General features: G+C 35.0%; 14 protein-coding genes across 15 annotated transcripts; 6 read left to right on the forward strand and 8 right to left on the reverse strand.

Annotated features, from left to right (window-relative positions):
* Window positions 1-9228: 9228 nt before the first annotated feature.
* Window positions 9229-9987, reverse strand: LOC149896068 (uncharacterized). The gene has a single exon (XM_090117815.1). It carries the CDS (start codon window positions 9985-9987, stop codon window positions 9229-9231), a length of 759 nt encoding a protein of 252 aa, XP_089973941.1.
* Window positions 9988-12506: 2519 nt separating this feature from the next.
* LOC149896069 (aldo-keto reductase 1B-like) lies at window positions 12507-22529 on the forward strand. Its single transcript, XM_090118183.1, has 7 exons — window positions 12507-12705; window positions 15781-15923; window positions 19137-19278; window positions 19858-20052; window positions 20569-20768; window positions 21129-21284; window positions 22119-22529. The coding sequence occupies exons 1-7, from the start codon at window positions 12634-12636 to the stop codon at window positions 22156-22158; spliced, it is 948 nt and encodes a 315-aa protein (XP_089974309.1). The 5' UTR covers window positions 12507-12633; the 3' UTR covers window positions 22159-22529.
* Prp3 (pre-mRNA processing factor 3) lies at window positions 18822-165860 on the reverse strand. Its single transcript, XM_090118184.1, has 16 exons — window positions 165528-165860; window positions 164833-164997; window positions 163103-163295; window positions 162016-162199; window positions 160972-161055; window positions 160074-160192; window positions 158857-159048; window positions 158263-158390; window positions 154726-154916; window positions 153904-154051; window positions 153031-153184; window positions 152601-152656; window positions 151736-151885; window positions 149220-149352; window positions 147872-148478; window positions 18822-18950 (listed from the first exon to the last, which is right to left on the reverse strand). The coding sequence occupies exons 1-15, from the start codon at window positions 165653-165655 to the stop codon at window positions 148368-148370; spliced, it is 2136 nt and encodes a 711-aa protein (XP_089974310.1). The 5' UTR covers window positions 165656-165860; the 3' UTR covers window positions 18822-18950; window positions 147872-148367.
* LOC149896071 (aldo-keto reductase 1B-like) lies at window positions 26889-42045 on the reverse strand. The gene is made up of 7 exons (XM_090118185.1): window positions 41937-42045; window positions 39972-40117; window positions 31795-31936; window positions 28963-29157; window positions 28360-28559; window positions 27800-27955; window positions 26889-27272 (listed from the first exon to the last, which is right to left on the reverse strand). The coding sequence occupies exons 1-7, from the start codon at window positions 42006-42008 to the stop codon at window positions 27233-27235; spliced, it is 951 nt and encodes a 316-aa protein (XP_089974311.1). The 5' UTR covers window positions 42009-42045; the 3' UTR covers window positions 26889-27232.
* l(2)k09848 (WD repeat domain 74 lethal (2) k09848) lies at window positions 48795-59012 on the forward strand. The gene is made up of 8 exons (XM_090118264.1): window positions 48795-48891; window positions 49038-49192; window positions 49439-49658; window positions 55616-55787; window positions 56344-56436; window positions 57435-57627; window positions 58003-58154; window positions 58787-59012. The coding sequence occupies exons 1-8, from the start codon at window positions 48828-48830 to the stop codon at window positions 58989-58991; spliced, it is 1254 nt and encodes a 417-aa protein (XP_089974390.1). The 5' UTR covers window positions 48795-48827; the 3' UTR covers window positions 58992-59012.
* Window positions 53615-54968, reverse strand: LOC149896073 (uncharacterized). The gene has a single exon (XM_090118158.1). It carries the CDS (start codon window positions 54673-54675, stop codon window positions 53821-53823), a length of 855 nt encoding a protein of 284 aa, XP_089974284.1. The 5' UTR covers window positions 54676-54968; the 3' UTR covers window positions 53615-53820.
* On the reverse strand, window positions 59433-67177 carry LOC149896074 (uncharacterized). Its single transcript, XM_090118262.1, has 5 exons — window positions 66990-67177; window positions 66762-66850; window positions 65594-65718; window positions 64977-65053; window positions 59433-59807 (listed from the first exon to the last, which is right to left on the reverse strand). The coding sequence occupies exons 1-5, from the start codon at window positions 67066-67068 to the stop codon at window positions 59689-59691; spliced, it is 489 nt and encodes a 162-aa protein (XP_089974388.1). The 5' UTR covers window positions 67069-67177; the 3' UTR covers window positions 59433-59688.
* LOC149896075 (uncharacterized) lies at window positions 67366-69258 on the forward strand. Its single transcript, XM_090118188.1, has 4 exons — window positions 67366-67654; window positions 67780-67963; window positions 68332-68439; window positions 68870-69258. Exons 1-4 carry the CDS (start codon window positions 67578-67580, stop codon window positions 69167-69169), a joined length of 669 nt encoding a protein of 222 aa, XP_089974314.1. The 5' UTR covers window positions 67366-67577; the 3' UTR covers window positions 69170-69258.
* On the forward strand, window positions 71522-80623 carry dsh (Segment polarity protein dishevelled). Its single transcript, XM_090118400.1, has 6 exons — window positions 71522-72649; window positions 76680-76851; window positions 77117-77302; window positions 77556-77701; window positions 78413-78570; window positions 80518-80623. The coding sequence occupies exons 1-6, from the start codon at window positions 71768-71770 to the stop codon at window positions 80621-80623; spliced, it is 1650 nt and encodes a 549-aa protein (XP_089974526.1). The 5' UTR covers window positions 71522-71767.
* LOC149896077 (uncharacterized) lies at window positions 83234-84292 on the forward strand. The gene has a single exon (XM_090118386.1). It carries the CDS (start codon window positions 83254-83256, stop codon window positions 84223-84225), a length of 972 nt encoding a protein of 323 aa, XP_089974512.1. The 5' UTR covers window positions 83234-83253; the 3' UTR covers window positions 84226-84292.
* sgl (UDP-glucose 6-dehydrogenase sgl) lies at window positions 107275-119415 on the reverse strand. The gene is made up of 2 exons (XM_090118112.1): window positions 117758-119415; window positions 107275-107527 (listed from the first exon to the last, which is right to left on the reverse strand). The coding sequence occupies exon 1, from the start codon at window positions 119197-119199 to the stop codon at window positions 117760-117762; it is 1440 nt and encodes a 479-aa protein (XP_089974238.1). The 5' UTR covers window positions 119200-119415; the 3' UTR covers window positions 107275-107527; window positions 117758-117759.
* Window positions 125163-138759, reverse strand: U4-U6-60K (U4-U6 small nuclear riboprotein factor 60K). The gene is made up of 14 exons (XM_090118265.1): window positions 138394-138759; window positions 137793-137902; window positions 137189-137283; window positions 136123-136281; window positions 135368-135473; window positions 134520-134590; window positions 131863-131992; window positions 131102-131235; window positions 129864-129994; window positions 129177-129261; window positions 127963-128104; window positions 127471-127540; window positions 126900-127021; window positions 125163-125280 (listed from the first exon to the last, which is right to left on the reverse strand). Exons 1-14 carry the CDS (start codon window positions 138557-138559, stop codon window positions 125188-125190), a joined length of 1614 nt encoding a protein of 537 aa, XP_089974391.1. The 5' UTR covers window positions 138560-138759; the 3' UTR covers window positions 125163-125187.
* LOC149896080 (uncharacterized) lies at window positions 142965-145823 on the forward strand. 2 transcript variants are annotated; one of them, XM_090118243.1, is made up of 2 exons: window positions 142965-145373; window positions 145450-145823. In XM_090118243.1, exons 1-2 carry the CDS (start codon window positions 142965-142967, stop codon window positions 145450-145452), a joined length of 2412 nt encoding a protein of 803 aa, XP_089974369.1. In that variant the 3' UTR covers window positions 145453-145823. The 2 variants fall into 2 exon arrangements, with proteins under 2 accessions (XP_089974369.1, XP_089974370.1); XM_090118244.1 differs by having other exon boundaries at window positions 142965-145343.
* Window positions 165861-203505: 37645 nt separating the features above from the next.
* Window positions 203506-263417, reverse strand: LOC149896081 (uncharacterized). The gene is made up of 13 exons (XM_090117899.1): window positions 262992-263417; window positions 248905-249046; window positions 248404-248513; window positions 212666-212870; window positions 212127-212302; window positions 211367-211552; window positions 210544-210769; window positions 209900-210023; window positions 208494-208945; window positions 207945-208087; window positions 207234-207315; window positions 205928-206043; window positions 203506-205053 (listed from the first exon to the last, which is right to left on the reverse strand). The coding sequence occupies exons 1-13, from the start codon at window positions 263010-263012 to the stop codon at window positions 203968-203970; spliced, it is 3069 nt and encodes a 1022-aa protein (XP_089974025.1). The 5' UTR covers window positions 263013-263417; the 3' UTR covers window positions 203506-203967.
* Between the last annotated feature and the right edge of the window lie 19927 nt (window positions 263418-283344).

Raw genomic sequence — 283344 nt, forward strand, 5'->3', positions numbered from 1 at the left:
ACTCTTGTATTTTTATTTTTGCCTAACGGATCTTAGTCGTCCATTAATGTACATAATAATTCAATAAAGGATATTTTATTTTATTTATTTTATTTTATTTATTTTATACTATGTTGTGATGATAAAGGGATTGTAATCTCTTATTATTAAAAATACACAATAGGTAATAATAAAAATTAACCTTGTGGTCCCTGTCCAAAAGGGACTTGCGGTCCCTGCCCCAATGGCCCTTGCGGTCCCTGCCCAAAAGGACCCTGTGGCCCTTGTCCAAAAGGGCTTTGAGGTCCATAAGGACCACCGTACTGACCATGGGCACGACGAGGCTATAAGAATTTTACTTTTTAGTTAAGTACATTTATCTACACATGTTGTAAATTTATATAATTTGTCAGTTGTCACAAATTATATAAATTTACGTATAAAACGTTTAAATCAATCTAAATAAAAGAACAGAAAAATTAGTTGATCAAACAAGGGGCAAAACTTTTTGTGCGAAATACAGAATACCTACCTAAGTATTAAAAATATAATTAAGCCATTTAGGTATGTGTACTTACGTAAGTACTAAAGGTACATTAGTTTTAGCTACTAAATGTCTGTGTTCTGCTCTGTGTATGTTTATGAAATTACGTAAAGAAATTAAATTTGTTGCGCCTGTGAAAATTATAAATTCGACATTAGAAAGTAAAAGGCGCCAAAAAACTTACTAGCGTATTTCCCATTAATATCCTGTGTACAAAACCTCCATAATTTATTATATAAAGGTAATACTAGAATTTCTAATTAATTTCTTATTTAAAGCTTATTTATATCAAAATTTTTGAAGACATGTTTTGATTACCAGTGACATTTAAAACGTCTTTCTGCACCACAGAACAGTGCACGTTTGATAGAAAAATTATTATCCAAAAAGATTATGTGAATATGGGATCCATATATTAAGGCAAAGTTCACACAGATTGTATTAAAATAAGCTAATGCTCTAAGGTTGACCCTGTGGTGGAGCCACATATAAATGTATAAAATTAAATTGTCTTTAAAATTGAAAAATATGTGCGAAAAATCATGCTTTGCTGAAACGTATAATATTGTTCAGAGCTGTAATACAATATATAAAGGAAAATATTATCTAATTTAAATAGCCCGCACAGCATCTATGAACCGTAGATTTGAGTAGGTAGTCTAGGTACTCAATGTACATGTAATCCATCGTCCGGTACGGTGAGACGGCTTGAGACGTGTTCCGCTCATGCCACCAACGGGCGGGACGAGCAGACAAACCACCTTTACTGTTCTTGGCTTGCGCCCGGCCTGGAGATGGGATGCCGCCGAGAGGGTCGCGGAAGAATTCCAACCAATACCCGCGGCCCCATCATTAAAGCGGCTCGACGGAACACAGTGGGGTTTTAGTCGGTAAGAATCCGACATAACCCACGGCTCCTTCCCCGGGGGGCGTGGGTATCTTTGGAAGATTTCTGAGAAAAATGGTTTTGACAAACAGACAGACTGACAACAAAGTGATGCTGGGTACCATTTTTTTCTTTTGAGGTTCGGAACCCTAAAAAGTTAAGTGACGTAAAACCACTTACTATAACAGTAGTATCTGTGGTAGTATGTATAGTAATCTCTGAAAGTCGTAAACTGTAGGTAAACAACACCATAAAACATTACCTACCTCCTAACCTCCCAAACAATATGGATCTAATTCACCATGGAGAAGCATTCAGTTAATTTTCAATGCTTTTTGTATGTAGGACAGCCGACAGTGAAAGATGATCGAGACGATGTTTAAGGCGTTACCCGGCAATTTCGACTATGTTCAACCTCTATAAAGTCTGGTACAACATAAAGCACAATACCGAAAAAAATATTTATAATAGGATGGTCTTTGATCTTTAATTGCTCGCGAGGAATTTTTTCCAAAAATAATAGATTTCTAGAAAAAAAATGTGCCGTGGTCATCGATTTTTCCGCAAATACTCTATAAACTTCGTAACCTGCTGACTTAGAGCTCTGAAAATTTTATGTTTAATAAATTATCAGTTACACAACAGTCCCTGACTAGGATATTTTGTTTCACTGATTAGTATCTTTTTAAATATAAAATGCGAGGAAAAAAGAAGGTGCAGCGGGAGAGGTTTGAGATCCGTCAAGTATGGTCAAGGCACAGAATACATAATATGTAGTAGCTAAACGCTACTACTGGTCAAGGTTATTAGCGCATGTAAAAGCCTTAAGTTAATAAATGGTGACAATAATTCATAAAAGAACAATACATTAAAACAATACAAATTGCTGGAACGGCTAGTAATAGATATTGATTTTGCCCTTTGCTTTAAACAAGGACTAGGTAATCATTATAATATTATTATAACTAGATTTCCGCCCACGGCTTCGCCCACGTTTTCAAAGAAAAACCTGCATATCTACCGTTCCTGTGGGATTTCCGGGATAAAACCTAGCTTATGTGTTAATCCAAGTTACCCTCTATATTATGTGTGCTAAATTTCATTGAAATTGATCCAGTAGTATAAGCGTGAAAACCATACCTACATACATACATAATTACAAATCTTTTCTCTTTATAATACATATTATGAAAAAAATGAAAAATATATTTATTTAAAAACCATATGTTTTTACACAGATACACTTTGATTGACGTTGCACACTTTACACATATTGGCTTAATCTAGGTTTATTAAAAAAGGATTACCTATAGTACCCACACTAGGCAAGCCTGTATCGTGGGCACTGAGACGTTTTACCAAAAAACAAAATTAGATGTCCTCGGTATTATAATAGTATAGATAAGTATAAATAACTACCTACTTACCTATATGATTTTTTTTTCTTTCTACCGAATGAAATCGACTTTAACAATCGAAATCGACACAAATAGCGTTATGCCCGCGGCTTCGTCTGCTTTGTCAAAAATCTAATTAATTATATACTAAAACGTTCCTCGCAAATCATTCTATCTATTTAAAAAAAACCCATCAAAATCAGTTGTGAAGTTTTTTAGTTTTAATGATTTAAGCATGCATAGATATAGGGACAGAGAAAGCAATTTTTTTCTATACAATGTAGAGACATAAAAATTATTCCTTTCACAATAATTAAGGTTGCCCTTAAAAATTTAATAAAATTTGAATCAAACATATTGTTCAAAATATCTTAAACAACCTTACAACCCTCTACTTGCTCCAGACCCTTCTGTCTTAACTCTTTACCAGCAAAAAAGACCAGAAATAATGCTGCCTACTCGTGAAATAATCAGTCAGTAGGTAAGGCAGTTAAGTACAGTATATTTTTGTACTACACTTTATTGAGAAATTTTGGTTTTTATGCAGTTTTAATTCACATTAACTAGACAATAAAACTTAATATGACACCATAAAACTTTATTTTATTAGTAACTAGCTTTACGCCCGCGGCTTCGCCCGCTTTGTCTAAAATTTAATAAATACATAATATACTAAAACCGTCCTCTTGTATCACTCTATCTAATGAAAAACAACCGCATCAAATCCGTAGCGTAGTTTTAAAGATTTAAGTATACATATTATGGATATAGGGACAGAGAAAGCCACTTTGTTTTATATACTACTAGCGGTCCGCCCCGGCTTCGCCCGTGGTACATATTTACGTTTTCTCTACATAAAAACCATCCTCGTACTTCAAGGAATATAATAAAAAAAGAATTATCGAAATCGGTTCACCCGTTCTCGAGTTATGCGCTTACCAACACATTTTGCGATTCATTTTTATATATAAGAAGAAGATGTAGTGAAGTACGTGCATCACTATCACATGATTCAAGAGGAAGGTTTTAGTATATAATTTATTGTTTTAGACAAAGCGGGCGAAAAGCTAGTACCTATAGGTATAAAACTTCTCCAACCCTCATAAACCATCGGTTTTTTTTCCATAATTCACCAATCCTTTCGGAAAACCATTCCTACGGGTTATTTTCGTGTGTGTCATGCGCACACGCACATCTTCAAGGCCGCTATACTTTTCCACCCTTGCGCTATGTCATTATATCATGTACACGGTGTGATTTCATTAATGTCGCTGCGACTTTTTCGTCGCATTGCAAAGGTGGGTCGATTAATAATCGCTGAGTTTTTGAGTGACTATTTTGAAATGAAACGACGATATACTTTTCAAATACGTACTTACTTTATTTTTGTAATGTAACATGTGAATTAAAATTTAAAATGCATATGCTATAAAATATAAATATGACATATTTTTTACATAGTTTATTTGATTCAGAAGCTTTATGAGTAAAAACATTCGCACATCCATTTTAGATTCGATAATAAATAATAATATCTTAAACTTTCTCTTGGAAAATTATTAGAATTATTAATAGTTAATTTTAAAGATTTTCGAACATACTAATTTTTTTACGCTAAATTATTTATATATTTGAACACGCTGCCTTCACCTGTATGTTTGCATGTAACATACTCCTTTTTCGATTTTGACGTATTTTATTAAACGATTTGTGACAATATAATAATTTCATAAGTTTAAACGTGTTTTTTAGTATGTTTTTATCTATATTTTTTTATCACTTTATTGTACAAACAATGCTTAGAAACTATAATAATAATAATAATAAGGGCGTAGGGATGTGACGACCCCATCGCCCACGGTTGGAATATCTATTGTCTACGTGACAATAGATATTCCACCCGTGCAATCAGTCAACCCGCAGGACACCTTGTGGCGGGGTGTCGGGGAGTAGCGACCCCGCGGGAACCGAGTGCTCCCGGGGGAGGCCCCTGTCTTCATCTCCGGCTCGCCTTCAGCGGCCGGTCGGAGTGAAGCCTGACGAGGACAGGACCCCCACCTCTGGCTTGCCTTAACCGGCCGGCCAGAGTGGAGTCGCGAGAGCTTTTAGCTCGAAGGGTGGATGCGAAGCGTAAGTGGCGAGTGGGCACGTGATGCTGGACCCTCAGGGAGCGCGTGATCGTAGTTTAAAGTCCAGGGACGCCTCTCCACCCTTAGCTGCTCACAATATGTTGCCCCCTTGTCGCACTATTGCAGCGACTTATTTCGGGGGCCCATACAGTGAGAGGGCGAGTCACCACCTGCCAACATATTTTTACTTTCTTTTAGTAGAAAGGCAGGTGCCATAGTTTCCCATAGTCCTCAGTACCAGTCCATTTAGCATCCCAATCCATAGCCCAATCATTAAATTTCCATACCCTGCAATAGTCCTACATCGGCCGCGGACTGCCCAGGGCTGTATCTCTATAGTGCAGTCATGGGCAGGCTGCGGCTGGTGTCCCACAACACATTAAAATTCTCGAAAGGGCCTCTGCGTGTTGGATCCGTGTCCCCACGTAAGCCTTCCAAAGATCCGGGTACTGTCCTTCTGGTGGTACCCGAGTATTATGGAAATGAGAAACATAATAATAATAAACTCTTTATTGTACACCAAATAAAAACAATACAAAAGAATAACAGCAAATAGGATTATTGTACAATAGGCGGTCTTATCACTAACAAGTGATTTCTACCAGACAACCTGTGATCAAGGAAATGCTGGAAGATTATAATTTTGGAGGTGTAAAACAAAGCAAGCATTACTTTATTAAATAAGTACCTATAGATAATATAAAATAAACATACATACATAATATAATAAAACATACATACATAAAAAAATATATATATATAATTATATATATAAATATATTTAGTATGTGCGAGTTAGAAATATAAATACAAATGACGTTACAGCGAAAGATAATAATTTTTAACCAATCTATCAAAGGAAGATATTGTTTGGGCGTGTTTTATTGTATTAGGTAAAGCATTCCAAAGGTTTATAGCACATACTGTGAAAGAGGAATGATAGAAATCTGAATGATGAGATGGAATCAAAAGAGAGAGATTATATGCAGATCTCAACACAAGGCTATTGGAACAAAGAAATTTAAATCTCTCCTTTAGGTAGATTGGTGTTCTAACATCAAATAGAATGCAGTAAAGCAGATGAAGAATGCGTGCATTCCGGCGAAGGCGTATAGGTAACCATTTCAGTTTGGTACGGAAAGAGGATACATGATCATATTTACGCAAACCGAATATGAACCTTATGCAGAGGTTTTGAACACGTTCAAGAGCATCTAATTGATTTTCATTAAGGTCAGGATAGGCGCTGTCACAGTAATCAAGTATAGGGTGAAGCAATGATTGTACTAGCTCAACCTTAGTGGGAATTGGTAGGACATTACGTAAACGTCTAAGTGAAGCGGAAGAGCTAAAAACTTTTTTACGCAATTCCTGTAGCTGTTGTGACCAGGAAAGTGTTTGGTCCAGATATATGCCAAGGTTTTTAACAGTGGAGCTGTATGGAATAACGATCCCATCAACAGTAATCTTAGGAATACCAACCCAGTCAATTTTGTTAATGAAGTGACGACTTCCTATTATAATGGTTTGAGTTTTAACCGGGTTGATATTTAAACCATGTGTTTTGCTCCATTGGATTATTGAAGACAGGTCTTTGTTGGTTACACGTATAGCATTAGGTAGGTTCTCAAGAGAAGAGTGCGTGTAGATTTGTAGATCATCAGCATATAAGTGATAGAGAGAGGAAAAGTTGTTAGAAATAGAATTAATAAATAAGGAAAATAAAAGGGGAGATAGTACGCCACCTTGAGGAACACCAGCAACGATATCACACCAGGATGAATAGGAATCGTTGTTATAGATACGTTGACGGCGTCCTCGTAGGTAACTATACATCCAATTACTTGCAGATTTTGAAATATTAAGAGAGGATAATAAAGCTAACATTATGTCATGATCTATAGAATTAAATGCGTTGCTAAAGTCAATCAAAGTGAGTAGAGTAAGTTGCCTATTCTCCATTGCCATACGGATATCGTCAGTGATTTTAACTAAAGCAGTGGCCGTACTATGACCGGGACGGAAACCGGATTGGAAAGGATCAAACAGCTTGTTGGAATTTAAAAACATAGTTAACTGTTCATTAACAAGGCGTTCGAGGACTTTGGATAAGAAGGGAAGAATGGATATGGGACGGAAATCGCCGAAAGTAGATGGGTTATTTTTTTTGGGAAGGGGGATAATATGAGCGTCTTTCCAAGGAGTTGGAAATTGAGAGGATGTAATGGAGAAATTAAGGATATGAGTTAGAATGGGAATGATGGTATCAAGGATAGGGATGATCATATTACGGCCAATATTGTCACTGCCAACGGCTTTAGAAGAAATGGATAATATAGCTTTCTTAACCCCACACACAGTGAATTGACTGAAACAAAAGGGAGAAAAATTTGGAATTGGAGCTTTAGAAATAGTATCAATAGTACATTTTTTAACATGCGGATCAATTACAGGAGATGAGCAAAAAAAACTATTAAGGGAGTCAATATTGACATTGGATGGAATTGAAGAGACAGCAGCTTTACCAATCCCAAGAGACTTTAAAAACTTCCAAACTTTACTTGGATCGCCACCCTCAATTGACTCGTGAATGTGTCGACGTTGCGCGTCTCTGCACATGGTGCTACAGCGATTACGAATTTTCTTATACCTTTCGCGAGTCGCCAGAGTATTATTGGCCTTTAATACGGCCTTTGCGCGATTCTTTTTATTAATTAAAGATTTTAACTCTGACGTCAGCCAAGGTGCGGGTAGATGTTTCAGCTTAATTGGTCTGAGTGGCGCATGCTTGTCATACAGTTGCAGAAGGAAGGTGTTGAATAAATTAATTTTTGCGTCTATATCGTTAGCCTTCACAATAAGCGACCAGTCCAGGCCCTTAGCATCATCAACAAGACGGTCCGTATCCATTCCACCAAAGCTGCGCTGAACAATTACTCTTGGTTTACGTTTAGGAGGGCGAATTTTGTACGAGACAAAGACAAGATCGTGATAAGAAAAACCTTCAGCTGCACATTGTCCAAATTTGGCAACATGATCAGGGGAGGACACAATAATTAAATCCAACAGGGAAGGGGAGCAGTTTGGAAAATGATGAGTAGCATTCAAAGGAAGGATGTGCATGTTGCAAGAATCAACCGCGGATAAAAGTTTCTTGGACCTGTAATCGTTTTTCAATAGGCAGGTGTTTAGATCCCCCATAAGGATAACGTGATCAAAAGAAGGTATAAATTTGTCCAGCAGCTCATCAAAATAAGAAAAATAGTCAGTTGAGAGGTTAGGGCTATATAGTGCACCCAGTAGTAATTTATGATGGGAAAGTGTTACTTCGAGAAAAATATATTCAAGTGTATCAATAGGTGTGGGTTGTGGTGAAGCAGTTAGAATTGAATAATTAATGCCCGATTTTAAATAAATTGCTACACCACCACCACCTCGGCTAACGCGGTCGTTTCTTACAAGATCAAATCCTGGAAGGGAATAAGCAGAAGAAGGAAGACTGGGTTTCAACCAGGTTTCGGAAATGGCAATGGCATGAATGCTACTACAATCAAAGGAAGTAAGGAGATCGGAAAAATGCGCCGGAATGCTTTGCGCGTTTATATGAACTACGTTAAAATTCTTTACTACATCTGAAAAATGTGACGTCAGAGTTTCATTTAACGGAGTAAGATTAGTACTATAGAAACTGCTGTTACTAGACTGATCATCAGAGTCTGTAAAGAAAATGTCTTCATTGATTAGTGCACTACTGTTAAATGACATACTAAAATAAATATATTTAAAATAGAATAAATAAAATGTAAATAAAATAAAATTAAATAAAATAAAATAATAATAAAACTTAAAATGTTTAAAATTACTTACTTAATTAAATACTATATTACTACTTAAAGTGTATGTAAACTACGTTTTTAATTTTTATGTATATACTATTATAAGCTATTTCCTGTACCAGCCAGTGTCAATTTTACAAAATTAAATTATATTTTATTTTTACATTACATTGCATATTTATATTTTTACATGGTAACACTTTAAGAAAACAGTTTACCAATTGCTTAGTATCCAGAACGTCAAAATATTTAAAAAGATTTTTCTATTGATAAAATGTGAAATAAAATGTGGGTATTTGAATTATAAACAAACTAAACTCTGAACTAAGACTCTAAATAACTAAACTAAGCTTAGATACGTTACTAGGAAATCCAAAAGATACAACAAAATAAAGAAGTTAAATTTAAGACTACTGCATTAGAAATATATATTGAAAATTAAAATTACAATTTAAAATCAACGACCTTTGGGAGCTCTTTTCGACCTTGCGTTGGGAGCGGTCTTCTTGTCCTTTTCGGCACCACACGAAGATCCAGCGGCATCTGAAGGATTCCCGGGGTTTGGAGAAGATTTTATAGCATCAAGTTCAGCCATACAAGTGACACGGTGTCTACAGTTTGAAGGGTCTATGACGAATATATAACCATCACGACTCCAACATTTTGTTATTCCGAAACGCTTACGAGCACTCATAAAAGTATCATGACGACTCTTAGTGAGGAACTCCGATAGAGTGTATCCAGAATTCTTCAAACATGTTTTGGAAAACCATACGCTATTTCTTACTCGAATATCACAGAACTTCACCAAGACTGGCCGTGGGTTGTTAGATCTTGAACGGCCTAATCTGTGACAACGGGTAACGGCATCTTTATCAACATCAGCAATGTTCATATCATCGGAAATTATTTTCGTTACAACTGCAATAATATCCTCCTTATCATGTTCGGGTATACCGTGGATTAGCAACATTTTCCGTCGGCTTCGCATTTCCATCTGATCATGCATATTGGTAAGAAGATTCACTTGATCTTGAAGAGACTGGAGCGCTGTACAGACGAAGGAACGAAAGGCTTCAAAATCAGTGGAAAGTCTCGACACAGGACTGGAAGTTGCAGGTGCTTGTGATGTTTTATGTAGTTCCTTTTGAAATTCCATCATACGCTTATTAAATTCAGTGTTCATGTCCAAAATAGATTGTTTTAGAGAATCCATGACGAATAGTAAAGATGTATGTGGAAGTGATATTAAACGAGGTAAGAAAATTGATGTAAGAATAATAGATAATAATAGGAATTATAAAAACTGGGAGGTACAGTAATGATTTATAGCATATTCAGAGCTAAAAAGTAATAAAAATAAATTTTTTTTAAATAAAATTAGCAGAGCGAAAAAAACGTTACTTGCTCACTTCACGCCTACCCCCGAAAAAAAAAGTTAAACTATGTATGTAACGAACACTAAATGAACAATGAATTTTAAAGAATTTTGAATGTGATTTGCCAATTTCATTACGTACTATAGCCATTTTTACGTTATTATAAACATGCATCCATGCTCACAAACTAAGTCACAAATTTACAAGGGATATAACATCATTATATTAAATGGCTTGATGCATAAGTGTTGGTTAGTGTGTGTGTGTGTGTGTATATAAAACAAGGAAAGGGTACACTTATACTATCATTAAACAAAAGAAACATATTTATTTACGAAACAAAAAGCGTTACACTAGCAGGTAGCTTAAAAATCCTTCACAAATGGTCGACAAATGGACTGTATGACCATAAAGACCTTTCTGTGGAAATTGTTTACGCCTTAATAAAAAAATTAAATCAACCTTGATATTCAAGATAAACTGAAAACATGCCATGATACATTTTTATAATGTGTAAAATAATACTTTAGGAATAGGTATTTGTTCAGTATCATTGCAAATATTTAACACTTTAGCCATATCATATTTCACAAACAATATGCATAAAATTCTTGATGATTTTAAACCTACTGCAATCTTACTATAATAAATAAATTTAATAAACTGTATTTTATCGGGTGCCTAACACGAATAAATCGAATTAACCGAATTAAAAAAAAGAGGAGGTTCTCAACTCGACTGTATTTTTTTTGGCTTTGTTACCTTAGAAACTTTTGGCTGGGTGAACCGATTTTGATATTTTTTCTTTATTTTAAAGCTGCTGCTTGCCATATGGTGCTATTGTTTACTAATATCAGTATGTATCATGATATCTATTATAAATCAATTTACACTCGTCCCATCTACGGTATAATTAACAATTGTTGAAAATCATGCACATTTATGCATCAAGATTATAGCTGTAGACTAATCCATTTTCTACAGCCATGCTTATCTCGATAGCAAATATTTGTGTCCGCATCACCTTGAGTTCATCTAGGTCCATCAAAATAGATAGAAAAAATGAATAGATGTAACTTTAAAATCTTTATAGATCTTAAATCTCATCTGTACAGTGATATAATTTATTTGTTTGTCTTTGGGAAACAAACAATACAGTTTTTCTTAAAATAAAAAACAAAATACTATACATATATCAGCAAAGTTTCCACTGTTTACAATCTTAAAATATAAAAACACATTCAGTCACATACAGTAAATATTGATTAAATTTTAGGTACATCTAAATTATTAATTTAAATTGGTTTACAAAACAAATCAAGGTTACTGAAATTTTAAGCTATTGCATAGCTTCTATCGCGGGCCTTGACCACGGGGACCGAATCGAGAAATTCCGTAACGAAAAAACCTCACGCTCCCCCTCCGACGGGCTCGAAGGTATGGCTTGAAGGCATGCTATGCAATAGCTTTACCGCGGCCGCGGCAGTCCCCGAGTGTCACACGCCTTTTTTTTATTATTATTACTAGCGGTCCGCCCCGGCTTCACCCGTGGTACATATTTACATTTTCTCTACATAAAAACCATCCTCGTACTTCAAGGAATATAATAAAAAAAGAATTATCGAAATCGGTTCAGCCGTTCTCGAGTTATGCGCTTACCAACACATTTTGCGATTCATTTTTATATATAAGACTAGCGGTCCGCCCCGGCTTCGCCCGTGGTACATATTTACGTTTTCTCTACATAAAAACCATCCTCGTACTTCAAGGAATATAATAAAAAAAGAATTATCGAAATCGGTTCAGCCGTTCTCGAGTTATGCGCTTACCAACACATTTTGCGATTCATTTTTATATATAAGATAAGATGACATACACGTCAATAAGTATTTCTAGTGAAATTGGATTTGTCACGAGAGCATATACGCGGACATCGTAAGAGTAAATTGCCTAAAAGAAAAGAAGAATCGACGCTATCACTACATAGTATAAAACAAAGTCGCTTTCTCTGTCCCTATTTCTATATGTCCCTTTGTATGCTTAAATCTTTAAAACTACGCAACGGATTTTGATGTGGTTTTTTTAATAGATAGAGTGAGTTTTAGTATATAATTTATAAGGTTTTAGACAAAGCGGGCGAAGCAGCGGGGCGCGGGCGGTAAGCTAGTATTCTGATAAAATAACACTAACGAGTTTGTTCGTTTGAACACGCTAATCTAAGAAACTATGAGCCCGATTTGAAAAATTATTTCGGTGTTAGATAGCCCATTTATTTTTTATTTATTAATTACGCTAAGACCAACAGGAGCCGCGTGGGTGAAACCGAATATGTAATAGGCCAAAAATTGCGACTAAAAATCGCATTTACGCGACCCGCGTCCTCAGTCTAGGCCACAGAGTAGAGAGACTAGGTTTAAAACTACTCTGTCCGACATTAAAAATTCAGTACACCGCTGACTGTGTTAGAGTAAAGACGTGTTAAAATGGCTACCGTACCTCTCGTCGTGTTTAACAATGGACATACCTGCCCCATCATCGGCTTGGGGACATGGAAGGTAAGATTATTTTAGAAGCTATTATTTTTTATCTTATTACATAACGTTGGACGTTCTTACTCATGAATTCTTGGTGTATCAACATAGTAATGTGATGGATGGAATGAATTCATACCGGCGTTGGCCGGGTTCTTTTATGTATGTTCGTCTATTTCTCTGACTGATCTCAAAATTCTTTAAAATCTTTATAACCTCTGAGAATTCGAAGTTTGGACACAATCTAGTATTTCTAGCTTATGTGTTATTCTGGTTTATAATTTACAACACGGCCAAGTTTCATCAAAATCAGTTCAACATTTATGTCGGTATGACCTAACAAACATGAAAATTATTTTAGCTTAAATAGGTACTTATTTAATTATTATATTGCAAATATTTTGTAAATATCCTGAATGTCCCGAATTTTACATATTACAATTTTATTGAACAAAGTAACTTTATACAATAGATAATATTTCGTAAAAAATATACTTTTCTATTAGGTATTTACTATTTAATCTAAACACAATATTATTATATAGGAATACTAGCGGTCCGGCCCGGCTTCGCCCGTGGTACATATGAAAAATAGATGTTGGCCGATTCTCAGACTTACCCGATATGCACAGAAAATTTCATGAGAATCGGTCCACCCGTTTCGGAGGAGTATGCAGACTAACATTGTGACACGAGAATTTTATATATAAGAATTTTACAATACATACTTAATTATTCCTATCCTATCCTATCTGAGGCTCTACAGCCGCGAGTGGGCCCTGGCCTGGTCCAGTACTTTCATCCAGACCCCGCGATCCCTTGCCTGGGATCTCCAATTCTTTACACCGATCGCTTCCAAGTCCTGTTCCACACCATCTAGCCAACGGAGCTTTGGTCTTCCTCGATTTCTACGTCCATCTGGTTTTCCATCGAGCAGACGCAGAGGAGCCCTGTTGTCGTCCATACGTGCAACGTGTCCGGCCCAGCGTAAACGGCCGAGTTTTATGGTCTTTATGACATTCGGCTCCTCGTACATTCCATAAAGCTCATGATTATACCTTGTTCTCCAACGTCCATTTTCCAGCACAGCACCGAATATTCGTCTGAGGATTTTTCGTTCGAAGACCAGCAGGCAATCCTCATCTTTTTTGCTCAAGACCCAGCTTTCGGACCCATATATACTTAATTATTACCTAGACGTATACTTAGTACCTATATAGATAACTTCCTCTTCATTAGCGGTAAATATAATATTATGTACTTACGTACCTAGGCAATATTTTAATTATATTAAATGAAGGCCTAATAAAAAGCTAAATTACTTTAAATGCTATATTAAATATGCTTTTAATAATTCATAGTTATATTTATTAATATAAGTTTAATGTTTCTAAATACAAATAAAGAAAAAATATATATATTTACAACTAGCGGTCCGCCCCGGCTTCGCCCGTGGTACATGTTTACGTTTTCTCTACATAAGAACCATCCTCGTACTTCAAGGAATATAATAAAAAAAGAATTATCAAAATCGGTTCAGCCGTTCTCGAGTTATGCGCTTACCAACACATTTTGCGATTCATTTTTATATATAAGAAGATTATAATATATAACTAAGTTTAATGTTTCTAAATACAAATAAAGAAAATATATTTACAATAGCGACTTAACTTACCGTACTTACCGTACCGACTTACCGTAGATATAAATTTAAATATTAAAATATTTTTTTATTAATTACTAGAGAGAAATTTAATACGATAGTTATTTAATTGTACCTTATTGGTCTACAATCCACATTATGAATTTTTTTTAATTTTTTATGAATTTTTCCAAAATAACAACTAGGTAAAAGCCAATCTATGTAGTCATTATTAGCACTGCGGTAATATGACATTGAGGAAGCGTTAATTTTATCAATTGTCTATCTAATATTTATTTTTTTTAGTACACGGAAACCTGAATATTCAATTTAGTCCATTTTTCGAGATTATGCAAGCTGAGTTTGGAGTGGTTTGGAGTTTCTACACTAGACAACTCGTATAGATTCTTATAGATTTTTACTATAAAGTTATAGACACTGGTCATAAAGAGACAACGAAAAAACTTAAATGGTTAAAAAAATAAAATGACACCATAATGACACCGAATAAATACAAATGACAGATGGTAGGCGCCAAATTGGCGCCAAAATACCTACTTATATTAAAAAAAAATTCAGGAAACTCGATCGAATTTTTATACTTACAGCAATATGTGACATTATTGTGACAATGTATTTTATGATTTTATGACATTTTTCAGAAAAAAAAAATACTAATCTAGTTATGGTTATCACTTCAAACGACCTTGAACTAGGAAATATCCTTTGGGAAGGTGATATAGGCCATTAATTTTGTTGAATAGTGTCAACAGAATATATCGATTATTCCATTACAATATACCTAACTACAAGCAACTTGTTTATGACTTTTTTATCTACACTTACTACTAGAATATATTAACATCTTTCCTAATATTAATAAGCTGAACATTTTTTTTGTTGTACCGATTTAAATTTTGTGTAGTTCCAAGAATCGACCAACATATCTTGTTCATACATACATGTTCAACACAAACAATGTTATTCTAAAATCTAAATAAGGTGAATTTAGCTCTCCGGGAGTGGCACGTAGAAATGTTAAAAGGCTAATTAGACAGAATTAACATCAGTTTTCCGCTTACGATAATTGAATCATGCCATCTCGCTTCGACGTCTAATCGAGCTCGTCCTCGTCTGTTATGCGCCGTTTTGAAAATCGAATGTTGTGTTGGTATCATTGCCCCTAAATGATAAGAGTAATGCCACAGTATTACAATATTATGTGGTAATGCAAATGCCTGCTACTCACATACCTGCAGCGGGGGCAATATTGGAATTGCACCCTAATTGTGATGTGTATAGGTAAGCAGGGGCAATTTAGAGAGCAACTGAAATTGCTCCGACCGCCCGCGCCGTGCATCCGAGATTGTTCCCATATTGCCCCTGGGGCAGGTACGAGAGTCGCCGGCTTTAAGGCATTTGCCGGGTCAGCCAGTAACAATATTATCTGTTTTCAGTCGAAGCCAGGTGAAGTCACACAGGCTGTAAAGGATGCCATAGACATCGGGTATAGGCACATAGACTGCGCTCATATCTATGGTAATGAAAAAGAAGTGGGGGAGGCGCTAAAAGTAAAGATGGAAGAAGGAAAGATTAAGAGGTAAGCTATTAATTGAAAAGTGAAGCTTTAAGCGCGTAAAAATTTCAAGGTCGCGTCACGGCAAGACCGTCACGTCATGGAGTATGGCGACGATTTTGGTATCTTTGAATTTTGTCAAAGAAGCTTCACTTCTGACACGTGTGCTCGGCACACACACTTTTTTATACATATTTTTAAACACTTTACTGATGATGTTAACATGCCATACAAAAAATATATGTTTAAAATAAGATACAGGACAGAAAGCGGGCTTAACACATATACATATCCATACTAATATTATAAAGCTGCAGTTTGTTTGTTTGACCGCGCTAATCTCAGGAACTACTGGCCCGATTTGAAAAATTATTTCGGTTTTAGACAGTTTTAGATAGCCCATTTATCGAGAATAATAATTACGCTAAAACCAACAGGGCCCGTAGACAAAGTAACAATTAAAAAACGATAACGAAGTTAGAAAAGGAAAAATGTATGGGATTGACATTAGATAGACCACGTGATCTAACGCGGCGTATGTCAATCCCATACATTTTTGCCTTAATGCCCCAGGAGCGGAGCCATGCGGGTGAAACCGCAGGGCACAGCTAGACAATACAATTTTAGACAATAATATCAATACTGCAATCACTTACCCCATCATCTACTACCACCCACACCCTTTAAAGAAAACTGAATTGGGTCAGCATGTTTTTTATTTATTCTAAGATTCAAGTGTTGTTGATTCCTAATGCACATTGTATATCGCACATATATCTTACTAGTGGTTCGCCCCGGCTTCGCCCGTGGTACATATTTCGCAATAAAAGGTAGCCTATGTCCTTTCTCAGGTATCAAAATATCTCCATACCAAATTTCATGCAAATTGGTTCAGTAGTTTAGGCGTGATTGAGTAACAGACAGACAGACAGAGTTATTTTCGCATTTATAATATTAGTAGGTATGGATTTATAGGGAAGTATAAAATAAAAAAGAAATTCATGTGTTACTTAAATACACCACATAATATCTAGGTAACTAAAGAACGGCTAAACGGTTTTTCATAAATTTTTTGGCTGTTTAATTGTTAAAAAACTATTAGGACTCGGGGCAAGGATGCTTTACAATGAAAAATATTTGTAGTACAAAATATTTTTCATTGTAAAGCCTTATTTTCCCAATATTTTTCATTGCGTAATTCGTGTACAAAATTATTTTGTACACGAATTATGCTTAGACTGTAAAAAGAAAAGTTAGTACAATCGGTCCAGTAGTTTACGAGTTAAAACATAACAAACAAATAAAAACTAAGCCGTTAAAATATTAATTTTGTCTAACATACAATTATTATTTTTTATGATCTAATTTACTTTAAGTGGTAATGGCTTCTCTAATCTTGTTAAACAGTTGAACAATCTGAATTTTTATTGAAAAAATCAGTTGTGAGATAAGTATTTAAATCTATCGACTATAATAGTTTGTTTGTTTGAAAGCGCGAATCTCAGGAACTACTGGACCGATTTTAATTGTTTTTCACCGGATACGTACCTACGTGAAATGCGTACCTACTAGCTGACCAGGTAAATTTTGTGTCAGGACAGACTAGACTTATTTTAAATTCATCTCATTACTTCTGCTATTAAAATCTTATCTAAACTATAAACAATTTGATCACATTAGTGACCATGATACAAATTTACAACATGGCTGACCTTGCAATCAAGGTCTTTAAAAAAACCTGCAAAACCTTCCTATCAGTGATTCATTTGTTATCTTCTTATATATAAAAATGAATCGCAAAATGTGTTGGTAAGCGCATAACTCGAGAACAGCTGAACCGATTTCGATAATTCTTTTTTTATTATATTCCTTGAAGTACGAGGATGGTTCTTACGTAGAGAAAACGTAAATATGTACCACGGGCGAAGCCGGGGCGGACTGCTAGTTACTCATGAAATTATGACAATTTTCCTATCAGTGTTCGGAAGCAAACTTTTAAAATTTTAATACATTTTTGGATTCATACACCACTTTCTTTTCTAAATATCTTTAATGAACAAAATTAATTTGACCTGTGAGTTGTGATATTTTTCAACCGCCTTCAAAAAAGGAAAAGGTTCTCAATTCGACTATATTTTTTTGTTATTAATTGAAAGCTTATTCCTCCCATTTAAATTTGGTCCAGTATTGACGATTTGAAAGCAGTTTAGTTTTTGTTAAAAATAAATATCCTGCTAATATTATAAATGCGAAAGTTTGTGAGGATGTGTGTGTGTTTGTTACTCTTTCACGCAAATACTACTGAACCGATTATAATGAAATTTAGCACACATATAGAGGGTAACTTGGATTAACACATAGGATAGGTTTTATCCCGGAAATCCCACGGGAACGGGTACTATGCGGGTTTTCCTTTAAATACGCGAGCGAAGCCGCGAGCGGAAATCAAGTATCTCTATATTTCTATATAGTTATTAAAAAAAATGTGCAACGAATAATATTGAATATGAGTATTGTATTCATTATTTACACATTAAGTAATAATACAGGACAATTATTATAAATTAATGTTAAATAATAAAATATTGCGTGTTTATTTATTCATTATACAGAGAAACAATGGCTTTATTAAACTACAATGAGCTTTTTTTAGATGTTTATCTGCATTCAATTATCCATCTAGATACACAAACGAAGAGCTATACACATTAAAGTAATCTTCAAATGATTTTATAAGTGCCAATTTTTACAAATTTCAAAGGCTCGACCATTTGGACTTTTCATGGTTTTATTTTTACGTATTTTTTTAGAAATTTTAAATGCGATTTATTTATTACGCTTTCCGGCCGCGACTTCGACAGCTTTGTCTAAAACCTAATCCATACTAATATTATAAATGCGAAAGTAACTCTGTCTGTCTGTTACTTAATCACGCCTAAACTACTGAACCAAATTGCATGAAATTTGGTATGGAGATATTTTGATACCCGAGAAAGGACATAGGCTACCTTTTATTGCGAAATATGTACCACGGACGAAGCCGGGGCGGACCTCTAGTAAATTATATGCTAAAACCATGCTCGAGAACCACTCTATGTATTAAAAAAAACCGCATCAAAATCCGTTGCGTAGTTTTACAGATTTAAGCATACATAGGGACATAGAGATGAGAAAGCGACTTGTTTTATACTATGTAGTGATGTAGTTAATTATAACATTACGTATTTACTTTTCCAGAGAAGACATCTTCATCACATCAAAACTTTGGTGCACGTACCATCGCCCGGACCTCGTGGAAGGAGCAATAAAGACCACACTGGCTAACCTTGGGTTGGACTATCTGGACTTGTACCTCATGCATTGGCCACAGGCTTTCAAAGTATGTATAGAATTTTAATCATTTGTTTTTTTACCAAATATTTTAGTCCCAATTTTATAATGGTTATGAGTTATTCCACAGGGTTATTCTGTTTGCCTATTTCATATTTACAGTAGATAAACTAAAACGCGGGAAATGCTTTTTACTTTTTTTGCTTTTTATGGCAAGTGCTTTTACAAAGTACTTTTACAACAAAAGAACTAATTTTTTTTAATAATTTTTTCTTACCAGCCAGTGCTTGCTACAATCATGTATTACGTTTAATTACGTTACGTTCAATTACGTTTCCTTTAAAACAGTAGATACGCTAGAAGGCTGTAAAATCTTAATATTTTCTAGACTTTTTAAGTCCGAATAATATTATTGCATTACATCTTTGGGTCTAGACTACTAGTCTTTCTAACAAAAAAAATTTTCTTATCGATTTTTCTGTGTAGAAACCACATTCCAAACTTGAAATCATATAAAAAAAAAAATTCATAACACGATGATACAACGTGTATGCTTTTTATAACAAGCCTGTGATCAATTTTACGAAAAAAATATTTTATATAATTCGGTCACTCCAAACGCTTCCAGGAAGGCGTCGAAGAATTCCCCCTAGATGAAAACAACAAAGTGATCCCGTCTCCCGTTGACTATATAGACACTTACAAAGCTATGGAGAGTCTTGTTGACAACGGTCTAACTAGGAGCATTGGTATCTCTAACTTCAATAAGAAGCAGATCGATAGAGTGATGGAAGCTGCGAGAATCAAGCCCGCTGTTAATCAGGTGAGATTTTTCTAACTACTTACCATTTTGGAAATACATACTTCGGTTTTTTATTATTATCGTATGAAATTTATTGTAAAAGATTTAAACAACACGTCTTACAATGAATGATTTATTTAACATGACTTTGAATAATTCATAATTTATATTGCATTCATTTATTTTCGTTCACTACATAAAAACAAATGAATTGGATCTAAAACTGTTAATTACTTGCCTAGCCAAATAATTTAATTATGCCTCTTTTATTCCGAGTCATATTAAAAACAGAGACTGTTAATGCCTACAAAAATAAAATAAGATACTTATCTTATATATAAAAATGAATCGCAAAATGTGTTGGTAAACGCATAACTCGAGAACGGCTGAACCGATTTCGATAATTCTTTTTTTATTATATTCCTTGAAGTACGAGGATGGTTCTGATGTAGCGAAAACGTAAACATGTACCACGGGCGAAGCCGGGGCGGACCGCTAGTATCCAAATAAAAAACATTTTTTTTATTAAAATTTCAGATCGAAGTGCATCCCTATCTAAATCAAACCAAACTATTCGAGCACTGCAAGTCCCACGGTATTGCTGTAACAGCGTATTCCCCACTAGGGTCCCCAGACAGGCCCTGGGCGAAGCCCGGGGACCCTACGCTCATGGAGGACCAGCGGCTGAAGACAATTGCTGAAAGATATAGTAAGACTGTGCCGCAGATACTGATCAGGTATGTTTTGGTTTATGTTCTAAGTACCTAGTTATGTTGATTATTGAGTATGAAACATTTCCAAAAAGTCATAAGTTTGAATACTGAAACGATGATTATTGTTTAATACTAGCTTCCCGCCCGCGGCTTCGCCCGCGTTTTCAAAAGAAAAACCCGCATAGTTCCCGTTCCCGTGGGATTTCTGGGATAAAACCTATCCTATGTGTCCGAATGCCCAAGAATTCTAGAGCAAATGCTGCAGTAATTATTATGTGTCGTTAGTGCTAAAGCCGGACTGTCAATGAACAGGTTACAGTATCTAAAACAAAAAATAAAGACCACAGACAACAGACCATTAACCACAGACTAACATATTTCCAGATACGCCATAGACAGATCAATGATTGTCATTCCCAAGTCAGTCACCAAGAGTCGCATAGAACAAAACTTCGACGTTTTCAACTTCCAGCTGTCGCCTGAAGACCTGGAGCTTATTGGAAGCTTGGAATGTAACGGACGACTGTGTATGATGGGAGAGTAAGTTTATTTTTTTAATTATGGAAGTGAAACTTGGGAGTAAAATTTCAAGGTGACGATTTTGGTGTCTTTGAATTTTGCTACTGAAGTTTCATCTCGGACACGTGTACCCGGCACGCACGCTCATTTTTAAGCTGACTTGAAAAAAGGACGTTCTCGATTCGACTGTTTTTTGGGTTTGTTATCTCTGAACTTTTTTACCGTACCGATTTTGATGATATTTTGAAAGTGATTTAGTTTTTGATTTAAGAAAATTTTATTGAGCGGGCATACGAGCCGATCTTCTGTTTGATCGATTCCCACGTAAAAACTTTAACTTTTACATTAAAGTATATTCAACCATAGAATACAAGATATTTTTTTACACATAATACCCTTTGTATTTTTGAATTTAATAACATTGAGATAATATTACTACGTATGGAGGAGACACCACGAACAAAATCTGTGCGCCATTTTTTTGCTCTAAGTAAGTTTTAAAAATTATTATTTAGTTAGGTACTTAACGATGACAGTTATTCCTTTGCACTTTTCCGTATTATTTGTATTATTTGTGCAATATCGTAACACACACGAAGGCATGTTTGATGCGTTTCACTTTAAAACCATTAAAAAATACCGCTCAACATACGTCACATGACGTATGTTGAGTGGAACATAAGTGATGTAGGCGGTGTCGTCTCCTATTAATATTATCTCAATGTTTAATAAAGATTATTCGTAAATTGATTACCGAAGTCAATTTGAAAGAAAATACTATAAATATATCTCCCGCGTCAGGCTATTTTCCAGTATTTGTGTTTCCATTTCTAAATAAAAACTTTTTTTTTTCAGTGACCACCACCCGGATTATCCATTCCACGATGAATATTAATTCAGCACAAGATATTTGAATATTTATTATTAGTGCAATTAATTTCAGCCATTTTGTTTAAGTAGTAAATATAATTATACCTAGACTATAAGTAATTGTAATAGGGAAAAATATTTGTCTACAAATCCTGGATTAAATGGCCATATTAATAAGCATATATGTAGAAAAAATAAAACTATAATGTTGTACAAGCAGCTTAATTCAATCTTAAAAATGTCTATGGAATGTCATTTGTTGTAATAATTCAAATATCGAGTGAGTTTCGCACTAAAATTGTGTTTTTTGAAAAATTCTTGTTTATGCACTGTTACTCTAGCAATAAGCACAACGTTGTCTTAAATAAACCATAAACAATATTTTATTGTCGTTTTATTTACAACCTGTGACCTGTGTTCCGTTTTCCGCAAATGTATGAATAGCGAAGTAGCCTTGAAAGAGGATACTAAAACACTGTTTAAAAACTAATTCAGGGAAGAAAATATTTTTTTAATTCAATTTATGGAATCAATCATTTATAATTAGGAATTCGAAATCGAGGGACAGTTGGAACCGCATTTTTTAAATATTTTTATTGAAATTAGCAAATATTTTACAAATTCAATAAATTTGAAAATTATAACACGTTATTTATTATTCATTTTGAAGACTTTATTATTAAACATCACAATTAAGTTTTAACATGGACCAATATACTTTATTGATCCATGGTGTTAATCGACATCTATGTTAAAAGAAAACCGTTGTCAGCGACATATTCCGAGCCAGTAATTCCAACAGCCTTGTCACTGGCCAAAAACAGGATAAGACGAGCAATCTCTATAGGATCGGATACTCTCTGAAGCGGCATAATAACCCCCATGTCTTCAAATTTGTATGACGTAACTCCACTGTTCACTAAGAAATCAGTTTTAACAGGTCCTGGGCTCACCGTGTTCACTCTTATACCTTTGCTTGCTAGTTCCAAAGCCGCACATCGTGTAAAATGGTTTAAACCAGCTTTGGAAATATAGTACGGAGTTTTTGAAGCTTGTTTCGGCACCAATGTTCCACCGACACTCGAAATGTTTATTATGTTTCCTTTAGTTTTGATTAAATGAGGTGTTGCTAAAGCTGTAACGTTGATGTGCGCTCGGAGGTTTATTTTGATGGTTTCATCGTAAGCTTCCAAGATGTTACCGTCTAAAATAGACCCGTATTTGGCTAGCCCGGCGTTGTTCACTAAAACATCAATCTGACCGTATTCGTCAATGACTTTCTGTATCATGGTTTTTGCTTCGTCATCGTTAGCAATGTCTGCAATAATGAGCAGAGGTTTGGAGCCTTTTTCACAATTTTCGGAAACTGTTTGTAACTTTTCTTCATTTCTGCCAACGATGGCTACTTTAGCGCCTTCCTTAGTGAATTCTATGGCTGTAGCTGCGCCGATTCCGGAGCTTGCTCCAGTAATTATTACGACTTTATTTTTAAAACTCATTGTGTGACTGCAAATGAGCAACTGTGTGATAACTATGACTGCATATTCTCTCTCGCTGCTGTGATAAGTTATATTTATTGTTTGCTGATAAGATACAGTGTGTACACTTCAAACTCGAGTTGTGATGCTTAGAGATTATGTATGATTTAAGAGATTATAATCTTATATTTAAAAATGAATCGCAAAATGTGTTGGTAAGCGCATAACTCGAGAACGGCTGAACCAATTTCGATAATTCTTTTTTTATTATATTCCTTGAAGTAAGAGGATGGTTCTTATGTAGAGAAAACGTAAACATGTACCACGGGCGAAGCCGGGGCGGACCGCTAGTATATTATGTAAATATTTATTCACTACTGAGAAAATTTTGTTTTTGTTAAAAAAAAAATTAAGTACCTATTTTACGTAAGTTTTAAAGATTTAAGCATACAAAGGGACAGAGAAAGCGACTTGTTTTATACTATGTAGTGTTGATGATGTAGTGATGATTACTGGATGGATGCCTGTGAATGAGTTGGTAAGCGTAATCAGTGGCAGGAGCGTGTGTCCACACTTTGTTTTATTTACTTATAGCAAAATTGAAACTTAGGCTACTAAGTTACTCCTTATTACATCAGCTATCTCTCAGTGAAAGTCCCGACAAAATAGGTCCAGCCGTTCCAGAGATTTATAGCCGGAACAAACAGACAGACAAAAATTGTAAAAATTACTATTTTGGTATATGTACCGTGATTACATCCGTATAGATTACAGGAATCGACTGCCGAGTAATTTCTTATAAATAAATTTTTTGATTGTTTAAAACATTGTTAAATTGTTTAATCTCACGAACGGCAGGTCCGATTTTGACGGGACTTTCACTCACAGATAGCTGTTTTTATAATGAGTAACTTAGGCTATTTTCGAAACCCACATTCCCACAAGAATATTAGAATTAACAGGATAAACTTATATGAATAAGTTAAAGCAGCAGGTAAAACCGACAGGCAAGCTAGTCTTTTATAAAAATGAATGTTCAATATTAATTATATAAGAACTTTGGTAATTTTCCTTGTTGCAATAAGTATTTACTATTTGATAATATTATTTTGAAGTATGCAGTTTGATAATATAGAAATCTATGAGTGTTTTATTTAGTTAGTTACAACTTTTGTTATGGCTGCCACACACCCTGTAGCAGGCGAGGTCCCAGGGGACTATTTTTCAGTACTCTTAACTATACATATATTGGCTATTAGCTCTTTTCCCAGACTCCAGAACAATGGAAGCACACTTCAGAGCTTCCTGGAAGCGTTTGGAGGGACCGAATTAGGTATATAAAATATTTTTTTTTTCGTAAAATTGATCACTGGCTTATAATAAATAGCATACACATGTTATGAATAGTTTTTCTATGATTTCAAATTCGGAATGTGGTTTCTAGACAGAAAAAATTGGTAAGAACACAGGGTAAGAAACGGTAAGAAACCATAAGAAACTTTTTTTTTGACAGTCCCAAACATGAGCCCTGTTTTTTTTTTTATAGTGAGGAAATCTTCCAAAGATACCCACGGCCCCCGGGGAAGGAGCCGTGGGTTATGTCGGATTCTTACCGACTAAAACCCCACTGTAGAACGTTTCAGCCCTGCTTTTCGACGTAAAAAAAAACGTGCTTCCTCCTGGGTGGTGGGGAAAAGAGTCAATAATTATATAATTAATAACATTGCAAAATTAATTATTAAAATATTATAATAACAGAAAAAAACAATTACTGACGACAAATTATTATTAGTACACACATAATATACATATGTATATATATTATGTATATTATTGTATAGCTAATAGCACTGAAAAATAGTACTCACTTCGGAGCGCTGTATAAAACCTTAGCTATTGACGTAATGAAAAAATGTTATGTATAAAAGTTGTTCCTCGAATAACAATCTACAAAAATGGTCTGATATCATTTCTTCGTAAAATGATAAAAAAAAGTTTTATTGAAAAATATAAATATCTCTAATTTCTGAACATTTTCGCTTATAACTTTTTTATTTATAGTTCTACGACACAAAGTAAATGGACTAAAGTTGTAGAAAATTTAATTTGCAACAAATAATGATGAATAGTTTAAGAGATATATCGCAAAAACCATATCAACCGCTCTTTTCAAGATGGCGGCCGTGGGACAAGGGTGGCGACCCCACAAACTTGGTGATAGCTTCACACTGACCCCTCCTACACATCAAAAAAATAAAATTGCGTCCACTCAAAAACGCAACCCCAAATGTAACTTTTCAATGGACTAATTATTAGAATGTAATAAATTACAGCTTAAAGGTAGATATTATTGTGGGTATTATAGACTTGAGTTTTTGATGTGAATATCAATTTAATACATGCTTGCGTTCATGTGTAAAAAAAAGGGTTGTAAGTTTAAAATTTTTAAATGTAGTTATTTCTTTTGATAATCTAACTAAAAATTCATGTTTTTCGCAATTATATCTGTGTTATCAGTTATAAGACGTTACATTACGTAGGTACGAAATTTCATAACTCTCCGTAAACAACCCGGGGGGACCAAACAAGGAGAACAAGCCTGTAGGTTTTGATTTCCTTACGAATGTCAAAATTTGCGAAAAATTTCAGCATTTATTACGGCTGTATCTTTTGATTGCGTTTGTTAAACGTTTGATTTTTTCACAGCATCAAGGGATCGTAGACTTGAGTATTTGATAATATAATTTTCAGCTTATTTCTAGGGTCTTGACAGACACAAAGTTGGTTATTATTAAATATATTCTTTACCTACATAATGTAATTAAAAAAATATATTTTTGCATTTATTCTTGTGTTAAAAAGTGCGGCTTCAACTGTCCCTCGATTTCGAGTTCCTAATTATAAGAGACTAGCGGTCCGCCCCGGCTTCGCCCGTGGTACATATTTCGCAATAAAAGGTAGCCTATGTTCTTTCTCAGGGTCTAAAGATTATCTGTGCCAAATTTCATCAAAATCGGTCCAGTAGTTTATGCGTGAAAACCATACATACATACATACATACAAACCTTTCCTCTTTATAATATTAGTATATTTAGATTGGTTCCATAAATTGAATTATAAAAATATTTTCTTCCCTGAATTAGTTTCTAAACAGTGTTGAAGTGTTTTAGTGGTTTAGTATCCTCTTTCAAGGCTCCTTCATTATTCATATACATATTTGCGGAAAGCGAAACACAGATTATAAATAAAACGACAATAAAATATTGTTTATGGTTTATTCAAGACATTGTGCTTATTGCTAGAGTAACAGTGCTTAGACAATAATTTTTCAAAAAACACAATTTTGGTGCAAAAGCTCACTCGATATTTGAATTATTACAGCCAAAGACATTCCATAGACAGTTTTAAGATTGAATTAAGCTACCATGTACATTATAGTTTTAATTTTTCTACATAAATGCATAATAATATGGCAATTGAATCCAGGATTTGTAATATTTTTCCCTATTACAATTATCTAGTCTAGGCATAATAATATTTAACTGTTAATTGTATTACTTAAACAAAATGGCTGAAATTAATTGCATTAATTCTAGAAAATATCTTCAATATCTTGTGCTATTAATATTCATCGTGGAATGGGTAATCCGGGTGGTGGTCACTGAAAAAATGCGATAAAATTATTACATATTTAGAAATGAAACACAGCCACTATAAAATCGCGGGAGATATCGATATTTGTGACGTAGTAATAATCTTTATTAAATTTAAAAATACATATTATTAAATTTAAAATTATGTGTATAAAAATATCTTGTATTCTATTGCTGAATAGATTTTAATGTAAAAATTCTTATAGTTAAAGTTATGAATGTGAGAAGGTAGGAGTCGACTATACGGAAGATCCGCTCGTTTGCCCGCTCAATAAAATATTCATAAATCAAAAACTAAATCACTTTCAAATCATCAAAATCGATTCAACCAGTCAAAAGTTCCGAGACAACAAACCCAAAAAACGTGAGCGTGCCGAGCACCCGTGTCCAAAGTGAAACTTCTTTGCAAATTCCAAAGATACCAAAATCGTCGCCTTACTCCATGACGTGACAGTATCGTCATGACGCGACCTTGAAATTTTACTCTCAAAGAAGTTTCACTTCAATAATTGAATTTTTTTTTAAATAAACTTACTCTCCCATCATACACAGTCGTCCATTGCATTCCAAGCTACCAATAAGCTCCAGGTCTTCAGGCGACAGCTGGAAGTTGAAAACGTCGAAGTTTTGTTCTATGCGACTCTTGGTGACTGACTTGGGAATGACAATCATTGATCTGTCTATGGCGTATCTGGAAATATGTTAGTCTGTGGTTAATGGTATGTTGTCTGTGGTCTTTATTTTTGGTTTTAGATCCTGTTCATTGACAGTCCGGCTTTAGCACTAACGACACATAATTACTGCAGCATTTGCTCTAGAATTCTTGGTCATTCGGACACATAGGATAGGTTTATCCCGGAAATCCCACGGGAACGGGAACTTTGCAGGTTTTTCTTTTCGAAGCCGCGGGCGGGAAGCTAGTATTAAACAATAATCATCGTTTCAGTATTTAACCTTATTACCAGACACAGGGCAAACATCTATGTTCATCACACAAATATTTGCCCCGGGTGGAAATCGAACGCACGACCTCTGGCTTGGAAGGCAGGGCCACTACCAACCAAGCCAACCGGTCAGTCGACAACCAAAGCATACCTGATCAGTATCTGCGGTACAGTCTTACTATATCTTTCAGCAATTGTCTTCAGCCGCTGGTCCTCCATGAGCGTAGGGTCCCCGGGCTTCGCCCAGGGCCTGTCTGGGGACCCTAGTGGGGAATACGCTGTTACAGCAATACCGTGGGACTTGCAGTGCTCGAATAGTTTTGTTTGGTTTAGATAGGGATGCACTTCGATCTGAAATTTTTATAAAAAAATTGTTATGTTTTTTATTTGGATAAAACATCTTAACTTTTTTTGTAGGTAAGTAATTAGTTGTTAGGCTTAGTTTTAATTCTTTAATTTAATTAGGCATACAATAATTACTTTAATTATTTGCCTAGGCATGTAGTTAATTGTTATATGCGACAAATATACAATTAGCAAATATATTGATATTAAAATTATTAAATTTTCTTGTTTTATTTCATGCTAGGTCGAGTAAGTTTTTAAAAATTGAACTTCGAAAGATTTTTTTTTCTTGAATCTTTCTTCAATATATTGTCAGATTAAATAATACATTGTTGTTATCTTTAAAGATAAAATTCAAACAATATCAAATAAAAGCCAACGTATTTCCAAAAAAGTTAGAAAACCTCACCTGATTAACAGCGGGCTTGATTCTCGCAGCTTCCATCACTCTATCTATCTGCTTCTTATTGAAATTAGAGATACCAATGCTTCTAGTTAGACCTTTGTCAACAAGACTCTCCATAGCTTTGTAAGTGTCTATATAGTCAACGGGAGACGGGATCATTTTGTTGTTTTCATCTAGGGGAAATTCTTCGCCGCCTTCCTGGAAGCGTTTGGGGGGACCGAATTATATAAAATATTTTTTTTCGTAAAATTGATCACTGGCTTATAATAAATAGCATACACATGTTATGAATAGTTTTTCTATGATTTCAAATTCGGAATGTGGTTTCTAGACAGAAAAAATTGGTAAGAACACAGGTAAGAAACGGTAAGAAACCATAAGAAACTTTTTTTTTGACAGTCCCAAACATGAGCCATCAAAATTGCATCTAAACCATAATTTATAATTTCTATCAATTGTAATGCAAAATAAATAATAATTGGGACATTAAAATTCTACAAAAAAATGTGAAAAAAATAGATTTTACGGCCTTCTAGCGTATCTACTATTTTAAAGAAATATTTAAGAAAATTAAAAATACATTATTGTACTAAACACTGATTGCTGAGAAAATAAGTACTTACTTACTTACTACTTACTCCTCTGGCGCTGAAACCCCAAAGTGGGTCTTGGCCTCTGAGACGAGAACTCTCCATCTTCCCCGGTCCTGAGCGGTCTCTTGCCAATTATTATTGGCTCGTAGCACGCGCAGGTCCGCCTCTACTCGATCGCGCCAGCGATACCTAGGTCGTCCAACCGGCCGTCGGCCCAGGGGTCGCCCCAAGTATGCCCTCTTCAGTCCTCGTTCCTCACCCATTCTTTCTACATGACCGAGCCAACGGAGCCGTTGTGCTTTTATTTCTCCAAGTATATTTGGCTCGGCCATTAGTTTTTCTAGATCGGCATTTGTTCGGACTCTCCAGCTTCCATCCTCTCGTCTGGTGGGACCAAAGATCTTGCGAAGAAGCTTTCTTTCGGTGACTAAAAGCTTGCGTTCTTCAATCTGGGTCAGGGTCCAGGCTTCACACCCATACATAAGTATTGGTCTTATGACCGTTTTGTATATACGCAATTTGGTGTTTTTGCTCAGAAGCCTGGACGCGAGCACCTTATGCAATGCTGCACCACATTTCAGGGTATTTTGGATACGGATATTAATTTCTTCCTCCCTGGAATGTGAGTCAGTTATAGTGCAACCCAGATATCTGAAACTGGCAACTCCTTTGTACGTCGTATCTCCAGCCTGTAGGTCTTGGCGTTGAGCTCGTGTATCTCTATACCGCTTCATGTGGAGATATTCCGTTTTGTTGGCATTGATTTTTAGTCCAACCTTTTCCGCTTCTTCTTTCAAGATACTCGCGGCTTCGCTCACTTCATCGCGGGTTTCACCTAACAATGCGAGGTCATCAGCATACCCAATCACCTTATGCTTTCCATTCAGTGACACTCCCCAATCCAATGCAAGCATTTTACGCAGGATATATTCCAGTACTAAATTGAATAGCACAGGTGACAGGGAATCACCTTGTTTTAATCCGGTGAACACCGCGAAGCCTTCTGTCAGTTCTTTACCTACCCTTACATGCATGCTACTCTCCCCAATAGCCACCTTTATTAGATCCACCAGTTTGATTGGGATACCAAGCTCCTTTAAGATAGCAAAAAGGGCGCCCCTATCAATGCTATCGTATGCCTTCTCGAAGTCCACAAATAGCGCGTGCATGCTCTGAGAATATTCCCACCTCTTTTCCATTATCTGTTTGATAAGGAAAATCTGGTCGATCGTACTTCGGTTCCGACGAAACCCACACTGATAATCGCTGAGAATTCTTTCCGCGTAAGGTTCCAGTCGATCTAGCAGTATGTACGAAAAGATCTTATACGCTGTTGGCAACAGAGCAATCCCGCGGTAGTTGCTACACTTTTTCTTGCTACCCTTCTTGTGGACTGGGCATATTATTCCCGTATTCCAATCTTTCGGCTGTATCTGTTCATCCCATATCTTTCTGAGGACTTCATATAACTTGGATTGCACCACCGCTCCACTTTGCTTCCACACTTCAGAAGGCACGCCGTCAATACCTGGTGCTTTGTTGTTTTTCAGCCGCATAATTGCCTTGTGCACTTCTGCGAATGTGGGAGGAGGTACATCTTCGTAATTGTCATCCTTATCCCTGATGATTTCGGCTTGAGGAGGTGGGCAGTTGAGTAGGCTCTGGAAGTAATCTCGCCATGCCATCTTTATATCCTCGCTGTCGGTGATGAGGTCCCCATTGACGTCCTCCAGTATTTGTGTAGTGGGTTGATAACCTTTTTTTGTGGTTTTCACTTCCTTGTAAAATTTCCTCGATTCACCAGCGCGTATAAAAGTCTCCATATTTTGTATGAGGCCATCGAGATGCTGTCTTTTGGCTCTGCGGATCGCTTTCTTTAGCTGTGAGCCGCATTCCATGTACTTTACGTTCCATTGCCTGTCCTGCTCTGCCAAGATCTTATAATGTCTTTTTTCTACCAATTTGCCTTCACACTCTTGGTTCCACCACTTCCTTCGCTTTTTCCTTCGAGTTGGAGAAAATAAGTAATTAAAAAAATAGTTCTTTTGTTGTAAAAGTAAAAAGTAATTTATTTGTATGCCAGCACAATAAAATGTAAATAAATAAATAAATAAAAAGCATTTCCCGCGTTTTAGTTTATCTACTGGCAAAATAGGCAAACAGAATAAAGCATAACCATTATAAAATTGGGACTATCAATAACTGGTAAGAAACTAAATGATTAAAAATATTCTGTACATACTTTGAATGCCTGTGGCCAATGCATGAGGTACAAGTCCAGATAGTCCAACCCGAGGTTAGCGAGTGTGGTCTTTATTGCCCCTTCCACGAGGTCCGGGCGATGGTACGTGCACCAAAGTTTTGATGTGATGAAGATGTCCTCTCTGGAAAAAGTAAATACGTAATGTTATACATCACTACATAGTATAAAACAAAGTCGCTTTCTCTGTCCCTATTTCCCTATGTCCCTTTGTATGCTTAAATCAAACTACGCAACGGATTTTGATGCGGTTTTTTTTAATAGATAGAGTGATTCAAGAAGAAGGTTTTAGTATATAATTTATTAGGTTTTAGACAAAGCGGGCGAGCCGCGGGCGGTAAGCTAGTACATATAGGTACCTATGTAATTAAAAATCACGTGTGTCACTCGGGGACTGCCGCGGTAAAGCTATTGCATGCTATGCCTTCAAGCCACACCTCCGTGCCCGTCCCCGTGGGGAGCGTGAGGTTTTTCGTTACGGAATTTCTGGATTCGGTCTCCGCGCTCAAGGCCCGCGATAAAAGCTATGCAATAGCTTAAAAAAAATTGGTTGTCTGTAAAGTCGGTTTACTGCAGACGATCGTTGAACGTGACAACGTCCGATTGTGCTTCTTTGTCGCTCGTTCCGCGCTCTCGCTTGCACTTCAAGCCTTACATGGAACGCCTCAGAACGAGGTAACGCCGCATGATTCATGTTTTTTCGTGCGTGCAGCTGGCTATCGAATTATAAGACGTTGTCACGTCAAAAACTTTTAACAAAAGCGGATGCTCCGAATACACGGTTATTTATAAGGTTTACATCACGTTAAGAGTTACCTATTATTGTAAACCTAAATAGAATTGCACCTTTGTTTTAAAAAACATTGTGCAAAAATAAAAAAATGTAAAAATAATATAGGTACGAATGTTAGTTTCTTATGTTCGATTTTACGATTATTTAGAAATTAAAGACTAACTTCGTTCACCGTAAAAAGATAAATTTTATGATGAAAAATATGGCGCAAAAAAGTATGACGAAAATATATCACAATTCACACTAGGTTTCCGCCCGCGGCTTCACCCGCGCAGTCAAAGAAAAACCTGCATAGTTCCACTTTCCCGTGGGATTTCCGGGATAAAACCTATCCTATGTCCTTTCTCGGGTATCAAAATATCTCCATACCAAATTTCATGAAAATTGGTTCAGTAGTTTAGGCGTGATTGAGTAACAGACAGAGTTATACTTTCGCATTTATACCTAATATTAAAGTATGGATTTTAAATCAAGAAAAGTCGAAATGGTCGAGCCGTTGTAAACGCTTCTCAACACATTTGATGATTCCATTTATGTGTACCTAGATGGATAATTTTATTACTTAAGTATAATTAATTAATTATTTTCATTTTTACCTTTATCAAGACCAAGATGTATTAAGGGAAGGGACTGGCTCTCTTGGCTATGCCTAGCAAGAGAGCCAGAGCCTCATATTCAATACTCTCTGCTCCGCGCGGTTTCACCCCCGTGGCTCCACTCCTGTTGCCCGTAGCGTGATGAAATATAGCCTATAACCTTCCTCGATAAATGGGCTATCTAACACTGAAAGATTTTTCAAATCGGACCAGTAGTTCCCGAGATTAGTGCGTTCAAACAAACAAACAAACAAACTCTTTAGCTTTATAATATTAGTATAGATTGTGTACCTAATCTAAAGGTGAAATAAAGATTTATTTTATTATTATTATTTTTTTTAATTGATTGCAGACATCTTATAAAAGCTCATACACGCATGCATTATAATATAGTTTAATAAAGCCATTGTTCCTCTATATAATAGATAAAATAATAAACACGCAATATTTTATTATTTAACATTAATTTATAATAATTGTCCTGTATTATCTACTTAATGTGTAAATAATGAATACAATACTGATATTCAATATTATTCGTTGCACATTTTTTTAAATTACTATACAGAAATATTGAGATACTAGATTTCCGCCCGCGGCTTCGCCCGCGTTTTCAAAGGAAAACCCGCATAGTTCCCGTTCCCGTGGGATTTCCGGGATAAAACCTATCTTATGTGTTAATCCAAGTTACCCTCTATATGTGTGCTTAATTTCATTGTAATCGGTTCAGTAGTTTTTACGTGAAAGAGTAACAAACATCCATACATCCATACATCCATACAAACTTTCGCCTTTATAATAGTATTAAGATTAAGATTATATTTATTTTAACCAAAAACTAAACTGCTTTCAAATCGTCAATACTGTACCAAATTTAAATGGGAGGCATCAGCTTTCAAATTATAACAAAAAAATATAGTCGAATTGGGAACCTTTTCCTGTTTGAAGTCGGTTGAAAAATGTCACAAGTACCTACAACTCACAAGTCACAGGTCAAATTATGTTCATCCATACTAATATTATAAAGCTGAAGAGTTTGTTTGTTTGAACCGCGCTAATCTCAGGAACTACTGGTCCGATTTGAAAAATTCTAGCTCATTTATCGAGAAAGCTGCTATATGCTATAATATTATATTACATTACGCTAAGACCAACAGGAGCGGAGCCATGCGGGTGAAACCGCAGGGCACAGTTAGACAATAATATCAATACTGCAATCACTTACCCCATCACCAACTACCACCCACACCCTTTAAAGAAAACTGAACTGGGTCAGCATGTTTTTTATTTATTCAAGTTTTATTGATTCCTAAAGCGCAGTGTATTTCGTACTGTAGGTATCTATCTGTTTATAGGTAAGATAAAATAAAAAAGAAATTCATGTGTTACTCACACCACATACACTTATAAAAGGATTATATTTTTGGCTGGTTTTTATCTCTGGTTAGGTTACAAATGTTAGGATAATAATAATTGTTAAAAAAACGATTAGTTAAGAGGAGTCGGGGCAAGGAACTATTGGAAAAAAATATTTGTATACGAAATACGCTTAAACTGTAAAAGTCCGCGATACCATATGAACCATGGACTTTGGATGGTGTTCGGTGTTCGGTGTTCGTTGTTCGTTGTTCGTTGTTCGTTGTTTTCAAACATAGAATAGAATAGAACAGAAAAACATTTATTCCCAAAAAATTATACAGTTTGGTGTTCGCTGTTCGCTGTTCGCTGTTCGCTGTTCGCTGTTCGCTGTTCGCTGTTCGCTGTTCGCTGTTCGCTGTTCGCTGTTCGCTGTTCGCTGTTCGCTGTTCGCTGTTCGCTGTTCGCTGTTCGCTGTTCGCTGTTCGCTGTTCGCTGTTCGCTGTTCGCTGTTCGCTGTTCGCTGTTCGCTGTTCGCTGTTCGCTGTTCGCTGTTCGCTGTTCGCTGTTCGCTGTTCGCTGTTCGCTGTTCGCTGTTCGCTGTTCGCTGTTCGTTGTCGTTGTTCGCTGTTCGCTGTTCGATGTCGTTGTTCGTTGTTCGTTGTTCGTTGTTCGTTGTTCGTTGTTCGTTGTTCGATGTTCGTTGTTCGCTGTTCGATGTCGTTGTTCGTTGTTCGTTGTTCGTTGTTCGCTGTTCGCTGTTCGCTGTTCGCTGTTCGCTGTTCGCTGTTCGCTGTTCGCTGTTCGCTGTTCGCTGTTCGCTGTTCGCTGTTCGCTGTTCGCTGTTCGCTGTTCGCTGTTCGCTGTTCGCTGTTCGTTGTCGTTGTTCGCTGTTCGCTGTTCGATGTCGTTGTTCGTTGTTCGTTGTTCGTTGTTCGTTGTTCGTTGTTCGTTGTTCGTTGTTCGTTGTTCGCTGTTCGCTGTTCGCTGTTCGCTGTTCATTGTCGTTGTTCGCTGTTCGCTGTTCGATGTCGTTGTTCGTTGTTCGTTGTTCGTTGTTCGCTGTTCGCTGTTCGCTGTTCGCTGTTCGCTGTTCGCTGTTCGCTGTTCGCTGTTCGCTGTTCGCTGTTCGCTGTTCGCTGTTCGCTGTTCGCTGTTCGCTGTTCGCTGTTCGCTGTTCGCTGTTCGCTGTTCGCTGTTCGCTGTTCGCTGTTCGCTGTTCGCTGTTCGCTGTTCGCTGTTCGCTGTTCGCTGTTCGCTGTTCGCTGTTCGCTGTTCGTTGTTCGTTGTTCGTTGTTCGTTGTTCGTTGTTCGTTGTTCGTTGTTCGTTGTTCGTTGTTCGTTGTTCGCTGTTCGCTGTTCGCTGTTCGCTGTTCGCTGTTCGTTGTTCGTTGTTCGTTGTTCGTTGTTCGTTGTTCGTTGTTTATATTTAGATTTAGATTATATTTTTGGCTGGTTTTTATCTCTGGTTAGGTTACAAATGTTAGGATAATAATAATTGTTAAAAAACGATTAGTTAAGAGGAGTCGGGGCAAGGAACTATTGGAAAAAAATATTTGTTTACGAAATACGCTTAAACTGTAAAAGTCCGCGATACCATATGAACCATGGACTTTGGATGGTGTTCGCTGTTCGCTGTTCGCTGTTCGCTGTTCGCTGTTCGCTGTTCGCTGTTCGCTGTTCGCTGTTCGCTGTTCGCTGTTCGCTGTTCGTTGTTCGTTGTTCGTTGTTCGTTGTTCGTTGTTCGTTGTTCGTTGTTCGTTGTTCGTTGTTCGTTGTTCGTTGTTCGTTGTTCGTTGTTCGTTGTTCGTTGTTCGTTGTTTGATGTTCGTTGTTCGTTGTTCGTTGTTCGTTATTCGATGGTCGTTGTTCGTTGTTCGTTGTTCGTTGTTCGTGTTCTTGTTCGTGTTCGTTAATCGTTGTTCGTTGTTCGTTGTTCGTTGTTCGTTGTTCGTTGTTCGTTGTTCGTTGTTCGTTGTTCGTTGTTCGTTGTTCGTTGTTCGTTGTTCGTTGTTCGTTGTTCGTTGTTCGTTGTTCGTTGTTCGTTGTTCGTTGTTCGTTGTTCGTTGTTCGTTGTTCGTTGTTCGGTGTTCGGTGTTCGGTGTTCGGTGTTTGGTGTTTGCAAACCGGTTTTAAAATTAACTCTACTTCCGGTTTCTATTTTGTTGCTTGCTCTGTACACTGTGCCGGTTAACGATGTGAAGAGCAACAAATTTTTTTTTATGTTTCACTACCGAAAATTGACAGTTAAGCTGGCGTCGACGATTTTCTAGCAAACCGGTTTCAAAATTAACTCTACTTCCGGTTTCTATTTTGTTGCTGGCTCTGTACACTGTGCCAGTGAACGATGTGAGGAGCAACAAATTTTTTTTATGTTTCACTGCCGAAAATCGACAGTTAAGCTGGCGTGGACGATTTTCTAGCAAACTGGTTTCAAAATTAACTCTACTTCCGGTTTCTATTTTGTTGCTGGCTCTGTACACTGTGCCAGTGAACGATGTGAGGAGCAACAAATTTTTTTTTATGTTTCACTTCCGAAAATCGACAGTTAAGCTGGCGTGGCCGATTTTCTAGCGAACTGGTTTCAAAATTAACTATTCTTCCGGTTTCTATTTTGTTGCTGGCTTCGTACACTGTGCCAGTGAACGATGTGAGGAGTAAATCGACAATTAAGTTGACGTGGCCTGTGTTATTTTTGGCGCCAAAGAAAAAAATTCAAAATTTTCACTGTTTTTATGCAGCAACAAATTAGCAACAAATTCACCTGCATTTTTGCAACAAATTCTGGTGTTGTTTTTTTTTTAATTTCGCTAATTTTTCATCGCCAGCTTTACGTACCTACTGTATCGTGTGTTCCAAAGCTAGAAGGTCTAAAAGAACTATAGGTACACATGCATTTGAGGTATGGAAGGCATATCCAAATGGCACACGAGGATTTGAAGCACTTTACAGTGGCAAATATGCAGACAGTGAAATTGAAAAGTTTGTGATTACAATGCATGATAGGTTAGGACCAAGAAGCTTATATCTGTTAGGACGGTCACGATATTTTAAAGATACTCTTATCCAGACCTTACATTTTTTTATAATTAATATAAGTACATGTTATGACTTCATTTATAATTTAAAGATGATTAAAATTCACACTAATATGTATTATAAAGACGAAAGTGTGTGTGTATCAGTTAACCAGGTCCTACCAGACAAGATAACATGGTATAGGACAAATAAGTACGAAACACTCGATGGGCGAGTCAGACTCGCACTTGACTGGTTTTTGTTCTATGTTATTGCTTATTTTACGGGTCTATTAGCCGTCCCCTACGCTGCGCTGACGAACGTTCCTGTACTTTCTATAATTTATTTCACATTGGAAATGGTACGATATATGTTACATGTTAATGTTTTTATAATCTGAATGAAATGGCCTTTCAGACAGTATTTTTTTATAAACCAAGTTTCATACAAAAATATAAAAATATACTGGTTTGTTTGGATTTTGCCACTGCCAAAAGTTTATTATTTTAAAGATTGTGACATATTTTGCTACGGAACCCTAAAAAACTGGTATGGGGAATGAATCGGGCATCATCTAGTTACCTAATAACGACACCAAACTCGACTTAAAGGGCCAAATGAATCCGCCAGAATTTTTTTTCCGAGCGCCGGGCGCTCTGTTCTATAACCCCCCCTCCCTCCCTTCTGCCGGGGAGTAGACACTGGCTACCATACAAGCATGCCCATAAGAAAACGGACTATATTATTATTATATTATCCATATCCATACTAATATTATAAATGCAAAAATAACTCTGTCTGTCTGTCTGTTACTCAATCACGCCTTAACTACTGAAACAATTTGCATGAAATTTGGTATAGAGATATTTTGATACCCGAGAAAGGACATAGGATAGGTTTTATCCCGGAAATCCTACGGGAACGGGTTTTTCTTTGAAAATGCGGGCGAAGCCGCGTGCGGAATGCTAGTATATTATATACTAGCGACCCGCCCCGGCTTCGCACGGGTGCAATGCTGATACTAAATACACTACAGAAAAACTGTGAACGTTGTATATAAAAACATAGCGGCCCGCTCCGGCTTCGCACGGGTATAAAATAGATAGCCGGGCGGCCGGCCGGTACCGCTGCAAACGCTACGTCCCGCAATTTTTAAATCTGTAATATCTTCGAAAATATTCACTTAAATCATACGGTGTAAAGGGCCATATAGATCTATATTAAATGAACAATGTATTCAAGGTATTTAATTGGTTAAGGATTAATGCTGTATTGGTTAAAATCGCATCGAAAATTAGCCATTATTTGTCGTAAAAAGTAAATGACAAAAAAAAGTTATTGTGGGTTATCCATAAGAGATAGACATATACCATCGCGGACTTTTCTGTAGACCTTTTCAATGTGTATAATACTTAGTACATTATTTTGATAAAACTCATAGGGTTCAGCCTGCGTTTGCAATGTAAGCGGAAAAAATGAAATTTTTTACTTCATCACATTAGAAACCTCAAAAATAACAGTACTTCTCCACTATTTAATGGATGTTATTATACATATAAACCTTCCTCTTGAATCACTCTATCTATTAAAAAAAACCGCATCAAAATCCGTTGCGTAGTTTCAAAGATTTAAGCGTACAAAGGGACATAGGGACATAGGGACATAGGGACAGGGAAAGCGACTTTGTTTTATACTATGTAGTGATTAGTAAGTATAGATTAGTATAGACATAGACAAATATTTTGTCCATGGTATAGATTATGTTGTTGTAACTAAATTATTATTATGTATGTATTTACTATTAATATAAAAATAATCAGTTTTTTTATCTACCTAATCGCTTACACTTTTTACCAGCTCTTGTATATGTTTCCGGATATCTGACAATATTATAGAATCGATAATGGTATGGTTTTGTATGACGTAATAACTTTGTAATACCTAATACCTTCAAGAAAAAAATTGTTAACAAGGAATTTAAAATTATATTTTATGAGTGTTTCACTACATAATATGATACGACATCGGTGTACGACTTTGTTAATATATTTATAAGTTTATTGAATTCTCCAAAATATTTGTAATACATATCTCAAAATATATTCTCCTCTTTTTGCAGTAATTACTAGACCACTTATGATAAGGCCGCGTTCTGTGCTGTAGCTTCTTTTACTATTTTTTTTTGTATTAGGTACATGTTGACACTTGACATCATTGATCATAGTAAAGTGTTGTAAAATAAAAAAGTGTGTGTGCACAGCACACGTGTCAGAAGTGAAACTTCAAAATACCAAAATCGTCGCTTTACTCCATGACGTGACGGACTTGCCGCGACGCGATCTTGAAATTTTACTGTCAACGCGCTTAAAAGCTTCACTTTTTAATTAATAGCTTACCTCTCAATCTTCCCTTCTTCCATCTTTACTTTTAGTGCCTCCCCCACTTCTTTTTCATTACCATAGATATGAGCACAGTCTATATTGTGTCTATACCCGATGTCTATGGCATCCTTTACAGCCTGTGTTACTTCACCTGGCTTCGACTGAAAACGAAAATATTTATACATTGTTATTATTTGAACCGGCAAGCGTTCTTTAATCATATATGGGCAATAATATTTTAAGTAAAAAGGTGTAGATATAGGTAATACCACAGACTAATAATAATATATTATGTACTACGTATACAAACACAACATTCGTTATTCAAGAACTGCACACAAGATTAGATGTTTCAGGATGGCATGATTCAACTATCGTAAGCGGATTAGCGGAAATGAGAGCTAAAATATAATGAATATACCTACACCTTTTTATTTTGTATCATTTTTATGCAAGATTTCCCCACTAAAAAAGGGGGTATGTTAAATACGTGTTCGCCCATTCCGAGACCTAGGTATATAAAATTTCAATCGGTACAGCCATTTCAAACGAACTTTTCAGCGTTATAATATTAATAGTAATGTTATTTTAATAATAATTGTTCCGGATAATACAATACTATAAAATTTTGTTAATAGTAATAATTATAGGTAGATAAAAAAGTGTTGTAAGCCCTCACAAACAAGTTGCTTGTAGGTATATTGTAATCAAGTAGGTAATGGAATAATCGATATATTTTGTTGACTCTATTGAACAAAATTAATGGCCTATAGGACCTTCCCAAAGGATTTCCTAGTGAAGTTTCATCAAGGTCGTTCTAAGTGATAACTGATAACCATAGCTAGATTAGTTAGAGTTCCTAGCTAAAACTTTATGTTACTGCCATGTTAATTGTGCACACTATTATATCTAGTTTATTAGAATTTATTTCTGAAAAATGTCATAAAATATATTATTGTACTTATAAGCATAGTGGTATTTATAAAAATTCGATCGAGATTTCTGAAATAAAAAAAAAATTTGGCGCCTAACTACGATCTGTCAATTTTTTGGCGCCAATTTGTTTTTATTTCGCTGTTATTTTTTTAAACTTTTTAGTTTTTTTTAATTGTATGAAAGACTAGTTTTTAATCTTGGTTTAATCCATCGATAGATTATATTAAAAATCTATGAGTTGTCTAGTGTAGAAATATAACTCCAAACTCACATAGTCGCGTAAAAATGGACTAAATTGAATATTCAGGTTTCCGTGTATTAAAAAAATAAATATTAGATAGACAATTGATAAAATTAACGCTTTCTCAATGTCATATTACTGCTGCTAAAAAGCCTTCATTTAAAAAAATTAAAATATTGCGTAGGTAGGTAAATGTACGTACATAATTATTTACCGCTAATGAAGAGGTACTAAGTATACGTCTAGGTAATAATTAAGTATATTGATGTTTAAAATATTCCTATAATAATATTGTTTATGTTAAATAAAAAAGAATATTTTTTTATTAAAAACTTATTGTCACTTGTTGTTTAAAGTTACTTTTCAATAAAATCGTAATATGTAAAATTCCGGACGCAGCATATTTACAAAATATTTGCAATATTAAAAAAAATAATTTTCAGTGTTTGTTATCCATCCTGGCCATATCGACATAAATGCTGAACTGATTTTGATGAAACTTGGCTGTGTTGTAGCTTATAAACCAGAATAACACATAAGCTATAGAAATACTTGATTGTGTCTAAACTTCGAATTCTCAGAGGTGATACAGTTATGATAAAGATTTTAAAGAATATTGAGATCAGTCAGAGAAATAGACAAACATACATAAAAAGAACCCGGCAAAAGCCGGCATGAATTAATTCCATATCCACATCCATCATTATTATGTTCATAGGTACACCAAGAATTCATGAGTAAGAACGTCCAACGTTATATAATAAGATATAAAATAATAGCTTCTTCTTCTTAAATAATCTTACCTTCCATGTTCCCAAGCCGATGATGGGGCAGGTATGTCCATTGTTAAACACGACGAGAGGTACGGTAGCCATTTTAACACGTCTTTACTCTAACACAGTCAGCGTTGTACTGAATTTTTAATTTCAGTCGTCAGACAATCAGACATAGTATTTTTAAACCTAGCCTACTCTGTGTTGCCCGTAGGTGTTGCCTAGGCTATTATGTATGTCGCAGAAGAATTCTAACAAATACCCGCGGCCCCATCATTAAAGCGGCTCGACGGAACACAGTGGGGTTGTCGGTAAGAATCCGACATAACCCACGGCTCCTTCCCCGGGAGCCGTGGGTATCTTTGGAAGATTTCCCCATACTATAAAAAAAAAAAGCCAATAATGTATATTTGATAGCTGCGCTTCGCGGTTTCACCCGCGTGGCTCCGCTCCTGTTTGTCTTAGCGTGGTGATATATGTACCTATAGCCTTCCTCGATAAATGGGCTATCTAACACCGAAATAATTTTTCAAATCGGACAATTAGTAGTTCCAGCCCGCCCGATTTGAAACATTGTTTTCTTTTCGAAATGTCCATTTATTGATGAAAGCTATAGGTTTTGAAAGCTATATATATCATCATGTACTTCTTATGGATTAAACTGCGGGGTACAACAAGGTTATGTAAATATGGGACTTTTTCTTAGATTGGATTGGAATAATAATACTTAATTAGTTTATTTGCTGTTAGGAAATATAAAATTGTCTAGCTTGGCGAGGCTAGGCCGAGAAGTAAGAGAAGACGTCATGGGCGGCGACTATCACCTACCATCAAGTGGGTCGCCTGCTCCATTGCCGGGGTTGCAATAAAAAAAAAAAAAAAAGAAAAAAGACACATTGACAAATATTTGTATTAAAGTCTAAAGACTATGCAAACCTGGCGAACTCCGTTTCGCCACCAGAGACACCCTTTCTTCGCTATAAACCTCACGGAGCCCGAGACCTTTCCAAAGAATGCAAAACCGTGGAAATCGGTTCGTGTGTTCTGGAGTTATAGCTGTGGTTATAGCGTCAGGAAGGAAAACCCGACTTATTTTTATATAGTAGACAATATTATCACATTATCTTCAATAGGTAAGTACCTGCTTACAATAGGAAGGAATTTAAAAACTTTAAAATGTTATCGACTCGATTGTTGTTTATCAATAGTTCTGAGTAACATCGGCATATTATATCACTGAACAGATGAGATTTTATATCTATAAAGATTTTAAAGTTACATCTATTCATTTTTTCTATCTATTTTGATGGACCTAGATGAACTCAAGGTGATGCGGACACAAATATTTGCTATCGAGATAAGCATGGCTGTAGAAAATGGATTAGTCTACTATAAATCTTGATGCATGAATGTGCATGATTTTCAATCGTTAAATAGATATGCCATAGATGGAAAGAGTTTAAATTCATTATAACAGAAATCATGATACATACTGATACATATTAGAAAATAATGGCACCTCATGGCAAACACCAGTTTAAAATAAGAAAAGCATTATCAAAATCAGTTCATCCAGTCAAAAGGTTCTGAGGCAACAAAGCCAAAAATACAGTCAAATTGACAATTTCCATTTTTTTTTGAAGTCGTTTACAAATATTAATTATTCATGCTATCTGATTAAGTGAGAACATAATACAGATACAATTTATTTCTTGGAGTTGGTTTGTAATAATCGAGAATTTTATGCATGTCGTTCGTCAAATATGATACGTCCGAACTCCGAAGTGTTGAAATATGTTGCATTGAAATAATATCAATGATACCTACTGAACAAATATTTAATATTCGTACGAATGAAGTGCAAATTATTTTACAAAATATAATAATGTATCATGACTCATTATTGTTGTATTTTATGTTTTCAGTGTATCTCTAAATATCAAGGTATATTTCAAGTTATGTTCATAAAAGTACGATTAAAAAGCCCAAACATTTCCAACAAAAAAAGTCTTTCTGTCCATTTATCAACACTTAACAGATGTTAAGGGTTTTTAAGCTACCTGCTTGTGTAGCCCTTTTAGTTCCGTAAATATAAATACTTCTTTTGTTTAATGGTAGTACAAGCACAAACTAATAATAGTATACTACTAAATAATTCAACGTCCATTTCATGAGACAATGCAAATGACAATTAGTGACGAGCAGCGAGAGGAGAGAGAGGGCATGTCGCGGCCATGTCGCGGCGAATAACGGCAGCGCGATGAGCAGAGCGATGAGCACCGCGAGGAGCATAGTCCCGTCCGATTAGGGCCCTTCTGGCCTCCTCCACTCAAGCGACAGCCCAAGCCGAGGTTCGAGATCCCCGTGGCGGGGGGACGCCCTTGTGCATGTCGCTACCAGGGCAAATGACAAGTGAGGAGCATTCAGCATCGCGATTAATCGTGTGAGTAAGCGCGATTTTTTTCCCAAAAATCGATTAGAAAAATTTTAATTAAACATGCTTGCGGCCAAATTTTGACTGGCAACCTAGTCGATATATATTCTCCTAATTATAAATATACATAAAAATTCGGTTTTCAGCAAAAAACCGATGAACGCACTAATCCTGCAGCCGGATCTCGTACTAGCTACTATTCAGGGCTGATGATGATGAAGCACATAAGTTTTGTTTTTTCATATTTTTGTTTATAAGAAAATACATTTGATCAGAGATGATGATACATTTTTGGCTTAGCATCATCTTATATATAAAATTCTCGTGTCACAATGTTAGTCTGCATACTCCTCCGAAACGGGTGGACCGATTCTCATGAAATTTTCTGTGCATATCGGGTAAGTCTGAGAATCGGCCAACATCTATTTTTCATATGTACCACGGGCGAAGCCGGGGCGGGCCGCTAGTTAATTATAAAAATCATATAATGATATTTAGTCAATTTCATTGAGCCGAATTATTTATATCATTCATCGTGAGAATTTTAAGATGAACAACAAAAAATAATAACAATGATATTAAAAATACAAAACATTTATTTATCAATGAGTGATTATGCTATTTCATTGATAAAATTAAAACACGCAGGGTTCCCTAGGATAATTATTAATATCTATAAGATAGACCACAATGTATTTGCAAGAAAATGTGCATACCTAACAAAACTGTAGATAGTAGGTAGTTATATCTAAATTCTAAATTATGAATCTAAATGAATATTGCAGTGCATCTATATAATTCTCTATAATATAAAAATGAATCGCAAAATGTGTTGGTAAGCGCATAACTCGAGAACGTCTGAACCGATTTCGATAATTCTTTTTTTATTATATTCCTTGAAGTACGAGGATGGTTCTTATGTAGAGAAAACGTAAACATGTACCACGGGCGAAGCCGGGGCGGACCGCTAGTTTTATATAAAAGTTCAAAAACTAAATAAATTTAATATTTGAGCATATAATTATTACGGATACAACCTTGGTATCTAACCGAATTATATTCGTCAACTTTTTTACCCATATTGGGGTAATATTTTCAAATACATGATGTAGCGACAACAAGCCAATTTATGCTATATAGCCCCTACAATGTAAATGTAGGGGCTTGTTATGTGCGGGTGTAATAATAGATGAATAACTACGCAAAGGTTATATTTCGTTAACTACATATATTTATTCGTATGTAATTAATATTCAACCTATGCGACAAACCCGCGCGCGCGTCCCGACAAGCCCGTGACTGTCCATGCATAACGATTAACGCACAAACTGTTTATATACGAGTTACCGTGTGAACCTATGGTGTGAACTTTCTTAGTAGGTACTACACTTGAAATTCGGTAACTCGTAAATTGGCTTGTCGTCGCTACAATAGTAAAAAATATGCTTAATACGGAACACTATCAAACTTTTAGATAAATTGATTTAATGCAAATCATTAATAGTACACAATTATTTGAGATATATCTTATCACCAATATGATGATATATAACACAAGAGCCAAAACAAAATACTTCAATCTTGTAAACACAGTTGACCATTTGTCACAAACGAGACATGAGTTTTAAAAACAAAGTCGTCTTAGTTACTGGAGGTAGCTCCGGAATCGGGCAGCTACAGCCATAGAATTCACTAAGGAAGGTGCTAAAGTAGCCATCGTTGGCAGAAATGAAGAAAAATTACAAACATATAGCATAATGAACGTGAACGTTCGAGCGCAGATCAACATTACACTACTCGCAACACCTCATCTGATTAAAACTAAAGGCAATATCGTGAACATATCAAGTGTTGGTGGAACTTTGGTGCCGAGACAAGCTTCTAAAACTCCGTACTACATTTCTAAAGCAGCTCTGAATCATTTCACTCGCTGTGCGGCTTTGGAATTAGCAAGCAAAGGCGTAAGAGTGAACGCGGTGAGCCCCGGACCAGTAAAAACAGCGGTGTGAGTGTAAGTACATTCAAAGTTGAAGACATGGCAAAGAATATGCCGCTACAAAGAATATCAAATCCCATAGAAGTTGCACACCTTATACTATTTCTGGCCAGTGATAAGGCGGTTGGGATTACAGGCTCCGAATTTCTTGCTGACAATGGTTACCTATTAGCTTATTTAGAAAATAAATAAATGTGCAGTTAGATAGTTAAAAGTAAAGATAGTTTGAGTTGTAAGTTTGATAATTGAAGCAAAGTGTGTGTAAATAAGAACTGGACCCGTGGACCTCGATCTTTTACGTAACAAAAAATATTGTTTAGTAGATACTGGCTATACGGTTTTAGGCTTTACTGTCCCTGAACTTAAAAAAAAAGATTAACCAAGGTACAATTGAACAATGTCGGTCTCATCGCAACATAAAGATTTCTTAGGGAAAGGAAATGGGTGATGGGATATTTTTTACACGGAAACGGGAAATATGCGAGATTTCCTTTTACTTCTCGAGCGAAGCCGCGGGTGGAAAGGTAGTAAATAATACATCATATTATGGTACCTACATAAGTAGTGTTAGTGAGAGTTTGTGAATTTTCGACTTTGTAAAATTATTTTACCAATAAAAAGCCAGAATGACAAGGCTATATTTTATTTTCGCCGTCGTCGAATCGGCTATTTGATTGAATGACTATTACGCGTTCATTGAATGACGATCGTAGCAGATCTTAATATTTCACTGGACCAATCCAAATGTGGAGGGGCAAAAGAGAGGAGGAGCTTTTTCAATTACCTATACAATCTTAAATTTTTATCGAACAAGAACAGCAAACAAGACTTATATGTAAATAAATTAAATAAAAAGAGTTTATTTTCTCACATTGGTTACATTAAATAAGTACACATTTCCATTACATATAAATAAGTGTGAGACTAGTGCCTAAACTAGGTAATAAAAATTACCTACCTGTATTTTAGGTCACCAGGCCCCCACTCCTCACTTCGTTGGATCACATTTTATTTATTCTTGTTGAGAGAAAAGAAAACACTAGAAATAAGAAAAATGTTGTGTGGTTTTATGAAACCACGGTAAAAGTGAAACTGTTCGAACGGTTCCGAACACTGCTTTGTGTAGCGCATGTCGCGTGACGGTCGGCTGCCGAGTAGGTATACCTACTCGGCAGCCGCGATACACGCGACATGCGCTACACAGACCAAAAAGTTTGAGACGATGTAATAAAAGTTTCACTTTAAAAACTACAAAGAATATAATATAAACCACTATTATACCAAAGCTCAGTTGTAACCACCAGCCCCCCTAGTCAAGTGGCTTTCTGTTAGCGTAGCGTTTAATAGAATAGACTACGAATGTATGCACAATGTATGAGATTGACGTAACCTGTAGATACGTTTATCTACAGCCTACGTCAATCTCATACATTCGTAGTCTATTCTATTGAACGCTACGCTAACAGAAAGCCACTTGACTAGGGGGGCAGTCCAGAAAGCAACGGTTTTGTATATTTTAAAAATGATATAATTATCATTGTGTTTTATTTAGGCACAATTATTTTCCCATTACACTTTCACTTAGCCCTACGACCAAGGACGGGTCTTGGGATCGAATGACTGGATATATAAAGCCAGTCATTCACTAAGTCTAAGTCTAAAGAAATAAATAAAAAATACTTAATTTTAATGTATTTTACTTTAACAGTTAGCAATACTTCTGTATCCTCGTAATTCAAAGTAAGAAGCCATTCTTTCAGAACTAATTTTAGTTTATTTTTTGTGAGTGGTTAAATGGATATTATTTGGGAAATTTTGTTGTACAGCCTTGGACCCATTACATAAGAGTGCCTACCCGCGATACAGGTTCTGCACGATTCTTGTTTAACTATTTTATTATTCCTACGTATAGTTGATAAGAGATGTTTATCATATTTTAAGTGTGCATGTGTACGAAGTATCATATTTAAGATATAAAGTTTCCGCACCGACAGGACTTTACAGTCAGCGTATAGTTTTGTAGTTGGGTATCTAAAATGTTTTTTAGTCATAATTTTCAGAATCATTCTCTGGGCTCTTTCAAGCTGTAAAATAGCTGTAATATTATTATTACTAACAAATTTATTGTCATCTTTTAAGAACTACCAGTGATCAAGTATTGCGATTTTAATTTTAATGTCTACACTCTACTATATATTAATCAAAAAACTCTACGTGTTATAACATATAAGCTTTCCCCTATTAGTCGTAAAAAACACACATATCAAAACATATTTCAGTGGCCAAATACTTTAAGTTAGTAAATAACCTAGCATCATAGACCATTGTTACAAAAAAAAGATGAACGTCAGTGACGTTTGACATTGACGGATACTTCAACTTTCAAATTCAACTTCACATTTTCACGTGGTGAACTCGCTTGTAATTTGTAAATAGTGCAAATTATATTTTTTATAAATTATAAATAATGAGTGTATAAAAGAATATAAAAATGCTACTGAAAGAGGAGAAAACTTTTGACTTCTTTGTTAGCAGCCGAATTGGCTCATTCAAACGTAAGTACATAAAATATGCACAAATTATATGCGTGCGATTTCGATTGCGAACTGCACTTCACAAATAAAGTTTTAAGAATAAATATGTATTATTATCGTGTTAACTTACAGCCTATAAGATGTCTAATGATCTATTTCCTCCACAGATATAAAATACCACGCAGACGTAGCTAAAAACAATAAAAAATGTATCGAAAACCTGGTAGATATAAAAACTTTACAAAAAGATGACACTATCACCTGTATGGAATGGGGCAACAAGGAACAGACAGAAATACTTATAGGAAAGAGGAATCAAAAGGTATTATTAATATATGTTTACATTTTCCACCTGCATGCTGAAAATCAATTCCCAAATTAAACTCTATCCTGTGTGTTAATCCAAGTTTCCCTCTATATGTGTGCTAAATTTCATTGTAATCGGTTCAGTAGTATTTGCGTGAAAAAGTAACAAACACACACACACATCCATCCTCACAAACTTTCGCATTTATAATATTAGTAGGATCATTCATAAAAATGCTATAAAAATCATTAACTCTTTCAGATTGGAACATACAGCACAGAGAAAGGCTTCACAAATACAGATACAATAGATTTTGGATCTGGCGACATTGTAGGCCTCGGTCGCTATAAACGACGTCTCATCGCTGGTGTTGCTAGCGGCGTGGTCAAAATTTGGGGGAAAAAGGAAGATACTCTTGTTGAGACTGGCGGGAAAATAGATAGAATGAAGGTGTGGAGCGATAGCAATGTTTTCGCTACTGGTAATTTAATTTTTTTTTTTTATAGTTTTCAGTAATTAATTATATTATTGACACATATAAATTCTGCTTGAAGGGGTAATAGAATATACAATTTATACAGATGCTGCTTAGAATGCTGTATTAATTTTTGTAATGATAAATCTTATATATAAAATTCTCGTGTCACAATGTTAGTCTGCATACTCCTCCGAAACGGGTGGACCGATTCTCATGAAATTTTCTGTGCATATCGGGTGTTGAGTAGTGCTTCTGTACCCCAAGGTTGCCCAAATAATAATGCCTTTCCTTTAATCACTTTATTACTCTTCACAATATATGTGTTGTTAGAACTAGCCGTTAAGCACTACTAACTAATAATTCTAATAAAAATGTAGAAAGCGTCGGGGAAACAATGTGGACGCACACATATACAAAAGCTCGGTCAGCGAATTGCATATGTGTGTCCCTACATTATTCCCCCCCTTTTTCAAAAAAAAAATTATACACTCCAAAAAAATTTTATCAAAAGACATAATAAACACACAACAATTACCGTTAAATACAAAATGACAATGCAAGATAACAATGCAAGACACATATTAATTCGTAATACATATTTCTTATACTTATGTAATCCGATATAACTAATTACTAATCTAGTACAAAAACAGGAAATACTAAATAGGCATCTTCAATGCGCAAAAACAAGACTATCGTATTACTTTATTCTTTCGCAATAGGTACACAAAAATGTAAAATATGCACAATGCAATGTAATGTTAATCATATTTACGTAAAACATAAAATGAAATGATTAACAATATGAAACGATAAAAACAAATTAAGTTACTTTAAAACGTTGTATATGTTAAATAATTAATATAAAAATTTGTATAAGACGCAAAAGCTACATGTAAACGAATATAAACTTACATTCTGCAAAAAAAAGGTATATAACACACAAGTATAATAAATGAATCACACTACAGATAATCTTAGAATTAAAGACAATAGCTAAATACTGTGTGAAAGTTCTATATCGCGAATCGCACGGGTCGTCGTATTACGCGACCGCTCCTAGTTACGCTTATGGGTGGCGCATGCTGAACCGACTTCGATAAAGATGTGTTATGTGGAACAATATTATTTTCCACATCAACATCATCTTTTATAATAAAGGCTGGCTTTAACCTGTCAATGGAAATGCGTGCGACTCGATCCGGAAATTGTATTTTAAAAACTTTAGAACTACGTTCTAACACTTGATAAGGACCATCATAAGGCGGTTTTAGAGACCTGTGAACTGCATCGTCTCTAACAAAAACGTGACTACAACTTTGTAAATCGGAATAAACGAATATTTTCTTTGCGTTCGTCTTATCTCTCGTCGGGCGATACTGAGATATAGTTTCACGGATTTTTTCTACCAAACTATAAGGATCGTTTACGTCACAGTCATTTGTAGAACTATCGTAGAACTCGCCAGGCAAACGTAAAGTTTTACCGAAGGCCAATTCTGCGGCACTAACATTACTATCAGTTCGTATTGCTGCTCTCAACCCTAACATAACAGTGGGTAATTCGTCTATCCACGTTTTATTACTACTGAGCAGTCTCGCCATAAGGGCTGCTTTCAACGACCTATGCCATCTTTCCACCGCGCTATTACTTTGTGGATGGTAAGGCGTAGTACGAATTTTATGAATACCCAAAAATGACATTAATTTTAAAAATAGACTCGACTCAAATTGACGTCCTTGATCACTAGTAATACGGACGGGACAACCATATCTAACTATCCATCCTTCATAAATATGCTTAGCAACGACGTCTGCAGTAATTTCTTTAACGGGAAATGCTTCAGGCCAACGCGTACATCTATCTATAATTGTTAATAAATATCTAAATCCCTGTGGAGATGTCGGCAATGGACCAACTAAATCCACATGGATATGCTCGAATCGCGAAACTTCCGGGAATTTTCCTATATCTGAAACAACGTGACGCGAAATCTTCGACCTTTGACATGATACACACGCTTTGGTCCATTTCCCTATATCTTTATTCATACTAGGCCAAAAAAATTGTTTAGTGACCATCTTCCGAGTCGTACGTATACCGGGATGACTTAAATTGTGAACACTATCGAAAGCAATTTTTCTAAAATATTCTGTTAAATAAGGTCTAATAATATTATTTGAAACTTCGCAATATACTCCTTTTTTACAAGTCGGTAAATACATTTTCTTAAACTTTACATTATTATCGCTATGCCCACTTCGTGTCATATTAATCAAGTACTCGTCTTTCGCTTGCGAGTCAGCAAGTTCGTTGAAGTCGAGTACAGTCGGGCAAACAATTGTTTCTACGCGCGATAAAGTATCGGCTACAATATTATCTTTACCGCTAATATGCTGTATGTCGACCGTAAATTCACTAATAAAAAGTAATTGTCGCGTCCTTCTAGGCGTTTCTTTACTGTCATTACCTATTTTAGAAAATGGATGACATAAAGGCTTATGATCTGTATATATAGTTAAAGGACGGCCTTCAAATAATTTCCTAAAATATTTTATAGCTTGAAAAATCGCTAGCAATTCCCTATCATAAGTAGAATACTTTTGCTCGGTAGGCGAAAATTTTTTGGAAAAATATCCTAGGGGTATCCACTTACCTTTTACTCGCTGTTGCAATACCGCACCCATACAGGTATTGGAAGCGTCGGTCATCAAGGCTAAGGGAACATCTAAAAGGGGATGTGACAATGTAACGGCATTCTGTAAACCTATCTTACATTGCACAAAAGCATTTTCACTAACATTGTTCCAAATAATTTTCGATTTATCATTTTTCTTAGAATTCACTAAATATTTATTAAGTTCGCATTGATGTGACGCTAAATGAGGTAAATGTGGTCTATAAAAATTAATCATTCCTAAAAATCGTCTTAAATCCGATACTGTAACGGGTTTAGGAAAATTAACTATGGCTTCGACTTTATCTTTGAGCGGTTTAATTCCATCTACGCTCACTTCGTGACCTAAGAATTCTATACGCGACTGTCCGAAGCTACACTTGCTTAAGTTTATAGATATGCCGTATGTATTGAAACGTTCGAATACTAACTTCAAATGTTCTTGATGTAAAGTCTCATTTTCGCTGGCAATTATGACGTCATCTAAATAACAAAATAAAAAATCGAGACCTTGTAAAACGGTATTGTTCATAAAACGTTGAAACGTTTGTGCGGCGTTCCTTAGGCCAAAACTCATACGGGGAAATTCGAAAAGTCCGAAAGGAGTAATAATAGCAGTTTTTTCTATATCGCATGGGGCAACTTTTATGCAGTGATAGGCTCTATTTATGTCCACTTTTGAATATATTTTCTTATTAGCCAATATAAAAGTAAAGTCGTGTAATCGCGGAACTGGATATCTGTCGGGCTTTGTTATTGCGTTGAGCTGTCGATAATCTCCGCACGGCCTTAACTCGCCATTCTTTTTAACTACAATATGAAGCGGACTAGCCCAAGCACTTTTAGAAGGCCTACAGATACCTAATTCTTGCATAACCCTGAACTCTTCCTTCACCTTTTTGTATCTATCCGGGGGTAACGGTCTAGCTCTAGCATGAATAGGTGGGCCGCTCGTCTCTATATAATGTAAAACGTTATGCGATGTAGTTTCTTTAAACGACATCGGTTTAGTAATGTCAGGAAACATATTTAATAAATCGTAATACGGATGACTTTTGCACACAGAATTTAGCGATTGTTGCGTACACGAAACTAAGGAGGCTAATACATGTAAATCGGTAGTTTGATCAATTAACTTTTTTCGATACAAATCAACTAATAATTTATGATGTGTTAAAAAATCAGCTCCCAATATTGGCTGTTTGACGTCTGCTAAAATGAAATCCCAACGGTACGGTCTTCTTAAATTAAGGTTTAAAACAATTGATTTAATGCCATAAGTTGCAATTTCTGTACCGTTAGCAGCGTATAATTTAAGATCTGATCGACATAATTTATGATATTTAAATGGATTTTTAGATACGGGCAAAACGGAAACATTGGCACCGGTATCTACTAAAAATTTTAAATTAGTGTTTATATCTGTTACCATGAGACGGCTGCACGGCGTGATGGTACAGACCTCCGCCGTAGTCTGCACCTGCCTGTCTAGTTTTCCGGCTGGGCGGCTGCTGCGCTGGGGCTGGGGCTCCTCTTCCACGCGCACGGCTGGATGCACCTGTGAGCGCGCTGCCGGAACCTGAAGTGGTAGCTGCACAACCAGTCGGGTCCGCCGGGACGACGTCGCTTCGAAGATGACCTTGACGACTCTCGAAGATTGCGTGACGGTGTTCTGGGTCGCCGATGTATTGCTCGTGATCGCGAGCGCTCGATGTTAGAAAGGCGCACGTTTATTTTCGCCAATTCCGCTGAAAGGGTGGCTACTTCAACGTCTTCGTGACTGGAACTCCTGTGTCTCACTTCCGCCACCTGATTGGAACGTGTGGCTTCTGCGACGTTATCGGCGATCACTGCTAGGCTGTTAAGGTCTTTCGTTTCAGCGACCACTAGGACGGCCTTAATTGTAGGTGGCAGATGACCCTGCCACAAAACTCGAAGTGTATCATCTGGAATTTTGTCCCTGGCCAGGTCACGCATCCGGTGCAATAGTTGGGAGGGTTTCTGGTCTCCCAATTCCATCTCTCCAATTAGTTTTTCTATTTGACGGTTTTTGGAATCCTCGAATAATGTTAAAAGTTTATTTTTTAATTTTTGGAATTTGTCTGTGTCCGGCGGTTTTTCTAAAAAATCTGTGATTTGTACTATTACGTCTTTCGGTAACTTAGATATGACTAAGTCGAATTTGCTTTCGTCACCTAATTTCTGCGGGGCCAAAATTGCTTCCACACGATAAAACCACACACGCGGCTGGTCCACCCAAAAATCTGGTATCCGGGACGAAACTGTAACGGCGAAAACTTCCGACGACGGCATCGCTCCAAGGTTTGATGTAGGCATCGTCATATTTAAAATTTAAATTCTTCTAATAAATCTTCGTCTTCAAAATAATATTTTATTCTATTATAATTTCTTGATGTTCTTTGTCGGGGTCACCAATGTTGAGTAGTGCTTCTGTACCCCAAGGTTGCCCAAATAATAATGCCTTTCCTTTAATCACTTTATTACTCTTCACAATATATGTGTTGTTAGAACTAGCCGTTAAGCACTACTAACTAATAATTCTAATAAAAATGTAGAAAGCGTCGGGGAAACAATGTGGACGCACACATATACAAAAGCTCGGTCAGCGAATTGCATATGTGTGTCCCTACATCGGGTAAGTCTGAGAATCGGCCAACATCTATTTTTCATATGTACCACGGGCGAAGCCGGGGCGGACCGCTAGTTTTCTATAAAAATTTTAAGCTTAGACAAAAGTCTTTTTAGTCAATTGTAGATATTAAGGAATATTAAAAATATTACAATATGTTTTGTTATGCTATCTCTTAAATTATTTAATTATTAACAAATTCTTTACTGCTAAACCCTTGACTGACCGGTTGGCTTAGTTGGTAGTGGCCCTGCCTTCCAAGCCAGTGGCCGTGGATTCGATTCCCACCTGGGGCAAATTATCTATATAAATTTTTATTTAAAAATTATATATATGTTTGTTAGTACCAGATGGCTGATAACATCTGGTTTCCATAACACAAGCGAAAGCTTAGAATGGGATCAGATCGTGCCGTGTGTGAAAATTGTCCTGAAATATTTACTTACCTGTAATCTAATTCATAAGACTAATTATATTTTATCTCATGTTAGCCAAAGAAAAACGTCTAGTCCTTCCGAGATACTTATCAAATTACCTTCTAAATTCGAAACGTCATTTAACCTATGAATTTTATATGTTAGTCCTATATGTAATACCCATAAAATTATCTAGCATTTTAATATATTTTTTCAGGTGGCGAAGAGAACGATTTAAAACTATGGCGTATAGGTGAAACAGCGCCTATATTTATAGCAAAGAATCTGCCGCACGACTGGCTGCAATTACGGAGGCCTGTGTGGGTCACGGATTTAACGTTCCTCGAGGAGAATTTGCTTGCGGTTTGCTCTAGACATGGTTATGTTAGGTTTGTATCAAGTTCTTAATATAGTGTTATATTACTGATCCTATATAACTTTATTTTCTTGTTACTGTATTGAGTTTTTATACTGACGACGAAACTTTGTTTTCTTTTAATAAAAGAATATTTTTCCTAATTCCTGCGACATATTTGGAAAAAATTTCTTTATCGCGCGTTGCGATAGGTGGCTAGAAAGAAAAAAAATGAAAACGAAAAGTTGTACATAACGACACTTTTTGCTATAGTTGTGAGCCTTGCGGCGTGCGTGTGTTTCTCTGTCTGCCTCTCTCTTATAGACAAAGAAAATTCGTTGCATCCGGGTGTCCCTTGACACCTCAAGTTTTTTTTATACATACACTTCCCCTCCGTATTATTATATTTATTCCCCTTATTACTTATTGCCTGCCCTGCAAATATTGTTTTGCCTGTTACTTATCATTTGTCCTAGATTTTATTATTGATTAGTATTTGTTGTTAGTTTAGTTACTTTTTTCAGTTACTCAAATCTCAATTTCTACTCATAAGCTTGATAATAATAAATATATTTTCCATATGATTTCAGGTTATACGACACGCGGGTACAACGCAGGCCGATTTGCAATGTGGATACAAAAGGCATGGCCGCTACATGCATAGCTAACGGTTTTGACGAGAGGTAAGTAAATTAAACATTAAAATGATTAATCACGCATATTGTATGAATTGTGATAACACAAATATTATATCTGTTATAATTTAACTATTCAACACAAATCACAAATTGATTTGCTAACATTGAATTTACAATTTGTATTTGAAAACAATAGTTAATACACTTACCTAGTAGCCTACTATCTATTAGCCAATCATCTTGAGCTTCCATACTATCTTAATAATATTAGTATTAATAAATAAATAGTCCCTATTAATAACTAGATTTGACCGCCTCCTTGGTACAGTGGTTGACGCGTGAGCGTGGAACCGAGGGGTCCTGGGTTCGATTCCCGGTGGAGACGAAGAAAAAAAAAATGTCTCGGTCTGGCAGGACACAGAAGGCTGATCACCTACTTGTCCCTAAAGAAAATCGATCAGTGAAACAGAAGTATGAATAATGCATCTGCCCCTTACCCCACTAGGGGACACGGGACTTCACTTAAATAACTAGCTGCTATAATAGACGTATGTATCAACATATGTATTTGGCGAATCATTTTTATTGTATCGATATAATCCATACTATAATAATATTATAAATGCGAAAGTAACTCTGTCTGTCTGTCTGTTACTCAATCACGCCTTAACTACTGAACCAATTTGCATGAAATTTGGTATAGAGATATTTTGATACCCGAGAAAGGACATAGGCTACTTTTTACCCTGGGACATAGGATAGGTTTTATCCCGGAAATCCCACGGGAACGGGAACTATGCGGGTTTTTCTTTGACTGCGCGGTCGAATCCGCGGGTGGAAAGCTAGTATTAAATAAGTTTATTATATGTACATATATGTTCATATGAAAACTCTACCTACTCATGTATAGGCAGAGTTTTGTGTTAGACATTTTTTTGAGCATGATTGTAAATCTAGTTAAATATTATATTATGTCAACATATTGAGAATTTATTACTTATTATTTATATTTATTTCTTATTAGTATTTATATTAATTTTCAGACAAGTCCTAGTAGGTTTCGGTCGTGGCCAACTCCATCAAGTGGATTTCCGTCACACGCGTCTCGATAAAGGCTACAAAGGCGCAGCCGGGGCTATAACTAGTATAGCTGTTTGTGACAAAATGGTAATCAGTACCAGCCTGGATAGACATATCCGGGTGCACGAACATAGCAGCAAGAATTGTGTTTATAGGGTGAGTTTATTTTTGTGAAAAACAATATGTATGTTTTTGTCAATGATAAATGTGTGTATTGATCTTGTTTTTATTTGCTATGTTACATGTTTTAGATTACATAATTTATATTATATGTATTTAAATATTATTTTGATTTATCATTCAAAAATAAATTAATAATTTCTTGACAAGCAACACATCCTCTAAGTATATAGAAAGCACTCGCTATCAATATTATTTAAAAAAAGTTTCGTGATTTTTTTTAAATCTCTATTTCTACCAAAAGCTAAAATTAATCCTCTTCCCTTCTCTGTTAGGCTTTTAATTTCTAAATTTTCAGCCCAACATTGTTCCCTCTATTTTTCTATACTCTTATTATTTTTCTTTTTACAGCAATACCTAACCTCAAAACTTACTACAGTCCTAGTGCAGACAGCGACATCTACGCCTTTGCAAAACTTTTCTGAAGATGTAAAGGAAGAACAAGAGATTACGATTAAAGATGACGATTTGGATGAGATCTTTGAAAATATGGAAACTGTTGGGTAAGTAAATGCATGTTGCTGGCATTATTTAGGTAAAAAACGCTAATAGCGATTAGCGATATTATAACTTCCTAGCTTACCGCCCGCAGCTTCGCCCGCTTTGTCTAAAACCTAATAAATTATATACTAAAACCCTCCTCTTGAATCACTCTATCTATTAAAAAAACCGCATCCTAATCCGTTGCGTAGTTTTAAAGATGCAAAGGGACATAGGGACAGAGAAAGCGACTTTGTTTTATACTATGTAGTGATAAGTAAAAGAATCTATACAAATCAAAATTTTACTGGTGCGGGAAGTGTAAAAACAATAAAATATAAAAAGTACATACAATTTTAAGTTTCGATTTTTTAAAACTAGCTTATGTCTCGCAATGGTAGTACTAACTTAAACTTAACTACTAGCTTGTTTTTTTTTAATATACCATATTTCTTACCGAATATTTTCATTACTTTCATCAAAATATGACGTGAAAGCGACGGACGGAAACTTAGTTTTATTTTCATATTCAAATTTTTAAAGGCGAAAATTATCTTTCTCGTCATTTTTTCCGCAGGCGAATCCGCGAGACATGTGCAGTTCTCTATAAAGTATAATTAATTTTGTTGTTTAAAACCTTTTTTTTTCTTTACAGAATAAAAACACCACGCAAGAAGCATTTGGAAGAAGACACAGAAGTCGAAGCGAAGAAATGCAAACCTTCCACAGAAGGTAGTACGGAAGTTACAAGCGGAGAAGATGCGATCGTCAAACTTCTGCGAAGCACAGAGAAGCAGAAGAGAAGATTGGAGAAGAAGAAGCGGGAGAAGAAAGCGAAGAGCGTGTTTCATAATGCGTAATAAATGTTTTGAATTTAATAAGTGTTTTATTTTGATGAAATACTCCTGATGTAGTCTTGTGATTGGTTTTATATTAATACTTAAAGCAAAAACATTTACGAAGTTTACGAATACAGTATGAAATTTGACATAGTCTAAAATCTTGATAACTACGCAACGAAGTTTTAAAAATTAATGTCTGTTTGTCCATAAAAAAAAATCTATACAAATAAACAGAGGGTCTGTATTTAATATTGAAATAACCGCTTTTTACTAAATACGTATGCGTACTAGTACGTATGCACATAATTTTTTCTGTTTGTTCCGACTAAAATCTGTAACGGCTGCAGCCATTTTGACGAGAGTTTCACTGACAGTGAGTAACATAGGCTACTTTTTCTACTGATATTCACCCAGGAACACTAGGATTAGGAGGAAAAACTCATTTATGATATACACAGCTAGTTTAAAATAATTTAATTCCACAAAAAAAAAATTGGTTGTTTGTAAAGTAGGTTTACGATCGAGATGTTTACGTGATAACGTCTTATTGGTGGCAGCGCTCGAGATGAGACGAGAGATCGGTCCGTCTCTCTCTCGTTATACCTGCGATCGCGCTCGTGAAGTTTTGGTGTGACACAAGTTTCTGAACATGTCACCCGACTAAAACGATTTTAAAAACGTTATCACGTTAAAAAACACAATTTATCACAAATCCCTATTTCTCCACCCCGGTGAGTGGGTTCGGGAACGCTGACCCCAGTTGTTCCCACATCATTTCGCTGTCCGCTTGTAACTCGAACGGTTGCAAGAGACGCCGGGACTTGTTCTTTATATCTGATACCGAGTTAGGGATATTTATTTTTGTAATTATTAAGTTTCATTTGTATTAATGTTTTAAAAGAGTTAAGGGTTGATTTTTCAATCCTTGGTTAAAATTTATTTGTTGAATAACGTATTAAACTACCATTTCAAAAATGTATTCTAATTACCTGTATTTGACAGTGTACAAGTGACATTTTAATATTATCGTGTACTTTATTGGACGGATAAGTTTTAACCAAGGATTGTATAGTGATAGATATGCGGAAGGACACGAATGAAACGCTAGACGGCTGTTAACGAACTGACTTTAATGTCACGTAAGATGACAAATCAATGCACATACATAACAGTCCCTCCCCCATAGTGAAACATAATTAAAAATACTTTTTGAAGTCAACCTTGGGACGGTTGCGCTTCTCGCGCGCGTTAGGGGCCGATTGGTACGGCTGGACTTCATCGCGCTGCTGCTGGCTCGCTTCCGCGTCGTGGAAGCACTCGTCTTCCACATCGGTCTCGGGCGAGCGCCGTACGCCTCGCGTCGTCGTCACCCACGACGGCCGCGGCGGCGAGCGCTGCTGTCCGTCAGTGGCCGGTTGAGGCGAGCCGCTGTTTACAGGTGAATATGTCACCCTGTCGTCCCCTCTCTCATCCGCCTCTGCTCTCGGCACGGACGCTTCTCGTGTCGCGGACGTTGAAGGCGTCGGAGAATGCGATGATGTGCCCGATACGTTAGAATTTTCTAAGTCCCAAGGTTGCTTATCTAAAATATCGCCTTTGTATAGAATTATTTGATTCTTGTGTTTTTTAACTATCGAATTTGTTACAAAATCTTTAATACAATATAACATTTTCCCCATTTTTCTTATAATAGTACCTTTACACCATTTATAGTCTTTCTTATTAAAATATTTTTTATATAAAACGTATTGTCCAGGCACAAATACTACATCTCTTTTATGTACATTTTTAGTTTGTGAACACTGATTAAAATATGTTACATTACTATTAGCGGATGCGGTCGATGAAAGCGGAAAACGAGTATGATTCATTAAATCAAAACGGCACCTCAGCTTGCGCCCAAACACTAACTCAGCCGGAGAAACATTTGTTATCGAATGCACAGAGTTACGGTAATCGAATAAATATTTGAGTAAATTCAATCTACTATCTTTCTTGTTTTTATTACTCAAAATACTAGATTTAATACCTTTTTTTACAATTTTAACGTATATTTCGGCTTGGCCGTTACTAGCCAGGTGGTAAGACGGTGACGTTAACTGATTGATACCGTTTAACTGACAGAAATATCTAAATTCTGTTGACGTGAACGCTGTACCATTATCAGACACTATCGTATTAGGTAGCCCAAAACGAGATATAAATTCATACATTTTATCCGTTACGGCGCTCGAGTTACAACTACTCATATCATAAACTTCGACCCATTTACTATAAGCATCCACTATGACCAAGTACATTCGACCATTTAGAGGCCCAAGGAAATCCAGATGTATTCTATAGAATGGGTGCGGTGCGGCGGGCCACGGAACAATAGGCGCCTTTGGTGGTGATGACCTTAATTGATTACAAACATTACAGGTACTTATCATTTTTTCAAGCGTTTCGTCTATGCCAGGAAACCAAAATCTCGCCCGGGCTTCCGTCTTAGTTTTAACTATACCCAAATGTGACGTATGCAATTCCTTTAAAACCTGATTACGTAAAGAACTCGGTATAACTATCTTGTGCCCGCGCATAAGACACTCATTTTCATATGATAACTGCAACCTACACGCAAAATATGGTTGAATTAAAGCATCGCTTACCTTTCTAGGCCAGCCGTTTAATACATAAGTAATAACTCGATTCAGTATCGGATCTTTAATAGTTGCTTCTCGCAACTCACACATAGTGATCGGTAACGCGCCCTCAAAAACAAATCGAATATACGCTGCGCGGTCGCAGGTGTCTGCCTCCCCGCGCGCTTTCCCCCCGTCCGCTGGCGCGAGCGGTAGGCTCGCCCGCGATAGATAATCAGCTGTATTATCTTTACTCTTTACATATTCAATCTCGTAATTGTAGCTACTTAAAAATAACGCATATCGTTGTAACCTATTTGCCGATACTTCCGGAATGCCCTTATATGGACCGAATATTGATAGAAGAGGCTTATGATCAGTCCGTAAAATAAACGGTGAAGTACGACCGTACAAGTATTGATGAAATCGCCGCACACCAAAAATAATAGCGGTAGCTTCTTTTTGTATTTGCGAGTAATGCTTTTCTGCGCTATTTAAGGTACGAGACGCAAAAGCAACTGGTCTTTCTTGCCCATCACCCGCTATTTGGGATAAAATTGCCCCTAAACCACTTGGTGATGCGTCCACCGTTAAAATAATTTTTGCTTCTGCGTTGTAGTGTGCTAACACTTGATCGGAAGCTAATATTTCCTTTATTCGGATAAACGCTTTGTTTTCTAGGTCTGACCAATGCCACTTAATACCTTTTTTTAATAATTCATATAAAGGACTTAATATAGTCGAAGCATCCGGTATAAAACATCTATAATAATTAATTAACCCCAAAAATGATTGTAACTGATTTAAATTAGCTGGAATGGGGGCTTCCAATATAGCTTTAACTTTATCCGGATTTTTTTTCAATCCATCCTTATTAATAATATATCCTAAGTAGTTAACCTCATCCTTAAAATATTCACATTTCTCCCGCTGTAAAACGAGCCCGGCTGCTTGTAAGCGTTGTAATACCGTGTGTAGCCTTTCGAGATGTTCAGCTCGGTTGCGGCCCGTGATACAGACATCATCTAATAAACACAGTACGCCGTCGATACCAGAAAGCAACTCGTCCATTGCGCGTTGAAAAATAGCAGGCGCGCTCGCTAACCCGAAAACTAGCCTCGTAAATACAAAAAGGCCGCGATGGGTATTGATGCAAGTGTACTTTTGTGACTGTTCATCTAGAATGAATTGGTTATAAGCCATTGATAAGTCTAATTTGGAAAACTGCTGACCGCCGTGAAGCTTCGAAAATAATTCTTTTATAGTCGGTAATGGATATTTGTCAACAACTAATTGTTTATTTAGACTAACTGAGTAATCAACACACAATCGAACCGATCCATCGCGTTTTAACACAGGAACGATCGGCGACGCGTACTCTGAGTGTGATACGGGTTTGAGTATTCCTAAATCTAGAAGCCTGTTTATTTCCTGGTCTACTTTATCACGCAATGCGAACGGCATGGGGCGTGCTTTGAAATATAAGGGTTTTGCGTCTAGTTTCAAATGTAATGAAACTTTATGCCTATTAAATTCGCCTAATTTATTTGAAAATATATCTGGATAGCGTAAATGTAATGAATGTATATCATTTGCAACTTTACAATTAAATACCGGTGATAGTTGTAACTCGAACTTCGCTATAAAATCTCGACCGAGGAGGGGCGGCCCGCCGTGACGAACAACATACACTTGTAGTTTATTCGTACGTCCCTTCCATTCGACCGTCATAGGTGCACAGCCTATGCATGCAATGACCTCCCCCGTGTAACTGACGAGTTTTTTATTAGTGTTCGATAATGGTACATTCGGAAAATACATTGAATATGTTCTATTAGATATGACAGTAACGGCCGAACCACTATCCACTTCAAAAGGAATTTTTACCCCGTTTACACATACTGTTTCCACTAACGGCTCCCCTTTAATTGATCGAATAAGATATAACTCACCATCGTCATCGCTCTCACCGGTCGCATCCGTATTTACACATTTGACTGCTTTGCACATTCGACGCAAGTGACCCTTTTTATGACATCTCTTACAAATAAAACTCGCGAAACGACACTCTGACGACTTATGATTTTTATAGCCGCACACTGAACACTTTTCTTTATTCTCACTATTGTTCTTGTTATATGGCACTTTATTCGCGATTTTAAACAAAGCGTCGGATGTATTTGGCGTAGCCGCAATGGCGGCCGCGCGCGCGCTGCGTAGATTCTCGACCAGCTCCACCGCTCTGGCTAATGTCAGCTCTGCCAGGTCCTGCACGTACAGCTTCTCTTTCTCGGGTCCAGGCAACATTCCCATTATAAATCGATCGCGCAACACCTCTTCTACATTACTGAAGTTACAGTATGCTGTGAGGCCGCGAAGTCTCGCCGCCCATTGTTGCGTCGATTCCGTAGGTAGCTGTTCTGCCGAATAGAATTTATGCCGTTCACCAAAACCAACTTGTTTCGGCGTAAAATGTGCATCTAAAAGGCGTAGAATGTCTTCATATGGCACCTCTTGCAATTCTTTCGGCAACGCAAGGTCAGATGCCAACTTGTAGGTACTATCTGACAATGCACTGAGTAAGAACGCTCGTCTTTTCACTCCCAAGGGGTCTTTCACCGCATCTATGTCGTTCGCGATGAACCATTGAGCTATCCTGCTTTTGAAAGTCTTCCAAGTTTGCAGACTGTGATCGAAATTGGATAAAATGCTCATATTCGAAAACGACATTTTTATTTTATTTTTTATATCGCGGGTATCTCGTCGCCACTGATAGATATGCGGAAGGACACGAATGAAACGCTAGACGGCTGTTAACGAACTGACTTTAATGTCACGTAAGATGACAAATCAATGCACATACATAACATATAGTATAGTACACGATAATATTAAAATGTCACTTGTACACTGTCAAATACAGGCAATTAGAATACGTCTTTAAAATGGTAGTTTAATACATTATTCGACGAATAAGTTTTAACCAAGGATTGAAAAATCAGCCCTTTTAGAGATAGTCAATGAAATGTTATATTTACATGTCTTAGCATACATTTTTCAAAGAACGAAATATTGAAACAATAAAAAGCTACATACAGTAATTTACTAAGGAACTCAGTGATATAGGCTATATCTATACTAATATTATAAAGAGGAAAGGTTTGTAATTATTTATTTATGTATGTATGTATGGTTTTCACGCATTTAAAACTACTGGACCGATTTCAAAAATTCTTTCACCATTAGATAGCTGCATCATCACTGAGCACCATAGGCTAGGTTTCATCCCGGAAATCCCACGGGAACGGGAACTATGCGGGTTTTTCTTTGACTGCGCGGGTGGAGCCGCGGGTGGAAAGCTAGTTTTATATAAAAAGGATACAGCCCTTAGCGACATTTGGTGGTGCAGTAAAGTCGAAACGAATGCCAGTCAGCTCCTTCCCAATTTGATATGCTTCCCTGTAATGACATAATTCATGAGTAATAATTTGATAGTGAAATATTATCCTGTGAATGCTTTATGTGTAGCCCTCACATCTCAAAAATACTGAACCAATTTTGATGAAACTAGCACTGATATATATACACGAGTATACCCAACACAAAGCAATAATTTTCTGGTTTTTGAGTTAAGCGTGAACAATTTATTCACTCATGAAATATATACACCTATGTTTAAAAGCATTTGCAGATATACATATTGAAAAATTTCAATTTTGACAAAAGTACATGAACATAATATACATCAAATTGATGAAATTTTGGAAGTTGCCTAAAAAACATGTAAAGTTTCCAAATGCAAAAAACTCAATCTATATTAAAATTATAAAGCTGAAGAGTTTGTTTGAACACACTAATCTCGGGAACTAATGGTTTGATTTGAAAAATTATTTCGGTGTTAGATAGCCCATATATTGAGGAAGGCTATATATACAAGAGCGGAGCACTGCGGGTAAAACCGTGGAGCACAGCTAGTTAGTAAAGAAAAATAAAACTTACTTAGCATTCTCCAGTCTGATCTTATCGCTATCGGCTATAGTCAGTCTCGATTCGAACGTCTCGCACATTCTGTCCAATTCATTTGTCCTTTTGGATAATTCAGCAAGCTTCTGCGTCAATTCCTCCTGAAAAATGTATCCATAGTAATATTATAAACTAGCTTTGTAAAAAACTTCACAAATTATATATCAAAACATTCCTAAAGGACCACTTGTATCTATTAAAAATCTTCATCAAAATCTGTTGCATAGTTTTAAATATCTAAGCATACATATGGACGGACTGATAGCAAGGGTGACTTTGTTTTATCCTATGTAGTGATGTGAAACTGTGTGTTAGTTTGTCTATCTATTTTGATTTAATGGAATTATTTTATGATATGATTTTTGTATCATAAAAAACTTTTAACCTACGCAGAGTGCAACTACGTGTAATAACCGGGGCCCTCACAGGGCACGGCCCCTTCAACAAACATGTTTTTAATTTAGGGATCACAGACAGTCCGCTATGCAGAGCATGCATATCGTCCAAGGAAACAGCAGCCCACGTCATCATGGAATGTAAGAGGGTTGCGGAGTACAGGGCAAGGCACCTGGGGTCTTCCGGGTCCCTCCCTGAAACCTTCGGCAGCCCTCACAAGTTGCTTGGCTTCATGGAGGAGCTCGGGTGGTTTCAGTATTAGCTGGTTTCCCCCACCTCCCTCTCTCACGCAAAATAGGCGCTTGACATCGAGTTGCAGAGAAATGCCCGTACATTATTTATTTTATGATTTTTGTATTAGGTGATAGTTAGGTGGCTAGAGAGTAATATAGGCTACTTTTTACAGCAGTGAAATGCAAGTGATTATATCATAAGAACTGAAAACTTAACCCATTGAGCCCCCAATGGCCCGATCGGTCCACGACACAATAGATTTTCTATTGTGTCTGTGATTCCGGGGCCTGAGTCATTAATTATATCTTTATCAGCCAAATAGCTTAATCAACTATTATATTAAGAGCCTAGCCTCTTTGTTAACTGCCTAAACAAATGTTTCTATAACATTAACTACTTGCCTGGGCGAGTGATTAAAATTTAGATCCTCTACACACTGTTACAAATATTTTAAATGAATCAAAACCTTTACAGAAATAATGAAATATTTACTTAATTAAGAAGTATTACTCACATTTAATTTTGATTCCTGCGCAAGTTTGTGTTCTTTTTCAAACCTTTTTTTACGTTCTTTGATTTTTTTTTGATCCTTATCAATTATATCTGCAAATGAAACAAAGTTTCTCGACCATAATCGAGAGAAAATAGAAACATATAAAAGTTGTTTTTGAAGTAAAATTTTTAGAAAAAGTGCAACTGCAAATATGAAAATAATATTGTTTTAAGTTTATTTTCCTCTCACCGTCGATTCTTTTTAGTACAGCATCTATTTCCTCCAAAAATTCTAATAGCCATGGATCCATTGCAGTTTCAGTGGTCATTTTGTTATTATTTCTGCACTAACTTTAGTTAGTTATTAATCAAGCAACAAAATTAAATTCGCGTCTTTTCAAATAAAATTCAAACACAACGTTCAGATTCAAACTTCAAATTTCATCAAAAATAATTGAAATGACAAAGACAACCACAGATTACACAAAATAAACTGTCAACCACAGAAACCAAAAAGTACAGAAAAAATATGAGTTAAGCAAAGTTCCCATTGATAGTACTTCGCTGTTGCCATGTTATAAAATTATTAAATGACAAGTCTAAAATAGCAGTTACCATGATAGTACATGCATTTGCATTTGACGGATGTTTGTGATTTGATATTGTTATTTTTATTGATTTTGTGATTATAAGCATATGGAAGAGATATGGACAAGAAATAAACTACTCCTTGGATGTGAAGATATGAAGATGAAAACCTTATTTATATACAATAAAGCATATTGAGTATGGCTTTTAAAAAACGCACAATTTAAATGTCTAGTCATTATTATTTACAATGCCCAAGTGCAGCTTTAAAGATTGCAGAAATGTAACATCGAAAACATTAAAGAAAGATGGGATATCTTACTTTCGGTTAGTATATTTATTAATACGAATATTTTTGCGAAAAAACAATGTCTAATTATGAAAATAAATGCTCCAAGTTTAATTGAAATAAAAATAATGAAGATATGCATTATTTCCTTTATTGAATTCAGCTTTCCCCGTGACTCTATACAGTGCGGAAAATGGTTGACGGTGGTATCCAGTCAAAGAGGAGAACCAAATTACAAAATAAACAGATCCAGTGTAGTATGCTCCGAACATTTTGCTGATAAGGATATGTATGAAACACACACGGGGATAAAACGTCTTCACAAATCTGCCTGCCCAAAAAAACATGTAAGGCCTCATAAGTTGGTTTAATAACTCAGGCCCCGGAATCACAGACACATCACACAATAGAAAATCTATTGTGTCGTGGACCGATCGGGCCGTTCGGGGCTCAATGGGTTAAATAATATACATATACACCTGTTCAACTCCGTATATGATGTGATACCTTCTAATATGACTGCTTACTACCAATTATTATAATCAATACTATCATACAGTGCTAAAACAGAAGATGGAGTTTGAATAGTTATAGTTTGTTTTGATGAATTTACAAATATTTATTCATAGCTAGTTAAGTACTTGTCTATATTACTGAGAGATTTTTTTTTAATTGTAAGACGATAAAATGCACGTTACTAATAATAATATTATAGGTGAATGAAGATGAAAAGCCAAAGAAGAGCTTTGTGGAAAGGGTTACCGTTAAAAGTTCTAGTGAGTCGGAAACGTTGGAGAATGAAGCCATACCTCGTTGTCCAAAGGTACTGAGATCGAGATCTATATTAACATTATGATTTTATATTTGATGTGAAACTTCTTTATGCGCGTTGAGAATAAAAATTCAGCGTCATGGCAATACCGTCATGTCATGGAGGCAGGCAACGATTTTGGTATCTTTGTATCTTACCAAAGAAGTTTCACTTCTGACACGCATGCTCGGCACACACGCTCTTTTTTTGTTTGTTTGTCATGATTTTCCTCAAAACTACTGTACCGTATTAAATAAAATTGCTTAAAACTCACTGAACAATTTCCTTAATGGGAAATAAGTGATTTGCTTTTTCTGGCTTGACAGACAATTTGTTCCCTACAAAATCGAAGTGAACACTTACTCATTCACCTCTACACCGTGCAAAATAATTATCGCCAGAATTATTGTCTTCCGGTGTTTAAAATAACTGTCTTTTGCAGCTTTTGATCGTAGATGATTATACTCAGATAGACAACGTTGATGTCGCATCCACAGCGTCATCAGAATCGGCTAGTGACAGTGCTCACTTGCGACTCCTCAAGCGAGAACGCACTAAATTAAAAAAAAAGGTGACGTCAAAAGACAAAGAAATTGAAAATATCTTAAAAAAGAACCATAAAATTATCAAAAAAACTGCGTCTCTGAGAACAGCACTGAAGTTGTTGAGAAGACGATTGTATTTTATAATAAGAAATAAAGTTAAAGCAGCTGCAGCTGGTGCTCAAAATGCAAGCAAGTGATCAAAATGTTTTTTTTTTAATAGTACTTTGTTATTTTTATGTATATTCCATGACTATTAAGTGAAATAAAACTGGGATTTATAAACGCTTTTACTTATTATTCATTATCATCATCATCAGTACAACCCATAATCCACTACGCTGGCTAAGTGCGGGTTGGTAGATGTCGCAAGTCGTCGAAATTTTGATTCTTCGAAATGTCAGTTTCCTCAAGATGTTTTTCTTCACCGTTTGAGCAGTGGTAAAGTAGTAACATGCACGGTTAAATTGAAAAATCAATTTATTTCCTTTATTCTCGCCTGGTCTCAAACCCTCACACACAGGTCCTCACCACCGAGTCAACACTTAATATTTACTCACTTTAAAATTGCAAACGCTGGAAATAGGGATTGCCAAACTGTCTTTGTGCCTTAGATTAATTATTATAAAAATAAAAATATGAATCATTTTTTATTACCTAGCCTCATAAAATTTAATCCCTAACCTTTATACATTTCTAAGCAATTTACTACTATATTACTTGCTCTGTGGCAATTTACCTACTTTAAAGGCAATCTGTGTGAAACAAGTAAATAAATTTTATAACTTCAGTTATTTGGTCTGCGTTTCAATTCATACAAATATAAATCCAAAGACCATACTAATTATTCCACCAGCTTAAAGGGAAGAAAACGTGGGCTTCTTATTTCTATAATAATGTTGTCATAATCATCTCAATTTTTAATTGCATCAAAATATAAACTTATGTGTCTATGACCTAGTACTATGAATATTTTTTTCAACTCAGATAGGTACGTGCTTTGTACCCAGTTTGCCATTTCAGCAATCAAATCCTTAAATCATTAAGATCCAGACCAATCCAGACCAATGATCTAAGTCCGAGACCACATTTTTTATATTAAAACAAAGTGTTGCTATATACAAATTACAATATTTTTATATTCGTGTAATGTATACAGATATTGTGTAAACACCTTTACTTATACATATTTAATCTGTACCAGTGGAAGATATTAGATAAATCATTTGTATAGGTAAACCAGAATCTGATGGCAATTAGGGAAATCAAAATTTTGAGTGTGCAACCCTAGGGAAAATGGACTGAACGATTTTGATACTGCGTATTTTTTATTTTGTCCTCAATATCATTAGTCACATTAAACAAGTGGATAAAACTGTATTTAATAATGAGATATCCACGTAATATTATGTAGGTACTTATTACATGTATAATATACATATTACTTTTCTAAAGGTAATACATAATATTATGTATTTACACATACCTATATTTGAATATATGTATATCATTATGGCATGTGAAAATATGGATGTAATGATAATGCAGATCAAAACTTATTTACTATATTAATTAACGATTGTTTATAATTTTTTATAAAATAAAACAATAATAAAATAAAATCATGTTTATTTTCGTAAGTATTAACACATTATAAAATTGACTTGTACACCTTAGACTTGACAAATAGCCGAATTGGAAACTCCGATAATAAGTTTTGATAAAATTATATTTTAATCAACAAACAATATTATAGTTACCTATTTATAACATTGAACTGAGCTCAAGATGCAGTAAGATATGTATGTAAATTGAAGTGGAAATGGGCAGGTCACCTGTGCAGATTGAGAGATGACAGATGGTCACATTCGGTAATAAATTGGACACCTTTTTATAAAAAGCGTAAGAGGGGAAGACCAATCACACGATGGAGTGATGATATCAAAAATCATGCAGGTGCCCTTTGGACTAGATTAGCTAAGAACAGGGATGAGTGGAAGAAATTGGAGGAGGCTTTTACCGCAAAAAGCGGTCCTTATTATATTTAATTACATACTATTACAATTAGAAAGACTAATTAACTAACACTTAATTTAATATTTAAAAAATAGAATTGTTATAGAGAAATAAGAATAATGTTAATACTAACCACACTAACAACAAAATTTGTAATTAGATATAAGTAAAGGAATTAATAAAAGCTTTATTTATTTATTTTATTTTATTTATAACATTTTTAATTTAAAGTATCAAAACGGGTAAGTCCAACTAAGCAATAAAATCTTTCACGCGCTTTAAAATTGAAAATTGTGATGTGTTTGACCCTTCTTCATCGAATATTTTTCTATACACATTGTAAACAACACCTCTTGCTTGTGATCGCAGCGGTTTTATCGACATTTCGAAGATTTTGAAGACAAAATCCTAAAAATTAATCATCAACACAAATAATTTGACAACCAATTTGATAGTTGTCAAATAAAGTTGCCACATGAAAATCTTTTATTTTTAAAATATAAATATGCCATCAGATTCTGGTAGACCTATACTCGAGTTTGTACTCCATTCACTTTTCTGTAAATTATTTATCAATCATAATCATCTTTTATTATTGAATTAGTTTCTGATTTTCAGTTAATAATGATATTCGTAAATGCTCTTCCTCTATCACAAGGATTCGCGATACTAGCGCTGCGTACAATTCACGACAGGAACTAAACTCCAGCCATTTTTGTGATGGCGGCTGATATTTATAGATCGTAAGGGTGTTGTTAGAATTCAATAATAAATGCATTAAAATGGAGGAAACGAAGGTTATTTATTACATAGACGATGAGGAGACGCCTTATTTAGTTAAAATCCCAATATCACCGGAGAAAGTTACGTTGTTGGACTTTAAAAACCAGTTGAACAGACCGAATTATAAATTTTTCTTCAAATCTATGGACGATGACTTTGGTGTTGTGAAAGAAGAAATAGTGGATGACAACGCTCATCTGCCGTGTTTTAACGGTCGTGTAGTGTCGTGGTTAGTGTCCGCGGAAGGTTCGAATCCGTCAGATGGTGCATCGCAGTGCACCGACAGCAATGCTGGTAAAACGAAACCCAACCCTCAGGGAGCGCCGACGGCTCCCATAACTCGCGATACGTGTACTGACACGGACAGTACGATAAGCTCCAGGCCTGGGCACAGAGCGTCATGCGACAAATACAAGTACAGAGGCCTCAGGATCAACGGCCACTCGAAGTACAACCACGGGCTGGAGTACGAGACAGCTTCCGTGTTGAGTTCTGACTTAGATTCCACCAGCCTGTTCGACAGTCAGTCGGAGATCACCACAACGACTGGCAGGCACACCAACGCATCCGTCGACAGAGCGCTAACAGAATGTTCGAGCGTTTCACACTTGCAAGTGAGTTCCAGGAAGCGGCCTCAGCGACGGCGCAAAAGACCACAAGTTATGTCAAGAACATCTTCATACTCATCTATAACAGACTCCACGATGTCAATGCATATTATAACAGTGACTCTGAACATGGATACAGTCAACTTTCTGGGTATATCGATCGTTGGTCAATCGAACAAGGGTGGTGATGGTGGAATCTATGTTGGTAGCATTATGAAGGGAGGAGCAGTGGCTTTGGATGGAAGGATTGAACCTGGAGATATGATACTGCAGGTATGTAAACATGTCATGTACAAATAATGTTTTCATTTTTATAACGGGCCATAATTACAGACAGTAAATGTAGGTAACTAACTATTAGTTATGTAAATAAGTGATGTAACAAATATTCACACATCATACACTTGTTAAAAATTTAACAACTGCTTTACAATTATCTAGCTGTGCTCCATGGTTTTACCTGCAATGTTCCACTCCTGTCCTGGTCTTAGTGTCATCCTACTAATATTATAAATGCGAAAGTTTGTATGGATGTTTGTTACTCTTTCACGTAAAAACTACTGAATGGATTTGAATGAAACTTTACCACAATATAGCTTATACATCAGAATAACACATAGGATAGGTTTTATCCTGGAAATCCCACGGGAACGGGAACTATGCGGGTTTTCCTTTGAAAATGCGGGCGAAGCCGCGGGCGGAAATCTAGTGATAATATATTGCCTTATAGCCTTCCTCAATAAATAGACTGTCTAACACCGGAAAAAAATTAATTTGAACCAGTAGTTCCTGAGATTAGTGCGTTCAAACAAACAAACTCTTCAGCTTTATAATATTAGTATAGATATAGTAACTTATAATTGTCGTTTCCATTTTTAAGAGATTTCTGTTCCCTCAATAATGTTTATTTTCACTCAGACATTGTAGAGAAAGTACGGAAGAGAATAAACCTGCAATCCAATGTTTATAAATTACTTTTTTCTTCAAACACAAATAAAATTGAAACTAGAATATATTTTATGGTTTATTGAATTACAATCATGTACATACACATTTTTATTTTTTCTAGAAGAAACTGTGCTGAAGATTAGGTTCAAAATAATCCTATATCAGAAAATGAACTCTAAAAAACATATATTTAGTACTAGCTTTCCGCCCGCGGCTTCGCCCGCGTTTTCAAAGAAAAACCCGTTCCCGTAGGATTTCTGGGATAAAACCAATCCTATGTCCTTTCTCGAGTATCAAAATATCTCTATACCAAATTTCATGCAAATTGGTTCAGTAGTTAAGGCTTGATTGAGTAACAGACAGACAGACAGAGTTACTTTCGCATTTATAATATTAGTTTGGATATACCGGCCGAATTGATAACCTCCTCCATTTTTTTAAGTCAGTTAAGTAAATATTTAATCATATGCTTTAACCATGTTATAGTAACGGAGTAACATTAACATTCATAATACATGTAATTAAGGATCTTCAATTGAGTCACACTATTATCATCAGTTATTACAATCAAGTAGGTTCTTAGAATATTCATTAATATCAAAACTTGTCTTTATTTGGTAGAATTGTTGATTGCATATTGTATTTATTATACTATAGTATAAAACAAAGTCGCTTTCTCTGTCCCTATGTCCCTTTGTATGCTTTAATCTTTAAAACTATAGTTACAACAGTTTTTGATGTGGTTTTTTTTTAATAGATAAAGTGATTGCGGTTTTTTGTAATTGATGAAAACCATAATAATAGATACAAACCTTTCCTCTTTATAATATTATAATTATAGTAGTTAATATAGTATAGACTAGTATAGATGTAATTCCAAATCAATGATATTAAGACATATTGTTGTGATACATCATATACATGGAGAGAATATTATCTAATATCTAATATATATTATAAAGGTGAAAGTTTTTAAGGATGTATGGATGTATGGATGTTTGTTACTCTTTCACGAAAAACTACTGAACCGATTACAATGAAATTTAGCACACATATAGAGGGTAACTTGGATTAACACATAGGATAGTTTTTATCCCGGAAATCCCACAGGAACGGGAACTATGCGGGTTTTCCTTTGCAAACGCGGGCGAAGCCGTGGGCGGAAATCTAGTGTTATTATAATATGAAGAAGAGAATCACTATCTGCATTATAAGATGGAATCACATTTAATCCAAACATCCTAAAGACATTTAAAGAAACTATAGACTTGTTTATTAATTTAATGAAACTACCAGGAAACGTCTGAAAAGAGCTAATGTTGATGTTGAGCTACGTTAGAAAGGGGAATTAGGGCACTGGTTCTGGTTCTCAAATCGCCAAATCATTCTGTCCAAATATCTGCTCATAGTCCGTTGACTGATCGCAGATGTCAATAATAATAAAAAAAAAAAAATAGACTTGTTTATGCATAGCCTTTAGCACTTAGGGATCACATACAGTGAAAGAGATTTTTTTATATTTGTCCAATAGTTCCTGAGATTAGCGTGGTCAAATAAACAAACTCTTTAGCTTTAAATACTTAAATTTTGTGAATCATGTTTGTATTTTAGATTTCTGAATACAAGATAAGGTTGGAGTTCTTGGATTTGTGATATAATCTCTTTGTACATTACATTACATTGGCTTAATTTTCCTGCCTTTATCATATTATCCTCATTCACTAGATAAAACTTATATTATAATTAGAAGCATTTGCATCGAAAATGCTGTGATAATGTTTCTTCTGTACATGATTTGACAAAATATTTTATAGTAATTTTAATTTCCCAATATAGGGAAATTAAAATTAGATAATTATCAAATTTTATCAGTATTCAGTATATTTCTTTTTCTTACATATTACATACAAACTATATGATATTCTTGGATGCATGGTTATTTTTATATATATCTACTAGCTTTCCGCCCGCGGCTTCGCCCGCGTTTTTAAAGAAAAACCCGCCTATTACCCGTTCCCGTGTTATTTCCGGGATAAAACCTATCCAATGTGTTAATCCAAGTTACCCTCTATATGTGTGCTTAATTTCATTGTAATTGGTTCAGTAGTATTTGAATGAAAAGGTTACAAACATACATACACAATACACATACATTCATCCTCACAAACTTTCGCATTTATAATAATACTAGCTTACCACCCGTGGCGTCACCCGCTTTGTCTAAAACATAAAAAATTATATACTAAAACCTTCCTCTTGAATCACTCCATCTATTAAAAAAACCGCATCAAAATCCGTTGCGTAGTTTCAAAGATTTAAGCATACAAAGGGACATAGGGACAGAGAAAGCGACTTTGTTTTATACTATGTAGTGATAGTGATTAGGATAGGGTAGGATAATTAATATAACTACTATTATCAAGGCAATATTTCAACTTTCCTACTTTTACTGTTGTTTGAAAACAACTGTGTCACACATTGTTCTATCAAAAGTAATATTTTTGCAACATGTTTCATTGTCACTCTGCCTATTTGTCCTATTTCTATTTGTAGCTTATGTTATATATAGCCTATTGTTTTTCTATATATGGACTATCCAACATAATAAGCATTTTTTAATTAGAACAATGAGTTTATGAGATTAACATGTTCATCAACCAGCTAATGAAACTCGTCATATGTTTACTAATTTAATAAATGGGAAATAATTGTTTAGCCTTTTTTGTCACTATGTAACAAAGCGATTTTATGATAAGATTTTTGTTTATGGCTGGAGATAATTAGGAGACTAGAGAGTGATATATAATCTCATTCCCATTTTCCATTGATGAGTGAAACTGCGTTTAACAACTAATATGTATCAGTATATTGTAGCCTACTGTAGATAAATAATTTAAACAAACTTATATTTTCACATTATTATGTACTAGCTTACCGCCCGCGGCTTCGCCTGCTTTGTCTAAAACCTACTAAATTATATATTAAAACCTTCCTCTCAAATCACTATCTATTAAAAAAACCGCATCAAAATCCGTTGCGTAGTTTTAAAGATTTAAGCATACAAAGGGACATAGGGACAGAGACAGCGACTTTGTTTAATACTATGTAGTGATACGTCAGAAAAACACAGCGACAGGAGATATTTAGACGATTTTTAGAGAAATATTGCATAGATACGACGACAGTAGGTATATGGGTATATCCGTATATACCTATGAGTTGAGGGTTCAACATCCTACTGTAAATTGGCAATGGTCAGCTTGTTTACAATCTTTGTCTCGTCTTGATGGCCATACTATAGATTTGAACCACATATTTTGTAGTATGAAATTACATTCATCACAATCACTTTCAGGTGAACGACGTGAACTTCGAGGACATGACGAACGATGAAGCGGTGCGCGTGCTGCGCGAGGTGGTACAGAAGCCCGGACCTATAAAGCTGGTGGTCGCCAAGTGCTGGGATCCCAATCCGAAGGGATACTTCACTATACCGAGGACGGAGCCCGTGAGGCCTATAGATCCAGGTGAGATCAAGCGACAATTAAACCTATTGAATTTTGATCATTTTTGAATTGAAACTTCTTTAGGCGCGTTGAGAGTAAAATTGCAAGGTCGCGTCATGGAAATACCGTCACGTCATGGAGTAAGGCGACGATTTTGGTTGCAAAGTTGCACTTCTGACACGGGTGGTCGTCACACACGCTCTATTTTTTTCTTTGTTTTTGTATCTTGTAAGCGTTTATTTTTTATACCATCTGTAGATTTTAACAGCTAATCAAACAATTCCAGGTGCATGGGTAGCGCACACGCAAGCGCTCCGCGAAGCATACCCCCCACCCCCACTATCTACACTACCAGCCCCCACCATACCGGAGCGGGCCTCCGACGCGGGCTCCATACCGGCACACGAGCCGCAGCTGTCGGTCGGCATGGACATGGCGCTCGTGGTGCGCGCCATGCTGCGGCCGGATTCGGGTGAGTCGTGTGTATGTGTGTATGTACGTCCGACGCGGGCTCCATACCGGAGATCGTTGTATGGTTGGATGTTTAGATCGTGGTTAGTATTTGGGTCGGTAGGTCTTCAATACAAGTATGGGGAGTGGAGAGGTGAGTGGATGTTTGGATGTTTGGTTGTATGCTAGATTTTGGCTGCTAACAGTTTGTAACTTGTAAGTAAGGGTTAGGGCAATTATTCCTCTTATATAATTAGTTTCTTTCTACATTGCAGGCCTAGAAATCCGCGATCGCATGTGGCTCAAGATAACCATACCGAACGCGTTCATAGGTGCGGACGTTGTTGATTGGATACTACAACACGTGGCCGGTATAGCTGACCGGCGGGACGCTAGGAAGTACGCTTCGCATATGCTCAAAGTGAGTGTATACACACACCTATATTTATAAAATTGTAATACACACACACACACACTTACACATCTAAAATATAAGACACATACAAAAGTGCAAAAAACATACTTACACACGTACTAGACCCTTATTTGCGCCTTTGTACCCATTAAATTAAAGTACAATACAACACTAGGTTTGACGATAGCACACTTATTTACGCTATTGAACCCAAAAAGAGACATAAAAATTACACAAAATGTACACTACAATATATGTCCATGAACCATACCGAACGCGTTACATGTAGAGAATCGATATATATAAAACTCAAAGGTGACTGATATAGTGATCTATCAATGCACAGCCCAAACCACTGGGCGTATCGGGCTGAAATTTGTCATGCAGGTAAATGTGAGGACGTAGGCATCCGCTAAGAAAGGATTTCCCGAAATTCTTGCGGGAACGGGGAAAAACGGGGATGCACGTACAAAGTCGTGGGCGGAAGCTAGTAAAATATGAAGTCAGTAGCCGACCGGCGCGCGGCGAGACGCCAAGAAGTACGGCGCGCGGCGAGACGCCAAGAAGTACGCCTCGCAAATAAAATCGAAGTGAGCGAAACACACACCGACGCACGCTACATTCCTGTTATACTCATACACACACACAAGACACGCGCAATTTTATTAACTAGCGGAATATCTACGGTATTTTATGTAATTTTTGTCCTATCCACAGGCCGGTTTCATCCGGCACACGGTGAACAAGATAACGTTCTCCGAGCAATGCTACTATGTCGCCGGCGAGCTTTGCGCAGATATGGCGGCGCTTCGACTGCGAGCGCCCGACTGCGATAGCCTCGCCAGCGATACACTAGCGCCTCTGCCGAACCCCAAGTGAGTGACGTACACACACCCAAAAAAACGCAAACACACAAAAAAACGCACACATACAAAAAACGCACACATACAAAAAACGCACACACACGAAAAAAACGCATACACACCAAAAACGCACACAAACAAAAAACCACACACTGTGACAGCCTCGCACCGCTGCCGAACCTCAAGTGACTCCCTGAACCTCGAACACACATTTGTATGCAATAATACATAATGTCATGCTATACACACACAAACACATACATATGTATGTAACAATGCATAACACCACGCTATACATACACACATACGTATGTAACAATGTATAAATCATAATACGACGCTATACACATACATATATTTTATCAAACACTTGCTGTGCTCCGCGGTTTTAACCGCAGTGCTCCGCTCCTGTTGGTCTTAACGTGATAATATATAGCCTATAGCCTTCCTCGACATATGGGCTATCTAACACTGAAAGAATTTTTCAAATCGGCTCGAATCGGAGTAGTTCCTGAGATTAGCGTGTTGAACATGTCCTTCTATTGAAACTTGAATCTCTCGGCATACATGGATCATTGCTTGCTTGGCTAACCAGTTACTTAAAAAATAGAATACAGAGTGTGGCGGTAAAAGGATATGTGTCCAACTATTACATATCTGACTCAGGTGTACCTCAAGGGTCACATCTGGGGCCAATATTATTTACGATTTTTATTAATGATCTATGTTCTGTTTTCAAAAAAAGTAATTATTCTGTTTTTGCCGATGATTTAAAATTATTTAAAACTATTAAAACACAACATGATATCTCAGATTTACAAATGGATCTCAATAGGTTGGAAGATTGGTGTAATAAAAACGGTATGATAATTAATGCTAAAAAATGTTTCTTCTTACAACTCTCCCGAAAAAAGAAACCAATTATAGCATCTTACGTCATTAATGGTCAGAATATAGAAACTGGTAACGAGATCCGCGATTTAGGAATCTTAGTTGATAGTAAACTAAATTTTTGTTCACACATTGATGCTATCGTTAAAAAGGCCAGTAGATTGTTAGGTTTTCTTAAAAGAAACACAAAATGCTTTAAATCAAAGACCAAAATTTTACTCTTTAATTCATTAGTTAGAAGCCATTTAGAATATGCAAGTGTAGTTTGGAATCCGTTCTATGCTGTTCACTCTCAAAGAATTGAAAACATTCAGCGTATATTTACCAGACATATAGCTTTCCTTTCACCGGGAATTTCACACAGATCGCCTTATGAATATCGATTATCATTCTTCAAAATGATTTCACTTCGTAATCGTAGATTGTTGCGCGATACTATGTTCCTGTTTAAAATCCTCAGAAATATAAATCATAGCCCGCAAATCTTAAGTCTAGTTAGGTTTGCTGTTCCAAATAAATTACCACGTTATCCTGTTTTTAAAGTTTTTGACCTTCCAAATTGTCGTAATAATGTTGGTAGAAACTCTCCAGTAACTCGTATATGTAGTACTTTTAATGACCTATGTAAGTCGTTGGGTGGTATAATAGACATAAATTTTGATTCACTTGTAGTTTTTCGCAAAAAAATTACTAAATTCTTGTTTGGTACAAAAATTCAGTAAAAAAAATGTTTAACGATTTATTTATTTTATTTTTGTAGTTAAATTTATTTAAGCACTTAAAATAACAGTAACGTAATTATATGTTTAAGTTTTCTTGTGCATACCTGTAATTGGTGTATACATCACATTAATATTCGTTAGTTGTTAAGATCTAATTGTTATAATTTTTATGTGTACTCTGTTGGTATGTCTAAATAAATAAATAAATAAATTAGCGTGTTCAAACAAACAAACTCTTCAGCTTCATAATATTAGTATAGATATAGATAATGTCACTGAACTCACAGCAGAGTTATCACATCTATGTTTTTTTTTGTTTCTTTAAATTTTTTGTTTTTTTTTTCAGCATGATGGGCCCCGGTTACATGGCGTACGCAGGCTCGTACGGCTACCAGCCGATACCGTTCAAGTACAGCTCGTGCGTGACCAGCGAGCACACTATATATGGGTGAGTCGCATCGTTTTGGGTTTAGCTGTTTGTATTATGCGCATTATTGTAATTAACCAATAGTAACTTGTTATAATCTGTATATCTACCAGGGTGAACCTTAAGTTCACCCCCGCGTCCGCGTTAAAATGTAGAAGCCCTTCTGGCTAACATTGAGAGACACCACACAAAAAAAAAAAAAAAAAACTGTATATCTATGGTTTGCGGTTACAGTCGACTCTCGTTAATTCGAAACTCGAGGGACTCAAAATATTACGAATGGAGAATGTTCACTAATTTTGATTATTAGCACTCCATATTCTCTGTCAAAAATAAATAATACTAGTGAAAAAATTACTTCGATACGTCAATTAGTTTCCGATTTAGAAGTAAAAGAAGCTGTTGTAAACGCCCGGTGATGGTGTGACGTCACACTACAACACGCTCAATCTGGCTCACTCAGTCCGCTAGCGATCGCGCGCCCGTGACGTCGAAATTATAATTAAATACTTTTAAAAATGTCCAATCCAAATACCAGAAAATCATGTGTTGTTCCTAAATGTAAAAATACAACTACCAATTCGCCGGATAAGTTGTTTTTTATAGTTGCAAAGGACGTAAGCTACATACATATTATAATATTTTGAGAACATTGCAGCTGTTTTGCGTTATCCTTTGTTTTCTATACAAGTTTTAATATACAGTTTATATTTACTTGTATATATTGTTTTGTTTTTATTTACTTGTATACTATATATATTGTTTTGTTTTTATTTACTTGTATACTAGACTGTGCTTCTGCTCTGCTCGTATGGGCTAAGTATAGGTAGATGGCTAGTAAGATTTTTTCTTGTTTTAAGTTGAGAATGATATGGAGAACTATACTAAAATATAAGTTGGTCGGGGGAAGAATTAAACAAAAACAGGGTATATATTTATATATATACAGGGTACATATATTATATAGGGTATATATTTATATATATTACTTATTATTATCGCAGATTAAACCAAAACTAAAAGTAATTACACAAAATGCTCTGACAAATATCTTGCAAATGTTTTAATATAATTGTTTATGAAAAAAAAATCATAATAAGTATTACCATGTCAAGTAGAAAACGTAAAAGTGTGAAAATTAGAGCTAACTTGGTGATTTTTTTTTATCGAGTAAATTTTAATATTTTATGTTTTTGATTAAACAGAATCGTTGAACATATCATCTAGTTTGATATATATTTTATTTTTTAGATTTGGTCTTGAATATTACACGTATCATCCAATAGAAGATTGGTGATTTTGCTTTATACACACCGCGCGGGGACGCGGCCGCGCGGTGCGTTGTGACGTGACGTCACAAGCGGTCACGTGACTATTAGCGGGACTCGATATTTTTCGAAACTTTGAATGCGTATAAAATCAAAACTACTTGGTATTTTTGACTACGACAAAAACTAGTGTATTTGTATACATACAGGCTTTACTGAGACACAATTTCAAGGGATTTGGCATACCTAGTAACATTCTTCATTATCAAGAGTTTGAAATATCAAATGGTTCGAAATTTGTGAGAGAAAATAAATAAAACTTCGAATTATTAATTGTTAATCAATGATTATTTTATTAAATGCTATTCTACAGTAACCGAATGATAACTAAACATACCAATTCGTGAGAAGTGTAAAGTCAAACTAATCATAACAAAATGGCTCATTGAACAAGTTTGAACTTGTCGCAAAATGTACCTACCTGACTACCTGCTTACAATCTTTCCGCCTCTTTCTCTCTGCAACTTTGAATTGTCGAGTGTTGGACGCCGATGAGTTCGAATTAACGCTTCGTTTTGTTATATAGCAATGATATTTTCATACGAATTACCAAGTGCACAAAAATGTATGAATTTAGTTCGAAATATAAAGAGATTTTGTAGGGACCTCGTGATAACTTTGAATTATAGAGAATTATCGCAGGTTTGAATTAACGAGAGTCGACTGTATATTGTGACATATATTCCTTTTGTTATTAGGATTTTTTTGCCCCCTTCTTGTGTATTTGGTACTTGGTGTAATTTCGAACGTGTAAAATCGGAGTTCGCTCGCGCGCGTCTTACAGCCCGGTTGTGATCTATGTCACTCCTATAAAATAATTGATTTACAGTTAAAAATAGTGGTTTACTGGTGTTGAATGTTCATTATAAGTTTTAATATGGACCACAAAGAATAAAACATTTAACTTTTTAACTCAATAGTGTATAATTAATAATAATAAAGTAAAAAACATTTACTAAACTCAAAGTGGTGTTCGTGTGTTAAAGCTCGATGTAGGTGATTTGAACAAAAAAGTATTCACTATACCGACAATCATCGCTTCGCAACTGAGTCTCTCCCATCTGTTCGTATAATTCACCTGTAAGCGTAAGCTCACAAATAGCGATTGTAGAGTAGTGCGGATTGCAAGTTCGGAGAACCCAAGTTCGATCCGCATCAAGCACAAAGAACATTTTTATTTTTATTTTTTTTTTAATTTTTTTGTTTTATTCTGCCAATCATGATGCAATGTGGTGCATGTCTTCAAAGTATGAGAGAGAATAAAAATAAAATTTTACGTTGCTCCAAATGTCTTGAAACTTTCCACGCTCTTTGTGTAGTTCAAAAAATGGAAGAATTTAACAAATTATCTGCCGAATTTAAATCTAATTGGATATGTACTGGGTGCAACGTCAAGCAAAAGAGGAGTGGGAATAATTCTGAAACTCCTATCCGATCGCCGCTTTCTACACCTACTACAAGCAACGTTACTCAGCGCGCGAAGCCTAGCTCCAACGCGAACCTTTTAGCATCTGCCTCATCGCCAGAATCCGCGAATATATCAACTGATGCTCTCAGGATTCTAATTCGTGAAGAACTTAAATATGTTCTGCATAATTATATAGAAGAAAAAATAGGTTACCAATTAAGTGAGATCAGAAAGGATATAGAGGAGTTTAGAACCTCACTTTCATTCATAAATCAGCAGTATGAAGATATAAAGACGGAATATCAGACAAAATTTAACACATTAGAAAGTTTGGTTGCAGCTAATACCTCACTTCGCTCCTCTGTCCAAGATTTGAGTTCCCGTCTAAACCAATTTGACCAGCTTAGTCGGGCCAGCAATCTAGAAATTCAATGTGTTCCTGAATTTAAAAATGAAAATATTCCAAACTTGATTTCGCAACTTGCTCGCACAGTCCAATATTCGTTAGATGATAGTGATATCCATTACTGTGCCCGTATTGCTAAGATGCATAAGGAAAGCCAACGCCCTCGATCCATACTTGTTAAACTAAACAGCCCTCGTACGCGCGACAACTTTCTCCGCTCAATCATCAAATACAACAGGGAATCGAAAATAAAACTACAAAGCAGGGACCTTGGCATCGGCAACGACCAATCCTCACCGATATATGTAATGGAGCACCTTTCTCATGAAAATAAACTTCTTCATGCCGAAGCAAGAAAGAAGGCTAAGCAACTAGACTATAAGTACGTTTGGATTAAAGGTGGTAAGATTTTCATGAGAAAGGCCCCTAATTCAAACGCCATATTAGTTAAGGATATTCACGTTCTTAAAAATCTTAACGAATAAATGTTACATAAAAAAGTTCATATTAATCTGGCGTGTTGTACAACCCAACCACTTTTAGTTATAACTCTTATTTCTTCTTTTATTATAACCATTTTTACCATTTTTACCAATTGTTTCCTGTAATCTTGACAAATTGTTGCAAGATCTTACTTTTATTATTATGTAAAACTTCCATATTTATTTGTAATTGTTTATCCATAATAATCACATTCATCTGGTCTGCGTTTTCGTTAATTGTCTGTGAATCAATTATTTTTAGTGATAAAATTACCTGTGCTTGTGATGTAAATGAAATTGTCAGTCTTCTTACATTTTTTATTGTTGAATATATATCTGTATTGATGGCGTTGATTTTGCATTTAATTATTTATTATCTTCAATCGATTACCCTACACACTACACAACTTATACAAACAACTTTATCATGATTGACATGTCTCTGATTCGTGATATAGATGGTCCAGATTTATCAAGTTGCCACTATACTGACACACCCGAGGAATGCCAAAAACATATCACTAAAGCACACAATATTAAAATTGTTACTTTTAATATTCGCAGTTTACAACGTAATTTTAACAGCTTTTTAATAACCTTATCTCGTTTTAACATAGAATTTGATGTCATTATCCTTACGGAATGTTGGTTGAACGAAAATTCTGTTATTTATCCAATCGATGGGTACGTCTCGTATAATACTACAAAATATATTAACCAATCGTGTGGTGTAGTCCTATATATAAAAAGAACCCTGAATCACGAAGTTTCTGAACCAACACTACACGACGCGAATTGCCTTTTGGCCAAAGTGGACAACTTATTTAATCTCATCGGAATATACCGTTCACCTTCATTTAGAAACTGCACAAATTTTTTGCAATCCTTAGAAAGTCTTCTACAAAATATTAACTTGACTCCTTCTTGTACAATTCTGGCGGGTGATATAAATATTAATACGTTGATGTCTAATATAAACAACGACTGTAACGAATACCTTTGCTTAATCGCAGAGCAAGGACTAAGCCCAGCAATAAATATTCCCACCCGAGAAACAGCGTGTTTAGATCATATTATGGTGTCCGCCAATACTCGCGTGAACACTGTGGTTTGTAGGACTACTATAACTGATCATTACATCGTTATGGCTGGTATAAACACAACAAATAAACCCAATCGCTTAAGGGTTGACAAGTTTATGACCAAGTTGGATTTCCCTGCCATTGTTGAGGAAGTTAAAAACACTGATTGGACTAACTTACTAATGAATGAAGACGTTAATTCAGCAGTTGATGATTTTTCCAATATGCTGTCTAATATTATCACAAACAATTCACAACGCTTAAGACTAAATCGTTCTAAAAACATTCTGAAACCTTGGATGTCCCCTGGTCTCGTTAGATGTTCAATGGTAAGAGATATGCTACATCTAGAAGCTAAACGTAACCCTAATAGCGAAATAGCACAATTTACATTTAAACGCTACAGGAATTTTTATCATAATCTAATTAAGAGATTGCGAGATAGTTACAATGAGAAAATGCTCACAGAAAATCAAAATAACCCAAGTAAGCTTTGGAGTGCTATAAAAGATATTGCATATTTACAGTCTCCTAAAGAGAACCCATCCATATCTGCTATTAAAGGTAATATCCAGGATTCTTTGAATTACTTCAATAATCACTTTTGCGCAATAGGTCAAAACTTGGCTAATGATATTCTAACCAGTATTGGAGAAACTCAGGAATCTCTTGCTTCCAACGTTTCTATTGAGAACTTTCCAGACTCATTCTTCATAGTACCTACGGACAAAACTGAAATCGAGAAAATAATCACTGATCTCAAAACAAACAGTGCAACGGGTATAGATGGTATTACCAACCGCCTATTAAAATACATCAAGCCGTACATCTCAGCTCCTCTTGCTTATATTTGTAATTTAAGTATATCACATGGTTTATTTCCGGATAGGTGGAAGGTAGCTGCCGTATCTCCTATACATAAAAGCGGTGATAAAAAAGATTTAAATAATTATAGACCTATCTCTCTTCTCAGTGCTATCTCGAAAGTCTTAGAAAAAATTATGAATAGCAGAATGGTTGATTTCCTGGAAAAAAACAATATCTTATCAAATCGTCAATATGGATTTCGTGCAGGTAGATCTACCGTTGATGCCGTATCTGAACTTATTCATATTGTGTCCTCTTCTCTAGATAAGGGCTTGGCCTGTGTCGGAGTATTTTTGGATTTAGCCAAGGCCTTTGACACAGTGTCAATACCAATTCTTTTGAAGAAATTGGAGAGGTATGGCATCAGAGGTATAGCTTTGGAGTGGTTCAGAAGTTATCTTTCGAACAGAAAGCAATGTACCAAATATCGCGATACTTTTAGCTCTCTTTCACCAGTAACTTTCGGCGTGCCACAGGGGAGTATTTTAGGTCCTACCCTCTTCTTAGTATATCTTAATAATATCGCCAACGTTGGGTTGAGAAATGCTGATATTATCTGCTACGCGGATGATACAGCTATTATTTTTCAAGATACTTCTTGGGATAAAGTCTTTGACGTAACAAAAGAGGGAATGTCAAAGATTGCTTACTGGTTAAACAACAATTTACTTACTCTCAATGCCGCTAAAACCAAATATCTTTGTTTTCACAAAACTGCAGCCTCACAACCTTCATCACTTCCGGATCTGTCTTTTCATTCGTGCAATATTTCTTCCTTGTCTCATCCAGTTCCTCCATGCCATTGTAATAACACAATCAGTAACGCGCATTCCATTAAATATCTGGGCGTAATATTGGATGATAAGTTAAACTTTGAAGGCCACATACATGCAACAACTGCAAGAGTTCGTAAACTAATATACCCCATGAAACACCTACGCTCTGTCGCTAAATACGAGTTACTCAGGAGAATATATATAGCTTTATGTGAACCTATAATTAGTTATTGTATCTGTGTTTGGGGTGGATGTGGATCCTCCAAATTATTGGTTCTGGAAAGAGCACAAAGAGCTGTGTTAAAGGTTATGCTGCATCTCCCTATCCGCTACCCAACTGACTTGCTTTATAAGGAGACTGGATTGTTGAGCGTCAGAAAATTATTTATTCTTAATGTAGCATTACTAACCCATAAAAATATTATCTCTTCAAGTGATCACGCTAACTTACTCAGCAATAGAATTTATAAAATTCCTTTACCTCAGGTTGCTACCTCCTTTGCCAAACGATTTAGTCAATTCCTACACCCGCTTATATATAACCGCGTTAACCAGGCATTGCATTCTATTAGGCAGAGTGGTGTCGCAAAGGCCAAGAAAATTATTAATAAATGGCTACTCTCTTTGTCTTTTCAACAAACGGAAAATTTGATTAGGTCTTTAATGTAACGCTCTTACTCACAAGTTTTACCCCCAAGCATTTCTTATTCAGCACACATATAAAAAGTATCTATTTATTTATATTTTTTATTTTGATATTTATTCATTTTTTTGTTCATTTAAGTTTCATCAAATAGTATAAATCATAAAGAATAATATATCAATTGCAATTTATTCCTAAAACATTAATAAATCGACATTTCATTTACATCCATGTCTAGTTTTGTTTCTTTCTTTAAGTATATTTTGTATTGATGCTCACAATACAGGCCACGAGTCTAGTGTGGGCATCTTGGTTCAAATGATGTATAGAGTATACTACATATTTACTGTGCTAACAGCTTTATTGTAATAAGTTCAACGAGATTGTATGCTTGATTTTTGAATAAATATTTTTTACTTTTTTACTTTTACTTTTACTTTTAAAATGCTTGAAAATAATAAATAGAGTTTCTATTCCAAGGCTGTCCAATTTACATTTATTTAACTATAAGCATTATCCTGTCGAAAAAAAAAACTCGAACATCGGATTCGATTTATATAATGAACAAAAACCAAAATGACAATTTATTTTTTATTTTTTTACGGATCACGATCAATCGTTTAGTGTTTATAAAACTCAGGTCATTAATATTGAATAGTCGTGTGAAAAATACATACATATCCTATCCTATCCTTCCTACTATCTATACTAATATTATAAAGAGGAAAGGTTTGTATGTATGTATGTATGGTTTTCGCGCATAAACTACTGAACCGATTTTGATGAAATTTGGCACAGATAATCTTACCATGAGAAAGAACATAGGCTACCTTTTATTGCGAAATATGTACCACGGGCGAAGCCGGGGCGGACCGCTAGTAATATTATAAATGCGAAAGTTTGTGAGGATGGATGTTTATTTGTGTGTTTGTTACTCTTTCACGCAAATGCTACTGAACTGATAAAATGAAATTTAGCACACATATAGAGGGTAACTTGAATTAACAATTTGGATAGGTTTTATCCCGGAAATCCCACGGGAACGGGAACAATGCGGGTTATTCTTTGGAAACGCGGGTCGAAAGCTAGTCCTTACTAATATTATAAATGCGAAAGTTACTCTGTCTGTCTGTCTGTTACGCTTTCCCGCTTAAATCTCTGATAAAGAAAGAACATAGGCTACCTTTGATCAAAACACCACGCGGGCGAAGCCGCGGACAGAAGCTAGTATATATAAAATTTGAATTTATTTACAGGTACAATCGCGAGGAGAGCGTGCTCTCTGGTAGCGGGGGCTCCAGTGCCGGCTCTGACCATCTCACCGCGAAGGAACCCGCAGGTAAATGGAGATATTTATTATTATTGAGAAAAATTCTAATTTAGAAATGTGCTAAATATTTCAGAATTAAATTTTGTACCTTTTATTTCTATGTAAGTATATAGATGACTTTTAAGGCAATTACACGGTTCAACGACCTTAATGATTCTGTCACTACATTTGAATTTGTTTTTTTAACCGCCCTCTATAAATATACATCGTTGTTGAAGTAAAAGTGACCAAAGATTATGGAATTGTATACTGTATCGTATTGTATCGTAATGTGTTAGTTGGTTTCTACCTAATTTATGTTTTCTCTGAGAGGCAGTAACATATTACATTTATGAATAGTAAATATTGTGTACTATGTATGTTGTAAATGTAATGTAGGAAGACTCATCTTTCAACATTAACCGTTATAAGCAAAGTCTCTACTACATGACCCATTCTGGAGACCTTAAGATGACTAAGCAAGTAATTATAAGTTCTAGAGTGGGGAACAGTTAAGAAAACACCGATTTAGAAATTAATTTTATTCAACACGGACTCTACTATATTCTGGAGACCTGATGATGGCTAGGGTGGAGAACATCTCACCTACAGAGATATAAAAGATGGAGTACATTATTTGACGTAATTCTATAGAACGGCCTCTACCATGTCATGGTGTATCGAATGGTAATGGTGACCAGGCAAATGTATTTAGCGTTCTCTGTATATCTCTTCATACCTAGTAGGAATATATGCATGCAACCTACACACCGAAAAAAATAGGGGAACGGACAAGAAATCACGTTTTTTCGACTTGTTATGTATTTTGTAGTTAGTTCGGGGTTAATTTTTGAAAAACTCGCATAGTTCCCGTTCCCGTGGAATTTCCGGGATAAAACCTATCCTATATTACTCGTGGATAATGTAGCTTTTGAATGGTGAACGGAATTTTAAAATCGGTCCAGTAGTTTATGAGCCTATTCATTAAAATCAAACAAACAAACAAAGTTTTCCTCTTTATAATATTAGTGTAGAAGAAATCATCGGTTCACCCAGTTAAAAGTGCGGAGGTAACGGAACCAACAAAAAATTCAGTTCAATTGAGAATTTTGTCCTATAATGGCGTCGGCTAAAAATAAATAAATAAATAAATAATTGCTATACGTTTATGTCAGTTTTGACTTTCCTACGATTTTATACAATAACTAGCTGGTGCGTTGTGCGCGGGCTGCAAGCAGCCCGCGAGCCCCTTTTGCCCCTGGGTAGAAGCAATAGGGCAGTCATTTGAAAATGCATCAGAATTTTCTGTCCATTTGTTACATCTGCTAACAGCGAATCTACAGTCAGTCGGTAATGCTTATAAATTCCCCATTCAAGTATTTTCCACTCCGGGAGGCTGTCCACCTTCGAGGGAGCGTGGTGCGGAAGCATCCCAGGGCAGAAATCTTCAGTCATTTGAAAATGCATTAAAATTCCCCGTCAATTTGTTATTATCTGCTAACAGCGATTCCACAGTCAATCGGAAGTGCTTATAAATTTCCCATTCAAATATTTTCTATTCCGGGGGGCTGTCCACCTTCGAGGGTGCGTGGTGCGCGAGCTGCAAGCAGCTCGCGGCTCATCCCAGGGCAGAAATCTGCAGTCATTTGAAAATGCATTCGAATTTCCTGTCCATTTGTTACATCTGCTAACAGCGATTCTACAGTCAGTCGAAACTGCTTATAAATTACTTATTCAAATATTGGTTAAATTTTTGAAACGTGATCCCGAATTTCATTTATTTGAGGTGTCTAATCAATAGCGGTGACTTTTCATAATAAACTGTTCAAGACAATAAATGTGTGAAGATGTATAAAACATATTGAAAACTTCAAGTCTTTTTAGTAGCGTCGTTTAAAATCAAATTCATTATGCTTTCGGCACTAAAAATATCTAAGTGAAAGCCATAGGACTACAGTCAAAGCCCAAAGGGTGTATCGAATATGATATCGTTACACTATAAAAATAACTACTTTAAAAAAACCGACTTCAAAAACGGAAAAGTAAAAAATAATTAATTACTACATATTATTTAGTTGTGTTATTCACTATATAGGTTTGAAGTCGGTGCCAAGCACTAAGCACTTATTAAACTACGCTATTTTTTGATACAAGAACTACCTATGTACTTGCAATTCAATTACATTATTCGCAATACAAAAAATTGGCTATTTTCGATACAAAAACTACACTACTCTTGGTGTAAGTCCTACGCTTATAAAGCGTGAACGATTGGCTCATTCACTCAATAAATGTGTGAAGATGTGTATATTATTACGTATTGAAAACTTCAGTCTTTTTAGTAGCTTCGTTTAAAATCAAATTCATTATGCTTTCGGCACTAAAAATAAGGACCTACTTTTACGTTTTTGAAGTCGGTTTTTTTAACGTAGTTTTAATAGTTTTTAACCTACGTAGTTTTTGACGTGACAACGTCTTATAATTCGATAGCCGGCTGCACGCACGAAAAAACATGACTCATGCGGCGTTACCTCGCTCTGAGGCGTTCCATGTAAAACTTGAAGTGCAAGCGAGAGCGCGGAACGAGCGACAAAGAAGCACAATTGGCCGTTGTCACGTTCAACTATCGTCAGTGAACCGACTTTACAGACAACCAATTTTTTTTGTTTGAGTGGGAATCGCCCTAAAGTCGCTTCTGTTCAAGAGTTTACTTAACACGCTCGTCGCTTCGCTCCTCGCTACCTATTTGAATATTTACGCCGGCCGCTGACGTGACTTGCTCGCTTCGCTCGCTTGGCTAGTGCGGTAGTTCAAAAGTAACCTAACTCGCTCGTCGCTTCGCTCCTCGCTACTTCTTTGAATATTTACGCCGGCCGCTGACGTGACTGGCTCGCTTCGCTCGCTTGGCTAGTGCGGTAGTTCAAAAGTTAACCTAACTCGCTCGTCGCTTCGCTCCTCGCTACCTATTTGAATATTTACGCCAGCCGCTGCCGTGATTCGCTCGCTTCGCTCGCTTGGCTCGTGCGGTAGTTCAAAAGTTAATAAATATTTTCTACTCCGGGAGGCTGTCGACCTTCGAGGTTGCGCGGTGCGCGGGCAGCAAGCAGCCCGCGGCGCCGTCTTTTGCCGTTGCTATTCAATTACCCTTCCTACTATGGAAATTTCCATACAAAATTTTCGAAAAAAAAAATTTCGCTTTTTACCAAAAAATTTTATATTCCTGGAAGCGGACCAGGTTTTGAAGCATTTTTTGCTTCGGCGACCCCGACCTACCTGCCACCGGTTCAGAGAGCCGTTGAATTTCGTGATGTATGGAAAATGGAAACCGAGGGTCGGAGAGAAATTCTGAGTATGCAGTTTTGTAAATCTGGCCGATTAGAGCACAGAAATCAATTTTCAGACCGATCGTAAAGTAACCGGCGCCACCATCTTGCCTCGAAAATTCGGCCATTTTTGAAAAAAAAATTGCGTCCAATTTGAAATTTCTCGATTGCCCTGGTAGCGCCCCATCTTTCTGATCATTTTTTAGTTCTACACCCCCCGGCTATCTGGCGCCGTTTCGGAGAGCCGTCGAATTTTGCGTTGTATGAAACTCGGAAACCAGCGATGGAAACTCGATTATGAGTATGCCAACTTAACGTGCGGCTCGATTAAAGCCCCTGTGCCAAGTTTCAGCGCGATTGGCCCAGCGATGGCCGTTTTAGAATTTGTATGGTGGCGGCCATTTTTTCCGCCATTTTGAATTTTTTTCACTATCTGTGGTAATTGCTCGAGGTCTACTCCAAGTTTAGTTCGAGCACCCCAGATGCAGCTGCTACCGTTTGCGCGGGCCGTTGACCGTCTTCGCGAGATGAGGGAAAGTTTAAGATTTCGTATTTTTCTGGATATCCTGGGAGCTGGGCGAGTACGAATGCATCATTGGTGTATTTCTCGATTGCGCCACCTCGTCTAAATTTACGTTTTTATGTTTGCGCCAAAAATGGAAAAATTCCAAAATCGAGCGACCCACTATGGCTCCCTGGTAGCGTCCCAGGGTGGTGATCATTTTTAGTTCCCGGACCCCCCACCCAACTCGCACCGTTTCCGCGGGCCGTTGGATTTTACGTTGTATGGAAGTTGGAAACTGGGGCCCTGAGCCACTCAAACGGGGCACCGATCGATTCGCCGGCTCGAACAGAGCACGTGTGCCAAATTTGAGACGTAAGGATTCATAAACGGCGATTTTGGCAAAGTACGGCGGCCATCTTGTTTTCGCGAAAATCCCCATTTTTCCACCTCCCCTGGTAATCGCCACCAGTTCCGAGCATTTTTTGTTCCGACACCCCCCCTCCAGGTACCACCGTTTTTGCGCACCTCCAGGGGTCCACTTGGTTTTCGAAGATGATCGAGATCGCTATATTTTTCCTCTGGTCACTCGGCGCACCTCTACACGATCACGTCGTTATCCCCCCCACTTTCCACGTAGTTTCCGAGAAAAGCGATGTCAGTCAGTGAGTGAGTGGTAGTGTAGCTTTATATATTATAATATAAAATTAAGTGATTTTATACAATATTAAAAAAAATTGCTGATTTTCGGCGGTATGGCGACCATTTGGAACTGTCTGAAAAGTATGGCATGGCGATTTTCGTACATGGCTACTGGACTATGATTACCTGTGCAAAAATTAGCCTGGTACAAATGGTTGATTTTTTTTTTAAATCAACGCATTCACGTCGGTATTGTGGGTGAATTTATTCACTGTAAATTACACCGGAAAAGTATGGCATGACACTACCGCCTACTTCTTTTTTATGGGCTATCGGTAAATCCTTAAAATTTTTGTGTTACAAATCGTTTGCCTTCCGTAATTTATCCGACGAGTTCGACTAACGCCCACGCGACTAGTCTGCCGGTACCACTGTTCTGACCATGATTTTTCTTTTTGTCATTGCGTACTAAGACCACTGTAGAACCGCCATCCGGTTACAAATGACCCAAAATTTTGTGTCAGTATCTCCCGGCTTTGGATTGTTTTGGACCCTTAAAATATACGATAGAACAGCAATTAATCTTTTTTAAAAAATATTCAAGGCACAGGGAAAATCTGGTTACTGTTTTATAGGTAGGTATGTGTTTTCTGATAATATTTTACTGTCAAAAATTATCAACACTGGATATTATTCAATGACGCCTTTCAAAAACAAAACTAATTTACAAACAGATTTTTATATCTTTACATACCTATTTTTAACTTTCATGTCGTGAACTGCTCATGTAAATACCTATTACAATCTGGTTTAATTTAACAAAACATTCAATTCGGTGAATTTTAGCGTTATTTTGCAAAAAAAACCGCACGTACAGTCCCCCGTCCGAGTCGAACTGACACCGTCAAATTTCGTCGAAAATATGCAATAGAGGTGAGGTTTTATGTGGGTTTTATTATAAATTCGAGTTTTTTCTTGATAATTTAACGATAATAATGAAAATTGAAAAAACAATCAATACAAATTGTTACAAATATCATAACATATTTTTTGGTATAAATTTCATGTATAAATGTGTAGCCGTTTTCCTAACAAAATGCGTTTTATGTTCAAAAAGGGGTTGATTTGTATGTATTTTTTTTATGTTTAGGCCGTTCTAAACTGAAAAGTAAACAATACACTTTGTTAATATATATCCTTGAGTATCACATATATTTTTTTTAAGACAATCGTACCAACAGTTTCCTCAACAAAATTCAATATGTATAAGGTGTTTTCCGGTTTTGACCATAGTAATCCCCTTAATGTAAGGAGAATCATGTCTGTTTATTTAAAAGACAAATTAAAATAGCGTTAGTTGTTTCTGCCTTTAATTTTAATTTTTTTGGTTCGGTTAAATTACTGAAATTAAAAAATTTTGTCATATTAATAGGTATGTTTTTATATTAATTTTATAATTTACAAAGACTCCACCAATAGAATTGAGAAAGTCAATTACAAATTTTTGGAAATAATCCATAATTGGTCGTTAATAACTTGTGAATTTTTTACGGGACTTAGATAGATTTTGAGACCAAATTTTTAATTTACGAAATAAACATCTTTTACTGTTTTCAAAAACTACTTATTGAGGTTAACATAAAAGTTAAACGAAGTTTAGCGATACAGATAACACTTAGAGGTACAGACGATTCACTTAGCGGTACAGATAACACTTAGTGGTACAGACGATTCACTTAGCGGTACAGATAACACTTAGTGGTACAGACGATTCACTTAGCGGTACAGATAACACTTAGTGGTACAGACGATTCACTTAGCGGTACAGATAACACTTAGTGGTACAGACGATTCACTTAGCGGTACAGATAACACTTAGTGGTACAGACGATTCACTTAGCGGTACAGATAACACTTAGTGGTACAGACGATTCACTTAGCGGTACAGATAACACTTAGTGGTACAGACGATTCATTTAGCGGTACAGATAACACTTAGTGGTACAGACGATTCACTTAGCGGTACAGATAACACTTAGTGGTACAGACGATTCACTTAGCGGTACAGATAACACTTAGTGGTACAGACGATTCACTTAGCGGTACAGATAACACTTAGTGGTACAGACGATTCACTTAGCGGTACAGATAACACTTAGTGGTACAGACGATTCACTTAGCGGTACAGATAACACTTAGTGGTACAGACGATTCACTTAGCGGTACAGATAACACTTAGTGGTACAGACGATTCACTTAGCGGTACAGATAACACTTAGTGGTACAGACGATTCATTTAGCGGTACAGATAACACTTAGTGGTACAGACGATTCATTTAGCGGTACAGATAACACTTAGTGGTACAGACGATGCACTGAGCGGTACAGATAACACTCAGTGGCATAGAAAATGCGCTTAGCGGTACAATATAACACTTAGTGGTACACACGATGCACTTAGCGGTGCATATGATGTAATACGCGGTACAGGAACACGAAAAGATACGGCGTTTGATGGCGAGCTTGTGGGCCACGTGAATACATATATTAATACATACTTAACATTGAGAGGGGGGGGGGGGGTTTGAGGAAGAGCACCTATTAGAACACCCATTATACATATTTTATTTGTTTTTTTTTACAGCAAACCGCGAGGGCGAAGTGAAGTCCACGTCCAGCGGCTCAGGCACGAGCGTCGTGGAGGGGGGCGGTGGAGGCGGTGGGGGGGGAACCCGCCGGTCGCACTCGAGCGGCTCCGAGCGCGCGCACGAGCGGCCCGTGCTGTTCCTATAGCGGTGAGTGTGTAGAAGTTTCACTTCTGACACGTGTGCTCGGCATACACGCTCTTTTTTATTTGTATTTTTTTTTATTTTGACAGCCCTTAGTGCGGCCGTACACGGACCGTTTCAAGCAGTTGAGACCGACTGCTTGAAGCCGCGACCGCGCGGTGAACTGTGGGCATTCATTCACTGCCGTACACGGACTGCTCGAGCAGTCGCGACCGCTTCAAGCCGTCAACTGCGCGGTTTGTAGCGACAGCTCAACAACCGACGCTGTCAACGACAGACCGCTCGAGCAGTCCGTGTACGTCGCTCTTAATTAATCCAAGTGAATACGAATTTTTCCAAACTAATAATCTTTAAAATCAGTTTAGCCGTTCTTGAGTTATAAGTGGTGTAATCTATATTTTCTCTCTTTTTAAGTTTAAGAAGTAAAAAAAACTAATATTTTTTTTTTCTATTTTCAGGACGCAGTTATAAAATGTCCGTTACTGCCAAATAAGATAGTTTTATCCGTATTAATGTAGATTAAGCGAAATAATTCATTATTATATTAATAATATAATTATTATTCGGCCGGTTATACACCGGCGACATTATGCCATTATTTTGTATAGTTTTTTTTATTTTATTTTTAATGTTTTTTTTTGAGGGGTCAATTTTTTATATGTAATTTTTTGGAAATAACCTTTTGGTAAGTGTATTTTTTTATGTAATGTAGTAAAAAATGTAGTAAGTATACCATGTTTTTTTTTGTAACTCATTTTTAAAAACGTTTTTCATAAATATGACATAACTGGTATTTAATTCTCAATAAATAAATTTCAATAAGTATTTATTAAATTAATTTGCGTATTTAATATTAGTGACAGTAATTTATACACATTCACATGTACCAAACTAAGTTTTTTATACTTTTCTATGATAAAAACAAGGGAATTGACAAGGTTTTACGTGCCATTTTAAATTTCTATAATATATTGACCCCGATCGCGAAATATTGTCTAAATTATAATTATTTGTTTATATTATTTATTGATACTTAAATCTCATAATGCGTATAATGTGTCTGTCTCGCTCTGACACTGAGTTTTTATATGAGAGTGAAAGAGACAGATAATACAAAAGAGTTGCTTTGTGGAAGATCGTTTTTTTCATTAACGCGAAGCTTTTGAAACCATACTCAAACTCAAAAAGAAAAAAAAAATTTCCTTTTCAATTCTGTAAAAAAATGTGTGCCTGTACTAGTGTACACACGTAAGAAGTGAAACTTCTTTATGACCTTATATTTCAAAAAATTATTTACTATGTGCAACTTTACAGAAATACGTCGAATCACGCGTGGTAGGGATAAGAAAAAGATGGCGCGTGACGGAAAAATTGTTACGCGTAACGAAAAAATGTTACACTAAATTTTTTTCCAACCCCGATAAAGAAGTTTCACTTCAAAAATTCTCCGCGCTTCATGTATTTGAGATTTAAGTACTTAAAACATATTTTATGTTTTAAGGCATTGATATAATACCCATATTTAATATGAATAGACGTTCGTAAATAGTGAAATTTGATGTTTATTTTAAGTTATATTTAGTTATATGTGCAAGTATGAAAATATCCAAATATTAATATGAACCTAGATACCCTAAGTTAATGCATAATGCTAACTTAATTCATGAAAAAACTTAAAGTATAGAAATAAATCGAAAATTAATCAATCATACAATTTATCTTTTCCGAAAAAATCTTGAAATTACGATTTTTTTTCAATATTTTGTGTGTATGTCCCATGTTTACTATGTATTAAAAGAACTTTATATGAAAATGTGCCATGTCAAAAATGCATCGATATATGGTCCCGCCACTAAAAGATCACATTTTTAATACTTTTTGCAAGATTTTAACCGAATTTTGACGTATGGTAAATTGGGGTAATTGTGAACTACAGTAAAAAAAGTATTTTCTGTTTATTATTTACTATATTTTAATTTATGATAGACTACATTGAATTTTGTTCTAGCATTAAAACCAACATTTCTGCTATCAAAAATCATCTAAGTATATGATAACATAACAAGAAACAACAAAAAAATATGATTTTTTAATTAATTTACCTTCGTAATTACCTCAGTGTACACATAGCCTCATTTGGTTAAAATATAACCCAATGACGTAAAGTTCCCAACAATTCACACGAATCCCATCGCAAAGTGCGCATCCGATGTCGTATGTCAATGCCTGTACGTTTGTATATGCCATTCGAACGATTCGCGGACGACGTAATACAAAACCTGACGTATGTCAAAATGACAGCTGTCAGTGTGACAGTTGTCAATGTGACAGCTAACCAGTAATTTTGTAACGAATTTATTATTTTTAACTTTTTTTATCAAACAAAATTGCCATCCTTCGAAGAAATTCTGTTCAATAGAACTTTCTTTAAAACCATGTTGAGCTTATTGATACTTTTTTGGACGTGACTAAATCCACGACATGACATTGGCAATATTGTAGCAACGCAGTACTGCCATAAATTAAAATATTAAATTGAATTATTTATTAATATAAACATATTTAAATTGTGCTTTTGTAAAAGAATTTTTTTTATAGGCTACGGCTTTACTCTAATAATAAAATGGACCACGAAATGAAAATTGTGTTTTTAAAATTCGGAGCGAATCGACGGAGATTTAATAAAACAGCTGCCGTGTGGTTTTACTCGCATTGCTCCGCTCCTGTTGGTCTTAGCGTGATGATATATAGCCTATAGCCTTCCTCAATAAGAGGTATATCTAACACAGTAGTTCCTGAGATTATCGCGTTCAAACAAACAAAGAAACTTTACCAAATTTAAAACAGATTTTGTATTGCGTCGTCGTTTTTTTGTATATTATAACTGTTAGTTTAGATTGTGAATATGTTAGTTCTTACGCTAGGTAGGTGCTGTAGATTTAGCGTTTATACTGATGGTGTGCAGGTACGGTGTTTGGGCTTAATTTGAATTTTCATAACTAAAATATAAAGGTTTTTAGAAAAAAAAAAATGATCAGGGTGCGGGATTCGGACCCGCCGACCGACCGTCTTTCGCCATTCCGGGGCAACGCATTATAAAGTGTGAATGCTATAAAACTAAAAATATCAGAAAAAAATTGTAGAAAAAAATCTAAATTCTGCGCTGGCGCAGTATGTATGTATTAGTTTTTGTTTTTCAGTTCAAATAGATACAAAATTGTGTTTATTCAACAAGACTTCTTTTAGAAGTACATTTGGTTTCTTTTACAAGTCAGAAAAGGTTGGCAAGGTCAGACACTCAGACAAGGTTGACAAGACTTTGTTAATTTATAATTTATATTTAAAGTAATTATTTACGGGAAACCTATGTATGTCTTAAACTTCGGTGGTCGTGCAAGCTTGGCAAGTTTGCATGAATATTTTGTCATGATTATTTAAGCACAAGTAGTATTTATTATTAATATATAAATTAAATGATATATTGCTTCGTTTAATTTTTTTTTCATACAATTTTTGATGAAATTTCAATAAAATAAATTAGACCCAAATATCGTAACCGCCAAATGGAAATGGGACGTAGACTTTTTTTATTTTTATTACGCAGTATGTTATTTATATTATTATTACTATGATATATGGCAACATAGTCGCTAAGGGTTGCCAGCTAACGAATATATACGTAGAAATTATTAATTCAAAATTAATATGAAGGTAACATTGTATTGTATTGGAAAGATAGAATTCTTTTGACGTGTGTTTAAGTGAACTTAACAAAAATGCATTTTTCCAAGCGAATTAAGAAATGTGACAACGTTTTTTAAGTTTACTTAAATATATGTCATTATTTTGTAGTTATCTGTAATCTAGATATGTTAAACGGTGCAGCTTAAAATTTTTAATCTGTAGTTATTTATTTAGAATTATTTGTGGACATATCACGTTGTTCGATCGGTATAAAGCATTGTATTGGCATATAGGCGGTGTATAAACGAGCGGTTGAAACGTATCAACTTGAGCAAAAGAATTAGTTTTGAAAATAGTTTTCAATACAAAAAAAAGTGGAATTGTGAAAAAAAATGTGTTATATTATATTTTGAGTTGTCATTTTTTCGTATTGACTATTGCAAAAATAAACAACAGTAAAGTTTTGAACTACATACAATTTACTCAAATATTAAATTTTCCTCTTGTTAAGACACTGCAACGACATCGATACTCGCACAAAAAACGCCGCGTTTCGATGGCTCGTTTGTAAACCGTCGATTTTTCACAAATATCTAGTCCGCAGTGCGTCTGCGCCGTGACAAACGAACGTAATAGGCTTTATTGTGTATTTTAGATTTGTAAATAGTTTTTTTTTAATACTCATCGGTCACAGATAAAGCATTTATTATTTGATTTAAGACGCCATATTGGCAATGTTTTTGTATTGTTGCCATAAAAAACTGTGAAAAAAAGGATGTAGTAGTATTTTTTTTAATGTGTTGAAAAGAGACAGGTATATATAGGCAGTATCGTCGTTTTGTCTCTTTTGAAAGTGTTTTTCTTTATTTCGATGCATTGATTTTTTGACACTTTTGAGTAAATAATTTTGGGGGTGTGAATTTTTACGTTGGGAATGATGTGCAGAAAATTTAGTTTCAGTATATTAATTATATTTTTTTGTACTCTTTTGAACGTTTTTTTTTATGATACGATATGTATGTTGCTATGACAACTAAGCATTTGTTTTTTTTTATATTCAATTCTAATGATTTTTAGTTTTTTTTTTGTTATCGATGCTGGTTTCTTAGTTTTATTTATTTTGTTTTCAACGTTCAATAGCTCTTGACTAAAATAATCTGATTCAAAATTTCACATTCGCACAATTATTTACATAACATTACATTTAAACATGCATGTATCATTTATATTAAGCTATTGCATAGCTTCTATCGCGGGCCTTGAGCGCGGGGACCGAATCCAGAAATTGCGTAACGAAAAACCTCACGCTCCCCACTCCGACGGGCGGAGGTGTGGCTTGAAGGCATAGCATGCAATAGCTTTACCGCGGCAGTCCCCGAGTGCCACACGTCTTTTTTTAACTGAAAAAAATGTTTTTCAACAATTGTCGAATACAAAAATATTGCCATGATAGTGTAAGAATTATTATGTTGTGATAAGGGCAGCCTAAATTAATTTAACCTTTTGACCGCCAGAGCAAAAACGCATCGCCGTGCCCTCCACGCCAAGCCACAAATTCAATGAGATAACCTTGAAAATAGTAGGGATTCCAAAATGTTATCGATAAACATAATAATTCACGTCTGAATATTTGAATAAACAGCTTATAACACAAAAATAATATTTATTTAACCCCATCTCCTACTGTAAAAACTTAAGACCACATTAAATAGCAACTATCAACAAAAAAAATCAACCTTTTGAGATACAAAAATACATATAAAATTGCAGCAAGTTACAGCACTATTCTCTATCAGTTACGCCCCATTGGCATGTATACATGCCAATGGCGCGGGCAACCATCCTTTTTTTTTATAATCTCTCGCTTCTGATTAGGGATGTGTAGCTGTATGTTATTGTAACTTATCGAGTTTATTTATTAAGTTTATATGAACTATAGGTATTATTGTGGAGTGTTTATTTGTAAATATCAAAACAACTATTACCTTTAAATAAAGGGAATTGCATTATGAGCTATTACGCACTGTCGACCAGTCGCCGGCGACTGAGTCGCCGGCGACTGGTCGACAGTGCGTAATAGCTCTAAAACTACATATTTATTTTCCAATCATATTTTAGTTTAATACTTGAGTTATTACAAATACTAATTATATGTAGGTACCTATTTAGGTCAATTACCATATTTTGATATGACATAGCGACAATTTGTATCATAAGAATATTCTAATAAAGGCACTCACACTCTCGGCAATACTCGATAAAATATTTTTACAACTTTCCGCACTTAACAACACGGCACGCGCTTACGACGTCACCAGTCCGACATCTATTCATGTCAATGGCGCAGAAGGGATTGCATATCGATACTGTGCTAGGGATGCGCATGATTGGCGAAAAGGAAAATATTCAAATCAACAATATCCACAATATAGACAATATGGTATTATACCAAAGAATGTAGTATTTACCTTTTTTCTCAGTGACTAAGCTTATATATATTTTTTGTAGTTATTACAAAAATTAAGCGAATTAGAGTAATTTCGCTGAAATTTTAATGAAGTTACTTGAATATTACACTACATCACTAGTAGGCACGTATACATGTCATTGGCGCGAGAGAACATGCTTTTTTAGCCATTAATTAAGTTATTTTTTGTCATCAAATATTTGAATAACTACTTGGCAATTTTGTTTACTGTGTACAATTATGTAATAACTGGGGATTCAGTTCATAAACTGTATAAATAAAACACGTAAAAGTAAAGGTTTAATATGTTTATTTTGTATTTATCTATGATCTGTTTCTTGGCATGTATAGGTGTCGCTGGCGCACAGGGCACGATTGCGCATGACATCTATAGATGTCATTGGCGTTCAAAAGGTTAATTTGACATTTTCGTCTGTATAATATTATTATTATTGAAGTTATTTTTGAGATATTTCGACGGAGACGTTGTTTATAATGTGTAATTTTTAATAAAGAAATAGCAATTTGTAATTATTTTTGTGTTTTATTAAATATCCTCCTCTTTCTTATTTCCGATCTTAATGCCTTATCTTTATGCCAATTTAATAAATATTTGATATAAATGATAATTGGTGGAAGAGCAATAAAGTAATGGTCATCCAATTTTATCACTGATATAAATGCTTAATATGGCATATACCGCATCCTAAATGAAGTTATTGAGAGATATTAGTACCAGGGTTCGATTCCCAGTGGCTAACACAACAACCTTAAAAAAGTCTTGTAAAAATAAAGGTTGATCAATGATCACCTACTTGTACTAAGAAAATGGATCAGTGAAACAGATGTATAATGCATCTGCCCCATACTAGGGGACACAGGGGTTCATTTCATCGGTGCTATACCCCAGAAGGCGACAAGACAATAATTATGGTAAATATATTTATTTCTACTATAGCAAACCTGTACTGCTTTTTTCCATACTTCGTACCAAGTTGAATAAATCGGTTTAAAAAATCGTTTCAAAAATTACAATTAATCAAAATACTTGCCAGACAAGATTTAATTGACTTGACATTATTTTGACAGATGAAAAGGTTATGCGGAAATGGAGGCAAAATTAGTTTAATTTTATGGGTTTCTAATTAAAATACATCATTAGTTTAATGTCAATATGTAGATCAAAATCGAGGACACAGAATGATGCCTTAAAAATCGTCAAATTGACATTATATTTTATTTATTACTAGCTGTGCCCCGCGGTTGAAGTTTTAACTTTGAACCCGCAGTGCTCCGCTCCTGTTGGTCAACGTGATGATATTTCCTCCTTCCTCGATAAATGGGCTATCTTATATCTAATACCGAAAGAATATTTGAAATCGGACCAGTAGTTTCTGAGATTAGCGCGTTCAAACAAACAAACAAACTCTAGCTTTATAATATTAGTATATAATAAAGATTAATTGAAATTATATTTTTATGAGAATATTAGTGATCCCCCGCTGCTTCACCCGTGGTATGTAATGCCTATAACACTCAGGGATCACGTAAATATATCAAATAATGAAGTCATTTTTGTAATCCATCCAGTAGTTCCTGAAACTAGCGCGTACAAACAAACTCTTCCTCTTTAAATTAATAGTACATGATGTACATAGTTAGATTTAGATAAAATTTGAATTTATTCCCAACTCCCAAGGCTACAGCCTTTTCTGAGGTGTTGTTATTAATGCTAAAGCAGCGAGCGTATCAAAATCACAAGTTTTTGAATACCTACGTAGTTCTAATAATACCTACATAGATACTCACACGATACTCATATCAACCATGCTATCCAATTTCAAATTCATCTGTTCTCAAGTTTTCATAGATGCTCCGTTCCATATTACGTTGATGATGATTTTCTTGTTGGCTCGACTCTGTAGAAACTGCTTTCCGACGCGACGGTTAATTTAACATTCTGTATTTTATCGATATAAAATAGATTCTGAAGGAAGTCTAGTTGAATGAATAAATGTTTGAGTTTGAGATAAATGTCCTACCATAAGATAAATGGACTATTCAACACAAAATATTTTTCACCTCAAACTAGTACGTCTAAGTGTAAGCATTAAATAATTTGGAAAATCCAAAAGTGCACGCCTCATAATTTTTTTTTAATAAATATTTATTAATTATTATTTTTGTTTATTTAATAACAATTAAACCACATCGAATCAGACCCTGAAAAATGAAAGGGTTCTATTCCTGAGCATACTCAAGCGTAAGAGAAAAAAAAAGACTCGATTAGTAAAGTATTTCGGTCGCTATCGTGTTAACAAGAAAAAGGATCCGCACATACAGACACACGGACGTCCAAGACAGAACTTTTTTAAACTGTTTTTTAACTAGTTTAAATAACAAAAATGACATCAAAAATATCATGAACGTTAAAAATAGTGTTTTTTCTTAATATGTGTGTGTATGTATTATCTTACAAGTGCAATGTATGATACATAAAGACATTTTAAGTTTGAAAAATCAGATGTTTTGCGCGAAGTGACAGTAGTACCCACCTCAACGCTTCGCTTATGAGGCGTGCAATAATCAATCAAATAGACTCTACAGCTTAATAATATTCCACGAATAATCTTTAGATAAAATTATTATCTCCATTTTAATATTTCCGAAGGAAAATCTTCAAAATTGTCTTGACTCTTGGTCTATTTAGGCCTGCTTTAAAAAAATAAATTTTTGCACGCCTCATTGCAAAGTTAAATCAAGATTTAGTTAAAAACGATACTAGATATAAGATAGGCCTATCTTTTAGTGTCATAATATGAAGTTTTTTTAGGTATCTTTAGTTGCACGGTCCATATTTAAACTAGCTGTGCCCCGCGGTTTTCTCCGTTCCTATTGGTCTTAGCGTGATTATTTATTGCCTATAATAATTATAATCTTCCTCGATGGGCTATGTACTGAATTTTTTTTCAAATCGAAACCGTAGATCCTGAGATTAGCGCGTAAAACACAAACTCTTAATATTATCATAGGTATATTATTAATAGATTTCGATATAGGTATGTACTTAGAAATGTTGTAAATAATGTAGTATGCACACCTTATGCTGTGTTTACTTTTTACATATTTTCTATAGGTACCGATGGACAATCGTGTTCTGGTAGTTTGCTTCAAATCTAGGTTGCTTGCATTTTTACTCATTTTTGTATCTTTGCTGTTGCTTATAGTGTACAAGTGTTTGGTTTCATTTGAAAGAAACCAATATGAATAAATTAATAGCGTGATGTATTCAAACATCGTTTTTGTTTTACTTTTAAATTATCAATAGATTTACGTAAGTCATTGTAATAAATTTGGCCTTAGAAAAACCAGTTTATTTCAATGTAAGGTAACTTCTGTTCAAACAATATGAATTTTTTTTAATTTTTGTGTTCTCAGCATTAGAAATATTTTTTGAAGTGAAACTTCTTTTAATCGGGGTTGCAATCAATTTAGTGTATCATTTTTTCGTTACGCGTGACATTTTTCCGTTACGCGCCATCTAGTTTTTATCCCTACCACGCGTGATAGACGTATTTCTGTAAAGTTGCATAAACTTAGTTAATTATTTTTTGAAAAATAAGGTCATAAAGAAGTTTCACTTCATACGTGTGTACACTAGTACACGCACACATTTTTTATTTTGTTTTTTATTATTTAGGGGCTCGTGTAAAATAATAAAATCAAGTATTGTATACGTATACATTTATTTATAATAAAATACACTGGAAATAATACAAAAAATATTTGTCCTTTTCGACTATTAATTAATTACTCTAATTACAATTATCTATTTAGTCAAATACATTGAAATAAGGGTAATTAAAAAAAATACATATTTTATTGAATTATACAAAATCAAAGGTAAATTCGTAAAGAAAATTGTACTAGTAGACAAAAGTTGCCATAAAATAAATCTATTTTTTTAATGAAACATTTTATACAGAAAAAATCTTGTATTCATTTTTAAATATGGCAATACGAAACGTAAATATTGTTGATTAGCACGAAAAATCATAGATTAAAAATATATTCGATTTATAATTCTTTATTAACGATAATAAATTTAAATAAAATATAAAACTAATATAGGTGTCAATATAGTACCAATATGCTACAACGCAAACAAATAATCTCGAATTTTTTTTTTCTAATAAAGTACTAGTTTCATTTGTATTTTCAGAGTAACACATTAAATACAGATGGCTTTTTACTATTATACATGAAAAAATAAAATTTCTTGTAATAATTTTCAATACGAAAAGAAAAACAAACCAAGATCACGATTTTTTTTTAATTTTTTCAGCATTGTAACAAATTAAAATGCACATAATAATAATACTTAGGAGAGTAACTTAAAATTACCTAAAATATGATTTGTGTATATATTTGAGTAAAAATAAGCGAGTTGAGTCGACCAGTCTTTGTTTTTAGTTGCCATCTATAAAAAATATGACTAAAATGTAAAAAAAAAATAAAACTCTGATCAAGTAAGAGTAATGAAGTTCATTTCAGTTTTAAGTTATTCTAAGTACATCAAAGCAAAGACCGGTCAAGCGCGAAACTTAATATACTAAAAAATAGGACTTAGGAATAAACCAAATGCAAAAATAATTTTCTAGGAATAACCAATTTAAATTAGGTATGTAAACATTGAAAAGACGAAACTTAAAAAAATAATTCTATATAATAAATAATAATATATAGTTTCTTTCTAATAATACTTGATTCAACAAGATTTTGTTCAAATATTTATGTTACTTAATAAAAAGTGTGATAATGAAATGACACAAATCTCTAAAATTAATATTTAACTAGCGGTCCGCCCCGGTTTCGCCCGTGGTATGTATAGAACTGCACATGGTGTGCGAATTTTATTATAATCGGTTAAGTGGTTTAGGAGTCCATTGAGGACAAACATTGTGACACGAGATTTATATATATTAAGATTAAGATTATATTCATTAATTAATAATTATTAAAACTCAGTAGAAAAATTTTTTTAGAAATTAAGCATTTCTCATCAACACACTTTTTGAAACTGGCAACATTAAAGTTAGATACTTTAACTGGCAACCGGGTCGTGTAGGTATGTTCAAAGCTAAATTGTATTGTCGAATTTTACTTAACTACATCATTAATGGTTCACTTCTTCTGTAGTCACCGAGTAGATCATAATTTCCTGAAACAAAATTAAATATTTACATATATAATATAATTTTATATAATTTAGTCTATAATATACATTTACCTGGGATAAGATAATTAATTAAATATAATATTTCGCATTTATCCATACAATACTAATATTATAAAGCCGAAGAGTTTGTTTGTTTGAACGTGCTAATCTCAGGAACTACTGGTCAGATTTGAAAAATTATTTCAGTGATAGATAGCCCATTTATCGAGGAAGGCTATAGGTATAGAGTATAGGCTATTTATTAGGAGTATTTCATTACGCTAAGACCAACAAGAGCGGAGCACTGCGAATAAAACCGCGGGGCACAGCTAGTAATATTATAGTTGGATTAAGTACAGCTATGCCTTTGAGTAATTACATTTTAACGTCACTAAAACACAGCATATTTATATCAGTGGAATTATTAAGGAGTGCACTACGGTTAAGTATTTGTCTAAAAAGAAGGCGCCTCTTAAACCATGGATAACAACAGGAGTAGTAAGATCAATCCGTAAGAGAGACAAATTGCATAAAAAAGCCAAGTTAAGACCTAGCGACATTGAAACAGTAAGCGCATATATAAAGTATAGAAACACTTGTAATAAAATAATCAAATCTTTAAAACAAAAATACTATCAAATGCAATTACAACACAATGAGAAAGATATTAAGAAAACATGGAATATTATAAAGGATGTATGTAATATGAAAGTGAAGAATGACTTACCCACGGAGCTTCTTACGATTGGTAGTAACACTAAAGAGTCTTTAAACAAAATTAATAATTTTTTCACAACTGTCGGTGGGAGTTTAGCTGAAGAGATATTAAAAATATTACATAAGACCGAAAACGATCTCGCGAATCAAATTAAATCGTCAACTTCTATGATTCATTCAATGTCTTTTGTACCTACAGATTCCTACGAAATTGGTAAAATTATCAATGAATTAAAGGCTTCTAGTGCTCCTGGGCTTGATGGTATATCAAGTAGGCTTATTAAAGAAGCAAAAGAATTTCTAATTGGTCCATTGGAATACTTGTGTAATTTGAGTTTAGAACAAGGCCAATTTCCTGACATTTTTAAAAAAGCCATCGTGTCGCCTATTTATAAATCAGAGGACAAAAAAGATGTGACCAACTACAGACCTGTTTCGTTACTTCCAACTCTATCGAAGGTTCTGGAAAGACTAGTAAATTATCGCCTAACAAGTTTTCTAGAAAAGAATAAATTACTAACAAATTCTCAATATGGATTTCGGAAAGGAAAATCCACGGAAGAAGCTATATTGAGATTAACGACATTAGTATATGAATACCTCGATAAAGGGGACAAAGTTATTGGTGTATTTCTTGACTTTAAAAAAGCTTTTGATACAATTTCTATCCCGATACTATTATCAAAGTTGGAAAGCATAGGTGTTCGCGGTCATGTTCATCAATGGTTTCAGAGTTATCTGTCTTGCAGAGAGCAGTACGTGAGGGTTAAAAACGATATAAGTGATGCCTCATCATGTAGATTTGGTATTCCACAAGGCAGCACGTTAGGACCTACCCTCTTCTTAATCTATATTAATAGTCTCCCTGAAGTAATTTCTACCGATACAGACATACAGATGTTTGCCGACGACACTGTATTGTTATTTCGCGGACACAATTGGGAAGAAGCCCACAGTAACGCTGAGAAAGGCCTGCAAAATGTCACAGCCTGGCTTGAAGATAATTTGCTTACACTTAATATCTCTAAAACGAAATACCTATGTTTCACAAAGACAAAGACCTACGGCCCATCCACAAGTTTATCTATAAAACTTCACACATTTCCATGTAATAGGAGGTATTTGAGCAAATGTAATTGTAAAGTACTCACAAGAGCTTCATGTATACGATACTTGGGTGTTCTTCTGGATGATACATTGTGTTGGAAAGACCAGATCACCAATGTTTGCAATAGAGTTAGAAAGCTAATTTACATTTTCAAGCAACTGAGATCAGTAGCGAATAAGAAACTGCTTACTCAAACATACAAAGCACTGTGTGAGAGCTTAATAAATTACTGTGTGACGTCATGGGGTGGGGCCCCTAAAACAATAATGCTTGAACTTGAACGTGCACAGCGGGCAGTGTTAAAAGTTCTAATGCACCTACCATACAGGCACTCGACAGCGGATGTTTATGTACAAACTGGAGTTCTCTCAGTTCGTAAGATTTATGTTCTGAAGGCTCTGCTAAGATATCACCGTTTAATAGCTCACAAACTGCCTCGAACAAGAAAACGAAAACTACGGTGCCCTGTACCTATAACTAAAACTAGTTTTGCAAGACGACAGCTAAATTGCATTGCTCCAAGAATATATAATAAAATCCCGACTAATAACATAAGCGCAATAATAAATATGACTACTAATCGGTTTAAAAAATTCATTATCAACTGGCTCAAAAATCTGGATTATCTCCAAACTGAAAGTCTCTTCACTTTTATTAAATATAATAAATAGGTGTCAAAATCAAAAACACAATTAATCATAATATTCCACTCACTGACACATACACACACACGCACACTCTCTCACACACACACACACACACACACACACATACACACACACATACTCACGCTTATCCACCTGTCCAATTCATGTATCGTCATGATATATATATATATTATATTTATAATTAACTAGTAATTTTTATTCTTTAATTGTTATTAATCTGTAACTAGAATATTCTGTTTACGTATTTTATAATACTTGTATGAACTCATAAGGGAAGGCACTGTTTTCTGAGACACAGGTATTAACCTAGTTCAGAAGGCAGAGCAAAATTGTGAACTAAGTATGTAAAATTTGCTAATAAATATTATTTTATTTTTTATATTAATTAAAATACATGTTTACTCTTTATCAGTACAGGAAACATACCATAGTTTTGAGATAACGATCTTGACATAATTTTACGATTTCCAAACACGCATTTAAAACGAAATATCAAATAAATGTGAAAATATTATAAATTATATATTTATTGCCAATATCCGATTTGGTTATTTAGTGTTTTATGGTGTGCGATAAAATACAACTATTTTTGTGTTTTATCTTTGCCAGATAATTGACGTTGTTTCCTCTAACTTTTACAGATTGGAGTTTTTGCTGTATTTAACTAATTTAAAATATTTAAGTTAATATTATGCTACAGTTTTGTTATGTGTCATTAAGGTAGGTGGAGGCTAAAATTTGTTGGGGTCCAAATGTGACATGTTTGTACCTAACGCGAACCCGCAAATTGTTGAATGATTTTTTTAAAGGTTTATTACATACGAGCTTTCCGCCCGCGGCTTCGCCCGCTTTTTCTAAAACCTAACAAATTATATACTAAACCTTCCTATTGAATCACTCTATCTATTTAAAAAAACCGCATCAAAATTCGTTGCGTAGTTTTACAGATTTTAGCATACATAGATAGGGACAGAGAAAGCGACTTTGTTTTATACTATGTAGTTATACACGAATTTGAATTTGAAAATATATTTGCATCTATACTAATGAAGCTGAAGAGTTTCTTTGTTTGCTTGGATGCGCTAAACTCAGGAAGTACGGGTCCGATTTGATAAAATATTTCAATATTATATAGCTCATTTATCGAGGAAGGCTATAATCAGGCTGTTAGTATATCATCACGCTAACACCAATAGGAGCGGAGTAAAACCGCATTATATATTTTCAAAAGTATGGATGGTATTTATAATCAAAACAGCTGGACTGATTTTGATGTTATTTGGTATTTGACATATCCGGTATAACGTACAGACTACGCGTATTTATAATCTTCCAAGAATTTGATTTATGATAAAAAAAGATTCATAAAAAATTGATAAGATTATGGAAATACCTAAACATTTGTGTATCATCTTTATCTGGTTGAAATCGACTTCAAAAAAGAGAAGTACTAAAATCAATTTGACGGCATATTATATTTTATTGTTATGAAAATTAAAATAAATATTTTTTCATAAATAAATAATAGGCGCAATGATTATAACTTTATAAGGCTTAAAAAAATTGTTTAAGTGAAATTTTGATATCTTGAATCTTCACTTGGTCCTTTGTTAAAACAAATCGTTATTTCTCTAAGAAAAAAAACAGCGTGCCGGGCAGGCACACGCGTCAGAAGTGAAACTTCTTTGGCAAGATCCAAAGATACTAAAATCATCGCCTAATACTCCATGACGTGACGGTATTTCCATAACGCGACCTTGAAATTTTACTCTCAACGCGCCTAAAGAAGCTTCACTGCAAAAACAAAAAATCTAATCTACCTCTTTTTTTTTGAGAATAAAGTAAGCATTAAAATAACGGAAGTTTTATTAGTAAATTAATTAAAATCATCAATTTATTTCCGTAATATATTAATTGCAAATGGCGTAACCGATACATCGAGTGATCACGAGCACTCAAGGCGATCGATGAACCTTCATTTTTCCTCTTTTTATAAAAATACGTGACCTTACGTCGCGACATACGAGCGGCGGTTCGAACGCGGCGTTTATTTTTACGATACTACCTTAAATCCTATAGTTGATCAAGAGTTTATCTATCAAATATAATTAAAATAATTAAGTTTCATTTGATTTAATTACTAGAGAAGAGCAGAAGGGTTGGTTTGTAACTGTCTGATGCAGATCTTTTAAGATATGTTTGAAGAGTCAGATTTTGTATTCAGTCTCATCGTGTGATGCCAGCCATAGGCACATATTTTTGCTATACATATAGTGCTGTTGGTCTTAGCGTAATGATATATAAGCCTATAGCCTTCCTCTATAATCGTGCTATCTAACACCGAAAGATTTTTTCAAATCGGAGCAGTAGTTCCTGAGATTAGGCGCGTTCAAACAAACAAACAAACTCTTTAGCTTTATAATATTAGTATATAGATTTAATATAGTGGCATTTTAATTGAAAGTTAAGTTAGACAGACCATATCCTGAAGTAGTAGAGCTATATAATAAATTGCAGGAAAAACTACAGTAAATTTATGTGTGGGATAAACTAACAACGTATTATTTATAACACTTAAAATAGTTAAAGTTTAGCTACTACGCTAGTTTAGTGCCGTATCGTACAGATTATGCAAACGAGCCGATTAAAAACGCTACACGTTTGACATGGCCATAAATATTAGATTGATAGCAGAGACAATAAGCATAATATATGTCAAGGCTGTTTGCATATTGGCTCTTGGCTCGCACACATCTAATTGATGCGTTTTTCATGTCATGTCAAAATAAACAAAAAAAAAACACTACAGAATAAAGACGAAGTTTTTGGTTTTGAAAGAGGTAGGTAGGTAATTGCAAAATAGTAGAAAATGTTAAGATTAAAAATAAAGGAAAGACATCTAGGTAAAGATAAATTTTGGAATAAAAATAATAACGTTGTTATGGTGAGGTTTAGAAGACATAAAATTAGTTAACATTTGAGTTCATGTAATAATTTCAAAACCCATATTTCCGCCTGCGACTTTGCTCGCTTGCAAAAATTCTCACACGCTCTATTTTAACTTTTTATTTTTATTTTTTTGCTTATGTTGCAAAAAAATAATCTTTATTCCTCCAAGGTCATTTTTATCATAGATAAAAAGAAACTAAACGCATATTTTCATTTTCTATTTCAATTTTCCCTTTTGCTTTAACGACAGACTTACAAACAAACCGACAAAAGCCTAAGTAGTTTCACTTCTGACACATGTGCTCCGCTCACAAAATAAAACTAGTCTAACATCCGACAGCACCCTCACTTCCTTCGTATATTTTTTCTGTTCATTAACACATTGCAGCGCCATATGTGTTTCTGAGAAATAATGGTGCATGAACAAACACACGAAATTACTTGTAACTTCTGTTCGAAACTAATTTAAACGATTTTTTGTTTGTGGATTACATTTGGTTGTGATTTACATTTTAAAAATATTTCGACCAATTATTTACTGGATGCGTTTTTCTAGTGAGCTATCCAGGGATAATATTGGTTATCATTGTTCTTGTTGGATACTATGCTTTGTGAACTGTTTCTAGTTTCTAGTGACATTTTGTATGGGTGTCTGAAATATTGATTAAATTTTGAATTGTAAAGTAATTAAGAAGAAGTACCTAAGTAAGAAATTTGCATATAATTTCCGAATAATTACTGAATACAATTTATTTTTCATTATAATGCGTTTTCCCTAGTTTAAATATTAATTGTAACTCAAAAGAAAAACATGAATAGTTAAAACTAGAATTAACAAATACCCAAAATTGAACATGAGTTTAAACTTCTGCATGTACTTTTTGATGTTAAAATTAGTAATTGCATGTATGTATAATGTGTTTTCTACACACATCGTTGTTTCCGTATCACAATGCGGATTTGTCGAATGTATGTTTCATCGCGATGCGTGTAGTGGAACGAAAAAGTCAAGTAAAATTAAAAAATATTAGTAATTTTAAAACGCAAAAGTATAGAGTACTAGTTTCGGCCCGCGGCTTCGCCCGCATTTTCAAAGAAAAACCCGCATAGTTTCCGTTCCCGTCGGATTTCCGGGATAAAACCTATCCTATGTGTTAATCCAAGTTACCCTCTATATGTGTGCTAAATTTCATTGTAATCGGTTCTGTAGTATTTGCGTGAAAGAGTAACAAACACACACACACATCCTCACAAACTTTCGCATTTATAATATTAGTAGGAAGTAATCTAAAACTCACAATTTTTTAACAAATAACAAAACCGCCTTCAAATTGTCGGAACTAAATCTTTAAATGGGAGGCACTAACTTTCGCAAATAAAAAATGAAAAGTAGGTATTCGCTACAGAAAAGTCTTTTTCTTTAAGTCGATTGATAATGTATTTTTTCATCTGTTTCGCCCACATCATCCCGTGATAAATAAATGCACACTTACACGAAACATGAAAGTAAAATCATGAAATAAGAAATAACTGTTACATTATGTAACGTTAATAACAGTGAAACTCTGACAAAAACATAAATATTTACTGACTATTCACTTGCATTTTCATCACATTGTTAATGCCATAAATTACGTAATAAACTACCTAGGTAACTACCTAGGTACGCGAAGAAGTTGGCAGTCTTTAGAAAATAGTTTTTAGAATAAATGAAAAAATAAAAAATAAATTGTTTCAAAACGCGCCTTCAATTTTTAATCCCTTATTTCATACTACGTGCACAAAGCTAACTGATAAATTATTTATATATTGTAAGTTTAATTAAAATTATTATTTTTTTCCGAAATAAGTAATTTTATTTTATTCCGAAATAAGTAATTAATTTACTTACCGCTATTTTTAAATTCTAAATTGAAAATTCTGATCCGAATATTGCCTATTTAATTCTTCCTTTCGAATCCTTTTTATTATTTTTTCCTTTAAAATTATTACGAAACAAAAAATAAAACCCAAAAAAGTTATAACATTTTTTCACAGGATTTAGCGCCAAAACTACACATCTCTTTTTTTCACTACGAGCAAGCCGCGGGCGAAAGAAATACACAAACATAGATAAAACATAACCCTAAATTTGCCGCAGTCGAGTAATAAAAATAGTACGATGAAAGTATAATACGTAAGCAAAGACAACAACGTATCAGTTTATCAGTTTCATATTTACTGGGAAATCCATATTTCCGTGTTTCAATGAATTTAAAATAGAAATACCCATTGTGATATTTACAGTAGTGTAGAACAGTTTTTTATATAAAAAATTATTTAAAAAAATTTTATATAAAAAGATCATTTTTTTTAATAATCTACTATTCAAAAGAGGTTCTAAAAGAAGTCCAGTTACGACACGGGCAAAAATTCCCGCCAAAGTAAATAATTTTTTTTTAATAAAAATTAAAAAAAAAATTGAACGTGAACAAAATTTAGATGGCGGACCTCTTGATTAGTAACATTCGTGCATCTCTGTCTAACTAACATAGACAAGGACGCTTATAACATGCAAAGTAAAATACAAAATTCTGAGTATTTAAAATAAGACTACATCTTGCCAGTCAATGCAGTTACGTGTATTGAATTATTATAAAAATATTTACATTTCATTATATAGATATATCCTGTAATCATTATGTATTACTCACAAATAAATATCTGATGCATCATGTTTTACAGAGATATTTCCTTTCGTTTTATTTTATAAACTAGCTGCGCCCCGCGGTTTTACCCGCATTGCTCCGCTGCTGTTGGTCTTAGCGTGGTGATATAATATAGTCTATAGCCTTCCTTAATCTATCTAACACCTAAAAAAATTTTCAAATCGGACTAGTAGTTCCTTAGATTAGCACGTTCAAACAAACAAACTCTTCAGCTTTATAATATTAGAATAGATATTTTTACATAAGGTATAATATATAGGTATATCTAATATCTAATATACATTACATGTATATTATAAAGGCGAAAGTTTGTAAGGATGTATGGATATGGATGTATGGATGTATGGATGTTTGTTACTCTTTCACGTTAAAACTACTGAACCGATTACAATGAAATTTAGCACACATATAGAGGGTAACTTGGATTAACACATAGGATAGTTTTTATCCCGGAAATCCCACGGGAACAGGAACTATGCGGGTTTTCCTTTGCAAACGCGGGCGAAGCCGCGGGCGGAAATCTAGTTTGAAATAATTGAGACACATCCTTTGGTGGTAAAAAAGCCACTGAAATGCCTATAATAAACCATGAAATTAGCAAAATATTACAATACAAAACAAATTGTATACAATTTTCTTCATAAATATTAATTTGCAATGGTCTCCGATAAGTATAATTGCATTATTGCTATGAAATTCAAAATCTTATCATAGTTATTTAGATTTACTGTGAAATTGCAGTAAATACTCTTTAATTACAAAATATGCATTATTTTTTATTATTTCACCTGTTTATTGCATGGAAACAGGTTTTGATAAATGGTGAACCTATTTTTATCTTACATCTAGTAGACTTTAAGAATGTAGTTAAAACTTGAGTAAAAATAAGAGAAAAATTGAGGATTGTATCTTTGTGAATACAGGTTTAATCCCTACTACATATATAATATTATAAATGCGAAAGTAACTCTGTCTGTCTGTTATGGATTCCCGCTTAAACCTCTCAACTGATTTTGATGAAATTTGGCACAATCTTTAGACCCTGAGATAGAACATAGGCTACCTTTTATTGCGAAATATGCACCACAGGCGAAGCCGGGGCGGACCGCTAGTAAGATAATGTTTTAACTCAAGTATGGCTATAATTTTTTTTAGTTTGTTAACTAAAATCCTATGAAGAGAGTCTGTTTTATTTTACTATTTAACTAATATCATACACTAGCTGTGCCCCGCGGTTTCACCCGCATTGCTCCGCTCCTGTTGGTCTTAGCGTGATGTTATAGCCTTCCTCGATAAATGGGCTATCTAACAACGAAAGAATTTTTCAAATCGAACCAGTAGTTCCCGAGATAAGCATGTTCAAACAAACAAACTCTTCAGCTTTATAATATTAGTATAGATTATGTTTTTTAAATTATTGTGTATGTATTATCATATTATTATGTAATAATATGTACATGTACATACAAAAAAATCTTCTAAAACCAGATCACCATTTATGATTTAAATTAAATTCTTATTGCCATCCTATTCTTTGTATTGATTCAATTTTTTTTCATAAAAAAGGCTAAATATTATTTTTTAATCATGGACGTATAAAAAAAGACGGACGCCGTATTACGAACAAACAACGTGAAGCCACCATAGTAAGCTAGCGATCGTGTAAAGACAATAAACACGCACACACTCTCACCATAGTAAGCTAGTCGGCCGCCATTACGTCGTGAACTACCGACTGATTAACTGCGTCACTGTTTCACAAAAAATATTTAAAATGCCGTCTTGCGTGGTTAAATGGTGTCGCAACAGTACAATTTTAAATAACAAAACACAAGGGATTACATTCCACAGGGAAGCAAGTTATTTCTTTTATGTTTTAATGACAAAATTATTACGGCAAAATTTATAGAAAAAAATAAAGCCGCCATTGTCATCAACACAGCTGTTGCCATGGCAACATGGCACACACACATGGATGTTTCGCCGCCATTACTAGGCTTCACTCAATGTTTAGACGATATACCGTCCGTCTTTTTTTATACGTCCATGTTTTTAATAAATAAAATAAGGAAAATATACTCACACTTAAGGCAAAGTCTGGCTCCCCTGTGCACGAATACTGCCTGTCCTCGATAATTTCTTGCCAATCGTCTGCACGTGGAAGCCAATGTTCAACAAGGCTTCATGATCCAAGATTTTACGTCCATCGAATATATACGCTGGCTTCATCATTGCGTTGTAGATCCTTCTGAAGTCAAGTTCTTTAAACTCGTCCCATTCAGTACATAGTACTAACGCGTGCGCCCCCGTCACTGCTGAATACGCAGAGTCATGGATTTCAATGTTTTTCCGAACTAGTTCTGGCTCATTTGTCACTTGGGGGTGTGTTAATTCGTAATATATCTGGTCCATTTCAACTTTAGGGTCATAGATGTGCAGTTTCGCTCCCTCATCTAGGAGCGTACTTGAAACGTAAATAGCTGGCGACTCCCGAGTGTCTCCCGTGTTCTTCTTGAACGAGAAACCAAGAATGGCTATTTTCTTATCTGATACAGTGTTAAAAAGTGATTCTATAACTTTTCTGGTGAAACGGGTTTTCTGATAGTCATTTAAGTTGACGACTTGCTGCCAATATGCTGCTACCTCTGGTAGATTCAAGCATTCGGATAAATATATAAGGTTAAGAATGTCTTTCTGGAAGCAACTGCCCCCAAAACCGATGGACGCTTCTAAGAATTTTGGACCTATTCTTGAGTCACGGCCCACTGCTCTAGCTACCTCTGAGACGTCAGCTCCTGTGGCTTCACACACAGCAGACAGAGAATTGATACTTGAAATTCTTTGAGCCAAAAATGCATTTGCTGCAAGCTTAGACAGCTCTGAACTCCATGTGTTTGTGGTTAAGATATTTTTAGCTGGTATCCAGTGTTCGTACACCCAACACAGTTCCTGGACGGCTTTCTGACCTTCAGGGGTATCCTCACCACCAATCAAAACACGTTCCGCTTCCACAAGATCAACTATAGCCGTTCCTTCAGCTAAAAACTCAGGGTTCGACAGAATTTGATACTCTACACCGGGTTTAGTGTTAGCACGAAGGATTTTCATAATAATTTCCGCAGCTTTTACGGGCACGGTGCTCTTTTCGACTACGATTTTATTGCTTGTTGCTAAATCGGCTATCATTCGCGCAGCTCCTTCTATGTACTTCAAATCGGCAGCCCTGCCTTTTCCGTTGCCTATTGTTTTAGTCGGCGTGTTCACAGAAATAAATATTAAGTCAGCTTCTCGAATACCTTTAGCGATGTCCGTGGAGAAGAATAGATTTTTGCCCCTACATTGATTCACGACTTCATCCAAACCCGGTTCGTAAATCGGCAATTTATCTGAATTCCATTGATTTATTCTCTCCACGCTCTTGTCACATACAGTTACAGTGATGTTGGGACATTTCAACGCGATCACACTACACGTAGGACCTCCAACGTAGCCAGCACCGAGACAGCATATTTTTTGGATCACCATTTTATCGACTATCAACTCGTAGCGATGAATTACAACTAATAGTAAACACGGCCGACCGCCGACGGGCGTAATTAAACTTAATGTACTGTTAAATTATTTGTTCGATCGCTCGCGGCAAATAACGGGCAGTGTCTGCTATAAGTTCATTTTAAATGCAATTGGGAAATAACATCTCACCCCACAACCGAGCCTTCACTGTGGAGTCAATGACATTACGCACGAAATCTGGTTGGCTAGTGATGCGACAGACGGTTCGTTTAATGTCGAACAACCTCGATAAGAATCAATGAACCACATTTGATTGTATGTAACATGTCAAAGAAATGTTATCTTTTCAATTAAGCAATTTTCTTATCGTGTGAACACGGTAGATAAAATCTAATTTGATGTGGACATTAAACAATGCGTATTAAACATTTCCTCATAAATGTTTTGAAACAAAAATTTATAGTATTTAGGTACTCATTGCATTTCTAGAAATGGAAATAATGTGTTTTAAAAAATTAAGCACACCTTTAAGTTTTATATATAAAAAAATAGTTTATTATAATACGTCATAGATTTAAAACAATAGATTAATAGATTAGAAAAAGTAAAACTGGTTGATGATTCATTTGTAGATCGTGATAGAACGTCATTGTATTTCAAGTTTGTTTTCAAACCATATGAGTCAGCAGTACCTGTTGTTGAAAAACCCATTTGCTAATTCAACTTACTTTTGTTCCTTTTTTCTTTCATATATCGAATTTAAATTACACGAGAGAGTTACAGTATTTTACAATACAAAATACATTGATTGATTAAACTGATAACCAGTTCTGAAAATCCGCAACATGCTATAATTATGTTGAGATAATAATCTGCCGATAATATTATTATTTAATTGATCGCCTAAATTATTACGTATAATTTGTCGATGTTTTTTTATTGCACCGATACGTCCCTATTCTCGTTTTTTTCTATACGTATAAATGTCAAAATATACCGTTTGACAGAACTTTATTGCCAACACTAAAATTTAATAAAACTCCCATAGGTTATATTCATAAATTAGATTATATGGGAAGTTATACATATTTACAGTGCGACACAAAAGAGATGAAAATAAATGAGGGCGCCACCGTCGCTCATATAGCAACACTGATACTGCGACGCAAGCGATCTTGATACTATAGAATAAAAATCCAAAAATCTATATAATATAATCTAAAATAAATACCGCGATTTAAACCGTTATAATTGTTTCATTGTAGCAATAGTGTAAATTTAAGACAAAAATACATTAGTATTTTAATTGACCTACCTAGGTCAAATTTTACTTAAATGTATTTGGAATTAGTTATTTTATAAAAATCGGTCAAGTGTTTAGACTGCAGAGGCGCACATAGAATCAAACATACAAACAAACAAGCATACATGCAGCTCAAACACATTACCCTCTTTCTGGGTCCGTCGGGTAGAAAAAAACAAGGCGATTTGAAAACCACATATTTTTATTTTTTTTGTAGATAAATTTTGTACATTAATATAATTCATCAAAATCTAAATATTCTACTCCTTCAAAGGACTGATCATCACTCTGTTTCGAAGTACTGGCAAGAGGGTACGGGGCATCTTCAGTATCTGTAAATATGATACAGTAAATATGATTTTTTTTCTTATGGTTTGATTGATTAATAGATAGATAGCTGTATGAAAACAGTTATCACTATACTATGTAGTAAAATCTAAACTAGGTACTTTATTTGAGGCTGGTTGGATTGGATATAACTTCTTGACTCAAATTGTGCTGGTCGCACTATAAAAACTAGTTTTTGTTTACATACAAATAACCTCAAATTAAATTGCGAAAACGTAATAATCGCCATACATACATACATTAAACACTCGTCACTAATGGAATATTCTATTTTACGTAGTACTAAGCAAAAATAAATGGAATCTCACCGGTATATTCTGCTGTACGTTTGTAAACGTTTTCCAAATCAGTCAATAAATTTCCAGCTTGAAATTCGGACAAACACCGAATAAAAACTTTGGTAAAACTGTACATTATAGGGCGTGGAATTTGGGGGTAGTGGGGGGTGGAGAGAGGGGGGGTGGGTACTAGGAACTTCCCCTGTAAAGGGGGGGGCGCGAAAATTAATAGTTTTCGAGATATTTACAAATTAAGTTTTGGTCCGCCTAAAGCAAAGGGGGCGCAAAGTAAGGACTTAGAAAATTTTTGATCTAAAGTGAAAATTGTATAGGAATCATAAAATACATGATTTTTATTCAAAACGCTAAAATAAGCATGTTTTATAAAAAAAACTTTTTCTCTAAAATAAAAAATGGCCGAGATATTCGCCCTCAAAGATTGATGATAAAACCTAACCTAACCCTTTCCCTATCTCCTCATGTCTTTTTTATATTGTCTCAGACACTGCCTTAGCTCCGGCGCTACGGGAAGTGCAGCCCTTCCGCCCTTGCGTGACAAAGCACGGTCGCCCGTACTCCACTTCGCAGCTTCAGCTTATTGGTCGCCTTCGGCGACCAGCCTCAGCCGCTCCGCTCCGCACGGCTCCCGAGCTTTGTCACGGCGGGCGAGGGCTGCTCTCCCTCCGCGCCTCCGGCTTTTTACATACACTCTAGGGGTAGGGCAGACAAGACCACGTGGAATTCGGGGTTGACAGCTTCGGTTCTGTGGCAAGTCTTATGATAATGCAATGCTTATTTTAGCGTAACGTTTTTTAGCTAGATTCGGACTTTCGCAGCTTAATATTGAATACATAATATTCCATCATTGAAAAAATTTACATTTTACAATCCGTCATGTATCTTGGTAATTATCAAGTTTAGAGAAAAGTTGCCCCAACAAAACATGCTTTTATTAGCGTAATCTTTACGATAAAACAATAATAAATAGGTGTTATAATGATACCAACTCCATCAAACATTTTCTAAGTCCTGCGCCCCCTTTGCTTTAGGTATTTTTTTCCAGTTCCACATTGATCTGAAGCAATTAATATTAATTATTACTTTACAATAATAGTTTTCAATACTAGTAATATTGCATTAGCTCTTTGATTTGAAATATGACAGATTTAATGTAATAGACATTAGTATGACCTGTAGTTTTTTTTTTTGTTTGAGTGGGAATCGCCCTAAAGTCGCTTCTGGCACTCGCCGGCCGCTGCCGCGGCACGCTCGCTTCGCTCGCTCGGCTCGTGCGGCAGTTCAAATGTTAACCTAACACGCTCGTCGCTTCGCTCCTCGCTACCTATTTGTATGCTAAAAGTAAAAGTTTAATAGTTTTGTACAGTTTTAGGGCTTAACAGGAGTACGCACGAAACGATCTCGACTGAAAGGCGGCAAACGAACGGTAACTGAAAATGACGTCGTTATTGTTTTGTTCCACGGTACAAAGCGTACAATTAATATTGGACAGCGCTAGTCGTCCGCTAAACGGATGAATAAAATAAATTAGTCGTCCGATTACCGGATGAATAAAATAATTCAATCGTCCGATAACATCTATTTATCTATATAGTTAGGTTATCGGGGTTTCTTTAGAGAACTGCCGCACGTATTATAGGTTTTTTGTGGGGGGGAGGAGGGCACACGTAGGTATTTGATTTTTTTTTTGCGCGTCGACCTCGCGTAAACCTAACCTAACCTAACCTAACGGCTAACCTAACCTAAACTAGATTTTTTTTTGCGCGTCGACGGAGCCCCGCTTCGCGGGGCTCCTATTTCTGTGTAGTTTTTTTTTTTAAGAAACCTAACCTAACCTAACCTAACGGCTAACCTAACCTAACTTGATTTTTTTTTGCGCGTCGACGGAGCCCCGCTTCGCGGGGCTCCTATTTCTGTGTAGTTTTTTTTTTAAAGAAACCTAACCTAACCTAACCTAACGGCTAACCTAACCTAACTTGATTTTTTTTTGCGCGTCGACGGAGCCCCGCTTCGCGGGGCTCCTATTTCTGTGTAGTTTTTTTTTTAAAGAAACCTAACCTAACCTAACCTAACGGCTAACCTAACCTAAACTAGATTTTTTTTTGCGCGTCGACGGAGCCCCGCTTCGCGGGGCTCCTATTTCTGTGTAGTTTTTTTTTAAGAAACCTAACCTAACCTAACCTAACCTAACCTAAAGGCTAACCTAACCTAAACCTAACCTAACGAATTGAGGGTGAATATCTCCACCATTTTTTATTTTAGAGAAAAGTTGTTCCTATAAAACATGCTTATATTAGCGTTATCTTTACGATAAAACAATAATAAATAGGTGTTAAAATGACACCAACTCCATCAAAAGTCCTGCGCCCCCTTTGCTTTAGTCCAACCCAACTAGCTTTAGTGTTAAAAGGTTATCTAGTAATCCGAATAATCGGACGATTAAATTATTTTATTCATCCGGTAATCGGACGACTAATTTATTTTATTCATCCGTTTAGCGGACTACTAGACACTTCGATTAATATTTTTGTTAAATTATAAATTGCGAATATTAATAATTTTTTTTTATTTAATCTATTTTACAAAAACTATACTTAATAATAATTATTTTTAATGTTGTTGTTAAAAAATATACAAATTTCATAAATAAAATTTAAATTATAATATTTTTTTTGTTAGATAGAAATGTTTTACCTGAAATGAAACGCGTTTGACAATCGCTGTAGGTCAATTTGACACTGTCATAACAGTAAGTTCGCGTTTCAAAGATAAAATGGAGTAAAATTTTCCGATTTTCAAAAATTCGTGACTCAAAAACAAAAAGTTTTCGCGCTGTGAAATTTCAGATTTAGGTTCCATAAGACAATAGCTAACCACAAAAAAAATTACGACTCTCAACTCCACGCCCTATAATGTACAGTTTAGCCAAAACTTTATACACCACATCACGGACACCGCTACGTTTAACCTTTTTCATGATGTCTCCTTTTTTATTTAAATTTCTTGTTCTAAATAACAATTTTATCTCAATAATTCTCCACTTCACGAAAAAAACAACAAATTTTTATTCAACTTGACAGCTACATTGCCAATTCTGGGTTGCCAGGTAATGAAAAACGAATTAGTTCCAAAATAATTAATTTCATCTCTTTTATGTCGTACTATATAAGGGTAAGTCATATGTAGTAAGTATAAAAAATGCTAGGTCCACATGTAAATGTTAAATAAACACTAAAAAACCAAGGATTTCATTAATTTTATAATAAGTGTTTCTACGTGAATACGATATAGAAAACATTCAATCTTGTATGATGTACACATGAGTCAATATCACTAATATTTACCGTGAAATTAATAAACAAATATTACGTACACTTGTGATTTCGGAATAAGCAGACCAAAGTAGACAATACATATTATGTAAATTTATACTTTGCGCGCTCAAGGTAGAATAGAATTCAGCTTTAAAAGAAATTTGAAAATTGCGTTTTTTTTTATTTGGCCAGTTAATTTAGCTTATATTAATATCTTGACTGTTGTCTTTTTCCTACTACATAAAACTAAGCAACAAATTTATGTGCAGGATTTTTCAACACACTTTTACTAGCTTCACCTGTATCATGTCTTTTTGTATGTAATCTTCCCTATACTCGATTTTAGCCAAATTTTGACCCACTTCAAACGGACATATTTAATTCAAAATTTGTACACTTATCAAGGTATCCATACAATATAATATCATGTAGTTTTATTTAAAACTATTTATTAGATACTAGTTGGCCCGGCGAACTTCGTACCGCCCAGTCAATGAATGTCGTGTTACCTTTGGGCTATTGGGCTTGGAACTAATTTAGGCTTTGATGAATGGAATACAATGATACAAAATAAATATACCTAGATATATAACAGTATTTTATATAACACAAATAAAATATAGGCAAATAGAATAAAAAAAATAATAATTAGATACTTAATTACTTTAATATTGTTTCAACAGGAAAATTCAGTACATAAATAAAACACACGTATTTATTTCAAAATTTATTCACAAAACTATACTAAATCTGGAGCCCATAATTTAAATGTTCTGTCATACGAACATGTTGCTATATATTTATTATCCATTGAGATATCTGCACTCATCACCTGAAAAAAAAAACAATAAAAACATTACATTGTCAGCCGGCTTTACTCATAAAATTAAAATTTAACTATTGTAGGAAACATTTTGTTGGTGATTAAACTATTTAATTGAAATAAAAATATTATTTTAACATAGAACCAACATCTTTAGGTTCTTGATAAAAATCTTGCAGATGCAAACAAGAAATTTCGTAAAGGATAAAAGTGATTTTTGAAGTGAAACATCTTTTTGCGCGTTGAGAGTAAAATTCGAGGTCGCGTCATGGCGATACCGTCACGTCATGGAGTAAGGCGACGATTTATGTATCTTTGAATCTTGCCAAAGAAATTTTACTGACACGCTATTTTTAGGGTTTCGTACCGAAAGGCTCCAGCACAGACATGTATCAAGGATAGACTAAGCGAGTATATGTACTTCCCGTGTCCAAACTAAGTTTATGAAACTTACTTGACGCTGGCCTACACTCAGTCCGCGCTTGCAGTTCGCCAAGGAAAGACGTGAAGCTGAATAAAGTAAAATGCCGAATTGCGCCGTTATAAACTGTAGAAACTCCACAGCTGTGAGTGACCGAGTTAGCAGAGATGTTTCCTTCCACCGGTAAGTAATTTTCTAATCAGAATATGCACTATTTATTTTAAAATCAAATAAAGAATATCTGTGGAAAACGATCGTGACAAACACGGATACCAAATCATACGAAATGATTCGGAATACATTGCGGCTTTTACTTGGCACGGTAAAGATCGCGTCGTATGATAACAAGCAATGAATAGCGTCTTCTCATTTTTCTGTTCTCATTTTTCTGTCCAATTTTGTGGTTAGTGATGTTCATTTGATGCAACAGTTCTCGATTCTAATCGATTTTATAATCGAACAGAAAAATGATAATTTGAAGGAGCAATTTTTCAGAAAAAAAGGCATAGATTTTTTTTGTCATTTAATACGACTTGACCTAGAACTTTTAAGTATTTTAATACAAAGGTACTAAAAATAAATATTATGACATGGACGCCATTAGTTAAAGTGTCATCTTGGGAGTTTTTTAAGAAAACTCCTTATTGCTTAGACTATGTTTGTTTTTTCAGTTTTCCAAGTAACCCGAACATAAAAGGAAAATGGATCGATGCAACGGGACATAAAGATTGATTGATTGACAGTTTCATTACTTTCTTTCGATGGCCTCTCTAGTACGTAGTACATGGTAACTCAATGGGCATATGTAAGAAAAAGCTAAAACACATTAGTTTACTTGTTAGAATATTAAAAGGTTTATAACTTTATTTTATCATCCCTCTGTCTATGGTAATTATCATTTTTCTGTCTTGAATCGATTTAGTAATCGATTACGATTCATTTATTTGACTACCTCTTAGACATAGATCTAGTTTGATCTGAAAATGAAATTAACATCACTAAAAAGCGCTTGTGACGTCATAACGCGTCAAGGTCAGTACAAAAAATATGACACGCTTGGTTTTCATACAGATCGCGGTACTTGCGTTGTCTACTTAAATATACATGTCTGTGGGCTCCAGGCTGTATCTCAGAAACCGTGACAGCTAGAAAGCTGAAATTTTTATATCTTTTTATCATGTCAAATATTTATTATTTATTGTTATACCTTATTATCATGTCCAGATAGTGTCCTCAATGGATGCCAGGCGGGGTTCGACCAGAGTTTGGCCGTTTTGTCATACGATGACGTCAGCAGAAAGTGACCGTGGCTCTTTTGGTATCTGACGTCTGCAAAATGGAAGTTCTTTTTTTTAATGGAAAATTTATATGAATATTGTTAATACAAATCCTACTAATATTGAAAATGCGAAAGTTTGCGAGACTGGTTGGATGTATGTATGTATTTTTCATGAAATACACTACTGGCCAGATTTGGATGATACTGACATGAGGTATAGAAATACTTGATTTTTCCGCGGGTTGAATCGCGCTTTTAATAGAGCTAGTATTAATATTATTAAATATATAATAGTATTAAATGGCTTGGATGTAAGGTTAAATTACGGAAATCAAATTTTAAAATTATTGTTTTCATTTTTTTTCTTTCAGTAAATCTCTATCCGGACTAGTTGGGGGCTAATGTTTTAGCTTTATCATACCCACATAATTTTGAATTATTTAATTTTTAATAACAATTTATAAAACATACATATACTGTTATTAATATTACAACTCACCACTCAATAGATGCGTGTGCGCAGGTATTGTATACAGGCAGGCGCGTCGTCTTAGGTCCCATATTTTTGTCTGTAAATTAAATAAATAATTTTTGTATTTTGTTTTAAGTATCCCGTATTATTTATAAAAATACATGATGATTTTTTTTAGGTTTTTTCTACATAAAAAAAGGGCTCGGCCGACTTTGTGTATGTTGAAAATACACGCATATCTATAGGTCGTAATATACTTAACAAATAAACACATGAATGCGAGAGCTAAGCGAGGACGGGACCCATCGCACATAATTTAATATTTGGTTTTATAGCATTCAAATCTATACTTATATTATAAAGCTGAAGAGTTTGTTTGTTTGAACGCCCTATTCCTTATCTCAGGAACTGGTCTGAATTGAAAAATTGGTATTGGTCCGAATTGAAAAATTCTTTCGGTGTTAGATAGCCCATGGAACAATGCGGGTAAAACCTCGGGGAGCAGTATATAATACTAACCTGATGATCAGCAGCTGCGGTGGCCAAGTGGTGGCCCACGGGGGACCAGTCGACCCCCAGCACTGCCCCCAAGTGGCCCTCGAGGAACATAACACAACGACCGGTCCGCAGGTCCCATACACGACCGAACGCGTCCATGCCGCTAGAATTGAGAATAAAAAACATTTTTGAAGTGAAACTTCTTTATCGGGGTTGGAAAAAAATTTAGTGTAACATTTTTGTCGTTACGCGTGACAAATTTCCGTTACGCGCCATCTTTTTCTTATCCCTACCACGCGTGATTCGACGTATTTCAGTAAAGTTGCATATAGTAAATTATTTTTTGAAAAATAAGGTCCTAAAGAAGTTTCACTTCTTACGTGTGTACACTAGTACACGCACACATTTTTTTATTATATTTTTTAAGAGAACATGGTAAAATCAATAAAAGTATTACTATTTTACAATATTTTTTAAATTTTTGTCTTGCATCAATGTAATCTAGTATGAAATAAACAGTCAAAGCGAATACATGTATTTTTCTTTAACATTCCTCTGCTAAGCTAATTTGAACCTTATCATAATTTATTTAACAGGGATAAAAGTGAAGTCCCATGTCCCCAAGTGGGGTAAGTGGCAGATGCATTATACATCTGTTTCACTGATCGATTTTCTTTAGGGACAAGTAGGTGATCATCCTTCTGTGTCCTACCAGACCCAAGACATTTTTTTTCTTCGTCTCCACCGGGAATAGAACCCAGGATTTCTCGGTGTTACGCTCACGCGTCAACCACTGTACCAAGGAGGCGCTCTGGACAAAAACACAAGGATAATTGATGCCAAATTAAAATATTGAGGTCTGTCAACTTATTTTTGTACTTATCACTATAGAATGATCTATTCTTTCAAGCTTTTCTTTGCTTGTATCTATAATCTATATATAACTTGCTTTCCGCCCGCGGCTTCGCCCGCGCAGTCAAAGAAAAACCCGCATATTTCCTGTTCCCGTGGGATTTCCGGGATAAAACCTATCCTATGTGTTAATCCAAGGTACCCTCTATATGTGTGCTAAATTTCATTGTAATCGGTTCAGTAGTTTTTACGTGAAAGAGTAACAAACACACACACATCCTCACAAACTTTCGCATTTATAATATTAGTAGGACATGTAATGAATAAAAAAAACCTTGCATATTATTCAAATATTTTTCATATAAATAATAAAAAATAATCACCCTGTAGCCGCAAGCGATCCATCGCACTGGAAGGACACGCTGTATACGGGTTTCGCGTGACCCTCTTGATGCAATACTTCCGTAGCTGTAAGAGAGATATAGTATTATTATTTATTATTACTTTGAATATTTTAATAAGTTTTTTTGACACTAAATATCTAAATAATATCAAAAATACAGCTTCTTTTTTTCAGAAACAGATTCTTTTTAATTCTATTTAAATTATGTTAGTATTAAATTATGATTAATATTACAAATTACATATATTATGTAGAGATAAACTACGATAACATGGCGTGCCCCTCCAAATTACTGTTTCAATGTGTGTAGTGACATCCTTACGAAGGAGTTTGTATGTAGTTGTACGTATTCGTCTTTAGTACTTTAGTAGCAGGCCGGCAGCGGTCTGAATCTTGGTGGTGCATTGTAAATACTTTCACAAATACTTTCAAACGTTTTGAATTTTGGAGGGGCGCGCCATGTTATCGTAGTTTATCTCTATATTTATGTATAATCTGCTTGCGATATGGCAACGTCTTAAGGAGTTCCATACAAACATACAGGTATAGCTAATAAAAGCGCGTTAAAATCAAGTATTTATTTTAATTTCAAATGAAAAAAATGTCAAACTTCAAAGTAATCAAAACTTACAGCTTATTCACAAAAAAAAAACAAACAAAAACATACCAGTCTCCAAATCCCACAGCCTCCACGAGTTATCAAAAACGCTTGCTGCCAAAAATCTGCCCGACGGATGGAATTGAACCCGGGACACGCGGGACGGCGAGTGCCCTTCGAGAGAGGCTAGCGGTTTGTCGCTGGAAAAGTTATGTATAATTTTATATATAAATAATTTTAAGAAAGAGAGAAAGAAAGCATTTATTTCAGCACACACAAACATACAAAGATAATATTATAATTTAAAACAAGGTAAATTATATATATACTAGCGGTCCGCCCCGGCTTCGCCCGTGGTACATATTTCGCAATAAAAGGTAGTCTATGTTCTTTCTCAGGGTCTAAAGATTATCTGTGCCAAATTTTATCAAAATCGGTCCAGTAGTTTATGCGTGAAAACCATACATTCTTCTCTGTCGATTCACTCTTGGCAGAGTGGTCGTGGTCACGTTGAGACATCCACATCGGTGGTAGAGGCGGACCATACATACATACATACAAACCTTTCCTCTTTATAATATTAGTATAGATAAAAAAAAACATAAATGAATATGTGGTGGCATACGCCAAAAAGGATGTCACTCAGGTTTTTCTGAGGCATGTGCCCACATCACTGATAACTAACTAATTTTCCACCCGCGGCTTTACATGCTTTGTCTAAAACCTAATAAATTATATATTAAAATCTTCCTCGACAACCATTCTATCTATTAAAAAAAACCGAATCAAAATCCGTTGCGTAGTTTTAAAGATTTAAGCATAGAAAGGGACATGGAAGGATAACAAAATATGGAGAAAATTGAACACTTTTAAAGGGAATATTTTAGTTCATAGAATCTAGTATCCAATAATTAATAACTCATATACTGTGAACACGAAGAATATATTTTTTCCAATTCAAAATCAGATTATTGTTAGACGTAACTTTTGATTTAATAATTTTGTGGATGAATAGTTGTCACTATTGCCTGTCAAAACATGTTTAGCTGTCGAATACTATAAATTGCCGCTTTCCTTTGAATCGGCGCGCATTCGTACGAATCGTGCCTAGGGGCTCGGACGTTGTTTATACGACGTTCGACCAACTACCCTCACTTTGCTTATAGTCGTTGACTTGCTGCGATTTGTTATCAACTACCTTCATCAATTACGTAGCTGTGTAGAATCGCAGTACATTCTTATTACATTCAAACTAATATTTAACCCGACCTCGCGTGTTATTTCTAACATTATAATATATTACTAACCTAATAAAATTCCATAGATGCACGTTACCGTCATACGAACACGACGCCATTTTGACGGACTCCGATGCGTCTTCGATTGCGTCCATATTTTGTTCTATTTTCGCGTCGCCATCTTTGTTTTTGTTTTTTTCTATCTGAAACACATATTATGTAGATAGATGTATAATATAATTAATTGCTTACTCTTGGAACATAAAAACATGAAATTTTTATAAAAACTGTATACTATGTGATACAATTTAGAATAGGATCGATGCTCCGTCATTTTGTGACGTCACTACACGTCGCCTAATTTAAGGAATATCGTTTGTATTTAAATTTGACGCATGATATATTCTTGCTTCAGGTTTAAATTGTATCACCGTTTAATTTTTTTGAAGTGAAACTTCTTTATCGGGGTTGGAAAAAAATTTAGTGTAAAATTTTTTCGTTACGTGTGACATTTTTACGTTACGCGCCATCTTGCGTGATTCGACGTATTTCTGTAAAGTTGCATATAGTAAATTATTTTTTGAAAAATAAGGTCATAAAGAAGTTTCACTTCTTACGTGTGACACTAGTACACGCACACATTTTTTTTTAAAAGGACCACATGGTTTTCAAAGAATACAATAATTATTAAAATCGGTTAACCCAATAGAAAGTTCTGACAACACAAAAATTCTTTAGTTCTGTGAACTCCGAACTTTAATACATTCGAATTTAAACCTCCTCTTTTATTGAAGTCGGTTGAAAATAAATATTAAATCTATTTTCCTTACCATATCCAAAAAATGGTGTGGAACCGTGGCCTGAGGGTGGAAAGTCGCCGAACTGACGTTACATTTGTGACCTTTTAGCGTCTGTAGAGGGATACAGTCTGGCACCGACCAGACCTTTACCAGACCTGACCTGTGGATTTGTAAATTCAAATTCAAATTCAAAAATTATTTATTGTGAGTCACAGGTATTATGGGTTATTACATTGTATTAGGTGATCCGCTGTGATCTGCCATGTGGCGTACAATTTTTAAAAATGTTTTACACAGATTATTAATTATTAAACCGATTATACATTTATACCATTATTATTATTAAAAACAAAAGGCACAAAATATTATTGAATGGTCCATATTTAAAATTGAAATAGGTAAATGTAATGGGTTTTTAGAAAATGTATGTAATAGAGAGTGACCTGTAGGGAGTGTACCTAGTGCACACTAAAAGTTTTGCGTTTCTGGCCACCCATAAATGTTTGAATTTCGAGTGTTATATTTTTTTAACATATGAAGTCTCATAAGTTAAGGAAAAAAAAATTGGGGGAAAGCGCTTGTCAATTTTTTTTTTATCTCAAGTTGAAGTTCGTTGTCCGTAGCAAAAACGGAACTAACACGAAACAATTTTAGGGCGATGATTTTTGATGATTTTAAAAGTTCGCTTTCTCCGAAAGCTTGCACTGCTCGCCTTCAAAATACTTTTGGGAGGGAAGCACCTCATTTGAGCACTGTAAGGCATTGATATGCTGAATTTCATCGAGGCCGTGTTTCTCACCATGATGAAATTCCTGAAGGTCGACCCTCAACTGCGATCACGGAGGAAAATATGGCTACCGTCAGACGACTAATTTAAGAAAATTGCCATATCACTTATTAGGAGATTCGAGGACATTTGGGGATTGGTATGAGACAAATCCAGAAAATTTTACATGAACATTTCAAAGTTAGGAAGCTTGGTTGACGGTGGATTGCTCCCAAACTCACTCCAGAACAAAAACGACATCGAGTAGATTGGTGTTCAGAAATGCTATTAAAGTACAATTACGGACATTCTAATGCCGTGTATAATATCGTGATAGGATATGAAATATGAATATATGGTTATATTCCAGAAAGTAAACACCAATATTCTTTGTGGGCGTTTGAAAGTGACAGCAAACCAACCAAATTGAGGCAGGCGAGAAGGGTTGGCAAACAAATGATTGCATTATTTTTCTCTAAGACGAATCCTGTCTGCACTATCCCACTTGAGTTACAAAAGACTGTTAATGTCGAGTGGTACACCACTATTTGTTTGCCCAATGTCTTAGAAAAAATAAGAGAAAAGCGACCTAGAAGTCGCATCTTGTTGCACCATGACAATGCTTCGGCGCACACCGCGAACAAAACAAAGTCATTTTTGGCTTCTGAAAACATAGAGCACGTGACTCATGCCGCACGCAGTACTAACCTAGCACCTTGCGATTTCTTCCTTTTCCCAAAAATCTATGATTCAATGAGTGGTTCGACATTTACGTGGCCAGAAGAGGCCGTGGTTGCTTTCAAACAGCACGCAGAAAACATACCCTCGGTCCAATGGTCCTCATGTCTCCAGAAATGGTTTGAACGGATGAAAAAGTGTTTTAAATGTAACGGAGAATACTTTAAAAAGTAGTAAATATAATATTAGACGAATAAATTGTTTTATTTATTAGTTACGCAAAACTTTCAGTGTGGCCCACGTATTTTGAGGGCCCAATTCACATTGGGTACTATAATTGGCCCATCACATGATAGTCGATATTTGCCGCCATTACGGCGATTACGAATAATCATCTACATTTAGGCCCTCTATTCACCCAACGCTGCCCATTGTACATTTACAATATATTTTATACTAGTGGTCCGCCCCGGCTTCGCCCGTGATACATATATCGCAATAAAAGGTAGCCTATATCCTTTCTCGGGTATTCAAAATATCTCCACACCAAATTTCATGCAAATTGGTTCAGTAGTTTAGGCGTGATTGAGTAACAGACAGACAGACAGAGTTACTTTCGCATTTATAATATTAGTATGGATTAGTATGGATTACATGGGGTGTGATTTTTTGAGTGTGCGGGGATATTTTATATAGATTGTATTTTTCGTATGAATTTATTATATAGAACTAGCTTTCCGCCCGCGGCTTCGCCCGCGCTTTCAAAGAAAAACCCGCATAGTTCCCGTTCCCGTGGGATTTCCGGGATAAAACCTATCCTATGTGTTAATCCAAGTATCTCTATATGTGTGCTAAATTTCATAGTAATCGGTTCAGTAGTATTTGCGTGAAAGAGTAACAAACACACACACACACACATCCTCACAAACTTTCGCATTTATAATATTAGTAGGATGTGTTTTGGGAGGTGGATATTTTATACTAGCTGCTCCACGCGGTTTCACTCCTGTGGCTCCACTCCTGTTGGTCGTAGCGTGATGATATAATATAACCTTCCTCGATAAATGGGCTATCTTACACAGAATTTATCAAATCGGACCAGTAGTTCCCGAGATTAGCGCGTTCAAACAAACAAACTCTTCAGCTTTATAATATTAGTATAGATTATGCAGGATGAACTTTTACAGTTAGACAATTAAATATTTTCAAACGAAAACAAATATATATCGTAATGAATACTGACCAACTTGAAGTTATCAACATTTGGCTGTCACTGCTGAAGCGGCAGAAACTTATGGGACGCGTGTCACCAATCTGAAAGATATAACAAAAAAATACGCTTAAATAAGATTATCTCATGAAATTATTATATTATCGCAGATCCATCATAGGTGTAGAAAGTTAGAAGTAAATTTGTCCCTTTAAAATGGGTCAAAATTCTGGTCTAAAGTCGGTTACATACAAATATACGTGTTAATATCAACTTTTCATCGATTAAAATATGGATATATGTACTTATAAACTAGTATTTTCTAGTGTTTGATTTTACGCGAGTATTATACATTTAGAAATTAAAGACTTTTTAACAGATTTTAAACGCGATTTATTCATTCTATTATTTTCCCGACGTTTCGAACACTTTACAGCGAGCGTGGTCACGGGGAGACACGGGGTGTCTAAAATCCGTTAAAAAGTCTTTAATTTCTACTAATATACTGTTTTTCTGCAAATTTTACCTATATCCTAAGGTTGCCTGGAAGATATCGCTTCTTAGCGATAAGGCCGCCTATATTGTACCGCTTCTTATTACTTTGTGTGTATTACTTTTCTTGGCTTTGTTATGTGTGTGCAATAAAGTGTTTATTATTATATTTGGATGTGATCACGGCTCATATATAAACTAAAATAAGAATTTCTATCTGTATGTGTGCTAATCTCTGGAACCGCTGAACCGATTTTGATAGAATGTTTACTGGCAGATAGAATTGACTTTTTTTGGCAATGGCTTCATTCATAAATCCAAGTAGCGGACTGAGCTGGTAAATAAATAAGAATTAAGAAGAGATAAGAAAAGTAAAGAAGAGATCTCACCTGACTGCAATAAATAGACATGGCCGACGCTTTCCTCTGCGACTCTTGTTTCGCCGCCGCTCTGATACTACCCGCTAGTTGTAACTCTTCGCGGGCTTGCATTAACCTGAAAATGTATGAAAAAAATTGGTTGTCTGTAAAGTCGGTTTACTGACGATAGTTGAACGTGACAACGTCCGATTGTGCTTCTTTGTCGATCGTTCCGCGCTCTCGCTTGCACTTCAAGCCTTACATGGAACGCCTCAGAGCGAGGTAACGCCGCATGAGTCATGTTTTTTCGTGCGTGCAGCCGGCTCTATCGAATTAGAATTATCGTTTTCACGTCAATATTGTGTTGTACAGTTTTTAAGGTTCCGGCTTTGTTAAAATTAAAGGCATCGAAACTTCTCAATAGTTATCTGTCGAAAAATAGTTATCCGTAACATACAGTTCATTTATTATTTTTCGGTAGATTATAATCTATTGATGTGAAACCGTAAAATCGTGAAATGGGCATTCGATATGATGAGTAGTGTGTACCTGACGCACGTTTGAGAAATGATTATTGTCGGCATAACACGTTACTGAAATATATTCGTATTATAGTAAATAAAAACCGTATGTGTGCTGTGTATGTGCGTGCCTGTGTGTGCATGTTTACAATTAGCTGTTATGTCGTGTGTGTGTGTGTATTGCTTACGTGTGTGTGAAAGACACCTGCGTGCTTGTTTATACATGTACGCAAAGTGAATCTGTGTGTGTGTGTATATCCATACCTCCGCTTAGCCCTCGGCAGCGAGTATCTGGCAATCCAGAGCCTCGCTTCCCTCAACTCCGGCGGCCCCTCGTGGTACCATGTTCCCTCTCTGCCCCTGTCCCTCTCTATTCGAGCCTCTTCTTCTTCTAGCTTTTTGTTTATCGCGTCTTCGCCGAGGCTAGAATAGTTTCTTTTTAATATGTTATACAATCACATGCGTGAGAGAAAGGGAAGTCAGACAGTCTGGCGCCGTAAAGAGTTAGGTAATGAAGGGGATTTATCTAAACTAATATTATAAAGAGGAAAGGTTTGTATGTATGTATGGTTTTCACGCATAAAATACTAGACCGATTTTGATGAAATTTGGCACAGATAATCTTTAGACCCTGAGAAAGAACATAGGCTACCTTTTATTGCGAAATATGTACCACGGGCGAAGCCGGGGCGGACCGCTAGTTTGCCCATAAGAAGTTATCACAACAAAAATAAATATTCACATTATACATTTTCAATTATAAGCTAAATCTTCTTGAAAAAGTGTCAGTTAAAATTTAATAGAATGGTTTATTTGGCAAAATCATTAGTACAGTGGTTTTATTCGCGTTGATGAATACTAAAAATAATGCCTTGGTCGGAACACAGAAAAGTGATCTATCCGAGAAACAGATGTATCATCTAATCCATGCCTTACAAAGGGATTTATTTTATTCATATACTAGCTTTCCGCCCGCGGCTTCGCCCGCTTTGTCTAAAACATAATAAATTATATACTAAAACCATCCCCTTGAATCACTCTATTAAAAAAAACCGCATCAAAATCCGTTGCGTAGTTTTAAAGATTTAAGCATACATAGGGACATAGGGACAGAGAAAGCGACTTTGTTTTATACTATGTAGTCATTGAGGTATTATTAATGATAATTTTTATCTAGCAAAACCTTAATTCTGATTTTATTTCATAGTAGTGCAAATGTGTTATAATGTTTAAAATTCCATTGCGTTAAATACAATGGGATTGACATCACTTGTTCATACAAAAATCAAAATAAATATAGATAAATGTAATAAATCTCAAAATCACTCACTAACTGAGCAGATCTCGAAGCCGCACCCTCCTCTCTGCCGGCCCCTCTCCGAACAGGCACACTGGCTCGCCCAATTGTCGTAAACTTCTACGCACCTAAAATATATATAATCAAATAGAAAGAAATATGATGATTGATTTCTCCCAATAATTGAACTACCTTCAATTTAAATACTATGTATAGAATGAAATAGTCGTAAAATAATATCTGAGCGGCACTGTCTTAATACTTTGAGTTGCTAGCAGAAAGCTACCAAACTTATAAAAAATCGTAGGAAATTCAAAACTGTACATTGAATATTTTTTAAAAGAATACTTGGACTGTGATCTACAAATAATATCAAAGCGAAAAACATAGTATTTGAAGAATGAAGAAGAATGTTTGTCTGTATGTATGTCCAGGATAAACTCAAAAAGTACTGCATAAATTTACTTCAAATTTGGTACCAAGATAGCTTGAGGCCTGAGAAAGAACATAGGATATGTTTTATCCTGGAAATCCCTTGGGAAAAAATTTATGGATAGATTATAATCTACTAAATCTCAGTGACATACAACACTTACTGGGTTAATTCTTAAGATGTGTTTTAGTTATTCATATATACCTCATCATCATCAGTAGAAACGTTTAGTTGTCTAGCTTTCCGTCTCCTCTCAAACTCTTCAAGGAGTGCCTTTTTGTCTCTCGACATTTCTTCATCGAGCTCCATGTATTCTGAAAAAAAAAATGTTAATTCAGTTTATTTTTTTTATAATGTTGGCAGTGTGTATCTAAGGTAATATTTGTACTATGATACACATTTAATCTGAATTTTAGCTATCCTAATTAGTTCACATTCCAAATTGGTGTTAATATCAGAGATCAATCATTAATTTTATGTTTGTTTAAGCTCGCAGTTGCACTCATACAGTAAATAAGGTAAGTTGTTTATTTATGGTAATTGAAAAAACTTTTATATGTTAGTAAAATAAGTCTATCTATAGAAAATTCACAAATTTAAACCCATTTTCCATTGTTAAGACGTTGAAAAGATCGAAAATTCATAGTTGTTAAACATTAGTATTGTAACGGGTAATAATAAGTTCTAATCTTGGCATAATGAATTAAAAACGTATGTTTTAAGTCTATCTGTATATCATAAACATATTGGAACTCATCTTCTTCTCTAAAGAAGTCGAATAAATCGAATATTTAGTTGTACTTACCATTGGATATCTGTATGTCTCCCATTTCTTTTCCATCGTCATCTTCGAACCCCTCCTTAGCAGCGGCTGCCAGAGCAGCCAGCCGCGCTTTTTCTTGCTCCTCCAGTGATCCATAGTGCACTGTTTTTGGCTTTTTAATAACAATCACATCATCATCATCCGACATTTTGAGGTTATGTTTTCAAACAAGTTTTCTGATAGTTTGATACGTATTATTAATTTATTATTAGAATCACACTGTAATGAGGTTGCTTCTGTTTAAATTGCCACTTTCTTCTTATTTACAAGCCTTATAATTATTTTTTTTGTAAAGCTTGGAATTTGCTTGGAATACAAACATTGATTTGTTTGTCAATTCGAAATGACGTTTCGGATCACAGACAGTTGAAAATTGAAAGTACAGATTATAAAATACTAGCGACCCGCCCCGGCTTCGCACGGGTCTTAGATCATTAAGTAATGGATAACACTCGCAGGCGTTTCCCCTTTTGCCAAGGTATAAGATTATTCGAATCGAAAAATCTTACGCTTTCATAAAAACTACTTGCGTAATCGATTACAAACACTCTGCGTATTCGTAAAACATTGAAAGGACGTCTGCGAGTGCTCCGCTAAAAATGCCGTTTTGCACTGTCAAGTCTTGCAGAAGCAATTCAAACATGTCGAATATTAAAAAAGATGGAATAACCTTTAATTTGTGTATAGTTTTTTATTTTTTTAACGTACATTTCTAATTAAATGCAATTTCTAATAATCGTCGATGTATCGTTTAGCGATATGATCAAGACAAATAATCGAGTCATCAGTCATGTTTAGAGAGAGAGAGAGAGACGAGACTATCATGGAAAGAAAATATACAAATTTAATCTTTGTTAACTAAGAGATAAAGTTGAATTTAAAACGCGATAATGAACCGCATTCCTTACGAGACTATCTTTTAAAGAAATACAAATTTAATCTTTATGATATAAGTTATAAAGTTGAATTTAGAACGCGATATTGAACCGCACTCCACACGAGACAACTTGGAATGAAATACAAATTTAATCTTTATGAACTTAGGGATAGAGTTGAATTTAAAAACTCGTCGCTTAAAAGGTCGTAAATTTTTACGACTTTCGTGGCACAAATTATTTTTGTGAATGTGTGATTGTGTTTCAATAGTGTGAGTTACCCTCCCCGCACCAAAATCAGCAGAAAGTTTAGTTAGAACATTTGCCAGCGTACTCCATCCATTACTTAATGATCTAAGGCACGGGTGCAATGCTGATACTAAATACACTACAGAAAAACTGTGAACGTTGTATATAAAAACATAGCGGCCTGCTCCGGCTTCGCACGGGTATAAAATATATAGCCGGCCGCCGCAAACGCTACGTCCCACAATTTTTAAATCTGTAATATCTTCGAAAATATTCACTTAAATCATACGGTGTAAAGAGCCATATAGATCTATATTAAATGAACAATGTATTCAAGGTATTTAATTGGTTAAGGATTAATGCTGTAATGCACGCGGCTTCGCCCGCTTTGTCTAAACCCTAATAAATAAATAAATAAATAAAAATCGTTTATTTAGAAACAATACATACATACAAAAATAATTTAGACACGACGATCAAACTCAAACTCAAACTCAAACATTCATTTATTCATATTAGCACTTTCGAATCGTCATTAGTCATTACATAAGTATTTTTAACATTTACCAACTCTAATCGAAATCGCCTCAACTACTCGACGCCTTCCTCTCCAGACTTAGCCAGTATTGTTAACTTAACTTATATACTACTAGAGGTCCGCCCCGGCTTCGCCCGTGGTACATATTTCGCAATAAAAGGTAGCCCATGTCCTTTCTCGGGTATCAAAATATCTCCATACCAAATTTCATGCAAATTGGTTCAGTAGTTTAGGCGTGATTGAGTAACAGACAGACAGACAGAGTTACTTTCGCATTTATATAATACTAGCTTTCCGCCTGCGGCTTCGCCCGCGTTTTCAAAGAAAAACCCGCATAGTTCCCGTTCCCGTGGGATTTCCGGGATAAAACCTAGCCTATGTTACTCGTGGATAATGTAGCTTTCGAATGGTGAAAGAATTTTTAAAATCGGTCCAGTAGTTTATGAGCCTATTCATTACAATCAAACAAACAAACAAACAAACAAACAAAGTTTTCCTCTTTATAATATTAGTGTAGATTAGTATGGATTACATCCATACTAATATTATAAATGCGAAAGTACCTAACTCTGTCTGTCTGTTACTCAATCACGCATGTAATTTTGTATAGAGATATTTTGATACCCGAGAATGGACATAGGCTACTTTTTACCCCGGGACATAGGATAGGTTTCCTATCCTACGGGAACGGGAACTATGCGGGTTTTTCTTTGACTGTGTGGGCGATGCCGAGGGTGGAAAGCTAGTAGGTATTTTTATAAAATAGAGAATCTTTAAGAACTAATTGAGGTTAAAAATAACACTATAGACCTCTTGAATCACTCTTGTGATGCCTGCCTCGTTTAGCTCATCGAATATTGATTATTGAATACTATGGTATTTCGATATATTTTCCAGACAGTTTACGCTGTGAATTGAACTGACTAGTGATGAAGATGGTAAATAACAAGACACTAATCACTATAAAACTCATATTACAATCATGTATATGTAGGTACTATAATTGACCATGGCTAGTTATTGCGTTTATGATAGGTATGAATTTGCCAGTCAGTTCAATTCAAGGCGTAAACTGTCTGGAAATAAGAGGTCATAATACGGCCCCAGAAAAGTGTTTCTCGTTTGAAAAGTGTTCGAAACCCGAGAACAATAACTACTTAAATAAATTAAAGTTTAAACATATAGCGTTTAAAATATTTTAATTTTCGTTTAATACTCGCGTAAAATCGATCAAAAGAAAATACAACTTTTAAATATTAATTTAACTGAATAAAAATAGTAATTTGTCATCATTTAAATATATTAATTCGTCATTATTAATACGCATTGGTTACATAGGTATAATGCTAATAATTAAAAGCGCTTGCTATCTACACTTAACCACTAACTTCAGCATCATGGCTTCACGCGTCATATATGAGGAAAATATCTCAAAAACAACCATGTTCACATCATGTTCATTTATATTTATAAACAGTTTTAGAACCTGCATGTTTGTTATATATATTCAAATTTAAATTCTAATCAGTATTTGTTTATTTATTCATCGAAAATGATTTTTCTCTCATAATTTGTATTATATATAACTATTCACTTATTTATTGATCGGAAGGAAGTTTTTTTTCATTATTAATATCTCAAAAAATTGCTCCTTAAATGCTCCATCAGAATCAGTAATTGCTCCACTTCTATAATTATTAGTTTATTTATAATTAATTAAAAAAAAATCAAAATACTGAAAACTTGATTTTCCTATAGAATGAAAAATATTCACTTTTCATAAAAAAAAAAATTCCAAAAAAATTGCTCCCGATTTGCTCTATCAATTACAAAAAAAAAATATTAAATTTTGATAATTTTTACAATAATTAACTGAAAAACTATGTTTGCATAGTAAACTACTGCGCTGTGACGTCATAAATTGTCGTTGCGACGCAAGGGCCATATTTACATGTATCAGTTACATGTATCATAGCAGTCAGCACTGCAGCGATATCTATAGACCTTAATAATAACCCGGGTTAAACTCAAAAAGTACTTCATGGATTTACTTCAAATTTAGTGCTTACAGAGATAGCTTGACCGAAGAAGAACATAGGATATGTTTTATCCCGGAAATCCCACGGGAACGGGAACTATGCGGGTTTTTCTTTGACTACGCGGGCGAAGCCGCTGGCGGAAAGCTAGTAATTGTAGATGCTTTTGCTGGTCTTTATGTATATTCTATAACAATATTTTACCCTACATTATTATATAAAAATATTGTCTCGAGTTTCGACCTCCATTTTACAGTGTTAATAACCAATAAACATCGAATTAAATAATATCTACGTTATTTACTTAACATTGATGCTGATGCATATTAAAATAGCCCTTCAATAAACTATTAGTTAAAATTTAATCGCCACATTAAAATTAATGCGGAAAAAAAAGCTTTCTAATTCCAAAACATTAACGTGCGAGGACGCAGCGCGTCGATAGTTTACAAAATTAAGTTTTAATTTATTCTAACTGAACTTTGCCACGCTTTATCAATGCACACCAAAAATCTTTAGGAATGAGAAATGAGGAAAATATCAAACAATCCTGCAAGTGGATGTGGAGCTTTTCAATTTTTAAGCGTATTTATTTATATGTTGCCAACTCATTTGTTATCACAAAGACTTTGTGTACAAAACCACGGCATTCATATTAAATTAATCATCATAGTGTTTAGTGTCTCATTAACAAGACTTTCACAATAATTGTTTATAACAATCATGACGTTACTTATTAACTAATATAAAATAAGGAAAACTGAATGTTAGGTGCATACATCCACAGACGTACATCGTGCGTCACAAAAACCTGTATTTAAATAAGCCAAGAGTCGAAATGATTCACTCTGCAAAATGTTGTTACCGCTATACACGGTTGCCGCGTTAGCAAATATAATCGCGAAGGCAAATAATTATAATATCAACACCGCTTACGATCCTGACTTTGATATAAGAGTGAAACGTTATGTAAACAACGACGGAATCAACAAAAATGATATTAGTCGTGATGTGAATGTGAATTATGTGCAGAATATTGATAAAAAACACGAACACAAATTTGTTGACGGTGTTAACAAAGATTCCGAACCAGTAAACATATATTTTGACGAGGATAAACAGGAAAATTATTTCAATAAGGAAATTGGAATTGATTCCAATAAACAGATAGTGCCAAAAGGATATGGTGTTAATAAATTAAATGGTGGTTTTAAGGACATTAATGATATTACAACTAAACAATTTTCCACTGTAAATGAGTTAATAAGTCCAAATGAAATTTACCCCGATAAATCGATATTAAACAATAAATATGAAAAACTAATCATTCAAATAAACAATGACCAAATGAAAGAAAAACATAATGAGAGACAAAAAAGAAGTTATTATTTACCTATCTATATGCCTGCTACACATGGTAAGGTCAATGCAACGGAAATACAAAATAAAACAATTGTTTATTATTATAAAATAAGCGATACTATAATACCAAAATATAATCATAAAAAGAGTAACAGTAATATTGGACAGGCAATTCCGATGGAGAAAAACAATACCTTTTCTATGAAGAATCACACAAAATCTGAGAATTCATCTTCATATAGCCAGGGGTCAAACATATTTCCGGATTTATCTACAAAAAACTATACAAATTCTATAAATAACACCACGAATTTACCAACGACTCAAAATCCATTAAATTCAACAACAGAGGAAATTGATTCTTATGAAATGTATGAGGACTACGATAATGGAGGAAATTTCGTTTGGACTGTACCCAAAAAGGTAGACATTTATCATCCCACTCCTAAAGTAGACAAAAACCCAGCGGACACTCAAAAAAATAAAACAAAAGGAGAAAAACAACTAGAAATTAACTTTAATACTGCAAATAAATCATCCACACTTGAAAGGAAGAACGACACTAAATCTCAATTTAATAACACGAAATCCCTCTCAGGTAATTCTTCGGAGGGGGACGTTAAAGAAATTAAACAAACCAAAGATATATTTAATCAGAAAGATAGTCATTACCGAGTTACCCGCGCTACGAAACAACAAAAAGAGTTAGATTTCGAACTAGATTATGAAAATTATGGTGACTTCATCGTGCACAGAAGACCCAAGCCCGTAGCACCTAAGAAACAAGGAAAACCGATGAACAAAGATAAAAAAAATAATACACCAACACCTAAAGATGACAAAAAAAATTCCACTCCGCGCCCACATTCGACACCACGTAATGATCCTAAAAACAAACAAATTAATCAGAACACAAATAAATCTACACCACGACCAGTTAAAACAACAACAAAGGCTAATAAAAATCATTCAAGTGCTGAGTCCAGTGATTCCAACGAAAGCGTCGAGAGAACTAAAATATCATTGAAAAACAACGATTTTAACTTGTTCAGTCGCTGGCATAGTATTGGTCGTAAGAAGCGAAGTTACTATTTTCCCATTCCTGATGTCAGAGGACGTAAACCAACTCGTGGTTATTATCCCTTGAGCGATACACACATACCAGGCTACACTGGTGGATACGATATAAGCAATTCCGAAGGAGACGTGAGGCCTTACCCAAAAAAGAATGCCTGGACTACACCACCACCAAAACGTTACAATGAAAGAACACGTGATGATGAGTATGAAGTACAACCCAAAAATACTCGTCCAACAAATAAAAATCGCAACCATCGACTTGAACCATTGCCATCCCAACGCGACGAGTACGAATCAGATGAAGGTATCCTCAGTAAGAAGCGAAGTTACTATTTGCCCATTCCTGATGACGAAGACGACACCAGAAAGACTAATGTCAGAGGACGTAAACCAACTCGTGGTTATTATCCCTTGAGCGATTCATACATACCAGGCTACACTGGTGGATACGATATAAGCAATTTCGAAGGAGACGTGAGGGCTTACCCAAAAAAGAATGCCTGGACTACACCTCCACCAAAACGTTACAATGAAAGAACACGTGATGATGAGTATGAAGTACAACCCAAAAATACTCGTCCAACAAATAAAAATCGCTACCATCGAATTGAACCATTGCCATCCCAACGCGACACGTACGAATCAGATGAAGGTATCCTCAGTTCTTTCTGGAAATCAACCAAATCCTTTTTCGGCAGAAAGCGACGAAGCATTGACAATGTCCCATCGCACACAGCGCCAATACGCAAACGAAGAAGCGTCTCCGATTTTTTCTACAACATCATTGATAAGGTACAGTCGTTAACGCATGGTAGTCAAGTGGTAATTATAAATGAAACTAATTTTAATGAATCTAAACATAATGACAGTAATAATGATGTATCTAATTATATTGCAGTAAACACGGAGCGCGCGGAACTCATAGATTTTAATGGTAATTGGAACGGTAACGAAAACACACATATGAACTATCAACTGCCTTATGTGTCTGATGAATACCTTAATAATGGGCAAAATATAAATCCAAATGAAAATTTAGTACCTGTTGCTACCACGGAGTTTAACACGAATAATGTTAATACTGAACAGGTAACACCAAAAACAGGTGAAAATATAGATGTAACGTCAGAAGGAACGCTGCAAGCTACTTGTTTTATGTGCAGTTACGCGTCATGCCCGGCAAATCATATACGAAAAGGATTTTACTGTATTCGGATTAAGCGTTAATTTTATATTTAATAAACGATAAAAATTATCATTTCATTTATTTTTTATCCGTTTAGTTTACACAAACATATGCATAAGATCACCTGGGGCCGTATTATGACCTCTTATTTCCAGACAGATTACGCCGTGAGAACTGACTTGCCAAATTCATATTATGATCGCTATAACCAGCCATGGTTAATTATGGTATTATATGAATTTGCCAGTCAGTTCAATTCACGGCGTAAACTGACTGGGAATAAGAGGCCAAATCTCAGCTTACCATCAGGCGAGATCGTGGTCAAGCGCTTCCCTATCACACAATAAAAAAAAAGAGGTCATAATACGGCCACAGGACCTATTTTAAAAAATCTTTCCCTTGTCGGATATGTACGTAATCTCTGTAAATCTCCATAATCTATATGTATATCCGACGGGCGAAACCTGGGCGGATCGCTAGTGTATGTATAATATGTATTATGATAACAGTTTAACACATTTTAAAATACATTTATTTTTTAACTAAGAAAAGTCTCATTTATTTGAACGAATTTTGATTGAAAGCATATTTTTTAGATTTAGTACATAATGGACATAATGTACGACTGGCCGGTTGGCTTGGTTGGTTTTAGTGACCCTGCCTTCCAAGCCACAGGCCACTGGTCGTGGGTTCGATTCCCACCTGGGGCAAATATTTGTGTGATGAACATAGATGTTTGCTCTGTGTCTGGGTGTTAATTATCTATATAAGTATAAATTATTTAAAATTATATATATGTATGTATGTTTATCAGCCATCTGGTTTCCATAACACAAGCGAAAGCTTAGTATGGGATCAGATCGTGCCGTGTGTGAATTTAGTCCCGAAATAATCTCAATTCTTCCTTATCCTAAAAGATACAAAATAAAACAAAATACACATTCTATTCTTTATTACACTTACAATTTACAAGTAACTTACATTACTAATATTTTTTACAATCATTATTTTCACACCGTATTTCAAAATCTATCCAACAGTACATAAAATATAATTATTTTGAGTCCTAGATTTTTAATTGAAAAATTCTGTAATCTGACAAGTATCTATATTATGTGAAAATTGTATTCACAACGCTTTAGTTTTTCCGTTTTACGAAATGAAGATCAAACTGTTAAATGTTTTACTCTTAAAAAAAGTAAAAAAAGTAAAGTGTGATATCACTACATAGTATAAAACTAAGTCGCTTTCTCTGTCCCTATGTATGTTTAAATCTTTAGAACTACGCAACGGATTGTTACGAAATATTTTTGCGTTTAGTTTTCAAAATACAGGTCTTTGAAGATGTCAGTAAGCGTGAGGTATGGGCGACTTTGAATGTAATTATCAGTTCAAGAAAAGTAATTTTTAAATAAATTGATGACTGAATAATATACCTCATAAAATAAACATTTTATCCTCATATTTCGAATATCGAATTAATATTTAAATTCCTTAGAAAAAATATATTTATCCCGGAAATCCCACGGGAACGGGAGCTATGCGGGTTTTTCTTTGACAACACGGGCGAAGCCGCGGGCGGAAAGCTAGTTGGAAATATATCCTTGATAATTTAGACATTTTGGTACATTATATTCACACTGAGCACTATTATAATAAGAAAAAAATCGACACACCCATCTGTCTTGTATCACTACATAGTATAAAATAAAGTCGCTTTTTCTGTCCCTATGTATGTTTAAATCTTTAGAACTACGCAACGGATTTTGATGCGGTTGTTTTAATAGATAGTGATTCAAGAGGAAGGTTTTTGTATATAATTTATTATGTTTTAGACAAAGCGGGCGAAGCCGCGGGCGGAAAGCTAGTTATTTATATTAAAATTATTTAAACATACATACAAAAATTGGTTTTTTCCTATATCTGACCATCCATACTAATATTATAAATGCAAAAGTAACTCTGTCTGTCTGTCTGTTACTCAATCACGCCTTAACTACTGAACCAATTTGCATGAAATTTGGTATGGAGATATTTTGATACCCGAGAAAGGACATAGGCTACTTTTTACCCCGGGACATAGGCTACCTTTTATTGCGAAATAATATGTACCACGGGCGAAGCCGGGGCGAACCTCTAGTATTATTATATTATTTTCTGTTCTTTTTAACAAGCTTGTATTAGCTTCACCTGTATGTTTGTATGTTTCCGACTCCTTTCGATTATGACCCTCTTTAAACGGACAGATTTAGTTAAAACTTTGTACACTTATCAAGGATCGGTGACAATACAATAATTTCATGAATTTATTTTACTAAAGCGTGTTTAAAACATTTTTATTTCTGAAAAAAGGCATTTATTTTTGACGTGAAACTTCTTTAGGCGCGTTGAGAGTAAAATTTCAAGGTCGCGTCATGGCAATACCGTCACCTCATGGAGTAAGGCGAAGATTTTGGAATACGATCTTTGAAACTTGAATCTTGCTAAAGAAGTTTCACTTCTGACACTTGACACTCGGCATACACGCTCTTTTTTTATTCTTTATTTAACATAAATGTCATCTTCACTTTGCACTACATGTTGTTACATCAAAATCGATCCAGCCGTGTATTTCTCCAAATCTATCGAACCTAGGGCTCGTCTATAGAACCTAGAACCGCACCACTGTACGCTAGGTCCCAATAGTGTTCGACTTTGTGCTTTTGGAATAACTCCCTCGCTTGTTTTTCAGTTGGCATCACCTGGGAAATAAAAATATATAAGAATTAGATTAAAAATCTGTATGGATTTGAAGTTAATTTAAAAATCGAAAAGTATTTGGAAAAAAAAATATTGCATGATAAAAAAAAACCCTAAATGTGGGAGAGTAATATTACTTTTTTATATTTAAAGGGAATATTCAATGCATCTGCGTCTGTTTAATGCATGCAACAGATGCATTATACATGACGTTTGCATGACAAATGTTACATCTTGCGGATAATCTACGGAGCGGCAACGTCGCGTCAGCCGCTCGTCGTCGTCTTGCGGAGCGGCAACATCGCATCAACTGCTCGTCATGCGGAGCGGCAACGACGCGTGAGCCACTAGTTATGCTAAAAGCGGCAACATCGCATCAACTGCTCGTCATGCGGAGAGGCAACGACGCGTGAGCCACTAGTAATGCTAAAAGCGGCAACATCGCATCAACTGCTCGTCATGCGAAGAGGCAACGACGCGTGAGCCACTAGTAATGCTAAAAGCGGCAACATCGCATCAACTGCTCGTCATGCGGAGCGGCAACGACGCATGAGCCACTAGTAATGCTAAAAGCGGCAACATCGCATCAGCAGCTCGTCGTGCGGAGCGGCAACGTCGCTACTTATGATTGTTTTTTAAGGAAAGGATACCACTATAAGACTAAGAGTGTAGAATAGTGGTATAGTAGGAGAAGGATAAGCTAAAATAAGTAAGTTATATAAATATTTGACTTCGAGTATCACCTTAAACTTAATCTCCCCAAAGGATCTATGTGCCGTGGTGCCCTCCCACACGAGTTGGCACGAATTCGGCACTTCTGTACCGTCTGTTTCTTTCACCGTTTCCTCCTCCCATTTTATACGGTGCAGCATTAGTCTGGAAAATGGGGAAAAAGTTATTTATTTATTAAGCTTCATCTTCATAGGTACTTAGGCATACACTTGAAGCAAATCAACATTAAACAAAAATAGAATCAAATCATAGGTACATAAAAATTTAACACCTTAGTAATAGAGATTTAAATACATAATTCATTTAAGTTACTAGGTGTGTCACGCGTTTTTACCCGCAGTGCTCCACTCCTGTTGGTCTTAACGTGATGATATACAGGGTGTCCCAAAAAGTAGTGATGAACGGAAGCTGGGAGGTAGAGGACCTAGAGAGCTATCCGAATCACCCCCATGTATGTTATGCGATTTTTCGTATTTTCGGAGTTATGACATTTTTTTCAATTTTTCATCTATCGCTGAGTACGATGAGATTTTTATTTATGGTGACGTGACTTATTGCGCTAGATGCTTGATTTTTTTTTGTGTGGTAAGCTGAAAGATAGGCCAATTCAGTATGGTAACATTTACTATCGTTAGATCTTCGAATGGAATAAAAAAAGAATTAAATGCCAAGAAAGATAAAATTACCCAGTATGTTCACAACTTCAAGGGCCCATAAAAAAATAAAATCACATAAAAAAAGTTTTCCATTTGGCTTTTAAAAACTCGCTCTATCTATCAGGTAGCTACCCTAAAAATTTCATTTTATTATTCAGAAGGCTTCAATCGAAAAATTGAAATCTAAATGTGGTAAGTGCAAAAATTTTATTAACATGATGATCATTAAAACCAAATTAAAACCCATAAATAGGTGTTTAATTACCAGAAATTTTTAAAATAACCCCGCTGTTGCTCAATGCAAGTGCGACATCACCGTAAAAAGTTGTCTTTTAAATGTCTGAATGCCCTTTTATCATTTTTAATGGTTTCTTCTGCTACTATGAATTTCCGGGTTATTTCGTCCAAATTGTAGCATTCTCTCAAGTAGCCGAGGTCTTTTCAGTATCCCCATTGAAACAAATCAATGGGGTTTAGGTCGAGGGACCGTGCAGGCCAGGCTTTAAGGCAGGCGTCACCAGCGCATGCGCAGTCTTCCATCAGACCAATCCATCTTTCAGGGTATCTTTGCCCTTTAGCCTGGCCTCGACGGTCCCCGGACATAAACCCTATTGATTTTTTTCCGTGGGGATACTACAAAGACGAGAGACTGCCACAATTTGAACGAAATAACCTGGAAATTCATAGTAGCAGAAGAAACCATTAAAAATGATAAAAGGGCATTCAGACATTTAAAAGACAACTTTTTACGGTGATGTCGCACTTGCACTGAGCAATAGCGGGGTCATTTTAAAAATTTCTGGTAATTAAACACCTTGTTATTGGTTTTAATTTGTTTTTATTAATCATCATGTTAATTCAATTTTTGCACTTACCTCATTTAGATTTCAATTTTTCGATTGAAGCCTTCTGAATAATAAAATGAAATTTTCAGGGTAGCTACCTGATAGATAGAGCAAGTTTTTAAAAGCCAAATGGAAAACTTTTTTTATGTGATTTTTTTTTTTTACGGGCCCTTGAAGTGGAGAACATACTGGGTAATTTTATCTTTCTTGGCATTTTAATTCTTTTTTTTATTCCATTCAAAGATCTAACGATAGTAAATGTTACCATACTGAATTGGCCTATCTTTCAGCTTAGCACACAAAAAATATCAAGCACCTTCCGCAATAATTGACGTCACCATGAGTGAAAATATCACCGTACTCGGCGATAGGTGAAAAATTGAAAAAAACGTCATAACTCCGAAAATACGAAAAATCGCATAACATACATGGGGGTGATTCGGATAGCCCTTTAGGTCCTCTACCTCCCAGCTTCCGTTCATCACTACTTTTTGGGACACCCTGTATGGGCTACTGGGCAAATTTGACCAGTACTTCCTGAAATTAGCGCGATCAAACAAAAAAACTCTTCAGCTTTATAATATTAGTATAGATATACCTCTTATATTTAGCGTGTTGTTTCGGCCCCCCCCTCCACGACGATCACACAACACCCCCGATGCAACACAACACATCCCGTCATGTTCAATCAATATGTAGGTGATTAGGAGTGTAAGTGGCAAATTAGGAGACTACCAAAGGGAGAAATTAGGAGAGTAGGAAAGTAGAAGACTAGGTAAGGAGAAAAAAAATTGGTTGTTTGTAAAGTCGGTTTACTGGCGATAGTTGAACGTGACAACGTCCGATTGTGCTTCTTTGTCGCTCGTTCCGCGCTCTCGCTTGCACTTCAAGCCTTACATGGAACGCCTCAGAGCGAGGTAACGCCGCATGAGTCATGTTTTTTCGTGCGTGCAGCCGGCTCTATCGAATTATAAGACGTTGTCACGTCAAAAAAGAAGAGATAGGTTTGTAGGAACATAAATTTACCTCTTATATTTAGCGTGTTGTTTCGGCCCCCCCTCCACAACAATGACACAACACCCCCGATGCAACACAACACATCCCGTCATGTGAAGTTGTTGTGCGTTCACTTCTACTTTGAATTTCGCTGACGCACACTCGAATAGGTCTTTCACCCTGTAAGCAAAAAAATCTTTGTTAAAAACTTTGCAATAGGAAAAAAAAACATTTAAGATTTGAAAATTTGAAGTGAAAACTTCTTTAGCAGCGTTGAGCACTTTTTCTGTAATGGGTATAAAATCTCAAACTCGCGTCAGGACACGTGACCTGATCGAAAAAGCGTAAGACGGATACCATTCCAAAATATCAAACATGCTCAACGTTAATAATCAAGTTTTCACTTCTGCCGGCACTCCCGGAGTGCAACCAGTCTTTTTTTTAAACGGAAACGCAGGATTTGATCTCTATCAATATATATTAATGAAAAAAAACAACAATCTGAGTTGGTTATGCCATTTATAATTCAAGAACGGTGGAACGGATTTTTAATAATTCATTGATTAAGTATTATTATTTTTTGGTCTAAGTTTTTTCGCATAAAACTAATAAAAAGATGTGAAAAATTCCACTGTTTTTCGACGAGAATTAGGGTGTTTTTCCACAAATAATGTGTGTGGATATTATGTAGCGAGGAATGTGTTTGTAAAAAATCAATCATATCGCTTCAAACTTCAAACTAAATGAAACGATATGATTGGTTTTTACAAACATTCCTCGCACATTATTGGTGGAAAAGAAATATGCAACTCTTACAATTTAAAACTTTACTATAGTTAAACGAAATTATGTAAGGTAACTATACTATATGTATAGTATCAATTATTAATCTTACCTGTACACGGCAACATGCACGCCCATAGTGGTGTCCTCTCGAATTTTTCTATCGACCTGTAAACACAAAAGAACCGTAATTTTAATGCAAATAATCAATAAATCTCCTTCTCTCATTCACAACATTTTTCTCTTCTAAAAAGCCACCCCACAAAAATTGTTCAACAATTATTTATAAGCCCTACTTTATTCTCTTACTCTTCTATGAACTTCTACCAAAAAATGTGTCAACATTTACAAAAAAGATAACACAAATAGATGAGGTATCTCTGAAAAAACTAAGTTAATTTGCTCTCTCTTTTCTCCTACCAACTCACTTTTTCACATTCCAACTCACCTTTTCACTCTTCTGCTGCTTAATTTCGCATTCTCCCTACAAAAAATGTCGTTCCATCTCTTTCTCCCTCCCACTCTTTCTCTTCCCAACTCACCTTTTCTCTCTTCTGCTCCTTAGTAAGCGCTCTCGCTTTGTTCGCCTCCAAATGTGTTTTCTGTCGTTTCGCGATCTGTTCCCGAACTTTCGCCTCAATGGCGGTCGGGTCTTGTACCGCTTCCGTGCCTAACGCTCGCATTAAGTTTGATATCCTGTAAGATTAAAATTACATCTACACTAATATTATAAAGAGGAAAACTTTGTTTCTTTGTTTGTTTGATTGTAATGAATAGGCTCATAAACTACTGGACCGATTTTAAAAATTCTTTCACCATTCGAAAGCTACATTATCCACGAGTAATATAGGCTATATAATATCATCATGCTACGACCAACAGGAGCGGAGTAATGCGGGTAAAACCGCGCGGCACAGCTAGTAATGTATATTTTAACATTTTATTATAACTGGGAAATATCGTTAACTAGCTGCGCTCCGCGGTTTCACCCGCATTGCTCCGCTCCTGTTGGTCTTAGCGTGATGATATATAGCCTATGACCTTCCTCGATAAATGGGCACCGAAATAATTTTTCAAATCGGACAAGTAGTTATTGAGATTAGCGCGTTCAAACAAACAAACTCTTCAGCTTTATAATATTAGTATAGATAACAAAATGTAAATAATATTATCTCTTTTTGTATGTGACCGCCTCCTCGGTACAGTGGTTGACGCGTGAGCGTAACACCGAGGGGTCCTGGGTTCGATTCCCGGTGGAGACGAAGAAAATAAATGTCTCGGTCTGGCAGGACATAGAAGGCTGATCACCTACTTGTCCCTAAAGAAAATCGATCAGTGAAACAGATGTATAATGCATCTGCCCCTTACCCCACTAGGGGACTTCACTTTTTGTATGTGTGTATGTGTATACGCACCTAAGCTTCGGCTCAGGCGGTGCTTCAAGCCCGAGCCGCACTTTCTCCTGCTCCTCCTTCCACGCTTCTCTTCTACTTTGTCTTCTCAATTTCTTTCTCTCTTTTTTGGTAAGAAAGACTGGCATATACGTAGGTTTTAATGGTTCAGCTGTAAAAGGAGATTTATTTATACTCGAATTATGACAAAATGAAAGACATATTATTTTTAATAATATTTGATACTAAGAAAAAAACATTAAGGAAAAGATATAGACAAATAATATGTGAATATGGGTAAAATTTAACTTACATTTTTTTTGTTATTTGATACCAAAGAAAAATTTGGGAAATAAAAACTTTTTAAACACAGTTTGTCATTATATTATTTTAACGTTTCGACGACTTACAGTGAACGTTATCACGGGCAGACTGTCTGTTAAAGAATCTATAAATTCTAACTGTGCCATGCTCTATGTTGAAATCAATTCACTCAATTACTAACTAATGTATTTACTCAATTACGGACTCACTCATACGCTTCGACCTAATTATTCGTTCGTTATCCACCTCACTTACAAACCGACCAACTCACTCACAACTCATACACTGACTTAACTCAACATGTGGGTCGGTGAGTCAACCCAATAACTCACTTACAAACCAACCAACTCACTCACTCACTAACTAATCAACTCACTCGGAGGCCTCAACTGCTGCGGGTGCTCCACTAAATTGGTGATAGCGTCACCATTGAGATTGTCCACAATATCACAAACTCGCTATCCAACAAACTCACTCACTGTCCAACCAACTCACTCACAAGCTGACTAACTAGTTACTCACTCGGGGGCCTCAACTGCTGCGGGTGCTCCACTAAATTGGTGATAGCGTCACCATTTAAATTGTCCACGATATCGTCGTCACCGATATTACAATCGGTGACGCGCTGTGTGTGTGTGCGAGCGTCGTTCGCGTCGTTAGTGCTTCGCTTCGCTTCGCGTTCTTCCGGCGTTAGTAATATTACGCTATCCCACCTGGAAATAATAATAATAATAATTCATTTATTTATTGTAACATCATTGGTCCACTTGTTAGTAACAATATTCTTATCTAGTCAATATCTCAACTTAATTATGAATTATATTAATTTTCATTACATAAAATATTTTATTCATTAACATTATAATCACGAACATAAAAAATTAAAAAACACAATACTAGAAGAAGACTAATTAGAATTTTACGGAAATGTTCCAATATTGGCGAGTCAAACTTATCGCACAACACTTTCAGAATGCTGTTGCTGCTGCCACGAAGTCTTTTTAGCAAGGATGCAGTCTTTTTTCTAAGGAGCGCGGGAAAGCTGTCAGTTTGCGCTTGAGCGAACATATTCGAAGCTGAGCAATATCGCGGCAGACGCAACAGCATTCTAAATCCATTATTGTAGCCCTAAGAGCTTTATCTGTATAGTTGCACCACATAATGCAACTATACAGATAAAGCGGAAATGTCGATCGATGTTAATTTATATGTAAATGTTAAAAAAGAGCGTGTGTACCGAGCACACGTGTCAGAAGTGAAACTTCTTTGACAAGATTCAAAGTTACTAAATCGTCGCCTTAAGCCGGGTCCCCTGCAACGTGTTATCGTGTTAGCTAACACGATAACATGTTTTGCTAACCGAATAGGGGCGTGGCCTTACAGTTTTGTTAGCAAAATCACAATAACATGTTTGCCGAGACGAATGGATAACATCCCCCGCGTTCGCCTGCGGGGAGGGGAAGGAACGCATTTTATGTTCGCACTCACGAGAAGAAGACGTCCGTCCTAATTTATCTATGGTCCGTCCGCCTATATTCTCTTTGACGTCCGCCATAATTGTGTTGATTTTGTGTGACAATTTTCTTTGTTTTGTTTCTGTTGTGTGTGATGGAGTGGAATAAAGAAAATACTTTATTTATTTATTTATTTATTTAATACTTTATTGCACACACATCAGAAAGTACAAATACAGAAAGAACATAAAATAGAGAAAGACATGTACAAACGGCGGCCTTATCGCTAGGTAGCGATCTCTTCCAGGCTACCGTATGTATATGCGTAAGGAGAGATTTTGATTGAGGTGGGTGAGCAAAAAATAAGGCGTAAATGAACAAAATAAAATTAATATATCATATACAATGAATAAATATAATAATATATAACAAAATAAGGATAGGAAAGAAGATACGATAACAATAAAGAAGAGTGAAATAAGCTAGGTAAGAGAGAGATAATGTAACTTAAGTAGGTGCTTAAAACTTCTTAAGGTTTGTGCCTGACGCACTTCTAGTGGGAGTTCATTCCAAAGTTTGGCTGCACGAACTGCAAAGGAATTACCATAAAATTTGGTCTTCGAGACAGGGACACGCAGAAGAAGAGTTTTGGAAGAACGTGGGAAGGGAGAAGTGAAAAAATCAAACTGATCTTTGAGATAGTGAGGAGTTTTAGGATCAAAGAGGATGGAGAAAAGAAGATGTAGGATATGGGAGTTGCGGCGGAAGCGGATGGGAAGCCAGTTGAGCTTTTTGCGATAGTCCGACACATGGTCGAACTTGCGCAAACCAAAGATGAAACGAATGCAAAAATTTTGAAGGCGTTCAAGTCTATTCAACTGGACTTCCGAAAGATCAAGGAAAGAGGTGTCGGCGTAATCAAGGTGGGATAGGAGAAGGGAATGAGCTAGCATTATTTTGGTTGGGATAGGCAGAAAGTTGCGCAGGCGCCGAAGTGAGCCAGCAGAAGCAAACATCTTCCTACTAACTTCCTTCACATGGACATCCCACGACAGGGTCTGATCGATAAAAATACCCAAGTTTTTAACGTGGGTACTATATCCAATCTGTATGCCGTCCAACAAAACTTCCGGAAGAGTTGCCCAATCAATCCTTGAGAGAAATGACGCGCTGCCGATAATGATTGTCTGAGTTTTTGATGGGTTGAGTAATAGACCAAAACTCTTGCTCCAGTTTACAATGGTCGACAAATCATTGTTGACCTTGCTGATTGCTTTGGGCAAGTCTTCCAGAGTCGCTTGGGTGTAGATCTGGACATCGTCGGCATACATGTGGTAGAGAGAAGTTAAAGAGTGAGTTAAAGTATTAATGAAAATTGCAAAGAGAAGAGGGGACAAGACGCAACCTTGAGGCACGCCGGCATTGATATTGCGCCAGGACGATGAAATGTCATCGAGTGCAATTCGCTGCCGGCGCCCGTATAAATAACTACGAAACCAATCACACGCTAATGGCGATAAGTTAAGTGAACGTAGCAAACCCAGCAGTAACTCGAAGTCAACAGAGCCAAAAGCATTGCTGAAGTCAAGTAGCGTAAGTACGGTGAGTTGTTTGTTGTCCATGCCAAGTCTAATGTCATCGGTGATTTTGGTGAGAGCAGTAGTCGTCCCATGACCAGGACGGAAACCGGATACTTTGTATTTTATACAACTAATTTTATTATTAAACCTATTTTTATTATTTCTTTGGAGAACTAAATCAACTATTGCTAAAACAACTTCCACGTCTTCTTCGTCGGAACTCATTTTTGAAATGAAATAAAAACAATAACAAAAATAGGCGCAGCGGACGAGCGGTTTTGCAAACATGTTTTGGTAACATGTTTCGATAACATGTTTTGTTAGAAAATTGTCGCTGCGGACCCGGCTTTACTTCGACATGACGCGACCTTGAAATTTTACTCTCAACACGTCTAAAGAAGTTTCACTTCAAAAAGTTCTATCACACAGTATTTTTTGCGCTTACGACTGTTTAGAATAAGATGATGTTTAAACACAAACGGTCTTACTTATAAAATGTTACCCATTCGCTAAGCAATGGATTAGTTATTGCAATAACCTGTCTTGTTTTTATGATTGACGTTTCATGTGAGCAAGAGCAGGACACAGCTATGGTAGGAAATGGTTGAAATTTATCCATTGTTTAACTTTTTATAAGTAAGGCCGAATAAGATGAATGATTCAGGTACTTTTATTTTTGATCTAATAAGCAAATAAAACACAAGTAGCTTAATATTTTGAAAATTTTGAACTACTTTACGATTACAAATAAATGGTAATTTTTCCCCCATTGCCTGGAAGAGATTGCTTTTGGGTAATAAGGCCAACAAGAATAAATAAATAAATAAATAAAAGGCGTGTGGCACTTGGGGACTGCAGCAGTAAAGCTATTGCATGCTATGCCTTCAAGCCACACCTCCGAGCCCGTCTGAGTGGGGAGCGTGAGGTTTTTCGTTACGGAATTTCTGTATTTGGTCCGCGCGCTCAAGGCCCGCGATAGAAGCTATGCAATAGCTTAATAAGAAGACAAACATGCTAATTCTTACCATTCTATATCTGGAACTCGATCCGAATCCGGTACATCTGCCGCCATTAGCGCAAGTTTCGTGGCCGAAGAAATACCGGTTTTTCGCGCGATCTGAGATATCTCGTTCTGTAGCTTCTCTAGTTGAGCCTGACGGATGAACAAACAACAATGCCAGATTTAGTACGGGAATATGTATTTTGCTTATTAAAATGCAATGTATGTATGTTCGGGTGAAATCTTGCAATTCACTTTTGTAGCAGATATTTTAACCGATTATACTGAAATTTTGTATATGTTACCGGCCAAACCCGATTTCAGGACAAACTAGTTTTGCCTAGGCTAAACTAGTTTGTCCTAAGACAAATAAGATAAATCAGTTTAGGCTTGGCCATACTATTATAGTCCTTTTCACCTGAGATGATTTCTGTGACATATCGATTTTTGACACGTGTAGAGATGTCCTTTACGGAAATCGTATCAATTATTTCCGATAATCGATAATATTTTATATGGAAATGAAATCGATTTGAATAAAGTACCAAAATAAGTTTTTTCGGCATTTCGCCAACAATTAACTAAGGAAACGATTTTTATTTTTTTTATTTTTTTTTACCTTCATCCTCAGCCGTTCTGCCATTTGCCGGAACTTGCCAGGCTCATGGAACCGTAGTGCCCTGCGTGCCCTCACTGCCGGCTTGTTGGTCACACGAGCGTCAACCCACGCTGCTTCAGCGCTCGGCTCCACGGACGCCTGCCCCAAGAGCTGGGCTTTGAACTCTTCGCGACGCTTCGCTCGGATGTTCGCCTGTGATAGACAAGAATAGGAGATAGACACGATTATGGCACAAGGAACAGGAATAGAATTGAAATGCCATTTTTTCCGATTAGCTAAAGTTAAAAATTCATTTATGGGTCAAGGTATACGCTTATACAATAGAATTCCTCACAATATTAAAGAGTTTAGTAGTTCTAAATTTAAAACTTATATAAAAAATGTACTAGTTCAGAGAGCGTACTACAGTATTCAGGAATATATGGACGATAAAGACCCATGGAGGGTTGTCGCGTAAAAACCACAGGACAGTTCTTTGGCATATTATGATATATGTATTATGTAGTTAGATATAAGTTACATATTATGTAATATTGACATGATTTTAAAAGAGCAACTATGGAGTTTCTTGCCTCTTGCTCTCCATAGATACTGCTTTCCGAATCGGTGGTAAATGTTAAAAATACTTCTGTAATGACGATACGAAAGTGCTACTAAATAGTAGTCTAATTGAATAAATGAATGTTTGAGTTTGAGTTTGTTTGTTTGTGGGGAACGATTAAATATTAACCAAATAAAATAATATGCTCAGTAAAATAACACTATTTTTTAAGTGGATCTTCCTTGGGCGGACAAGATAGATAGATAGATGAAAAAATCAGACATAAAGGTTTAGATAACAATATATACTTTCCTGCGTGTTATTGCAAATGCAATTACAACTGTAAACATGAGAAATTTTATAAAATAATAAAAAAAACGATCACGAAGCGGGATTCGAACCCGCATCTTCCGCTCTGGGTATGTGCATTCCTCTTTATATAATAACCACATAATACATTCCACTAGATTTTTGCCCGCAGCTTAGCCAGCTTAGTCAAAAGAAAACCCAAAGTAGAAAAGTTTTTATAATAAAAATAATTATCCCGTGTTAATCCAAGTGACCCTCTATATGTGCCAAATTTCATGAAAATCGGGTCAGTATTTTTTGAGTGAAAAACTAACAAACAAACAAACTCTTCAGCTTTATAATATTAGTATAGATTTCAATATCTCACCTTCAAAGTGGGCACAACTTGCGTGAGATGCACCCTCCGTCCCGCGGGGTCCACTGTTCGTCCCTCGCGGTCTAATATCAATGGGGCGGGGCCGGACAGACCCGCTTGTAACGCCCCACCTAAAATATACGAAAAAAACTATTTATTTTTAACCAAAAAAAAAATAAGATTTTACTATATTTTTGACATGACAACGTCTTATAATTCGATACAGCCGGCTGCACGCACGAAAAAACATGACTCATGCGGCGTTACCTCGCTCTGAGGCGTTCCATGTAAGGCTTGAAGTGCAAGCGAGAGCGCGGAACGAGCGACAAAGAAGCACAATCGGAAGTTGTCACGTTCAACTATCGTCAGTAAACCGACTTTACAGACTTAACCATTTTTTGTTTAAAATTATTTATTTTAAACTAGCGGTCCGCCCCGGCTTCGCCCGTGGTACATGTTTACGTTTTCTCTACATAAAAACCATCCTCGTACTTCATGGAATATAATAAAAAAAGAATTATCGAAATCGGTTCAGCCGTTCTCGAGTTATGCGCTTACCAACACATTTTGCGATTCATTTTTATATATAAGATTAAAATTAAAATTAATTAATAAATCATTTATAGTTGAATGCTATAAAACTAAACATCAAATGATAAATTATTTACTAGGCGGGATTCGAACCCGCGTCTTTTTGCCTTGCCTGGACGACGCCTAGCCTCTAGATTTTTTTTTATATGATTTTATAATTTCAGATTAATAAAGCATTTGAATGTTATAAAATTAAACATCATTAAATATCAAGTCGGTTGAAAAGAAACAGTAACAGAAATAGTGGCAAAAAGACAGCAAATGCATATTTATAAACACCTTTTAGCGCAGTCAGTTAAATATATGTTACAAATCTCACCGGCCAATTTCCTTTGTATCCGAGCCTGTAGTTCGGCTATTTTCTGTTGTTTCTCTATCTCTTCAGCTGACATCGCGCCTGTAGCTGAAAATGGAGAAAAATCTTATTAAAATAGTGATAGTGATTTTTTTTAATTAATATTACTTTATATATGTTTCTAGTGTTGGGTACTGTACGCATTCTTATTTACTGTGCTATATTTGTACACTAGTTGCGCTTCGCGGTTTCACCCGCGTGCCTCCGCTCCTGTTGGTCTTAGCGTGATGATATATAGCCTTGCTGGAAAAATGGGCTATCTAACACCAAAAGAATTTTTCAAATCGGATCAATAGTTACTGAGATTAGCGTGTTCAAACAAACAAACTCTTAGGCGCGGGTCAAACACAAGCGGCGCGGGCGCGGGCGTGCCATAAGCGCACCTCTTGAATCTGTTTTGCACCACGTCCTTCTTATACATTTTGTATGAAAGAATTTTGGACAGGCGTCGAGACGGCACGCCACGGTTGTGCCAAGGTTGCGCCGCCTTTCCAAAATTATTTCATACAAAATGCCAATAGCGCACCCGATGCACGCCGGCAGCGCGCCCGATGCGCGCCGCGCCGCTTGTATATGTCCCGCGCCTTAGGCCCTTAAGCTTTATAATATCAGTATAGATTAATACTAAAGTTTCTCAAACACACACACTATCATACCTGTTTTGGTATTAATATTGCATCAGACTTACTACACGAATCTATACAGTTACATTCTATCACTCTGTTTAATCTATGCTTTCTGCGCTACACTCGCACACACACATACACACACAACAATACCTAGAACTTTATTCAAAGCATTAGTTTGATATCACTTCAAAATTTTGCATTTCACTTTTAAATTTTATTATACACTAGCTAACCGCCCGCGGCTTCGTCCGCTTTGTCTATAACTAATAAATTATATACTAAAACCTTCCTCTTGAATCAATCCGTTGCGTAGTTTTAAAGATTTAAGCATACAAAGGGACAGAGAAAGCCACTTTGTTTTATACTATGCAGTTATTACCTGGTTTTGAATACAGCATAGGTTTGATCACACTGGGCGGTGGTATCGAACTGCTCTGCTGCATTTGCACTTTAATCTGTTGAGCTGTTTGTGCCGCTACTGTGACGTTACCCTTATCCCCTTTGAGGGCCATGAGGGCCCGTTTGCGTTCCTCGATCTCTTTTTGAGCGTTTGCCATCATTAGCTGTAAGAAAATACTGATGTTATAAAGAATTTGCATACGGCCGTTAATCAAAAGAAATACCTATAACAATAAGATATTTATAAAATAAAATCACTCCATTGCAATGTAACAGAGAGACAAACAATTAAACTTTCATTTATACACTAAGTTTGAGCTGGGAAATAAATTGAGAAATCTGAGAAATGTACTGAGAAAGGTGAAGTTTCACTAATTTACAGGATCTTCTAGTTTAAAATTACAGTGTAAACTCTATATAACGACACTCCATTTAACGTCAAACTCCGTATAACGTCAAGATTTCTCGACTTTGGTTGGTTTATATTGTTGTCTATACAATAATACACTCCATATAGCTCACTCTAATTAACGACCACAATAAGACATTAACACTAGAAAGTACTGACTAAGTTGCCGAAATCAATGAAAATGTAGTTGTGTACATTCTTTTTTACTGACATACCGAAGATTCTCAGAAATGCAGTCGTAGAAAAATAAAGAAAAAATTCTGCATGCCGAAGAAGAAGGACGATCTGCCAAAAAATTGAAGAAACCTCAATATGAAGACATGTTGACACATGTTTCGTAGGCAATGTCAAAATAATATTCCTGTCTCGGGACCAATCATGCAATTTTCCCTTTCTCACTATTTAACGACCACTCTCTATAACGTCGAAAAATGCACGGTCCCTTAAGTGACGTTATATAGAGTTTACACTGTATATTAATCTTGTGTTGTATATTTTTTTGCGGAAAGCATAGACATGTTATAACTTTTCGAAATGTTATGACACAGGTCCAATTTTCTTCAAATAAATAGTTTTCTTCATAAGAAATAGGTTTTATTATAGAAATATTATGATTTTCATAGATGGAAATCACTTTAATTTTTGAAGTTAAACTGACCTTAATCTTATCAGCGCTCAAGCCCGCCATCTTGGATCCCACAGTCTCCCCCTCTGGCAGGATGGACGGTATCTCGATCCCGTTGTCGTTCTTCTTATCCTCATCCCGCTCCTTCTCCCTCTCCCTTTCCCGTTCCTTGTCGTGGCGGTCGCGTCTCTCATCGCGCGACTCGTATTTGTCGTCGTGGCGCGATCTGAAAATATATTTTGAAGTGAACCTTCTTTACTAAATTCTATGTATGATTTGGTATTATTACTGTAAGTACAAAGAATGATTCTGTTTCAATAAATAAATAAATAAATGTATCAACTTCCATAATACAAAAGTTAGGCGCGTTGGGAGTAATATTTCAATGTCGCGTCATGGCAATATCGTCACGTCATGGATAACGACGATTTTGAAGCACACATGACAGAAGTGAAACTTAGGCAAGATTCATTTATTTATTTATTTATTTGTTTGAAAACTACACAGCTTACAGTTTACTTATAATCATCATAGATATCAAAATTGTTTCCTTAGAGCTATTACGCACTGTCGACCAGTCGCCTCAGGAGTAAGTTCTCGTCGACTGAACTTACTCCTGGACGACTGACGACTAAGTGCGCAAGCCCCTATTTAAACTATAGTAATGGCTGGTTCACACTTTGATTAGTGCGAGTGCAGGTGATGAGTAGTACTACGTGTGGACAGCGACTGTTTAGTGCGAGTGTTTAGTAGGCTGTGTAGTAAAGTGAATAGAAGCGTGTTCTATTTTTTTGCGAGTGGACTGCGAGTAGCCACGTCCCGCGCGCCCTCCCTTCCCCCTCACTCGCAGCGTGCCTGCACTCGCACTAATCACCTGCACTCGCAGTCAATTGGACACTACTCGCACTACACACCTGCACTCGCACTAATCACCTGCACTCGCAGTCAATTGGACACTACTCGCACTACACACCTGCACTCGCACTAATCACCTGCACTCACACTAATCAAAGTGTGAACCAGCCATAAGTCACAGTCGCCGGCGACTGAGTCGCCAGCGACTGGTCGACAGTGCGTAATAGCTCTTACTCCATGAGGACAGTATTGCCATGGTGTGACCTTGAAATTGTTCTCTCAACGTGCCTAAAAAAGTTTCACTTCACAGGAATCGGTTCGCCCATTAGAAAGTGGTGAGGTAACAAATCCAAAAACAATACAGTGTATACTCGGATTTTTAATTAGATAAAGTAAACTGACGTTTTCTGTGTTGTCAGTTTTTGATGAAATAAAAATAGCGTTGTCACAAAGTGAATGATTGAAAATCGGGAATGAATGAAATTGAATCGATCGTCTAGTGAATATTTAGTTTGTAACAATATAACATCAAATAAACACAACAATGACAACAAACACAACGTAATTAGTTACAATTAACGAAAAAATTACAAAAACAATAACGTAAACAGCGTAACAATAAAAATAAAAAAATGATTATAATTACACTCTACTAGTAACTTATATCTTATGTAGCTTTATATATTATAATCAGAAATAATGTTATTTTATAGTTTGAAATGATGAACTATTCACAGTCATTGTTCATTCATCTGATTGAATGAGAACTGAATTCCTCACTATTACTTTAAATGTGGCAACATTATTTTACAAAGTGACATTAGCTGCTGTCAGTTTACTTTATCTAATTAAAAATCCGAGTATAAGTAAGAATCTTTTTTCAAAGTCGGTTAACCAAATTTAAATACCTTTTGATGTCTTTCTCCTTATCGCTGCTGTCATATTTGCGTTTCTGTGACTTTGACGAAGATATCAACTCTTGTGCGAGAGCTATCACCTTGTCAGTGAGTTTGCTTGCTTTTTTTGAATCTATGTGTGATGACAGCCTGTCTATAATTTTTCGGCGCTCGTATCTACAAGTGAAAATTTTTTATGCAAATTTTTTTTTTAGCTTCTTATTGTCGCAGTAACTAATCATACAGTATGTTCATTGTTAAAATACGTTTAATATACAACATAGTAGGATAATAATATTATACAATTAACATACATTTGAACCAATCTCAAGTTAAATCCTATATTAATATCACAGTTTTATACATCAACTAGTCTGCCCATAGTAGGTCCGCCCCGGCTTCGCGTGTGGTACATATCGCAATAAAAGGTAGCCTATGTTCTTTCTCAGGGTCTAAAGATTATCTGTGCCAAATTTCATCAAAATCGGTCCAGTAGTTTATGCGTGAAAACCATACATACTTACATACATACAAACCTTTCCTCTTTATATATTAGTATAGATTAGTATACATCAATTAGATTAAGTTGTCTCAGTCTAAATTTACTAAGCTATACTACTTATTATAATTTTCTCAGGTAAAAAAGAACGCAGGAAGCGTATTTATTTTGAATTTGCAGTTCGTAAATGTTGCCAAAACAAACTTACCCATTGGTTAAACATGAAGATACTGTCGATAACAGTGAACTATCGGATTTACCAATTGTTCTGTATATTGCTCGGTCTATAGAAGAACGCAAATCTTCTACTTCCCTTCTAGAAAGCTGCAAAGCCATGACGAAAAATGATGCTCAACAATTAGGTTATGTTAACGCGTACCTATATTTTTTTTTATATAAACAACAATACGGTATATGTAGGTTATTAAATACTCAATGTCTATTTTAAATTGGAGTAAATCATATATTTTATGAAAACAATATTACTCGGTTTACATTGACAAACAAACGACATTGTGACATTTCATTTTCTTGCCTCTTGGCATAAAGCGTCTTATTTACGGTCCATCTTGACGTACGTCCCGCCAAGGTTATACACGATGCACGACGCAAAACGACAGTGAATAGCGTTGACGTACGTCAATAATTATTATTATTATCTTGCTGGATGTGCACGACCAACTTTTCATCCAGCAAGCACCCCCACCACCGCGAACGTCGTGCAGATGGACAGTGAATAGCGCGGACGTACAGCAGATTAGTGTTGCCAACAGAAATTAATGTAAATACTTGGAAACGTGGCCTATTGATATGATTTTTTTGTGATAACTTAGTGAGTACATGAGCAAGCAAGAAACGGTTATTTTTGATTTTTATGTACACAGGAAATCCCAATTATCATTACTTTTGGATCAACCTTGTACACATGGACAGTTTATATTCAGAAGTTATTATTTTAAAAGAACTCCAAGGCGAATTGTTGAATAACACAGATTTTATGCAAAAGTCCACTGCAGAAAAATGGAAATTTATTTAAAAAAAATATCTTGACGAATTTGTTTGTTTAAAAAAAAATGATTAGCTATATACTCTCTGTTCCCGCCACTTTAGCATTTACTGAAAGAGTCTTTTCGGTCATGAATGTGAAGTGGCGGGAAGAGAGAAACCGAGCTTCATTAAAAATTAATTAAAAATGAGCTCTTGAAATATATGAATTTAGATTTGGAATGTTTGGATTCATATAATTCATTTAAAAATAATGAAAAATGCTTAGTTACTGCAAAAAGTACAAAAAATACATTTTTAAAAATATTTATTTACTCTTTATTTACCTCCTTTAAAATCAGATATACTCTATTTCTTCAAATAAAAGTTGGCAATCCTAGCCATGCTTGATGCGCGCACGATCGTCAGTAGGATACATCCAGCACCGCGGCCTTGAGCCGACGTACGTCGGGGATTGACCGTGAATAAGACGCTTAATATACACTAACCACAGATTAGTTATACGCAAGTTATACGTCTAAGTACAGTAGCAGTAGAAAATTCGTTAAGGTCACAGAGTAAGTAATAATAGTAACAAATAGCCAAATTATCTCAGAACAGTAAAAACCAGTAAAAACAAATAGAAGTGTGATGTGGGCGTGGCCCTCATGTCAGTAATAAGGGCTGTTTTCCAATTACAGAGCATAATGCGACTCAGTGCCGCACAATGCGGAATTATGCTGATGCTTAATTGGAACATGAAACGCACCAGCAGGTTGCGCTAAGTTCAGTGTTGAAAACACAGGTTGAAAAAAAAATATTCATAGAGTTAGCAATAACCTCAATAATGTGTAAATAAAGTGGTATACATAATAATTGCACATAATGCGCTCTAGTGCTGTAATTGGAAAACGGGGAAGGTGAGCTTATAATCCCCGTTTTCCAATTACAGCACTAGAGCGCATTATGCGGCATAATGCTTAACGTTGAATGTTCAAACTACAACAACGCTTCGCACAATCGAGCACTAGAAAAAGTAATGCGCGTGAATTGATGCGTGCAATCGATTTATCGTTAGTAATCTTGTTAGTAATTATTAATTGTTGGAAAAAAATTAAAAGATTTCGTTTCATTGTAGTTTTTTCGAAATAATCAAAGTTAATTCAAATTGTGTTAAAAAAATAAATATAAGTATGGATGAAGGTACAAACGTTGAAAAAAATGTAAATGAAATAATCAAAATCCAAATTACTTAAAATAACCGTAAATATTTTTCAACCAATTATTATGTATACCACTTTATTTACACATTAATGAGGTTATTGCTAACTCTAAGGGCGTATTCAGAAAGAAAGCTTGAAACTTATAAGCGCTTATCGGCGCTTGTCATGTTCATAATATATTTTCCTGCGCGGGTTGACAGCACTGACAGGAAAATATATGAACATGACAAGCGCCGATAAGCGCTTACAAGTTTCAAGCTTTCTTTCTGAATACGCCCTACGAATATTTTTTTTTTTTCAACACTGAACTTATTACATCTACAGACGCTCCGATTATAAAGCGCAACCTGCTGGTGCGTTTCATGTTCCAATTAAGCATCAGCATAATTCGACATTGTGCGGCACTGAGTCGCATTATGCTCTGTAATTGGAAAACAGCCAATATAACCATACGCCCCTTAGATACGATACGATAAGATACGCTAAGATACGCCCCGATCGCCGATCGGCTTCTGCTCTACGTCAGACGTCCTCGTCAAAGGTAAGTATTATATTTGGTTCTTTCATTCGACAAACGCGGGATTTAGAGTCTACTTTTGTAAGAACAAGATTATAAATAAAAAAATAAATAAAATTGTTTTATTTCAGGAAATATCCCTTTCCATATGCAAATATTTATAGTCATAGACACACATGGATAAATATCCCATCTTAAGCATCAAGTCAATCGAAAGAATTCAGTTGGAATTCAGTTACATACTTGACACTTGCAAATAGTTCTATCTTCTTGCCATAGGTAACGAGAAAAAAAAATCAGTGAATTATGAACGCTACTTTATTTTTTATCTTCGTTTCGGCCTGTGGTTTGAGGTTTCGGCCATATTGTTTGGTGTGTCATTTGTCAGTGAACAAAATAACAATAGCACGCACACTGAGACACACACAAATCACAATAGCAAATAGTTGTAACCCTATATTACACCCTATATTATTACTTGCTCTGTGAGTTACACCGCGTTCCCCACAGAGCCGCTGGCGTTCCCCTTGTTCCCGTGTTGTTCCCTTTTTGCTACCTACTTTACTCTTTGCGTGTGCGTGATTTTTGGATTTTTGTAAGGTAAGTACTAAATTTTATTGGATAACCGTTACAAACTTGTGTTATTACTTATTGTGCATATATTGAAGCTCTGTATATAATTGGTTGTAAAAAATACATTGTAATATCAGTGATTTTCAAGTTTAAAAGTGACTACCTATCACACAGTCCGGGCATATTTCCGGGGAATTCATGGCGATATGTTCGTGAATACTATAAAATTACTAATACACTTAATTGAAACTAGTTTACATTCAGATTAATTGATCTTATTTCTTATAATTTTTGTTAGAAATTTTGTACAAGAGAAGTTCTGTAGGTTCTGAAGGTCTGTGTTTGATGTATCAAAATGGCGGATTCACTACATAGTATAAAACAAAGTCGCTTTCTCTGTCCCTATGTCCCTTTGTATGCTTAAATCTTTCAAACTACGCAACGGATTTTGATGCGGATTTTTTAATAGATAGAGTGATTCAAGAGGAAGGTTGTATATAATTTATTAGGTTTTAGACAAAGCGGGCGAAGCCGCGGGCAGTAAGCTAGTTGTTGATATAATGCTCGCGGCATATAGAAAATAGATCTGAAAATGGCGGCCGGTTCTTATGGTATGGTGGGCAATACAACTTCTCAAATATATTTTTTTTTGGTAAGCTTCCCTAGAGCATTAAACCAACCGGAGACGACACGCGCAATTCTTTACGCATAATAATAAACATAACGCAAACATATAATCAAACTCAAAAATATCAACGAAAACAACAAAATAACAGGGACTTAACAGAACAAATTTAATGATAACTCGGCGTGCGTCAAGTAGCTCGGAAAGCAAATCCTTACTGTTTTTAATTATAAATAATAATTTCAATTATATTTTTGTGCAGTCTTTACTGTGTGAGTATAACAGCGATAGAGAGTGAGCGAGAACGCATGCGAACCGACGCCATTTATAGATCTATTCTATCTGTTCAGGTAATAAATTCCTAGCACGCCATTTTGATCCCTATTTGTATCAATGTATGGTAATGAATGGCTTGCAACTTTTTTGAAGGCGCATTTGAATAGTTAAGGAAGGTGTCGATAGCTTTATCGATAGGTCGACAGATGATTATGGTTGGATGTGTATGTTGATGGTTAGGCAGTGCCTTATGTGTGTATGTTTGTGTATTTGTATATAATATTATGAAAGTTTGTGTATTTGCCAGAATGAAGTAAATAAAATTTATTGCATCTTTTTAACTATCATCATTTTTAACTATGTACTTCAAAAAAGGGAGTTTGTTGATTTGATTGGATGTATGTGATATTGTGAGAATTGCAGTTTTTGTGTATTTTTGTCTGTATGAGTTTCCAAATATGAGTGTATAAACTCATAATTGTATGTATATTTGTATGTATGATTGTAATCATCAATACATATTTTTTTTCCGCAAATCTGTAAAAGAAAAAATGTATTGATGATTTTAAATTGGTTTAATTGTTATTACTTTATCCTTGCAGAATGTCGTCTTCGCACAAGGACTTTGTTAACCCAGCAGATTTCTTAAAGGTGCTTTATGAAGACGAAGAGGAGGAGTATCAGGGTGACGTGGGCAATAGTGACGTGGAGGTAAAACACAATTTGCTTTGGAACTTGTATTATGTGCATATATAAAATAAAAATGTTTAATTGTTCCATAGGATGGAGTTAATGAACACTAGTCATTTTGGGAAAAGGTTTTATAGATCTGATATCTGCATATTGTTTATATGGTGTGATGTTCTAAGATTGGCTAATGTTGTTTTATCTTCCTTTATTATTACACGCTTTATATTAGCTTCACCTGTATGTTTGTAACCGACTTCTTTGGGCGCGATTTTGACCCACTTTAAACGGCCAGATTTCGTTCAAACTTTGTAGATTTAATGAGGACCGATGACAATACAGTAATTTGATAAAAATTTTCTATTTTTTAGTTCGGCTTTCTATAAAAAGCGTGTTTTTTAGTTTTTTTATACTATTATTATTTTTTTTTAATTACGATTGGGTTAGATAATATTTTGTATGTTTTAGGATTACTATGAAGAGGGGAGCGGGTCGCAGACACCAGACGCTCTTCACTATTTGCCAAAACGCGAGAGTATGGAAGGGAGGAGCGACTTAAGAGAGAGGTCGAGGTCCCCAATATGGCTTCAGGCATCTGAATCGTAAGATATATTTAAATTTATCTATACAGAATAAAATTGATTTCTCTCACATTAAAGTTCGACATTTTTTTTGTTTATGTTTTACGATGTCTTATGTCTTCTGTGTAAATACAAATTAGCATATCTTTCGGTCCTTTTTTTTTATTTCGGTTTACTGAATTAAATTATCTGTCTAATAATAGCAATTGTTTTTGCAGAGCGCCAAGAGTGGTTGTACGAAATAGTGACGAAGATCGCACGCCATTGGAGGCCGAAGACCCAAACACATTTTTGACCGCTGACGCCCACACTATTTTTATTTCCCCAAATTTGAGTGAAAGAAGGAGTGGACGAAGGAGTGGACGAAGGGGTGGCCGAAGGGTTGCAGGTGATCGGGGTGGACGAGTAAGGAGTGTACGTGGGCGTGGGCAAGGCCGTAGGGGTCCTCAGTGGCAGGTGGGACACCCATTGAATGAAATTTGGGTGACAGATGACGATGTGCCTGATGAATTAAGAAATATGGTTATGGATGTTATAAATAGCAGAATGCAAGGTCGCGATAGGAACAGGCCTGAAAGAGGAACGGAAAGCGAGAATGAAGATGATGATGAGTTTTTCGATGCAGATGAATGTAGGGATTTTGAATGGGCTTCTATGGAGTCATTTCAGGGGAAGGAGGAAACGTTTTTACCAGCAGTTACTGGTTCGACTCAGGTATATAATTCGGCCTATGATGCTTTTCGTTCCTATTGGGACGATGGCATCTTAGGTCTGATTGTGTCTGAGACAAACCAGTATGCTTCTAAAATAACGTCTTCCTCTTTCCAGTCTGAATGGTACGCTACCAACATCCACGAAATTTTGTGCCTTTTTTCTTTCTGGATGATGCTGGGCATCATAAAAATGCCAACCATCACCAGTTGTTTTTCCACCCACCCACTCTTAATGACCGAAGTCTTCAAACGGATCTTCACTCGCAAGAGGTACGAAAATTTGACTAGAGCCCTCAATTTTATAGATGCCGACCCCGGTTATGATGCTTATACCTCTGATCGTCTATACACATTAAGACCTATAATATTACACCTAAATGAGAAATTTCAGTCGAATTATGTTTTAGACAAAGATATTTGTATAGACGAGAGCTTAACGCTTTGGAAGGGGAGATCGGATATAAAGCAGTACATTAGGTCAAAAGCTTCGAAGTTTGGAATCAAAACTTTCGAATTGTGTGAGAGTGTCACTGGCTACCTTTGGTCGTTTATTGTTTACACGGGTAAACAATCCTCAGCGGATTTAGAACAGACACACGGTGTATGTACAACTGTCGTAAAAAAGCTAATGGCACCTTTGCTTGGCAAAGGATATCGATTATTTATGGATAATTGGTATAATTCTCCTCTATTAGCTAGATTTCTTAAACGTAACGGCACCGACCTCATCGGTACTTTAACACCATCCCGCCGAGATGTTCCCGTTCTAATAAATAAGGCTCCGCTAAAAAGGGGAGAGATTATTGCCAGACATTCCGGCGATGTCTCGGTGTTATCATGGCAAGACAAAAAACGTATAACCATGATTTCTACTTGTCATGGTTCATATACTGCCTTGCCTAGAGTTCCATCTAAACATACATCTCGTCCAGTACCATTCAAACCACAAGTGGTACTGGACTATAATAAATTCATGGGGGGAGTGGATCTCAAAGATCAAATGCTAGAGCCTTATTTATTGGAACGGAAACGTTGTCAAAAATGGCACATGAAACTTTTCAAACGGTTGCTCAATGTTTCCATCCTTAATTCACGCATTCTTCTTCAGTCATCAACTAATAAAGTTCATGATCATTTAGCTTTCCGCCTTCAACTAGTAGATTCTATCCTCGCTGAACACCTTACTCATTGTCCTCAAGCTCGCAGCTTCAATGTATCCAGCAGTAGATCGCAGCACCAAGAACTTGGGAAGCTGATACCTGTTGCACATTGGCCCACTCTGCTTTCTCAAACAGGTGGTAATTCAGCGGAAAACCGCAATTTTCGAAAACGGTGTGTTGTTTGCCTTCGGGAAGGGAGGAAAACAATAAAAACCACCTTTTCTTGTGAAACTTGCGGTGTCCCACTGTGCATACAAAATTGCTTCAAATCATATCACACATCATAATCATGCTTTTCTTTTTCTACTTCTTTCCATCCAATTATTCATAAATAATCGAAATGTTTGAGGTTTGTTTGTTTGTGTTCGCGATAATCTTTGTTACTACTGAATGGATTTTCAGGTTTACCCGTGTGAATAATCTTTGAAACTACTGAATGGATTTTCAGGTTTAGCCGTGTGAATAATCTTTGAAACTACTGAATGGATTTTCAGGTTTAGCCGTGTGAATAATCTTTGAAACTACTGAATGGATTTTCAGGTTTAGCCGTGTGAATAATCTTTGAAACTACTGAATGGATTTTCAAGTTTATCCGTTTGAATAATCTTTGAAACTACTGAATGGATTTTCAAGTTTATCCGTTTGAATAATCTTTGAAACTACTGAATGGATTTTCAGGTTTACCAGTGAGAATAATCTTTGAAACTACTGAATGGATTTTCAGGTCTACCCGTGCGAAGCCGGGGGGGGGGGGGGTGAATATAATAAATATTTTGCAATAGGCACAAAATTTCATTTTGGTTTCACGGTAGCTATTTGAAAGGTATTTATGAGAGAAGTGAAAGATTTGGATGTGCTGAGTTTTTGTTGTGTGGGCGTTGGTTTAGTGGCTTAGTAGTAGAAGTACAAATTATTTCATAGATTTGTGTCGTATTCAATAATTCCGTTGAAATACATTGATGATAATTAGAATTTTATGGAAATTCCACCGATTAGGAAATACAAATATTCCAGCAATATATTTATTTCAAATTGAGAACTGCTATTTTTGAAGAGAATTAAAATACACATTATGTTTTTGTTTTTGTAATAGAATCCATAAAAATAGGAAACTTGTTTGAGGTTTTCGGACTACCTTTTACTAGTCTACTACTACTACTCTTTCTTCTCCGTGATTGAGTTGAACGCAATGGTGATGATGATGATTATGAACATTTTAACCAATGTTTATATTTTTCGTGCAAATAAAGCAATTGTAACTTATGTTGTATTTTTTTATAACCCTATACTTGTATTCCTTACAAAAAACGTGACTATCGATAAACTACAAAACGAACAGATACATCCCTAGTGATGTTGTAGTTTCGTCGGGTCGTGTTTCAAGTGCCGTTTTTATAAACATCTCAGTGTTAAGGTGGGTTCCCACGGCATGTTTGCTTCACAAACCCGACCGCGCCACACCAGACCACATGCCGTGGGAATCGGTGCGCCTGTGGACGTCTGCCGAGGCCCGTGCTATCCATTGGAAGTCGGAAAGATCAAAGGTGCGGCGTGGCGCGTGCCGTCTGTAGCGCGTATGCGTCGGTTGTAATCATTCATTTCACCTGCGGCCGCGTATGCGAGTACACGTGCTGATAGAGTGGACGAACGAACTTATTTTCGAGTTTTTAACTCTATTATACCAAAATGAACCAGCGCTATGGAATTGTTCAAAACCTCAACATAAAAATAGAAATTATGTTAATGATGCGTGGTTACGAATAAAAACCAACTTTACACATAGAAATATACCTATCGTTGAATTAAATTATTAATCAGTAGGTATGACCGTCCACACGCCTCGCCGGACGCACACATGCCGTGGGAACGCTCAGTTCAGATCGCGACGGACGGCGACAGGCGCTTGTCGCTTGCCGAGGTTAGTGAAGCAAACCAAAGAGACTACAAATACTACGTAAGAAAGCAAACATGCCGTGGGAACCCACCTTTATTCGTCAAATTGTTTACATAAGTGGATAGCATAGGTCCTTGTTATTTGTATTATAACTGAGAATATTTATTTTTTGCAATCTAGTCCATAGAACACGTTTGCAAACTTTGGACATGTAAACCAGCTATACTTTTTCGGTACCTACTTAATAATCATATCAATTTTTATAAGATAGTAAATATATCAATGAGTAAATTGTCGTTTTCAGAATGATAAAATATGGCTTGAATGCGGAATAATTAATTTTTTTGTGAAAGGCAATTTCTGGTCGCCATTTTAGAAATTACGCATGCGATGTCATCCAGATTTTGATAGTTTGACAGCGAGATCGAGGGGTTAAACATGAAGATACTGTCGATAACATAGTCTACTTTTGTTATGGCTGGCGTCCACTAGGCGGATCGGGCCGGGCCGCATCGCAACGCAAAAATACGCCGGCCTATGTTTTGTATGAAACATCGTCCATTAGCGACGGATCGGGCCGGGGCGGGCCGCAACGCATTGGCGGATTTCTGCCGGCGGTGCGCTGCGGCCCGGCCCGCCCCGACCCGTCTAGTGGACGCAGGCAGGCGGATGTAAGCGGCGAGCGTCTGTTAGATAAAATCCGCCTAGGCGATCCGCCGCGCCCCGTACAGGTGGACGCAGGAGCAAACAGCGCGTCCATTAGAGACGGCCCGTTGCGATGCGGCCCGGCCCGATCCGCCTGTAATGGACGCCTAGCATTAGAACAAGTTTATAGTCATAGACACACATGGATAAATACACGATAAATATCCTATCAAGTCAATCGAAAGAATTCAGTTGGAATTCAGTTACATACTTGACACTGCAAATAGTTATTTTAGTTATATCTTCTTGCCATAACGAGAAAAAAAAAATTCAGTGAATTATGAACGCTACCTACTTTATTTTTTATCTTCGTTTCGGAAATCGGACATATTGTTTGGCTCAGTTGTTTGGTGTGTCACTTGTCAGTGAACAACAGAACAACAAGTCAAGTCAACAACAATAGCAAAGAATATACTAGGTACTCTCTAACGAGAGAACAATAGTTAACTTATAACTAGTAGAGTTAGTTCTCGCCGAAGGTGAGTAGTATATTCTTTGAGTTAGTTACACCGCGTCAACGCGTTCCCCTTTTGCTACCTACTTTACTCTTTGCGTGTGCGTGATTTTTGGATTTTTGTAAGGTAAGTACTATATTTTATTGGATAACTGTTACACACTGTGTTATTACTTATTGTGCATATATTGAAGCTCTGTAGATAATTGGTTGTAAAAAATACATTGTAATATCAGTGATTTTCAAGTTTAAAAGTGACTAGGTACCTATCGCACAGTCCGGGCATATTTCCGGGGAATTCATTGCGATATGTTCGTGAATACTATAAATTACTAAAACACATAATTGAAACTAGTTTCCATTCAGATTAATTGATCTTATTTCTTATAATTTTTGTTAGAAATTTTGTAATAAAAATAAGAGAAGTTCTGTAGGTTCTGAAGGTCTGTTTGATGTATCAAAATGGCGGATTCACTACATAGTATAAAACAAAGTCTTTCTCTGTCCCTATGTCCCTTTGTATGCTTAAATCTTTCAAACTACGCAACGGATTTTGATGCGGGTTTTTTTTAAATTAATAGATAGAGTGATTCAAGAGGAAGGTTTTAGTATATACATAATTTATTAGGTTTTAGACAAAGCGGGCGAAGCCGCGGGCGGTACCTAAGCTAGTTGCTCAGAATACAGAACAAGCTAGTTGTTGATATAACGCGAGCTTATAGAAAATATCTGAAAATGGCGGCTGGTTCTTATGGTATGGTGGGCAAAATAACTTCTCAAACATATTTTTAAGCTATTGCATACTTCTATAGCGGGCCTTGAGCGCGGGGACCGAATCCAGAAATTCCGTAACGAAAAAACCTCACGCTCCCCATTCCAACAGGCACGGAGGTGTGGCTTGAAGGCATAGCATGCAATAGCTTTACCGCGGCAGTCCCCGAGTGCCACACGTCTTTTTTTTTTGGTATGGTTCCTTAGAGCATTAAACCAACCGGAGACACGACACGCGCAATTCTTTCATAGTCAAAAAGTCTGTCATTTTCTGCGGGGGGACGAGTCAACAGATACAAATTAAGTTTTGTTCTTCCTTGTGATTGATTGAGATTGGATGTATGTGATATTGTGAGAATTGCAGTTTTTGTGTATGTTTGTCTGTATGAGTTTCTAAATATGAGTGTATAATTTCATAATTGTATGTATGATTGTAATCATCCTGTATTTTTTTTCCGCAAATCTGTAAAAGAAAAAATGTATTGATGATTTTAAATTGGTTTAATTGTTATTACTTTATCCTTGCAGAATGTCGTCTTCGCACAAGGACTTTGTTAACCCAGCAGATTTCTTAAAGGTGCTTTATGAAGACGAAGAGGAGGAGTATCAGGGTGACGTGGGCAATAGTGACGTGGAGGTAAAACAATTTGCTTTGGAACTTGTATTATGTGCATATATAAAATAAAAATGTTTAATTGTTCCATAGGATGGAGTTAATGAACACTAGTCATTTTGGGAAAAGGTTTTATAGATCTGATATCTGCATATTGTTTATATGGTGTGATGTTCTAAGAATGGCTAATGTTGTTTTATCTTCCTTTATTATTACACGCTTTATATTAGCTTCACCTGTATGTTTGTAACCGACTTCTTTGGGCGCGATTTTGACCCACTTTAAACGGCCAGATTTCGTTCAAACTTTGTAGATTTAATGAGGACCAATGACAATACACTAGTTTGATAAAAATTTTCTATTTTTTAGTTCGGCTTTCTATAAAAAGCGTGTTTTTTAGTTTTTTTAAACTATTATTATTTTTTTTAATTACGATTGGGTTAGATAATATTTTGTATGTTTTAGGATTACTATGAAGAGGGGAGCGGGTCGCAGACACCAGACGCTCTTCACTATTTGCCAAAACGCGAGAGTATGGAAGGGAGGAGCGACTTAAGAGAGAGGTCGAGGTCGCCAATATGGCTTCAGGCATCTGAATCGTAAGATATATTTAAATTTATCTATACAGAATAAAATTGATTTCTCTGACGTTCATTAAAGTTCGACAATTTTTTTTTGTTTATGTTTTACGATGTCTTATGTCTTCTGTGTAAATACAAATTAGCATATCTTTCGGTCCTTTTTTTTATTTTGGTTTACTGAATTAAATTTAATCTGTCTAATAATAGCAATTGTTTTTGCAGAGCGCCAAGAGTGGTTGTACGAAATAGTGACGAAGATCGCACGCCGTTGGAGGCCGAAGACCCTAACACATTTTTGACCACTGACGCCCACACTATTTTTATTTCCCCAAATTTGAGTGAAAGGAGGAGTGGACGAAGGAGTGGTCGAAGGAGTGGGCGAAGGGGTGGCCGAAGGGGTGGACGAGTAAGGAGTGTACGTGGGCGTGGGCAAGGCCGTAGTGGTCCTCAGTGGGATGTAGGACACCCATTGAATGAAATTTGGGTGACAGATGACGATGTGCCAGATGAATTAAGAAATATGGTAATGGATATTGTAAATAGCAGAATGCAAGGTCGCGACAGGAACAGACCTGAAAGAGGAACGGAAAGCGAGAATGAAGATGATGAGTTTTTCGATGCAGATGAATGTAGGGATTTTAAATGGGCTTCTATGCAGTCATTTCAGGGGAAGGAGGAAACGTTTTTACCAGCAGTTACTGGTTCGACTCAGGTATATAATTCGGCCTATGATGCTTTTCGTTCCTATTGGGATGATGACATTTTAGGTCTGATTGTGTCTGAGACGAACCAGTATGCTTCTAAAATAACGTCTTCCGCTTTTCAGTCTGAATGGTACGCTACCAACATCCACGAAATTTTGTGCCTCTTTTCTTTCTGGATGATGCTGGGCATCATAAAAATGCCAACCATCACCAGTTGTTTTTCCACCCACCCACTGTTAATGACGGAAGTCTTCAAACGTATTTTCATTCGCAAGAGGTACGAAAATTTGACGAGAGCCCTCAATTTTATAGATGCCGACCCCGGTTATGATGCTTATACCTCTGATTGTCTATACAAATTAAGACCTATAATATTACACCTAAATGAGAAATTTCAGTCGAATTATATATTAGACAAAGATATTTGCATAGACGAGAGCTTAACGCTTTGGAAGGGGAGATCGGATATAAAGCAGTACATTAGGTCAAAAGCTTCAAAGTTTGGAATCAAAACTTTCGAATTGTGTGAGAGTGTCACTGGCTACCTTTGGTCGTTTATTGTTTACACGGGTAAACAATCCTCAGCGGATTTAGAACAGACACACGGTGTATGTACAACTGTCGTAAAAAAGCTAATGGCACCTTTGCTTGGCAAAGGATATCGATTATTTATGGATAATTGGTATAATTCTCCTCTATTAGCTAGATTTCTTAAACGTAACGGCACCGACCTCATCGGTACTTTAACACCATCCCGCCGAGATGTTCCCGTTCTAATAAATAAGGCTCCGCTAAAAAGGGGAGAGATTATTGCCAGACATTCCGGCGATGTCTCGGTGTTATCATGGCAAGACAAAAAACGTATAACCATGATTTCTACTTGTCATGGTTCATATACTGCCTTGCCTAGAGTTCCATCTAAACATACATCTCGTCCAGTACCATTCAAACCACAAGTGGTACTGGACTATAATAAATTCATGGGGGGAGTGGATCTCAAAGATCAAATGCTAGAGCCTTATTTATTGGAACGGAAACGTTGTCAAAAATGGCACATGAAACTTTTCAAACGATTGCTCAATGTTTCCATCCTTAATTCACGCATTCTTCTTCAGTCATCAACTAATAAAGTTCATGATCATTTAGCTTTCCGCCTTCAACTAGTAGATTCTATCCTCGCTGAACACCTTACTCATTGTCCTCAAGCTCGCAGCTTCAATGTATCCAGCAGTAGATCTCAGCACCAAGAACTTGGGAGGCTGATACCTGTTGCACATTGGCCCACTTTGCTTTCACAAATCGTTGGTAATTCAGCGGAAAACCGCAATTTTCGAAAACGGTGTGTTGTTTGCCTTCGGGAAGGGAGGAAGGATATAAAAACCACCTTTTCTTGTGAAATTTGCCGTGTCCCACTGTGCATACAAGGTTGCTTCAAATCATATCACACATCTTAATCATGCTTTTCTTTTTCCACTTCTTTCCATCCAATTAATCATAAATAATCAAATATTGCATCGTGTGTCAGTTCGCAATAATCTCTGAAACTACTGAATGGATTTTCAGGTTTACCATTGTGAGCCCAGAACCTCATAGCACCTGCATGATAGGATACAGACAGTAGTTTTTAATGGAGAACGTTCTAGCGGTACGTCAATGAACATTGGTGTTCCACAGGGGTCTATTTTTGGTCCCTTCTTGTTCTTGGTATATATCAATGATCTACCCTATTATTTGCAGGATAGGTGTGAAATAGTTCTGTTTGCAGATGATACCTCATTAATATTTAATGTGGATAGGCATGACCCAAATGTTGACGAAGTGTACAGTGCTCTTTAACACATATCTGAATGGTTTACTGCTTGCTGTACCATCACAGTATATATTTAATAATATTTTGCATGTACACAAAAACGCTCACTTACACACAAGAGTAGGAGATAGACACTGTTATGGCACAAGGAACAGAAATAAAATTGAAATGCCATTTTACCGGTTAGCCAAATTTTAAAATTCATTTATGGGTCAAGGTATACGCTTTTACAACAGAGATCCACAATGTATTAAAGAGTTTAGTAGTGCTAAATATAAAACTTATGTAAAAAATATATTAGTTCAGAGAGCCTATTACAATATTAAGGAATATATCGCACCCCTAGATGAAGACTCCGGTAACTCAAAAAACCGGTTTTCAGAAATAAAGAAAAACTGATATTTCTACATTTAGAAAAGATAATATTTTTAGACCGTGTTGGATTAAACTGTTTGTTTATTGACTATTAAAAACCTGAACAATATATTTTTTTTTAGTTACTGGGGTTTTGAAGTAGAAATATTGAACTTTTTTGTACACTAAGAAGAGAGAAGAGTTAGTTAACTTTACCTGAAATTAAAATGAGTTACGTTACTTTTCACCTGAAAAAAAAAAGCTGATTTTTGCTGAGGAGTTTTGAGTTATATTATTTACTAGTTTTTCAGTCATAAATGAATAAATAAATATTTTTTTAAATAAAAATGCATAGGTAATATTAGAAAATTTAAATATGTATTCAAAACATGGTACATATGAACTTATCATTACAAACTATTATTACTAATAATTACTATTTTTCTATAATAATTGAGATCGTGGACTACTAATCTAAACTAACTAACATAACTTTCATAAAATCACAGCAATAAGTGAAAAGATGTTTATTATAAAAAATAGAATTAAAAATTGTTATTTTTTTTGTAATTTTAGGCTCAACAACTATAATACTAATAAATCGATGATGTTCTTATAAAACTCTAAGGCAGTCTTTGCTAATAGTGTTACTTACTTACCTTATAATATTAATAGTAACTTTTGGTTATAACCCCGGTCAGTGGACTATAGATTGTTGTTAATAAATACGCAGGGTGGTTCCCACTTGTTGAATGAAAACTCGCAGCGATTTCAGAAGGTGCTTTATATTCTTAAGCAATTACAGGTGATTTATTCGGTAGTATCCTATTCTATGACGACGACGACGACGACGACTGGGTCTTCACACACGCGGCCTCCGTTAGGAGGCTGCGTGGGGGATGCTGTTCAGGTCGATTCGTCCTCTGCAGCAGGTTGCTAGCGCTGTCCGCTAATACGGGCGGGTTACGAGGAGGACGAATCGCCCTGTTTAGAAATTTGGGACACAGTATAGGAGACTGTGCCCGACTCATTAAACTTTGCCCTTTTCGCTTTTTGCGTTGACTCGACATACAATTTTTACACGTTATATACAATCTTAACCTACTTAAAGCTACCGGTAGGTACGAGTGAGCGTAAGGGCACAATACGCCCCGCCCACTCGACCCTACTACCGCCGCCCTTTACCGCCGTCGTCCTCGTTTTCGTCGTCCGCAACAATCTGCTAATGACCTTTCACTTTGAATGTATTCCCGTGTAGGTTGAGCTCGGAGATAGTGCGATGGTATCCGCGGAATTGAATTAATAAATTCAATAACACTGTCCTTGATTGCAGGATCAACCGTAGGGTGATTTTTATGTTTCCCTCTTTGCTCGCCCTCTATAAATCCAGCCACTGACTTTTTATTAAAAGCCGTTTTAATTACTTGATCACCTATGTCAAGCGTGGCTTTAAAAAATGTTTTACAAACACGAATGCGCGAGTTGTTGTCTTCAAAATAGAAGGCCATATTTAGAGCCCGGTAGTTTTCTGTGTTTGAGTATCGATACTTGGGCTTTATTACGTGGGAATGACGCACAATGTACTCCCTCTGTCGCTAAAGATCTCCGAGATTCCAAAATGCCTCAAAATTTTTTTGACGAGATGTTGTATTGTGAATGGTAGTACATTTCAGTCTGAACTTTTCTCCGCAAGGTGGTCGCATTTTGCGAGCAGCAGAGATTTCTTTTTTTTAGTTTGCCTCGTGACTTGTACGCCTTTCCTGAATTTTTTAGAGTTTTAGCTGGATTTGCTTTCCATGCATGTGCTTTTCTTAGTTTTTTTTTACTCTGGACTATTTCCTCATGCGCTAGACTTATTTCAGTTGGAGAAGTATTTCGATCCAGATTATTCTCGGGATCAAAGTTGGCAACATTACTTTCGGCTACATTTTGAATATTGCGATTAGAGTCAGTAGCATTCTGTTCATTATCGGAGTTACTACTATTTGCTGCTGCTTGAACTACTGCTTGAACTGCTGCTAGTAGTTGAACTGCTGGATGAAGATGAAAAAGAGCGAGTGCGTGACGTTTGCGGTGGGGAGGGCGATTTATGCAAAGGAGAGAAGATTATTTTTTTAGGACAGGGGTTTACGTAGTGTGGATCTGCAACGGAATCATCAAACTCGGTTTCATTGACACTGTGGATTGGTGATGAGACAATATACTGACGTTTGAGAACTCTTCATTGTCCTTCAGTGATAGACTGTTCAGATTGTAGTTTAGGCTGCTCGTCATAATTTAGTGAAGAGTCTAAAATGATGCTTGGTGATGTCACTAACCTTTCCTCCGCTGGTAACTCGGGCTCTTCTACATTACTGACCATAATTATACCCGGGGACAAATTCCTTGAACCCTCCAATGCTTTTAGCGGGTTAGGATCCTCCTTTTTTGTGTTCAACATCTCTAACATCAATTTTCCCCGACCTTTCATAATTCTGAAAGCAAATAATGATCACATTCATTAAAAAATCAAGTAAAGTCAACCAACTAAAAAAAACAACAAAACTTCACGATCTTAGTTACTTCAAACATTTATAACATAGAAAGAAATCAATTGAAAATGTTATAAATAATCTATTTACTTTATTAAAATTGCGTATTTAACTAAACAAGCAACAATAAACAGAGTTAATCTTTTATTCAGGAAAACTGAGTCAAAATTTACGTAAATTTTCATGTAAATTAAAGTAACTCAAAATAGCCAAACAAAACATTGTGATACAATATCATCAAAACCCCTGCAAATCAAAATGAGCAGTCCTTAATATCAACGAAATTTCAGCAAAAGTTGAGCAACTCCAAATAAGAAAATAAACTTACCTCACGTAAACTCCTGCATCTCAAAATGTGAAACTTTTGAAACTAAAGATGACTAAAGAATTAACTAAAGATGGCGGTGCGGGGCAAGGTCATTCAACTAAAGTAATGTTTCACGCCACGCCATTTTTTTCAAAATGGTGGACGATATTATTATGTACGTATTATTACCGGAGTCTTCATCAGTAGGGGTGCTATATGGAAGATGAAAATCAATGGAGGGTTGTCGCGTAAGAACCACTGGACAGTTTTTTTGGCACATTATGTTATATTATGTAGTTAGATATAACTGATATAAGTTACATAATATTGTTATGTAAAATTCAATTATTGTAATATTGACATGATTTTAAAAGATCAACTATGGACTACTGCTTTCCGAATCGGTGGTAATTGTTAAAAATATTCGAAAGTGCTTCTAAAAGAAGTCTAATTGAATAAATAAATGTTTGAGTTTGAAGCCGGGGCAGGTCGGGAATCTTAATATATATAAATCTCGTGTCACAATGTTTGTCCTCAATGGACTCCTAAACCACTTACCGATTAGGTATGTATAATAAAATTCGTACACCATGTGCAGTTCGATCCAACTTGAGAGATAGGATAGGTTTTATCCCGGAAATCCCCCGGGGAAGGTAACTATGCGGGGTTTTCTCTGAAAACGCGGGCGAAGCCGCGGGCGGAAAGCTAGTATAATATATATTTTGCAATAGGCACAAAATTTCATTTTGGTTTCACGGTAGCTATTTGAAAGGTATTTATGAGAGAAGTGAAAGATATTTGAAGTGCTGAGTGTTTGGTGTGTGGGCGTTGGTTTAGTGGCTTAGTAGTAGAAGTACCAATTATTTCATAGATTTGTGTCATATTCAATAATTCCGCTGAAATACATTGATGATAACTAGAATTTTATAGGAATGCCGCCGATTAGGAAATACACATATTCCAGCAATATATTTATTTAATTTAAAATTGGGAACCTCCTGCTGTTTTTGAAGAGAGTTAAAATACACATTATGTTTTTGTTTTTGTAATAGAATTCATAAAAATAGGAAACTTGTTTGAGTTTTTCGGACTACCTTCTTTCTTCTCCGTGATTGAGTTGAACGCAATGGTGATGATGATGATGATGAACATTATAACTAGTGTCCGACCGAAACTGGTTTCCAGGCCGAAACCGAAACCGAAACCGAATGTTCGGCCGTGGCTTCAGTTTCGGCCGAAACCGAAACCGAAACCGAAACTCACGTGGTCAAGTATGAAATTTCTAAAAATACTGAACTTTGGTACATTTTACCTATTATTTTGCCTTAATTAGGGCATGAAATGAAAACACAGTATATTAAATTTGTTGTAATCATTTATTTAATATAAAATAAAAAAATAGTATTTTTAAAATATTAATAATAACAATTTTTATTTTTATTATTTTTTCAAATTAAGTTCTCAGTTAAATCAGTCATCTAAATCAAATCAGTAATTGTTACTGTTACTTTTAATACTAAGTTTTGGTATTTTGAGATCTTTCTCTTTATTAAAGAGTCTTTAATACTTTGGATTGGTATTTGTACTTAGAAGAATAATCAGTCTCTTTAAGGTACCTCTTATATAAAAATAATAATTATTAATTACTATTACACCCAGTTCCAATCTCAACATAGATAATCAAAAATTGTTTCCACCAGCGTGGGTCAACCAACGCTTTGACAGCGTCCGTCAAAGCGTTGCCGAGGAAAACGAAGTTAGGCGAGCGTGAACGTGTGTCACAACGTGTGTGAACTAAGTTCACTGAACTTGCGAAATAAGTTTCGGTTTCGGCAAAAGTTTCGGCCGATTTTGGCCGAAACCGAAACTGCGGCCGAAACTTGATTTTTGGCCGAAACTCGGCCGAAACCGAAACCGAAACCGAAAGTTCGGTCGGACACTAATTATAACCACTGTTTATATTTTTCGTGCAAATAATTAAAATACACATTATGTTTTTGTTTTTGTAATAGAATTCATAAAAATAGGAAACTTGTTTGAGGATTTCGGACTACCTTCTTTCTTCTCCGTGATTGAGTTGAACGCAATGGTGATGATGATGATGATGAACATTATAACCACTGTTTATATTTTTCGTGCAAATAAAGCAATTGTAACTTATGTTGTATTTTTTTATAACCCTATACTTGTATTCCTTACAAAAAACGTGACTTCGATAAACTACAAAATAAACAGGTACATCCCTAGTGATGTAGTTTTTCAAATCAAATCAAATCAAATAGTTTATTGCATACTAATACATTTTACATATTAGAAACTTTTTTTTAAGTGGGGAAATCTTAGGCGATCCTCACACTGCCCCGCATCATGCTGCATGTTGCGTGACTGCGTGTTTAACGTTACTTGTATCTCCGTTTGTATAGAAAACACGCACAGTCCAACACACTGAAAATGCAACCACGCGCGTTCATGCGGGTCACGCGCATACACGCGGAGAAACATGCATCCCCGCGCGTAGATGCGGGGCGAGACGCAAGGTATGGCACACCGAATCCCGCAATGCCGCGCGTGATTTTGAATGGGCGTGACGTATGTGTTAGAAAATGGATCTCGATATCGATCGATTTATTAACAAATGACCCATTTAAAGATCTTGTTTGTAAATAAGGATGTACCTAGTATCTTCTATAGGCACGATTTCTTTTAATTTGACCGTACAAAAACCAAACAGTTAGTATAAGCAGCGTCATGGCATCGTCGTGGCAGCGTCCTGAATGAGTTCCACACTATTAACCATTTTTATCAAAACTATCGTGATGCTCACACCACAGAGAACGGCGAATAAATGATTAATGAGAGCCGCCGCGCCGTGCGTGAATCTACAAATGCACCTACGCGCGTGAGTGCGCAAAAAACCCGCACGATGATGCAGATCTGCACTCCCGCAGGAACGCGCGTAGGTGCTTCGACATGCAACATGCAGCGTGATGCGGGGCAGTGTGAGGATCGCCTTACCTAAGATACCCACGGCGAATGAATCTCAGTTCCTTCTCGGGTAGACTGAGACTCTTTAGCGTGATAATAATATAATACTAGTATTACAAGGTTGAAGAGTTATTTTGTTCATTCATGCTTATCTCAGAAACTGCTGTCCAATTTGAAAAATTCTTTCAATATCGAGGAAGGCTATAGGAGCAGAGCAATGAGGGTAAAAACGGGAGGCACAACTTCAGTAGATACGTTGTTAAAATTTAAATCAACCGTTTAATAATAATTAATAGGCTCAATGTCGAGTCTCCGTAGTTATTTTCAGTATTGTTTCATTTATTGAAGTATTATTTGAGGGTTCATGGTCACTATTTATGTAGTTAAAATAGTATAAAACAAAGTCGCTTTCTCTGTCCCTATGTCCCTTTGTATTAGGTTTTAGACAAAGCGGGCGAAGCCGCGGGCGGTAAGCTAGTAAATTATATAAGTACTTAAACCTTCCTCTTGAATCACTCTATCTATTAAAAAAACCGCATCAAAATCCGTTGCGTAGATTTAAAGATTTAAGCATACAAAGGGACAGAGAAAGCGACTTTGTTTTATACTATGTAGTGACTAGCTGTGCCGCGCGGTGTCAACCGTGTGGCCGCTCCTGTTGATCTTAGCGTGATAATAATATATAGCCCACTAGCTGGTGCGTTGTGCGCGGGCTGCAAGCAGCCCGCGAGCCCCTTTTGCCCCTGGGTTGAAGCAATAGGGCAGTCATTAGAAAATGTGTTAGAATTCCAAGTCCATTTATAATTTTCTGCTAACTGCGATTCCACAGTCAATCGGAAGTGCTTATAAATTCCCAATTCATAAATTTTCTATTCTGGAATGCTGTCGACCTTCGAGTGTGCGTTGTGCGCGGGCTGCAAGCAGCCCGCGAGCCCCTTTTGCCCCTGGGTTGAAGCAATAGGGCAGTCATTTGAAAATACATTCAAATTTCCTGTCCATTTGTTACATCTGCTAACAGCGATTCTACAGTCAGTCGGTAATGCTTATAAATTCCCATTCAAGTATTTCCCACTCTGGGAGGCTGTCCACCTTCGAGGGAGCGTGGTGCGGAAGCAACCCAGGGCAGAAATCTTCAGTCATTTTAAAATGCATTAAAATTCCCCGTCAATTTTAACAAATTGTAACAATAATAACTTATCTGCTAACAGCGATTCCGCAGTCAATCGGAAGTACTTATAAATTTCCCATTCAAATATTTTCTATTCCGGGGGGCTGTCCACCTTCGAGAAAGCGTGGTGCTCATCCCATGGCTCATCCCATGGCAGAAATCTTCAGTCATTTGAAAATGCATTCGAATTTCCTGTCCATTTGTTACATTTGCTAACAGCGATTCTACAGTCAGTCGAAACTGCTTATAAATTACTTATTCAAATATTGGTTTAATTTTTGAAACGTGATCCACAATTTTATTTATTTGAGGTGTCTAATCAATAGCGGTGACTTTTCATAATAAACTGTTCAAGACAATAAAATATGTGTGAAGATGTATAAAACATATTGAAAACTTCAAGTCTTTTTAGTAGCGTAGTTTAAAATCCAATTCATTATGCTTTCGGCACTAAAAATATCTAACTGAAAGCCATAGGACTACAGTCAAAGGGTGTATCGAATAAGATATCGTTACACTATTAAAATAACTACTTTAAAAAAACCGACTTCAAAAACGGAAAAGTAAAATATAATTAATTATTTTCACTATATAGGTTTGAAGTCGGTGCCAAGCACTAAACACTTATTAAACTACGCAATTTTTTGATACAAGAACTAAGATTATTTCGATACAAGAACTACCTACTTGCAATTCAATAACATTATTCGCGATACAAAAAATTGGCTATTTTCGATACAAAATCTACACTACTCTTGGTGTAAGTCCTACGCTTATAAAGCGTGAAGGATTGGCTCATTCACTCAATAAATGTGTGAAGATGTGTATATTATTACATATTGAAAACTTCCGTCTTTTTAGTAGCTTCGTTTAAAATCAAATTCAGTATGCTTTCGGCACTAAAAATAAGAACCTACTTTTCCGTTTTTGAAATCGGTTTTTTTAATGTAGTTATAGTTTTTAACCTACGTAGTTTTTTTGTTTGACTGGGAATCGCTCTAAAGTCGTTTCTGTTCAAGAGTTTACTTAACACGCTCGTCGCTTCGCTCCTCGCTACCTATTTGAATATTTACGCCGGCCGCTGACGTGAATTGCTCGCTTCGCTCGCTTGGCTAGTGCGGTAGTTCAAAAGTTAACCTAACTCGCTCGTCGCTTCGCTCCTCGCTACTTCTTTGAATATATATACGCCGGCCGCTGACGTGAATGGCTCGCTTCGCTCGCTTGGCTAGTGCGGTAGTTCAAAAGTTAACCTAACTCGCTCGTCGCTTCGCTCCTCGCTACTTCTTTGAATATTTACGCGGGCCGCGGACGTGACTTGCTCGCTTCGCTCGCTTGGCCAGTGCGGTAGTTCAAAAGTTAACCTAACTCGCTCGTCGCTTCGCTCGTCGCTTCGCTCCTCGCTACTTCTTTGAATATATATACGCCGGCCGCTGACGTGAATGGCTCGCTTCGCTCGCTTGGCCAGTGCGGTAGTTCAAAAGTTAACCTAACTCGCTCGTCGCTTCGCTCCTCGCTACTTCTTTGAATATATATACGCCGGCCGCTGACGTGAATGGCTCGCTTCGCTCGCTTGGCTAGTGCGGTAGTTCAAAAGTTAACCTAACTCGCTCGTCGCTTCGCTCCTCGCTACTTCTTTGAATATTTACGCGGGCCGCGGACGTGACTTGCTCGCTTCGCTCGCTTGGCTAGTGCAGTAGTTTAAAAGTTAACCTAACTCGCTCGTCGCTTCGCTCCTCGCTACTTCTTTGAATATTTACGCCGGCCGCTGACGTGACTGGCTCGCTTCGCTCGCTTGGCTAGTGCGGTAGTTCAAAAGTTAACCTAACTCGCTCGTCGCTTCGCTCCTCGCTACCAATTTGAATGTTTACGCCAGCCGCTGCCGTGAGTCGCTCGCTTCGCTCGCTTGGCTCGTGCGGTAGTTCAAAAGTTAATAAATATTTTCTACTCCGGGAGGCTGTCGACCTTCGAGGTTGCGCGGTGCGCGGGCAGCAAGCAGCCCGCGGTGCCATCTTTTTCCGTTGCTATATTCCTATTACCCTTCCTACTATGGAAATTTCCATACAAAATTTTCGAAAAAAAAATTTCACTTTCTAAAAAAAAATATTATATGCCTGAAAGCGGACCAGGTTTTGAAGCATTTTTTACTTCGGCGACCCTGACCTACCTGCCACCAGTTCAGAGAACCATTGAATTTCGTGATGTATGGAAAATGGAAACCGGGGGTCGGAGAGAAATTCTGAGTATGCAGTTTTGTAAATCTGGCCGATTAGAGCATAGAAGTCAATTTTCAGACCGATCGTAAAGTAACCGGCGCCACCAACTTGCTTTGAAAAATTGGCCATTTTTGAAAAAAAAATTGCGTCCAATTTGAAATTTCTCGATTGCCCTGGTAGCGCCCCATGTTTCTGATCATTTTTTAGTTCTACACCCCCCACCTATCTTGCGCCGTTTCGGAGAGCCGTCGAATTTCGCGTTGTATGAAACTCGGAAACCAGCAGTGAAAACTCGATTATGAGTTTGCCAACTTAATATGCGGCTCGATTAAAGCCCCTTTGCCAAGTTTCAGCGCGATCGGACCAGCGGTGGCCATTTTAGCATTTGTATGGCGGCGGCCATTTTTTCCGCCATTTTGAATTTTTTTCACTATCTGTGGTAATTGCTCGAGGTCTACTACACATTTAGTTTGAGCACCCCAGATGTAGCTGCTACCGTTTGCGCGGGCCGTTGACCGTCTCCGCGGGCTGTGAGAAAGTTCAAGATATCGGATTTTTCTGGATATCCTGGGAGCTGGGCGAGTACGAACGTGGTGTGAGTGTGTTTCCGCGATGCGCCACCTCGTCTAAATTTACGTTTTTATGTTTGCGCCAAAAATGGAAAAATTCCAAAATCGAGCGTCCCACTACGGCTCCCTGGTAGCGTCCCAGGGTGGTGATCATTTTTAGTTCCGGGACCCCCCACCCAACTCGCACCGTTTCCGCGGGCCGTTGGATTTTACGTTGTATGGAAGTTGGAAACTGGGGCCCGGAGCCACTCGAACGGGGCACCGATCGATTGGCCGGCTCGAACAGAGCACGTGTGCCAAATTTGAGACGTAAGGATTCATAAACGGCGATTTTGGCAAAGTACGGCGGCCATCTTGTTTTCGCGAAAATCGCCATTTTTCCACCACCCCTGGTAATCGCCACCAGTTCCGAGCATTTTTTGTTCAGACACCCCCCCTCCAGGTATCACCGTTTTTGCGCACCTCCAGGGGTCCACTCGGTTTTCGAAGATGATCGAGATCGCTATATTTTTCCTCTGGTCACTCGGCGCACCTCTACACGATCACGTCAAAATCCCCCCCACTTTCCACGTAGTTTCCGAGAAAACCGATGTCAGTCAGTGAGTCAGTCAGTGGTAGTGTAGCTTTATATATTATAACTAGCTGGTGCGTTGTGCGCGGGCTGCAAGCAGCCCGCGAGCCCCTTTTGCCCCTGGGTTGAAGCAATAGGGCAGTCATTAGAAAATGTGTTAGAATTCCAAGTTAATTTGTAATTTTCTGCTAACAGCAATTCCACAGTCAATCGGAAGTGCTTATAAATTCCCACTTAAAAAAATTTATATTCTGGAATGCTGTCGACCTTCGAGGGTGCGTGGTGCGCGGGCTGCAAGCAGCCCGCGAGCCTCTTTTGCCTCTGGGTTGAAGCAATAGGGCAATCATTTGAAAATGCATTCGAATTTCCTGTCCATTTGTTACATCTGCTAACAGCGATTCTACAGTCAGTCGGTAATGCATAAAAATTCTCCATTCAAGTATTTTCCAATTCGGGAGGCTGCCCACCTTCGAGGGTGCGTGGTGCGCGGGCTGCAAGCAGCCCGCGAAGCATCACAGGGCAGAAATCTTCAGTCAGTTGAAAATGCATAAAAATTCCCCGTCAATTTGTTAATTAATATCTGCTAACAGCGATTCCACAGTCAATCGGAAGTGCTTATAAATTTCCCATTCAAATATTTTCTATTCCGGGGGGCTGTCTACCTTCGAGGGTGCGTGGTGCGCGAGCTGCAAGCAGCTCGCGGCTCATCCCAGGGCAGAAATCTTCAGTCATTTGAAAATGCATTTGAATTTCCTGTCCATTTGTTACATCTGCTAACAGCAATTCTGCAGTCAGTCGAAACTGTTTATAAATTACTTATTCAAATATTGGTTAAATTCTTGAAACGTGATCCCCGAATTTCATCATTTTGAGGTGTCTAATGGATAGTGGGCAGTGACTTTTCATAATAAACTGTTAAAGAGTTTACTAAACACGCTCGTCGCTTCGCTCCTCGCTACCTATTTGAATATTTACGCCGGCCGCTGACGTGACTTGCTCGCTTCGCTCGCTTGGCTAGTGCGGTAGTTCAAAAGTAACCTAACTCGCTCGTCGCTTCGCTCCTCGCTACTTCTTTGAGTATTTACGCCGGCCGCTGACGTGACTTGCTCGCTTCGCTCGCTTGGCTAGTGCGGTAGTTCAAAAGTTAACCTGACTGGCTCGTCGCTTCGCTCCTCGCTACTTCTTTGAATATTTACGCCGGCCGCAGACGTGACTTGCTCGCTTCGCTCGCTTGGCTAGTGCGGTAGTTCAAAAGTAACCTAACTCGCTCGTCGCTTCGCTCCTCGCTACTTCTTTGAATATTTACGCAGGCCGCTGACGTGACTTGCTCGCTTCGCTCGCTTGGCTAGTGCGGTAGTTCAAAAGTTAACCTAACTCACTCGTCGCTTCGCTCCTCGCTACCTATTTGAATATTTACGCCAGCCGCTGCCGCTATTCGCTCGCTTCGCTCGCTTGGCTCGTGCGGTAGTTCAAAAGTTAATAAATATTTTCTACTCCGGGAGGCTGTCGACCTTCGAGGTTGCGCGGTGCACGGGCAGCAAGCAGCCCGCGGTGCCATCTTTTTCCGTTGCTATATTCCTATAAATTACCCTTCCTACTATGGAAATTTCCATACAAAATTTTCGAAAAAAAAAAATTCCCTTTTTACCAAAAATTTTTATATGCCTGGAAGCGGACCAGGTTTTGAAGCATTTTTTACTTCGGCGACCCCGACCTACCTGCCACCGGTTCAGAGAGCCGTTGAATTTCGTGATGTATGGAAAATGGAAACCGAGGGTCGGAGAGAAATTCTGAGTATGCAGTTTTGTAAATCTGGCCGATTAGAGCACAGAAATCAATTTTCAGACCGATCGTAAAGTAACCGGCGCCACCATCTTGCTTTGAAAAATTGGCCATTTTTGAAAAAAAAATTTCGTCCAACTTGAAATTTCTCGATTGCCCTGGTAGCGCCCCATGTTTCTGATCATTTTTTAGTTCTACACCCCCCACCTATCTTGCGCCGTTTCGGAGAGCCGTCGAATTTCGCGTTGTATGAAACTCGGAAACCAGCAGTGAAAACTCGATTATGAGTATGCCAACTTAATATGCGGCTCGATTAAAGCCCCTTTGCCAAGTTTCAGCGCGATCGGACCAGCGATGGCCATTTTAGCATTTGTATGGCGGCGGCCATTTTTTCCGCCATTTTGAATTTTTTTCACTATTTGTGGTAATTGCTCGAGGTGTTCTACAAGTTTAGTTTGAGCACCCCAGATGTAGCTGCTACCGTTTGCGCGGGCCGTTGACCGTCTTCGAGAGATGAGGGAAAGTTTAAGATTTCGTATTTTTCTGGATATCCTGGGAGCTGGGCGAGTACGAATGCATCATTGGTGTATTTCTCCGTTGCGCCACCTCGTCTAAATTTACGGTTTTATGTTTGCGCCAAAAATGGAAAAATTCCAAAATCGAGCGACCCACTATGGCTCCCTGGTAGCGTCCCAGGGTGGTGATCATTTTTAGTTCCGACACCCCCCACCCAACTCGCACCGTTTCCGCGGGCCGTTGGATTTTCCATTGTATGAAAGTCGGAAACGGGGGCCCGGAGCCACTCGAACTGGGCACCGATCGATTTGCCGGCTCGAACAGAGCACGTGTGCCAAATTTGAGACGTAAGGATTCATAAACGGCGATTTTGGCAAAGTACGGCGGCCATCTTGTTTTCGCGAAAATCGCCATTTTTCCACCACCCCTGGTAATCGCCACCAGTTCCGAGCATTTTTTGTTCCGACACCCCCCCTCCAGGTGGCACCGTTTCTGCGCACCACCAGGGGTCCACTCGGTTTTCGAAGATGATCGAGATCGCTATATTTTTCCTCTGGTCACTCGGCGCACCTCTACACGATCACGTCGTTATCCCCCCCACTTTCCGCGTAGTTTCCGAGAAAAGCGATGTCAGTGAGTCAGTGAGTGGTAGTGTAGCTTTATATATATATGATAATATAAAATTCTCGTGTCACAATGTTAGTCTGCATACTCCTCCGAAACGGGTGGACCGATTCTCATGAAATTTTCTGTGCATATCGGGTAAGTCTGAGAATCGGCCAACATCTATTTTTCATATGTACCACGGGCGAAGCCGGGGCGGGCCGCTAGTATATTATAATAATAATATTACTCGTGGATAATGTGGCTTTCGAATAGAATTTTTAAAATCGGTCCAGTAGTTTATGAGCCTATTTATTACAAACAAAGTATTCCTCTTTATAATATTAATATTATATTATTAATATAGTGTAGATTAGGTTTTAGACAAAGCGGGCGAAGCCGCGGGCGGTAAGCTAGTTTGGGATATAATATCTAACATAATAGTTATAAGCAGTATTAATTTCCATTTCTCGTTTATATTGATAAATGAAGTACCTCGAGAAAGAAATTAATTCCTGCTTCTGAAAAGGAAGTCGACTAACTAAAGGTAAGAACGATTTGTAACATTTTTATAGTTATATACAACTAGCGGTCCGCCCGGGCTTCGCCCGTGGTACATATTCACGTTTTCTCTACATAAGAACCATCCTCGTACTTCAAGGAATATAATAAAAAAAGAATTAACGAAATCGGTTCAGCTGTTCTAAAGTTATGCGCTTACCAACACATTTTTCAAATCGGACCAGTAGTTCCCGAGATTAGCGCGTTCAAACAAACAAACACACACACAGCTTTCTAATATTAGTATAGATTATCTTTTTAGTTATGTTTTTAATACATTTTGTTGTAATATTATGTGGCTTTAAAATAGCTTTAGCCTTTACACTAGTTCAAATAAGCATATTTTTCTGATATTACTTCTAATACATAATATCTAATAATTAAAAATAATTAATAAGAAACGAATCCTAAAAATAATAACAATTTTTATTTATGGAGATAGCAAAAAGAGAGTCAAATTTTCTATTACAGTGGTGTTGGGGAACATTTTTCCTCTATTAAACCTCATAAGGACCTGATTCACAGGCGTGGCTAATCTTTGACCGCAACAGCAGTCCCTCCGATATATTGCATCTGATTCTAAGGGACGCAGCAAACCCTGATCAAGATGACAATATTTGCTTGCGCATGGGCCGACAATGGGGGCAATCACATGGCAGTGGATTTAGAGCGGATCCACCACATCTACCGAATTCCTGTGTAGAAACGGACTCCCTCTGTCCCATGCCGGCGCGTTTGTTATATACGTACGGACGTAAAAAATTTCGCTTGCGCGATTCAGAAATATATTTTTCCATTTTGAGTTTTATTATACACTAGCTTCCGCCCGCGACTCCGTCCGCGCGGATGTCGGTCTTCGCGTGGATGGTTTATTTCTCCATTTTGAGTAACTCTGATAATGACATCTTATAAATATCTATTGGACCCAAATACGGCTAGGCCTATAATAATACGCAACGTGTGTTCGCGGTTCTACAGAACAACGTCTATGGATAAAATTGAAAAATTAAGATTAATTTTTTTCTACATATTTTTCCAGGATAAAAAGTACTCATCCTATTTTACGCCCAGGATAATAAGGTATAATTATACCAAGTTTCATCGAAATCGAACCGGTAGTTTTCACGTGATGTCTTCACATACAGACAGACAAAAATTTTTTTAATCACATATTTGGGTTTGGTATCGATCCAGTAAGACAGTGCGCGCACGAGCAACTTTGTCTCCGCAACTATTTTGTCTCCGCAACTATTTTGTCTCTTCACCCATGGGCTAGTATGAAAGTGCGCGCACGTAGCGACGCAACTCCCCATACAAATTGATGGGAGAGACAAAATAGTTGCGGAGACAAAGTTGCTTGTGCGCGCTCGCTCTTACACCCCCTGCTATTTATTTTTTCAATATTTTCAATGTACAGAATTGACCCTTCTACAGATTTATTATATGTATAGAATTAGCCTTTTAGTCTCTGACTAATATATAGTTATCTGTGCCTGACATATATCCACCGTCCTCGCTAACTGGCCAGCAATCCCTTTTCCATCTTTCACCTCCATGAAGGCCGAATACCATTGCCTATTCCACTAACTATAGATTATAAAATAAAACCTCCTTTCAAGTTATTATATTTTATTTTAAATTTAAATTAAATAATGTAGATGTTAATGTAGGAAAGCCCGGGAAGGTAGGAAAAGGTACCGATAAGGTAGTTAGGAAGGTAGGTAGTTGAAAATCGAAACCCCATGTATTAATTTGTCTGTGATTTTGTCCAAATAAATCGTTTTTTCCCGTCGTGACAGGTTTTGGACATGGTTTTAACGGTTTATGAGGGAATAGATTCTTGCATTTCTCATCGTAGTACAAAGCAGGTCTTCTTAAATACCTCGAGTAGTAATACCAGACACATGAAAGTTCTCTGACATCTTTATAGACCAGGACTGGTGTAAAGGGTGTAAACTTACGACCTTCAGGTGTTATTCTCGGTGTTTTTGGATAAATATGAACAGTGCGGGGGGAAACGGTTACAAATTTACCATCGTTTTCATAATCTAAGTCGATATCGTCTTTTTTCTTGATTTGTCTTTGGTTTCTTAAAGCAGGCGTCGGCGTTGCAGTCGCTTTACCTTCTTCAAAGTGGACATTGTTCTCAAGTTTTCTTCGTAATTCATTCTCATAGTCTGTGATAGTTTTTATATTTGCTCTGTTTAGTAGTTTTTTATGTACATTTTTGAATACTTGACTTATGTGCGCACCTTGAATATTTTCATGGGGTTCACTGATTTTATTGTCTATGATATACAAGCTATGTACAGAATTAAAATATATTAAAATATTAACGATTAAGGCAACCGATACGTACATTTTGTGGTTCGATTTAAATATTGTAAATTGCTCCGACAATTTATTTATATACTTATGCGTTTTGTTATCCTGTAACAGGAAAACGAAAACCTATTATTCATATTTTATTATTTGGATTTGTTATTAAAATATGTAATCGTATATTTATTATTGGAAACAAGCTGAGTCCGCGCGTAAATGACATTTTCCTTTTAATCCTTATGAAATATCAGAATAAAAAGTAAGCATAAGTTATCTCTTATTGCATCGGCTACCTGTCAGAGAAAGTCTTGTGAAAATTGGTGCAGCCGTTTCAGAGATAAGCAGGAACATACATACAGACAGCCAAAAAAAATAATTAATATTACTATTTTGCTAACTATATGTAGATACCATGTAGGTTATACATCCATGCATATACATTTAGTAAAAAGCTGTTATTTCAATAATATTACAAACAGACACTCCAATTTTATTATTGGTAAAGATATATAAAGACACTAGCTTTACGCCAGCGGCTTCGTCCGCGTAGTCAAAGAAAAACCTGCATAGTTCCCGTTCCCGTAGGATTTTCGGGATAAAACCTACCCTATGTCCTTCATCAGACCTCAATTTATCTCTGTACCAAATTTGAAGTTAATCCATGCAGTGCTTTTTGATAGATTATACATATTCCACCCGCGGCTTCACTCGCGTGGTCTACAATATTTTGTGCTTCGTATATTTTTTATGTGACTTCTCTCTTCGTATATTTTTTTGTGTGTATTTTTTTGTGTGTGTTAAAGGGCAAGCAGAAAAAGCATCAGTTTTGCATAGCAATTACTCTAGTTAAACATTTAATGTAGAGAAATTACTTAATTAATTAAATACTAATAATACGGTTTTATTATGTATTTCCTTCCGAATAATGACGTACATCATCCATCTTATCTATAACTAGCTGCGCTTCGTGGTTTCACCCGCGTGGCTCCGCTCCTGTTGGTCGTAGCGTGATGAAATAGTGGTACGGGAGCTATTAACGTTAAAAAAAAAGTCATTTTAGTATAGTTGGTTTTTTGATATACTGTTCCTCTTGCTATTTCGGTTAGAGTCCGGGCTGTCTGGCTGGTCGCAGTGGTTGCGTTTTTTAGTGCGCATCTCATCTGCACAGGATAATTTCCTTAATTTAAAGTCATTTTTTAACGCGTAATTTTTAATATTTTACCTTTAGATAGATCCATCAGACATAATTTTTTTATTGCAAGACGTTTTTTTCGTTGTTAAATAGGTGCCAGACGCAATTTTTTATTTCGTTTTTATAAAAAATTCAAATTATTTTAGAATGTCTGTAAATTTCATATTATGTTCTTCAAACATAATATAATCTAAAATTAATTAGCCAGACGCTAATTCGATTGTTAAGTATTAAATATGTACAAATAAAAACGTAGTGAAAGTAGGTAAGTATAACAATTTGATGATTGTGTTTATGGAGAGATAGTTTAAAGTGCAAGAGAGATAGAAAGGGTCGGCCGCGAAAATTAAATAACAATAAAAAATAACTTTTTTTTTTCGAAAATATACCTAAGATGCATAGAAATTGAATTGTTCCTACTCTAAGATTCCCTGTGTTGTGGGAACAAGACACAAGTACCTTCCATTGGTACATTTTATTCCTTAGGCTAAAAAATAAACTATTAGGGTACATCAACAATCTTCTATACAAAACAATTTTTTTATTACTTAACTATTAAGTTATGGGTTTAAATGAAAACAGCGATTACATAAACTTATGTATATTGTTTCCAATAGCACATTGCCTAATACCACACATTACACACCGCGTACAAGAAGAAAAAGAACCACAGACAAAATACAGTGTTGCCAATACAAGTTAAATTTTCTAATATATAATATCTAATATTAACTAGCGACCCGCCCGGCCCTGGCTTCGCACGGGTGCAATGCTCATACTAAATACACTACAGAAAAACTGTGAACGTTGAATATAAAAACATAGCGGCCCGCTCCGGCTTCGCACGGGTATAAAATATATAGCCGGGCGGTCGGCTGGTACCGCCGCAAACGCTACGTCCCGCAATTTTTAAATCTGTAATATCTTCGAAAATATTCACTTAACTCATACGGTGTAAAAGGCCATATAGATCTATATTAAATGAACAATGTATTCAAGGTCTTTAATTGGTTAAGGATGCTGTATTGGTTAAAATCGCTTCGAAAATTAGCCATTATTTGTCGTAAAAAGTAAATGACAAAAAAGTTATTGTGGGTTATCCATAAGTGATAGACATATACCATCGCGGACTTTTCTGTAGACCTTTTCAATGTAGTTAGTACATTATTTTGATAAAACTCGTAGGGTGCCTGCGTTTGCACTGTAAGTGACATATCACACTAGCGGATTGGAAGTTATCTGATTGCATTTCGACCAAGATTTAATAGATAAAACAATACCCTAAACATTAACATGTTATGAAACTCGTAAAAAATAATGATCTCATAATTATTATACTATCACAAGTTATAAGTAACAACCAGCACGGATTCCATTTTGTTAATGAGTGTACATGACTGCGACGTTAAACGTTGCGCATCTGCCACGCGTCCGCAACGAATTCGCTGCGCGCCCGCAACGTATTCGTTGCGCACCCGCTCCGCTTTGAAACCGCTCGCAATCCGCTAGTGTGATATGTCACTAAGTGGAAAAAATGTAATTATTTACGAAATCACATTAGAAACCTCAAAAATAACAGTAGGTACTTCTCCACTATTTAATGGATGTTATTATACATATAAACCTCCCACTTGAATCACTCTATCTATTTAAAAAAACCACATCAAAATCCGTTGCGTAGTTTCAAAGATTTAAAGAGACATAGGGACAGAGAAAGCGACTTTGTTTTTTACTATGTAGTGATGATGATAACAATATTAATTCATTAATCTTAATTCTTAATATATATACATAAATCTCGTGTCATAATGTTTGTCCTCAATGGACTCCTAAACCACTTAACCGATTATAATAAAATTCGCACACCATGTGCAGTTCGATCCAACTTGAGAGATAGGATAGTTTATACATGTAGGTACCACGGCCGAAGCCGGGGCGGACCGCTAGTATACCTACCTATATAAATTCATGCTAACTACTTTAGTTAAATTCAATACAAACTTAAACATGCGAGTGTGTGTGTGTTCACGTGTGTGTGTCGTGTGTGGTGTGGTGTGTGTGTGTTGTTTGTGTGTATGTGTGTACATAAATATTGAAACAAACTTTCTAGTTGTTTACAGATGATGGAATATTGGAAAACAATAACAATTCCTTAGACGATAACATAAATAATTCTGACAGTGTGAGGAAAGATGATGATGATGATGATTATGAAGATGGCTTTTTAAATTTAACAATGTAATTGTTTAACCTTCATTGATATAGTTTTTATTCCATTCTTTTCAATGTATGGTAACTTTAATTTATTTTTCACTTTTATGTTTTTTTTTTCATTTTAGCTTTTATTTATAAGAACAAGTGTAAATAATATTGTATTCTTGCAATTATTTCCTGTCGCATAGTTAAAATACACTAGCTGATGAGCTGCATGCTTCATTACTTTTTTTTATTTATACACATTATTTAATACTTAACAATCGAATTAGCGTCTGGCTAATTAATTTTAGATTATATTATGTTTGAAGAACATAATATGAAATTTACAGACATTCTAAAATAATTTGAATTTTTAATAAAAACGAAATAAAAAATTGCGTCTGGCACCTATTTAACAACGAGAAAAACGTCTTGCAATAAAAAAATTATGTGTGATGGATCTATCTAAAGGTAAAATATTAAAAATTACGCGTTAAAAAATGACTTAAAATTAGGGAAATTATCCTGTGCAGATGAGATGCGCACTAAAAAACGCAACCACTGCGACCAGCCAGACAGCCCGGACTCTAACCGAAATAGCAAGAGGAACAGTATATCAAAGAACCAACTATACTAAAATGCTCTCTTGTCAACGTTGGTAGCTCCTATACGATAGACTACCTACCTATAGCCTTCCTTTGAATGGGCTATCTAAGACCGAAATAATTTTTAAAATCGGATTAGTAGTTCCTGAGATTAGCGCGTTCAAACAAACAAACATACAAATAAACAAACTCTTCAGCTTTATAATATTATTTCACCTAAATTAATTTTAATAAACACTGCTATTTTTGTTAATCGTTAAATACCAACATTAAATATATTATCCTCTATTGCACACAAATTGTTGTTCCATGTTTTAAAATGTTTTAAGTTCTTGTTTTGCGCTCATTATACGACTTGGCTTTCGGTTTTTTTAACTACTAGCTGTCCGCCCCGGGTTCGCCCGTGGTACATATTTAGGTTTTCTCTACATAAGAAGTAAGAACCATCCTCGTACTTCAAGGAATATAATCAAGTCTAATTAACACACAATATTTAAATCACTCCGATTTTTTTATTCCGATAGATGGCGCTAAGATAAAATTTTGACAAGTAGATAAATTAGCTTTTACATTATTTGTGTCTTAGATTACAAAATAAAATACAGATGGAGCATGTCAATCATTCATCGCCCTTGTCAAAGAAAATACGAAATCAAAAACGAATACGTTCCTCCGCTAGTGCTATAGCGATTCTAGTGTCATGCAATACGTCAAAAGGGGTTTGATATTTTAGTAAAAAAATGCTGTCTTGTGATATCAAAACGCTGTAAAACTTGTTCCCGAAAACAAACAAAAAGATAAAACATCGTTTTACAGATTTTCTGTAGATTATTTGGCTTATTTAATTTTGTATACAAATAATAATTTTACAAATACGAAGGAATTCAAAACTTCAACGTATGCTGCCAGTATTTTGAAAATGAATTTGCCATTTTTAGGGGTAAAATGGTTAAAAGATATTCGGGGTAGTGCTGTTGGATTTTTCGATCGTGAATGTGATTATTTGTATAGTGCAATAAAAGTTCATGGTCATTATTAGATTATTTTAAAAAGTATTATACATTATTTTGTTACTTTTATAAAAAGCGTCGTTTTCGCTTGCGATTTAATTCATGTGAACACATGATGGATATGATGAAAATAAAATCCCGCATTCTCGACTAAAAACTACCGCTATTCGCATTCATATGTTTTGAAAAATAAAAACTTTTTTTAATGTAATTTATTTAATAAATTTAATGTAAGTAATTTATTTAATAAAAATTGAATAAAATTATTTTGTCCATGTATAACTTTAGTAGATAGGTGATAAAATAATTTTTACAATATTATAAAATAATATCAAAAACCCGAATTTATATTAAAATAAAAATTAAAACATGACTGCTAATAATTTATGTAGCCTACGTCACTACCACCACAGCTACCTTCATAATTCAGATGATTGCAATGACACCTCATAAGTCACAACTCAAAATCGATCCAACAGTTTATACTGCAGGGCGTGTCAAAGAAATATTATACATACATACCTACACTCGAAAAACATAACCCTCTTTCTTCCGTAGTCGGGGAAAATTTTGGGAAAATTTTCAATACCTGGTAACATAACACCCACACAGAAGCACCGTGTACGTACAGTGCAACGGCGAAATGACAGCACACATAGCTTTATGGAAATGACGATAAATTATTCGGTTTAGTTCGGCAACGCTCCATCTGTCTTTTATTTTGTAATCTAAGATTTGTGTCTATTGGAAGGATGAAATAACAAATTTTATTTTTTTAAATATTTGGCTTCGTACAAGCCGGTTTGGTCGGTAGTTCCCGGTCTAAGCAAGAGAACTATCGAAAATCTTTGAATGCACTTCTTTTTCTTTATAATAAAGTGAAGTAGTAAGTAGTAAAGGAATGTTTCTTTTCAGCTAAATTTGCTATCTCCAGTATTTCAAGTACTTTCCCTTCAGGGCCCACGGTCGAAGACGGGTCGGACCAATAGTGCTATATTGTGGTGCTATTAAAATGATTTATGAATGAAATATGTTTTATTTATATAGCTTAAGGTATAGCTCATGAGACATGTCGTCTAGACATTTGATTATTTCAGTGTAATAAAGTCACAAGGAAAAATGGAAGGAATAAAATAAAAGAAAAAAACATACTTTTATAACTTTAATTTTGTACAGTGAACTTACTGACGTACTTGCTTCAATCCGTCGAACAGTTTCGATTCCAACGGACATCGATGCAATATATACAGTTGCGAATTTAAAAAATTACCCTAGAAACAACATTATATTAGCCTAACTAATAATTCAACTAAATTCCGCCTAGCACGTGACGTAGCGCTGTCCCTGTCACACGAAATGCGTGCGAAAGAGACGGCGATATCAATTCCTAATTCAAATTGGACTATCGGCCATTTTGAAACCGTTATTACGTCACATTTTTGGCAGTTACAAGGAAAAAATACCGTTTTTTATACAATATATTTACAAAAATGGAATACTATATCGAATAAGATGAAACACTAAATAAAATTGGAAATTAACGAGAGATCGGAACACACGTTGACATATCACATTTACGATTTGCGCTATGAATTTTTATATATACATATAAAATAAAATTAATTGTATAATAGCTGCCAAGACACATTTGACACAAAAATTAAGTGATTAAAACAAAATAGAACAACCATTATTATTAAGTATTAAAAAAAAATCTAAAATAGAACATTACAATTTAATAATCGCAAATTAAAATGTGCCAATTATAAAAATTACTTTTCTTGCAATTCATATTTCATAATCAATTAAAATAAGGGATGAATAATCAATAAATGTAACTTTTTTAACTAATCCCTGTTTTGCCGCCATTTAGCATTTTGACATAAGTAAAATTAAACAGATATAAAAAAACATAGATAATAAATACAAATATTATTTTTAGCATAGAGCATAGTTAATATTTAGTAAAATAAAAACAAATTTTCAATTAAAATGGAAATTCAAGAAACTCAACATCCCTCTTTGGACAAAATAACAAGTTATCTCTTTATTACACCATAAATACATTTTTTTAAATAACAACATTTACGGCCAGTTTCACAATTCTACATGTCATGTTTAGTTCTGTCAAAATGACAGACAATGTACAAAAATTGTTAAAAATCGGTGAATTCGCAAATTGTGAAACCGGTTTTAAATCCCGTTTTAAATCAGTTAAAAAACAAAGCCGCGCAATAAACAGAATAAGAACACACTTCATAACGCAAATCCGACTTAACCGACTAGAGCACACTAATTTTTCGTTGTCGGCGTTCCAATGTTCAAAAGGCCCGAGTAACCCCTAAACTGATTGGCCATAAAGTCCCTATATAGGGCCAATTGTCTCTGGTCCATTTGGCCCAAACTACTGTAGAACGCGTTCATATACATCGGGTCCATGAAGGGGTTGACGGGGCCCTTTTGCATATCCATCATTTGGGTCAAATTCTGCCCTTTGAACACATTTGTCAGCAAATTATTTGGCATCGCGCTGTTTTGCGAGTCCTTTGACCCCGTTGAACTGGTTGGGGATACATCATCGCGCGATATTTGGTAGTTGGGGACCACTATGGGGGCCTTTTTGACCCCAGATGGTGATGGGAACGGTTTGGGGTAATCTTTCGGTGGTGTTGGCGTTTTTGCTGATGTGAATTTGCCGTTCGACGACCGTTTTTGCGGCGGCCGTTTTTGCGTTGGGGTTTTCGGGTTGACGAGCGTTATTTCCAAGTTGGAACCGACCACCGCTTTTCCATCTAGAAGCGTGTAGTTTTTCGTCAAATTTTGCGGCGTGGGGGTCACTGACTGTGGTATTCTAACTATTTCAACTGCTGGTTTTTGTGGGGGTGGAGATTGGGATTTGCAAGTAAGGTCGAGAATATCTTGAGGGGTCGGTACAGAGGGTTGTATGGCCCTTTGGGGTTTGATGGGGGTTCCTTGTAGCACGTGTGGGGGCGGCATGAAGGGGTCTTTGGGATTGCCGTAAACTGTTTTCTCTGGCCCACATGTTCCAAAGGCGCTAGTGGCTTGAATAACTTTCGGGGGTTGAAGGCCATTACCGTAATTTGGTGGGATTATATTATACATTTGGAATAGTTGCGCTTGCGTCATTATTTGGTGTTGTACCGCGGGGTTGAGGATTATAGGCGCGGGGTTTATTAACGGGGTTATGGGGGTTAGAGGGGTTGCTAGGGGAGTCGGCCAAATAGGGGTTGGGGGTACGGCAGTAACTTCTAAACCCCGTTCTTTGAGGATTTCCAGCTTTTTCTTCTTGACGCTCTGTGGACTCTCCGGATACTCGTCTAGGTCTATTATTTCTGGTGTTTTTGGTTTGTATGGTACCTGAAAATGAAAATGATTGTATTATTATTTTATTTATTGTTGTATTGATAATTACAAAAAAAAGTTTTTTTTTTGACGTTACATCTGTGTAACAAACACTATGATATTTTTTTATGAACTATTAATAGTAAATATATTTTTAGCCTTGTTTGAGAAACTTTTAACTACATAGCGCCCGGCAAACTTCTTGGCCAAAAAGAAGCGTGGTGGGGGAAGTTTGCGCATCAAGTTTTAGTACATTTTTATATGCGCAAGCTTCCTTCACCACGCTACTTTTTGGCCAAGAAGTTTGCCGGGCGCTACTAACCTACTACATTTTACCATACCTATTATAATGTTAGCCGTTCATTGGCACGTAAATAAATAATTAAACTACACATAAATAAAGAATAAGAATTAAAGAATGTTTTCATTAGTTCTATAATCTAAAGAGAGGAAAGTGTTGTTATTCTATGTAATGATAAGGTTCAAAAACTTCTTGACCGGTTTGAAAAAAACCTTTCACTAAAACCTAATAAATTATATACTAAAACCTTCCTCTTGAATCACTCTATATATTAAAAAAAAACGAATCAAAATCCGTTGCTTAGTTTTAAAGATTTAAGCATACATAGGGACAGAGAAAGCGACTGCGTTTTATACTATGTAGTGAAGAGAAGTATTCAATTCTTATAAAGATACTAGCTGTTCCCCGCGGTTTCACCCGCATTGCTCCGCTCCTGTTGGTCTTAGCGTGATGATATATATTATAGCCATAAATATTATTTCTGTGATAAATCGGCTATCTAAATAATTTTTCAAATCGGACCAGTAGTTCCTGAGATTAGCGCGTTCAAACAAACTCTTCAGCTTTATAATATTAGTATAGATTTACCTCAACGATTTCATCATCGCTATGTGGGGGTGGTGGTGCGGGGTGGTGGATACCAAAGTTGGTGACTGGGGCCGGTGGTGGTGGGGACGCTTCTACGCGAACTGCTGGTTGTGGAGCTGCAAATTAAAAATAAATAATAACTAAATATTTCAGGACAATTTTCACACACGGCACGATCTGATCCCATACTAATTCACTTGTGTTATGGAAACCAAATGGCTGATAAACATACATTTATAATCTTATATATAAAAATGAATCGCAAAATGTGTTGGTAAGCGCATAACTCGAGAATGGCTGAACCTATTTCGATAATTCTTTTTTTATTATATTCCTTAAAGTACGAGGATGGTTTTTATGTAGAGAAAACGTAAATATGTACCACGGGCGAAGCCGGGGCGGACCGCTAGTCTTATATATAAAAATGAATCGCAAAATGTGTTGGTAAGCGCATAACTCGAGAACGGCTGAACCGATTTCGATAATTCTTTTTTTATTATATTCCTTGAAGTACGAGGATGGTTCTTATGTAGAGAAAACGTAAACATGTACCACGGGCGAAGCCGGGGCGGACCGCTAGTTTTAAATAAATACTTATATAGATAATTAACACCCAGACACAGAGCAAACATCTATGTTCATCACACAAATGTTTGCCCCGGGTGGGAATCGAACTTATGACCTCTTGCTTGGAAGGCAGGGTCACTACCAACCAAGCCAACCGGTCAGTCTAAAAGTAATGTTTTTATTTTGTTTCACAAAAAAAGAGCGTATGTGCCGAGTGAAGTGAAACTTCTTCGACAAGATTCATAGATTCATGACGTGACGGTATTGCCATGACGCGACTTTGAAATGTTACTCTCAACGCGCCTAAAGATTCAAAAACTTGAGTTATCTTTGAATTTTGCCAAAGAAGTTTCACTTCTAACACATGTAATGCGCACTCACGCTCTTATTGTATTTCGATTTCTTCCGTATGTGCAATAAAGTATTAAAATATTTTTTTTCTAAAGAGATAATGTTTGCGCCAGTTAAATATTAATGTAAAATGAATTGTATTATGGTATTAAATAAAAAAAAAGACGGGTTGCACTGGGGGAGTGCCGGCAGAAGTGAAAACTTGATTATTAACGTTGAGCATGTTTGATATTTTGGAATGGTATCCGTCTTACGCTTTTTCGATCAGGTCACGTGTCCTGATGCGAGTTTAAGATTTTATACCCATTACAGAAAAAGTGCTCAACGCCGCTAAAGAAGTTTTCACTTCAAAAATAAAAATAATTTATGTGGGTAGTTATAAACTCACGTGTGTTGTTCGGTTGGTGCGGGCGGGTCGGTTTGACGCGCACAGCTCGCAGCGAGCTGCGGCCGGCCGGACGTGCTTTGTGCTGCGAATTACATTATTGAGTTATTTTACTATATTAAATGAAATAAAAATATTTTTAAGCTATTGCATAGCTTCTATCGCGGGCTTTGAGCGCGGAACCGAATCGAGAAATTCCGTAACGAAAAAACCTCACGCTCCCCACGGGGACGGGCAAGGAGGTGTGGCTTGAAGGCATAGCATGCAATAAGCTTTACCGCGGCAGTCCCCGAGTGCCACACGTCTTTTTTTTCTTACACTTCATTGTAATACAATCATTAAATAACAAGAAACAGTAAAAATAAAATATGGTATTAGACAGATGTAGTACAATTGGCGGCCTTATCACTGAGCAATGGTCTCTGCCAGGCAACCGAGCAGCAAAAAGCGAAATATTTGGTAATAACATTTTTCTTTTTTTGTTGTTTGTTGCGAAATATTAAAAAAATATGTGTTAAAATAAATGAATGTTCGTAAATATATATTTAACAATTGTAAATATATGTATTTAATAAATTATATTTTACATCCACTTATTTTGTTTAATTTTCTACCTCAAGTAGCAAAGCTCACAGGAACGGAAACTATGCAGAATTTTTTTTTTTGAAAACGCGGGCGTAGCCGGGGGCGTAAATCTAGTAAATAAATAATTACCTGATCTAAATTAACTGCTGTGACTGAATTATGGCCGTTTACTGCGTATTTCTCACTTAAAGTCGATAGGCTAGTTAATGCGTTCGAAGCGATGCTACTCTGCGCGTCTGATAGCTCCTTTAGTATTGTCGTGTCTGAATTACCTGTAAATAATAGAATAATGTGTCAAAAAATGTATTTACTACCTGTAAAAAGAATGAGATTAAAATAGGATATTTTTTACACAATTCCCGTAAATAGTTAGTGAGATATCGAATTAATATTATAAACCCACTAAACAAATTATTATGATACTTTGCAGTGATGTAGCTTATGTGCCAACACTAGTGTAAATATGTAGTTATGTATGAAAAACAAAACTGTACATTGAATACATTTATAAAGAATACTCGGGAATTTTTATCTGTTTGTCTGTATGTAAATCTGGGCTATTATATATTTTGCAATCAGCGGAGCAATGCGGGTAAAACCGCGGGGCACAGCTAGTTATAAAATAAAAATATTATAGCATAGAATTTCTACTTTAAGATTCACAATAACATAACGTACCTAAATGCAACTTCTGCGCGAGTTCATTCAAAAACTCTTTGCCATCTTTCCTATCTTCAACTCCCACATCTATCAACTTTTCCACCGGCTTCACCGATATCTTCCCCTCCCCTTTTCCCTCCTCTCCCTTTTCCCCCTTTTCCTCTTCCTTCTCCTTTGTTAGCGACTCTAGAAACTCCCTATTTAATTCCTCTGCGGGTTTTGAGGTAATATTCATGTCCTCTTTTAGTAATTCCCCAGTTTCATTGTCCAATATGAGTTTTTCGTCGGCTTTCGGGCTTGGTGTGCGTAACCTCTTTTCTGGGAAGTCGGTTTTGTTGTCTATGTCGCGTAGAGGCGAGTCGGTGACGTCTATCGTGTCTATGGTTTTTGGTTCGTCTATTTTGCCGTTCAATTTGGGGAAGAGTTTTGGGTTTTCCCGGCGCTGGTGGTTCTCGAAGAGGAGCAGGAATCTGAAAGGAGGTACATAGATAAATAAATATATGGGGCATTTTACGCGAAGCGGACAGAGATTTCAGGTTCAGGTTTAAGTTTTATTTTAAATGGTATGTTACACCTGTATATATGGGGATATTGCCGCGCTTCGCCATTATAATATACTAGCTTTCCGCCTGCGGCTTCGCCCGCGTTTTCAAAGAAAAACCCGCATAGTTCCCGTTCCCGTGGGATTTCCGGGATAAAACCTAGCCTATGTTACTCGTGGATAATGTAGCTTTCGAATGGTGAAAGAATTTTTAAAATCGGTCCAGTAGTTTATGAGCCTATTCATTACAATCAAACAAACAAACAAACAAAGTTTTCCTCTTTATAATATTAGTGTAGATGTAGCTCAAAACTACTGTGATGACCACTCTAGAACTTTGCACGAAGTGCATAATATAAGCCAAAGATAAGCCATTTATATTATAATCTTGAAAATCTTGAAAAAAAATTAAAATATGTAATGTTTATAAATAATTACTTGTGGGATGCGCGTTAAAATCTAACAAATTATCAAAAGTCGTAGAACAAATTTTGTTACTTATGATGTTAGCTATCTTGTCCTGCGAGGTTGCTGGTGTTTTACAAGTAACCATCTATACAGGTGTAACATAGTAATAACCATACAGATCTAGAGAGATGCCAATCGCTTGCGCTGAGTACGAAACCGTGTCTCATTACAAATTTACGCACACAACTGCAGTAAACAAAATCAAAACAATACTTCACGTTGTGTGCGTGTCATCACACAAAAATTTGAGAGCGACTATTCGTTCGCACACTAGATTGTAAGTGACGTACGTATACAGCACCACTACAGTTTGTTCTTTTTTTGGGCATATTGCTGCCACACCGGCCCCGCCCCCTAACCATATCTCCCTTTAGTTTCTGTGATCTGTGGTAATAACTAGATAATATTTTCTCACCTCTCATAAAGCCGTCTAGCCCTCGGTGCCAGACCCCCATACAACAACTTCCAGACCCGCCCTCTGCACGCCGCTTCGTAGCCGCCACAAGATCGAACCCGACCGTATAACTTGCGGAGGGATACTGGAAGTAAATAATAATATATTAAAAACTTGAAAACAATGGTTTGTAGATGATAATACAAATTAAAAAAAAGAAGAATTCTATGAAAACGATGAAAATAAATTTATGGTGATTGAAACAAATTCCATTTGAAAGCAGATCAACTTGCAAAAAAAGGACCATCCTCGTACTTCAAGGATGTATAAGGATATATTATGCCGTTCTCGAGTTACGCGCTTACCAACACATTTGGCGATTCATTTTTAAAGTGAAACTTTTCTTTTTTGTCTCAAACTTTTTGGTCTGTGTAGCGCATGTCGCGTGTATCGCGGCTGCCGAGTAGGTATACCTACTCGGCAGCCGACCGTCACGCGACATGCGCTACACAAAGCAGTGTTCGGAACCGTTCGAACAGTTTCACTTTTACCGTGGTTTCATAAAACCACACAACATTTTTTATTATATAGATTACTAAAAACTAATTTTCACATCTCAGTAGAGAAAAATATATTCTTATAATGCTTAATAAAAAACCACATACTATTTTTCGTATGCGCAATCTTCATATAACTCCTGTCCTTGTAAAACTCTCTCAACTGCTGTAAGAACTCTTCATCTTTCACGCTTTCCTGTCTCTTCTCGTCTCTATCCGGTCTCTTCTCTTCTCTCTCCTCTCTATCTTCTCTCTCCGCCACTCTGCTCTCTGTTTCGTCTTCTTCTTCGCTCTGTTTATCACCGCCGTTCCGGAGGGACACTCGGCGTGGTGTCTGGAAAATTTTATTTTATTAGAGGTTTTGTTTCATTTTTAATCCTTTGACTCTTATTGAAGTGAAAACTTCTTTAGCGGCGTTGAGCACTTTTTCTGTAATGGGTATATAATCTTAAACTCGCGTCAGGACACGTGACCTGATCGAAAAAGCGTAAGACGGATACCATTCCAAAATATCAAACACGCTCAACGTTAATAATCAAGTTTTCACTTCTGCCGGCACTCCCGGAGTGCAACCCGTTTTTTTTTATGTGGCGTGTTGTTTGGAATTCAAAATTTGTATAGGTTAACAATTCTAATTGTTATTATTTCATTTAGTTTTCCCGTGTTCAGTTATTATAATTGGCTATTGACTGTATCGATAATTATTATTGGTGCCATTGTGAATAAAATGTAAACAAAATGTCTTTAGCATGTAGGCTGCAGTTTTACCTGTAAAGTTTTCAGGGAGTTTTGAAATAGTGATAATAGTTTTGGAATAGGTGATTTTATAGATTCGGAGGAACTCTTATTTCGACTAATAACCATTGCCAGAATATTTTAAAAAAGTTTAATAAAATCTATAACCACTAAAAATATAATAAAACATGCTCACCCTCGGCTCCGTCGGCGTGACGTCACTGTCACTCGACCGCGAGTCACGGTCACGGTCAGGGTCGTGGTCACGGTCACGCGACCGCGCCCGTGCCCGCCGCCGACCACGTGGTCGTCCTTTTAGTTTCGGCGCGAGATGGTTGCATACGAATTCGTGGCCTTCCAGCTCTGGGTACTCGAAGGTGTCCTGTGGAGGATCAGACTTTAGATAATGGGTAAATTATGTTTATTTGTAAGAATGTTAGTTAAAAATGGTGTAAATATGCGTGAAGGTATCTCCTTACATCACACGTAATATCACTAAAATCTGTTTGGTAGGTTTTCGTGTGCAAGAGAAGAAAATAATAAAACTAAATTTGTAATTTTAGTATTAATTGTAATTAGAGGTTGGTACCGGCTACCGCGAGTAAGAGAGAACCATGATGGTACTGTGTGTTTATGTTTCTAGTGCCTCAGTACAGTTCGATTCAAACTTAATGGCGGCTCGGAAGTTAGGTGCAGGTGCGAGTGCGGGTGCGCACAGTACGTGTGTATCCTTGTGTTCTAAGAGTGTTTTGTTTATTTGTGTCTGTCTGTGTGTGTAGGTATTTTTCACATACGAGCACACCACGATAGTGCTGTATATGTCTGTACCTTGCAGTGCAAAATTGGCAGTATTCACATGTATTATTAGTGTTTTTGTGTGTGTCTGTGTGTGTGAGATTCGCCTTGTAGCACGGTATTCTTTTGTTATTAGTGTATGTGTGTCTGTATACACGCACCTTACAGTACAGTATCCGGGTATTACTGGTGGGTGCCGCGTACCCGCCGAGCGCGGCCACAAGCGAGTCCCGCAGCCAGGCGGATTGGATGCCGTCCAGTCGAGCTGCCAGCGCGCGGTATCTGCAGTAGCGGGGGTAGGAGAATACTACGACGCCTGGACTGTCGGTGTCTAGTGCTGGAAGGAAAAAATTATGGTCATAATCGAGTTACATATCACAATCAGCAAGAAAACTATGGTAGAACAATCTGAGTTGTCTATAAATGGGGGAAAGGTAGCAATAGTTTCATTATTTGGACGATATTATCATCATCGGGTGCAATGGACAAATTCTCCTGGACCTGGACTGTCCGGCGTCCGCATTCTTTGCTGTAACTTAGCACGTTACGTTACGTTTCCATTGCTTACATATCTAACATAATATTCGAGTCGCATCCTTACGTGTATATCAGAAAGAGACAGCAATACTATCTACCGTAGCACACGTACCCTACAATTACTCTTGACAGTCTTATACAGTAGAAAGAGACAGCAACTTACACATAGCACTCTTCTCTCTCTCAACATCACTAAAATCCAGTCTCGTATGATGCAATGGCGCAGTATGCTTCGGCTCACTGGGCGGAGCGCACGCGCCCCGCCATACTGCCCGGAGCCCCCAGCGCCAGCCCGTACCGGAGCACACCCAGGAGAGCAGGTCCTCAGCACGCAGGACCACTTTGTCGTTGATTGCGAGTACTTCGTCCTGGAAAGAGGAGGATTTTTGGTTAGCAAAGAACGGCTGAATGTCTTTTTAAAAGAATCAAACAAAATTTGTTTATTGTGCACAGAGAAAAGTACAAATAAGAATAAAAAATCAGTCAATAAATAGAAAATTAAAAGAAAGAAAGAGTAAGTAAACAAAAGAAGACTGTAAAGGGTTTAAAAGGGGCAGTTCGATAATGATTTGTATTTTGTTTAGCAAAGTAGTACATGCGTATTGTAATTAGGATTTTCTACAATCTACAGATCGTAGAACATCTTTTTAAGGGAATTTTAATAAGTTTCAGACTTGCGGACAATAAAGGGCTTTTAGAAGACGTTAGGTATTGGATTTTGTTTTGTATGTATTACGCACTGTGAAGTGTGTTCAGCCGTTCTATTAATTAGAGAAATAAGTTAAAAAAAATAAATAAATATACATTTAAACACAACACAGACCCTGGCTGCAAAACTTTACTGTTTGAACATTAAAACTTCTTTCTTGAACTTAGTTCAATCGATAGTCTGAATGATCCTCAGCCATTTAATCAAACAGCCAGACCAATGTAATGTATAAATAACATTTAACTATTAGCCTACAAACTTATATTACACGAAATATGTTGATGAAAATAATAAATTTATAACCCTCATCACAAATCTGTTATTTCTTTAGGTAGAATTAATTTTCCTAAGCACATAAAACGTTGAATAAATAAGAACAATCCATTAAGAAGGTGAGCGAAAACTAAATAATTAATTAGCGATAAACCTCGCTCAGTACGGCCCTGTGGAATTATTTGAAAGGGGGCGGGAGGTGGACAGGGCCGGGCCCGGACATTCGTTTGACAATTTAATTTTGCGTAAAAGGTTTAATTTTTTTAACAGATAAATGTTAATGTTAGGAATAAAATAACAAGCGGTATCACTTTTCTAACAAAAAAAAAACAATTTTTGTTAAATCGATACAATAACAATTTTTGTTGTAAACAAATAGAAACTTGATGTATTTGTTTAAAATATGTTTTCTTGTGTCGTTATTATAATTGAAAATTGCCAAAATATTAACATTATACAAGGGCAAATAGAAACTCTTTCACATAATACGGATTACCTCATATATCGTGACTCCGTAGTTCACAGAATTTGACTAGTTAAAAAAATTTAAATGAGTTTGGTAAACTTTTATTAACATCGATATTTATTGAATAGATTATTGTATTTATTAAATATTATAAAGAGGAAAGGTTTGTAATTATGTATGTATGTATGTATGTATGGTTTTCACGCATAAACTACTGGACCGATTTTGATGAAATTTGGCACAGACAATCTTTAGACCATGAGAAAGAACATAGGCTACCTTTTATTGCGAAATATGTACCACGGGCGAAGCCGGGGCGGACCACTAGTATTTATTAAAAAGAACACGTATATTTATATATGTACCTACATACAAAAATCAATTATTTGGCATTAATGCTTTGCATTACATATTTGATTTATATTAAACTAGCTTTCCGCCCGCGGCTTCGCCCGCGCAGTCAAAGAAAAACCCGCATAGTTCCCGTTCCCGTGGGATTTCCGGGATTGCGTCATTTTCCCGGGATAAAAAGTAGCGTATGTCCTTTCTCGGGTATCAAAATATCTCCATACCAAATTTCATGAAAATTGGTTCAGTAGTTTAGGCGTGATTGAGTAACAAACAGACAGACAGAGTTACTTTCGCATTTATAATATTAGTATGGATTTATAACAAAAATATAGACAGTCCGTGCCTGTATTTCTAAATGAAGGGGGAACTAAAATTGCTTTCAAATAAGTAACAAGGCGGCCGTATTCTGGGAGGCGGGCGATGTCGAAACTATATCGCTTTTAATTTTCAATTATAGATAAATGTAGTGTGTATATAATACAGATATGTCATAGCCAATTCAGCTGTTTAGCCGCTTAATTAAACGGCGACGTTCTATTAACTTCGTAATATCCTTATATGCTATTTTGAACGGCTGATATACTCGCGAGTTGCGACATATTATTAAAGAATAGTGATTATAAATCTATAAAATACATAATTGTCGAAAAACTATACTAAAGTCGGTTTGCTTCTAAGCTTAACCATTAAACAGTTTAAAGTGAATTTTGATTCGATAGATAGATGTAACTTTTGATATTTGTATAGGATACCCTTTTAACCGATTTCATTATCGCAAAAAAAAACTTGAACAATAAATATCGGAAGGAAACTTATAAGTATAACGAGAGCAGCCACGGGCGTATAGTTCAATAAAATTGTTTTAAATAATGCAATAATATCACGTACTTATTAAGATTTTTTTGCATTGTAACGCGATATAAGTCAAATATGTATATTACATGACAGTAATTTCATTTTTTTATGTGAATTCAATTTAAATGTTAATTGTTATTACTTCATCTTCTTATATATAAAAATGAATCGCAAAATGTGTTGGTAAGCGCATAACTCGAGAACGGCTGAACCGATTTCGATAATTCTTTTTTTATTATATTCCTTGAAGTACGAGGATGGTTCTTATGTAGAGAAAACGTAAACATGTACCACGGGCGAAGCCGGGGCGGACCGCTAGTTTGATGATAAAACAAAGGAAGAATTAAATGTAATTTTTGTGTTTAATGCTTTACTCGTATTTTGAAGTTTCTTTTAACGACGAATAAAATAATAAAAAAAAGATTTACACGTGTATAATGTAACAGGAAATTTAAAATTTCATTTTTTTATCGCTATTATTTGTGATATCGCAAAGCCACTATCAAATTTTAAAATGTACATTGAAAAAGTATTTTTGCTAGTTCAAAAAATTGACACAAGCGAATCCAGGCGACAAATATTACATAACTAGTTTTAGTTTTATAATTTAAAATTTTTTAAATCATAACTAAAATAAAATTATTAATCTTATTTTAGATTCGTTCAGAATAAGGAGGTCAATTTATGCCGGCATTTTGTGAGAATGTACAAAAGTAATATGTACTTTCGTACTATGTATAGTAATTGTCTGTTTGTTTGTCCTTTAATTGTAATAACATATACGTAACGGATACATTAATATTGTTAATATGATAAATGGGTAACTATTATCGCTATTAATATAAAAGTGAAAAATTTAATTTGAGGCTAATCACGCAAGAACGGCTGAACAGATTTAGATGGAATTTTTAATAGATTGTTTTCGAATAGGAAGCAAAGCTGCAGGCCGAAGCTAGATTAGCTATAAAAATCATAGTGAAATGTGAAAAAAATCATAGATTAAAATTTAAATTTCGTCGAATTAAAAATATGTAGGTAGTTTTTGAAAATAATGGACCCAAAAAGTAAATTCAAAATATTTAATACTAAATGTTAACCCAACCCAAGTAGTCTTAATTTTATTAAAATATTATCGTTTTTTTCAATATCCTAAGAAATGATTCCTTTGAATACCAATTTTAACATTTACTTGAGCTATTTTGACAAAACCCATAACGATCGCGATCGGATCAGCAGTTTCCATGCTACCATCGAACAGACATACATCCCAATATTCAAAAAAATCACAACAAACATACAGTAAGTTACATTCGGATTATAATAAATAAATTAATTAAAGTTATAATTGTAACACGTGTCCATGTGTGCGTCACGCTGTGTGTGTGTGTGTGTGCGTTGTTTCCTTGAAATAGGGTGATGATACATGGTGTTGTTTTTTGTTACAATAATTATTATTATTTGTTTTTATTTTTTTATATGACAACTATATAATATATCCAGTCAAATTATATTGTAATATAATTAATGCTTTGTACATTTTATTTGTTACTCTTTCACGTAAAAACCGATGTCGAAGATAAAATATTGTACATTACTTATATACATATTTTGATAGATATTAATAGACAATATAGACTAGAATTTTGATAGTAGTAGTATGGTATTATGTTATCTGTGGTAGTAGCGTATATAGAATTATTTATGATTACCTTAGATACCATGGAGTGAAGCCACAGTGAAGTCATTATAATAATGTAATAACTAATAATACTGAAACGAGATACCTACATTTTACTTTATCTTAGTTTAAAAGTAAAACTTGCGATGAGTCATCGGTCTTTTTTCAGAGCCATTTAGCTGAAAAAGCCTAAGACAACATAGTGTCTCCGATTTGAAAGGTCCTGTTTTTTATTATTAAAATTTATTAAGATTAGTCTTTGAATAAAAACGAAAGATAAGACATCAACATTTGAATAATTCATTGAATTTTGTAAAGAATGAATAACGTTAAGACACTCGCCTTTTCTTTTATTAATATTTAATATTATTGTCTTTTGACATAACTGATAAAATGTATAAAGGATAAAAAGTAGGTAACATAAATAAAATAAAATTGAATTACAGAAACGTAATTTAAGTCAGAGTTCTGTTGACCTTGTCGCAAAATACCTATAGTCGCGTAGTAAATTAAAGTGTTTTTGCTTATGTTTTAATCCAAAAAAGCATTGTAAAGGTGTGTACATTGTAGATTTCTGAATAATTATCCAAACACAATCCGTTTTGCACGGTGGTAAATGTTATGTTAAAAATAAATATGTTATGACGATTCAAAAGCGCTTCTAGAAGAAGTCTTATTGAATAAATAAATGTTTGAGTTTAAAAAAAACCATGCAGCACCATCTCACTAAGATATAAATTTAGTAGTATGTACAGAATTGCAAAAAATACGTTAAAGTCATCTATCTTCGTTTAAAATATTCAGAAACTTAGTAGTCAACAGAATAGTCCAAAAATGCATAAAATATTAAATTTAATCACATTTATTCATTACCAAAACCGAATCACGCTGTATAGTGTGTCACGAAACACACACACACAACAACACACACAAAATTGATAGCTCGGTCTATGAGTGCATCGCTCCTGACATAAGGGTGTGTGCACACTGGTATGTATTATTGTGAATATTTTTGGCAGTTTATGAAATTTGGCAGTTTTTAACGGATTTAATGTGGGATTTATTTGTAGTATTGGTTATACCGATGTATAGGATCTCTTTAAACTTTATGTGGAATGTGCTTGCGAGCTTACTTACTAAAGAATATTAGAAGTACTTTTTTTATTTAATTCTTTATTAAACAGAACTGTCTTAAAAAGATTAAAGTAAAAATAACTATTAATCTACGTTTTCAAATAACGAAAAGATTTTATTGATAATTATAGTAAGGGGTACAGGTTATTTTTCATTAAAACGGAATTGCGTTATAAACCTAAAATGTAAAAATTGTAATAAACAATATTAATAAAAAAAATCGCCATTAAGAAACTAAGAAAAATATTATAATATACTATTTATCATATTAAAAATGTACTAATAATTAAATAAATAGTATAAACAAACATTCAATACATGTAAACACAGCTTTACGGACATAAATTCTCAATAACACGGAATGGGGTGAGGCGGGAGGGGGGGCACAGAGCCGGAGTGGACGCGACAATTAATAATAATAGTTATTATTATTTAAATTCGCAGTGACACAAATTATTTAAAATTATGCAATAACAATATCTTTAGAACAATTTAAAATAGAATATATAATAGTATAGTAATTAATAATTATTATTATTTAAGCAGAAAAAATATAATAACATTATCCTTCTTTGCGACTTAAAAGAGAACACAATTCTAGTTTATTATTATTTGACTAAAGTAGCTTCAGAGCTAAATGATACAAGTAAGATAATATAGTAACTTAAATACTTTGTATTGCATTTGCTTTTTAAGAAATAAAATGATATAATAATTTCTTCATAAGTACCACTTTACGTTTTACTAACTTAATAAATAATAATGTTAATTGAATAAATCCATACTAATATTATAAATGCGAAAGTAACTCTGTCTGTCTGTCTGTTACTCAATCACGCCTAAACTACTGAACCAATTTTCATGAAATTTGGTATGGAGATATTTTGATTCCCGAGAAAGGACATAGGCTACCTTTTATTGCGAAATATGTACCACAGGCGAAGCCGGGGCGGACCTCTAGTAAACAATAATTATAAATTTGTCTAGTATTCAGTATTCACTTTAAAGTTTAAACATAACTACAAAAGTAATTAAATATTTTATATGAAAAGTAGGTCGTTATCTATGTTATTTTTATGCTAATGAAATAAATATAAGATATTGTACAGTAACTAAAGAAATTGATTAAAATTCATAACTCCATTAATTCAACTAACAATAAATATATAAGATAAGATCTAAAATAGCCAGGGACCATGAAAATATTTTTATAAAATTATAAGTAGGTATCAGACAATCAGACACTAATCACTATCTCTATCTATTAATACGAATTGATCTATAATATATTGGTAGTACGAATCATGTTATATAACATTTCACATTCAATTTAGATTAACATTGACGAACGTGTATTACTCATATTTTCAAATTAAATATAAACTTAATAAAGAAATCGTATTAATCTGTAATAAATACTGAACATATCTGAGAAGTTCCATAAACTGATATAAATTCTAGCCAATATCAACAACTTTTAAATGCCACGTCGATCAAAATTATTACAAAATCGAACTAATTACAGATTAACCCAACCTAGCTAACTTAACATTTATTATTTACAAGCCTCAACTCCACGTGGTAGTAGTAGTCCAAATGGTACGTAATTTATCAAATAATTTTAACAGTTATCACCCTAAAAGATAAATTTACCAAATTAACAATTATTACTTGAATTGTACGTGGTATGACCACATGACTAACACGTAATTTTAAATACATAGGTAGACTACCTGACCGGTAATCGATGTACTTTTAAGATACCCCTATCACTTAGGGTTATAAAAAACAGTTAACGATCTATTCTCAGACCTAACAAATACAACGCTTAAAAGTTAAAACATTCACAAAATCGATACAGTCGTTTCGGAGAAATTTGATTAAAAAACTATTATACGATAATCCATAGATCACAAATCCAAAAACCACAGATACATAATCCTAATTACGCCAATTAATACAACAAACACACAATCCTACACTTTAGCTTATTAGGAGTCGTGAATTATCGACCCACCCCTTCACATGAAGCCCTAAACGTTACAGGGGTAATTGATCCGAGAGTCTTTGGCTACACAGGTTTCTTAATTGCTAACCGACTTCAAAAAACGTGTATTTATGTCATTTTGACGGCTGGAAAAGACACTGAATTTATGATAAGAGTTTGATATACTTTAATCGACTTAAAAAGCAGCCGAGCACACGTGTCAGAAGTAAAACTTCTTGCGCAAGATTCAAAGATACCAATTGCTGCATAAATTCATTATTATTCTTATATTACATTACTAGCATTCCACCCGCGGCTTTGTCTAAAACCATATAATTATACAATTAAAACCTCTTCTTGAATTACTTTATATTAAAAAAGTGAATCAAAATCCGTTGCGTAGTTTTAAAGATTTAATCATACATAGGGACATAGGGACAGAGAAAGCGACTTTGTTTTATACTATGTATCTATGTAGTGATAGATCCCGCCCACACTATTCTTATTATTATGAGTGTTTAATGTAACTTTTTTGGATATTTCCCGTTTTATTTTTTTAAAGTTATTATTGTCATTTTACTCATTAGGTAAAGGGCTTTCGATATCAGTATAAAGTTTTTTGATATCTGCAATAGTTACGGAATAATCGCCTGTGCACACTTGACGATTACACCCTGTATAGTCACTATTGACATATTCACCAAAACATACAAACATAATAAAGAAACGATGTGATTTAAAAATAAACAAACGTAAAATGATATCATCCTTGAATCATGTATTACAATAATATTATAACACTGACGCGTTTAACCGACGTGTCTAAAATCGAAGTATGGTTCTCAATTATTAACGTGTTTTTTATTATTCTTTGATTATTAAGAAAATATCTATATCTATGATAAATAATTATTAAAAACATAAAAAATAAATGAGTTGTAGCTTGTACAAACATTTTGTATTAATTTTTCGAAAATAAAATTTGAAATGGAAGAGCAAATCAAATATTATGTATAAATAAAACTTTACATATTGTAAAGTATACGATTGTGACGAGTAATTCTTAGTAAATATCATACGGTGGTTAAAATATATATATATTTTTTTAAACAGGCCAATAAATACGAGTTATTGTAAGAAAATTTAGTCCGAAATTCTACAGACAATTATCACAAAACAACCGCAAAATGCAAACGATCCATTTTTATTTGAAATATTTGATCAAAATTATATAAACACGCATTGAATTTTCAGTCCTACGTTAAAACTGTATAAAACAAACAAAATCCGATTGAAATATAAAATTTTGAATATTTAAATGCACTACAAAAAGTAAATCAAAACAGAACGCAGTTTTAAGTTCTCCTTTCATTGATTGTCATTCCGCAAATCCTTGAAAAGGAAACAAAAAGAGCACTTACTTTAATATAATATTTGGTGTAAAAAATATTCAATTAAAATTAATTGCAAAAATAAAATACAAAGTACGTCCCTGGTAAGCAGTGAAAGATGAGAGCCGGGTCGGTTACAGCGCTCAAAATGTTTTGATACTTTCACTTATTTTATTTATTTTTGTATTTTATCTAATCCGTTCCGTTATTGTTAGATTTAACAAAAGAACTTCTAATCCCGACAATATTAAATTTATTTTTCGAACAATTTATACAAACAACAATTATATTTCGAAATTGTTGCCCTCACTGATAATTTATACAATTCAAATTTAAATAATGCAATTACTACCTACTATTTATATGAATAATTGTAATTTATTAAAACCTTAAAATTTACTTCATACTGTATCACTATGTAACAATGATAATCTTAATAAAATAAGTTTAATATTTATCTGTGCCTTTAAAGTTTAAAGCACATTACTTACAATATAATAAGAAACCAAAATAAACGAGCCATTTGACTTCTAGGCTGAACAAAACCTGTATTATAAATTATAATTTATAATTATAACTGCATAAATAAACATGACTGATTCTTGTTCTCACGCCAAAACCGATTGAATAAATAAAACAATTACTTTTTTAACACAAAATAAAACCACCTTCAAGTGGTCAGAACTGAATAAAATTTCAATAGGACCTATCGGAAGGAACTAGTTCTTGCACTTTCAAATAAAAAAAGAATCATCAAAATCGGTTCAACTAGTAGGAAGTTTTGTAGAAGACTTTGATAAAATTTCATAATTATCGCAAAATGACACTAAAAATACATAAATACACCACAGTAAAAATTACTTCCAGTAGCACAAATTCCACGTGCATCCCAAACAAAAAGCTAGTGAATAACTTTCCAAGTAAACCCCTATTAAAACATTAAAGAATTTAATATAACAGTACAAATTGAAAAACATCTCACGGCCGTGTATAATGAGCCTAAGTCTATTATATGACGCTTACGTAACTGCCTCGTAGTTGCCGCTATCGTCGCGAGAATCAAATAAACATACATAATTATTAAATCGCTCCTACATATGACACTAGGCACAAATTATTTTTACTGCCCGTTCAGATTTAACTATTGTTTATATTTATTATTAATATCGATCGTACATAATTTAATTTGTGTACGAACATAAAGTTTTAAGATTATGTGCGTAAAATTGTAAGTGTTTCTTGTCTTTTCATAATAGATGGATAGGTAGATATTAGCTAAAATTAGTTTAAAATTTAAATTGATAAATGATATTATATTTATTGTTGGAATGGAATGTAGGTAAGTACTAAATAGGTTTTAGCTCAGCATATCACATTACAGCTGACACACTGATTTCCAGCCAAAACCTTGGATATTATCTTGATTATACTACAGATAGAACTACTTTAAAAATGTTACCTGTCTCTTTTTAGACACCATGTTGTTTTACTATCAAATTTTTTCTAAAAAATAACTCAAAAACTTGACATTGACCTGTTTTCTGTGCCCTTTTATTGCTTTTATATTGTTTTCCTTTTAATCAAAATAAATAATTGAATAAATATATTTTTTACGCAAGGTATAAGTATAAAGTCTACTGTTTTATCAATCGAATCTTATACAAGCCCTTTATTAATTATGATAATTGAAATATTATGCAATAATAGTTACAATAGTTAGTCGCAGGTTTGAAAAAATGTCTTATCTTAGCGTAAAACAAAACGGCATATCACGATTACATGACACAGGTTTGGTTCAACGCACTGTAACATTAATATGATATTTAATGATATAACTAGTTGCGCCACGCGGTTTCAGCCATGGACAAAACCAGATAAGAGCGTGTACCGAGCACACATGTCAGTAGTGAAACTTCTAGCAAGATTCAAAGATACCAAAATCGTCGCCTTGACGTGACGGTAATGCCATGACCTTGAATTTTTACTCTCAAACCGCCTAAGGAAGTTTCACTTCAAAAACTGCCACCCATTCCCGTAGGAGGTGACTTTTGCCGTTTTTGACAGTTTTCAACTGTTTTATACAAAATTTCAATTAAATAGGTAATGTGTTGTATAGAGTATAGACAGACATAATTTATAACATTAGAAACTCTTACAAAATTCGTAAACACACAAAAACATTATCAACATTGTTTAAAATTTTAATGAAGAATATGTCATTTGATTAAATCACTTGTACTGTTAAAAGATTATAGCGTCTGATAATTTTTACTGCAGTATAAAATACAAAATGGCCGACTTCGGTTAGCCCTACAAACTTGCAGTGAAATTTCTCTGTTATAGTAATGTACTTGTGGACAATGATAAGCTTATCGTGGAATTTTATTATTGCCGTATAATCAATTATTTCTGAGATTATGTAGTACAAACATAATAAACAACGTCCGAAACACCTATGATTTGTTTTACGGTATAAATTCGTTGATAAAACTAAAATTAATTGTTGTTGACAGCCGTGATTTTTTGTACGTTAAAGTTATATTTTAGGGTAGCCTTAATGTTTGTAAAATCTGCTACCTGCTAGTGAAAGTCCCTTGAAAATGGTTTCGCATTTGTGCAGATTAACGGTACCCAATAGACAGGGTAGTAAAAATCTGTTATTATGACAACAGACAGACAAATTGTATGTAATTTTATAGATGAAGGGCTTTCGAGGTTAAAAATATATTATGATTTTATGCGCTGACATATACGATGAGAGATAAAACTTGAATATATTATAATTTATTCAGAAATTCCAATGTTTTACGTGTATTTATTTTATTAATTGCTTAAAGGTTTCTATAATAATTTCGACACACTAACTCATTTATACTTCCGGTGCTAGACCCGTTCGAATATTGCTAAACAAGATCTATATCTTGTTTTTCTATAAAAAATCATAATATGTAATGTCAATGTTATAGATTTTTTGCAGAAAATAAAACTTAAACCTTTATGTTTAAAGTCCATCCGCTTGAGGAAAACTATTAAATAAGTAGTAAAAAAAAAATAATTTATGTTAAATTAAACTATTGAGGAAAATTATTGGAAAAAAAAGCGTTTGTGTTTACAGTTTATACTATAGAACTTACTTACATACTTGAAAAACATAACCCTCTTTCAGATGCAGTCGGGTAAATATATATACCTATATGTATTAGTGCTAAGATTTGAGAATTAAGTCATTTATTAACAAAAATCAAAGTCAAAGAACTAGACTCTAGAGCATAACAACCATTACCCTTTTTTAACGTTGGTTAAAAGTACTGTTTCACATCGTTTGAATGATAACAAATAATAAAATTTCTCGGTTTCCAAAGATTTTTATCTGTTAATGTACTTCGATGGATATCTTGTTAATCAAACAGGTTTAGTTCTGATTGCATACAGATAAGATTTTGTGAAATCACTTAATTAAAGTATTTGTAACAATATTAAATATTTACTCACCGTAAAGAACAAAAACATATTTAATTTACTTAATATTTTCATATAAATTTAATTTTGTATGAAGACGTATACATGGTACACTAATTCAAAAACATCAAATACATATATGAATACTACAATATCTATAACTTCAATAAATTCAATAAAAAATAATAATCAAAACAAAATAAAAACGCAATACTTATTTAATAAAAAAATTCAATAAAACAATATTATTAAAGTATCAAGAACCCTTGCACGCAGTACGAGCGTTCGAATTTTCAAAACAACTCATTTGCTGAACGTCACAAGTTCCTAACAAATTTAATCTTCACATTCTCAACTCTATTCCTTGGGCAATAAGATACAAATTCAAATTGTTTACTTAACTTATTAATATCCTACAGAATTTTGTAGATTAGGAAATCGGTATTTTTTGTTGGACAAACGATTGCGCGCGGTTTTTCTCGTTTTTTTCTTTTGAATATTTCGATTGGTTATTGATTTGTTGTTTGTTAATTTAATTATAGTATACTAGTTTATCACGCTGTTCTGTCTGTATTTAGTAACATTTATCGGCATACTATTGATCTATCTGAAAGTAATATTAAATCGAAATCTGTTCAGCTGTTTGTGTGTACTGTGCAACAAACATGTTAATAATAATTATCATGACATATTATTATTAGCCTTTTAAATATTAGTATAATTTCAAAAGTATGTAAGTAAGAAATTTAAATTTATAACGATTATTTCATACAAAACCAATCTAATATTCGTCTATCTCACTCTAACTTGTCTCTCTCGCACACTGCACGTATCGCGATGAAACATACATTCGACAAATCCGCATTGTGATACGGAAACAAAGAAAAGAAACATTCATTTTTAAAACCAAAATGTATTTATAAAAAGAAATAGCATTAGCATGAAAATATATAACATACTTATAAAAGAGTGTGTGTGCATAGCACACGTGTCAGAAGTGAAACTTCCTTATCAAGATTCAAAGATATAAAAATCGTCGCCTTACTCCATGACGTGACAGTATTGCCATGACGCGACCTTGAAATTTTGTTCCAAACACGCCTTAAGAAGTTTCACTTAAAAAATAAATAGAATTAATATAAGAAAAAGGCAAAAAATATCTACTGCGTTTTTTTTTTAAATAAAAAAAATCAATACTATTGTTCTAATCACCGTGGCAGCCATTTTGATTTGAAATTACTTATAATAATATCAATTTATTCATTCAGTAGATATAAAAAGAGATATTGCACGCCTCATAAGCGAAGCGTTGAGGTGGGTACTACTGTCACTTCGCGCAAAACATCTGATTTTTCAAACTTAAAATGTCTTTATGTATCATACATTGCACTTGTAAGATAATACATACACACACATATTAAGAAAAAACACTATTTTTAACGTTCATGATATTTTTGATGTCCTTTTTTTTATTTAAACTAGTTAAAAAACAGTTTAAAAAAGTTCTGTCTTGGACGTCCGTGTGTCTGTATGTGCGGATCCTTTTTCTTGTTAACACGATAGCGACCGAAATACTTAACTAATCGAGTCTTTTTTTTTCTCTTACGCTTGAGTATGCTCAGGAATAGAACCCTTTCATTTTTCAGGGTCTGATTCGATGTGGTTTAATTGTTATTAAATAAACAAAAATAATAATTAATAAATATTTATTAAAAAAAAATTATGAGGCGTGCACTTTTGGATTTTCCAAATTATTTCTAATCTATGATAGTACAGTAATATTTAAATACGATTTGCAATAACAGTTCATTCGTTTTTGAGTAATAAATGAACAATTAATATTTACATTACACACATAAAATAAGACGGAAATCCATTTCTTACAATGTGCTTAGGATAAAGATACATGCTTCGTATTTTATGTCGATTTTCCTCTATAATTCATATAAAAAATTAATTAAATTTAAATATTTCAAATATAATAATATCAGAAACAAGGACAAGACAAAGACACACACACACATATAAAAATATAGGTAACACAATTAAAAATTTCATACAATCAAATCACATAAAAAACAACATTGTTTTTATTATAACTCCCCCCCATTACCCACCCCCTCCAAAATATCGGTTAAGCCCGGTTAAATCAACTGTGGGGCGGTAATCCGCTCTGAACCGGTCCTAACTGGCTTGTGGACATGTCATGAGCGATGGCGATTTGAGAACGATTGTCTCGGTCTCATAATACAGACTAAAATTATCCACTTTAAAAAACCAGCCAAGTTCGAATCGGACTCGCACACCAAGGGATCTGTATAAACCTGTTTCTTTAATGTTATGATTGTAAATCTACAATTTTTCCTTTATCTGTGCTATAAGACGTTACTTCGTACCGAACTTCGCGATTCTCTGTTCTCGGGAAGTACCCTTTAGGTTTTGAATCCCTTGTAAATGTCGTAAATTGCTAAAATTTGCAGCATTCATCGGCTGTATCTTTTTATTGTGTTGGCTTATAAGTTTGATTCTTTCGCAACATCAAGGGAGAGTAGACGGTTACGGACGGTTTATTCCTTTTGTGGTTCGGAACCTTAAAAAGGTGCCTAAACGCTGTCCTTCTATTCAATCTATTTATATAAACCTAGACTGAAAAAGTTGATCACTTATAGATAAAATTACTCAAGCAGATTATAAACCATCAAAAAAGATACACCCATTTTGGCATTTATACTACAATATACATTAGGTAATAACACTGATAGTCATGTGATTTAATCGAAATTAGTTGAAACGCAATAATACATTTTCTTTCAAAAGATTTAAATTATAATCGTCAACGTGGAGCGACCATTGCTTTGGTGCTGGTTCAAACCGGATCGCTTTGAGGTATAAGCGCAAGCGTTTTAATTGAAATTAAAATTAAAAAGTTATTTTTTTCGTTTTTACGTTCGAAATATGGAAAAAGTTATTCATATCGTTCATAACAATAGAAAAACAAAAATATTTCCCGTACTTAATATAATTATAATGTAAGACTGTGAATGTAAGATTTTCCCTGTTACTTTTTCTTATTGAGAAAGAGTTAGAAATACTTTTACTTATAAGAGATTGGATTGTATTTTCAACACCTCGTATATAGCCTACATACGATGTGTTTTAAAAAATAGAGAGGTTTGTAGAGTCTCCAGCAGCAGGCAGCAGCAGAGTAAAATTTTAAAAATTAAATCACCTAAAGAATTTTTTTATTGTTATGTGATATGTATGTATGGTAAAATCGTAGGAAAGTCAAAACTGTAGATTTTAGATTTAAGAATACTTGGGGCGTTATCTACAATCGATATCGAACCAAAAATATCGTTTTAAAATTTCTTGTCTGTCTATATGAATGTCCGGGCTAAACTCACAAAAGTACTGCACGAATTTACTAAGCAGACTAAGCTAATATAATAAATCGCTACCGCTTATGTCTTGTAGCGGGAATTAATACACTTCTATTATTAGTAGAGAATCGATAACGCGAGTTAAATGTGACGGCCCTTGCGTATTGGCTTAACCGACTTTTAATAATTGAGTATACGGTTATTACATCATACTGTACTAATATGAAGCTGAAGAGTTTGTTTGTTTGAACACGCTAATCTCAGGAATTGCGATTTGAAAAATTATTTCACTGTTAGTGAAATAACGCGGGCAACACCGCGGGCGGAAAGCTAGTGTTTTATAATCTACATGTGTATTGATTTATCTCATAATTTGCATGTTTTAAACACATAAAATAGCTGAACGGTTTTGAATGTAATTTACGCTGAGATGTAGATGAATTTGTCTTTTTAGACTGAATTCTTTATTTCCAATTCGGTTTAATAATTATGTTTTTACTTACTAAAGCGATCTTTATACACGAGCGTTTGTCCTGCCTTGAAATCGCTATCCATACTAATATTATAAATGCGAAAGTTACTCTGTCTGTCTGTCTGTTACTCAATCTCGCCTTAACAACTGAACCAATGCATGCTGCATGAAATTTGGTATGGAGATATTTTGATACCCGAGAAAGGACATAGGATAGGTGTTGTCCCGGAAATCCTACGGGAACGGGTTTTTCTTTGAAAACGCGGGCGAAGCCGCGGGCGGAAAGCTAGTTTGTAATAAGTCACTTCGTAAGACCTTGTATCGCATACAAAACAATTAATACAGTTTCAAAAAACTAAAGAACACGCTTTAATTCATGAAATTATTGTATTGTCACCAATCTACATATACTAATATTATAAAGAGGAAAGGTTTGTATTTATGTATGTATGTATGTATGGTTTTCACGCATAAACTTCTGGACCGATTTTGATGAAATTCTTTAGATCCTGAGAAAGAACATAGGCTACCTTTTATTGTGAAATATGTACCACGGGCGAAGCCGGGGCGACCCGCTAGTCCTTGATAAAGTGTACAAGTTAGAATTAAATCTGTTAAACAGATTTAATTCTAACTTGTAGTGGGTCAAAATAGAGCCTAAAGGAATCGGTTACATACAAACATACAGGTGAAGCTAATAAAAGCGTATTTAAACGGGCAATATCATCTAAATCAATATATCTATTTTCGAGTCATCATGATAAAATCGCTGCAAACAAAGTTAGTTTAAATCTCGTGACTCTGTTTATGGGTACGTATTATTTTGTTTTTGGTTATGTTTTAATTTTACTAGTGTAAAAGAAGGTCGTGTATTGAAACAACTCAAGAATGGCTGAACGGATATTAATGTTTTTTTTCGTTAGATATGTCTACGCTTAGATTAGGATGTATCTTACCAAAAAGTCTTAGTGTGAAGCCGGGGCGAGATCTAGTGCAAGTAAAAAAGTAGCCGTAACTAAAAAAGAGCGTGAGTGCCGAGCACACGTGTCAGAAGTGAAACTTCAAAGATACCAAAATCGTCGCCTTACTCCATGACGTGACGGTATTGCCATCGCGACCTTGAAATTTTACTTTTAACGCGCTAAAGAAGTTCCATTTCAAAAATTAGATGTTACTAAAAAACGCTCCTAAAACGCCGCGTTACAAACGCCCGTGTACACTCCGACTCAACCCAAATGCAAACTCGTATAACCGGTTAATTTATTGATAAGATTTTTTATTCTTAATTAACGATAAGTAGGCATTTAATTAAGGCGTGTTTATGAAGCGAGCTAGCTGTTTTGTTCTTTTGTCTGTTTGTCTGTATGTCGCGAACAGTAAGTATCTACGTAACAATGATTTTTTTTTATTAGTTACTAGCGGTCCTCTCCGGCTTTACTCGTGGTACATGTTTACGTTTTCTCTACATAAAAACCATCATCGTACGTCAAGGAATATAATAAAAAAAGAATTATCGAAATCGGTTCATCCGTTCTCGAGTTTTGCGCTTACCAATACATTTTACGAATCATTTTTATATTTAAAAAATGGTCTAGAATCAAATTAGTAGTTAAAGTTATTTGTTCAATCTGTTTTTTACGTTAGTCTTATACTAGAGAAAGAGATGAATCAATTTCGATGCGAATTTATGAGAGCGATCATTTTTTCGTACTAAAATCAATATTTAAGTCCCTTAAATTTTCTTTACAAATAGTTTTTAATGTTACCTATAAATCTATGCTATATATTTACTCAATAAAAATCGAACCCATTACCTTTTAATTAATACATTAACCACTGAACCGCGGAGACAGGAAGTGGGAAGGACGAACAAACAACTTTCACATCTTTATCGTATTAAACTATTCTATATATTTAATCCGTTAAAAATACACTTAAACCTTCAAAAAATGATTAATATTAGAGATATGAAAATTAATTACAAACTGTGTAAACTATTAATGTAAACATTAAACATAAAACGGGTACACTGTTATCGATAAAACTTTACATCATATATAAATAATTATACCTACACTTTGAACAGTGTATTTCAATAGATAAGTGTATAAAGTGAATTTAAATAAATTTTATATTCAAATAATTAAATATTAATAGAAATAATTTAAAGTTTCAACATCTCTTAGTCGCGCTACACCATTCCGCTTACGAAACATTATCGGACGCAGAGGAAAAATGCGCAAATGAATTTTTATACATATACATATTATTATTAATATTTTTTATACGTATTTTCTATGTATAAGAATTTTAGCAATATATAGAGAATAATAAAACTGAAGAAGCTTTTTCATCTGATTAATTTCTTGTTTATTTATTCTGTTTCATAACAAAAAAATTATAGTATCCGTAATATGTTTCTAAAAGTGAAAGTAATTTAAATAAATAATAACGACAAAATCCTTTCATATCCGTTACGAGAATTTTATATATAAAATCACTACTTGATTACTGTCTAGTCTGTATACCATTGATGGATAAGTGCCTAATAATTACCTAAATTAGTTTAATTATTTTTCGTTACCTCTAACAAAGAATCACTTAAATATTTCACACTAATCATAACAAAACAAACAAAAAAACTAATCCAGTACTAAAATTTTTCCATAAAAATAGAAAATGAACTGGAAATCTCAGTTGCGTCGTTATCCGCACCGAGTTTAGCGAAACTCGAGGGCACGGGGCTGTGACTTTGATATTTTATTTATTTATTAATTTTAAAGAAATTTGTTTTAAAATAATATTCAATAAAACTTTTCTCTGTAAGGTTTAGTAATTTATCTCTTGAAGGATAAAAAAATAAAAAATTTAAGTTAAATAAATGAATAGGTATTTAAAGTGAAGACAAGTACTTTATAACTAAACTAGCTGTGCCCCGCGGTTTTATCCGCATTTCTCCGCTCCTGTTGGCCTTAGCGTGATGATATGTAGCCTATATGCTTCCTCGATAAATGGACTATGTAACAATGAAATAGCTTTTCAAATCGGACGTTGTTCCTGAGATTAGCGCGTTAAAACAAACAAATTCTTCAGCTTTTAAATATTAGTATAGATTTACATACACATTCAAATAAACTCCATTCTATTTAATTATTCTTATCATTATCATACAAAAAGCTTTTCTATATAAATTTTCACAAAATCGCATTTAAATCGGTGCAGCATTAACAAACACATTAACTGTATTGCAAAAGAAAAATTACGTTCAAATTAATATAAATAATTATCCTGTGTCAACCCTAAATGCCGGAGCACGCTCATTATTTACTGCGGAACAAAAAATACATGGAGTCGATGTGTGATTATAATTTTATTTTTAGACTTTTATTTTTGTTTCAATAAACGTATCTTGGTTTTGTCTTAATGTAACCGAGTTTTTTGTACTTTACGAATAAATTATTATTAACTTACTAGATTTCCGCCCGCGGCTTCGCCCGCGTTTTCAAAGGAAAACCCGCATAGATCCCGTTCCCGTGGGATTTCCGGGATAAAACCTATCCTATGTGTTAATCCAAGTTACCCTCTATATGTGTGCTAAATTTCATTGTAATCGGTTCAGTAGTTTTTACGTGAAAGAGTAACAAACATCCATACATCCATACAAACTTTCGCCTTTATAGTATTAAGACAAATACATTAGGTATGGCTTCTTACTTAAACTCTACATATAATTTCATACCAAACTATACAGGGCATATTGCATTTTTGCTTACATTGCCCCGCGGTTTTACATGTGCAAAAAACACGTGCGAACCATTTAATCTTGATCTAAAATACAAAAATCTTTGACCAAAGTCTTCAAATATTTTCGTGAAACACAGACAAAGATACTTTTGCACTTATAAGTATGTTTACTATCTCGTATATCATCATCAATCGATTTAAAGAAGTGTGACAAAATATAACTATTCACATTATAAATTCTAACTTACAATATAATACCTACCTATCTTTATATTATGCTATTAATTAAAAACTAGTACATACATACATATTCTAATTGCAAGCTTTGATTCTTTTTTATCAAAAACCTCTTTTGGGACAAACAGATTTAGATATCCATAGTAATATTATAAATGCGAAAGTAACTCTGTCTGTCTGTCTGTTACTCAATCACGCCTAAACTACTGAACCAATTTGCATGAAATTCAGTATTAAGATATTTTGATACCCGAGAAAGGACATAGGCTACCTTTTATTGCGAAATATGTAACACGGGCGAAGCCGGGGCGGACCACTAGTATATTAATATGTACACAAGTGTAGTATATAATAATCGTAAAAACGTGATAATATTTCGTATTATTATTACTACGTTAAATCAAATGCGATAGTGTGTATTTAATACATATAACAGAAACGAGTTTTTATGTAAAACTCCATAAATAAATGAAATTATTGCAATTAAAACGTTACTTTGTATTGGATTTAAAACATTAGCAGAAGCACTATAAGGATTTGTTACTTCACATTTATTTTTCTGTTGTTTTCTAATATTAAAGTAGCCATTTACTTTCATACTTTTTGATGGGATTTTCACTTTGTTTCCAATTTTAAATTTACGAACTTTAGCAAACATTTATCGGTATTTTAGAGAAAATTTAAGACCATATAAAATAGACAATATAGGAATATAACATCTTTTTCAAAGTCGGTTAATAATTATTCTGTTCACAAGTTAATCATCATCATCATCATCATCAGCCCATATACGTTCCCACTGCTGGGACACGGGCCTCCTATGAGGGTACAGGCCATAATCCACCACGCTGGCCAAGTGCGTGTTGGCGGATGACACATGTCGTCGAACTTTTTAATTCTTCGACATGTCGGTTTCCTCACGATGTTTTCCTTCACCGTTCGAGCAGTGGTGATGTTACAACATGCGCAGATAAATTGAAAAATCAATTTATTTCCTGCGCGCTCGCCTGGTCTCGAACCCCGGACTTATCGATTCGAAGTCCGAGGTCTCACCACTGAGCCACCACTGCTCTGCTGCACAAGTTAATAATAAAAATAAATTCTTCAGATATCTATGTATTGTCAACAAGCAGATAAGATATTATTTACGCTGTGACGTATTCATTGTTATTATCTATTATATTACCTACAAGCTAGCTACGCGACGCGTTGTTACTCGCATGAATATATTATCTTATTAATATACTACATGGATGTATGTTTGTTCCTCTTTCATGGGAAAATCATTGAACGGATTTTAATAATACTTGGCAGTGCTATAGCTTCAGTATCAGAATAACACATTTGCTGTAGAAATACTTGCTTATAATCGCGGGTTCGTCAATAGTAAAAATATACAACGTCAGACGTACCTACTAGAAAAAATATTGTTTAATGAATACTTATCTTGCCCGTACACTCTATGCACGGGTGTTTTATTTACGTACATATAAAATTTAATTAAGTATAACTTTAAGGGCCGATTTTTCAATGCTTGGATAAAACTTATTCGTCGAATAATGTATAAAACTACCATTTTAGAAACTTCTAATAATTGCCCATATTTGACAGCTTACGTGACATTTTAATATTATCTTGTAATACTTTATTGGACGGATAAGTTTTATCCAAGCATTGAAAAATCGGCCCTTAATAGGTTGATTTCACAAAGCAGGATTAGTTTATGCAAGAACAGTATTATGGTTTTATGATTAAATTTTAAACTTCATACAAATATTCCAAAAAAATGATATTGAAAATAAAAAAATGTATAAAATTCGACTCCACAGATTCCCTGTTAATAGGACATCGTCTGTCCCTTTCGCACATTTAATTCCGCCCCCTTCCCGCGCTAGGGGAAGGGTTGGCGCATTGAGGTATGTAACTGTTATAATAATGCAAGAAATAAAGAATCTTACACTAAAAAGCGACAAATAAAATTAGCCTATATGTGACTCGGTAAATATGGAGGTAGCTTTCCAATGGTAGGAGAATTTTCTAAGTCGACTTAATCGATTTTAGCTTGTTAATCTTTATTGCAATTTAAAAGGGTAACGTCAAAATTATTAAAAATATTGTATTTGTTCAAGCATCATATATTACAAACAAAAACATAAAGTTTAGAAGTTATCAAAACAAAACATAACTTGTTTCATTTGTTTAATTTAATTTTTAAATTAACACGTAAAAATTACGACCGGTCTCGAGCCATCATTATGCAGGATTTTTTTTTTACTTTATATCTACCACTAGCTGCTCCGCGCGGTTTGACCCCCGTGGCTCCACCCCTGTTGGTCGTAGCGTGATGATATATAGCCTATAACCTTCCTCGATAAATGGGCTCTAACACCGAAAGAATTTTTAAAATCGGACCAGTAGTTCCCGAGATTAGCGCGTTCAAACAAACAAACAAACAAACAAACTCTTCAGCTTTATAATATTAGTATAGATTACTGTTTTTTGCAATGATTCTTTATTAATTTAAGAAGCGGATCACAATAAAAAATTTACTTTTTTTTCCATACATATATCATTTATCAAAGTCGGTTAAAATAAAGACAGTTACATACCACAGCGCGTCGTCCACAAGGGGAAGGCTGATGTTTGACTTGTTATTTTTTGTCCATCCACAGAAATATGTATAATATAAAATAAATTATTTTAATGCTTTTAACTATAAACTATTAACCTGACTTCGTCTTTATAAATTATTTTTTTACTTCTGTTATTTATGCGAATGTTTTTATGACTGAACAGATTTTTATGAAACTTTGAAAAGTTGTAGCTTACGTACAATAACACATACGCCATAGAAATACTAGCTTATGCCTGTGGTTTTGTTCGTAGGAGCGAAAGTACTGAACAGATTTTGATAAAATTTTGCAAGGTGGTTGCTTATGTACTAGAATAACAAATAGGTTATAGAAATACTAGCCTATGCCCGTGGTTTTGCCCGTGAAATCAGACTTGAAATCCAAGTTATTTCTGATAAAAATAAAAAAAATAAAAATATATACCTAGGTATTAAAAGTCTCAAGTCCTCTAGTGGGGTATGTGACAGATGCATTATTACATCTGTTTCACAGATCGATTTTCTTCGAAGATGAAGTCACGCAAAAACTACTGAACCGGTTTTGGTGAAATGTGATATGTAGATAGCTCACGGTACATAACTTGCTATGTGTGTAGAAAGAAATACAAAAACAATGGTGTCACTATATGTGTTTGATCGCGCTAATCTCGGGAACTACTGGTCCGATTGGAAAAATTATTTCGGTGTTAGATGGCCTATTTATCGATGAAGGCTATAGAGATTAGAGGTATATAGGCTCTATATCATTTCGCTAAGACCAACAGGAGCGGAGCACTGCGGGTAAAACCGCGGAGCACAGCTAGTTTTTAATATAAAATAACACTATTTAATGAATAAATCGTTAATTTTAGTTTCTAAGTTTCACTCTTATCACACGTAAAATCAACATAAAATTCAAAATCATATTAATTATAATATGTTTTGTTTAATGTTCAACTTGGATCAAAACTCTTTAACGGATAAACCGATATTAATGTAGTTTCCTATAGTCTAATCATTAAACCACGTTTCAAACACAAACTACACTAAAAACCAGTAATCTAAGTAAATCTTATATAAATAAATATCACTTCCTACATTACTATGGAATTGCGTAAAAAAATCTTCCGTACATACATTTCAGTAATTATATTAGCACGTGCAATAAATTAAATAAATAAATAAAAAAACAAGCAAAGCCAGGTGCGGGGCTAGAGCGTTCAGAGAAATTACCTTCATTGTTGATATTTATGCGGCGCACGGGAACACGGTTGCAACTTTGTTTCATTTATTTTTTATGCATGTTATAATTTTGTGATGGAAATGATTATTTTACATCTATTTAGAGATCGTTATTTTATTTAATTCATAATTATTTGTTAGTTAAAATGTCCTTTGTTTTTTAAAGGTTTAAAGTATGATGTACATCTAACACGCATTTAAACAGAATCGATACGAAAGCTACTAACTGTAACAAAATTCTACATTGATTTTGACAACAAACGTCTGTTAGTTCTCGACTTTTAAAATAAGATTGTTTAAGGGCCGATTTTTCAATCCCTGGTTTAAACTTATCTGTCCAATAAAGTATTACACGATAATATTAAAATTTAAAATGTCACCTGTAAACTGTCAATTGCGGGCAATAAGAATACATTTTGAAATGGTAGGTTTATACGTTATTCGACGAATAAGTTTTAACCAGGGATTGAAAAATTAGCCCTAAATGAAATTTATATTGTTATTTGATCTCTACGAAGTAATTTGTTAGAGATAAGTTGAAGGGTAGAGTTTTAGGATCACGTCTCTATTGGCAATACAACACACACACTTTACAAATAAGATTATATAAATATGTAATATCGTTATATGTACAATAAAAATAATTTAAAGATTTATAACATGTAAAATTTAATATCAAAATTGATATAAATGACAATAATAAAATCCAAGTTACAACCGTTTTCCATACACAAACCAACCTTTAATATACGCACACAGAAACAACTAATTTTATGGTCACGCACACATTAACAAAACCGCAATAAAACGGATTCAAAAGCAAACTCTAATACAACCAGATAAAGTCGAATATCAAATATTTGAAAACGAATTTAGAACGTTTCAAAATTGGAATGCTCTTGCAGGTCGAGCGTGAGTAGAATCTGTAAGTATCGGTATCGAAATAAAAACTTTAATTTTAGTGAGATAAGGTTGAGATTTGAGAAAATTGTGTTTCGAATAAAAATTCAACTTTATTAGGGCTGGTGCTCAATGCTGGTGACGTAAGAGATTTTTTTTATTTTTTTAAGATATAGAGTACGCGCAGACAGAGAGCGTTCTGCGTTCCGCGTTCTGCGTTCTGCGTTCCGCGTTCTTTGTAATGTGAAGGATCTATAGCGCCGGCGCACACAGAACGCAGTTAGACCGCGGCGGTCATTCGGAACGCTTGCGTTCTCACGTTCTCTGTACAGAATTACAAAGAACTCGCGTTCTCGCTATGGCTGGTCCGTCTTCTCCAATTGGTATCTTGTTTTTCTATTTCAGATTGTACATAGTCATGTAACTCATTGAAGCTATTTATTGACATTCGAAAATAAATATAAAATCTCTCTTCATCTTGAAGCAGCTCAGGGATAAGAATACTAAATTCTCCCATATCATCTCGTTTCGTGTTGATAGGATGTACCCAACATTTTCTACTTTTTTTTGACTCCTCTAGACTCCACAAAAGCAAGGCTTCATCTTCGGAAGATGAACTTTCGAGAGACATGTTTCACGTGCGGAGAGTCGCGAAATAGAACGCAAATATCTTGAACGTGCTCCTGTGTGCGCTAGAACGCAGAACGCAGAACTGACGAACGCAGAACGCAGAACGCGGAACGCAGAACGCTGTATGTCTGCGCGTAGCCATAATCTGCGCTAACTAGACACTTAGGGCGAGAATAGACTGTTAATATTAATTTTATTTAACAATTCAACCTTTTTGGAGAACAGTTATTTTATTGAGAACAAACAGCAAGTATTTGAATTTGGAACGTGTAATCTCACAAATATTGGAACGGATTCGCGCCGGATTGAATTATTTTTGGACATTCGCATTACGAGTGCGGAGTGTTTTAATCACAAACGAATTATGATATTTGTACCTATTTTATTTATATAAAATCTACTGTGTAGTTGATATTACGCATTTATGCTAATTCTACCAGGACTTAGGGGTATAAAAATAATTCTCGACCTATTCTCAGAACTACCGAACAAACAAAATTACATCAAAATCAGTCAAGCTATGTTTGGTTATAATGTGACATGGAAATTTTATATACATATAAACATTAAAAATGATTATTACTTATGATTTAATTAGTGTATTCATATAACATAATGTTATATTTTAAGTTAGAGTTATTGAGGTAAGCACTAAGCAGGAAGATCTGCTATGAAACTTTATACCGTATCTACTTAGAAATACATATAATAACACGCTAGTGTCCGCCCCGGCTTCGCCCGTGGTACATATTTCGCAATAAAAGGTAGCCTAGTGCCTACGTTCTTTGAAAGAACATAGGCTACCTTATAATATAGAAAGAATTTCTTTCTCAGGGTGTAAAGATTGTGCCAAATTTCATCAAAATCGGTTGAGAGGTTTACACGGGAAAGCGTACCAGACAGATAGACAGACAGACAGAGTTACTTTCGCATTTATAATATTAGTAGGTATTTTCGAATATTTTAAGTACTTACTACTTACTTGGAAACAATTTTATTTTATTTATAATAATATATTAAGAATAAATACAGTAAGTATTTGTTTTTTTGTATATTTTTTATAAACAATTAAGTTTTCTTATGTTTAATTACAATTAGAAATAAAAATATTTCATTATATTCTATAGGATATAGGTATTTATTAAAAGACCATAGATTAAAAATATACAGATAAAGTAAAAACTCTTAAAATTGGGGCCAAGGTCGGCACGACTGGCTTCGTCTGAAATATAATAAATATTTTATGTAAAACTAATCAGCCTGTATGGTCTAGTGGTTATAAATTTTATATTAAAAGTACTGGGTTCATTCACAAGTCGCTTTCTGCTGTATGGACCCCTATGTATGCTTAGATCTTTAAAACTGCGCAACGGATTTTGATACCGATTTTAAAAGAGAGATTGAAGAGTAAGGTTTGTATCTGATTTGTTAAGCTTTTGATAATAGGAGTGAAACCGCGGGAGGAAAGCTAGTTTTCTAAGAAATTATACTGTACTAGCTTTCCGCCCGCGGCTTCGCCTGCGATTTCAAAGAAAAATCCGCATAGATCGCGTTCCCGTGGGATTTCCAGGATAAAAAACTTTCCTAAGTCTTTTCTCAAATCAAAGTTTCATCAAAATCGGTTCAGTGGTTAAGGTGTATAGAAGAGACAGACAGACAGAGTTATTTTCATATTTAATAATATAGTGAGGATTTCCTCAATTACTTATCTTTAATTACTTACAAATATTTCCTTATTACGTAGCTTTATTAAAAAAAATTACGTCGAGTATCGAATCCCACACCTAACTCACGAGTTACCAACCACAGCACGCTAAAAAAACAAATATAATCGCGTAGGTTGGCAGCCCTGTGTCATGTTCATAAATAATTACTGAACGGAAAAGGGAAGGCCGTGGAGCTGCCTCTGTGTTTATTGATACAAAAAATTTATATTTAAAACTGCGAAACACCAAACAATAAACTTAATAGTAATTTTATTTGAGTAAACATATCAATTATAGGTTGCAGATGTTTTGTTTACGTATATGGGTATGAGACTGGAATGCTCAGGAACGGATAGACTAAAAATAATGATATGTACGCTGATCGAAGATAGGTATCAAACGTCGCCGCACGTAAACAAGAAACGGAGCTTAATTACAATGAATTAATTTTATGTTGTAAAAATTCAAAATAAAACTGTTTAAATTGTTGTTCAAAAAGTTGATCGTCTCTTTCGTTCTTATGTCAAATAACCTGATAATGAAAGAGATATAACATGCATAAATTAATTTATTTTTAAAACGGAACACAAATAATTTTGCTAAAAGTCGATAATATTGTAAAAAGTACATAATGTGTGACAATTACGTCTTGAATATGGGCAATTTTCAGAATCGATATTATAATACGAAAGCAATAATAATAGTTATGTTGATAACTGATAAACACTAATACGTAGTAAGGTAAGGTTAGTTATTATTAGTAGATAAGTGTTTTATTTACTACATACAAAACAAAAACAAAAAAATTGTCACATAAAATTAGGGCATGCAGAACCGGATCCGGTTCCAAGTTTCTGAAACCCGGTTCCAAATCGAGCTCGGAACCGGGTAGAACCGGGTTACCCGGTTCTTTTATAATACTTCGGAAAAAATACGAAATTAAACAAAAGTAACTGTAAAAGTACCTGATAGGCCTTTTATTTTACGCGGCTTGTGTCTTATTTTATTAAATTAATAAAGAAACAAAATTTCAATACTTCTCTTTATTTATCAGTCTTATAAAAGTACCTTGGCCCTTAGTCAAACGTCAGTATCGCCGAGGAATAGAAATTGCTAACGCTAATTATTGACATAAGCTCATGATATTTTGGTAATGGTTCGGTCACACTACCAACGACGATGACGACCACGACCAAAATTCAAATCTTGCCAAAATTTATTCAAAATAAAATATTTAAATCTACCGTCATTACGGTACTCGGAAAAAATTAATTCGAGGTCAATTAATAAAAAAATAGTTTTTTTTTTGCGATTTTCGCCGAGACGGTAAGTTTATCATACAATCACCTGGAACCAAAATTGTACATCATAAAATTATGTATAAAAAAGGTTAAATACATTTTTTCCAAGGAGCTACCGTTTCTACGAAAAACCTATTTTTTTTATCCATTGATCTCGGAAAAATTTTTTTAATTGAGTTTTGCACAATTTATTTAATTTCGACTGGATGAAAATTTTGTTCGTGGTCGTCGTCGTCGTTGGTAGTGTGACCGAATCCTTAGGCAAAACATCATACGCTTATGTCAATTTGTATCGATAGCGTATTCTATTCCTTAGCGTTTTGATGGTTGTCTCGGCGCTCTTGTTATCATAATATCTCATAAAAACATGAAAAGAACCCAGCTGTAGGTTTTGAGTCCCATGCGAATGTCGAAATTTGCGAAAATTTTCAGCATTTACAGCTGTATCTTTTGATGTATGTATGGCTTGTGAGTTGGCTGTATGGCTTGTGAGTTTGACTTTTTCACATAAAAGGGACCGAAGACTTGAGTATTCGATATAAATTTCAGCTTGATACCAAAAACAAAAACATGACTCAATCATTATATGAATCAGTAAAATTAACAGCTTTTCAAATTCACGAGAAATCCAATAAAAATATTTCTGTAGCCTAATTTTTGTCATTTTCGAAGCCTAATTTTTTTTGGCAATACAACCGTAGGAAACTTATAGCATCTAAGGTTAGACAACCAATAGGAGCCACGCTTGAGGCGTGGCACGAAAATTCGCGATGCACGTGACGTGAGTCTGACGTTGCCAGATACAATAAATTTGTTAAAATAATGCAGCAAAATATAAATAATACTTTATATTTTAATATTTTGGTCGGAACCGGGAGAACCGGGTTTCATACTATTCAGACCCGGTTCTCAAGATCATCAAAAAACCCGGGTTTACCCGGGTTTTTAGGAACCGGGTAAACCCGGGTGCATGCCCTACATAAAATATCTTTAACAAAAAATTAAGCATTTAAGAACTAGTTGCGTGCAATGACTTCGTCTGGGAATAGTTCGACTATATTCCTCTTTCATCGTAGTCGTAAAAAGCTAAAACGCGCGTTAATTAACTGTTTTATGTACGTAAAAGTGTGGATTAAATGGTGATAAAACGAACGTATTGAATAAAATCCAGCTAATTCAATTCAATTATCAAACGTTGGGAACCACTGCGTTGCTTATCTGTGCGAACATTAAAAAAAGGTATTTCGTTCGCCTTACAAAATATCATTATTATTACTTTTCAGTACAGTCGTGTAAAAAATGTTTTTTATTTATTGATTGCTTTTTATCTTATATATAAAAATGAATCGCAAAATGTGTTGGTAAGCGCATAACTCGAGAACGGCTGAACCGATTTCGATAATTCTTTTTTTATTATATTCCTTGAAGTACGAGGATGGTTTTTATGTAGAGAAAACGTAAATATGTACCACGGGCGAAGCCGGGGCGGACCGCTAGTATATGGATAAATATTTTATATTATATATTTTATTATACCTAAGTATATCAAAGATTGTATATTCATTGCTGCTCAGCAACTTATCTGAAATCTACTACTGTATGCTTATATTTTGATGTCGCTGAATGAATTTATTTATTTTTCTTTAAAATATAGTGCAGGTATAATAATAAAAATAATTACCTAAACCAGTCACTTTTTTGACATAAATCGTAACAAACAAACTAAATCTTATCTAATCTTTCCTCTCTATTATATTGAGATCTAAAATTCATAAATCTATAACAGACTTATAAATACATTATGTAATTTGTCAATCTGTTCTTGACACTGGCACTGGTATTTGAAATGTCAGGTTAAAATATAATACAAAGAAATATGTCGAGTTTAAGATCCGACCTTAATTTATAAATATACAAATATTTTTATTTATAGCTACAGTGTAAAATTATGTAAATTATCTGCATCTATCATAATGTTAAGAATGTTTTGTTATTATTATCAGATACTTAAATTTATTGCCGGAAATGATGTTCAGATTAACATGAAAATATTTATATTTAGCCTTTGAAATAAATAGTAAAAAGAGCGTGTGTGCTGAGTATACGTGTCAGAAGTGAAACTTCTTTAGCAAGATTACAAGATACCAAAATCGTCGCTTTACTCTGGGACGTGACAGTATTGCCATGATGCGATCTTGAAATTTTACTCTCAACTCGCCTAAAGAAGTTTCACTTCAATAATAATAATAATCAAACACATTATGTAAGAATAAATTCGTGTCTTCAATTGTCTCATAAACCACAAAATATCAAGTACTTTGAACTAAGCAAACCTATACAAGCATGTTCTTTTCTTCTATACAGATAAACAAACAAACAAATAATTAAACTTCTCTCCACAACTGTACTCTAACGTTAGCGGTTATCAGTTATTTACGGAGAGTGAACCCGCGATAAGATACGAATACCTAGATCCGAACCAATCGTAAATAGGACGAGACTTTTCGAAGTTTCACCGACTTCGAAAAATGATAATGTGTGCCAAGTTTTGGAAAATACAAAAAAGTGATCATAAAGAGTTCGAGCATTTAATAAAGATGAGATTTAAAATGAAGATAGGCAAAGCACGTTTAATATACAAAAAATATATATAAAATAGCTCGTAAAACAAACAAAGAAAAAACAGATTAAAATTTAAAATTATAGTTTTTATAAAGAAACATACTTTATAAATAGAATTGTACCATGACGTTCGAAAACTAGTACATTTTAAAAAGTAGGTATACCGATAACTTTTATTGCCATTATTAACTACATATTTGCATAATATTATAACTAAGTGATTCAATATAAATAATTAAAATCTATCTATTTATTATAGACATTTGCTTTGCATATTAATATAATACATGAAAAATATATATAAATATAATATATTAATATCCATAGCATTATTTTCACAATAACAATTTTAAAACTCCTCGATTGAGGACCGCGGCTCGCGATAAGTTTGCACCTGACATCAAAATGGTCGCCATATTTAGCCATCACATATTTCCTTGATCTAAACCTTATCGGTTCATTGTTTTTTCCACAAGTACATTGACATTTATCAGTATTACGATCACAATTCGATAATGTACTAATTATTTCATTCAACTCATCAAAAACCAGTTATTAATAAGATCAACATTAAATTAATTTAAATTTAAATTATTCAAAGTCGAGTATGTAAATTAAAAATAAATAAAAAAAGAAACAATAACAGCTCCATGGCAGTTCCTGTGTTAAAATCCTCATGTAGCCAACGCGACGCAACGTGGCATTGTATAGCGCGAGTGAAACACTTTGATATTTATAATATTTGAATAAATTATTATTATTTCGTACATTTAACTCGCATAGTCAATTAATTTTAATCGGTTTATTTTAGTGTTTGAGTGAGAATTGGTAAGTTGTTATATATTTTTTATACATTTGGTATGGTTGTATATTTTTTATATTTTTGCATAGATATTAGATATGAAAGAAAAAGCGTATCAATAAAAATTCGTTCAGTTCGGGTACGAGGCAATTAATATACATGAGTACTATCATGTCTTTGACCTTGGCTTTACGGTGATCTATAGTGCGCAAAATTGAAATAATTATATTGCAACAATTTGAAATTTTTTTTTTATAATTAAACAATTTGAGAATAAAAAAAATAACATAATTGGCATTATATTTCTGCATTTAAAAGCAGCAAAGAATACTATAAATTATCCTCACTTTCACAATCTTTGATTACCACGTTTAAAAATAAATAAAACTTCAAATTTAGAACAATCCTTAAACACAAAAGAAATCGATATCTTTAAAATGCATATTCACATCATCACGGCAAAACATCGTAAATCTCAAAGCTGCCAATAAATTATTTTTTATTATTCATTTATCGCCATTAAAAATAATAATCAAAATATCAAAACGATTGCACCGCAGTACCAAAACCCATAACGTACTAGAAAATTACTCTAGCACTAGTGCAGAGGAATTTCACCGTTATTGCAATGTGATAAGGATCAATTCACCTTGCTCTATATACTTGGGGTTGTGTTTGGTTCGAATGTTGAGTGTTCTATTTTTAAATATTTTCGATTTTTGATAAAAACACGTCTTATTATTTTTTTGTCACTTTTTTACGACTTGTGATGACGAAAGACAATGTATTTTTATTAAACAAACATAATATTATGTAATAAAAACATTATTTTATATTTAAGCCTTATTACAATAATATTATAGTCATATCAGTGTTTAAAGATACCAATTCAATTCAATCTTCTTATATATAAAAATGAATCGCAAAATGTGTTGGTAAGCGCATAACTCGAGAACGGCTGAACCGATTTCGATAATAGGCATGACGACAGTATCCATAAATGATCGTATTAGTGTTTTTAAGGGAAAATGTACAATAAATAAATTCAATATAGTGACTTAGAAATCTTAAAACCATTAAGATTAATGAGATTATCAATAAAATAAAACATTGAAATTCTGCAGTTAGCCATTTTGACTAAAACACGCGTGACGTCACGCTTAAGTAAACAACTCGCGTCAGATGTGTTTTGTTGCTATGAATATGTTGAGAATACGCATTTTTATTTATTTTCTATTGTTTCACGTATGCTTTATCGACTCAGAACAGAAATACAATTGCGAATTCACGAATACGTGGTTCGGGGTTCTCCGCACCAACTTTATACAATCATTTCTTATTATTTCTCGCTTGAAATAATTACTAACACATTTTTCAGCATAATTTTTATGTGGATTCATACTGCAATACTGCAAACCACTCATAAACTTTGAAATTCGTTTCTGTAACACATATTAAATAAAGACTTTTTTAATTTTCTAACAAATAATTACGTATTTACCAAAGTTTGACGTCACGCCTACGCCATGACACCTGCGAGCTGTTTTGGCACAGATAATAAATATTTTTTGAAAAATGGCTTTTATCTTTGTTAAATTTAAGTATATTACCGAAATATAGGGTTTTTCTTGTATAGTAAACGTATATGTCGTGGCCATATCGTAAATTTGCTCATTTCATGATATGACTGGCCATTTCACGAAATGGTCGCATTTCGTGAAATGGCCAATTTAGTTTGGCCACATCATGATGTGGCTTGAGCAGATCAATGATAAGAAATCGTTTCACGATATGGCCAACTAAACGCGCAGTTTTTTCATGAAATGATCAAAATTATTTGATCATATCGTAAAATAGTTACATTAATCATTGGTAGAGGCGCTGTAAGCTCTGTGTTTATGTGATAAGATGGCGGCCGCTGGCGAAAATTTAATTATTCGCAGTTAAAAACTTCATATCATCGTTCATTCTTCACTTCATCGTTTAATAACAATATGAAGAAAGTCATAGCAAAGAATTTACGACGGTTCGAACTTCGAGTGGAACTATGGAACTATGGAAAATGTGGATATCTTATATGTATTGAAGAAAAAATGTGTCTTAAATAAAATAATTTAAGACGCATTTTTTCTTTTAGGATATATATTTATATATGTATATGTATGTTTATGTATTATAATTGTTTGTTTTTTAAAAAGCGATCCGCTTCTGGCACTCGCCGGCCGCTGCCGCGGCACGCTCGCTTTGCTCGCTCGGCTCGTGCGTTGTTTATCAAAGTCTAACCTAACCTAACCTAACTGTTTTTTATTGCAAAAACGATTCGCTTCTGGCATTCGCCGGCCGATGCCGCAGCACTAACTTAAATGACATTAAACAAGTTTTTAGAGTATACTGATTTTTTTTTATATTTTATGGACTCTTTATATTTTATACGATCTGGCCAAATGTGGATGGCCAAATCGTGAAACGTTGACGATTTAACGATCTGATCAAACTATGTTGGCCATTTCATGAAATGCGACCATTTCGTGAAATGATCGATCATATCATGAAATGAGCAAATCTACGATATGGCCACGACATATACACACATTATGGAAGAGGATTTCAAAATCTTTCGTCATGCCTATTCTTTTTTTATTATATTCCTTGAAGTACGAGGATGGTTTTTATGTAGAGAAAACGTAAATATGTACCACGGGCGAAGCCGGGGCGGACCGCTAGTTTAAAATATTTATAATTATCGAAAATACTCTTCCGAAGTTAATTAATAACACATAGTTTACGTGTACCGCTTATAAAGATATCCTCATGAAATTATTGTATTGTCACCGATCCTTGATATGACGTGTACAAAGTTAAAATTAAATCTGTCCGTTTAAAGTGGGTCACAAACATACAAACATACAGGTGAAGCTAATAAAAGCGTGTTTAAAACGCTTCAGCTTATGAAATAAATCGCTATTTCTTATGCATTAAATCGTACGAACAGTAATTTCATCCATGAAATAGTTGGCGTTACCAAATAGGGATTAGAGCGAGACAGCGCTATTGGTAAGAGCGAGACAGAAGAACGACTGATTTTCGACATTTTGAATGCTTTGTTTAAATTTTTTTTTGTCACTTCGCACAGATAACGTATCTAGTGGAATATTCATGTTTGTCAAGTTTTACTTTGTAGCTTATTAATTGCTAGATCGATATTGATGTGATTGAAACGTGATAAATATAGTCAGAGATACTATTATAAATTATAATACATAACTATGTAATTACTTTGAGTGTTTAGATTTTTTAACCATATTCATATAGAATAGAGATGCATCATGCAGATATGGAAGATTCGATTTATTTTATGCAGTTGACTAAAGTTTCACTCGCCATGACTAGAACGCCTCAACCAATTTGGATGAAATGTGACATACGGATTATTGTATTATTTAATATATTATATATATTAATAAAGTAGGTACCTATTTACATACCTATAGATAATATTAATTGTGTTACATGCTCTTGGGCTTTTAGCTTGAGATATATTTTTGCTATAGCTACCTAATTCTATTTCTTTGAAAATTGAACACCTCCATACGGTAGGTATCATTTGGGTGAACGGAACAATTTAAAATAAAAAAAGAAAAATTTCAATATTTTTTATAGTGATTTTTTGCCTACTAAGCGGATTATGATAATTGTTTTTTATTTAACTACCTTCCGGATAGACTCATTAAAATCACATTAAAATGTTGTCCATTTATGACCATTTGAAAGCGGTTTGCTTTTTTCATGCTTTTTACTTTTCTCGATCCACCCCCTAATTCTAGTATTTCCTATACCTCTGTACCTTATTTTTTATAATCTGTACCTTATTTTTTCATACTTTTTACAGCTCTCGTTTCCCATAAGTCTAGACAGTTCTAGAATATTCTAGAAGCTCTAATCTACACCCACCTGGCCATGCTGTCCCCTGCCATCAGGCGTGTTCTCAGGAAGGAAGTAAAGGCGCAGGGAGACCAGGGTCTGGTCGGAGACGCGGTCCGTCCAGAGCAGCTGCAGTTCCCCTGGAGAAGAAGACAAAAAATCGTTAAAAAAATAATAAAAAAATGTTCAAAAAAGCTTGGGAGTTGGGATTAAGTGTAATTTTGTGTACATGAATTTGTTTTTTGGGTGTATGAAGTCTATTTTGGTATATATTTATTTATTTATTTTATTTTATTTATGACACTTCATTGTACATTTATCAGGAGTTAAAAATAAATGAATACATAAAGTTGGAAAGTGTACAATAGGCGGTCTTATTCACTTATTGCTTAAAAGTAATCTCTTCCGGGCAACCATAAAAATAAAGGACATGTATAAGACATTGGTAAAAAAATTATGGTTATTTTTAATGTGGATTTTTTTTGATGTTTTTTCTTAACAATTATCCAAATGATTCTCCAATACACTTACCAATGGACACCAGCTCAGAATCCTGCCACACCCTGACGAAGAAGAAGTCCCCTATGGCAATGATCCTTTCCAGAGGTCCAGTCAACCGGAGCGCCTTGTAAAATGTGTATTGACCATGTTGACCGCATGGCGCCCCTACCAGCTGTAAAAAAAGAACTTGTTAGTACAGTCCCCTGACCGCCTCCTTGGTACAGTGGTTGACGCGAAAGCGTAAAACCGAGGGGTGCTGGGTTCGATTCCCGGTGGAGACGAAGAAAAAAAAATTCTCTTCTGGTAGGACACAGAAGGCTGATCACCTACTTAACTTACTAATAAATTATGAAAAATATTTTAAAACTTCTAATAACGTAGATTTAGTTCAGTTTTTAGGGTTTCGAAACTAAAAAGGACCCTTATAGGATCACTTTGTTATCCGTCTGTCTGTCTGTCAAAAACCTTTTCCCCAGGAAAGCATGGAAGTATCAAGCTGAATTTTATATTGAACACTCGAGTCTACGGTACCTTGAAGCTGTGAAAAAATTAAACTTATAAGCCAACGCAATCAAAAGATACAGCTTCGCAATTTTCGACATTCGCAAGGGAACTACAGGGAAAAAAACGTATTTTCAAACAATATTATAAAATTTAATCTGCTGAAGCAGTTGTAATAAATAAAATTATTTTTATTAATTTACTGAAAAGTATGTACATAGAAATAAGTATTTCTCAACCCTATGGAAGCCTTATAAGGACCGGTTATTTTCCTTCTAATGTGTATTAAGGAAAAAGAAACATAATTTCATTTTAAAAATTTTAATTCATTAAATATTATTAAATTTATATTTGACTGACCGGTTGGCTTGGTTGGTAGTGGCCCTGCCTGCCAAGCCATCAGAGGTTGTGGCCTGTGGGTTCGATTCCCACCCGGGGCAAATAATTGTGTGATGAACATAGATGTTGGCTCTGTGTCTGGGTGTTAATTATCTATATAAGTATTTAATTAAAATTATATATGTATGTTTATCAGCCATCTGGTTTCCATAACACAAGCGAAAGCTTAGTATGGGATCAGATCTTGCCGTGTGTGAAAATTGTCTTGAAATATTTATTTATTTTATTTATTAGATTTTTAAAGAGTGTATGTGCCGAGCACTCGTGGCAGAAGTGAAACTTCTTTGGCAAGATCCAATACCAAAATCGTGGCCTTACTCCATGACGTGACGGCATTGCCATAACGCGACCTTGAAATTTTACTCTCAACGTGCCTAAAAAGTTACACTTCAAATTTTCAAAACAAACAAATAAAACCACCTCCATAATACAATACTACAGAATCAATGTTCATAAAAATATCATTCGTTCGATATTCACAATATGTTTCACAGTTTCGGAGGTATGCACGTACAAACACATTAACACAAATTATGCGATTTAGCATAAATAATTTAGTGCGTATGTGAACGCAGCCTACAGGCAATCCAAACTGCGGATGTGGCCATTTTGTGAAATACCGTCAGCAAAAAAAGTTATTTATTAAAATAAGTAAGAAACTGACAATAAAGTTAGCCAATCCTATCCTCCTAATATTATAAATGCATAAGTTTGTGAGGATGATGTGTGTGTGTGTATGATTGTTACTCTTTCACGCAAATACTACAGAACCATTTACAATGATAGATACTGCTTTCCGAATCGGTGGTAAATGTTAAAAATACTATGTAATGACGATTCGAAAGTGCTACTAAATAGTAGTCTAATTGAATAAATGAATGTTTGAGTTTGAGTTTGAAAAAATGAAATTAAGAAAACATGACTACTACCGGGTAAAAAGATGGTAACTTGGATTAACACATAGGATAGGTTTTATGCCGGAAATCCCACGGGAACGGGCACTATGCGGGTTTTTCTTCGAAAACGCGGGCTAAGTCGCGGGCGGAAAGCTAATAATAAGTAATTTTTAACTTGTCACTTAAACTTAAATTAATATCTAATTGAGAGGAATAAAAATTTAAATTAAATGCAATGCTTAGGGTGAAATTTATCTTCCGTCTGTCTATACCTATTCTAAAACATACATATTTTAATCCTGCTTAATGATTTTTTGTTCTTTTTTAATTGCAATCGTGTATAAACAAACAAAAAATAAATAATTCCTCGAGCGAAGTTTAGTTCAGAAATATTTACATTTTAAAGTTATTATAAAATTTTAAATATATAATGAAAATGTTCCAATTTCTTAAAGAATAAAGTTATCGTTTTTATCATATTTAATTTATTTCCCTATTTGAATAATTACGTTATTCAAGGTTAACAATATACAGACATTAGCATAGTTTCAAGTAATAATAACATGTATTAAAGTAAATTATTTTATCTATTAGATATTGCATAATTATTGTCTATTTTTAATATACTAATCCATACTAATATTATAAATGCGAAAGTAACTCTGTCTGTCTGTCTGTTACTCAATCACGCCTTAACTACTGAACCAATTTGCATGAAATTTGGTATAGAGATATTTTGATACCCGAGAAAGGACATAGGATAGGTTTTATCCCGGAAATCCTACGGGAACGGGTTTTTCTTTGAAAACGCGGGCGAAGCCGCGGGCGGAAAGCTAGTATTCATATATTTGAATGACACGACCAGATCTTATCAAAAGAAAAAATTACAGTAGATGTATAGTTAATTTTTTAGCTTAATTTCCTATTAAACAAGCCATTTTTTTCCTAATTATCAATTCATGAGCACCTTACTTTCCTAGTTATTTTATATATGCAAAACGGCTCAACGCAGGCATTTAAATTATACATAATATTTGTTTTGTTGGATTCGTCAACATTTAGACTAGAAACAGGTAAATATTTAAATTTTAAAACTTCCAATAATTCATATTTCACGCATTCTTATTCTATTCATTACCACAAATTTAAAATTAAAAACAACATTAGAAAAATTAATTAAAAACTTTACGACCATAAGATTAACTTTTCTAATTCAACAGAAAAACATTCCTAATAATAATTATTAATTATGTAATATATTTTTTTTTTGTTTTTCATATAAACATATTTATTTTTTATGTATTTTTGCTGACGCTCCCCAACTCGGCCTCTGAATCAATAAGTATAAAATTGAAACCGCCCCGGGTAGATAGTGAACGTGCGAGCGGGATAGATATACATTAGGCTCGATACACACTGGCGCATTCTTGTAGTATGCTTCTTTGTTTGTTTTGAGAATATTAGAAGTCAGTATGTGTGTGTGTGTGTATTTTTGTGTTAAGGAAACCAGATTGATTTTGTGGTACATATTTAATATATGTATTATAATAAAATAAAAATTTTATTGATTAATTGATAGAGACAAAAATCAAAATTTCGATGTCGAAGCCTAAATATGGGAAACAAGTATTTAAACAACAGTAAGTTAACGAGTATAAATGATTGAGTGATTAAAATATGGATTACGTTAAATTAATGATAGTAATTAGAATTACTAACTCTTAATAATGTTTTCTTGCAAAACAATATTTTCTTGCAAATCTCATAAATCTAAGGCTCGTAAAGCGCTTGCTAAATGATATTGATGTTTTTTTCATCAAACTCGAGCATTTATTTATTCATTTAGACTTCTTAAACCGAGAAGCACTTTTTAAACCGTCATAACAGTTTTATCATATTTTTGGTATATTGTGTGAGTAGATAAATATTCATACATTAATTCAAATTAAGTAATTAAATACATCAACGTTAATTTATAATATAAGTAGTTATTTGGTTATAAACCATTATAATTAAATTTTCATTACTGCAACACCTATTGTTTTTCCCCTTATAAAATTCAAAATCCTACCCATAGGTTGCTTGGTAGAAATCGCTCAGTAGCGATAAGGCCGCCTTTTTGGCTTTACATTATATTGTTTTTTTCTTTTTGTTATATTGTCTGTTTTTATTTGGTGCTAAATAAAGTGTATTTATTATTATTATTATTATCAACAGTGTGTACACACCCTTATCTTTCATTATTCAAGATATGAGTCAGTTGTAAAGGATTTGAGCACAGTGGCGACTCGGCCTTTTATTTTTAACAAATATATCTCTATTCTCTATACTAATTCTTACAAATGTGTATAGATTTAAAAATCCAATGTTATAAATGTAAAAATATATAACATTTAAATTAAAAAAAACTTCGTCATCATTAGTTTCATAATTCAATGCGCAAGTAAGTGTTTGTTACGCCTGCGTCTGAGTAATGCTGAACGGATTTCGATGTATTTTTATTTATAGATAGATAGGTATGTACTAACATAATAATATATGCGCATTTGAAAAAAAAAACACAAAATCTTGAACCAGAAGGGCATACGACCACTACATAGTATAAAACAAAGTCGCTTTCTCTGTCCCTATATCCCTATGTCCCTTTGTATGCTTAAATCTTTGAAACTACGCAACGGATTTTGATGTGCCTATGTGGTGGTATTTTTTAAAAGTTATTAGTGTCATTTAGATACTAAACTTACGATCATTAACCCAATTTTAAAATATAAAAATAAATTATTAAATGAAAATCGTATGCAGTAAGATAAAATAATTTGGAAAATCCAAAAGTGCACGCCTCATAATTTTTTTTTAATAAATATTTATTAATTATTATTTTTGTTTATTTAATAACAATTAAACCACATCGAATCAGACCCTGAAAAATGAAAGGGTTCTATTCCTGAGCATACTCAAGCGTAAGAGAAAAAAAAAGACTCGATTAGTAAAGTATTTCGGTCGCTATCGTGTTAACAAGAAAAAGGATCCGCACATACAGACACACGGACGTCCAAGACAGAACTTTTTTAAACTGTTTTTTAACTAGTTTAAATAACAAAAATGACATCAAAAATATCATGAACGTTAAAAATAGTGTTTTTTCTTAATATGTGTGTGTATGTATTATCTTACAAGTGCAATGTATGATACATAAAGACATTTTAAGTTTGAAAAATCAGATGTTTTGCGCGAAGTGACAGTAGTACCCACCTCAACGCTTCGCTTATGAGGCGTGCAAAATGACACAAATATATATTATTATAACAAATAACTTAATTATATACTTCATACATAGTAATTACGTGGTAAATAATTACCTAATTACACATACACACAACATACATACATTACAATACAATCTTAGACAAATCAAATCTGACTAATTGTCAGATTTTTCAAAAAGTTACAACAATAATTTAACTGACTGTGGCTTATATCATTGTGCCCGACCATTCGAAAATTATATCAATGTACAACAAAAAAACTTTGCTAGCGCGATTCAATTCTGCTCAACAGCGTGTAGCGACATCTATTGTCACTGAACGAAACTTGATACTCGATATAACATTTTCTCTACCTTTGTTTTGAGATGATTTCTGTATGTGTTTGAATAAATTTTCTTAAATTTTAATTTAATAAAATAAGGAGGTCAGGTCAGCATTACTTTTTAACTTATATATCCCCATTAAAAGTTATCATATAATAATTTCTCAAGGTATCTAGAGCATGCCTTATTAAATTCGCACTAACCTCGTAAGGCCCAGCCTAAATTTTGATCTGTGTACGTTACGAACCAATGTAGTAAAATGTTTAATTAGGTTATGTACTGAAATTACAAATTATGTACAAGTAATTACGTCCCTATAAAGTGAAACCCTTTTTTTTCTTCAACCTTTTAAGTATTTTTGAAATTACGATAGTGGTACGTCGTAGGACCTATAAGGCAAGGGCTGGACTGTGGATTTTCATAATTTTAAATTTGGTTGGTTTTCCTTGGGAAAACATATCGACATTTATTATACAACGCGGAAGAATTCCAACCAATACCCGCGGCCCCATCAGCGGCTCGACGGAACACAGTGGGGTTTTAGTCGGTAAGAATCCGACATAACCCACGGCTCCTTCCCCGGGGGCAGTGGGTATCTTTGGAAGATTTCCCCACTATAAAAAAGGCACAAATTATATTTTCGATATGAAATATCTTAGCATGCTTAAAACATAATACAGTTATTAAGCTACATAATTTCGAATTTTAGTTTCGTAAATCTTAATATATATATAAATCTCGTGTCACAATGTTTGTCCTCAATGGACTCCTAAACCACATAACCGATTATAATAAAATTCGCACACCATGTGTAGTTCGATCCAACTTGAGAGGTAGGATAGTTTAAACATGTAGGTACCACGGGCGAAGCCGGGGTGGACTGCTAGTTTTATATATGTACACGTATATTTCGCAAAAACTACTAAACCGATTTCGATGAAACATTGTACCCAAATCCATAGAAGGATTTTAATTTAGAATTATACTTACACAGCCTACTATCTCTGTACAAAGAAACACATCCGTTGCAGATCTTAAAACAAACTTACAAACACTTCGCTCTGAATATTATTAAATAATAAAATATTTAATTAACAAGAAACAACCATATGTTTAAACAGTTAATAATATGTATCTATAAATAAGTATGACCGTGTTGGCATCTCACACGCTATACTAGTTTGTTCCCCGGTGCAGTGTTGTCTGTTATTTAGTTAAGGAACTTAAATTTAATAAACTTATTTTAAACAGTTGTAGTTACATCTATATTTATTCTATACTAAATATAAAGCTGAACAGTTTGTTGGTTTGTATGCGCTAATCTCAGGAAACACGGGTCCGATTTGAAAAATTATTTCACTGCTAGATAGTCCATTTATCGAGGAAGGCTATATGCTATATAATATCATCACGCTAAGACCAACACGAGCGGAGCAATGCGGGTAAAACCGCAGGGCACAGCTAGTTTTAATATGTCCTACTTACTAATCCTACTAATATTATAAATGCGAAAGTTTGTGAGGATGTGTGTGTGTGTTTGTTACTATTTCACAATACTACTGAACCGATTTCAATAAAATTTAGCACACATATAGAGGGTAACTTGGGTTTAACACATAGGATAGGTTTCATCCCGGAAATTCCACGGGAACGGGAACTATGCGGGTCTTTCTTTCAAAACGCGGGCGAAGCCGCGGGCGGAAAGCTAGTAGGTATATAGATAAGTACGTTTATTTAACTCCGATAAAAATCGAGTCCTAAATTTAAACTTATTCAAATGTATCAATTCAAAATTATACAAAACATTTTAAAACAAATAACTATAGATTTAAAAATAAAAAATAAATCAAAACTTTGAACCCTAAAAGATATTTAAGAAACATTAAAAAAAAAACATAGTTTCGCCACTCGATATTGACATAAAAAGGAAAGCGCATTATGAATACACCCGTCTCGTTCGCACCCGCACGGTGTGTATCTCTCTTCCGCTCTAACATTATAAGGTTGCTACGCGGCTTGAATAAATTACTATATTAAAAAAATCGATAAAAAATGTTCGTGTTACAATGTTTTTTATCTTTAAGTGCCAGATATATTTCTAGAAATACTTATAACAAAGATTATATCTTCATTAATTGAAGCAAAAGTAATTCTGCCTGTTTGTTATTAAACAGAAATTGCTGAACAGATTTTGATGTGTTTTGATTCTTTAGATAAGGATCTATTCGTTGTCTCGTAAACTAACCGAACCGCTTTTAAATATTTTATCACTCTTAGAATAAATTTCATCAAAATATTGTTACTGAAAAGCTAAAATCCACCTAAATAAATATGTACATAATGCACTTGAAAACCATACTCTTCCTGACACAGTAGGTAAAACATATTAATCAATATTTTTCCCTGTTTTTCCTCTAAATGCTTTGTATTATAACAGACATCAATTAAGAAATAATCGCAAATACCTGAGTTAAATTAATTATTACATTGTATATACAAACAACGTAATAGACGAAACAATTAATAATACAAGAACATAATAATAATTACTTGTAGGTATATTGATATAATACTTTTAACCGGCGTCAAAAAAGGAGGCGATTGTTGTATTTTATCACAAATTAAATTGTCACAACGTATTTGAAAATTGGCAAGATTCAAAGATACCAAAATCGCCACCTTACTCCATGACGTGACGGTATTGCCATGACGCGACCTTGAAATTTTACTCCCAACGATAAAGAAGTTTCACTTCAATAAAAAATAAATAAATTACGAACGAAAAAAAAATTGTATTTCAAAAACACACAAAATAATAACCATTATTACATTACTGTATGAAAGATATATTTATTGCACAATCAAAAAATTTCGTCATATCTAAAAAATATTAAAAAATAAATAAATAAATAACTTCCGCAGTGACAACCCTATCCCTAACACCCTATTCTGTATAATGTTTCTTCCATATTATATTGGATGAGGGCAGCGTTTCACAAAGTTTATTCCTTTGTTACGATTTCTAGTGCGACTCACGCTTGACTTTTTGTGTGTTTGTCCATGGTTATGTCCGGTATGAGTAAACTGGGTAGAAAACTTTCATTTTGTACATTATTAGATGTAAGATAAATATTATGTCCGTAGCTGTGCCCCGCGGTTTTACCCGCATTGCTCCGCTCCTGTTGGTCTTAGCGTGATGATAAATGTATAGCCTTCCTCGATAAATGGACTATCTAATAGTTACCGAAAGAATTTTTCAAATCGGACCAGTAGTTTTTGACATTAGCGTGTTCAAACAAACAAACTCTTCGGCTTTATAATATTAGTATAGATTAGTATAGATTTATGTAAAATTCTCTTGTCACAATAATTATATTACTATACTCCTCCGAAACTGCTGCACCGATTCTTATGAAATTTTGTGTGCATATCGGGTAGGTCTGAAAATCGGCCGACATCTATTTTTCATACCCTTAAGTAATAAGAGAACAACGTTTGCTAAAGCTAGTTATTTATAAAAACATAACCTTTTTTTGCGCAGTCGGATAATAAACTAGTATTCGCCCGCGGTTTCACTCGCCAGCTGTTACCGTAGAACTATTTGTATCTCCAATATTAAGTTTTATTTTTGCTACAAAAGTAATATTAAAAGTTTATATAATGTCTTGACTCTTACTTTATCTTGATAGTTGTTAGATTTTTCCTAATTGAGGTACAGTGTAATGTCATTTAGAAGAAAAAAACATGGCGGATATGGCGCCAATTTGTGTGTCAATTTTGCACGCCTCATAAGCGAAGCGTTGAGGTGGGTACTACTGTCGCTTCGCGCAAAACATCTGATTTTTCAAACTTAAAATGTCTTTATGTATCATACATTGCACTTGTAAGATAATACATACACACACATATTAAGAAAAAACACTATTTTTAACGTTCATGATATTTTTGATGTCATTTTTGTTATTTAAACTAGTTAAAAACAGTTTAAAAAAGTTCTGTCTTGGACGTCCGTGTGTCTGTATGTGCGGATCCTTTTTCTTGTTAACACGATAGCGACCGAAATACTTTACTAATCGAGTCTTTTTTTTTCTCTTACGCTTGAGTATGCTCAGGAATAGAACCCTTTCATTTTTCAGGGTCTGATTCGATGTGGTTTAATTGTTATTAAATAAACAAAAATAATAATTAATAAATAATTATTAAAAAAAAATTATGAGGCGTGCACTTTTGGATTTTCCAAACTATTTTTTTATCGAGTGGGATGTTACAATGACATGTGTTGTGGTGTTTTTAATAAAAATCAAAATTAAATCTTGATTATACTTAATTTATAAATTAACAATAATGTGGCTAAATGAATGTAAAAATTAAGTGCGCTTAAATCTTTGAAGCATAAACGTCAAAATATATTATGTATTTTACGAAAAAAAAAGTTTTTTTTTTAATGTTCTGTTACTTTTTTAATTAACAGCAAATCATTCTGCAGCAATGCCGTTATACATAATATATATATATAGGTTTCTATAAAATTAACAATTCTCAAGAAGTGTTGGCGCGTTTCCAAACGCGAACGACAATATTTCAAGTAGCCTCTATCACATGGGTTTGCTTGTATTTTTATAATACCTACAATATATTGTATTACTTATATGTACATAAGAGGTAGGTATATACAATGCTTTTGAATTATTTTATAATAGTCTTGTGTTTCTTTATATTTTCGTTTTTTGGGATAAATTCAAAATGTAGAATGTTATTGGCAACGCAAATTACTAATGCTATCTACAATTATTATATTACCTGATTTATCTGTAAACAAGAAATAAAATTAAAAATATCTATTGTCATTTCAGCAAAATCTTAGCATTTCAAATGATATTCTATTTATGTGATTTTTTTTAATATCTTGAAGTCGAAAATAGGACATTCATAAATATTTTGACAATATCTAATGATAAGGAAAAAAAAACCTACTAATTTGTAAAAACCATGTCGTTTACGGCACAGGTCAATAACACATGTGACGTAAGCAAGTGTTTTTAAAAAGAAAATTATATTGATACAGGAAATGAATAGATTTCACTAAATTTCGAGTTTTTCTAATGGTTTCATACTAATGATAGTTATTAATTATAATCTTATATATAAAATTCTCGTGTCACAATGTTAGTCTGCATACTCCTCCGAAACGGGTGGACCGATTCTCATGAAATTTTCTGTGCATATCGGGTAAGTCTGAGAATCGGCCAACATCTATTTTTCATATGTACCACGGGCGAAGCCGGGGCGGACCGCTAGTCTTATATATAAAATTCTCGTGTCACAATGTTAGTCTGCATACTCCTCCGAAACGGGTGGACCGATTCTTATGAAATTTTCTGTGCATATCGGGTAAGTCTGAGAATCGGCCAACATCTATTTTTCATATGTACCACGGGCGAAGCCGGGGCGGACCGCTAGTCTTATATATAAAATTCTCGTGTCACAATGTTAGTCTGCATACTCCTCCGAAACGGGTGGACCGATTCTCATGAAATTTCCTGTGCATATCGGTAAGTGGACAATACTGTACTTAATAAAAATGATATCCACTTAATATTATGTAGGTACATACTTACATGTATAATATTTATTTACAATTATACAAATTACTTTTATACAGGTAATACATATTATTATATATATACACATACCTATATTTGTATATATTCATTACCAGTATGCCATGTGAAAATATCGATATAATGATAATGTAGATCAAAACTGCTTATAATTTTTTTATAAAATAAAATAAAAATAAAATAAAATTATGTTTATTCTCGTAAGTATTAACAGACACACATTATAAAATTGACTTGGACAGCTTGGACTTGACGAATAGCCGTATTGGAAACTCCTGTAATAAGTTTTCATAAAATTATATTCTAATCAACAAACAATATTATAGCTACCTACATATAATATTTTTTAATTCATAGTATCAAAACGGGTAAGTCCAATTTACCAATAAAATCTTCAAAATTGAAAATTGTGATGTGTTTGACCCTTCTTCATCGAATGTTTTTCTATACACATTATAAACAACACCTCTTGCTTGTGATCGCAGCGACTTTTTCGACATTTTCGAAGATTTTTTAGACAAAATCCTAAAAATTATTCATCAACTGCAAAAAAGACAAATAATTTGACATCCAATTTGATAGTTGTCAAATAAGTTGCCACATAAAAATCTTTTATTTCTTATATATAAATATGCCATCAGATTCTGGTAGACCTATAACATTTTTTCGTTACGCGTGACATTTTTCCGTTACGCGCCATCTTTTTCCCCTACCACGCGTGATTTAAAGTATTTAAAATTAAAATATAAAGTATTTGTGTAAAGTTGCATATAGTAAGTTATTTTTTTAAAAATAAGGTCATAAAGAAGTTTCACTTCTTACGTGTGTACACTAGTACACGCACACATTTTTTTTGTATTTATAAAATGCATATTAAAATAAAGAAGACAAAATATTAAAAAATGTATATTGTATGCATGTTTGTTTGGGTTGACCTACGAAACGGCTGGATAAATGATGACGTACAAATAACATAGAACAATTGTTTGTGAATAACAGCAATAAGCTAACTAGGCTTGCCCCGACTTCGACCGTGATGAGCCGGGCAAAAAATCTATACCTACTTAATAATAATTTATATCTATAAAGTGTTTGTAAGGTCCGATTTGTCAGAGGGCGTCCTTAAATTACGTGAGGTGTATTTTTTTTAGGTCAACGTTAGGTTAGACGAGATTTGCCTCAAACCCCCCCCCCCCCCAAAACACGTAATTTATGCACTTACCAAAACACGAGCAAAACCGACATCAAAAGCTAGTTAAAAAATGTTGTGTGGTTTTATGAAACCACGGTAAAAGTGAAACTGTTCGAACGGTTCCGAACACTGCTTTGTGTAGCGCATATCGCGGCTGCCGAGTAGGTATACCTACTCGGCAGCCGCGATACACGCGACATGCGCTACACAGACCAAAAAGTTTGAGACGATGTAATAAAAGTTTCACTTTAAAATTAAATTAAAATTAAAATACGTATTATTCATCACTACGGGAAAAGTATCAAAATTAGACCGTCTATTTATAATCAACTGCGCGCACTTCGTTTTACGAGCGAGGTTAAAAATAGCTGTATTGTTTTGTATGAAACTCTTTTGAATGTGTAGTTACTTTTAATTATTAACTAGTGCTACCACGCGACGTCACATGCAAATTTACGATAATCAATTTTGTAAGTTTCATCAAAATTGGTTAAGCCATTTTGGTATATTTCGTACAGATTAATAACGATATGTAATGAGATAGCAATATGAGAAAAAATAATCAATAAATAATAATTATTATGTGAATCAGATAACATTTAAAATTAAAATGTATACAGTAGTTGATAAAATAGGTACATCTAGGGTAATAAATAATAATAATTCTTCTAATTAAAATAGTACAACAAATGCTTAACATTTTTTGATAGAGTTCATGAAAATTTTATCAAATAGGTACTAGCTGTGCCCGCGGTTTTACCCGCAGCGCTCCGCTCTTGTTGGTCTTAGCGTGATGATATAAAGCCTAGCCTTCCTCGATAAATGGGCTATCTAAAGAAAGAATTTGTTCCTAAGATTAGCGCGTTCAAACAAACAAACTCTTCAGCTTTATAATATTAGTATGGATGTACAGCTAGTTATGTAGTATAGATTACTTTTAAAAAAATATACCGGCCGAATTGATAACCTCCTCCTTTTTTTTGAAGTCGGTTAAAAAGCCACGATGTCTCACTCCTATCACCCATGCGCCTTTGTCATAATTTCAAATTTAAATCTTTTAAATTACAATTTCACGCTATTCCAGTTTAATTAATCTATTGAAGTGAACATATCGAACATTCTCGAATTCATTATTTATTAAATAACAGTCGTATCTAGGTACTTACAGAAAAGATAAAAAAAATACATAACAAATCATTATTCCAAATAAAAACAAACAAATGAAATGTTTATAAATTATACTAATTAATCGTATACTAATAACATTGAAATTAATTAAATGCACAATCAATAAACATACATACATAACAATTTCGAAATTATAATGCTACCTATTGTCTCTTTCATATCCCCCTCTCTTTCCCCCACCCCTCTCTCAACAAACTTTAACTATAAACTAATTATCAATCTCATTATCTTCAATATTAAGACTAATTACTTTATATATTATAACATTTATAACTAAAATATTTATAAAATATAAAAAATAAATATATCGACAATAAAAATTTCAAAATTCAGCTCATGGCACAACCCTAGCGCTCGACGCACACAAGCAAACAACGAATTAATAACAATTTTCTTTCCTTTTAAACACAAAGAAACCTCATTTTTTTCTTTAATTACGCCGTTTATACAAATTACAAATTAAAAATTATAAATAGGTACAACCGAATTTTCAAAAATAGACCATCAAGGATATAGACAATAGATGATTAATAAAAAAAACATTCCCATAATTAATAATCTATAATTTACATAATCTATTTAAAAATGACACATGCTGTTTTTTTATATGTACTTTTTTTTTATCCCGCCACGAGGCAAAGGACTATAGCCCTTACAGCCAACCTTTTGTTTCGAAAATCGAAATTTAAAATATGAAACCTCAGAAATATAATACGTAAAAATATCCGTACCTTGTACGATGGTTTCTCCATATTATTTCGGTAATCCAAACACCATTCACAAATCACATTTTCTATTCAAAATAATTGAATGCAACAAAAAAACAAGACGTTGCATTGTGAACGCTTACAAAACAGTTATTTTTCAAGCGAACCTATTTTTAAATCACTAAACATATCTACGCGCACTTTTTTCACAGCAGCGATCACTGTTCGATTTGCCACTAACGAATTATCTATACATTAGTTTATCAACAAATAAATATAACTATCGTAATTAAACACAAAACTTATTAGCCTAATAAAAAAACACTGGCTGTATAATCGGATGACAATTATCGGTTATAAAAACAATATGGCGATTGACAAAAATAATTCAAAATTCGTTCGCGTACATTTTTGACAAACAGAACGCGGCCACCTCGACGGACGGCAAGACCACATCTGTGTGCTTTCATTGTATAGCTTATTCGCTCACACGCAGAGACTCTAGGGTTGATGGTTTTCATTTTAATTATTTTTCCGTGTTTATTTATTATATGATATTCTGGCTTTTATATTAATTGTTTTTGCCCAATTATCTCCAAATTTATAAAGGTCATACGTATCACAATAATAATATTATACGTCATAGCGAGAGATAGTAAATTGCCTCTACATTATTTTTAGATATGCATTGTATATTGAATTCTTAGAGAATAATATGGGTAAGTTGTTATTAGGAAATGTCCATAATAAAGCATAAGAATGTGTGAAATTTATATGAAAACAATGATGAGTGTTTCATTTAATATTAAGATTTTTTTTTATGATTATTGAGATTTAATTTATTTCATATTCATTATTATTCATATACATATTTCAATTTACATATTTCGTTAACGTTGGTATTTTTAATCGACTTCAAAAATGAATGAGATTTTTTTTATTTATTTAAAGTATTGTATTTTGTGCTTTTCATTGTAGGTATAATATTATTAACCATTGTATTAATTAATTGATAATTATTAAATAAAAATGAAATTCTCTCATTTCATAGAACATAGCTATCAAATGAAAGTAAAAATATTTTCATATTTAAAAATTAAAATTATTTACCAACGTTATTTAATTTATTTATTATAATTTACAACCGCAATATTACATAATTAACATACATTTTACAAAATTACAATAAAATTATTATGCAAACATTATTATCCTTTTCAGCAAGTCGGATAACTATTTAAATACAAGGTTGACAACCTTGGCACTTCCACATCGAAACACAGACTTGCTCCGTAAGGCCGTGTACACATTATATTTTATTAATTTAAATTTTTACAAATTATATTTTATTTCTGTTTATTTATTTATTGAAATGTTTATTATTGTAATATTATTATTACGAACACTGTTTTGAAACTAAGATAGTATAACTGTATAGTATAACTGTGGTTTTGAATATATGTAGATAATTTATTATGCTAATTTTAGTAGAGAATAAATTGTCGAATATACTAAATTGGTTTAATATAAATACTATCTAATAATGATATAATAAGAACTTGTATTATATGTATACAATGACTATTGACTGCATATTATTCAGATAGATACAGTTAAGTAATTATTATAAACAAAAAATTCGTTGGCGGAAACATTAGGAATTTATCATTTTATAAGCATTGTTATTCATATAATTTTTTAAAGAAAAGAAAAAAATTAAATTATTGTTCTTTTAAAAATATAATAATATTTCTACGTATTGTTTTAATATATTATTCTTTTTCATTTCTTATTATCGATTACGAGATGAATTCGATCGATTGTAAGATTACAAGGATGGTTATGGTTGTATTTTTGTAGATAGCATAAATATGTATTTATTTATTTATAAATGTGATACATTGGACGTTTCTTATTTTTTGCACATATGATCTACCTATACTATCAAGTTATTGTGAAACGATCAAATATCAATTTGATACGTATACAGTTATCTATATAATATTTAACACAAATAAAAATAAATTACTACAATAATAAAAACAAATATATTCCGCACACAGTGTGCACCCGCCTATACTCCGAGTAGATAACACACACATAGACAATCGCAGTAACTATGGTTTCGGCTGATTACAAACGACGGGAATTTATTTTTAACCGACTTAGCAAAAAGTGCAGTTTAAATTTTAATTGTTATTGCTTTAATATCTATATAATACAAATATATTATACATGTATATACCTTCCTATATAATAATTAATAATATCATATATGCGAAAGTCTGTTTGCTATACACGGCTAAACCATAGCACCGATTTTGATAAAATTTTTACTGAAAATAGTTTAAGAATGATATTTAAATATAGGCTACTTAATTTTTCATAATTCTACTTCTAAAAGGTTGACGCTTGACAGGAAAGATATTGGTTTTTCTTTCATACAAAAAACAGTAAATTTGACTAGCTGTGCCGCGCGGTTTCACTTGCGGACGAATTCTCAAAATCAAGTCTTTCTATAACTCGTGTGTTATTCTGTTAATAAAACCTATATTCTTGTAAAGTTTCATCCAAATCCGCGCAGCAATTTTTACGTGAAAAAGTGACAAACATCCACGCTTACAAACGAATATTAAAATAATTAGAGTAATGGTATCCATAAGTGATAACTTAATATCATTACTTATAATTATATTTTTGTAACGCTAATGATAGTAAACCTTAGCACAAAAATTCTTCAAAACAGGTGTAGTAATTCCGAGAAGTTGCAACGACAAACATACAAATATAAGAAACACAGAATGTATAAATTTAAATACATATTGCCACAGATAATATTATAATACTATAGATATATATTAGTTACCTTTTATCTATCTATATGATTAATTTGATCAAATTATTCATTTTAACTAATATTATAAAGCAAAAGAGTTTGTTTGTTTGAACGCGCTAATCTCAGAAACTACTGGTCCGATTTGAAATATTCTTTCAGTGTTAGATAGCCCATTTATCGAGGAATAGGCAAGTGAAAGTTAGACATTATCATCACGCTAAGACCAACAGGAGTCGAGCACTGCGGGTGAAACCGCGGGGACCAGCTAGTTTCAATATATAGGTATCTATACTAATATTATAAAGCTGAAGAGTTTGTTTGTTTGTTTGAACGCGCTAATCTCGGGAACTACTGGTCCGATTTGAAAAATTATTTCGGTGTTAGATAGCTCAATTATCGAGGAAGGTTATAGGCTATATTATATCATCACTCTATGGCCAACAGGAGTGGAGCCAAGGGGGGTGAAACCGCGTGGAGCAGCTAGTAATCAATAAATTGCAACATGATTTTTATTGTGAATTTTTATTGTGTTTTTTGATACATATAAATAGAATTGTAATTAATGTTTTAATTACAAATTTTCCACTCATTATAAAATGCATATAAAAGCATAGGTAGGTACCTAGATGGAATATAAACAATAATTTTTGAAGTGAAACTTCTTTATCGGGGTTGGAAAAAAATTTAGTGTAACATTTTTTCGTTACGCGTGACATTTTTTCGTTACGCGCCATCTTTTTACTATCCCTACCACGCGTGATTCGAATTTAATTTAATTTTAGTATTTCTGCAAAGTTGCATAATATAGTAAATTAAATTATTTTTTGAAAAATAAGGTCATAAAGAAGTTTCACTTCTTACGTGTGTACACTAGTACACGCACTATTTTTTTTTTGATTCAAAGAATCATGTTGTAAGTTTTTAAGCTGTTGCAATTTGCATAGCTTTTATGTCAGGCTTTGAGCGCGGCTACCGAATGTAAAAATTCCGTAACGAAAAAACCTTACACCCTCCACTCCAACCGGCACAGCGATGCGATGCTATGCAATAGCGCTACCGCGGCAGTCCTCGAGTGCCACACCTATTTTTTAACCGACTTCAAAAAAAAGTAGGAGGTTATCAATTCGGCCGGTATGTTTTTTTTTTTATGTATGTACACCGATTACTCCGTGGTTTCTGAACCAATTTACGTGATTCTTTCTTTGTTCGATGCGGGATGGTGTCGAATTGGTCCCATAAAAAATTTATTCGGATAGGCCCAGTAGTTTTTATTTTATGAGCATTTTTGTCTGTATTTGTAAATGTTGCAAGTGCAAGTTTGAAGTCGGTTGTTTTTAACGCAGTTATTGACTTGTTTAAGACTCACAAAGATAAAGGAATACATAAATACGGTCAAAACCGCGTGTATCCACTAGTTAATTATGATATTATTTAACGTCACTTTCACTACAAACTATTAAAGTTAACCGTGAAAGTTAGACATGATTACATTCTTCCTAGTTTGATATTAATATATCTATCTTCTATATGTCACGGCTAAAGGTAGGTGAGAACATAAACTTAAGATTAGCCGGCTAAACTTAGGTTTATTTTCGACGAGGTGTTAATGTTAGTTTGTTCTATCTTTAGCCGTTTAAACTTAAGTGTAACCGCAGGCCCGTGGCTAAAAATGTCGGGGTGGGTAGATTTGGTTAGCGCCGGGCCGGTGGAGGGCTTGAGGGGCCCGCACAGTGCCAGAAAACACTCGCCCTGTTCCTTACATGTATTATAGTAACCAAATCTACCCACCCCGACTCAGGGCAGAAAGCTGGTGGCTAGGTTAGGTTAGGTTAGAACTCTTAAGACCCGCACGAGCCGAGCGAGCGCAGCGAGCGTGCTGCGGCAGCAGCCGGCGAAGTGCCAGAAAACACTCGCCCTGTTCCTTACATGTATTATAGTAACCAAATCTACCCACCCCGACATTTTTAGCCACGGGCCTGCGGTTACACTTAAGTTTAGCCGGCTAAAGATAGAACAAACTAACATTAACACCTCGTCGAAAATAAACCTAAGTTTAGCCGGCTAATCTTAAGTTTATGTTCTCACCTACCTTTAGCCGTAACATATACATATAATAAATCTGTAGAAGGGTCAATTCTGTACATTGAAAATATTGAAAAAATAAATAGCAGGGGGTGTTACTGGATCGATACCAAACCCAAATATGTGATTAAAAAAATTTTTGTCTGTCTGTCTGTCTGTATGTGAAGGCATCACGTAAAAACTAACGGTTCGATTTCGATGAAACTTGGTATAATTATACCTTATTATCCTGGGCATAAAATAGGATACTTTTTATCCCGGAAAAATACGTAGAAATAAATAAATCTTAATTTTTCCGCGTGGACGGAGTCGCGGGCGGAAGCTAGTTATGTAATAAATTCGAAATGATCGTATATCTCTATCATGACGAAAAGGGTGAACGGATTTGGGTAAATTTTGGCGGAGAGATAGATCTCTGGGAGTACCAACCTTTGATTTTGATAGACAGACAGAAAAATAAATATAAAGTTTATATATGAAAACAAGCTTCTTGCTCCGACTTCACCTGGGTTGACTCGGGCTTAAAAAATACAACGTGTGTCCCAAGTACACTACACGTGTGAGAAATGAAACTTCTTTAGCAAGATTCAAAGATACCAAAATCGTCGCCTTACTCCATGACGTGACGGTATTGCCATGACGCGACCTTGAAATTACTCTCAAACGCCTAAAGAAGTTTCATTGCCTACTAAAACCTCCTTGAATCACTCTATCTACTAAAAAAAAACCGCATCAAAATCCGTTGCGTAGGTAGTTTTAAATATTTAGGCATACAAAGGGACATAAGGACAGAGAAAGCGACTTTGTTTTATACTATGTAGTGATGATACAAGATAATAACAAATAATTAATTGCAATAAAAAATCATGTAGTGTGTTCACACTCATGCACACAAGCGCACATTTTGTTGAAGACGTAAATTTATAATTCGTACAAATGAAAATAAACTCTATTTTTATAGCAATTGAGACGATTTTTGTAAACAACATTGGTTCGTGGTGTCGTAAAAAATAGGACGGCATTCGATTCCTTCAGTTTGGTAACAGATGTATTGTAATAATAATATTAATGTCGACATCGATAATAGAATATCGATATATCGATAACTAGCTTTCCGCCTGCGGCATCGCCCGCTTTGTCTAAAACATAATAAATTATATACCTATGTACTAAAACCTTCCTCTTGAATCACTATCTATTAAAAAAAACGGCATCAAAATCCGTTGCGTAGTTTTAAAGATTTAAGCATACATAGGGACATAGGGACAGAGAAAGCGACTTTGTTGTAATGAATGATGATATTATTTTCCCGACGTTTCGCACACGCATGCTCGCGTAAAATCTAACATACTTTATTATCTTTTTAATATGTATTTTTTTACTTTTACAAAATTAATTAAAATATGTAATATTAAACAAAAAAATCGTCCAATGTGTTTACAGCCCTACAGCAATTTAAACAAAATGGATATGACACAGCTTGGTTTCACACTACGTGATTTTTTATTAGATTTGTATATTTATTTTGATTATTACTTAAACTACAAAAGGGTTTCTTTTTGAAGTGAAACTTCTTTAGGCGCGTTGAGGGTAAAATTTCAAGGTCGCGTCATGGCAATACAGTCACGTCATGGAGTAAGGCGACGACTTTGGTATCTTTTTTTTCTTATTGTCTTTAGCTCCCATTAATTATTAATATGCTTTAATTCTATGTTATGTAATTGTTCTTTTTTTACCCCACTCGATTATGTTCGAACGAAAAAATTGTTATTACATTTTAATAATATAGGTACACACAATAATATTCTCATAGTTACGACTTTACGACGAATCTTAGCATCTCAAGCTAAAATTCATCAAGCAGTTTAATTTCCAAAGAATAACAAAAACATACATACTAAAAACTACCAATTCCGTCGCAGCATCTATACTAATATTATAAAGCGTTTGTTTGTTTGAACGCGCTAATCTCAGGAACTAGTCCGATTTGAAAAATTTCGGTGTTAGATAGCCCATTTATCGAGGAAGGAATATATTACTATCATCACGCTAAGACCAACATGAGTGGAGCACTGCGGGTAAAACCGCAGGGCACAGCTAGTAGAATATATATACTTGGTCGCAGCACGGTAAAAATTTAGGGGTGCCTCACTACAATAGATATATTATTCTATAGTTCAGTGGTTACAGCTTTGTGACCACGTGTACCTGGGTTCGATGTTGGGAAAAATAACTGAGAATGTGTGTGCTTGTTACTCTTTCACGCAAATACTACTGAACGGATTACAATGAAATTTGGCACACATATAGATTATAGAGGGTAACTTGAAATAACACTGCATCACAGTTTTTATCCCGGAAATCCCACGGGAACGGGAACTATGCCGGTTTTTCTTTGAAAATGCGGGCGAAGCCGCGGGCGGATTAAGTGGTTGAGGCGTGAAGAAGAGACAGACAGACGGACAGAGTTACTTTCGCTATCTATACTAATATTGTAAAGCTGAAGAGTTTTTTGTTTGAACGCGCTAATATCAGGAACTACTGGTCCGATTTGAAAAATTATTTCGGTGTTAAATAGCCCATTCATCGAGGAAGGCTATATAAGTATATCATCACGCTAAGACCAACAGGAGTGGAGCCACGCGGGTGAAACCGCGGGGCACAGCTAGTTTAGGATTTTGTTTTTAATGTATGTGTAGGTAGTTACATAAAAAATTATATTGTTACTCGTATCGTATTAAATAAATAAAAAATATGTCTACGTGTTTTACAAGAAGATCAAATTAAAAAAAATGACAAACAGTATTTAGTATTTACCATTACAGTAAAATAAAATAAAATAATTAAGTCATATATTTTTTTTTATTTTGACATAAAAATGCCAAAAAATAAACACCATACACACTTTTACAACACAATCGGTTAAGAGGGTACGAAAGAGAATTCATTGAAATATATTCTCAGTAAACAGAATAGGGAATGGTGTGGAGTCGATATTTTATAATAATTTTTTAAAAGTGCATTTTAATAAGCTATTTTTGGAGATGTATGTTTGTTGTATCCACAGGTTGTATCCTACTAATATTATAAATGCGAAACTTTGTGAGGATGTGTGTGTAAAAATACTACTGAACCGATTACAATGAAATTAAGCACACATATAGAGGGTAACTTAGATTAACACAAAGGATAGGTTTTATCCCGGAAATCCCACGGGAACAGGAACTATTCGGGTTTTTCTTTGTAAACGCGGGCGAAGCCGCGGGCGGAAAGCTAGTTTTTCATAATTTTAAATGTGTTTATATACTTTAAGAGCTATTACGCACTGTCGACCAGTCGGCGGCGACTCAGTCGCTGGTGACTGGACTTACTCCTGGACGACTGACGACTAAGTGCGCAAGCCCCTATTTAAACTATAGTAAGTCACAGTCGCCGGCGACTGAGTCGCCAGCGACTGGTCGACAGTGCGTAATAGCTCTAAATCAGACTTTTGGGTTATTTGAAAAAACTCTACTTCATCAATATAATTTGTAAGACTGTTAAGTCATTTGTGTCAAATACCTAGGCAATATCTTTTCTTTTTGTTTTGTTTGGAGATGGTGTCAAATATGTATTAAATAAATAAATAAATCTTCTATCTTCAACAGCGAAAACGCAGAATTAAGTACGGTACTACGACATATAAGTAAAAAGACTACATACCTATACATATAAATTTACCTATACCACACCTATACTTCCACATTTCATATTACAGGTATCAATATCAATTTTTAACCGACTTCAAAAAAAGGAGGAGGTTCTCAATTCGACAGTATTTTTTTTTGTATATTTGTTACGCGATTACTCCATCAATTATAAACCGATTTGAATAATTATTTTTTTATTTGGTAGGTCATACGCCAGAGGTGGTCCCATTGTCACCAGGTCAGGATCTGATGATGGGATCCCGGGGAAATCGAGGGAAACCCTCAAATTTTTTAGGCATATACACTGTTTATCAGAAATTCTTTAAATTTGTACATATAGGTAATTAGGTATAGTCTTGAAGTCGGTTTTTGTTTTTTTTCTAAAAATTTACTTTATGCATTAAACGACTCCACCACAGACATATTGTATCAATCAATGTCTGTGGACTCCACACATTTCGTGGTTCCAACCATCCTTTCCCTCAGAAATCCTACGCGACAAAAGTTTTAATTATATCCCTATCTCCCTCGCACTTATAGCCTTACCATATATCACTGTCTCGCTCCCACTCTATCTGTCTGTCTCATTTCCGCACAGTTTTTGTTTAGCCTAAGGTCCGTTCATATTACTTTTAATATGTATGTAATTAGATATATTTTTGTGTTAAATTTTAATAAGTATATGTTTATTAACCGATTTTGAGAAAAGAGGGTATTTTAAAATATGTTTAAAATTTTTCTTATTACTTCATTCCTATACTAGCTGATACCGTGGTTTTACCCGCATTGCTCCGCTCCTATTGGTCTTAGCGTTATCTTAATCTTAATAAATCTTAATACTATTATAAAGGCGAAAGTTTGTAAGGATGTATGGATGTATGGATGTATGGATGTTTGTTACTCTTTCACGTAAAAACTACTGAACCGATTACAATTAAATTTAGCACACATATAGAGGGTAACTTGGATTAACACATAGGATAGGTTTTATCCCGGAAATCCCACGGGAACGGGAACTATGCGGGTTTTCCTTTGAAAACGCGGGCGAAGCCGCGGGCGGAAATCTAGTGATTTAATATAGCCTTCCTCGATAAATAGACTCTCTGTAATACAATTTTTAAATTCGAACCCGTTGTTCCGAAAATTAGCACGTAGGTACTAAAGTCAGTGATTTATACTAATAATTTTTACGTCTATAGAAATTACATTCAATACAGTCCAACACACAGAAATAAGTAGGCACATTATATGCATGCATGTTTGCTTGTTCATGCATTTCTCAGAAATAATTGCATTGCATTGAGCTCATTGTTCGTCCCAAAATCTTCCACTAGGTAGTTAAATAGTCAAGATTTTTCAATAATGGTTTAGTAGTTTAGGAGATACGAAAATAAAAAGAAAGTTGATTATTTCGGTTAGAAGGAGAATTTTTAATAATTTGTATCTTAATAGCATTATTTTAAGTCCATGGTTAAATAGTTATTAAAATCGGTCTAGCAGTTTTAAGTTAAAACGTAACAAACATACAAAAACTCCAACCGTTTTATAAAATCAATTTCGATAGATATAAAAAAAACTAGTATAAAACCGAGCAAACCCAGTAAGCGTGCCTAGTCAAGATCACAAAAAATATATAATTCATGCAGACCTACGTTTAAATGCTAAATCTGAAAATTGTGTAGTGCGACTGTAGCTCTTGATACTTGAAAATATTTTTTAATAGATAAAAATGTAGTAAATAATGTGTTGTAAGTTTAAAATAGTAATAAATTGAAGTCATTATAAATCGGTGTACAAATTAAGAAGTTACATAAATAATTATCGATTCTTCAATTGAATAGCTTTGCTGGAACAAACATAGAAACGAAACAAGCTCATAACCGCTAAGAACATAACACCAATTAAAAAAAAATACCATATATTCCATTCAGTAATACTTAGTTAACTAGATAAAAATCAAAATACATACATACTATTATTAATTCTTTCATTCATTTTTCCTGTTGTACTTTATTACGTAACAACTTTAATACTGCATATAGTATAAACAGAAGATTTGATTGTTTGTCAGTTTGTTTATAACAAACTCTGCAACTGCTGTACCGATTTTGAAAGTTCTTTCATCAGTAGGATGCTGTGAATGAAGTGAATACAATATGACTTTGTACGAATTCTTGTTTAAGATTCGGATTGAAATGCGATTTTTCATTACCAATTTCATTTTAATCCGGAAAGCTTGTGTGAAACTATTTTTTTTAAATACATTCATTGATAAAAAAAATATAGGTAAACACTTAAAAATACGCAAGCAAGATGCAAAAAAGTATTAATAACATAAAAGTATTAAAAAAATAAATCGCAATAAACGACAGGTCAATATTGTGTCTATGCCAACGCTGCATGTTCGTAAACTCGACTCCAACTCCAACGCAATTCGACACGGTGTCACACTTGCAACGCATTCCCTTTAAACTACTACCAAAATAAACACAGTGTCGTTAGTTGGAAAACGCGGTATCAAAAACCAAACTTGATAAGTTACTGTTATGTGAATTTGTACCGTATGTGCGTGAAATAGAGTTCAGTTTCGCGATGCATTTGAATTTGGAATGCATGTGTAGTTTGTATTTTGTTTGAATGTGTGCGTCGTACGTGTTCGATTTTTGTTTGTGTGCATACGGTAATATTAAACTGGAATGTCTTTGGTATAGAGTTGCGAAGGAATAGACTAGAATTTTTATTGACGTGACAACGTCTTATAATTCGATAGAGCCGGCTGCACGCACGAAAAAACATGACTCATGCGACGTTACCTCGCTCTGAGGCGTTCCATGTAAGACTTGAAGTGCAAGCGAGAGCGCGGAACGAGCGACAAAGAAGCACAATCGGACGTTGTCACGTTCAACTATCGTCAGTAAAACGACTTTACAGACAACAATTTTTTTTTAAAGTGAAACTTTTATTGCATCGTATCAAACTTTTTGGTCTGTGTAGCGCATGTCGCGTGTATCGCGGCTGCCGAGTAGGTATACCTACTCGACCGACACGCGACATACGCTACACAAAGCAGTGTTCGGAACCGTTCGAACAGTTTCACTTTTACCGTGGTTTCATAAAACCACACAACATTTTTTTTTGGTTTGTGTCATATTTGAGGTAGTTCAATACCTAGTAAAAATTATATTATACGTCTAGATATTTTCTGAACTAGGTAAAAGTTCTCACGTAATATCCTGTTATGTCTTATTAATTTTTTATTGTAATTTATCAAATGTGTGAGTAATAACCCAAAATAAAATTAAAAGTACTACAAAATAATAAGAAACAAACAAATAGGTATTATTATGGGTACGTATTCCCATTTTAATGTTGTTGTTGTTTTATGAATAAGAAAATTGTTATTTTCTTATTCATAAACCTGTAACCTTCAAAACTTTGATTTTAAAAGCCATGTCTACACATTAATAACTCTATGGCCGGTACGATAACAGTTAAAAATGTAATAACTGTTTCAAGTTAAAACGAAATAAATTAAGTTTCTTAAAATCTCACCAACTTACACATACCATAAACCGCATCAATTTATGTGCAGTAAGATTGTGTATTACGGTTAAATTTATATTACCATCTTTCTATATGTAACTTTTGATGTTTGATAAATATAATATCTTGTTATATAAAAAATCATATGTCACAGTGTGTAACCTTGAAAAATGCTTGAGCGATTTTGATGTAACTTTTTGTATCGGGTGTCCTAGGAAATAGCAATCTTATTACATGAAATCATTCTGTCACAGTGTGACAGTGTAGCCTTGAAAAATGCTTAACTGATTTTGATGAAACTTTGTGTTTAAGGGTGTCCGAGCAAAATAACGTTTGCCGATTCAGCAATATTCCATCATCTAAGTAGGTACATTAAATCTCGTGTCACAATGTTTGTCCTCAATGGACTCCTAAACCACTTAACCGATTATAATAAAATTCGCACACCATGTGCAGTTCGATCCAACTTGAGAGATAGGATAGGTTTTATCCCGGAAATCCCACGGGAAAGGGAACTATGCGGGGTTTTCTCTGAAAAAGCGGGCGAAGCCGCGGGCGGAAACCTAGTAATAATATATTTAACACACAAACAAACAAACTAGCTTAGCATACAAAAACACGATCGGAATTTAACCTAGCCTTATTTCTAGAACTGCAGCGATACTAATAATAAATATACATACATATATATAACTAGCTGTTCCCTGCAGTTTCACCCGCATTGCTCCGCTCCTGTTGGTCTTAGCGTGATGATAGCTTAGCCTTATAGCCTTCCTCGATAAATGGGCTATCGAACACCGAAAGAATTTTTCAAATCGGACCAGTAGTTAGTGAGATTAGCGCGTTCAAACAAACAAACTCTTCAGCTTTATAATCTTTCTTATATATAAAACTAGCGGTCCGCCCCGGCTTCGCCCGTGGTACATATTTACGTTTTCTCTACATAAAAACCATCCTCGTACTTCAAGGAATATAATAAAAAAAGAATTATCGAATTCGGTTCAGTCGTTCTCGAGTTATGCGCTTACCAACACATTTTGCAATTCATCTTATATATAAAATTCTCGTGTCACAATGTTAGTCTGCATACTCCTCCGAAACGGGTGGACCGATTCTCATGAAATTTTCTGTGCATATCGGGTAAGTCTGAGAATCGGCCAACATCTATTTTTCATATGTACCACGGGCGAAGCCGGGGCGGACCGCTAGTTTTTATATATAAGATTCTCGTGTCACAATGTTAGTCTGCATACTCCTCCGAAACGGGTGGACCGATTCTCATGAAATTTTCTGTGCATATCGGGTAAGTCTGAGAATCGGCCAACATCTATTTTTCATATGTACCACGGGCGAAGGCCGAAGCCGGGGCGGACCGCTAGTATTAGTATAGATTTTCTTGCCGGTTCTTCTCAATAGATGTTAAGAGTTAAGACGATTCAAAAGTGCTTCTAGAAGAAGTCTAATTGAATAAATAAATGTTTGCGTTTGAGTTTACCCATATTTTTGTCCGTGAGTGAATCCGCGTGGCAGAGCTACTTCATAAATTATTATCTACTAGAGGTCCGCCCCGGCTTCGCCCGTGGTACATATTTCACAATAAAAGGTAGCCTATGTCCTTTCTCGGGTATCAAAATATCTCCATACCAAATTTCATGCAAATTGGTTCAGTAGTTTAGGCGTGATTGAGTAACAGACAGACAGACAGAGTTACTTTCGCATTTATAATATTAGTACGGATTGGAATATGGAAGCTATAGCTATATATATTGAGTTGATATTACCTTTTCAGTTGGTTGATATAAAAATTTACAAATTATGTACTAAAACCTTTCTCAAGAACAACTCTATTAAAAAAAAACTGTATATCAAAATCCGTTGCATAGTTTTAAAGATTTAAGCATACAAACATCGACAGCGACTTTGTCTTATACTATGTAATCAAGAAATATCAAATATGACGTCATATCGCATTCATATCAATATTATGTGCATAAAATAGACATTTTTAGCAAACTACAAGTAAATCAACATTAATTAAAGTCGGTTAAATCACGAACAACAATTAAAGTAAGACTCTCTTATTTATTTCAAAACTACGAAATTGGCTCGAGCTTCAACCCATGTTTAGAATCATAGATTATTTGATAGATACGCCATTTTGTTTTTTAAAAACAATAATCAAATGGTGCTCAGGAATAATGCTGCTTTTTAGAAATATTAAAATAATCCATACTAATATTATAAATGCGAAAGTAACTCTGTCTGTCTGTCTGTCTGTTACTCAATCACGCCTAAACTGCTGAACCAATTTGCATGAAATTTGGTATGGAGATATTTTGATATCCGAGAAAGGACATAGGCTACCTTTTATTGCGAAATATGTACCACGGGCGAAGCCGGGGCGGACCTCTAGTGGTCAATAAGACTGAGATTATTAGGTACAAACAACATAATATAGGCGTAGGCGTATTACTGGCTGTTGAGAATTACATCGGAACGAGATTTGACAAAAGTCGGTCTAGCGGAGCGTCGCGTCGCGTAGATGAAGACGTTGCTTGGTTAAAAACGAAGAACGGCTAGAGCACCACGTTTGCGACGAATCGCTATTGTTCCGAGTAATCTTGTGCATTGTTGTATCAAAACGAATTAAAGGCGATTGATTAAGTGATTCCCTAATCACTAGCGCATAGATTTGTGCGATTAAATAATTTTGGTTTGTGACATTGGTGATTCATTTGTTTCCACCAACATTATAATTTACTGAAGATATGGCTGATCCTGATGATTATGGCCATATATAAATATATTTTTTTCCATCTTAGTAGTTACTTAAAAAGCTGTTTAGGGTTAAACAGCTAAAATTTTGTAATCTTATTATGACAAAGATTTACATGTGGAATGAAAGGAAACAATGTGTGTATTGATAGTCTGTTACTCAAAAATAATGCTGCAAATTGATGGGAATGATATATTTTGGAACAAAGAGAAACGGTGACTACAACGAGAAACGGTGACTACAATATTAGGGTATTATTAATTGCACGCCGTGCGTCCGTTCGGGTGAAACCGCGCGGCACAGCTAGTACAAAGTAATTGATTTTCTGTACATTTAACCTTAAAATCAATATGTTATTGTTGTTACTGATAAGCTTTTCTACTAATTAATACATCTATTATGTTATCAGTATTATTCTTTGATAAGGCCTTGAATACACTTGGGTATTAGGGTAAGCGTACACATAACTTAACAATTTTTTATGAAAATGTGATAAATTCATTAAAATAACGTGATATCGAAATACAATCCATACTAATATTATAAATGCGAAAGTAACTCTGTCTGTCTGTTACTCAATCACGCCTTAACTACTGAACCAATTTGCATGGAATTTGGTATGGAGATATTTTGATACCTGAGAAAGGACATAGGCTACCTTTTATTGCGAAATATGTACCACGGGCGAAGCCGGGGCGGACCTCTAGTATTAAATAAATGTTCTTTTACTTCATTTTTATTTAGGAACTGGGATTTTGTTCGATAACATGAATAATTGATATAAGTGCTATTCTGCCAAATGACTTCTTTTCCTATTGGTGAATTTTTACAGTCACAAAACATTTGATCTCTTTAAGTTTTCAAAAAGTAATACATATGTTACTAGCTTTCCGCCCGCGGCTTCGCCCGTTTTGTCTAAAACATAATAAATTATATACTCAAACCTTCCTCTTGAAGCACTATCTATTAAAAAAAAACCGCATCAAAATCCGTTGCGTAGTTTAGTGACTAGTGATGTAAGGTTCTATAACAACACTGCATAAAAAATTGTGAACCGACTTCGAAAAAGGAGGTTTTATTAAACTATTTAGGTAGATAATAATTAATATTGTTATTAGTAGTATTAGTAAAAATTTGTCAAAGCATTTAAACAAACCATGGACAAATATATTGGGTCCATGATAGAAAACTGTTTTGCCTTTTTTGTCATAGTTTTACAACGAAGATAGTACCATGGACAAATATAATGGGTCCATGATAGTACTGAAGATTTATCCAAAATGATTCAGTTATTTAAAATTCATATATCTTTCATTTCGTGTTGATTTATTGTAGAGACCATAAAATGGAATCTAAAAACTTATTAAATAGTAAATACAAAAATATTAATATTAAATGAATGTTATTAACAAAACATATTGCAATGTACGCTCACCCTTAAACTGCTAATAATAATGCGAACATACCTTGCTCCCTAACCACTAGGGGTGGGTGTGTGTCGATAAAAAATATCGATTTATCGATAAACTACATTGTAACCCAGAAGTCATCTTTATAAATTGATGTCTTAAGTCTTAAGGAAATTGAAAGTAATTTTTGACCTTGATAGTTATATAAAGGACGTACATTGAGTTTTTTTGTTACTTAAAACAGTAAATTAAATATTTTATTGCTAGGTACACTTTTATCGTTCGTAAAGAAACAATTGTTATAAGAACAAATATTGCATTTAATTAATAGCAGAGGTAGAGCAACGGTGTTTCTTACCAAATATTTTATTATTATAAATATATTATTATAAATTCGTAAGTATGGCAGGGAAGCTTTTATCCTATATTCGAAGGCTTTTTATAAAAGTTACACGTTTGATGTCATAAGTAAACGTATGAATAATCATAAAATAGCGCATAATATACGGTGTTACATATTTTTAACTATCCACAACAAACTAAAAACATTACGTTTAAAAAACATCGATAAATAATATTCCTCACGGTTCAACCCTATTGACCGTATCCATTTAGTTTGACAAGCATTCGGTTTCATATATCCGTTGTTTGTGTGTGCGCGTGTGTGTGTACGCGTGCAACTGTGTGCGTTCAGGGCTGCTAAACAATAATTAATGTTAATTTGCTTAACCGACTTCGTAGAAATGGTGGTAATGGTTTTTGAAAATATATGAACGAATTTAAAATTTCAGAATAGGTTGTGATAGCGCATTATGTACTTACATATATGTTTTTCACTTTTTAATAAATACTTTATTTGAAAATTTCATTAATATTAAAGCAGCCTTTTAAACTACATAATAATATACACATAACATGACATAACACAACCATTTCAATCTAATATTTATATTATAAAGGCGAAAGTTTGTAAGGATGTATGGATGTATGGATGTTTGTTACTCTTTCACGTAAAAACTACTGAACCGATTGCAATGAAATTTAGCACACATATAGAGGGTAACTTGGATTAACACATAGGATAGTTTTTATCCCGGAAATCCCACGGGAACGGGAACTATGCGGGTTTTCCTTTGCAAACGCGGGCGAAGCCGCGGGCGGAAATCTAGTAATTCATAAAATAAGACTATTTACTATTTAAATTAAATTTGGTTCAAGGAAAAATAAAGGACAAAAACTATTTCAACGAAGCATGCAGTTTTAAAAATATAAGTTAACTAGCTGCTCCGCGCGGTTTCACCCCCGTGGCTCCACTCCTGTTGGTCGTAACGTAATGAAATATACCTAGCACAGATGTATGATACCTAGCCTATAACCTTCGTCGATAAATGGGCTATCTATCACCAAAATAGATCAAATCGGACCAGTATTTCCCGAGATTAGCGCGTTCAAACAAACAAACTCTTCAGCTTTATAATATTAGTATAGATTCAAGACTAAAAAAAGTCTTAGCTTTATTTGTTCAGCAGTTATGAGTAACTTCAAAGTACTTAAGTAACTTCAAACGATTAATTGAAATAATTCGTTTTTCAGCATAAGGAAAATTATTTATTTAGAGAACTACATTACTACGAACGTCCAGATTATTTTCATCAAATATTAAATTATCTTAATTTTCGTCTGCGAATAATTTTTTAAAATTATTCGCAGACGACACTACCCTAATTGTTAAATGTACTGAAAAGGAAACGTACGAGAGAGATATAAATGAAGCAGTTAAAAATATTGTAAAATGGTTAGAAGACAACAATCTTAAAATTAACTTATTAAAAACAAAAATAATTCAATTTTATACAAAGAATTGCTCCAAAATAAACATAAATATAAAGTGTGATAACCAAGTAATAGAACAAGTAGATCATCATAAATTCTTGGGTGTTTTGTTGGATGAAGGTCTAAAATGGAACAAACATATTGATTACGTTTGTGACAGAATTAATCGTTTCGTTTACGTATTACGGCGTTTAAGAGATACTGTTTCGATGAATGCAGCAATAAATGCTTATCATGCCTACGTTTCCTCTGTACTTTCGTATGGAATCATTCTTTGGGGACAATCTTGTGATGTGCGGAAGGTATTTGTCTCACAAAAAAAATGTATCAGAGCTCTGTGCGGTTTGAACCAAAGAGACAGTTGTAGACCTCTGTTTAGTAAATTACGGATCCTTACTTTAACTTGCATGTACATAAGAGAAGTATGTTTATTTGTAAAATATCACCCGGAATACTTTAAGAAGAAAGGAGAAGTAAATTCGCATATGTTGACAAGATACCAAAACAAATTACATTTCCCAACGTGTAGAATTAACAAAGCTAAAAACAGTGTAATATTTATGGCTATTAAAATATATAATAAAATACCGGACAATTTCAAGGAACTACCAGTAAATTTTTTCAAAAATAAACTGACGAACTGGTTGATGGTGAAACAATTTTATGACATTGAAGAATTTATGACTTTTAAGTAGTGTAAACTGAATTGTGTGTGATAAGTGTGTGATATAATCGTGTTAATCGTAGTGCGTTCGCGTAATTGTGAAAATTGAATTGTAATTAGACTAATCAACTTTCTTTTTCAATATTTGCACACCCAATCAATGGGTAGAATGTATTAGCGACATAATATTGTAATTAAAAACATCTATAATTTGTAACTACATTCTTGCAAATAAATATAATTTGAATTTTGAATTTGAATTTGAATTTGAATTAAGATATAAGTACACAAAGATAGTAGTTTTATGATAATAAATAATAATATTATTAAGATGATTATTATTTATTACTAGCTTTCCACCCGCAGCTTCGCCCGCGCAGTCAAAGAAAAACCCGCATAGTTCCCGTTCCCGTGGGATTTCCGGGATAAAACCTATCCTATTTCCCGGGGTAAAAAGTAGCCTATGTCCTTTGTCGGGAATCAAAATATCTCTATACCAAATTTCATGCAAATTCCTTCAGTAGTTAAGGCGTGATTGAGTAACAGACAGACAGACAGAGTTACTTTCGCATTTATAATATTAGTATGGATATATCAAATTTTATTATATTATGAAAATCAAAGGAATACAATGTTATTCTTAGCTTCAAACTATCTACCTACAAAGTTTCATCAAAATCGGTTTAGCAATTTTTGCCTGAACGTACGTTGTTTATATTATACTGATTTTACATATAATTTACTGAAATGATTGTAAAAATAGAAAACCACGTAATGTTAATAACAGTATAGATGAACATCTAACCTTGAGGTCAGTTAGATCTTATGTCAATTGAAAGTTAAAACTCATGTCAAAGAAAATCTTCAATTATTTATATTTTTTTAACAAACATTTTTTTTTATGAACTAGGTATTAAGTTTTTTTTATAGACAATAATTTACTTCTTATGATTAATTTTAAAGTTAATTCGAATTCGAGTTATTTTAAGGAAAAACAGCATTTAGAAATAAAATAGTTATTCATTATATTATTACAGACTTTAAAAACAGTAAGAATTATTTTTTATCTGTGTTCAAACATAGACACATAATCTGTACTTCCTTTGGACTATCTTATTAATTAACAATGACGTAAGCAATGACGTATTAACTCGCTAGCAATCTATTTATTTATTTATCGCAATCAAATCACTACATAGTATGAAACAAAGTCGCTTTCTCTGTCCCTATGTCCTTTTGTATGTTCAAATGCGGTTTTTTTTTTAAATAGATAAAGTGATTCAAGAGGAAGGTTTTAGTACATATATAATTTACTAGCTGCTCCGCGCGGTTTCACCCCCGTGGCTCCACTCCTGTTGCCCCTAGCGTGATGAAATATAGCCTATAACCTTCCTCGATAAATGGGCTATCTAACACCGAAAGAATTTTTCAAATCGGACCAGTAGTTTCCGAGATTAGTGCGTTCAAACAAACAAACAAACAAACTCTTCAGCTTTATAATATTAGTATATAGATTAGGTTTTAGACAAAGCGGGCGAAGCCGCG

The sequence above is a fragment of the Colias eurytheme genome, chromosome 29 (assembly GCF_061535395.1).
Source record: "Colias eurytheme isolate Ceu_HAF_F1 chromosome 29, ilColEury1 Martin Lab GWU primary, whole genome shotgun sequence".
Classification (NCBI taxonomy): domain Eukaryota; kingdom Metazoa; phylum Arthropoda; class Insecta; order Lepidoptera; family Pieridae; genus Colias; species Colias eurytheme.

Excerpts from the sequence above, each read along its gene's own strand:
- LOC149896068 (XM_090117815.1), bottom strand. The coding sequence starts at position 9,987 with ATGGATTCTCTAAAACAATCTATTTTGGACATGAACACTGAATTTAAT.
- LOC149896069 (XM_090118183.1), top strand. The coding sequence starts at position 12,634 with ATGGCTACCGTACCTCTCGTCGTGTTTAACAATGGACATACCTGCCCC. Across the intron at positions 15,924-19,136 it reads GAAGAAGGAAAGATTAAGAG|AGAAGACATCTTCATCACAT; the intron begins GTAAGCTATTAA and ends TTACTTTTCCAG. Across the intron at positions 20,053-20,568 it reads TCAAGCCCGCTGTTAATCAG|ATCGAAGTGCATCCCTATCT; the intron begins GTGAGATTTTTC and ends TTAAAATTTCAG.
- LOC149896071 (XM_090118185.1), bottom strand. The coding sequence starts at position 42,008 with ATGGCTACCGTACCTCTCGTCGTGTTTAACAATGGACATACCTGCCCC. Across the intron at positions 31,937-39,971 it reads GAAGAAGGGAAGATTGAGAG|AGAGGACATCTTCATCACAT; the intron begins GTAAGCTATTAA and ends TACTTTTTCCAG. Across the intron at positions 28,560-28,962 it reads TCAAGCCCGCTGTTAATCAG|ATCGAAGTGCATCCCTATCT; the intron begins GTGAGGTTTTCT and ends TAAAAATTTCAG.
- LOC149896073 (XM_090118158.1), bottom strand. The coding sequence starts at position 54,675 with ATGACGATGCCTACATCAAACCTTGGAGCGATGCCGTCGTCGGAAGTT.
- LOC149896074 (XM_090118262.1), bottom strand. The coding sequence starts at position 67,068 with ATGACCACTGAAACTGCAATGGATCCATGGCTATTAGAATTTTTGGAG. Across the intron at positions 65,054-65,593 it reads ATCAGACTGGAGAATGCTAA|GGAAGCATATCAAATTGGGA; the intron begins GTAAGTTTTATT and ends ATGTCATTACAG. Across the intron at positions 59,808-64,976 it reads ACCAAATGTCGCTAAGGGCT|ATATAAAGAACAAGTCCCGG; the intron begins GTATCCTTTTTA and ends ACTCGGTATCAG.
- LOC149896075 (XM_090118188.1), top strand. The coding sequence starts at position 67,578 with ATGCCCAAGTGCAGCTTTAAAGATTGCAGAAATGTAACATCGAAAACA. Across the intron at positions 67,655-67,779 it reads GATGGGATATCTTACTTTCG|CTTTCCCCGTGACTCTATAC; the intron begins GTTAGTATATTT and ends TATTGAATTCAG. Across the intron at positions 68,440-68,869 it reads CCATACCTCGTTGTCCAAAG|CTTTTGATCGTAGATGATTA; the intron begins GTACTGAGATCG and ends TGTCTTTTGCAG.
- dsh (XM_090118400.1), top strand. The coding sequence starts at position 71,768 with ATGGAGGAAACGAAGGTTATTTATTACATAGACGATGAGGAGACGCCT. Across the intron at positions 77,702-78,412 it reads ACGCTTCGCATATGCTCAAA|GCCGGTTTCATCCGGCACAC; the intron begins GTGAGTGTATAC and ends TCCTATCCACAG. Across the intron at positions 78,571-80,517 it reads GCGCCTCTGCCGAACCCCAA|CATGATGGGCCCCGGTTACA; the intron begins GTGAGTGACGTA and ends TTTTTTTTTCAG.
- LOC149896077 (XM_090118386.1), top strand. The coding sequence starts at position 83,254 with ATGGAAGAATTTAACAAATTATCTGCCGAATTTAAATCTAATTGGATA.
- sgl (XM_090118112.1), bottom strand. The coding sequence starts at position 119,199 with ATGGTGATCCAAAAAATATGCTGTCTCGGTGCTGGCTACGTTGGAGGT.
- U4-U6-60K (XM_090118265.1), bottom strand. The coding sequence starts at position 138,559 with ATGTCGGATGATGATGATGTGATTGTTATTAAAAAGCCAAAAACAGTG. Across the intron at positions 131,993-134,519 it reads ATGTTGATAACTTCAAGTTG|GTCAGGTCTGGTAAAGGTCT; the intron begins GTCAGTATTCAT and ends ACAAATCCACAG. Across the intron at positions 127,541-127,962 it reads CCGCAGCTGCTGATCATCAG|ACAAAAATATGGGACCTAAG; the intron begins GTTAGTATTATA and ends TTTAATTTACAG.
- LOC149896080 (XM_090118243.1), top strand. The coding sequence starts at position 142,965 with ATGTTGTTACCGCTATACACGGTTGCCGCGTTAGCAAATATAATCGCG.
- Prp3 (XM_090118184.1), bottom strand. The coding sequence starts at position 165,655 with ATGGCTTTGCAGCTTTCTAGAAGGGAAGTAGAAGATTTGCGTTCTTCT. Across the intron at positions 161,056-162,015 it reads TATGCTGTATTCAAAACCAG|CTACAGGCGCGATGTCAGCT; the intron begins GTAATAACTGCA and ends CTCCATTTTCAG. Across the intron at positions 154,917-158,262 it reads CGAGTTCCAGATATAGAATG|GTGGGATAGCGTAATATTAC; the intron begins GTAAGAATTAGC and ends TATTATTTCCAG.
- LOC149896081 (XM_090117899.1), bottom strand. The coding sequence starts at position 263,012 with ATGGAGAAACCATCGTACAAG. Across the intron at positions 212,303-212,665 it reads GAGAGAGAAGAGTGCTATGT|CACTAGACACCGACAGTCCA; the intron begins GTAAGTTGCTGT and ends TTTTCCTTCCAG. Across the intron at positions 208,088-208,493 it reads CGCGCAGAAGTTGCATTTAG|GTAATTCAGACACGACAATA; the intron begins GTACGTTATGTT and ends TATTATTTACAG.